Here is a 233,905-nt window from a genome sequence, read left to right as displayed (position 1 = left end):
ATCATGTCAAGCTAAAACCTTACCACTCCAGGATGCTGTTGGGTAACGACTGGGTTCCTCATGTTGCCACTTCTGGGGAATCGGTGGACAAGCGGAATACTCCCCTGGGCATGGTTCTTCAGGGCCAGATATTGGCCCCGTGGACCTGTGGGACACTCCACCAACCTTCATGAGTGAGCAGCCCACCAACTCACATACTGAAGTACAGCAGGGCGACGATAACACACAACCTTTCACAGCTGTGAGACTGGCTCATGTTGCCCTGCTGATCAGCACTCTGTCCTCCCTGCTCTGATTTTTTTCGACCTCTCTTCTCTCTCCTGGTCCCTAATCAGCCTCAAGCCATTCACCTGTTGACTCCCCTATATATGCCTCATTCACCTGTGTCTCTCTGCCAGATGGTCTCCCTGCTTTTTCCAAGCAACTCGTGTATCCCTGACCTAAGTACTCGGTCAGGTAAATGATTGCTCCAATTTATCTGCTGTGTTTGTGTTTGGAGATTTAATGTTTTACTATTCTGAGCCTTTTGTATCTTTGCTTGGTTTTGTGACACTTGGTTGCAGTCCTGCCCCTGCAGCAGTCTTCCAAGGACTCCTGTTTACTCCCCATTCACTTAGTGACTTTGTACTTCGGATACAGACTGAGAACACTGTGGAGAGTATGTTTTAGAAGAGGAGTTTGCACAAGTTAGAAGATTAAGAGTTTGAGTTTCCTTCTTCCCTTGATCTTTTGGTTGATACTTTCTGTTTGTTCTTTGGCTTTTAGTTGTTCCTTTGTTGGCTTTGCTGTGTTTTTGTGTCCCTGGGTTTTTCCCGGGCCGCCTTTAGTTGTCCTGCACCCCTTTGGTCTCCACTGCAGCCCTGCCGCTTCTCACCCTGGCGAGTAAGAGATCTAAGTGTTCCTCAAATTATTCCCATGCTGTAGACTATTATTCACCTCTGTCTCCTCCCTCAGATCGCCCTACCGCGTTCCTGTCCTGTATCGCCAATTTATTCTAACTATTACATTTCCTCCATCAATAAAAATGTTATTGCCTTCCACTCCTCTGTGTTCTGCTCCTTTTTGGGTCCTACTAATGCCTAAACCTGATCCAGTCAGAGCCCTTCTGTGGCTCCTGCCCTTCAGCAGCGACCAAAAAGGGAGTAAATCTCAAACAGGTTCGATGACTATGTTCATCACTGAACACAGACTTCAGAGAAGAAGGAAAACAAAATGGGACTGTTGTTCTAAGTTTGGACTGTTTCATGTTGTGGCCTCATGTAAATGTTCGTTATTTCTAAAAAGAGGTTAGTCTGGACACTCGGGTAATTAATGTTTGGCCAGCATGAATGTTAGTAACACTAATGTCTGACAAACATCTCTCTATCTCTATCTGTCCTCCTGGCACCAATCGTGGCACCTCTCACTGTGGCTTTTGTATCACACTGGTTCCTAACCTTTGTTCACACATAGATGAGTTCTTGAGCGGTAGATGCAGGTGGTTGCCTTGTCAGATCAACCCAACACACCATATTCTTATTCAAACAACAACCACAAAAGGGTGTGCACAGTGTAGGCACGTTTGATGTAACATGTATTCAGCTTCTCACCACAAACAACTGTGGCTCTTTTTCACCGCCTAATCACTTCCTGCTTGTGCAAACATGAGCAGCGTTGAGGTGAAAAAGGGAGCTGGGGCAAGAAAGTGTGATAATCAGAATAACAAACAGAAAGTGCCATGTTCTCATGTCTATGCTGGCTCCACACATATCAGAGCTGGTAAAGATGTAACAAATTATAATTAAGTGGAAGATGTTAAAGTTTATCTTGTGGGTGAATTGATGCAATAAAAAGGGCCAGTGTGGGACAGTCTGCTGTTAACTGCAAACACTTCAAGACAAAACAGATATGAGACAAATTTTGAAATTGCCATTATAACTAGGTAAAATGATCGCACTGGATTTTCCATGACAGGAATCCAGATGTTGTAAAGGGCCAGATTGATGGCACAGATTGATCCACAGATCTATTGGTCGGTATGCAAACTGGTGACTGACCATTAGTGGGGTGGTGTTTTTTTTTTTTTTAGGTGAAGCAAAATGATGTGCTCAAAAGATTTCATTAATACAGTAGATAGTAGAGCAATTGGTCTTTAATCATTAGGGCAGGAAAGTCTTTGTTTTTGGAACAGGTAGGATTGACAGAGTCCTTGAAGGATTTAGGTTTTATGGATCAACTCAGAGCTGTTGAAAATGTAGGTAAAAATTGGATCTGGAGCTGCTCATAGTTTGAGAACAGCTGGGTTGACCCCATCCGGTGCAGCCACTTTCCTCTTTTTAGTTTTCTTCAATAAACTTAGGGTCATTAGAGGCTGTTGCACATGTTGTTTTAGCTTTTTCAATTGCTGATCTTAGTTCATATTTGGCCTGCTATATTGTTCCATGTTGGGGGCGGCAGTGGCTCAGTTGGCCACATGCTGAAGTGTCTCTGGACAAGACACTGAACCCCAAACATCCCATCCCCAAACTCAGCTGCACAGTGCTGGTCCCACGACGGGTAGAAATTGGGAAGGGTTGTGTGAGGAAGGGCATCCGGCGTAAAATCTGTGCCAAATCAAGATGCAGACAAATGATTCGCTGTGGTGAATCCTGAACGTACATGATAAACTGAAAGGACAAAAATATATAAATCTTGTTTGCATTGATAAAAGCAGTTCTTTTTCATGCGGAGAAGTTGAATGGCGAGTTACTGCAGTGTGTTTTCACGGTTTTGGTGATGATGCAAATTTCCACACAAAAGTTGACGTATGACGTCATGGTGTCATTCAGCTTGTCCAGTTGCACTGAATGTTTCCTGATCCGTGTGTTGGAAGCTGCCCTTCAGAGCGTCAATGGCTGCACTCGTTGCTTGGTTTTTTACTTTACGCTGGTCGATTTAAGTTTTGTCTGTATTTCAGGATGAGGAGCAGCACGGCCCGACCCAACCAGTGGGGCTCTCTGGAAACACTAAGCATCTTGGATCGTGATGTAACAGTGGTCTAGAGTGTCTCTGCTTGGGCAGGTAACTTGCTGGATGTAGTTGGGAAGTCAACATGTGGTTACAATCACCAAGAACAATGACGGTGCTGTCAGGATGTTTTTCACAAAGAACACACGTTACTAGTTTAGAGATTGTTACATTAGAATTACATTTACATTTACATTTAGTCATTTAGCAGACGCTTTTATCCAAAGCGACTTACAAGTGAGGTACAAGGCAGCAAAAATTACTGCACTTATATATCACTTTTCTACCTGTTGGCTCTCAAAGCGCTTTACACTGCTTCTTATTCACCCATTCACACTCACAATCACACACACACACTCATACACCGATGGGGGAGCTGCTGTGCAGCTGGCCAACAAGTTGGGGTTCAGTGTCTTACTTAAGGACACTTTGACGAGGGATTGAACATCATCTGCATAGCAGTGGAAGTAGATACCAAATTCCCTGGAAATACAGTCAAGTCTGATCTGCTGGCACAGTGTAAGGTGAAGCCGGAGGTCCGTGGTTTGACCCCAGGTCCCTCCTGGTTATTTGTCCTTGGGCGAAGCACTGAACCTTAAGTTGCATGTGTGTGTGTGTGTGTGTGTGTGTGTGTGTGTGTGTGTGTGGGTGGGTGAATGAGAAGCAACATCGTAATGCGATTTGGATGAAAAGCACTTTATGGCTGCTTTATGAATTTTTGTGCAAAACCAAACTTAAATGTTTCAAATTGCATGACATTGCACTAGTGTTAACGAGTCAATTAAAATTCAAACAACTACCATAAGAAACAGCAGGTTCTCAGCCAAGAGAAGAGCAAAGACATGAGGCCAACAGTCAAACTCCATCCTGCAGCAGCAAACAGGAAGATTGTGGTTTCTTGTTCGTACATTCAGAGTTTAGCAGCAGCTCTCAGCAGATACACACTGCGCTACAAAGATGAGGAACCTTATTCCAAAATTTGCTCTCAAACAATTCAGCACTTATGTTGCTGTCATTGTGATTTTTGTTAACAACAATGTGCTTGACAAGAACTTGGAGTGTGCTTGTACCAAGGAAGGACAGGTTCTACACTGCAGTTTATACATGGCTCTGCCAGCACTCATTTTGTTTGTTTTACAGCTCTGGATAGACAAGACTGCACAGAAAATCTGGAGATATCTGTGCACTTGTCGATGCACCTGTCGTAGTTGCTGCTGCAAGTGTGAATGCTGCACAGGCTTTTTCAGATTTGTCCTTGTTTTAGTGTATCACACTTTGAAGGCAGTTTTCATTGGTCTGCTGTGGGTTGTTTCTTTGCTCATCGATGGAGACTGGTATGTTTGCTGCAATAATCAGTCTGAACATACACAGTTAGCCTGCAAAGACAAACACGGCATAAGGTTTGACGAACAAGAAGTTCTGGCTGCACTGAAAAACACATCCAGGGTGAGTGTTTCTCTCTTTTTATACAAATACTGCTCTGTGTTGTTTCACTGTGGTTTTGTTCCATCACATCAGCCTATGTGTTAAACTTGGACATGTGCTGTACAAACTGAGAAGAGCAGTTTCATGTTATTGTTTTTCATAAGATCATTAATTCAAAATCACATTTTCTTGAGATTTCAAAAAAGATCTTGAAAAACAAACAATGATTGGCTCACTGTTTATATAATTAGTATTTACAATACAGTTATGACGTTGGGGTGACTGTGGCTCAGGAGGTGCAGCGGTTGTTGGTTCTGCCTTGGCCGGTTGGGGTGAGTGGAAAGAGAGAAAACAACAGAGCAACAAAAGCAACAACAAAACATTTTGAATTTGAAAATCAGATCTTCTTACCCTAAGTCCACTTGACACTTGAGCTAATGACACTTGGATTTTGGGCAGTTCTGTCTCTGGAAAGAACTACTGTTGAGCCTCTGAGTCCTGGTCACCTCCCTGACCACGGTTTACTCCTGAATGCAGTAAAATGTTGTAAAAGCTAAGTGGTCTGAAGACTTTATGAATCAATGTCTTTAATTATGGTTAAAAAATCTAAAATTTGGATAATAATGCTGTATAATAGAATTATCAGACTAGATGAAAGGGGCATTTAAATTGAAATGTTTATTCTAGTAAAATGACATTATCCATGTTCCTCAGGAACTACACTGAGCCCATATGTCCAAATCCCAGAACACTACTGTTGCATCCACTGCTGTGCACATTTAAGATAATTGAATATGTGTAATGTTTGTGCTGCTTGTTTTTCAGGTTTATGGCTTCAGTCTACTGTTGAGTATCATTTGTGCGGCTGCTCTCATGTCACTGTGGGGAAGGAAATGCTGTAAAGACACACAGTGCAACAGAAGAGCTGTTTTTGACAAGCTGATTTTAAAGGAGGAGAAAAACGTACTCAAGGAGATTTTAGGAAAAGCAGCAAAAGAGAAACTGACTCAGGAAGTCAACAGAAGAATCCGAGGTCAACAGTGGGAATCATGTTTTGATGCTGCAGCATATCTGATCGAAAATCCAGCTCCACCAATAATCTCTGAAACAGAAGAAAACGAGGTAAATAATCAGCATTTCTGTGTCAGTTGCTTCTCATGGTGCTGCACAGCCCTCGTTCTGCCTCGTTCTTCAAAGTTCACCTGAAACTCATGAATCGTCTGTGGCCCTGGGCTACACTGACTCTGAACCTATAAATGTTCCTGTTTTTAGAAAATGACGGTGCGATATGATGGATAAAAACAGACATGTTGGTTCATGTTGGCAGGAACAAATTCAGGTCGTCTCGATGACGACACACTGGGATCAAGTTTTATCAAACTGCCCCAAACTGCAAAAACACTTCAGCTCTTGAGTCTACAATTACAATTAGTGACTCCGGTAATAGTCACCGTCTTCCAAATGCGTCAGTGGCTGCTGGTAGTGTTTCCCAACGCCACTTTGTGTGTTTTTTCATTTTATCATCAAAACAATTTTATTAAATTTGTGTTTTTCTTTAGTAAATGTTAATGTATCCTGTTTTCAACAGTAGTCACCAGACAACAGAGTCACAGCAACAACATAAAAAGTTTTGTGTTTTTTTTTTTTTTTGTGCTTTATCAGTTATGGGACCATCAGGGAGGGAAAAAAAGAGGGAAAGTCTGTCATTTTGATAGATTCCAGTTCGATTTGACTAATGAGCAGCTGACGTCTCAGTGTCAGATGAACTTTGAAGTGTATTTTCCTACAGAACGATGACTGTGAAGGAAAAGTTTTAACAGCCAGGTCAAGTTTCCATGTAGAACAGCTTTATCAATCCGGAACTAATCCTGAAGTGTTTCATGGAGTCTCATGACAAATAAATGATTATTTGTTCTTTGCTTTCTGAAAATAAAATGAAAATCTTTGCAGGAGCGCAGAAGTCTTTTGAGGGTGCAGGAAACGAGGCCAGAGGTAAATCCTCAAAAAAACCCTGATTCATTTCTGTGAACTTTCCTTGAATGTCTGCAGTTGGGGATCTGCTGACCAACAACATCATCAGGAGTTGTTGTCTCACTTTGAGCTGTAACCTGTCACACAGACTCATTTTAAGGCCGTTATGTGATAAGACTGACGTCTTTTTTTGTTCACTCTAAGCTGCAGACTTTTCCCAGTTTTTTCCTTCCACAAAAACACAGAAATGAATCAGATCAAATGATCCCAACACACTCACAGAGCAGCGCCTCTTTATTTGACTGTCATTCTGGGGAAATCAGATTCCATCCATCATCTTAACTGTTTATCCTGATCAGGAATCTGAGGATCCTGAAGCTGGTCCCAGCACACATGTGAGATCCGAGGTTCGTCCTGAACAGGTCTGATATCAGTTTCACTGAATATAATTAAGATTCATTGCATTATTGCTCAGCATTGAGCTAAACACGAAGCTAATAAGTTAAGTTCATACATTTCCTGAATACTGTTTGTTGTGAGATGTTCTTGTTGTTCTTTAACAGGAGAGGGAGGCTGCGGGTGAGGAGAATGTGGAGTTATCAACCAAAGTGTAACGACAGGAAGCCTTTGTTTGAGTGGAACTGTTGTTTGACCAGAATTAACCAAAGTGTTCATTAAGCTTGTAGAAAGCCGAGTTTGTTTGCTGTGTAATGGCAGGTGACAGAGCTTCTGTTTCCTGTGTTCTCTGTGTGAAACATGAACTTTCATCTGCTAAGTGCTTTTCCATCCAGGATCTTGCTGTTGCATTTTAGCAATGTTAGAGTTTAAACTGATGTGTGTTCTTTGGTGCTAATTCATGCAGAGAAAAATCTAATAAACGTTTGTGGAATATGTAACTGTCTGTAATACATCCCATAGGACTCAACTGCTACATAACCCTTCACATTTTACTTTATAGAGCTTTGGTACTGTATATATCCACATGTCAAAGTCATATCCCTGTTTAAAACATGGCAGTAAATGAGGTCATTTCCGTAGTTTAAACAGGCCGTGGTTTTGTCAGCTCCCTCTAAAAGTTCTGATGTTGTCATGGTAATTCTGGCGCTGGATGTGCTGCAGACCACGTTTGTTCAGTCGGAGTGAAACCACGACATTCAGGAAACTTTCTGCATCACAGTCAACTTCCAGGCTCCTTTTTATTAGGTTTTATTGTTTTACTCATCAGATCTTACAATTTGTGACGCCACAATCCTCAATGTTGCTCTTGATTCGTCACCTTCCAGATCTGCAGATGTACGTGAAAGTGAGTTATTTCTCTTAAAGCAACGCACAATGTCAGCGTTTCACTGCTGTATCCTGACACAGAGCTGAACACACTAAAGAGTAACACATGATTGTAACTAAGAAGTGATCTAGAAATCTGCCCAGAATATGAATATGAATTTTAAAAAAGTCAAACTGATATTTTAGCAACTTGCCACTGCAGTATGTCACTAAGTTTAAACAAGGTTTGACTTCAACCTGTCTTTGTTTATTGCTTTGTGTGTCCAACCTATGTGTGGGAAGACGCATCACCATAAATCATAGCTACACGCGTTTAAATACGATTTCACTAAAATATGACAATTTACGTAAACGACATATTGACATAATGTAAATCGAGGTCTTTATGTAAATTCACCCCTGCGTTACTTGGACTGTTGATGGGGTCCAGCCGGTAGGAAGGAAGATGACTGAGTTCAGTGAGTCCACTGATGATGTACACGTTCAGAGTATTTGAAGCAGAGACCAAACACCAAGCTGACTGTTCATTTTTTTTACTGAAATGGTTAATATCCTTATCGACACACTGTCCTACTGTATATATTCAAGCTCCGGGTGTCTTTGTCCAGCCTTAAATGGACACACTGCAAATATACATTTACAATTGTTCATTTAAGATAAAAAATCCACTTAGATTTACCTCCACAGTTTAAGATTGTGACTGTGTTTACAGACATTTAAATCACCAGGTTACTCAGAGAAATCACTTTGCCCGAGAAAGTCGACTGTGACCTGGTTCTATACAGTAAGTGCAGGTAAAAGCACTGGATAATCAGAATTCATCAGCTCTCATCATAATAATAACCAACATGTCATCTGCCACTGGAGGTCACTGCTGCATCAACTTTCACCTGTAGACATCAGAATGTAAGAGGCAGAGACAAGTTCAGTCTCATATTCAAACAAAGAGAAAAGTCTTTTTCAAAACTGCAGCAGTTTCAATTTGATGTGTCTTCTAAAATAAGATTGTTGTGGCAGTGACACAGTCTCATTGGACACCTCTTTGTCCAGACACAGTCTTTACTCACCTTCTACTGTTGACTCCTAATCAGTTGGTAAATTGGTCACTGATTTTGCAAATGTGTATTTGTTTGTATTTGTGGAAGAGTTTTATCTTCAGCTGTTTTTTGAATATTGTTAGTGAGGCTGCAGAACTACAGAGTTTCGGCAGCTCGTTCCACCATCGTGAGACCACTGAGTGGAAGAGTTTTGCTTGTGATGTTTGGCTGTGAAGTGAAGGGACCAGCAGGAGCTCAGCGTTGCTGCATTTCGGATGAGATGTGACCAGGACATTTTTAAAATGTTGGGTAGTAAATTCTGAAAGGTGGAGTCAAGCTGCTGCCTGAGAGACAGAGGACATTGGGTCAGTGAAGCTCAGTCCATTCAGCAGTGCTGTGCTGAATGGTGATGAACAGGTGATGTTGTTCACCTGGGCTGTGAATCCTTTCACACACACGACATCTGATCAGCTCAGCTTTGATCACTTCTCTCCTTTATTTTTATGGATTCGCTGAGAGGTAAATATGGCACTTTGTGCCCATGTTTGACTGAACGTTACAGCCCCACTGTTCAGACTGATGGAAATGGGAGGAGCTGCCTCAGCTGTGTTTGGAGGAGGGACAAGAAAAGTTCCTGCTTTGTCCCTGAAAGCAGCAGTAAACCATCAAATCCTCGACATGAAAACCCTTCACGCTCTGATCTGCTTCTTCCTCTGTGAGTATTTCTCTAATTACTCTGTTATTTATTTAATGGATGTTCTTTAGAGCAGGTCACTGAGACACAGCAGAAGTTTATTAGAAGTTGTTCTGTTGTTAAATTGTTAAAGTTTTAAAGTATTTTACAAACTGACAGTGGAGACAACAAAAACTGTCAATGTGCACATAGGGTGAGTAGAGTTTTATGACAGATTATTATTCTTAATTATTGATATATACTTGTGCTTAGAAACAGGTTCTGTTGAGTTCTAACATCATTTGGATGCTTTCTGTTGGTTTCATGGCTGCACACAGTGATTTATTATGAATATCAGTGAATCTACCAAACAGTTTGTGAATTATATTTGGTAAATCAGAAGTTAGAAACATGAACAGGCTGAGTTTCCCGTGACAAAGGGTTCATTTCTGCCATTCGAGAGGCTGGAAGCAACATTTCTTAAAAAATAGATACGAATTCTCAGATGATCGTAGTTGCTGCTGATAGTTTCTTTATCAGTTACTTGGATTAAAAAAAAGCAGCTTTGTTGCTGCTGGTTGTGAATTGACTGGGACAGATGTTCATGTCTGTCGTCCCTGATTCCTTCATGTTCAAACTTCCACACTCATGATGACATAAACCACTGACGCCCTGCTTCCTAAATGATTCTGATCACACTAACAATGGGAGGATTTAAAATTGATAATTCAGCTGGAAATACAGTGATCAGGCATCAGTTCATATAGCAACTATTGTTTTTCCATCTTCTCAACAGCTCTGCAGGATGGAACCACTGCTGGTGTCAATGCACAAGTCTACACAAGAACTAAAGGAGAAAACATAGTAAGTAAATGTTCCTCCTCTTCAACAGGAAGCTCGAAAATCTTCTGTAAAGAAACATGTGACAGAGGAAACGTTCTCATTGAAACAACTGAGAACCAAGCTGAGAGAGGCAGATACAGCCTCAGATATGAGGACAGATCAGGAGGAAGTCTGTTGGTCAGCATCAAGCAGCTGCAAATGTCAGACTCAGGACTGTACCGCTGTGGTCTGGGCTCCTCTTCATCACCAGCTTCACTCATGGAGTTTGAAATCATTGTTATAGATGGTGAGTTTCTATCAAACGTCATCACAATGCTTCAGTTTCTGCTCTCTGGAGGAGAAGATGTCTACACACTGATCTTCTAGTTCTTCTAAAATGTATTGTAACAGGTCTGTTGGAAAGTCTGGATTAGAGGAGCAGGAGCAGACACGAGAAAACAAGTTACAACAAACCTCAAGTACCAAATGTAAAACCAATATTGTACTTACTGCAAGTACAGTACTTCATTAATGTACTCGGTTACTTTGGCTTTAAATTATTTCCTGTACTTTTTTCTGTTGACATCAGTGTGAAGTGGTGGAAAGAAACTATTTACATACTTTACCTTTGAACTTTTTTGCTACTTCCTTCTTTACTTCACAGCATTTCTGATAACTCAATTGGTAACTATGGTAACTTTCCAGGATCAGATCAATCAAACTAAATCAGACTTTTTTGTGAAGTTCAGCAGCTATGTGAAAATCATATAATAACAAAAACAGTGTATGTGGTCGTTAATACCAGCTCCATCATTAACAGCTGCAACATTAACGTGATGAAAACATTTGTTCATTAACGTCTATAATAAGATGAACTGAAACACAGTACTTTTGTTAATTAGCTACCACAGGATTTGCAGGACTTTTACTTGCATCACAGTATTTCTCAACAGCAGTGATGATACTTTTTACTCCATCACTGGTTTTCAGTCTGGTTTTAACAGTTGACAGTGTGTTTTTCCATTTGTTCACTTGCACAGAACAATTCAATTTCAATTTCAATTCAACTTTATTGATATGGCACCAATTCACAACAAAATCATCTCAACATACTTTACATAATAAAGTCCAGACTATAGACATATGTAGAGAAAACCCAACATATCTCCATGATTCCATATGCAAAGAGAAATGAAAAGGTGCAATGTCATCGTCCAAACTTTTTTTATGAAGCCTGTCACTGTGATATGAAGCTGATTCATCTGTTTAGGTCTTTGGTAATGAAATGACCAAATCTCTCTGATTAGCTGCTGTGTTAAACTGTATTCAACAGTCCCTGACTGGTTAAACTGGGCAGCTCCCAGTCTCACTGTGGATCATCTGTTCCTGTTCTCCACAGCGCTGCTGAACCAACACAATGGTGCCTCTGCAGTGAATGTCTCTGCAACATCTGGAGAAGATCTGACTGTGGTGTGTGTCTTAGCTTCAGCTGGACAGGGTTTTGTCTTCTGTAAGAACAAATGCAAAGACGAAGACATTCTGGCTAGAACCAGCAGCGTCAGAGACACCAGAGGCAGATTCAGCATCAGATATTTAGAACAAAGACTGTATGTGAGCATCGGGCAGCTGAAGGAGTCAGACTCAGGGCTGTACACATGTGGTCTGGACACAGACTTTTCCTCAGCCAGTCAAAGGCAATTTCGCCTTGTTGTCACAGATGGTGAGTTAATACTGAAGGTCAGAAAAAGCACTTCACCCTTACGTTTCCTCTTACGACTTTTGTGACATTCTACATGGGAATTATTTCACAACGGGGTTCCTGTCCATCATCATGTGACTGTTTCTCTGTGGTTTTGTTGCTTTCAGCTACACCCACTTCCAAACCTGCCCGGACTCTTCAGCCCCTTGCGACAACAGTTCCAGAAAACCCAAAACCCCCAACACCCCCACAGAGCGAGACGCCACCCGGAGGTAAATCCACACAGAATATCACACGTAGCTCATTAGAATTATGATAATTATAACGTGTACTGCACGAACTTCTGCCCTGTGTCCTTCCCCATCATATGAGTTGGGCTCAAAAAAATTATTTAAATATTAAATATTTTTTAGAGCTTCTATGATCAATCAGTCAATGTTTATTTATATAGTGCTTTAAAAACAAGCAGGAGTTGAGCAAAGTGCTATACAACAAATAAACAGAATATCTAAGCAACTAATACAAAAAAGAAAGATAACAACAATGATAAAATGATAAAAACAATCTGATTCAAATAATAACTGATGGTAAACAAAACAGAGCTTTGGGGCGGATAAGTCACGATGTCTTTGCTGTGTTTTTGCATCTCCCACCTGGAGAGCGAGCAGGGTTAAAGCTGCTCCCACTGTGACATCACACGGTGACATCACAGACAAATTAGAAGCTGAGACTCTGGGTATCGAGAGCACAAATAGACATGGGGGGTCATTATCACCAGGGATGTAAGATACTCTTTGTCTTGGGGAAACCAGTGGCACAACCTGTGCATCCTCACACATGCACTACACGAATCAAACAGGAACCTCCCCCACAGGTATTCTGCTCTGTGTGGGTCTAACTCTGGCCGTCGTGGTCGTCCTTTCATCACTGGCTGTGCTGATCGTCTGCATTAAGAGGAAAACCAAACCCAGAGGTGAGGCCACAGGAAACACACACTGTCGCATTAAAACCAGCTGGTTCCAGTCCTGACAAAAGTCCTTTATCTGTTCCACAGGTTTGACCAGCAGACGAGACGACACACGCGTGGAGGTGATTGTTTCTGTGTCTTTCTTTGTTTCCCACGCTGTCAACCTCTAACATTCAAGCAGCACATTCTCACCTCGTGTCACGTTCACTGCAGCTTAAAACCTTTTTTTCAGAAATCAGAGACACGAAAACCAGTGTATTTCCGTCTCTCGTGTCCATAACCTCTGTACAATACTTCTTTGATTTTCAGGTTCCTGTCTATGAGAACCCACTTCCAGTCTTCACATGTGATGAACCCATATACCAGAGCCTTGATCCAGCCACCAGGGATCAGAACCAAATCTACTCCACACTCACGGCGAAACAGCAGCACAAATGAAACTTTACGATTTCACTGCTGGATTTTATTGTTGATCCTTAGGTTTCACTGTGTACACGGGGCTGAAAGGTCTAGAAAACATTTTACTACTAATCATGCTGGTGGTTTAATTTAGCAGGATCCAAGTATCCTGGTCCGTTTGTGTGTAATGGGCCAGAGGAGCATCATACAGGTGTCGATAAGTATGTGTTAATCTTCCTACAGTTTTCTCAGACTGGTTTATTGAATCCTGCTATTTCTTTTTTTTATTTTTTTATTTAACACTGTGATGCTGCAGTGGTGGACGAGTGACTTTACTGGAGTTTTTCCATTTTATTTTATTTTAAATCCAATCAGAGGAATAAGTTTCTTTATTACTCCACTTACTCCAGTTACTTAATGTGCAAAAACAGTAACTTACTGTGTATTGTGTCATTGAACCACCTGTCAGCACCAGTTTGTCTGCTGTGTTTTCTCTGTAATTTGATTTTTATTGATACTAACTAATGAACAGAATGAATGTTGATCATTTTTCACAGTACCTAGTCAGAAATCAGGTTTGTGAAGTGGTTCTCTTGAATATGTACATGAATTAAACTTATTTAGACTTGAACATATCAGATGTTTTCAGAAACAAAGGTCGATGCACTTGGTACTTTAACCAGAGTAGAGATTATAAAGGCTACTTCTTGCAGTAGCATACGTTTTTACTACTTGAGCTATGACCTGAGTATTGAGTTTGTGTAGTTCTGTGTGCAGTACGAAATCTAATCATATCAGAACACAGGAAGTTCAATCTCTAATGGGGAATAAAGATTTATGATTTCTGATTAATAACAAGTTTTGTTTTTTTTTTCTCCACAAAAACGTACATAAGTCAAACCTGGTGTCAGTGTCCACCTCTCTATGCTGTTCTTCTACTTTGTGTCAAACCTTCTGAGTGTAGTCAATAGGAGTGGACCCAGAGAGAGAGACGGAACCATTGGAGAGTTATAATGCACAGGTAGAAACGGGAAGGGGAGGCGAGGAGCGACGTCCGGGGAGGGAGAGTCTGGTCGGAGGCGCCTCCTCGGAGACCCGATGCAGGAGGGAGCGATGCAGCGGTGAGTCGCTGGAGGAGGACAGTGAAATGTCATTTGGACTGTATTAATATGCACTGTCCCCAACAAATAAACTAATCAGTAAATGGACACATCTCCAAAGGTGGCAGAGCTGAGGTCCTGTGGGACTGACATATACAGACGGACAAAACTGATAATGGCCAACCAACCCAACATGGTAGTGGTGAACAAACAGAAGAAGAAGATGATAGTGATAGAAGTAGCAACATCAGGGAGAAGACCCCCACAGCACATGGTTATGGTCACAGAAAGACTGTGGTCAAGGTTAAGAGAGAACAAATGACCAGTCTCTTCAAACACAACATGTTACTATTTATTTTTAAATTAAATCACTGTCTTTAACTTTGATCAAAGAGCTTTTAAAGACATCAACATCACAAAATCCAACTCAGCTCTGTGCTTTATATGTCCACCAGCCCCCACAGCCGGCTCCTCGCAAATCAGTTTCTGTTAGCACACGTAGCGATCGTTCATTCAAAAATATGTGGCATGGGAACATAATTATCCACTGATGAAGCACAAATGTGAATGTAAATGCATGAGGCCTCATCATTTTAGTGCTTTTTGTCTTTACAGCTTCTATTTTTACCATCACACGCGATTCTTCTTGAGTTAGGAGAAAAACAACTTTGTGGCTGAAAAGTCACACAGTTCCTAAGCAATAAGAAGAAGCAAGGAGAAAATGAAAGAAAGATGAGATACAGCTCCTCTACTTTGAGTATTTGAAGAAAAAAGGTTGGAGGCATCTGTGTGGTTTGTGACTGAAGAAACCAGAGTCCGGACTGTTTGGGTTTGGCAGTTAAAGGTTACAAAATGGAACATGCTTCCTCTTTTCTTTACTTACAGTGACCATGTGGTCACTGGGCAGAAAGACGTCATTTTCACTTAATTTCTGTTGTAAAATCAACCAGAAACAACGAAAGCAAAGGGACATGTTGGAGCCAACCTGAACCATCCTAAAGGCAAAAACTCTGAATCCACCTTCAGTCAGTTTTAATGAGGGTGTGAGACACAGAAGGTGAAGAAGAGGAAGGAGAGCTGTTGGTATTTGGAGGAGGAACCTTAGGATTTAGAGAAGTGACAAGTTGCGGGTTCAGCAGACGGAAGAGAGGCAGCGTTAAACCATCAGAGCCTCAACATGAAGCTCGTCCACACGTTGATCTGCTGCTTCTTCCTCTGTGAGTTCGTTCACTCTGTGTTTCTGTCTCTTCATATTTTTGTCTTTATTCACAGAAGTTCAGTTGTTGAGTTGCACCTGTAGATTTTCACGAGTGGTTTATGTTGTTAAAGATAATCAGAGCCAGGCTGGAGTCACAAAAGAAAAACCTAAAGAGAACAAAAGTCTTCATTTATCCATATGCAGGCTTGTAAATGAGTCCAAATCAATTTGACACCAAGCAAAAACACCAAGCTTGTCCCATGATGGTGGAACAAGCTTCCAAATTCTCAGCAGCCTCACTCCCAATGATCGAGAAACAGAAACAGAAACAGAACTCTTCCTATGCGCTTAAATCTTAAAGAAAAAAAATAAAATAATAATAATAATAATTCTTGGACTAACAACAGAAACCCGTCTTCTCATAGAACTTTGCTTTGATGTTTTCTCTGTGACTTTTTTCCTGCCGACATTTGACTTAATGTAAATGTTCTCATGATAACTTGTTTTATTCTCCCCTCAGTCCAAATTCAATACAGCCTCGATTTTCTGCATGTGAGTGTTGGCTCCTGACATTTGAGAAGCTGTTTGACATGTTTCTCTGTCTATAAGGATCCACTGATTATTATTATTATTATTATTATTATATAGCTGCCATTAACAGTCTGTCAGCATTTTGAATCCACCACAGTAACTTTCTGGACCATTATGCTACTTTTTAATTGCAGCATTTTAATCTTTCAAAGTGACCTGAACGTTCTGATCCAAAGTATTTTCATATTTCATATTCTCCTCTTGATGAAAAATGATCTCATACTTAAAGTGTGAGATAATTTTTGTGTCTTGGTGAGTTATAGAAAAAGAGGGTAGAAAGAAAAAAGAGCCAAACCCATATCAGCAGTACTGAACATGCCCTGTAACAACAGGGAAATTGGATTGTTTCAAACTTTCAGTTTATTCTGGAAACTGAACATCTTCATCACATGTTGTGGCTGAACTGTGCAGCTTTAGTGTGAAACTGTAACACATACAAATAGTAACTGTCGATGAATCTTTTCAACAGCTCTGCAGGATGGAAACATCAGTATCATCAATGCACAAATCACCACTTATAAAAGAACAGAAGGAGGAGACATCACAGTTAAATGCTTCTCTTCTTCATCAGGAAAGTGGAAGATCTTCTGTAAAGAACCATGTGAACAAGAAAATATTCTTATTACAACAACAAGTAACAGAAACCAGACAGGAAGATACAGCATCAGATACGAGGAAGAAGGTTTCCTAACTTTTTCTACTTTTTTTGTCAGCATCAAAGATCTGAGCACATCTGACTCAGGACAGTACAGATGTGGTCTGAGTGAAACTTTGTCTTCAGCTTCAATAATGAAGTTTAGACTCATTGTTGCAGACGGTGAGTTTCTACCAAAAGAACATGAACATGTGTTTATTTGTCTCACGAGGTTTGAAGGAAAAGAATTTCAAAGAAAGTGAAGTTTATGCTGTAAAACATCAAAACATACACACTGTGTGATACACACAAGTTTTTAAATAATGTCCAACACACACACACACACACACACACACACACACACACACACACACACACACACACACACACACACACATACACACACTCACACCCCTCACTCAATATTTTAAACATTATGGAAATTAGTCAAAATACAAGTTCAGCTTTTTACAAATAAAATACTTCTGTAATAAAAATAAATTACAATTCTTAATCCAAAAATATAAACAAACTCAAGAATCCAGTTAAATATTTATCTACTGTGATCAAACTACATAATGTGAAGTGCAGACAGTAACTGACTGTTTGTCCTCTGAACAGCTCTGCTGGATGGAGACAATGATCCTAAAGGAAATATCGTGTATACAAGACCTGGAAGAAACCTCACAGTTGCATGTCCCTGTACTTTTTCTGGAAGCAGGAAGTTGTTCTGTAAGGACGACTGTGGAAAAGAAGAAAATATTCTTGTAGAAACTTATGGTGATTCAGCTACAAGTGGCAGATATGAGATTGAATATACAGGAGGATTGTTTCAAAGAGAATTTCTGTATGTGAGCATCACACAGCTGGATGAGTCGGACTCTGGATCGTACAGATGTTGTCTGGACAGGACTTTGGTTCCTGATTCATACTGGGACTTTAGGATCAATGTCACAGATGGTGAGTTTTTACTGAAGCTAACAAACATGTTTGTTTGACACTGTCCTGTGAAATACAAGTATGTTGTTTGTAATATTCCTGAAAAACAATAGTTACATCTTATTGCATACTGACATCTACCAGCAATAATAAATGTGACACCAAGATTTCATACTTTTCATATTTTCTTAGGAGGCAGAGTTTTAAAACACTGGACTTTCTAACAATTGAAATGCTTTTTAATTTTTTTATTAACCCTAACATCTTTATGTAACTCAACCTATCACTGACGGTTCTCTGTCAGACCCTGAACCAAAAACTGGTGGCATTTTGTCTCCACGTTAAGGAAAAGAAGCCGCTGTTTCCTTCATAAACGGTGCAATTCCAACAAACACCTGCCTCTGTACATGGTGGCGCTATTCCTGCTGGTTTACTGGTCTGTGTGAGAGGGAAGGTGTCTCTGGGTGTTACATTTGAAGGACTTGTTGGTTCCTTAACTTATAGAGATACATTTTACTGTTCGCTGAGTTTGTCTAATCCATTATTTTTTACAGTGAACACTGAGCTGAACAGCAAACTACAGTTTATTTGAACATCAAAGATCAAAAACATCAGTTACTTTATTAATTACTTACTCTGCCGACCTGTCAGATGGGAAAATAATTATTTCACATCTTCTTTGTCCCTGTATGTAATGATTTCTTTGTGTTTAACCAGACTTGATACCCAAACCTTTTTCATCCTCAGTCCCATCGGAAGCAGCAACACAGAGCTTCAGCTCCACAAGTAGCTTCACAACTTACCAGCCTCCCTCTATCACAGGGTGGTCTTCAGGTACATTCAGAAACATCGGATAGATGGATGTTTCTATCCATGATGGTGATAGTGATGATGATGATGATGATGATAGTACATTCAGTACCTCAGACACTGTATGAGGAGAAATTCACAGGTTTGATGTACTAGACAAATGTGGATGTGATTGACTGGAGACCTTGGACATCTGTATCAGATCATGTAGTGGTTCTCTGGTTCCTGTGGTCACCTCTGATTGATGCACTTCACCAGTTCTCTGCCTGATGTCTACGGCTTTAGTTTAGGGTGTAACTGTACATTCATCCTCTGACTTCCCTGCATTAAAATATTTCTCCGCTTCTTGCTGAAAAACTCCCCCAGACGACATCACCTGGAGGAGTTTTTCAGCATTAGGAGTTTAAATGATATCGTTTAGTGGAGTTTTGGAAAAGCAGGTTGACCATGATAACAGGTGATGTCATCTGGAGGAGTTTTTCAGATGGAAGTAAATGTATTTTAATATAATGAAGTTAAACGGAAGGTTAATGTCCTTCATTTATATGTTCTATCCAAGCTAGTACCAAAAGAAACACGTTTAGAATCAGAGAACATGTCCTGTAAAGTGGCTTTGTTGCATATTCACCTTAGATTTTAAGGGACATTTAAGGGAACAAGAACATAACAGCAAAAGTTTCCCATTAAGCCTCATTTTTAAGCTTAGAATCCATGAACTTTAGTGCTGTGACTGAGCTGGTCGACTTCTGAATGACATAAAAAGAAAAATGAGGCAGTAGCTGAAATTAGATTAACATGTCATCGAGTGTATTTTTAGTGAAAACACCTCGAATAATCACAAAGCTGCAGGAAATAAACAGATTCTTCTTCAGAATTTCAGAGACAAAGAACTTGTTCTCGTACCACAGACTTTCTGCTTGTTGGGGTTCTGACTCTGGTCGTCCTGGTCGTGGTCCCGTCACTGGTTGTGCTGATAATCTGCATTAAGAGGAAATCCAGACGCAGCAGTGAGGAAACAGGTAAAACCTTCCATAAACAGGTTTCTCGTCCTCATTTGGTTTTTGGAGAACACACTGGTCTTCAGTAACACCTTCACAGCTACCTGTCCTACCAGTGCTCAGCTCTGCCTCTTCTGATCATGAAATGTTACACATGATGATGAGGAATCTTCACTGTAATTAGCCTTATCCCTTATTTCCCTTTACTGTAAATCTCTAGTAGTTTTTATTTGACTATATTTATACGAATCTGCAAATGACAATTCCCAAATTTTGCCTCCTAATGATTCCACAGCCTGAATATTTCACATCTCTGACTGACAAAACGTGATTTTTATGTTTTAATTCTATCAAACGTGTTTCAATTCTTTCATTACTTCCAAGGAAGATCAGGTTTTGCATCTGTGGGACTTTGGTTAGTGTTTTATAAATGACCCAACAAGAGACATCATCAAATCATTCACACTTCAATTATCTAAAACAAAGATAATAATAACTTAGTATTTTGTCTCCTGCTCAGATCTGAGGACCAGAGGAAACTTGAGTAATGGAACGAACACGGAGGTGAGTTTTGCTTATGTGTCTCTTAGAATCCAGCTGTGGGACAAACTAAGATGGAAACAGCAAAAAAGAAATCAAATATTCAGATTTGTTTAATAAAAAAAGCTCAAATTCAACTCAAAGGAGGTGAAGCCAAGTAAAAAAAGTCTGTGACCAAGTGGCTCAGTTTCCAGCACTAAAGACGTGGATTTAGCAGAGACAAGTGTGAGCATCACCTTCATTATATTTTAGATTCAAAAAGTGAACATACGTCAAACTTCTTCTGAAAAAATAACCCGTTTTTTTTTTCACCATCTGTAATATTTTCACACAAATAGAAATTTTGTGTTCGTTCTCCAGAACAAACCTGGAAACTTTATTTACAGACATGTAAATGTGTTTTAGTTTGTTTATTCTGCTTTTTTCAGTTTCCTGTCTACGAGAACACAACTCCAGTCCCCACTAACGAAGAATCCACCTACCAGACCCTCGATCCAGCCTCCAGGGATCACAACCAAATCTACTCCACACTCGCATAGAAACCACAGCGAAGGAAACTTTAAGATTTTACAGAATTTCTGTTAATACCAGTTGTTCAAGTTGACCTGAAACTTAAGAAAAAAGCCCAGGTGACAGAAGAAAAGTACTTTGTTGGTTTTTTAAGTCTTGATTTGTTCAGACAACATGAAAAACCTTCACAGAACACAGTACTACACAAACAGCATAGTAGTCAAGAATTCAGAAGAGAATGTGGTGAAGAGCTTCAGCGCCCCCTGCTGTCCTCTCTCTCAAATGAAAGAGGATCTGTGTTGTTGTTGTTGTTATTATTATTATTATTATTATTATTATTATTATTATTATTATTATTATTATTGTTGTTGTTGTTGTTGTTGTTGTTGTTGTTGTCATTATTATTATTGTTGTTGTTATTTTAACAAAAGAGCTAAACTGAAATTTTTTGTTTCTACTTCACAATAAACGACATGATCGTGTCTGTGACGCTGTGAGAAGCTGAGACGGTGATGATGGTCAGACACTGTGAAGCAGATTTCCTCTCAATTCTTCTTGTTGGGTCTGAATGTGAAAATGCTTCATCATGTTCCTACAATCTTCTGCTTTTCTGATGCTTGTTGCACTGATCGCTGCAGTGGTTTCCACCAACAACTGTGCTCACATCTAAAACAGCCTCTACATGATGTTTTGATGATGATAAGCTGTTTGTCTTCTGCTCAGCATCATCTGTAAATGATTAATAGCTGTTGACCAGGAAATCTGATTGTTGTTCTGGGAGAAAGTGTCCTCAAATAAACAACAACAAATATATAACTAAACTCAGAATTCAAAGATCAGCTCGGTTTTATTTGATGGTGTAACACTACATTTTTTTACTGCTGTGCATCACCTCAGCATTTCAGACCATGATTTAAACTATTTGTAGTATTATTGTTCGTTCAACATCACAAAGTGTGGAGAGCAGCAGTAATCAGCATTAACAGTTCATCTGTGTATGTTGGGAAATGAGTACAAAGTACTGATAGTAATTAAAAAATCTTTTATACCTTTTTGCACAACCTCATTGTATATTTTAACTATAATGTGTGTTTGTCACTGCATTTAACAAATACTACATTACTGCAAGTACATAACAACAGCTGCTTGTCATCATACTGAAGTTACAGTAACTCAGTGACTGTAAAAGCTTCAAAGTCTGACTTTGACCTGACAAATGGAATTCAAACTGTGTGAAAACACTCGGAAAGAACCGACCTTTGAAGGGTTATTCACACACCTGAATTGATTCTTCTTCTAGTTACGTTTTACTCTACATTTAATTTTTCATTCTTGCAAATAACTTTTTTATTATTGATAATACAACAGTTCCAATGCAAAATCTGATTGTACGATGTCGTTTCATGAGCAGCACTGGGACGTTTGACACACAAATAACACAAACAAATACGCAAACAATAATCCGTTTTTCGCTTATTACTGACAACTAATAAATATTGTTTGTAGAACTGAAGATTTCACAAACACATAAGATAATAAAAAATCAAATAACAAAACCCAACAAAATCAGATTGCTGCATTTCTTTATTGTTGGGCATCAACTGAGGCATCATCTTTAGCCTTACTGCTAAGTGAAGGCAGCAGGTTCGATGATGGTCACTTTGTGGCTTATTTTGGGATGATTCTGCTTCCAAGTGTCAGGTTTCTATATTCACTGGACTGGACAGTTAAAATGACCTCAGGCCTTTTCTGCTCAGAGATGTGCTGCTGTAAAAAAAAAAGCAAAAGCAGCCGCACAAACACTCGGGCAGCTGTTTTTACACTTGGTGAGGAAGCTTTTTATCCCACTGAAGCCACATGCGTTGGGAAGAAACATAAAGAAATAATAAAGCTGACAGAACCAGAGAAATGTGATTAGTTGGTCCTTACAATTTCTGAAAAGTTCAAGGTAACAGCATTGGATATAACATATTATTAAATATGTGAAATCACAGAATGTTTAGCATCGCGGCTTAAAAACAACGACTCAAGTATCAGATAGTTGTGATAAGTTTTCAGTTTTACTGCTTTTCGTCTTTGACTTCAGAAATAAATCCTGCAGAGAAACTGCACAGAATCAGCTCAGGAAAAGGAAAAACAGGAAGGAGAAGAACAAGACTTTGCTTTCAGGAAGAAAACAACGTTGTGGATCAAAATGTTTCATAGTGTCTCAGACATCCACCTAAAGGAAGCTGAGGACTGTTTGTCACACAAAGGTTACACAACTGAACATGTGGACGTTTTCTCCATCACACATCACCTTCCTCTTTTCTCTTCCTAGAAATAGAGGAAACAATGCAAACATTATTTTTGAATAATCACGTAAGTTTAAATACTTTGTGAACTTTCTACCAAAGTACACTCTCAGTTTTGTAGATTCAGTGATATTTCTGTCAGGATTTCAATAAATATTAACTGATGTTTTACAAAAAACTACAAAGAACTTATGTTTTTTTTTTATATATTTATTACAAGTGTCATGTGTCATGTTTGACTCATTATTTGAAACCAAACTAATAACTGCAGGTCACGTCGTCTCTTCCCTGATCTGCCATGTGGTCACTGGGCAGAAAGACGTCATTTTCACTTAATTTCACTTAGAAAAACAACCAGAAACAACGAAAGCCAACGGACATGTTGGAGCCAACCTGAATTATCCTAAAGGCAAAAACTCTGAATCCACCTTCAGTGAGTTTTAATGAGGGTGTGAGACACAGAGGGTGAAGCAGAGGAAGGAGAGCTGTTAGTGTTTGGAGGAGGAACCTCAGCATTTAGAGAAATGACAAGTTACAGGTTCAGCAGACGGAAGAGAGGCAGCGTTAAACCATCAGAGCCTCAACATGAAGGTCGTCCACACGTTGATCTGCTGCTTCTTCCTCTGTGAGTTCGTTCACTCTGTGTTTCTGTTTCTTCATCTCTTCATCATTCACACATACGTTTGGGTTTGTAGATTTTGTTTAACTCGAATTAAATAATCCTTTAAACATAGTTTGTGACTTCCTCAGAGGAAACCACATCACTGTGGCAACTATGACACAAACTCACTTTATTATTTTCCCTTATCATCAACTTCCTTTACTGAAAGTCAAACACAGTTTTTGTTGTGTAGCAGGACTTTGCAAAGTCATTGTGTTTGATTTTTAGCCAACAAACATGTCTAATTATTATTATAGTTATAATGACCATCATCATTATCTCTACCAATGATTTGCAAAGTGTTTTGTCAATCAGAAGTTGAACATTGTGCTCAGTGGTCTCCACATCTTAAAGGAGCTACTGTCTTTATCACTTTAACACTTTATCAATGTGTGTTTTTTGGAAAGTACGATCCTTATTGCTAAATAGTACATAATTACTTTCATGACAAGTAAACAAATAAATGAGTTATCACCAACCTAAACTGGTCACAACTACAAGGTCCTTAAGTTGAGTTTTCCTGCTGTAGTTTCTCCGTATTTACCTGCTTTTAACGTGTTGGAATTACTTAGTTCGTATGATACGTTTTTAATGTAATTACCAGGAAAGTACTCAGTAAGTTGTTGGATCCTGACATTTCACAACCAGCAAGTTTCCTTTTTCTATTTATTTTGTCCATTTCTATAACAAGTCATTCATTATCAGAAGAGCACTAACATATTGTCCAAGAAATTATTAGTGGCAGCATTTTGAAACCAACACAGTGATGTGAAAGTGACTTTCTGGATCCTAAATCTTTGTGTGAGGTGTAGTTTTACTAAATCCTTACTAATGTCATTTGATTGTTTCAAACTTTCAGTTTATTCTGGAAACTGAACAGACAGAGTCTCTGATCTTCATCACATGTTGTGGTTGAACTGTGCAGCTTTAGTGTGAAACTGTAACACATACAAATAGTAACTGTCAATGAATCTTTTCAACAGCTCTGCAGGATGGAAACATCAGTATCATCAATGCAGAAATCTTTACAAAACCCAAAGGAGGAGACATCACAGTTAAATGCTTCTCTTCTTCATCAGGAAAGTGGAAGATCTTCTGTAAAGAACCATGTGAACAAGAAAATATTCTTATTAAAACAACAAGTAACAGCAACCAGAGAGGAAGATACAGCATCAGATATGAGGAAGAAGGTTTTCTAACTTCTTCTACTTTCTCTGTCAGCATCAAAGATCTGAGCACATCTGACTCAGGACAGTACAGATGTGGTCTGGGTCCAACTTTGTCTTCAGCTTCAATAATGACGTTTAGACTCATTGTTGCAGACGGTGAGTTTCTACCAAAAGAACATGAATATGTGTTTATATGTCTCATGAGGTTTGAAGGAAAAGAATTTCAAAGAAAGTGAAGTTTATGCTGTAAAACATCAGAATCTGTGATACACTCAGTTTTTTAAAATATTGTGCAACACACACACACACACACACACACACACACACACACTGACTTGCCATTGACTTACATTCAATTCTGGATTCTTCTCCTCTGGACTGTCCACAAGATTCACAAGATTATTTTTTGTGATTTTGTTTTTGCACTTTGTCCTTTTGACATCTGTTTTGGCCTTTGAAGAGACGTGTTTTAATATTAATTTTACTACAATTATTACATGTGACATCACTCAATATTTAAAACATTATGGAAATTAGTCAAAATACAAGTTCAGCTTTTTACAAATAAAATTCATATGTAATAAAAACAAATTACACTTCTTAATCCAAAAAAGTTCAACAAGTTAGATCCGACCAAACAATCTGATTGATAGTGTTGATAACAGCACTGGGACGTTTAACTCCATGCATCCCTCTGCTTTAAAGCTGTTTTTCTTTATATTTTATCCCTGTATAAGTCTCATAAATGCTCATTTATTTCTAACCAGTATAATACAGTAAGTTTACATGCTGTCACTTAGCAGACAGATCGAAATCGAATCCAAAAAGTGAGGAACAAGCAGCAAAAGTCAAGTCAAGCAGAAAACACTAAAGCAAAGTGCTACAAGAAGGAATGTTTCTGTTTCATGAGACACAAGTGTAAGAAAAGACAGATCGATTTTTTTGTTTAAGGTCATAGGACGTTTATGAAGAGTTAGAATATTGGCCATGAGGCAGCTGAGCGTGCAGAGTTTGGGAGCTTGTTCCACCATCATGGGACCAATAAGCTGAAAGAATTTAGTTTGGGATCTTTTGCTGAGTTGTGATGGGACCATGAGCTGCCGTTTGTGGGCAAAGCACAGTAGGCAGGAAGGATCGTAGCCCTGGATGAGGGAGTTCAGGTGGGAAGGTGCTGTTGAGTCGACCACTCTGTAGGTGAGAGTCAGAGTTTTGGACCTGATGAGGACAGTGCAGAGACATGTGTCCTTGGCTGATTAAAAATGAGACGTTCTGCTGCATTTTGGATCATCTGGAGGCTTTGATCCAGGATGACATCACTCGATATTTGTAACATTAGTCAAATTAATCAAAAAACAAGTTTAACTGTTCACTGAAATGATCATGTGTTACAAAACAAATGACATTTAATAATCCAAAATGTCAATATGAACTAAATGAGAATCCAGCTAAAATGTGTAGACAACATCACAGACTGGTTGAACTGGGCAGCTCCCAGTGTGACTGTGGATTAAATCTTTACCTAATGTTACAGACAGTAACTGACTGTTTGTCCTCTGAACAGCTCTGCTGTATGAAGACGATGATCCCAAAGGAAATATCGTGTATACAAGACCTGGAAGAAACCTCACAGTTGCATGTTCCTTTACTTTTTCTGGAAGCAGGAAGTTGTTCTGTAAGAACGACTGTGAAAAAGAAGAAAATATTCTTGTAGAAACTGATGGTGATTCAGCTACAAGAGGCAGATATGAGATTGAATATACAGGAGGATTGTTTCAAAGAGAATTTCTGTATGTGAGCATCACACAGCTGGATGAATCGGACTCTGGATGGTACAGATGTGGTCTGGACAGAACTTTGGCTCCAGATTCATACTGGGACTTTAGGATCAGTGTCACAGATGGTGAGTTTTTACTGAAGCTAATGACAATGTTAAGTTTAAGAACCATCCAATGTCTCTGACTCTGACTGACTTTTTGTTGTTTCACAGCTCCGTCCACTTCCAGACCAACACCAATATCAGTCCCGTCATCCTCCACAACAACCACTGCACCTTCATCAGCTTCCACTGAAACAAAAGACCCGCAGCCATCTGAGAACCACACTAACAGTACATGCACTTTCAAGTTTACTACTGAACCTCCGACGTGATGACAGATGTTTAAATTGAGATTTTTCATATGAGCAACGGTGTAAAACAGAGTAAAACAGTTTTCTTGTCTTTAAACCACCACAGTGATCCTGTATGTGAGCCTGACTCTGGGCTTCATGTTCGTCCTGTTGTTACTGGCTGTGCTGATATTCTGCAGGAACAGGTCTAAACCTGGTGAGACAACAGGACATCACACAGGAAATTGCACATTATAGCTGTGTGTACAGAGAATTCACTTTTGAAATAGATCCACTAATGTTTGCGTGATGCTCAGGGTGACCATGGTAACACTTTGTTAACTAGCAGGCTTTTAATCTATTTATTCAATTAAAAAACTAATTTAAACCTGTATCACACCTGACTGAAAACTTCCCTCAGTCTTTTGCTTTTTTAAGCATTTTCTGCAACGAACTGAAAAAACAAAAGGAAAAATAGTGAAACAGCGATGAGAGATTATCAGGGTTCATTCAGTGGCAGGTGACGACAAGACGATCTGGTTATGAGTAATATCTTGTTTTAGTGCAACTAAAGACCAAATTATCCAAAGTCAAAGAACTGCAACACCTGATCCCTCTGGTCCACCACCACCACCTCCGGGATGTTTTGGGCCATTCTGAGCCAACATTCAGTGAATTTGTTAGTTCTGTCTGAAAACAAAGAAAACTGATGTGTATATGCAGAGGAATCCCAGAGATTATGACTGGATCATGTTACTAAAGAAAACCTAAAACCTGATGATTCTAAAAAAAAAGCACATTTTCAGCTCCAGCCGCTGATCTACAGTAACTTCTTGTCCCTTTCACCTTGTGCATTCGTCTGTTTATATTTTTCAGGAGCTCCTGTGGAAACAGAGTACGTTTCTGCCACAGAGGTGAGTTTCAAGTCATCTGAGATCTGACTTTGCGAAACCAGCTGATGTTACAAACCAGACCTCTTCTTCTTTTCCTGCAGAGCAACCGAGTGTATGAGGAAATCAAGGAGAACAAACCCAGCAGATCTCCTCCTGTGGAAATCTCCACAGTTTACACTCGTGTCAAATATACCAACTCAAAGAGAGTCAGAACCAGCGACGACAGTTCTCAGCACAAAGTAAGAAAGTCTGCATCGTGTTCAACACAGGCTATTTTTACACCTTTCACAATCCTTTTCTTAAGCCACCCAACAAACCTAAAACCATATTTTATTATTTGCCTTGGACAGTGTGTGTAGTGGACTTCAGCCTGTAAAATTTGTATCTATAGGAAACAGACTTTGCAAAGGGAAGTGGGAGATTTGAATTTTTATGCCTGAGCTGAAACAAACAGAACTAGAATGGCAGCATTCTTTGTGTATGATTCTACAAACCACATGCACGTGTGTGTCCAGGCTCATATTCTAATCAGTTCATCCATGAGTTCAAGTGCATGTTTGTATCAGATGTAATAAAAGTTCTCTCCAGGCCTTTCTGAGATGTAGTGTTGATGAGAATGGGATAGACACGAGTTGACATTGACTTCGGCCTTTAATGTTTGACCACCAAAATCTTATCAGTTCATCCTTGGAGCCTACTGAATATTTGTGACAAATTTGAAGAACTTCACTAACGTTCCTGTGATATTGAATTTCTACAATTGGGACAGATGTGAGGTCACAGTGACCCTGACCCCAATCCACCAAATTTACATTTACATAATTAGTAAATGTTAATTGCTCTACACTTATATAGCACTTTTCTACCTTATCAGTACCTAAAGCACTTTACACTCTTTCACCCTTTCACACTCAAAATCTCTCAAACACACACTGATGAGGGAGCTGCTTTGCTCGAACCGACAACCTTGGGATTTTCACTGGGTAAGCTAGGACAAGCACCAAACTAGGACAGGAGATATACTCAGCAAGTAAGTGCTGGTGGAAATGTGTTTGTTGGTTTCACAGGTAGCTGAGTTTCTGCTGATTTAGTCTGTTTTTAATAGAGTTAAGAACTGTAGGTAGAAAGTTTTGCTCTTCTGGTGAAGTGGATGTTTTGTCTGTTACTGGTGGTAGTTTCATCTTAGTAATCACCGAGCGTTCACACCTTTGACCTAACAAAGACACACAAATTAATTTGGTTTCCACGAGGGGGCAGTATTTTAAGGTTTTGCAGGTTTTTGACCTTTACAAGGTCAGAAGCAGCACTGATCTCTCTGGGTTTCCTTCTTCTAGGCGGCTGATGACTCAGGTAAACTCTGCTACTCTGAGCTGAATTTCTCCAAGAGGACCACTGGGGGCGCTGTTGGCACAGCCAGTGGTCCTAGAGACGATGTCATCTACTCTGTTCCCCGGGTCAAAGCGAGATCTGAGGCCGAAGATGATCCACCTCTGTACTCGACTGTGACTTCACATCAGAAATAACTTCCACATTGGGTCTCTATGACCAAACAAGCTGATGTGAAGAAACCTCAAACATATTTAGAAACAATTCTGTTTTCTGCTTTTGCTAAACTTAAGTTAAGTTTTTTAAAGATATTCTTATCAAAATATCTTAAGTTATTTTGATAAAGATTCAATATAATTTATGTTTATATTGAGTCATTACATGTCATCTTCAATTTAAAGGATAAATTTAAATGTTGTTGTACACAATCCTCATACAGACACTAAAGCAAACATCAAATATTTTCTATCCACATTTATGATCTGTAACCTGGATTAATTTGTTTGTCTGTGCTCTACACTTACACAAACCAAAATTTTAATTTAAGAATCAGACAAACTATGTGAAAAATGTTTATGCACTTTTCACACAGTCCATCCATTAAGTATTTGGATGGTTATGCAATTGTTTCTTCAATTCTTTATTGACAATATACTATGAACAATATGACAACGCAAATCAGATAACCATAAAATATAATGTGTGCTTTGCAACCAAAAACATATTCCACTTTTAGGTTTCATTTGGAAAACATCAATTTAGTATCATAGGAATATTCAAGAGAAACAAAGAACGTAATAAAATACAATAAATACAACATGTAAATTAACAATGTTGTAGAAGCAGTAAGACTACGTTTCAGTATCTTGTCAAAAAAGTCAAATATTTCATGACATTTTTTTTATTGTAAAAATTTAAAACATTTGTCTGTTGTAACTTATGATTACTATTATAAAATACAGAAGGATAATATCTTATCTGACCGGTACAGAGATTGACTTACGTCATCACGCACATGACCAACAAACGTGACATGCAGTCAGCCAATCACAACACCTAGATTTTCCCGCGAAATGTGAATCCCGCCAACGGGAAATGTATTTCTAGTACTGCTGATATTTACTGTGGTGGCGGAGAAGACGCCTTTTTTTTTTTTTTTTTTTTTTTTTTTTTTTTTTTTTTTAAATATATATATAAATAAACCGTACGGTCGACCGCGTTATTCATTCCGCGTGTCGTGCAGAATGTGGTCGTCAATTCTGAATTGGAACTTGGAGGTGTAAGGACCTGGTCTATGGATTGTGTTTGCCTTCATTGCCGGCTTTGGGTGTCTCCGAACCTGAGTGGTTGCTGAGTCGCTGACATGTCCCCGGTACTGTGAGTATGTGTAAATACTCATGTACATGTAAACACTGTTTCTTTTCCTGGTTGATTTTGTTGTGAGCGGATCCGAGAGAAAACCCGGACCGGAAAATTTGACTTACTGGTAAAATCTGGAATGAACTGAAGTCAGTATGTTTGTGGGAAAAACTGTACTGGATTTCTGCCATAAAGCTGCCAACGGTACATGGACAAACCGGGTCTGAACCTAAATCCATCCATCTATTATCTGTCACCGCTTATCCTATGTGGGTCGCGGGGGGTCTGGAGGCTGGAGGTTATCCCCGCTGTCATCGAGCAAGAGGCGGGGTCGCCAGTCCATCCCAGGGCCACAGAGAGACACAGACAGACAGACAGACATCCATTCACACCTGGGAATTGACCTAATGTGTTTGGAATGTAGGAGGAAACCAGACAAGCACGAGGAAAAGTAGAAACTCCACGCAGGTGCTGCCCCAACCGAAAAAAATTGTTGCTGTCATACTGCATCAGGTGCTTTGTTTTTTGTTATCGAAATAAGTTTATTTTACTATTTTTACGGGTTGATCACTTGCAAAATTGACATTTTAATTTTTTGTCAAACATGACTTTGACTGGCTCCTTCTTTCTGTGCTCAATCCCGTTACAACATTATTTGTTCTTCAAACTCAAACTGTCAGGTACTACATCAAATAACATCTCAGCTTTGATTTCAAGCAGATTTAAAATACATATTAACTTGGATGATCCTCTTTATCTATGCATTTATTTAGTCAAAATTAGATTAATTAGGTCCCAATACATTTTTTGTATTAAGTTACCTGAATAGACTTTTTGTTTTGTCAAAGAAACAAGTCCCATTATGAGGCCTGTGCTGCTCTCTGCTGGAGTCTAACTCTAACTGAAATTCAAAAAGTAGCTTCACTCTGGTTTGTTCAAATTATTTTGGCTTTAAGTCATAATGAAAAACTATTTACCCGGTTTAGTAAAAATATAAGGTTTTTAAATTTCTGTTTCATTTGGTTTTGACGTGTAAAAATGTAAGTGCATAATTAAATTTGAATGAAATGACATGAAAACCTGGAAGTCTTTGCTTTTTATATTTCATTGTAGTTCTCGCAGTTGTTGACACAAATCTCAAATCTTAGAAATTCAAGTTTGACCAGAATCACTTTGCGCAGAATAAGTCTGTTGTTCTCCGTGTACCAACAGTAAAAGCGCTTTTATCCAAAACACGTCACAATGTTGCTTCTCGTTGAATAATTCACTCACACCTGGTGCTCACCTTACCCACCAGGAGCAACTTGGGGTTCAGTATCTCACCCAAGGAAATTTTGACACGTAGCCGGGACTGGGAATCGAACCACTGACCCTGTGGTCCATTGACAACTGCCTTGTTAAATAAGCTACAGCTGCACATCTGATGTCACCACCATGAGGCTCATCAGTCTCATCTCTGATGGAGACGAGTTGGCCTTCTGGTGTCATGGTGCAGCATGAACAACCTGGAGCTCAACACTCTCGAGACAGTCAGGAAGGAGCCAGGCCCCCTCCTCCCTCTCATCCTCTGCAGGGCATAATCCACTCAACTGAGAAGGTTATTGGCTGCAGCCTCCCGTCTCTCCAGAGCTGTACGTCTCCAGGATCCGGAGATTGCAGCCGACCCCATTCATCCCCTGTTTCAGCGCCTGCGCCACTTCCAACTGCACACTCAGTTTTTCTGTATATAGCTTTTTCAAATTTCTCATATTCTTGGATGTTATTGTATTTTATTCTTTTCTATTATATACATATTTCATATTTGTTGTGTGTCATACATTTTGAATTTTAACTTTTATATTTTAGATTCTGTGTTTGCACCTGCCACCAAGACAAAGTCCTGGTACTGTAAAGTTTTCTTAACTGACTTGCAATAAACCGTCTTCTAAATCTAGTCTGAAAAAAAGTTTTTGTTCTGGTTAAATGCATAAAATCTGCCATCATAATAAATCTAACACAGCAAAACTAAATGCTTCATGGAGCTCATCACTCAGCAAACTTTGTCCCACGATCTTCGTTGTACAAGCACCTACATGTCCCCAGAACTAAGTTACGGACTATAGGAGCTTGAGCTTTCTGCTCACCTGACTGCTTCCTTCCTGAACATTTGAAGACCCCACAGACTGTAGCTGCTTTTAAAAAGGACCTGAAGACCTTCCTCTTCAAAAAAAGCTTTTTAATAACTGCTACATGCTTGTTTTACTGTTGATTTACTTTATATGTTTTATGCTTTTTCCTTTTTTTTTTATCCTTTTTCTTGTAGCACTTTGAGATTAGTTTTTAATGAAAAGTCCATTATAAATTAAATCTTTTATTATTAAATACAACAAAAGGGCGTCTGAAGATTGTTAGTAATCCAGGTCAGGTGCTTGTGGACTGCTGAGTCTCGTCCTGAGGAGCTGGTTCTCCTGTGTTGAGCCATGTATTTGTAAAATGCTGAAATTTAGTTTGTCCAATGTACAAGTGTGTAAACTTGTTGCTGTGTTGGACTGTGTGTACTACATTGGGCTGTTTGTCTGGGTCTCTTGTCCTTAAAAGTGAGGTGGGACAGTTCTACAGCAGTGGTTAAAAATTAAATATGAACATTAAGAAATAATGTTTTGCTAATATGATGCTCTCTTGCCAACAACCTTCTGGAAAGAAACGGGTCAGTGCACATCACATCCCTCACAACTAAAGAATCGAAAGTAAAACTCACATTGACTGTGATATAAAGGTGTGAAGTTGCTGACGAGAAATATGCTTCCACAGGTCTTTTTGTTCTGTAGTTGGTATCTGACCAGAGTTTTTACATAACATACCAACCATTTCCTGTGTTTGCAAGTACATTTCACACCAGCAATAGTCTTAAGGTTAAGGTACTTGCTTAAATAGGCATCTTTTAGCCTGAAGTCAGGCTGGAATATTTAGATTTGCCGAGCAAATGTCTCTGTGATCGAGCCAAACGATTCTAAAAGTTCAATCGTCGCAATATTAAGTTGAATATCTGACAAGTTGCTCAGGAAAGTCTAGATGTGTTGGACCAATCACAGACATTAGGTTATGACACAGAGTCAGTAGGAATTTTATTGAGTTACAGTGTTTTACAAAGTACATCACTTGTCCCTCAAAATGCTGAGGACGTCACAGGCTGAAACATGTTGCAGGATAATAACTTTACTGCCCAGTTTCATGCTGATGATCATAGTGGGGATCAGAGTGTTTTTCTTGGTGTTGGTAGATGGGAGTTTAGTATCTTAATGAAAATCCTTCCTTTAGTACAAAGCTTATAGCAGAACACTGCGTTTACAGTATCATATGCAGAGCTGCAGTGTATTACAGGTAGCTCAGGTAGGCTCCCACATGCATGTAAGAAAAGTAAAATAAAGGATCGAGGTACGAGAGCCAACAGGGGCATTAGTCCATGTTCAGATCAGAATGTGATTTTGTAAAGTGCAGCATTGCTGCTGTTACACTACAAGAAAACACAAACTTTGTTGAGAACAATGAACCATCAAGTAATAATTAGCCATAGCTCCAAAATGCAGACTATGAACCATGATTATTAAAAATATCCTCCACTTGTCCTGATCCGTTATGTTACAGGCTTTGCTGAGAATTCTGAGCACAGTTAAAATTGAAAGGATTAAATATTTTTTAGACCTTTTTATATTTTTCTGTTTGCTAGTATTGCAGAATAATGGTTAATGTTTTTTTACATACAGCATTTGTACTTACTTTTACTGACCAAACGTACAGGCATCGAAAAGAAACTCTGGCTTATTCTGGGGGATAGACCCGGGTCTCTATAAACTATAGAATACAACTGTAGTGATTTATTAAAATACTAACGAGCCTTTACAACAAAACAAACTCTGGTTCCCATGTGCTTCAACAGAAACTGTGGCCATGAGATGCTCAGGTTTCATCAGCAGCACTGTGTCTGAACGGTGGGAAAGGTGCTGTGTATGTGTGGGCAGGGAGGCATTTTTAAGATGCTTATATGTTAGAACGTTGGTTTCCTCCTCTTTGAGAAGACACTTGTTTGGGTTGTGTGACAGTTTGAGACCAAACCCTGAAGCAGTTCTTTCACAGTAAAAGCATAAGACTCAGGGAAACCTGACCTTGGTAGACACATGACACAGGTGAGGGGTTATCACCTTTTTAGATCATGAGACACAAAAAGCTCCATATAATGACTTTATGCTAAAATCAGGATGTATTACAACATTTAGCTTAAAAATGAAAATGTGAGCTGATTAAGGCAAATCACAAAATCTTCTTTTGATTTTGTTTCTACTTTTAATAATATGTCATAAAACTTTTGTGGAAGCACCTGCAATTCCCAAGGTCAACTTTACTTAAGTCTCCTTAACTCAAGTGCTTCTCTGGTAAGAATTTAATGGTTATGACTTTCATCCCTTTGTGTGTCTTTTATTGGAGAAAACCTCTCTGTTATATATTAACTGTCTTTTAGACTCTTCAATTTCACCTCTGGTTAATGTCACTCAGACAAGCTCGCATTTACCTGCTATTTTATCTGGTAGTTTCCCTTCCTGAATTTCAAAATCACTTCTAAAATTCTATTTTTGTTGTCCACCAACCAGTGGATAGAGGGAGGAAACACTTATTCGGTCTTGGGTTCTCGGCATCTCTACCCTTTGTGCCCCCTCTTGGGGTTTATAATCGTGACCTTTTCTTCTATCTGAGGTTGTACATTTTCAAAGGTTCTTAGCTGACCACAAAGATTTCAAACTATGACAGAGCACATAGTTATTATTAATCAAGAGGTTGCTGCAATATTTTCTCATGTGATATATGATATTTATAAGTTAATTTCTCCATCAATTTGCTGTGTAATGTAACTAAACTCAATGATCCACAAAGAACAATGAAGAGAGAAGATGTGGATCATTTTCATGAGAAAACTTGACCAACAAAATTATTGCTTAATAGGAAAGTTTTATCGGATGGTTAATAATAAATGATAATTGGTGAATAATAAGCACAACACATTTTACAGAGTAATTAATTTTTTCTTATTCAGCCATCTTTGGTCTTTGGAACCACTTTCTGTCCTGTTTGGTAAAATATATCAGAGTCAACACTACTTTAATAATCAAGGTAAATCATAAATAATTTCATATATAATACAAATCATTGTTTATACACACATAGACTGAAGGTGGTGAGAGTTTGAACAAGCAGAAGAAGAACCGAGAAAAAGGAAGAGAAATTTACAGCAGCAGCAGAACAGTCGTTTTCATCAGCACAAGAACAAAACTCTGTCTTGTGGATGTAGCACGGTTCTGGCTTTTGTGTAGTGTAGCTCTGTCAGACACTGCTTGTCTGGTCCACTGAGACATAAGTCCTGCTTCTGAAGTTGGATTATTTGAAATTGACCAAAGTAATTGGCGACTGTTTAAATAGAACATTTGTAAGAGTCAAACAAATAAAAACTCTGCACAACGTGATGAACTATTTCCCTAATATTTTGTTGAACAACCTTTAGAGACACAACATTACATATTGAAATCAAACATTTTAAACAGTCGTTGTTAATCAGTTAAACACGAAATCATATCAAATTACGGGCTTCTTCATTAGCTCAGTGTCCCCCGTGCTGCCCTGAGCTGCCAAATACTCCAATGAACATGGAAACTTTCATAAAACATGACAAGTTTGTTGTATTGTGATGTTCACGTTTGTCATAAATCACTTTCTCATTCAGTCACTGAGCAGTAAACTGACTTCAGACAAAATTTTGTTCATGTGTTAATTGTATAAAATGCAGAACATTAAAACTATTCAGGAAATTAAATTTTAGGTTCTGATTTTACACTCAGACACTAAAATAAAATGACTTCACTTTCTCGAATGCAGGAGCAGATGAATCTTAGTTTAGTTAAAATGTCTCTACTGTCCATGTCCTTACTGAGACACATTTGGGTTGGACAGCTGTAATGAGGGTGTGAAGCCTTGTTCCATCACATGAGCCTGAGGTGCTGCTCTCGCTGTCCGTTGGCATGATTCTTCCTCTTTCTTTGTTCTTTTTTTTTGATGACCACAAAAGCAGCTTTGGGATGAACTTGGACTCACGCTTGAGGATGTGAATATGAAACTGATGCCTGATGATGGTTTTAAAATCGGGCAGTTAATTGGTCTGTTTCTGTAAACTGTGTGAAGTGTTGAGAGAGACACACAATGTTTTTGTCTTTTAAAGCCACAATGTCCAACTTAAGTTCATCCTAACGTGACACATCGAATCTGTCCTCTGTGCTTCGCTTGTTACACGGCACCACGCTCTGCACAGCTGATCAGGAAGTGCTAGTTATCAAATTCCAATAAGTGAGAAGCTGATAAACATACATCAATCAGAAATTGGTGCTCGTCTCTTCTGGGACTGAAACGATGCTGCTTTTCAGAAAGGGACCGTTAAGCAATGAAGCCTAAGTAACAGAAAATCAACGAATCAGTGTGGACTGAATATTAAAACAGAGGACACATTAAAACCAACACATTCAACAACATGCAATACCATGTGAATATTTGAAGAACTGAGTGAAATAAAAAACATATTTAAAAGCTTCACATTGTTTAGTAAAGACAAATTCAGCCGAATCATTTAGTCATGAGCTTGTGTGACATTCTTCATATTTCTCAAAAAGGTCAGAGGTCAAACATAGTGTTCAGATACACACTGTGTGTATGAGGCACATCTAAAGAGGTTTATTGACTGAGCTGATTTAAAGGACAATTCTACAAATAGTACTGTAAAGTAGAATAAATAGGCCTCTAATAAGTAGAAAACATTTACAATGTGATCTGTTTACACCAAATTAAAAATCAACGATCAAATTAGTTACAAAGTTACAAATTTAAATAAGTGCATGTTTTACTTGAATTGTTTTATCTTTTCACAGTAATGATATTCTAATCTTTAATATTTCTGTGTTCCGTAAGTTTTTCGGCACTTAGCTACTTTAGACTTACTTTCATCTAGAAACAGCGTTTAAGCTTCAAAATATTCATAAGTTTTAAAATATTCAGCTTCTTTCAACACTTGTTTTCTCACTCAGATGAATGGAGACACTCCTCAGCTTTGTCCTATGTCCATTTTAACTAGAGAGAGCATTCAAACTTTCAGCAAATCACAGACTTTCAGCTTCTGTATTAGTCTTGTTTTCCACTCTTTAATATCTTTTACGGTTTTTGGTTTGAGGTACTTTTTGCTGAATTTTCGACTTCTCCATTAGTGTTATGCAGAATTTGGGCCCAGCTGGTGACAGACTCAGCTGAATCCGGTCATGTGATCAGCATCAGAGTTGAGTGCAAACACTTTACCTGACTGATTTTCTCCCACATGACACACACTAGACACACACACACACACACACTAGACACACACACACACACACACACACACACACACACACACACACACACACACACACACACACACACACACACACACACACACACACACACACACACACACACACACACACAGGAAGCACACACACACAGGAAGCACACTAAAATAAAAGTCTTTTTGATACTTTTTCAAGTTATAATACATCTAAGTTATAATACATCTAAGTTATAATACATCATAAATAAATAAATACCTTATAATATTTGAGAAAAAACACTAAAGTCAACAAATCTGGTACTTGCAGTTTTAAATGTGGTTAATTTAGCACACACTGCTTTACACAGCACAACAAAAAGAAACAGGAACAAAAAACATGATGTACACGGTTTTAGTGGGTATTTCTTCAGACTCTCAGCAGTTTCTCAGCAGATGCCAACTGTACATCAACGATGGAGGCTTTACTGACAAGTGCAGCTTCTGGAAAACTCCGTATTTACATTGCCATCATTGTGATTTTCACCTCTTCTATTTTGCTTTGCAGTCGCTTTGAATGCAGTTGCAAACCAGAAGACAATGACTGTGATTTTTACATGATTCTGCCATTTTTCATCATTTTCATCTTAACACTCTGGACAGACAGTTCATTTCAGAGAATCTTCAGATACACATGTACTTGGTCACATGACAAATGCCAGGACAAGCCTCAGAACTGCAGTTTCTTTGGTTCGTTCTTCCATCACATTATCAAGGCACTTTGCATTGGTTTGCTGTGGGTTGCATATCTATTCATTGAGGGAGGCTGGTATGTTTGCTGTAGGAATGATCACTCTGAACAACAGGTGCAGTTAGCCTGCAAAGACAGGATGAGGATTAGTGGAGAGGAAATAATAATGATGACTGAACTGAAGAACAAGTCCAGGGTGAGTTTTCATTCTTAATAAGCCTGGCTTTAACCCTGTAGGACAGGACAGATGATTTTTTCTATGTTTGTTTACAGGTTCTTGGCTCTTTTTTACTCTTTGGTAGAGTTTCCATGTTGTTCATTGTGTCATTTCTCACATGGAGGAATTTTTTTTTTATCTGACGAATTGATTTTGGAAGATTTTAATGTAAAGACAGAGATTCTGAGAAAATGAACAAATGCTTTTCCTGCCCTGTGATTAACTATGAGATTGGAATCTGAAAGTGCTACATTTTAAGTTACTGAGAGGCGTCTACATGTACATTCACATTTATTCAATTTGCAGTCAGGAAGAAAGCATCAAAGCAAAGTGCTGTGAGAAGAAGTGTTTTTTTCATGAGATGCAAGTGCAAAAAGAGAAGAAAGGGAGTTTTTTGTTTTGAATAGATTTAAGTTCATAGGAATATGTGGAATAGTTGTGTTTTCAGTAGTTTTTTGAATATTGGGAGTGAGTTTGCTGAGCGTGCAGAGTTTGGTAGCTTGTTCCACCATCGTGGAATCATTGTGCTGAAGAGTTTTGCTTGGTGTCTTCTGTGCGGTGCTGGGACCACCAGACATTGTTTGTTGGCAGACCACATTGGACGGGAAGGATTGTAGACTTGAATGAGTGAGTTGAGGTAAACAGGAGCTGTTGAGTTAACCACCCTGTGAGCAAGAGACAGAGCTTTGAACCTGATGCGAGCAGCTACAGGAGGTGTACAGACCTGAAGGGTGGGGTGACATGGGTCATTTTGGCTGATTAAAGAAAGATCTGCAGGGGTTTGATTGTACATAACCCCATCAACAATGCTTTCCAGCAATCAAGATGAAAGATATGAAGAGAGCGAGTATAGGGTCTGATCTTTCTGATGCTGTACAGGGCAAATCTGCATGTCCTAAAGCAGCAGAATCAACATATGATTTTATTGTTATTGAGTTTTTAATCAGTTTTGGTGGAGATTAGATTAGACCGGCATCTCCTTTCTGGTTTTGTTTCTAAACTGCTACTTAAAAACAGGGACATCTCATTGGACCGGGAGAGAAAAATATAAAGTGCCAAGCAAAAAGAGCAGTGAAAGGAAAAACTGTGAAATTGTTAGTCAGTGTGTCATGTCCTGTGTTAAATGGTGGAAAGTTGATTCTGTCCGTGGAAGTCAGTTCATTGTCGATTTCTGGACAACTTAGTGGGGACAATTACTGCAGACTCAATGTTGATGCAGATGTTGTGTTGTGTTGAAGGTCTGGCTGGAAGGACTAGAACTTCAGTATTGGAGAGGCTGAGGTGAAGATGTCGTTCTCTCATTCAAGTGGCAGAAATGTGTGATGAGACAGTGGAGTCACCTGAGCCGATCCAGAGATGCCAAAGTCAGAGTGTGCAGACAGGAGGACCTGTTGGCAACTGTGTCAAAGGCTGCAGATAGATCAAGTTGGAATAAGACAGAAGATCGACCTGCAAGAGATTAACACTCAGGAATGCAGTTTCTGTGGAGGGACCACATCCAGGAGTTTGTTCTGGTAGAAGAGAGAAGGGTCTGTAATTCTCCAAAAAGGGGGGGTCAACAGTAGGCATCTTAATTGGTGGGATCAGTCTGACTACAACTGCTTGAAGGAGAGTGGAAGGGATTGGATCCAGAGAGCAGGTGGTCAGATGGCTGGAGAGGAGCAGGGCGGGTACGTCGTCCTGAGTCAGTCAGTCAGTCAATGAAGTCAGTGAAAATAATGAGAGTGATGCAGAGTTGGAAGAATCACCTGAAGGAGAGAACAGGTAGCTGATGGCTGCATCCTTATTAGTCATCATCAGTGACAGAGGTGGATGGAGGAGGTGGAGGTGGGTGGAGGAATGATTTTAAAGTGAGCAACACCTTTCTGGTGTCCGTGTTGCTGAGCTGGTCTTGGTAGTATTCAGTTTTTGCCCTGGTAATGATATCTTGCCCTGGTGACACTGTGTCTGTTTCAAGGGAGGAGAGGTCCTGCAGACCTGTGTGCAAGAAGCAGTGTTGCAGAGACCAGTGAAGACAACTGCTCCGGATGGATGTGAAGGTCTAGGGATGAAGACTGTGAGCCGAATGAAGGAGCGATGTGATGAATGTAAAGAAGGGACCAAGATGTTGTCCATGGTTCACTTCTGGGTGAAAATGAGGTCCAGGTTGTTGGGAGTTGGGGTGAAGGTCTGCAGGTGGGAAATGGGTCGTCTTCTAGGAGAGATTGGACAAAGAGATTCTTACCTGTCAGATTTGTCAATGTGAATGTACCTGTGAACAGTGTAGCTGCAGCACATTATCATATGTTACAGTGTGTGTTTCACCTTTCACTGTCACTGTGACCTGTTTTCTGCTTGATCATGATGACATTACTGTGAGAACACAGAAATGTTGTGATGACATAAAGGTCTTTGTTGATTCTTTTTCAGAGACTTGGCTTCTACATACTCCTGGGAATCATCTGTGTAGCATCTCTGATGTCACTGTTTGAGTGGAGGAAATGCTGTAACATTAGCAGTGGCCGAAAATTTCTCTATGACAAACTGGTTTTGGAAGAGGAAGAAAAAGTCCTGAAAGAGATGCTGAGGACAGACGTCAAGGACAAGTTGATTCGAGCTTTTGATGAGAAAAGTAGAGGTGAAAATAAATGGAAAGCTTTTTTTGAGGTTTCTGATGAACTGATAAATGAATCAGAACAAACACCCTGACCAACATCAGGAGCATCACTTGGACAACAAGGAGTGAGACCAGCAGCAGAGCAGGTAAAGAATTAATACCAGACAGCTCCATGTTAATTATCTTTGAGAGATTAAGAAAGTTTTTCAGAATAGTAGAAAGCACAGTAACACAGTAACAACTAAATACAGAAAAGTCATCCTGATATGTTTTTTTTTTTTTTTAGGTGGTTGGTTTTTATTTTCTGTGTTTAGTTATGTTTTGATGTTCTGTCTATTTGAACCTTCTGTCAGTATTTGGTTGTGTTTTCAAACTTAACCAGGTAAATGCAGCAGCCCCTCAGGTGCCTTTTCTTTTCAAACCCTTTGGCTCCAAACACTGGAGTCTTTGTTCTGGTGTCTCTAATGACACTAACACCATTTAGAATTTTTTCATTCAATTAAATATTAAAATACTTATTCAGTAAAAGTAAAAAAAATCATGTTGTCAATTAGTGATTTTTAAAACATTAATAAAGTAAAATGTATTTAAGTTAATTCTTGTTTTGTTTAGTTTCTTAACTAAAGAGGACAAAGCCAGTTGAGTCTCTTAAAAATGATACAAATTAAAATTAAAATATGTGTAAATAAAATAACAATGAAATCTTTGTTATTGTGAAAGGAAGCGAGTTTTGGTTTATTAAAGAATTTAATGGGGTTTAACATAGTTTATGCTGATCCCTTTGGGAAATTCAGGAAAGATGAAACTGCAGCTGCCGTTTAAGTTAGTGTTCATTAGTTTATATTAGAGTTAATTCTAAAATGTTTTTGTAACAAATTTTATTCCTTTTTCTTTGTTTTCAGTCTCTTCTTGGGATAAAGTGAATCCATGTGTGATATGATAATGAAACCTCTGCTTAAACACCACCACCACCTGATTTATTCCAAACACTGGTCCTCAGCTTCATGTCACACTTTGAGCCTCTGTACATTAGTGTCTAAAGGTTCGACATTTTCTACATTTGTGTATATTGACAGGGTCTTTTAGAGAAACGCTGACATCTATGGGAGAAACGCTGAACCATCTACCACCAACAATCAAAGAATTTTACTGATGTATCTCAGGCTTTAATCAGGGATTGAAGAATGAAGCCTATTGTCTTACTGATGTGTTCACATTTTCATTTTGTATGTTTTCACTTTCCTCCGTTTGAAACATTTTTATTTTCTTTATGTTCTTTATTAAGGTTTGTCACTCTGAGAGAGGAGTAATGAGCTCAAATCATCATTTCATCTGTTGTTTGTCTCTCTGAACAAAGTTGTTTCTTCCTAACAGAACCATCCTTTGCTGGAGAAGCCAGAGACATTAATCAACCAGTAAAAACATTTTTACAACATACAAAGCCTGTTTCCAGCAGAGTCGGGACACTGGGTCACCTGTGTGATCATCATTAGAAACATATGTTAGACCTTTGATAAAATGTTAAAAATGAGAAATGTTAGTTTCTTTTTTAAAGTTTTGTTCATTTTGAGTTTGATGTCAGCAACAGATTTAAAAAAGTTCAAACAGGGACATGATTCTAACTGTGTTTGGTAACAGAGGAGCAAAACTTTCCCCCCATTCTTTCCTGATTAATGAGTTCAGCTGATCAACACTTCTCCTGCTTCGTCTTCATTATCTCTTCATAATGCTCCAGATGTTTTCAGTAGGGGACAGGTGGGGACTGCAGACAGGTCAGCTGATCACCTGGACTGAGCCAAGCTGTTGTAAAACCTGCACAATGTGGTGTGAAGTTTCTGCTGCTCGATCTGAGGATCAGTTCCCAGCTCAAACTAGTTGAGGACAGAAGCTCAAAGTTGGACAAATCCTGGTCAAAAATAACTCCAAGGTTCCTTGCAGTAGTACTGGAGGCCAGACTTATGCCATCTAGAGTAACAACATGGTTGGGCATCATGTCTCTGAGATTTTTGGGCCCAAATAATGTCTGAGTTTAGAAGTAAAAAATTGTGGGACATCCAGGCCTTTATGTCTTGTAGGCTTGAAGCTTTATTAACTGATTATTTTCATATGGTTCCATAGATAAATATATCTGGGTATCATCAGCATAACAATGGAAATTTATGGAGTGTTTTCGAATTATGTTGCCTAAAGGAGACATATATAAAGTAAAAAGTATTGGTCCTAACACAGAGCCTTGTGGAACTCCATAGCTAACCTTTGTGTGCATGGAGGATTCATCATTAACATGAACAAATTGAAATCTATCAGATAAGATTTAAACCAACCTAGTGCAGTTCCTTTAATCCCAATTTCATGTTCCAGTCTCTGTAATAAAATGTTATGATCAATGTATCAAATGCAGCACTAAGATCTCACAGAACAAGTATAGAGATGAGTCCATTATCTGAGGCCATGAGAAGATCGTTGGTGACTTTTACCAGTGCTGTTTCTGTACTACGGTTTCTGTACAGAAACCGGGGCTTGTTCTTGTTTTCCTGATTTAACTAAAAATCACATTGATTACAACATAAGTGCTGAATTGTTTGATGGCAAGTTTTGAGCAAATGTTCTTCTTTGTAGCAAAGTGAATTTCTGCTGAGAGCTGGTGAATTTCTGAAACTCTGAATGTACCAACAGGAAACCACAATCTTCCTCATTTTCAAAAAGTAAAGTAAAGAAGCTTCAACATCCAGGATGTATTTTAGGGTTTTACTATCTTGCAAGAGAGAAGAACATCGACAGAGTTTCAGTTCTCCATCCAACAGTTCTAAACTTCATACATCACTCTTCTGTTGCTGGGCAGAACATTCTCCACCCTCAGTCTACTGCTTCCAGCCCTTTTCTCCTTTTATGGAAACCTTTTCCTTTTTCAGCACTTTGATAAGCAGCTGTGAGCATGGAGTGACTCTGGGTCACTACAGTGTGGGATGGTCTGCTGTTAGACAATAACTGACCTTGGAGCAGTTCTGCAAACACTTCGAGACAAAACACATATATGAGACAAAGTTTGAACAACTAGCAATCTTTTAAATATTCTTCAAAAGTACACAGAGTACAAGTTGCTATTATAACTGGGTAAAATGCTAAGAGTAAAATGCAATTATTTAATCTTACTAGATTTTCCATCAGTTTCCTCTCATAGTTTTTATTTCTTTCTGTGATATTTTGCTGTTCTTTAATTGCATCTCTCTAAAACTGGCCAAGAACTGGTTAACACAAATGCAATGTCATGCATATTTCAAAAACAAAATTAAAATAAATAAACCAGACATTATCTATAGAAGCTGGAATTATTGCATCACAGTCTAAATGAGCAGAAAAGAATGTAACCAGCTTGTTTCCTGTTTCATGTGTTTGACTGAAATTCCAGATGTCCAGTCTAGATGTTTTCTAGCAGTTTTCTGTCCAACAAAAAAACTACAGTAAAATGATTTAAAATATCACCAGTGAACTAACTAGTGAACTGAAACTGACTCAGTGTGAGGAGAATTGATGCCCACAGCACAGCAGCTCAACAAATCTGATCTGTGTCAACTCCACCAAAGCATAAAAACTCACAAAAAACATCCATTAAGTCTGATATTAAAGGTTTTCATTTATCTATGATATACTGATGATCTAGTATGATAAATGTTACTTTAATGACAATGTCGGCGAAGTAAGAATCAGGAACTATGATTTAATTTTTTTCTAGTATAGCTGTATGTGATGTGCTTTGTAAAGCATCATAAATAGGGTTAATGTTTGGAACCAGTCATACTTCAGTACTCATGCTCATGTCTACTCTTGTTAAAAGAACAAAGAGAGCAGACCAGAGCTGAGTACATACATAAAACTCCACAGGCCACCTGCAAAGGAAGCAGAAAAAGTGATGCAAATAAGACTAATACACTGGAGTCATCAAAGCAAAAAGTCACTACTGTGTTTTGGATGAATGAAAGCTAAAAACATAGTGTTTCATTACTACAGTTCACACTTTAATATTTACTGATTGTCCTGATGCAGCTACACTGTTGAATGGCTTTGCTCCTCATAACATCCTCTCTAAGGTCATAAAAAGGATCAGAGTCACTAGTCACAGTTTATGTGGCTCTAAAACATTTCATAGAAGAAAACTGATGAAACATTTGCTTTAAATTAAAGATCCTGATGGTTTTATATTTAGTATTTTCCAACCAACAATTCTCAACATTTTGTGACTTACAGCAAATGTTTCGGTCAGTTCTGCTACAGTCCTGCACTTAATCTAATGAATAAAGGTGAAATGAAAACTGTTTAAACAAAAACAGTTTGTTTTTTAGCCCAGTGTCATTTTGTGTTTAAGAAGCTTTGTTCATTCTTTTTCCAAACAATTATCACATATTAAAAAAAAGTTTTCTTTTAAATATTACTGAATTCGTTCATACATGAATGTTTCTACTGTAGAAATAAAGTTTCAAAAAATGGGTGGGATCTGAAAAATAAGGAACATGTTTTTCATGAGTATATGATCGTAAGCTTCAGGCTGCAGCTCTCCACTGTTGTCAGTTGCATAGCAAAGATGAAAGACCTCCTGACTAATTTCCCTTTTGATCAACTTGGCGTCTGGGCCACAATCATTGTGATTTTTACTTACAATGTTTTGCTTGAGAGAGATATGGCCTGTACATGCAAAAATTATCTTCGTGACTGCATTTTTTACATGGTTCTGCCAACTGTGACAGTATTTTTCTTGATGCTCTGGATGGACAAGAAGTGTCACAGAGTCTGGAAACGTCTATGCTGCATTTTATGCTACAGTTTATGTAGATCAACTCGAGCTGAACAAAACAATACATTAAATGAAGATGACTCCAACAGAAACGCTATTGAGCAGGAAAATGCACCAAATCAACCACAGAATCCAGGCAACAACCAGAAATGTGAAAAAGTTGTGCGTCGCAGACTTCTCTGTGTTTTAGCCTCTCGTCTCATCAAGGCACTTCTCATCAGCCTTCTGTGGGTTGTTACCGTGTTCCTCGATGGAGACTGGTGGGTTTGCTGTAAGAATAATCATGTATCCTGCAACGGCACAAACACCACAGCAACTGAAGAAAAGGAAATGATTGCTGAACTGAAAAACACTTCAAAGGTGAGTTTTTATTTTACTGTTGTCCTTTATCTTGTTTGTCATCATCACATTAGTACAGTAATAATGTGATAATATAACTGTGTTTGTTGCTCTGTTTTCAGACTAATGGCTTCATTATACTTCTGGTTATTGTTTTCCTGGCTGCTCTAATGTCATGTTGTCCATGGAGAAAATGCTGTTATGGCAAAAAATGTCTGTATGACAAATTGATTTTGGAAGAAGAGAAAATTGTACTGAAAGAGATTCTGAGGACGGCAGCAAAAGAGAAGCTGAATGATGCCTTCATTGTCAAAATAGGTGATAAAAACTGGGAAGACTGTTATAAAGTTGCCGATGAGTTGATGAAATCTGACAAACCTGCACTTTCTGAAAAACAAAAACAACAATTTGACAAGTTGAGGGCAGCAGCAACAGGAGAATCAACAGCAGGAGAATCAGCAACTGGAGCAACAGTGGGAGCAACCAGCAGGAGCAACAGTGACGTCAGTAGTTGCATTTACATAAACAGACATGAATGTTTTAATCTGAAAATCTAACTGAAGTTTTTACTTTCTAACTTAATTTGTTGAGTAGAAGAAGAAAACAGATGGACCCACATCTTGTCTTTCTGCTGCTCTTTTTAATGTAGCAGCATCGTCACACGTGCAATTTGCTCTTTTAAACAGGACGAGAGTAAAGAGCATCTCTACAGCACTTTAACTCATCCATAAGACTGTGAATATGAACGTTGGATTTAAATTTAAAAACTTTTCCAGGGTTTTTTTTTTAATTTGATTTGATTTATTGAGGAAAGTCGGAGTCACTGAACAGAACAGGCAGAAATGCACAAATATTCACTTCTAAGAGATTCTGAGCAAGGCTCAGCCTTTTCAACCAATCAGAGAATTTAACGCTTTTTGCTTGGTTAGTTTGTTTTGCAGCTTCTGATTATTTTAATTTGATAATTACTAATAACTGAAGGGCTGTGTGGAGCAGGAAAACTTCCATCCAAAATGTGGGTTTTAAGTTTGATCTTAAAAACGTCCAGACTTCCTGTTGTTCTGAGACCCTCAGACTGGTCCTACAGCTCAGAGCATAAACACTAAAAGCTGCCTCAACAAACTGTTTTGTCCTGCACTTTGGAAAAACTAAAAGACTTGAGCCAGAGAATCTGGGAGCACAGACGGGTTCATCCACATGAAGCATGTCAGAGTTAAAGCAAGTGGTTTTAAAAACAAGGAAAATCATTTTAAATCAGGACTCGGGCAGCACCGTTTTGACCCAACTGTAGTTTATGATGTATGTGTGTCGACCAGAGAGAAAGAGGAAAGAGGGACTTGTAGAATGTCAAGTAATGTTAGCATAACAAAAGAGGATAGTTTGCACTTGTAGTTAATTCTTCCTTTCTTCAAACCACTTAAACAGTCCTGAGCATTTAGTGCAACATGTTTTAACAATGTCTCCACAGATTAATTTAGGAAATAATTGAAGTTATCCTTTATATGTCAGCAGCCTCAGATGCCACCTGCCACAACCAGTAGCAGTAACACTTCTTATGGAGACATTCCGATGGTGAGTCACCGATTTCATATTGTGGCAAAGCTTTTGTCTAAACTGTGTTTTGTCACTTTGCAGCTTATTTTCTAAATTCTAGACAAAACCTGTAAACATCATATTTCACATACAAATATACATTTTTGTTGCATTGTTAAACTACAGAGTCCAAGTCAGACCACAGTGTTTCTTTAGATGGAACCAGATGAGATGCTCTGCTCTGCTTGTTAAAAAATGTGGTAATCACACAGATTATATCCATGAAACTGTGAAATTCATGAAAAAAGGTGAATGTGTGAAAACAGGGAAATCGTGTTAATAGTTTGGGGAAACGTGGCTTTTAGTCGACGGCTCATGGTTTGGGATGTTTAACAGGCCCAGTAATCGTATGTAAGAGATCAAAAAAACTGTAACACAATTTCAGATTATTTGTGTAGTTCTGACTACATGGAGCCTCTGTGCATTAATAGTGTATCAATGTCTTTTTTTTTTACAGAGTCTCCTCAGGAGCAATGATAATCCATAGATACAGTGATGAGGAGGCTCCTACATGCTGTAATACCTACAATCAAACTGTTTTCAGATTTTTTTAATAATCTTTATCAGGAATGGAAAACAATGTATTATCAATACAAATGATTTTATTTTATTTCCTTGTTTAAGTAACATTTTTCCTTTGTTGTGCATCAGTAGTTAGTGGTATGGTAAATATTCCATTTGAATATTTTCTATATTTTTCCATTATGATCCATTATGATTTGTCAATTATTTGAAACAAACAGTATGTGATTGTAAATCATAAAGAATTTATCATATTTTAATAAAGATCTGAACTGGACATTATGGAGCCTTCACTCATGTTAAGTTCCCTGTGCTGTTTGCATTAATCCCCCCACATCACAGATGCTTTTGACTCCTCAGACCACAGGACAGTTTCCACTTCACCTCAGCTCAGTTTAAATGAGCTCAGGTTTAGAGATGGAGACAGTCTTTCTGGATCATGTTAATTTCTGGGTGTCTCTTAGTGTAGTAGAGTTGTAATTACTGGACACAGAGACAAACTGTGTCCACTGACACTGGTTTCCAGAGGTTTTTCTGAGCCCATGCAGTTATTTCACTACAGTTTCATGTCTGTTTTTAATGCAGTGGCCCCTGAGGGTCCAAAGATCACAGCCCTGCTACTGTCTTTCTGCCTTGTTCCTGCTACAGAGAATTCTCCTGATTCTCCATCCATTCATCATCTTAACCCTTTATGCTTATTCAGGGATCTCCCATGTTTGTACTCAGTGTTTTATTTTTTATGTATTTGTTTGTTTTAACTTATTTAGTATGAACAGAGTAAAAACCTTGAAGGCAAACTTGTAATTTGCAGATTGGACTAAAAAAATATAATTAGGACATTTTAGTGATGCCCAGACTTTTTGTGTGATTTATTTTTTGTGGATTATAGTCATAAAATTACCTAAAATCAGTAGCATTATTTGGTGTTTAAGTCACAGAAACATAGATTTTTTTTTTAAATAAAAAAGGACAAAAATCCAACATGGCCCCAAAGATGACCAGTAAAAAAGGAAACAAAATGTCCACAGATTCAAATTTGCATTAGGAGACTAAACATAACCACAACTGATGTAGGTGCTTCATTTTTTGTATTTTTCTGTTTGGGGTGTTGATGAAGGATGGAGCCTTTTTCTGTTCATAGCTGGGACGGGGGATCAAACCACTGACCCTGTGGTCTGTGGACGACTGCCTTACCAACTGAGCTACAGCCACCCGTACACATGTTAATGAAACAGTGTATGTTATATATGTGTAGGAGGCTGTTTTATGTTCTAGAAAAACATCCTTATAAAAAACACTACATTACGAAACAAGTTTAGTAATAATAACTAAAATTGTTTGCTCGTCTTTTTTACTTTTACTTATATCTTTAAATAAATGATCCACATCAAATATTCAACCACTGCAGAACAAATTAGTTTGGTTTCAAAGAGGGGGTGGTATTTTAAGGTTTTGCAGGTTTTTAACCTTCACAACTTCAAAGTGCTGTAAACACAAAACCATTTCCCACAACACATTTCTGTGTCATGTGGCTCTTAATTAAAGCTCTGACGAGGAGCTGATTCTGATTCTGTATCATTTTAAATTAAATGTGGCTGTAGAAGATCAGCACTGATCTCTGGGTTTCCTTCCTGTAGGCGGCTGATGACTCAGGTAAACTCTGCTACTCTGAGGTGAGGTCTTTAAAGGTTTTTCACAAGTCTTACCATGTCATCTTCAATTTAAAGGATAATTTAGGTCACGTCATCACGCACATGATGACATGCAGTCAGCCAATCACAACACCTAGATTTTCCCGCGAAATGTGAATCCCGCCAACGGGAAATGTATTTCTATTACTGCTGATATTTACTGTGGTGGCGGAGAAGACTGGTCTATGGATTGTGTTTGCCTTCATTGCCGGCTTTGGGTTTCGGACCTGAGTGGCTGCTGACTCGCTGATATGTGAGTACATCTAAATACTCATGTACATGTAAACGCTGTTTCTTTTCCTGGTTGATTTTGTTGTGGGTGGATCCGAGAGAAAACCCGGACCGGAATTATTGAGTTAGTGGTAAAATCTGGAATGAACTGAAGTCTTTATGTTTGTGGGAAAAACTGTACTGGATTTCTGCCATAAAGCTGCCGCTGGTACATGGACAAACCGGGTCTGAACCTAAATCCATCCATCTATTATCTGTCACCGCTTATCCTATGTGGGTCGCGGGGGGGCTGGAGGCTGGAGGTTATCCCCGCTGTCATCGAGCGAGAGGCGGGGTCGCCAGTCCATCCCAGGGCCACAGAGATACACAGACAGACAGACAGACATCCATCCATTCACACCTGGGAATTGACCTAATGTGTTTGGACTGTGGGAGGAAACCAGACAAGCACGAGGAAAAGTAGAAACTCCACGCAGGTGCTGCCCCAACCGAAAAAATGAACAGTCATCTCCTGTGTCAAGCCATGTATTTGTAAAATGCTGAAATTTAGTTTGTCCATTGTACAAGTGTGTAAACTTGTTGCTGTGTTGGACTGTGTGTACTACATTGGGCTGTTTGTCTGGGTCTCTTGTCCTTAAAAGTGAGGTGGGACAACAACCCCATGGTGACCATGAGCTCTCACTTTTGTTAGTGTTGGGCTCTACACTCAACAATAATGATGCTACATTTAAATATTTTTTTGTATTAAAAAAGTTAATGTTAATGGATGAAATGGATGGTTGAGTTAATGGATGAAAGCTCGGATTTCTCTTATTTCTTATTTCCCTTTTTTATTATGTAATTTCTATTTAAGAGAAATGAATTCGCAGCCTGTTGCTGCACCTCACTGTTTATTAAAATAAAAAGTTGAAAACTGCACATCCAGAACAACTGCATGTTAAACTCAAACTAAAGAATCGAAAGTAATACTCACATTGACTGTGATATAAAGGTGTGAAGTTGCTGACGAGAAATATGCTCCCACAGGTCTTTTTGTTCTGTAGTTGGTATCTGACCAGAGTTTTTACATAACATACCAACCATTTCCTGTGTTTGCAAGTACATTTCACACCAGCAATAGTCTTAAGGTTAAGGTACTTGCTTAAATAGGCATCTTTTAGCCTGAAGTCAGGCTGGAATATTTAGATTTGCCGAGCAAATGTCTCTGTGATCGAGCCAAACGATTCTAAAAGTTCAATCGTCACATTGTTAGGTTGAATATCTGACAAGTTGCTCAGGAAAGTCTAGATGTGTTGGACCAATCACAGACATTAGGTTATGACACAGAGTCAGTAGGAATTTTATTGAGTTACAGTGTTTTACAAAGTACATCACTTGTTCCTCAAAATGCTGAGGACGTCACAGGCTGAAACATGTTGCAGGATAATAACTTTACTGCCCAGTTTCATGCTGATGATCATAGTGGGGATCAGAGTGTTTTTCTTGGTGTTGGTAGATGGGAGTTTAGTATCTTAATGAAAATCCTTCCTTTAGTACAAAGCTTATAGCAGAACAGTGCGTTTACAGTATCATATGCAGAGCTGCAGTGTATTACAGGTAGCTCAGGTAGGCTCCCACATGCATGTAAGAAAAGTAAAAAACAGAAACTACACAGTCAACAAGTAGCAACTCAGGTGGAAAATCTAAATTTAGTGGACAGATGGTGAATATGTTGGCTAGTGGCATTTTCACATAATCAGTTCATCAGTTGGATGCAGTGGAATATTCAGAGGTTTGGTTGTCTGCAGGTTGTGTCATGTTGACTGGACTTCTTTTGCCATGAGTCCCATCACCTACTGCATGTGGTTGTCCTAAGTAGGCCTTAAACAAGATGGCGTCCAGATCCAGCAGAAGAACGATAGACAGAGCAGGGACTTGGAGGGAAAAGGAAAAACCTGGTGATTCCTTACATGGAGAAGCTGAAAAGGATTTTTGGAAAAAAGCACCTACCTGTTCACTTCAAACCTGCTTGTCCACCCAAAAGACCAAAAGTCTCAGGCACAACCTGTCTCCCATGTTCCATGCTGCCCTTTCATCCATCCTGAGGAACATTAAGAAGTACATCCACCAAGAGTCAACCTCCAGATACTGTAGGTTGTAGTAACATGTGAGTTACTTCTGTGTAACTGGGACATTATTGGACAGATAACAGTGGGAAATGGGACAAACAAGGAGAAGACAATAAAAACCTGATTATGTATATCGTACATGATTCTTAGTATGGTTATATATTCATCACCCCACCAAGAATTTACCGATTATTGAATCAAGCTACAACACAAATATATATGAGAAATGACCAGCAATATAACTGTAGTGATTTATTAAAATACTAACGAGCCTTTACAACAAAACAAACTCTGGTTCCCATGTGCTTCAACAGAAACTGTGGCCATGAGATGCTCACATTTCATCAGCAGCACTGTGTCTGAACGGTGGGAAAGGTGCTGTGTATGTGTGGGCAGGGAGGCATTTTTAAGATGCTTATATGTTAGAACGTTGGTTTCCTCCTCTTTGAGAAGACACTTGTTTGGGTTGTGTGACAGTTTGAGACCAAACCCTGAAGCAGTAAAAGCATAAGACTCAGGGAAACCTGACCTTGGTAGACACATGACACAGGTGAGGGGTTATCACCTTTTTAGATCATGAGACACATTAAGCTCCATATAATGACTTTATGGTAAAATCAGGATGTATTACAACATTTAGCTTAAAAATGAAAATGTGAGCTGATTAATTAAGGCAAATCACAAAATCTTCTTTTGATTTTCATTTCTACTCTTTCAATAATATGCCATAAAACTTTTTGGATCATCTCTGTCTTTTCTTTTTTATAAATTTCAGCCAAGCTTTCTGATTCTGCCTGCTGATGAGAGGTTTCCACACAAGCACAGGGAGAACATGTAAACTCCACAAAGAAAGGCCTTGGACTTTGTTTTGGGAAAATGGGTCATTCATCCACAAGTTGGAAAAGTTGAAGCCATTATGTCAGTAGAACAGCCTGCAAAGTTTGTCCAAGTCCTTCATTGATCTGTGAAGCTGGTACTGTGGGTTCATTGTAGTGTCCTGAGTAGTAGGTTGAAAACGTCTTACTGTCTAGTTTTAATGATGTGAAGCTGATAAGCAGCCAGCTAAGTTACACATAAAGAGAGAAACGCCCAATAGAATGTGTTTGTAGGATTCAAACAGAGTAACGACACCAAAAGAGGCTATAAACGGTGTTAGTGGGTGAAGCCTGGAGGAGCAGTAACGAGTAGTAAGAAGTAGCAGCAGCATGTTCGTTTGTTAACTGTAAGTTTTGTCAGAATGATGGTAACTTCATTGATCCACAGGGGCCTGGGTATCACCTGCTGCCAGTTGAGACCCTATAGGTCTAGTGCTGATAACACAAGCACACTGTTGTTAACAATAATCAACATAAGTGCTGAATTGTTTGAGGCCAAGATTTGAACCAATGTTCTTCTTTGTAGCAGTGAGTGTCTGCTGAGAGCTGGTTTCTGAAACCTTTAGGGTGCAAACAGGAAAACCACAAAGCTACAGGATGATGACATGGTTTTTGTGTGAGTATATGATCATAAGCTTCAGGCTGCAGCTCTCCACTGTTGTCAGTTGCACAGCAAAGATGAAAAACCTCCTGACTAATTTCCCTTTTGATCAACTTGGCGTCTGGGCCACAATCATTGTGATTTTTACTTACAATGTTTTACTTGAGAGAGATATGGCCTGTACGTGCAAACCAAAAGAACAACAACATGAATGCAATCTTTACATTGTTCTGCCAACTCTCACAGTATTTTTCTTGATGCTCTTGATGGACAAGAAGTTTCAGAGAGTCTGGAAATGTTTTTGCTACAGTCCATGGGGATCAACTCAAGCTGAACAGAACAAAACATCAAATGAAGATGACTCCAACAAAAATGCTATTGAGCAGGAAAATGCACAAAATCAACCAGAGAATCCAGGCAACAACCAGGAACATGGAAACTGCAGAGGTGTGTGTTGCAGACTTCTCTGTGTTTTAGTCTCTCGCTTCTTCAAGGCACTTTTCATCAGTGGTCTGTGGGTTGTTACCGTGTTCATCGATGGAGACTGGTGGGTTTGCTGTAAGAATGATCAGTCTGAACAACAGGCACAGTTATCCTGCAAAGACACAAACAACATAACAACTAAGGAAAAGGAAATGATTGCTAAACTGAAAAACACTTCAAAGGTGAGTTTTTATTTTACTGTTGTCCTTCATCCTGTTTGTCATCATCACATTAGTACAGTAATAATGTGATAATATAACTGTGTTTGTTGCTCTGTTTTCAGACTAATGGCTTCATTATACTTCTGGTTATTGTTTTCCTGGCTGCTCTAATGTCATGTTGTCCATGGAGAAAATGCTGTTATAGCAAAAAATGTCTGTATGACAAATTGATTTTGGAAGAAGAGAAAATTGTACTGACAGAGATTCTGAGGACGGCAGCAAAAGAGAAGCTGAATGATGCCTTCATTGTCAAAATAGGTGATAAAAACTGGGAAGACTGTTATAAAGTTGCCGATGAGTTGATGAAATCTGACAAACCTGCACTTTCTGAAAAACAAAAACAAGAATTTGACAAGTTGAGGGCAGCAGCAACAGGAGAATCAACAGCAGGAGAATCAACAGCAGGAGAATCAGCAACTGGAGCAACAGTGGGAGCAACCAGCAGGAGCAACAGAAGTGATGTCAGTAGTTGCATTTACATAAACACTGGGCGACTTAAACTTACAGAATGTCAGATAATGTTAACATAACAGAAGAGGATAGTTTGCACTTAGTGTGCAACATGTTTTAACAATGTCTCCACAGATTAATTTAGAAAATTATAGACGTTATTCTTTATACGTAGCAGCAGGATGATCAGCAGCCTCAGACGTCATCTGACAGAACCAGTCGCAGTCAAACTTCTGCTGGAGAAAGTTTGGAGCTGGTGAGTCACCGATTTCATATTGTGGCAAAGCTTTTGTCTAAACTGTGTTTTGTCACTTTGCAGCTTATTTTCTAAATTCTAGACAAAACCTGTAAACGTCATATTTCACATACAAATATACATTTTTGTTGCATTGTTAAACTACAGAGTCCAAGTCAGACCACAGTGTTTCTTTAGATGGAACCAGATGAGATGCTCTGCTCTGCTTGTTAAACTCCAACTTCTCTTCTTCTGTTTCTGCTTGTGTTAAATACAGAAACCGATAGGATCTCAAGGGCCTGAAGACCCAGGTGTAAGTGTAAGGAAATAATCAAAGTAGTTACCTCGGACCTTTAGTAAAGTCATGTTTCATTTTTTGATGTCATCGTGACAGATTATAATTCTGAATTTCTCTAAAACTGACCACTTGGAGATTTCCAAAGGTTTTTCTCACAGTGTGAAATGTCATTGCAGAAATTAGGAGACAGACCAGAGACGCAGGTAAATACATTCATCTACTACCTGCTTTTAACATATATTAGAAACTCACCATTTTTCTTTAAGTGCAGAAACAGGTTTGTTCCCAGCGAATGTTTAGTTTAATATGGATACAGGCTCTGGAGGCCCATGAATAAGAGCATCTGAAGTCTGTTCAGATTTTATGTTTGAGCTCAGTTAAATACACAAAAAAAGCACAGACACAGAAGGACAGGAAAATAAAATACGGTGTCCTCAAGTGTCCATGTTTGGTGGACTCGCACAGCTAGATTCACAGGTTTTTACTGAGGAAGCTGAACCCAAGGGTGGATGCTCCAGCCCACAGGGCTGCAGCTGAAACCTCCCACAACAGAGCAAATATCCACCTCAGCAGAAAAGCAGAATGGCAGAAGGTACAACCTGCAGTGGAGGCCATTCACAGAACCGGTAACAGACATGCAGCTGAAGTCAACGAGCATCAGCAGCATTTATTTGCTTTGGTCTCGTTGCATTTGCAAGTCACCTTATCAGCCTCAGTGTCTAGAGATCAAAAATGTGGTAATCACACAGATTATATCCATGAAACTGTGAAATCCATGAAAAAAAGGTGAATGTGTGAAAACAGGGAAATCGTGTTAATAGTTTGGGGAAACGTGGCTTTTAGTCGACGGCTCATGGTTTGGGATGTTTAACAGGCCCAGTAATCGTATGTAAGAGATCAAAAAAACTGTAACACAATTTCAGATTATTTGTGTAGTTCTGACTACATGGAGCCTCTGTGCATTAATAGTGTATCAATGTCTTTATTGAGAGTTTTTAATTCTTTTTTTTTTTACAGAGTCTCCTCTCGAGCAATGATAATCCATAGATACAGTGATGATGAGGCTCCTACATGCTGTAACACCTACAATCAAACTGTTGTCAGATTTTTTTTAATCATCTTTATCAGGAATGGAAAACAATGTTTTATCAATAGAAATGGTTTGATTTTATTCCCTTGTTTAAGTAACATTTTTCCTTTTTTGTGCATCAGTAGTTAGTGGTATGGTAAATATTCCATTTGAATATTTTCTATATTTTTCCATTACGATCTATTATGATTTGTCAATTATTTGAAATTTATTTGATTTTATCATATTTTAATAAAGATCTGAACTGGACATTATGGAGCCTTCACTGATCTTAAGTTCCCCTTGCTGTTTGCATGAACATGACGGAGACAGTCTTTCTGGATCATGTTAATTTCTGGGTGTCTCTTAGTGTAGTAGAGTTGTAATTACTGGACACAGAGACAAACTGTGTCCACTGACACTGGTTTCCAGAGGTTTTTCTGAGCCCATGCAGTTATTTCACTACAGTTTCATGTCTGTTTTTAATGCAGTGGCCCCTGAGGGTCCAAAGATCACAGCCCTGCTACTGTCTTTCTGCCTTGTTCCTGATTCTCCATCCATTCATCATCTTATGATGAAATTTATTTGATTTATAATGCTATAATTAGCATTAACATTTAGTGATGCCCTTTTGTGTGATTTCTTTTTTGTGGATTATAGTTGTAAAATTACCTGATATCAGTAGCATTATTTGGTGTTTGAAAGTCACAGAAATATAGATTTTTTTTTTTAATTTAAAATCAAAAAGGACAAAAATCCAACATGGCCCCAAAGATGACCAATAAAAAAGGACACAAAATGTCCACAAAATCAAATTTGCATTAAGAGAATAAAAATACATACAACTGATGTAGATGCTTCATTTTTTGTCTTTTGTGTCTCTTTCTGGGGTTTAGATGAAGGAAGGACGGAGCCTTTTTCTGTTCATGCATCTTATAATAAAGGATAAAATACATTATGTAGAAACATTTTTTTTGTCCTTTCGGTTTATCCTGTGAGTTCAGTGTTGCCACAGTGGATCATTGTCCGCATCTTGATTTGGCAGTTTTTATGCTGGAATTTCCTCCCAATTTTTTACTGGGCTTGTGGTTCAGTGTCTTGCCCAGAGACACTTTGACATATAACTGGGACCAGGGATCGAACAGCTGACCCTGTGGTCCGTGGATGACTGCCTTAACCTGCTGCCCCCATAAGTTAATTAATCAGTGTATGTTACATATATGTAACAGGTTGTTTTATGTTGTTATTAAAAAACACTACATTAGGAAACAAGTTTAAAGATTAAAATAATAAAAATAGTTTGCTCGTCTTTTTTACTTTTACTTATAACTTTATGACCCACATCAAATATTCAACCACTGCAGAACTGAACGATGTGTCATTTAAAATAAACACCTTTTGTGTGTGTTTAGTTAACGCGAGATTTTACAAAGTGGTTGTCGGCCAATCAGAACCGTCTCCATCAAACGCTCGGCCAATGAGGCGCCAGTTTATTGTTGTGTCGGTTTCTGCCGCAGTTCGCGGGCTGACTGACAGACATGGACGTGGAGATGATGGAGGCTGAGCACAAACCCACAGAAAGCGGACAGAAGACGGAAACGGAGGCCGGTGAACCTTCGTCTAAAAGCTCCGGCGGCGCCTACGAGCTGCCTTGGGTGGAGAAATACCGGCCGCTCAAGCTGAACGAGATCGTGGGGAACGAGGAGACGGTGAGTCGTTTGGAGGTTTTCGCCAGGGAGGGAAACGTCCCCAACATCATCATAGCAGGTCAGTGTGTTACAGACATTTACCCGCTGTGGGTTAACGTGACTTCATCTCCACCTGAGTTTAAACCGGTTTCTCAAATCAGAACTGCAGAATTTTCTTTACCACATTCAAAGTTTGTTGCAGTAGGACTCGAACCTGAGCCACATGAAGACGGTTTAAAATCTGCACATGACTGATGAAAACTTCTTTTGCTTCTGTTCTCTCCAATTCAAGGTTTGATCAGTTCATACACAGCAGCAAACATATGACGACTGCTTGTCAAGTGATGAAGCTTGTTGCTTGTTGCTCAGCATTTTTAAATAACTGTTCATTCGTTAGTTCTACTGTAACTATACCCAGTTATGTGCATGTTTTCAGGCAACTTCTGAAGAGGCTGATTGGTAATAACAGACCATAAATTTTTAATTGATAATGTAAAAAGTAGCTGTTTTTTTCTGCCCCACTGAACATTGTGAATCCCTGCTTCACTGTGGTAAATTGGTGAAACATCTTTATTGAGCAGTGTTTCCCATTGTGAAAGTGTAATGGAGTTTACTGCTGCACTAATGATTTTTTGAAGTCATAAACAATAAAACAAAATATTAATATCTGTCTGTCGTGATCTAGGTCCTCCAGGCACAGGAAAGACCACGAGCATCTTATGTTTGGCCCGAGCTCTGCTGGGAGCCTCCATGAAAGACGCCGTGCTGGAGCTCAATGCTTCAAATGACAGGTGAGACTCGATGTGCTAAACGCATCAGAACTGTTAAAGAACACAGGAATAATGGTGGTTTGCGCTGCCACCTCACGAATACAACGTCCCCGAGTCAAATCCACATGCCAGCTGTTGTCGTGTTGTGTGGAGTTTGCACGTTCTCCCTGTGCTGCAGTGAACTGAGAATAACAGTCATGTTGTGTCTGCAGAGGAATCGACGTTGTGAGGAACAAGATCAAGATGTTTGCTCAGCAAAAAGTCACACTGCCTAAAGGACGACACAAGATCATAATCCTGGACGAAGCTGACAGGTGAGACGACAGAAGGTGGAGACAGTTTATATGACACTGAATAAATACAGTTGTAGTACAAGTTAATATGTTGTTATCAGCACCACAGGTATTGAGTTAGGTCTCTGCTTCACCTGCCAGCAGTTAGTTACAGCTAAAATCATGTACTGCTGGTTATTAAAGCACTAAAATGTTGTTGTCACATCAGAATCTAGTTGTTGCTGACTGAGTTTTGAGTTTTTATTTTTTGCACCAGCCTGAAATTTATTTCCACAATCGCTGTGAGAGACCAGGACACACACACTGTAGTTACTGTGTGTAGCTCTAGTTACCTGGTTCCATAAATCTTTTTCAACTGTTATAGTCTCATTTTTTTTCCTCGTACAAAAAGGGTCTGAATTGAAAAACCACTTTGTGTCAAATGCAGACACATCTCTGTCTGTACTGATCCATCATCCAGCTGCTTCCCTCTACTTTAATACAACATAGGAACTGTGTGTTCTTCACAGGATCATTAGCTGGGGAGACTGGATTTCTGATTTACTTAAGGAAATTGTTGTTTCTTGCTCTGAATAATTATTAATATATAAGTGACTGGGTTGTTATCACATTTTTGTGTACTTTAAATACTTATTTTTTTACTGAACCCTATTAATTTCTTCTGGCTATTGCAAAGAGGTTTCATTTAGGTCAGGCCAGAATTTGATTCCGATTTGTGTGGGTTAACAACGACCGGCACTGGGCTACTGTTTGCTGAAGAAGGAGAGGAGGAAGGTGCAGAGAGAGAAGAGGAGTTTGTGAGGAATGTTCTAGAGGTGAAAAGAGTATCTGACAGGTTGATGAGGCTGAGGCTGGAAATTGAAGGAGTGATGTTCAATGTTGTTAATGGTTATGAACCACAGGTAGGATGTGAGTTAGAAGAGAAGGAGAAATTCTGGAGTGAGTGAGATGAAGTGATGCAGAGCATCTCCAGAGGTGAGAGAGTTGTCATTGGTGCAGATTTCAATGGGCATGTAGGTGAAGGGAACAGAGGTGATGAGACTGTTATGGGCAGATTTGGTCTTCAGGACAGGAACACAGAAGGACAGATTGTGGTAGACTTTGCAAAGAGGATGGAAATGGCTGGAGTGAACACTTTCTTTCAGAAGAGGCAGGAACATAGGGTGACGTACAAGAGCGGAGGGAGAAGCACTCAGGTAGACTACATCTTGTGTAGACGTTGTAATCTGAAAGAGATCAGTGACTGTAAAGCATTGGTAGGGGAGAGTGTAGCCAGACAACACAGGATGGTGGTGTGTAAAATGATGCTGGTGGTGAGGAAGATGAAGAGGACGAAGGCAGAGCAGAGGACGAAGTGGTGGAAGCTGAAAAAGGAAGAATGTTGTGTGGTCTGCAGGTGCTTCCAGATGACTGGCCCACTACAGCTAATGTGATCAGGGAGACAGGTAGGAGGGTACTCGGTGTGTCATCTGGAAAGAGGACAGCGGACAAGGAGACTTGGTGGTGGTACGAGGAAGTTCAGCAGTGTACACAGAGAAAGAGGTTAGCTAAGAAGAATGAAGCTTAGCCGCAGCAAGACAGAAACAAAATCCACTGGTTATGTTTGCAGCTCGACACTGTTTTCTGTCCCCTGCTGCTTTTGTTTGTATCTTGTCCAAAAACAGTGGCCACTGTACGTCCCAGAATTCACCTCTGTCGAATCTTTAGACTTAAACCCCCACAATCTTTCAAATACTGGTTTATAATCTGTAGATTTTCTGCTGAGACAGGATAAACAAGCACCTTGTGATTCACAGAAGATACTATACATCTGTTTTTACAGACTGAAGGACTGATTTCTCCTTTTTAAAATATCTAAGCACATTTAACTGAGGCCTGTCGTGTTCTTCCTGCAGTATGACAGACGGAGCTCAGCAGGCTTTGAGGAGGATCATGGAAATCTACTCAAAGACGACGCGCTTCGCTCTCGCCTGTAACGCCTCAGATAAGATCATCGAGCCCATCCAGTCTCGCTGTGCAGTGCTGCGCTACTCTAAACTGACGGACGGACAAATCCTGGCCCGGCTGCAGGAGGTGGTGGAGCAGGAGCATCTGTCAGTGTCTGACGATGGGCTGGAGGCCATCATCTTCACTGCCCAGGGAGACATGAGACAGGTGAGGGGAAGACCTAACCAGGGTTTTCACAGCTCCTTCAGAAGTTTAAAAATGGATTAAATGATCACAGAGATGTTTAACTTCTCAGAAGAGAGAAAATGCATTGTCTTGTGGTTTTCCTCATATTTAGTGAGGAGCACTATGCTGACAGGTGAGAAGCAGCTGGTCTGTAAAAGATCTTATTGTTTGGTTGTAATTATTTGCAGATGCTGGATGAGTTTTAGTCCCTGCTTTAGGTTAATGGACGTGATGAAGAATTCCACACTAACTTGTGACAAAAAACATTTAATATCCTATTTTTATGATTCTATGGTGCTGCTTCAATTAGGCCCAGTGAAATAAGTCATTTTCTATAGTATAGTAATTCATAAAATACACACATTTAGTATGAGCCATTGTGTGTAACATGGGGATGATGGTGTCGGTCATCTGCTTTATATTGGTTGGTTTTGACATGTGAGCTAAGACTAGTTTACCTCAAGTTAACAATTAGCCGATCAAGATCCAAGTCTTCATTAATAATGGGGTTAGTAGCTTTTAAACAATTGTCATAAATGGCTAATAAAATTAACCAAATTTAAAGAATATAAACAGTTTGAGCAGTAACAGTCATGTCTTAAGTGTTGGAACCTTAGTAGCTGCTTAATATTAATATAGTGAAGTAAAGCAGCAGCTTTGTTATAGGTGAGATGGTGCAAAGAAGCAGTAAGTAACAAATGCTGTATGTGGACAGTAACGTGAAAAACCTGGTGTTTGTTTCCAGGCTTTGAACAACATGCAGTCCACCAACTCCGGCTTTGGTTACATCAACGGTGAAAATGTGTTCAAAGTGTGCGACGAGCCCCACCCTCTGCTGGTGAAAAGCATGCTGGGACACTGTGTGGCCGGGAACATTGACGAGGCCTACAAGGTGGTGGAGCAGCTGTGGGCACGGGGCTACTCTCCAGAGGACGTCATCGGAAACATCTTCAGGGTCTGCAAGACTTATCAGATGGCCGAGTACCTCAAACTGGAGTTCATCAAGGTGAAGCAGAACCTTTAATGATTTTATCCAACGTAGTGCAGCACAACATAATTTGCTTGATCCTCTTAAATCAGTAAACAAAATTTACCCGATTGTCACTGTTCAAGCTGCTTTTTTTGGTTCCACAGAATAGTGAATATTTAGCTGTTCTGACTATTAATACACAGCAGCTGTGGATTTAACTGTCTATTAGCTGTTTCCCCCCATGAAGCAATAAGTGGAAACTGTTCCTCTCCGACGATCAGTGGCTGCTAGAACTGTTTTCATTTTGCGTGTCCATCTTCTCCAGGAGATCGGTTACACTCACATGCGGGTGGCTGAAGGCGTGAACTCCCTGCTGCAGATGGCCGGTCTGCTCGGTCGACTCTGCAGCAAGACGGTGCCCCCTGCAGCCAGCTGAGCCCACCAGGAGCCCCCAGCCCCAACAAAGCTGCCGCTGCCCCCTCACACACTGAACAATGCTGTACGTTAGAGCCAATGTGTCTTCAGCTCTTCACCCCGGAGGACATTGTGATCCTCAGTGTATTATCAGGGACAAGCTGTGTCCCTGTGTGGAAGCAAAAAGTGTAACACTTGAAACTTTATCTGTAATTAAATCACACTTTCATTCATTTGTTCTACATTTAGTCTCTGACTACTTCAGTTTTAATTCATAATTTCATCTTGAATATAATAAAATGCTATTTACCTGTGTAAGTACTTTGACATAGTGACACTGCTACATTTACTACAGCAAACCATCATCAAGTCTGCAGTGGAAAAAGCCTAACTCAAGTGGTTTTGGATAACAAGCTTTATTTCCTTACAAACCTTGTTTACATTGCAACACATCAATCAATGCTTCAGTACAAATCTCCAAATAAATAACTGCAATAAATACTAAGAACAGATGGCAGAATTATAGTGAATACAGAAGAAAAGTATTTGCTTCAGATATTAGACTGAACGGCAGTTTGAGGATGGACCCTGACGTTTCCACTACAGGCTGCCTGTGAGTTGGACGTGTTCAGAAAACCATTCTGTGCTTCTGACCATCTAATAAAAGCCTGTGAAGTCTGCAAACAACCCGGATTCATTTCCTGCTCTAGAAGCTGTTCTGTGATCCCCAGCAGGGAGCAGCATCACAACGGAACATTTCACTGTGTGGAACCACAGAAACCTTCAGTGTTACTGAAGTCACACATCAGCTCACCAGTCTGTTTATGCATGTTATGATTTGGATCTTTGGATAAAAGTAAATGACCCCATTTATCACATCAATATTTAATAATCTATTGGATAATCTGAAATCTCAAAAAACCCAAAACAGGCTGTTCCTGTGAGGAGGGGGGTTTACAGCTGAACAACGTCTGAGTTACTCACTAGACCGATAACCACAGTTTGCATGCCAACACTCCACAATGAGCATGCTGTCGACAGCCTGATGAACAGAGAGAAGGAGCTTCAGTAAAAGCTCGACTGAAGGAAACCACGTAGTTGTGAAGGCTGATCTCAGGATCCACATCGGGTCAGAGGATAAAGAAAACCAATGACTCACCCTCCAGAGCCTCAAACACCAGAGATAAGGGTTTGTCTGTCTACAGAAATACTACTGGTGTCCTACTGGTAGAAGTTCTATCACAATGGTTTAACCATTTAAAAAAAAAAAAAACTGGTAAAAAGATTCATCATTTCAGAAACAATTTGCACGTCAACCAACAGCAGCACCATGAACAACAATCAAAACAAAAGAAGAAAAAAGGACCAAACTGAAGAAATGTGAACGTCTCTACAGCACAACTGTAAATAAATATGAACTGGCCAAACTCCATGTACAGTTACATCTACAGCATTACCACGGCAACTGCATCACTCCAGGGGGGAGGGAGTGGAAGACTGAACCAACGTCGGCGGATGAGATAGCACTGGATAACAGAGCCAACATGGCTGCCGCTGGCACAGAAAGGTTTCTAAACTCCCTAAACGCTAATTGAAGGATTCCTGACAGCAGTCGTCTCTATGTGATAATGTGGGGAAGAACTAAAACAGCTGAACTGTTTGGCTGCAACCTGGAAAGAGTTGAGTTCAGATGAAAGAAGGAAGAATAAAAGAGGAGTAAAGACAGAGACACCAGAGCAGGAACAGTCCTACGTAGTCATCTCGATGGTTTGTGGCGCCGTAAGTTCAGGGCTGGGGCAGTCGGCGCCCTCTGGCAGAGCAGTGGTGGGACCGCGGCTCCGGACACCTTCTGCGGAGCCGACGCTGGACGCCGAGTGGGTCCTGGAGCGAACCAGCCGGGTCATGCCAGCTGTGGGCACTGTGCGTGTGTGAGGGGCACAGACAAACAACAAAACATGGTTCAGGGGTGTGAGAGCAGCTTGTTCTCAGACATCACTGTCCAACCAGCACAATGCGGATTTGAATCATTCACACTGCAACTGAGTAGATGGATTCAAATCTGATGACGTGAGTCTGAGGCTTCGTTCACACTGAAGATAAAAGATTTAGATTTTCTCTGATTAGATTCAACGTCTGAAAAACATCAAGCTCAACCTGCTGTTAGGCTGCTCACAGCACAAACAAAGCTGAATGTCATCGCTGCTCAGGGGACGAGTTCCTGGAACTAATATTCAGCACTTCTCATTCCAACCTCCTTAGTGACTTATGGGGATTGAAAGAGGAAGATAATTGGTGAAGCCACAGGGGCATTAATAACAGTTCGCTCGCACTGAAGAGAAGTGGGCTTTACTGGACTTTAGTGGACAGGTAACATGCTGATTCAGAACATTTGTAAACAGTTTCTTTTTGAAGGTTCGCATTTTCATTAGTGAGTGAACAAGAAATATGAATCTCCAAATATTCAGGTCATCAGGTAATAATGTCCTGTTATTGGCCAAAATACCTGTTGCTACTGTCCTTTGTCATATGACAGTAAAGAGAACATGTCTGGGTTCTGGATTGTGGATTGGACTCAACAAGGCCCCACGAGAGGTCACTATGGTCTCACCATGTTCAACTTTTAAAATTAGAAAAGTTTAGCAGATTAATTTATATCCAACAAATAATCAGCTGCAGCCCTGAGCTTTTCTTACTACACTGCTGTCTGTCCAACTGCATTCAGTATAAATTTGTCTGTTATTGTTGCAGTTTCTGCAGTGTGAACGGAGCTGAAGTGTGTTGACATGCAGCAGCTGCTGGTCACTGTCACTGCAGAAGGGAAAAATAAATCAGTGTGATCAGCTGATCAACACCATGCACACACACACACACACACACACAGACACAACAGCAAAGAAACTGGTGGAAATGGGAGGAGGTGAGGAAGAAGTGGGGGTTTAAGATTCTGCTTTGAATCCTGATACCTGATTGAGTGCTCAGGTGGTTTGATACAACATGAGGGACTGAAGGAGACAAAGACAAAGAACAGAGCAGAGAGGAACGAGGACAGGTTGAAGAATAGTCCAGTCCAACACACACACGGAAGCAGCTTCAGAAAAAAATTCAACCCTCTTCACTTTCATGGGTTTGTAATGAATAATTTAAATTAAGCGAAGGGGTTTGAATACACTGAATCGCACTGTGTGTGTGAAGATGATCCAGCAGCTTCATAAACTGCTGCTGTACTTACAGATAGAGACAGGGCTGCAGAGACACACACACACACAAATCTAAGACACATTTGTGCAAACACAACTCTCTAGTTTCAACATCTTTTTTCTGCATTTCATTCTACATCAACATGATCAATATGCTCTTTCTTTCCAAATCATTTCATCCTTAAAATAGTAAAAAACAAACAGGAAATCTAGTTTGAAATCTAGTTTGACTACACACAGGCTAAAGGTGACAAGGTGACTAAAGTGCATCCTCTGAAAACTAAAGGCTTGTTGCCATTGAAGAGTGAGGACAAATAACAGAATCATGTTAACATGACACAGAAACAACCACCAACACGTTATAGACACATGTAAACTCAAATTAGACTGAATCATCTTTTACAAAAAATATATTTTTTTGTCTAAAAGCTTCAGCTGTGTGCGATCTTGCAGTTTCAGTGACGTAGAGAATCATTAAATGTACTCACTGTAGCCCATCCCCTGGACAAAATACTTAAAGGCCTCTGCTAGTTTTCCAGGCTGAGGAAAGAAAAAAAATCTGTTAAGCAAATAACGTTTGAAGTCATATTCATGTATATTAACAGGTTTGCATCTATGCTATTGGTTGACTATTGGTAGACTGGGGTCTGGCAGTCATTGCACAGCACCACTGCCGTCCACCTCAGCTCAGCACCTTCACGTAGTCTGTGTGATTCAGAACATCCGTTGGGCACATTATTAGAAACGATGGAAGATGCAATACTGCAAATGCCCCAGTTGGGCAGTTTCATAGCAGTAGTTTGGAATTATTTAAAGAAATAAGGCACCTAACAATGTGATGGTACTAGAATGATGAGTGTGGACTTTATGCCTCTGTCACTTACAGTGGATAAGAATTTGCAGAGGTTTGGAGCAATAGGAGCCATGACAGTGACCTGTGACTCTAAAGTGCACGTGGGCACGTCGACCTACCATTAAAATCCAATGTGACACAGCAAGTGACTCAGACTCACCTGCACAACCTGGGGAAGACCTCCACAGTCTGCCATCTAGAGGAGACAAAGAACAACACGTGTGAGAACACAGGTCTCATGGAAAGAACATTAACAACCACAACATAGCACCACTGATTTCCCACAGGGTTTTTTTTCCTCCATCTTCAGCTTGGTGTGTGAAATGCTGCTGAACACTGCGTGATAGGTCCCAGCATCAGCTTTATAGCTTTAGGGTAGACAGTCTGTGCCTTCTTCATGGCAAATATACATGGAATACATTCCACACTAACATGATCAGCAGATGTGTCACCATGGTCATAAAAGTATACACATAGTAACTGTATTCTTGGTATTGGTACAAAGGGGCTGAAAAGGAGAAGACCACTGGCTATTTGAGTGGATGTTTACTTTCCATCAGCTTGAAGCAGTCTGGTCATTATCTCCAACCTCTGGCATCAACAGGGCATTTGTGCACAGAGACGTGCTGCTCACTGCATAGTTTCTCTTTTGTAGACCATTGTCTCAAAACCCTAGACAGGTTTTGAAGACCAGTCCATCTGGTCTATGGACACTTTATTAGGTACACTTAGACAGACAGCTTGTTAAGTGTAACTAATAAAGTGTCCATAAAAATTCAGCCTAAGAGCCAGACAAGTGAGACGAGAAAGGCAGATATTCCAGAGAGGGAAAACACAGACGGTCACCTTGAGCAGAGTAGTCTTTGTGGGGTTCAGTCTGGAGTTACACTCCACCTGTAAAGCAGCACACACAGCATCACTTCAGAGGACATTACACTGACTTACATCATTTCCTGTGGTCTCACTTTAAACCAAGAATTTCCTCTTTAGATTCAGTGATTGATGCTTTGTGTGCTTAATGGAAGGTGACCCCCCCATAAACATGCACACTTAAAATAATGTGATGTTTAATATTGGCTGTTGTCATGGAAACACTGCAAGACACTCACCACCACATCAACAGCAGGCGATGTGTCTCCAACCACCAGCAGAGCAGGACACCTGTGAACACACACACACACACACGAGTAACAAACATAATGTGTGAGTAAATTAGATGTTTAAAAAAAATAAATACATAAATAAATTTAAAAAAATTGCTACCCGAGTGTGAGGACTGTGTTTTCATTCAGACCAGGGACAGGACGCTCCATCTGCAATTCAGTACGACTAACACACACACACAGAGGTTTATAACATCTGGCAGCTACTGTAAGAAAGTTCTCTAAACCTTGAAGAATGTCAGTGTAGAAAATGATAAGAGACACTATTGTGGATTTTCACTAAAACCCTGGAGCTGAAATAAAACTACGGCTAAAATGGTAACAAGTATATGGAACAGATACAGACGGTTAACTTGCTTTGTGTTTGGCACCGTTTTATTCATTTAATGTGGAAACAGCCATAATGCACCTATCTGGGCTGCAGCCTCCCACCTGTCGTAGCTGTTGTAGAACATAGCCAGGTTCTCCTGGGGAATGTCCTGAGAGATGTGGAGTCTGTACGTCTGAATGATCTCCTTGTTCTCCGTTAACTCATCCTACAAACACAGGTTTAATAGTTGAGCAGAGCTTCATCACTAGTCACAACAGATCCCCATACAATACTGAAGTGTGTTCGTCCTCACCGTGCTGAAGTGGTGTCCCATGATGATGTCAACCAGGTTACTCGTCCAGCCGCTCACCTGCAGGAAAGAACAACACTGCGTTTTAATAAAATATTTGTTATTTTAATTATATATTATTAGAATTTTGCTTCAGTGTGTAGTCCATGTACTGACATGTCCATTATGCTTAGCTGCGTGTAAAGTGTGTGTGTGCGTGCGTGCGCGTGTGTGAGAGACCTTAGAGGCAGCCCAGTCCATCCAGCCTTTGGCACAAGGATCAATGTTGATCAGAACTAAACCCTCCACCAAACTGGGCTCTTTCAGCTGCAACACAACAGGAAACATCATCATCATCATCATGGCAGCTGCTGTAAAGTCCCTGTGAGCCTTTGAATGACAAAGCATTTCTAAGCTGCTCAAGGATTCTAACTAGCAACTCTCCACACACTCACTGAGCTCAGCAAATTTCTTGATAGTTTATCATTTTTGCTCAACCAGTTCAGTGAAGTACTCACAGCAAGTTTGGTGAGGATGTAGGCTCCAGCACCAACCCCAATACCAATCACACTCTTTACCCTGATACAAACAGAAATACACACACAAGCAAAGTCATGATGTGTTTTAACAGAACCATATTATAAAACAGCAGTTCAGAGCACTTTGCAAAAGTATTCTAGTACATACATGTCTTTATTATATAAATATAAAGTTAATAAGACATGCACAACATATTATCTATGTATCTATGTCTTTCTATATAAGCATATCATATATGCAATCAATGTTCAGAACACGTTCTGCTGTGGCAACACCTGAAGGGACAAGCCGAAAGCCGTTACTGTGGCTGTCTACCGACAATAGTGAAGGGGGTTCACGCCCCGGTCTTCTTGACCACATGTCAAAGTGTCCCTGGGCAAGACACTGAACCCCTAACAGCCCACCCCCATCTCCAGCTGTGCAGTACCAGACCCAAGCCCAGCAGAAAGTGGAGAGGGTCACATCAGGAAGGGCATCCGCTCTAAAAACTGTGCCAAATCAACGTGCAGATGAATGATCCCCTGTGGGGACTCTGAACTCACAGGTTAAGCCAAAAGGGCAAATTTCTATCTTTCTTCCTTTCTTTCAGCGGCTACGATGAGCAGCCACATGGATTAATGAAACAACCAAGATCCATGAATACATCAGGAAGATGAGCCAAATTGATGAAGTGCTTAGTGAATACCTCAGGCAGCAGAAACCAGGGGAGCAAGAAACGCAGGAATCCTCATGGAAGCACAAAGTACACAGGATGTACCAGCATCAAAAAGAAGAAGTGGCTGATATCGAAACATCCTCCCAGTAGCTGGAAGAAAGCTGGAGTGAAATACAGAACAGTGGCACTGATCCTAGAAGCCCAAGAGCAGGCTCTAAGTACAAGATCAACAGAGGACGGGGGTCTACCATACCAGGCAGGACTCCAGGTGCAGGCTGTGCAGAGATGCCCCGCAGACAATCCAGCACATAACAGCAGGGTTCAAGATGCTAGCAGGCAGAGCATACATGGAACACCATGACCAAGTGGCTGGCACAGTGTATCAAAGCATCTGTGCCAAGCTCGGGCTGCAAGTCCAGAAGTCAAAATGGGACACACCTCCAAAGGTGTTGGAGAATGACAGAGCCAAAACTGGGAGAGGGGCTCCAGCAGATTCCTGGAACAACATCTGACATCTCTGTCCAATAGTGTGCAGTCCTGACAACAGCTGAGATACTGCACAGGACCCTCAAGCTCCCAATCCTCTAGTAGACGACCCAAACTTGCAGGAAGGAACATGACCACCCCAAAAAGACGGGGCGAGTGGGATCTAACCATGAGTCAGTGTTCAGTGAGGAAGAAAAGCTGATGTAAACGTGACCGTGGCAATGATGTTTTAACTGTCTGAAGTCCCTACTACAATACCCATCATGCACCTGAACAGAAGACTTACTGAAGCTGTGTCAGGACGGGTGGCAGCATCTCAGCCAGCTCGTCCATGGTGGGGTACTGGTACCTGCACAGACACAAACCCTGTTACAGTAAGACAGAGTTCACACTTCCATCTGCACCTTAGTATCAGTAGAGCTCTGGATTGAACAAAAACAAAAAAATCCTGGGGGAAAATGTGTGTGTGTTTGTGTGTGTGTCTTTCACCCGGTTGGGAATATGGGAGCGTTCTCCTGTTGTCCTGGAGCATCAACATGGAGAACTGAGAAATGCTGCGTCACTTCCTGCATGTCTTCATAGTTAAATAAGCTGTTAAAACAAGACTTATCTACACACACACACACACAGATAATTTGTGTGTTAGAACAGTTTCTTGCATGTTTTCTTTCTGTACCACTGTGTGTTATATGTACTGTATGTAGACTGTGCGTATTTACTCACGGTTGAGTCCAATGTCATGGTAGGTGAGGATTGTGGGTCGGTTACCCTTAGCAACTCCCCTCATGGTAACGTGCAGCACACCGTGGGCCGTCTCCACATCGTGCTCCTGAACAAGGAAACAGATAAACATCCTGTCAGCACCAGAGTCCCACTGCCATGAGCCTTGAGGGTAATGAAGCCATCAAAATGATTTCATGCAGTAAAGCCAGCGACACCCAGCCAGAGGAAGATACACAGGGAGCATGTGTCAGTGGAAGTGTCACCAGTCCTGACCTCTAATATTAATAAAGACAGTAAAACATCCTCCTGATTTCACCAAGACCATTAGCAAATCATGATTAGTTTTTCTGGGAAATATCTGAAAACCTCAAACATTGGCCCAGGCAGCAGCTGCTCGCTGAAAAACGGACACATTAATTGAGTAAAAAATCAAGCTAAGAGAATGTTGTCATTTCCAACTAACAATCTTATGATTGTGAAAGGCAAGAAAACCACCTCCACTGTGCACATGAAGGCACCACGTCATATAGGTCAGCATCATATCTGTGTGCTGCTTTTTACCCTAAACTCTGATTATGTTTCCAATCAAATGAAGCAGAAAATGGTTTTGCAGAAAACAGGCAACAGAAATTGTAAATCTATGTACATTCCCTCCCACTGCTATGACTATTAGGGGTTATTCATAAATGGCTGTATATTAGCATAAAAAGCAAACTGCAGAACATAATGATATGAGGTGACTGAGAAACCTCTGGTCAAAGATCAAACTATAGAAAACCATGTAGAAAATATTATGGAAACATTTAGGGTAAATAGTGAGCATACTGTACAAATACGCTGTACTGTGTAAAGGCCTGTATGTGTTGGAATACTTGGCCAATAAAGCTGATTCTGACGATACTTACAATATCTCAAAGCAGCAGCAAGTGGCGTCACATCAGTTGCTGTAGTGGATGTACACGCTACCTGTGCCATGTTGTGTGCACTAAAACAGATGCCAAGCTGCAGCACAGACGCTCTGCACTCACAGCAAATGAGACCGTTTGAACTGACACAATGTCTTCATATGTTTGAGGTACTGTGATCCAATTAATGAGCTGATCATGGAAACACTTGATTGATCCTATTATTGGATTTTTAAGCTGCACCACCCGCCTGCTTCCTCACGTGCACTAACAGCTGTATACCTGTACATTTCTGTACTGGTTTGTCCTTCATTGTAAGACCAACTATTTGTGACAAAGCAGACTTGGTGTCATGGGGCTAAAAACTGAAGTACTCTCCCAGAACTATCAGTCTAAAAGCATTTTCATCCCTGTACCAACGTAAGTTTTACTGGTTGCCTGCAAAAGAACAAAAGGCCAAGGCTGAAAACTAGAAGCTCTGGCAGATGTACACGTTCAATTTCAGGGTCGCAGTTTTTAAAAAAGTGCCCAGTTTTCTCCATTAATGTCTGTTGTATGTGAAATATATTTAATGTTGTACAAAAACACACATTTTAATCTGACTTAAGTGAGATGCATATACTTATAAGTGTGATTGTTCTCACTCTATTCTACAACAGAAACAGAATCCACACAGGTGAGTAGGGTAAAACAGTTCAGGCCTCCCAGCTAACAGCCTGTATGCAGCTAAACAAGGCTACGGAGATAACAAGCTCTAACGCTGGCTCCTGTAAGCTAGCAGCTGCTAAACCTGCTAACTCACCACCCCAGTTCCTAAAGAACGGAAGATCTGGTGCAAATCCAGAGAGTCACACATTCTGACACAGGGAATGAAGAACACAGAGTTTTACTGTGGAGAACAGCCAGGAATCATAAACAGAAGGAGAGAAAGGGAAGAAAAAACTAAAAGGTCAGCAGAACGAAGGAAGAGAGAGGGAGGGAGGTTTGATTGGATCAAGGGGAATCATCTGTGTTCTTACTGGCTGAGAGCAGCAAGGACTTAAGGTCTAAACATCCACCTGTTGTCCCTTTTTTGATCCTTCCAATGTTTATCAGGCCTTTTCTGTAAGTGGCCTCCTCCTCTGATCTGCTCTCGTCCTTTAGTCTTTGCTTTTCTTGTTCTACCACGTTTGCCCCCACAGGGAAATAAATTTTTTAAATCCAGCGACAAACACATAGCTAATTATATCTAAGTCACGTGAGACATGCCCAGTGATTTTTAATTAAAACTTCTCTCTCAATGTTCAGGCAGCTTGAATTCAAAATACAGTAACAATTCATAATTAACTGTCCTGAAATTACTATCCATTGTTAGAACTGACAGATGGTAATCTGACACCTACAGTGTTCAGAGGGAGTTGATTTTTTATTCCATGATATTACAATGTGGCGTCTGACACTAACAAACATATTGTGCACAGTTGTGTTTCATACACAGAATATTAACGAGGTTTTTCCCCCTTTTAAAAATAAAGGACAAGGCAGTAAAAACGCAGCTCCTGGTTGAAGAGTTCTTTTGCCTCAGTGACCTCAGTGACAGTGTTGGATGACACAGTTTTATAATGACTGAGGGGAAGTTCTGGTGACAACTGAGGCAGAGCTGAGGCTCTGTGTGGATTTAACATAACTCATTGATGCAAACTGACCCGCTGCTGCCACAGTAATCAGTTCAGCTGATCAATATCTGTCTGCTTTTTCCTTGTCTGTCCATGGTGTGTTTAGTCTGACTGACCAATAACAAATCTGACAAATAATTAGGAGCCTCTGATATTTTTCTCTGAAGGTAAAATTTTGTGAAATTGCCTCCACAGTCAGCAGCAACCTTCCGTTTACTTTCACCCTCATGTTTTTGTCTTTTAAGGTTTTAAATAATACAACAACTGTGTAGAAACCTGATAAAATCAAAGTCTATTATATTTTAAATGAGAGCTTACAACAGGAAGTGTCAAGGTGAACCTACCTGACAGTCAAAGTCCTGGAGATTTCTCCCATTCTGAAGAGACAAAGAGAAACGTGACATTATCTCCCAAGACTTAAACTATCAAGGACAAAAAGCAGGTTTAGGTCAAGAAATCTTTGACTACTTCTTTATTTACATGTGGTTAAATATGTAGAATTGCACGTTGAAGTGTAACATAGACTGAGGGATGCACAAAAAGGCCCAATAATGAAACAATGACCTTTAACAAAATTTCAGCAAGTTTATGAAGCACAAATTTTCCATGTTTACAGTAATTCAGACAAACTTTATCTGCAGGAATAACTACATTCAAAGTAAACTCTGCTCATTATGCTGCAGGACAGCTACATGTCAGTTTGGTTTTTTGACTGAACAGCTTCCTCACCTGTCCTGTCAGTAGTGGTTTGATCTCAGTCAGCTGGACGTCGTGAAGCTCCTCCATCCTAAGACCACGTTACTGCCAGTCAACGTTGTGAGACACCTTTTCATTAAAAAAGGAGACAGCAGCGTTAGACTGTGTCTGCCATTTATTTAACAGCTTTTCTAATGTAACATCAGTTTCTGTTGCTTCATCTGAGATTTTGTTTCTGCCAACTAAATCATTGAGTTTCACTGATTTCTTTTCATTGTGCTGAACGATTTGACAACCAATCAATTAAACATTTTTAAATGTCCAGCATCTTACGCACAGCGTGTATTGATATAGTAACCAGTACTAGTCGACCCATGGGTCAAACTGCACAAAATGTCATCCCTACGACCTTCTATACTGTAGCATTTGGCTCCATTTCCTGAGAGTCTGTCCGTCTCTCTGACTTTCAAAATGTATTCAGATCCACTGTTCACACATGCTGTTGTGTTGTAGGTTTCATTGTAAATGGGGTCAGAAAACTCACTGAAGTGATTGTATGTCATCTGTTACCCGCTGAGTGAATGTAATGGAAACAGCCAGTGATCTCTCATTGGCAGTAGGCCACCTAGTTTTGTGTGTGTGTGTGTGTGTGTGTGTGTGTGTGTTTCTGTGTGTGCGTTTAGACAGGTTGGGTAACAGTGTTTCAGCCGAGTGCTTTGGATGGATGTCGAGCTTCCTGCAGCTCTCCCAGATATCTGGCTTTGTCCCAAACAGATAGCAGATAGCTGACTGTGAAGCTACAGCAACTAGTAAGGATCAGAGCACACAGTGCACCAGCCTTCAGGTTTACTGTGTCTCAAAATATATTTTTGTGCATGCAGAAGCAAACGAAGAAGCTAAACGCAGCAGAAATCCATTTTCTTCAAGTTTATCTTGAAATGAAATCTGCCTGGGATGCTGAGGATTAAAGAAAACACTTGAACACATCAGAAACCTGCATACTGTTATAATTTCTCCACGTTCCAGATAAACACATAGATGGATAAATCCAGTATAGGTTTAACTTTACAGGGGGAGGTAGGAAATAAATAATTTACGGAATTTACTGCCCTTCACTCGCTCAGGCTGACTCCTGCTGCGGGTCCGATGGTGAAACTCCACAACAGAGACTGAGCTCTACCCTGCAGCCCAATACACCGTCACAGCGATAACGTGTCCTGACAGCCTGACATCACGTACACAAACATTTATGCTCCCACAATACAAGATTTAGGACCTCAGTTAATCAAACTGAGAACACTTTTAAACAGAGACACGAATAATCCGGATTTTAAATGGAATAGATGCACAAACAAAAACACACTCAATAACAACTATGATTGCAGATGATCTGAAATCTGGATGAATCTATTATCATATGTACTGAGAGGTAAATTCCCCTCTGTGAGACTTTTATGTTTATCTGTGAAAGAAAATCAACTTCTGCCTCATCCATAACATTACATCAGCATTTATTAGCTTATTTGAAATTTGAATTAAGATGTTACATCTACGAAAATGTACTAATAATTAGAGGTGGATCAACAATAAAGTGTTTATTCAAGCACTATATTTAAATGCAAATGTAAAATTCCTGAATGTGTCTATTTCATTTTAGTTTTATTTCATAGGGAACATTTTTTTTTTACTTTTTCCTTGTTACATTTATCTGCAGCTTTTACTGCACAGCTGTGAAAAACTGTAATAAATAAACATTTTTCTATGCCAAATGTTACAGTTATGAATTGGTTCTCTCGTTGAATCTGCATATGAATTAAACTTGACACCTGAACGATTTAGATTTCTGCACAAACCTAATTTATGAGAAACATGGAATAAATGTGGGGGGGGGGGCGAGTAGCTTCATGTCATCAACAAAATGAAGTATAATGGTGATTAAAACCTTTGTTCAGTGGTGTTTGGATCAGTAACTCAGATTGATGCCCAGAGGAATTGAGGTACATTTACAATTTGACTGAAGGATCGGAAGTATTTGCACAGTAGTATAAGGTCTGTGTGCAGCTAGTAGCTCCAGCTGTCAATAAAACAAAGATCATATTACACCACCTGAGCAGGTGCACACACATACTTTCCGCCGCCGGCAACAGGTCGTTTAACTGCAACCGCTCGTGATAATAAATGTTTCACACTGAACGGAGTGAACGATGCTCTGCTGTCCGCCCACACACGCGCGCGCGCGCGCACACACACACACACTCACAGAAGACGTAGGACTCTGCAGCTGATCCGGTGTTAGACGGCGGTTAATTAACGAGCCTAAGGCCAAAACAGACGGTCTACGATTAATAGAACCTAGTTAGTTATTCACACATACACACAACTCTTTGTACAACCATCCTTGTGAGGACACTCGGTAAACGCATTGTAACCTCTTTTCGCCTTAACCACCAACCACCACAACTAAACCACGACCCCTAACCTGAACCTGCTGCACGGTCTGATCTCTAACTGGTCCACGCAGGAACCCAGACAGGTGCACACACCTGTAAACAAATCCACCGTCGCCATAGAACATAGGCTAACGCTAACCAACATCAGCGTTCACCGATCCCCGCATCCGAGCGGGCTAACTAGCTCACGAGTTACCGTTAACACATAAACGCAATCACCTTCCAGCTAACGAGCTCTTAACTAGGTTAGTAGCCGTCACAGCAGCTTCTGAACCGAAGTAAAAATATAGGACACTCACCGTAAGCTGTTAGCTACAGGAGCTATGTGAACGATCAGTGTAACAGAGCGACTCGTTAGTGGGGTCAGTCAACACTTAACTACTGGTACTAGACGGAGCGGGTCGCGAGCCTCCTCTCCCTGAACTCAGCAGCACGCGGATAACGAGGGGCGGGGCTACGTCCACTAAAACATAGGACGCTCCTTTAGCGGTCACGTGACCAAACAGTGAAAAGACAACAGGTGTCGGATCTGACGGTGCACAGACACATTAGGTGACGTGCGCGTCACGGGCGCGTAAAGACAAAGTGGGTCCCCGGGCACAGACCGAAGGGGACCCCCAAAGATCCTGGACGAGGCCCCAGACTGAGCCTCACTGCTGTAGCCATGTTGTGTCACTTTGGTTATTAAAACCATCAATGTGCACAATTACATGAAATTGTCGGCAAACAAGTTACATTTTCTCAATTTTTTTTTTAACTTGCTACATTTCTGTTCAACCTACTTAACCCTAAATTTGTTATGGCTTTATTTGTCTTTATTTACACACAGATCCTTTCTCTTTAATGTTCTCAGGAATTTAAAGCAATTTGTGTGACACAAACATTTGTGTTGACAATAAAAGTGTTATCGTATTCTACTCTAAACAAACAAGTCCAATGGCTACTTATTATTGCAAATAGAGGCTTTATTTAAGAAACCTTCCAGAAAGGGACCTGGTAGCTCAGAGGTAGAGCATTGGGTTGGGATGCAGAAGGCCGCAGGTTTGAACCCCTCCCCACCAGGTGTGACCCCCAACCACCAAGGGCCACCTTGGTGCTGGTCTTGAGCACGGTTAAAATGGGAGGGTTGTAGCAGCTTTTGAGATAAAAAAAAAAAACACCCCATGCCAAAAGCAGTTGATTTAAAAAAACTTCCAGATTAAAAACTGAAATTAATTTAAAGCTACAACTAAATTAAACATGGCTTTAACTCTTATTAATACTATATAGAAACGGTATGAAGAATTTATTTTCTGCCAGTAGCTGGTCAAAGCTTTATTGGTTGCTTATAAACATGAACTGTAAACATAAAAACTGACTAAAATCTTGCAACCAAGGATTAAGGATCATCTAAAACTGGGGTTAACAATTAATCTAACAGCACTGCACCTGTATCAAGTTAGATTCCCAATCAGTGAGAGAAGCACCAGAAGCTGTGAGGAACGGCAAACAGGAACATTTATTTCATTCAGAGAGTAATAAGGGCATCAGATCCCAAAGAAATAAGAATAAAGTCAGAATTGTGTGTTTTCGAGACGTGGAATGGCAGAAAAGATTGTTTTACCTGCTTACACAGTGCTTGTACAGAGAATTTCTACAGAAAATTTACATCTCAGACAAACAAAAAACATTCATCCTTGTTGCTTCCCACCAGATTTTCAGAATAAATGTCTAAATATAATGAGCAAAAAAGTCATATTTTGAGGCCAAAGCAACACTTTAAGAAAACGTGTATCTTGTAAATTGTAGAAATTACAACTCTTCACTCAAATATTTAAGTTTTCTTTCAATTCTTCCAATACTCCACTGTTGCTATCAAAATAAATCTGCAGCTTTATACAGTCTCTTGTACAAGAGTAGAAAATATTCAATTAGACATATTTACATCTTTGTTTGTTTAATGGTTAGCAAACTTGTACTGCTCAATACAAAATACTAACACTTGTGAACACAAGCATTTCCACATCTGTGGAACTAGTTTTATATGCGCTACAGAGGTGACTGTGTCCATGGTTCAAATGTGTTGAGACAGAACTGAACGTAACAGAACTCACAGATACGACTATGTATTTATAGTCAGTTCTATATGCTGACGACGGCTGCAAGATGTTGCTGAGTGAGATTATTTTGTCCCCAGATGTCAAGAATCAACTTTTTTGCTCTTGAAAATGTTTTTGAGAAGCTTAACTGACATATCTCTGTCAGAAACACAGTGAGGAGACAAATTTAAAGCTTTGATATGAATCTAGAAAAGTGGAACTTGAAACCAACAATCACAACAGATGAACAGAGAAAACTGTTCAGAACCAATCATGGCTGAGACTGATGTCCATAAAGTCTCCTGTGAGGCTGCTCGTTCAATGAAGTTGAAACCCAACATTCATCTTAAAGAAAAACAGAATTCTGAATTATTCCAAAAGAGACAACCTTAAGGCCTGTTCCCAATGCAGGAACCTTGTGAGCCAGAACTGAACTTTACACCCTTGGCTCAGGTTCTGCTTGGGAGACAAGTTCTTGGAGCTACATTTCAGCCAGCCCACCCATAACAGCCAATTCACTGCAGTGCTCTGCCCTGCCACCCCCCAACCCCGGTCACCTACTGCCACAAGTATAATCAAATTCTGTGGGAAACTCTGAACTTGTAGGGGCAGATGTTTGTGGGGCTGTCACCAGAGACTCCAGAGTCCTCTCAGGGAGAAGCATAACAAAAGCTGTGTGAAAACACACACACACACACACACACACACAGGTGTGTAAACAGCAACTAAACACAGCAGAGGGAAAAACACAACTGTCCACCTTCACCCTACAAGACCAGGTCATAGGATGCTGTGTTTGAAACCCACCTTGGAAGTGGTCAGAGAACAGAAAGAGCAGGGAGCTGTTGTAGCTTATGTGTTACACTCTTCAGTTTCAACTTTAACTTTCTCTGCATGAGAATAAACTGCTGTACAGGAATAATCGTTAGAAGGTTAGAAGAGTCCATGACATCAAAACGCAGATTAAAACAGTGAGTCCCTGCATTCAAAATTTCAGTCAAATAAAACTACAGATGTATTATCACAAAAATACAGTTTCCTAGTAGAGTGTTGAAAGTAAAAGTAATAACGTCTGTGAGTACATACAGTACATTGCCTTATCGCAACGTTAACGCATCATATAATGTCGCTGAGCTGTTGCTGGTTTTAATAGCTTTATAAAAAATAGTTTTCCAACATAAGACTAAAGACTAAAAATGATTCATGGAGGACAGAAAAAGAAGATGTTCTTTGTCTTTTGTGAAATTTCTAGCTCTACTGGCCTCAAACATACCGAACTGCTAATAACCTGTCACGAGGGAAACTGTGAAATTATGTTTCCGTCTCACATTTGAAAAGCTTGTAACATGCTCGTTCATTTTTAATGTAGAGTATGCACAGCTGTCAGTAAAGGGTACAATATTTCCCTTTGAAATGTACTACAAAATAGCAATAGACAAGAAAAGTACCACAAAATTGTACTTGGAATTAAATTTGGTACTTTTCACTACTGCAAATACATCTTTTAAAATCAGTGGTGCTAAATTATCAGCACATTAGCGACCAAACTAACACTCGATGCTAGTTAGTGAAACAGTTCGATCTGTTGTTCTCCTTGTTACTCTGTATTTAATGAAAAGCTAATGTGAAAGAAAACAGGGGTCATAGGGTGCAAATGGAGCAGAGAAAGCAGGAAGTGCTGCCCACGAACTAAATATTACATGAAAATGTCACAAATTTTACTATTGTTCTAAAACTGAGATTGTTTTTACTTAAAACGTTATTAGTATAGTTAATTTTAGTACAATTACAAAATCTCTGTTTTAAGAAATATCAATTAGAATAATCTTTCAAATAAATCCTCGTGTTCTACTCAAATCCTTTAAAGTAGCTGCTTGGAAGCAGTTACATTTTAAAGTTTCTCAGCTTGAAAAGCAGTTAGAAAATGTGCAAAGTTCAGTTTAAATTCATCTGTAACTTCTGTCTAATATTAAGACAAAACTCAAAAATTATCGTGCTCCTGAAAATATGAATGACAGCATCAAAAACCAAATTTATCAATGATCCAACCTGTCATCACCGCAGTGGGAGAAATGTTCATGTACATTTGTGAAGTTTACTAACAAAAATGACCTGTTCAGTCACTTTCTAACAAAATGTCACACTCCCCGTTTTGTGCCGTGCATCTTCTCTCCAACAGGGGATGCAGTGCTGCAACTGATTGGAAACGAAGCAACGTTTTCTCTCCAGACTCAGCTGCACTCTGCGATTCAGCCAGTCTGTGTGGTCGTACGCTAGCCAAGCCAGGCACGCGGTCTGTCTGCTTGCTCTTACTGGCTAGCAGTGAGTTGCAGGGGAAAAGGTCAGGGATCAGCGATTAGGGAGCAAAAAGTGTCAGCGGCAGACAGGCAGGCGTCTGACGATGCACAGGTCACACAGCAGCCGTCTGATTCGCTGCTTGAGCTGCGGGAGCCGGGACAAAGGGTCAGGAGGCTCGAGCTCGCCCGAGTGGTCCAGCCAGGACTCCAGTACTGAGGGAGGGAGACGGGAGTTAGCTTCTGTTAAATCATTTATACACGCTAATACTTCATCATCATACAGCACTTTTACCAAAAAATGGGTAAAAGTGTAAAAATGGGAACATTTGAACTGTGTAAACAAACATTTTTTGTTAAAATAATCATATTCAAAGAGTGTTCAAACTAATAAGTCCAGCTACAGCATACTGGGCTCTAAAATGTTAGGATGAAAACATCACCTACGCAAACTTATTCATCTATGCGGTTTTTGACTATTTCCACTACAAAATATTAGTTGGTGTATAAAAACATGGAAATACCAACATGCAAACAAGTCACCAAGGTTCCAGCTGACTAGCCCGCCAAGGTGATGTTCACAGTTCACTTTTTAATCTTTAACTTCAACTGTTTTGTTTTGACATTACTGAGGTTTCTTGCTCATCGACATCGTGTTTGATTCTGCAGAGGCCGTTTTCACTGCAATTAGCAGCACTGTACTTAAACTTGTTTTTGTCTCCCTCACTCACTCCCTCTACAGGTGGAGGAGGGCAGATAGAGCATTTCGAGCCTGCAGGTAAGGCAACATAAAAAAACATGTTTTCTGTTATACTGCATTATCTATTGAGATTAAAATTAATCGTTCAGCCCTATTTTCTGACTACTTCATCTGCTGCCACCAACCATAACTCAACGTATTTGTGTCAGATAATGTTAATTTGTAAAAATACATTAGGTGGAAATGTCATCAGTGCATCTTAGTGAAATCTCCTTTTTTTAAAAGTGTTATTAATTACTACACCAGAAAATAAAGTATCGTACTTTAACAGGCAAAAATGGCAACTTTGTCCACTTGTAATTAAATCTACAAACTGTTGAACAAGTGAAGTGGATGAATTGTTTCCGAGTGTGTGTGTGTTACCGTCCAGTTCCCGCTCTATCACGTCCATCCTGGCACTGATCTGGTGGTGAAGAGATTCAACGTGTTCCAGCAGGTTCAGCTGACAGTCGGCAACAGATGCTGGACGAGTCTCAGATGTGTTTGTCTGAGTTTGTGTGCTTTCCTCGCCGTCTGTCAGCTCTTCTGATTTAATGCTGGTGCGTCTCTGCGTGTCTGCATGTGTCACTGAGTCTCTACCATCATCTGTCGAGGTGTCTGTCATTTGGTCGTTGACGTCCTCAGACTTTATTGCCTACACAAACACACAATCAGGTTTCCTGTTTCAGTGGAGACCAGAGCCCTTAAGCCTCTTTATCACATGCACTGGAATTATGTAACAACATAAGTGTCCAAGTGAGATACTATCTGGACTTGATCTTTTGAACCATGTAGTACAATGCCCGTATTATAAGCCTGAGCTTTTGCATGTAGTACGCTGCTCCATCTCGAGTTGTCCTGATTTAAATCAAGTGAATGGGTGTGTTGATGAAGTTTCTTTCACTTGACTGCATCAGCTATTTAGTGATAAAACCTTTTGTTTTTCAAAACAAAACAAGTGAATCAGGTGGTCTGCTACTATTTGATAGTGTAGACCAACCAGCAGGGCCATAATGCTCAACCTGAGTTTTTCCTTCTCTATTTTGAAGAAATACAAAAAATGTATTTAAATGTGTACTTAAAGTTAGTAGAAGCTTCAGGACAATGAGTTAATCAAATCATGTGGAATCAAGTCTTTTTAGTGTGAAATTCTTCCCTGCTGAGTTTCCCTGTTGAGCAGCAGTGAGGGGAAATAACAAAAAGACTAAATTAGCCTCAACGTAGCAACTTTGGAAGACATCCACAAAATGTGACTAACTGAAGGATTGAAGTCTTAGATAAAGATTTACATTTAAGGGTGAGGACTTTGGAGTTTGGCCCCACTTATATTAGAAGCATCTTTTAGACAGTGAACCTGGATTTTGATGGAAATACACTGGGAGAGCAGGATGAAGGGGATAAACTAACTACAAAAAGGTTGTGGTTTAATGTGTTAACAGTCTCTTCTGTGAGGAGCTTTGCTTTGTGCTCATACTCCCAAAGCACAAGGAGGTAAAAATAGACAAACATTTCCCAGAATAAGCGCAGAGCCTCAAACCGGTTTTCAGTGGTCTCATAGCAACAGCGGGAGCCTGCACGGTGTTGTGAACATGAGGTGCTGCTTCTACCTCAGTCAGCTGAGCTTTGTTGTTTTTTGTAATAAAGCACAGATTACTTCCCACATCAACCCCATCACTTCGGGCTTTGGTCACCTGGGGTTGACACAAACTGCCAAGTTAACGGTTCACTCCATCCTCTGGACAGGTAGAACTGAACACTGTTCAGTAAACACTGGCCCTACGAAGGCAACCAACTCAGAATTCCCAGGAGACAGTTACGTGTCCTTGTGTGGAAACAAACAGGGATGACAAACAGCAGTTTGTGCTGTTTATATGTATATATATGTATTCAATTTGGTGAGATCCTGTGTTCTGTAGAGAATCTAGTCGAAAACCTATGTAGCTGCAAAAAGTTTCTTCTTACTTCTCTTTGCGCTTCACTCTGTGTCTATAGGACACATTTTGTCTCGACAGTTTCTTCCCCATCACTGTGGAATCCCACAAAGTTCTCTTTTTGTAAATACTAATGATGAAGTCAAATTGTCTGTAAAAACAAAACACTCCACAGAAAAACACAGAACCATTGTATTTCTGCCAAAAGTGAAAATATCTTTTCACACAGCTGAAACTAATAATTTAGCTTCTCCTACATCAACACTACTACTGAACTCAGCAAACAGTGTGGTCACTTTTTTAACCATGTTACCACGCTATTTCTATTTTCTCAGATCTTTCTCTTATGTAGTGTGGTTTTATAGCAGTGTTTCCTCTAAAACATTTTTCAGACACGGTGGCCAGAGGATTATTTGTTCACACAAACATTTGTGGTTATTTTGGTTGGTAAATTCCATGTAAAGCTCAAGTAATGCAAGGTGAGTATTAATAAGATGTATTTATTGTATAATAATAATTTACTTTTGCTTATGTGTGGACTTTTTAGGGTTTTGTTTTTAGAAAGGTAGGGTCTCTTCTTCTGAGGTTATCGGTCAGTAAAGGTTACCTGGATGTCAGTGATAATCTCCATATTTCACTAGACTTAGTGGGGACCAGCACTGAGGACCGTAAGTTGATGTTGAAGTTATGATAAGATAAGATACAATAAACTTCATTGTCTGTCCCAACTTTGTGTTGTACTGAAGGTCTGGCTGAGAAGACTAGAACTTTTGTCTTTGAGAGGTTAGGCTGAAAATATCTCTCTCTCATCAAAGCAGAGGCGTTACAGGCAAAATTACAAGATAAGATCGTGTGGTCCTCTGGTGGAAAGGACAGGAATAGGTGTGTGTCATCAGCACAGCACTGATAGTGAATTACAGAACCCAGGGATCTAGCATAGATGGAAAAATGTAGCCTTTGCAGCCCCCAGATGTTCTATTCAATCAGGACTGCTGTTTCTGCAGCGACTGGGTCTATCCCTTCAAATGTGGAGAAACCTACTGCTGTTTCAAAATGTGGTGTACGGATTAAACATGATCTGCAAAGTTGTTACCGTCTGCTCAGAGCTCTGTTCCTGCTTCACCACAGCACTCTGCCCTCTCTCCTCTTTTTCCCATGATGCTCCGGGCTTCTGGTAGCAGTGCTCGCTGCTGACGTAGCACACAGTGGGATCTCCTCTAGGGTTGCATGTCAATCTCGTCCCCTCCTCTCGTTTCCATGGCAACCTCCACAGCTGAAGGTCAGGATGGGATGGAGAGCTGTGAGCAGAGACAGAAAAGTGTTAAATACAGGTCTCTAAATATATGGACTCAAACAGAAAATGTCACAAGTCGCTAACATGCCTGTACTTACTGTAAGAGGCTGATTTTGAGCTGCAGGCCACTGAGAACCTGAGTGAGGGCATACGTGTGCGCCAGCAGATAGTTTGTGCGTGAGATCTTGGAAGCGTTGACTTCAGAGTAGTTCTCCTTCACACATGACAGGCCAAACAAATGACCAGATGTCAGCAAGTCAGGCTCTGCCAGGAAACGCTGGGCTCGCCTCCAACCTAAGCAGGAGTGTGAAGTTAAATGAGGAGAAATACACACACATAGAAAACTGCCAGTCCTGGAACAAGGTTTCGTGTAAATAACTAGACTAAAGGAACAACGGCACCATTTAAGATCCCACCTGCAGTGTGTCTGCAGTAGTAACAGATGTAGTTGTGTGGGACATTGTCCTCATATAAACCCATACAGGTGCCATGCTGCCAACACAGACATGACTCACACTAAAGAGAAACACAAAAAAGGGTTAAACTGACATTTATTACTGTAGTCTGATAAAAAAGGAGTATGGACATGAGAAGTTATTAAACACTGAAGCTAAACTCAGTGTGCACTTAGGAACGTGAGTACATTTGTCAAACAGAATGCAGTAAGAAACTCAACTGAAAAGTAGCAGCTATAAAAACATGTGTGTTACCTGGATCATGAAATCGTTCTCTTCGTCCACCTCGCACACACACCTCACCACCTCACACTCCTCCAACTCCATGGTAAGAGGCCAAGAGGATGTGTCCTCTCCACTCTCTGCAGTTAGTGTCGACCAATCACTGCCATCGTCAGCTGAGAGGTAATGAACAGCTGATTTTACACTCAGTGCATTTAGATTTAGCCAGGTATTCTGGTAAAGGTTTTACAGGCATATCCATCTTTGTAACATAGAAAAAGGACTTGAAGTGCTGGGATTATTCAGCTTTTTGTAGTTTGTAAAGGTGCACGAGTTCCCACCTTGTGAGTGTGTGCTGTGGGGTCCAGTGGATAACTTCAGGGTAATTGGAGGCCTGTCTGAGTTCTCGTCATCACTGCTGCCAAGTCCTGATAAGCAGAGAGATGCAGAACTTATTCACACGTAAGGTAAAAACACTGTGAACAGGTGTATACAGGTGTTCTGAAAACAACAGGTCGGTCAAGAGCTATTGTGTTAATAAAGGTGAAAAAATATTTTTATACATTTAAACATAAATGTGAAGTTTTTAAGGTTTGTAATGAAGCAGTTTCCAGAGCTAGATTTTAAAGTATTATAAGTAACGACTTTACTAGTTCTGCATCTAAATCCGTGTTGATGAATCTGAGCTATCTATCGGGACTGTGAACTGACTCTCACCCAACTGACTTTTCTTCTTCTTCTTCCTTTTCTTCTTCTTTAGTTTAACTCTCAGGAAATTCTTCTTCTCCTTTCTTTCCTGTCTTCCTGTTTTCTCTCTCCCTCCATCCTTCTTCACATCTGCTCACAGACAGACAGGTTGGATGGGTCAGAGAAAGACAGTGATGTTGCTATATGAACTGTAAAAGTTCAGCTAATAGTAAATAGAACACTGAGATAATTTAGTTTAATTTTAATCTTATTCTCAACCTGTAGCAAATATGTAATAATAATATGTAATAATGTTATGTTCTAAAACTAAAAAAAACTAAAAAAATTAAAAAAAAAATACTTCAACAAAACGTATATTTAATGAAATAGCACTCATAAACATAGTCTTTCATAACTGGCAGGGTTGGCAGGACTATTCTGTTGTATATGGCATCTGTTAGAAGAGGAACATCCCAGAGGGCTTTAATTGAGGCCCCAGTGACACATACAGGAGAATTTATTTGCATGCAATAAATACATCCTATTGATATTCACTGTTTTACTTGACCCTTACATGGAATTTACCAACCATAGGTGCTGCATGAGAAATAAATACCCAAATTATTTTTGTGTGTGCGCGCACCGTGCCTGAAAAAGTTTCTAGGGGAAACAATGGACAATGTTTGGTAAATGGTCTGTTTATAATATTTATAATTATAGCTGCAGTTTAACTGTTTAAATGTTCTTTGATTATCTAAATCTTCCTGACAGTGTTTAAACTGTACCATAAAATGAGGATGATGGTTAAAAATACAGTAACTCTGCCCTCTGTTGTCTTTTGTTAGAACAACCCACACGTAATTATCTCCAAGAAGTGAAACAATATGATCATATCAGACCTTAGCCTTCCTTTCAATACCCTAGAAAACTAGTTTCTATTCCAGGTTTTTTTTAAACAACATTCCTGAACATGAACAACGTCAAAGAGGAAAACTGAGTAAACAGAACCAGGTGACCATGACACCACTTTTCTAAAAATCACCACCTCCTCAGCACAGCAGCTAACAATAATAATAATAAGGCAGCTTGCTTGCAATTCAGGTGACTGGATGTTTGTGCATGTGCAGTCATCCTACCTGTTCCCATTATGCTGCTCTCCACGTCATCACTGAGACTGGTGCTGTTCTGGTTCTCATTCTTCCTATTGGACAAGTCGCCCCCCTCAGAAGATGAATGCTTCCTCCTACAAGAGCAGTCAGTGTTAAACACAACTTTCATGTGTAACTTTATGTACAGCTTTTGAACTGTCAACCAACCTCGGTGCTTCCTGCTCGCTGCCTCGCTCTTCCAGCTGCTGGTCTGAGTGGTAATACTTGATGTGGTAGTGCAGCAGACTCGCCTTTCTGAACGACTTGGTGCAGCCCACAGCAAGACATTTGAAAGGGTTGTGATCCAACTCGATGGAAAGTATAGGAGGAGGCTGGTTCTTTATCACCCGGTACACTGAGAGAAGGAGAAAGCTTGTCAGGAAATAGAATCATACTGGGGGAATGCTCATTGCAGAACTGCTGTTTAAACTGCACCTGATGAAGTTCAAGCCTGAACCCATCACCCTTAATGATCCAAAATGCAGATTCGGGTCTTCTTTTAAGAAGTTTTTAGCTTTTCCCAAATTAGTCTAAGTAAGTAGAAGTGACAAAGCCTTTGCTGTCAAAGCTCCAAGACTCTGGAGCACTTTGACAGAGTAAATACTGCATAAAAGTACTACAAGTTATTATTGCAAAACACTGAAGATTGCAGAGCTCAAACATTAAATGGATATTAATGTCAGCATAACTGTAGATCACTTACTGTACCCTGAATATCATTATCTCAAGATTTACTCATCCAAATAAATGTATGAATTTTTAAAGTATCTCAATAATCCCGTGATGGATGTCTGCATACGCATGGAGGACACTGCAAACAGGCACTGGTAATACAGGCTACTTTTAATGAGGAAAGAAATTTTATACTCTGTTTGATAAACTGACACTGAGCTGCAGACAGCTCTGCAACAGAAATAAACATGGACCCAGACGAGATCTGCATTACAGTTCCCACATCAAGTCCAGCTACAGATCATTACTGTGGTGTTTGAATGTGTCTGTATTGTTTAGGAGCATGAAGATTGGAACAGTTTTAAACAAGAGTGTAGTTTGTGTAAAGTGTGAGTGAACTTACGTGGTTCTCTGCTGAATTTGTGCGTGGTGGGCAGGTGGGCCTGACGTTCCAGCAAAACATCTGTACAACAAAGGCTGAGGTTAAACAACAGCAAGAGCAATGTGTAAAAAAATGAACATCAGGAAGAACGGTAGTTTTAAAACTGTGGTTCTGGCATTTTTATTCCGGGAAACATTTGCATTCTGTTTGAATCTCTCTCTCCACCACTTTGTAGAAGACAGGTAAGGGTGGCAGAGTCACCTAACCCCTCATGGCATCACCCTAGAACTGCCAATGCCCAGGCTATTAATTTGTGGTTTATTTGAAGGAAACACATGCAAACACATCTGCTCACATCTAATCAACTCTCTTCAGCTCCACTTCCAGGGGAAGTGGTCACGCACCATTATTAAAATGATTTACCTCTGTCGATGTGTGCAGGGTTCAGAGGAGCTCGTAGAGTGGAGTCAGCTGTGACTGGCTGATTCTGATCTCCACTACTTCTACCTGCAAGAGAAATGTTAGCAACATAAAGACGAGATGGAGGAAAAGGTGCAAAGAGGAAGAATTTCTGTTCCTGTGAACTGTCACATACTGTAAAATGACATCTGCATGTGATGATGTCTTAAGAACTTGAAACTAATTTTTTATAATAATAAAAACACTGTCTAAATATTACTACGACAAGAAACATCTGCACAACGTACATTTTTCGCTCTGAATTCTGTCTCTGATCCGTCAAAATATACTGCTATGGGAGTATGTGCACCATTTCTAATTGAAGCAGTATGTCTTTAAATGTCGTTGTGTTTTACTAGTGCTGGGGGGAACTGGAGTGCTCGTAGGACACTCACACATGCATTGAGACCACATGCAGATTCACCAAAGCAAGGTTCTGGTGAATCCTGGGTGGGTGCTGCTGACCCAGCATACAACACATTTGACCAGTAGTCAGCTGTACCAACCCACTGCCCTCTGTACTCACACACATGCTGTGGTGCCTGGAGTGGTGTCCACAAATGCACATTGTCATTTGTCACAACAGCTTTTATAAATGCTGCCTGGCCAAACCAAACTTGATTAAAACTGGGATATAATATGAAAACGCAGGTAAAAGTGGGCAAATAATGACATTTGGCTCCTCACTCTGCTCACCTGAAGAATCTTTTCTTGTTTCTATACATTATGATAATTCAGAACACAAGTGAAATAACTTGGGTCTTTTATGGGTTCTGTTATTAGTGTGTTTCAGTGTGAACGTTCAGGTATCAAATCCAATCAGCTGAAGCTGATTTCTGATTTCTACCAAAAGACTGTGTCTGTCCGGACATAATTTGTTATGATCGAGCAAGGATTGATCAATGACGGAATCTTTTTATCTGTCTGAACAACGAACAAAAATCCCCTTCAAGAGCATTTATCTCACCAGATTTCATGAAACGCTTCTGAAGGATTTATTAAAATTAGTGACAGTTCAATACAGACCTATTAAACTGGTGAACAGAGAACAGGTGCTGGAGGTCAGACATCATGTAACTTACAGTCGATGGTCTTCTTCTTTGCTGGTGGAGGAGAGGCTGAATGTTCTGTCTTCTTCTTCCTCTCCCCCTCACTCTCCACTGTTCCTTCCTCCTCCTCAATTGTTGCTGTCTCCTCTCCCTTCCCTTTGTTCTTCTCCTCTTCCTCTTCCACTACACAGTCCTCCTCCTCGCTCTCTCCTTCCTCCCATCCCTCGCTCCCCACTGCGGTTTTCTCAGATCTCGACTTCTGCTTCCAGACAGAAATGTCAATAGCACACAAAATCCAACTAACTGTGATAAGTGAAGCCAACCAGGTTAAGAGCAATGAGAGTGGACTATTTCTTACTTTCTGGAAAGGTTTGACCTTGGTGGGCTTCACGGTCCGAACCACTCCATCGTAGAAACGCACTGTGTAAGAATCTGACGCCCATGCAAGCAGCACACACATACTTCAGTTAAACAATTATGACATGACTACAACTAACCAATCATCAGTTAATTTGTCTCATTTGTCTGGCTCTCTAAAAATAAAAAAATATATAGTTTAAGTTATATTTGCACAAACATAGCGAAATGATGAATCAACTGGCTGTTTCACCAAGAGTGTGCAGTAACATAACTTCAGTTGTAAATAAACTGAGCCTCACCATCTTTGTTGACCCTCAGGATTTTGGCTGGGTAGAAACGACAGTCTGTCCAACAGGCCAGAACCTTTGTGCCCGAAACAAACATCTGACACAAAGGAAACACAAAAAAAATAACAAAAGTCAAACAAGGAAAAAACTGCAGCATGCAGATTCCTACACACCAGAGGTCATATTAACTGAATACTTTCTATCAATGATGAATTTTATTTTAATAATGACAGAAAAACCTAAAGACTGTCTTTAGGAAAATGAGCACGCCCTAACGCAACTTTAAGTAATTTTAACCCCTGTGGAATTTGTGTGCATATTAATTACCATTGTCTAGTTTCTCCTTCAATCTCACCCACACGACCTGTTACTTAGCTGGTATTAGCCATTATTGATTTGCTTTATAAGATGGCAAGTTCTGAAACATAACATGCAGCCAGACACAGGTACTTTTCAGTACATGTAGGCATCATCACTTATCTCAAAACTGCACTCAGTGCATTTGCCGCCTGGATGGTGACAGTGCATTGAGAAGCAAAAGTTTAATATGGCTTGAACGCATCTTTGATGTCTATGGGTCTACTGATAAAAGAGGGCTATAGGTGCATCACTGGTGCAGAAGAAGCACATTGTGCGAGGCTTCTTGCCAGGGAAGGGAACGTTTACAGAATAGGAAACCCCAGCCGGGCCACCCTTTGCCAAGTTCAACATAGTGTGTAGACCGTGTCATAGTGCAGTGCTTTTTAATCAAAATAAAACAGGTCTTATTAGTATTTAAAATTGTAAATGATAATGATGGGCAATAATAGAATATTACACAACCTCTGCTACACATTGTCTTTTTACCAAAAGACACATCTAAAAAGTTCCAGTCTCATTATTTTGATATACCTTTTCAAGTCATTACTCTTTGATGGTTTAAATCAGTCTGAATTTTAGCAGAACGTATGAAACAACATGTGGTACCGGTTGTGAGTGTGGGGGGTTCAGGCCATGCCTCCTCAGGCTGACTCGCTGTAGTGGGCGAAGGCACGGCGAGTTCCAATGAAACCATTCATTATGTCGACGGCTCCACTGACGGTAGTGGATCAGAATTCGCTCTTTATCGTAGTCAATTTTTTCAATTGTAGCCTGGTACCTGATGGGACGTAATAGACTTTATTACAAATTAACTCATAAACATTTGTCTTAACTTTGTGTATGTCCAAAATTTAATTTACGGATTATTTTGTTTTTATCTGTGGTTCTGACCAGTTCTTTTGGCGGTCTCGGGCCTCCAGCTGTGCTCCAACTTCAAAAGTGATTCCTGACCTGTCCGGAGGAGTCTTCATCTGCAGAAGTACAAAAAAAAATAATTACATTAACAAATCTGTGATTATCTTCTTTGGGTTGTATGAGAGAACTGAGAGGATAATTTTACAAGCTGATAAGAACTTTTACATGCATGTGCACAACTGTGACAGCAAAATAAAACACGCCGTTTACTTTTCACTTGGAATCAACAACTGTTTTACAGACCATATAAGAATATCAAGAATATTTACACACAGAAAGACTCCGAATCCAATTCTCAAGAGTTCACAATATACTTACTTTCACAAAGTGCATAAATTATGATAAACACGCTACATTAATCAAGACAAATATAAAGTTGATTGTAAAAGTTTGTATCCCCTTAAATGGCAAAAAGAGTAAAACTATTTTTTAAATGTTTAAATTTTCCTGCATCATCAAAAGAGAAGGAGAAAATCATGCAGGAAGTCATACTTCTAGACATAGAGCACATAGATAAACTGATTGTGGCGATCGATCTAATAATGCAGCTCTGGACAGCAGCTATTTCAGACAAACCTTACATGTCTCGAATCTGTTTTTGTTTGTTTGCAGCACCTTTCAGGAAGGGGAAACAGGTTATGACCAGGGTGTGATGGGTCTGCAAATTTACTGACAATTTTCCATAGATATGAACTATAAGGTTTTATATGCTTTGAAATATATTCACTTTATATAAGTCAAAAAAAAAAATCACACTAATTACAAAACTGTGTAAATAAATATTAAACAGCGGGATAAAAGGTAGAAAAACATGTATTTTAATTCATTAACGTTCAATTAGGTCAATAACTAAAACTCAGAAGTTACGTCTACTGTCCACGACGTGATTACATCACAGAGGTCGGGACGTCTTAATTGTCACATATAACGGATGCAGGCGACTAGCATTTAGTTTATTCGCGAATTCCCGAAAACTCAGTCTGAGTTAAGAGGGATTAAACGCTAATTAATCGATTGACCCTTTAAAGTAAAACTCCAACACAGTGTAATCAATGAACGAAACTCTCCTAAAACATTTTGACGTTTTCGAGCTGTAGCGTCCTCCATGAACGAACCTGATTGGCCGACCACCCCGTGGACGCCTATATTGACTTTTCATTGGGCGTCTCAAGAGCAGTCCCGCCCCTCGGGAGCTGCTCAGAAATTTGACAGGGCTAACATGCTAATGCTAATAGTTAGGTTCAAAGAGGAGCAAGCTGTAACGTAGAACGGAACGCAAACAGTTCTTCAAAATTACATTTTTGTAACAAACCTCTGCACTAAAAATGAGATGAGCAAATGTTTGTAATTGTTCACTAAGTTCGTCCAGTTAAACGAAGTTGTGTCGTCTCTCCATTGACTATCAATAGACAAGCTAACGCTGCTAACTATTAGCCTCGGCTGAGGTCTGAAAAGTCGCTGTGACAGCTGCAAGCAGATACAACTTTCACCTCGACCGGTGAACTTCCACGTGAGCGGAAACCTTTAAAAACCAACTCCGCAGCTCAACTGTAATAATGAGGTTTAAAAGTGCAAATGAAAAACATAAAATCTTGTTTACCTCTGTCGCCACCGCGGCCGCGTCTGCGACGCGCTCGTCATTCTGTGATGGCTGCAACGCGCATGCGCGGACACACGCTGATTATGTTTAATACGGTATAAACGTTTTATTACACGGAGACATATAATTACAAAGATTAAATTAAATATAATCGCTGCTGAAATTCGAGAAGTGGGCTCGTTCGACATGCGAAGTATTACATGAAAAGATACTTAAGTGCCAAAATAGAAATACGCACGAAGAAAGGCTAATTTCACATCAGTGAAGATGGTAGAATTAATCTGTTGTCACTTTGACGTTACAGCTGGTAACGATGGATATTTTTTTTAAGTATTCACTTTATTAATTTTACAAGATAGCTTGGATTCCTACTATTATATTGATTTTATAAAAATAGCGAAAAACAATTAGTAACTACTGCTGTCAAATATTTGTACTCACGTAAAAGTACGGTATGTGGTAGCAGAAAACTGAAGCGCAAGTAGAAATGCCTCAAATTGTACTTCTTCAGGATATAAGTGGTTTTTACTGTTTGGTAAAATCTGTAACTCCTGTGGACACTCGTGGTTACAGAAAGCTCGTCAGGAGAGGTTCGTTTAGTGTGTTCTTTATGTAACTGAATACATTATGCTTAAATGACAGCTGAAATAAATGCTGCGCGTGCCAGTCTCTCCTAGACACCAACACTATCTGAATACTAACTGAATTCATTGGTCTCTGGGGAAACTGGCGGATCACTTCATCGCGATCCAAACTCAAGGGTTTTGTGTCAAACCGTTTGTAGCTGAAGACGAGAGATAATGATAAACGGGCGCAACCGCCGCAAAAAGCTCCGATTTAGCAGAGGATGGTTTCGATCCATCGACCTCTGGGTTATGGGCCCAGCACGCTTCCGCTGCGCCACTCTGCTGCAGACGCTTTTTAAGAGACGATCGGAAAATATTAACGTGAACAGTCCGAAGCCGCTAGAACACAAGAGACTGTGTCAGTGTTCTCCGCTGCTCTGAACTGATGTCGGTGTATCTGAGGACGCCTGGTCCTGAGCGCTGGCCCCGGTTCTAATAATATAAAATACGTCTATTTGAACCTTGCGATTTAATATGTCAGAAAACAGTTTAGAACGAGTTTCTCATGCTCTTTAATATGAATAATGTACTAATATTTTATGGACCAGCTATAACGCATCAATGAGAGCAACTTTTCTCATGAATTGTTCGTTTGAAAGTCATTGTTCCACAGTAAAACCAGACCAAAAAAAAAGACTGGAGAAAACAGGAGACTAGGCCGAGAAAAGGCTGCAGTGACACCTAGAAGCAGTGATGCTAATTACACGGTGTAACTCTCAGTGACTGAAGAAAAAATGTCCTGACAGTGGTGATTATTGAAAGCAGAGGTTTATTCCTAAGAAATGAATTATGTTGGTTTAATTTCAGGCACATTCATTAAGACAAACAGATTCATACAGCAAAGTCATGTGTCATCTCCCACTAGGTAAAAGTATTCAGGTCAAAAAGGTTTGCAGATACAATGCAACTTAATTTGTCTATGAATGTACGGGTCACAACTGGTGGTAATTTTTTTAAAAACAACACACAGACATAAGTGTGTGTGTGTGTGTGTGTGTGTCTGAGTCTGGGCTTCAGCTCTCGATCCTCCTTCTCTTCATGTTTCTCTTCAATTTTATGTTGCTCTTCACTGTCTCACTCCTTTAAGCGTCTGAAGTTTTTACATTGGACACAGAAGAGACATTAAGAACTTGACTTTAAATTGAAGATGAATCTTAACCTTAACTGTCCTATTGCCTGTAGGGAGGTTTTTTTTTTTAATGGTTCAGGTAGTGCCTCTGGTTTAAAGAAAATCTAATCGGTAAAACATCTAAAAAAGCATTTAAGACTGAGGTGCACATCACTGGTCCAGGAAAAGTCACTTAAGAGGCCTTCAGTGCCTATTGGTGGGGGTGAGAAGGAGATGAGGGGCGAACAGGGACTAACACAACAGAATCAGGTTATTTCTTATCACTCTTTTACGGAACCACTGAAATAAACTGCCAGAAACAAGCCTAGAGCAAGCAGTTATAAATATCTCCACCTCGAGCTGCGGGAACAGTAGTAAAAAGTGGAGGAAGAATTGTAATATCGAAATACATTGATACAAGTGAAAGTCCTGCATTGGACAAACAAACCAATGTGAGTTGGGAAACAGCTGAATCCTTTTGTGTGAGCCAAGCAGGGTTTCCTCTGTTTTTGTTGATGTTGTGTATCGTGAGGTTCAGTAGACAGCAAACCTTAATGTTAAACACTTTGGAGGGTCGTGTCCATGGCAACAGAAACATGTCAAGACGCCAACGTTGCCTTCATGCACCTTCAGAAAATGAACCTTTAGCCCAAACCGTTGGTTCACTGGGTGCATGTCTTTGTCTGACAGCCCTGTTTTTCAGATTAGGATATTACGTCAACGCCCTTAAAATAGAAGAGTTTCAAAAGACGTGTGCATCGTTTTTATTACAAAATGTTTAAAAAGGAGTTGCCGAGCACCACTCAGGGTGACATATTCGTTTCATCAGGGATAAATCTTCTTTCAAATATCTTCACAAATGAAATAAAAATAATGTTAGCTGACATCTGCTCTCATCACAATCATGAATATGTTATTTTGGAGGATGTTGCCAAAAGAACCGATTCTCTCTTTTCTGCCAACAGGCAAAATAATGAACAACTCATATCTGTATTAGCATATTAGCATGTTTCCTCTCACTTTGTTCAGCCTCATTTTATTATAATATAAAACAAATGCTTCTTACTGTTCTTCCTACAGTAAATACAAATATTACAATTACTTGAATGAGTTAAAATAATCATGAAAATTATAGAGAATAAGAAACTGAAAACACTACACTACTAAAATAACTAAAAAGGAAGAAAATAATCTGGCATCATCAAAGCTCGTGTTTCAGTCCTCTGTGTTCTTCTCCTTGTGGAAGACGTTTCCATCTGACTGCTTCACCCAGCTCAGTCTGATGTCTCCATTCAGTCCGCTGTCCTTCAATTTCTTTTGGAGCTGTGACACAAAAACATTTACTTTGCTAAATATCAGACAATTTAAAGATCTAGTTCAAAAACCTCATCTAGAACAATCTGCCTAACACTTTATATTCATCTCCCCAGTTATAACTCAGGAGGAACAAAGGGTTCAGAGCTGGACTGATCTGAGATGTAAAATAAAAATAAATAAATAATAAGACTTCAGACTTATTCTAGATGAAGGTATTGCTAAAAGAAATATTGTATATGTACTCATATTACTTCACAAGCTGGAAAGTCAACAAAAACTATAGTATTAAAAAAAACTCGACCTGCTTCAAGATCTCCTCCATCACAACAGGATCATTCAGATCCAGAGACGAGCTTTGTTTCTCTAACGTCCATTTCACCACTTGCTTGGATAAAACAGGAACGGCTTTAAAAAACAAACAGGTTTTATCAGAACATTTGGATAATAATCACATTCATGTAGAATTTGCATTTTAAATGAAAAGAAAATGAAGATCTCAGACAGTGAATTCAATTCAATTTCTAATTTAATTTAAATATCTCAACAAATATTGTAAGAATTGCCATGAAATGATTAGTATACTTTCCCTCAGCATGAATCGTAATAACCCTGATTAAATTTTTATTTAGTACCAGCAGGTCAAAATGTTTAAATTGTCTATAACATCATAACCCAACTACTGCAGCACCTATGCCTGCCCACATGTTTCAGCTGTACTTCAGAGCAATTTAGCGAATGTCAAATGGAACATTGTTTCTACTGTACCTGCAAACACAGTCATTTCTAATGAATGAGTGACTAAAACACAACTTACCAGTGTAGCAAATAAATGCTCTCCTGTAATCACAGTTCCAATCCGCCCATTGTCCAGAAGCATTGAAGTTTGCTGCCACACAAGTTTCCTTCTTCTGAGTGTTATTTGGTTCTTTCGTTTTCTTTCTCCAGTACCTAAATAAGGAGGAACTTCCATCAAACCACTTCCAGGAGTCTCTGAAAAGGCCGATCCAGACTACTTGTCCTGAAGGTACCAGACCTGCTATAATCTGGTTCTCATTCTGATTCCTCACACTGGCCAGGTCTGTGTACTGTGTTTTGCAGTAGTTCTGGGCCTGGGTCCATGTCATGGCAGTTGTGACAAGGACAAATGTCACATTTGACCCTGTAAATAGACAAACAATGTTACGCTGGTTAGTATCATAACATGCAGATTGTCCTTTACTGACATCAACATATATTAAAATTTTTTTTATTATATGCAGGACATATTATTTTAAAAGCATTGAGTGTAAATAGCACAGACACAACATATGAAATGTTAAAAATGAAAAAATGTTATGGCTTGTGTACAAAAACTAAGATTAATTAACACAGGTCAGCGTCATGATTGGGTATAAAAAGATCATCCTAGAGAAGCAGAAAGATCATCACTATAAATAAAATCCTCACCTCCGACATTGGAACAGACTGAAGGCAAGAGGTCGTCACACATCTTATCGTTCCAGAATCCATCATCATACATCTGTGTGCACAGCTCATTACTGTTCAGATTGTTTGGTTCTCCAGGCGACCAGTTCCGGAAGTCAGCTTCTTTTTTTATGTAGAAGCTTTTGTTTGTGAGCGACCAACTCCAGCTGTTGGTGTCATCATACAGCCCGATCCAGGCTCGCTGAAAACAAGGCTCATCTTTAGTCCCATCATTGAGGTAAGATATTTGATATTACTGAACCTTTAAAGCGGCTTACGTCAAAGTTTTCACTTTCTCTCTACCTGCACTTATCACTCTGCTGAGACTCGAACACACACACAAAAAGAAAAGGCAGAAAGCAGCATTTTCTGTCAACATACAGTTAAAATCCTTAAACCAGGCTTCCAGATTAAGTCAGGGGTGGAGGAGAAACCGGGTTAGTCTGCTGCTGCATGTGTACGTGGGTTTGAATAATTCAGCCCTGCTCTGTGGAGGCTGTAGCTGATGTCACTGACTGTCGTTTGTGTTTCACAGATCTCACCCTGCATCTGGAAAAACAGTCAAAATGAAGAGACAGGGAGCAGCAGAGCTTAGTCAAGGTATGAGAAACAGTTCTGGCCAGAGAGGCTGAGAGCAGGTGGGGAAGTGGGAGGGGACCAGGCCAAGCTGAAGTGCAGGGAAAACAGAACAAAGACATGTATGTAGTATGTTGCTCCGTCCACCAGGTCACACAGTGTTTGCTCAGTGCCTCTGATTTTTACCTCTTAGATGGATTTAAACACACTGGCCTTGCTGTTCTGATACTTTTGGAGGAGACTGTCCATTCAGTTAAAGCACAAATACCATAAAACTGTGCTGCCGACACCAACCAGTTACACGGTTGTCAAACACGTCTTTTAAATGTTGTAATAGTGAGACAGAAGTGGACTCACGTAGCTGTAATCTGTATAGTTCATTTGGCTTAAATTGGCCATGGCAGTCAGCCTGTTCATGTCCTCCATGGTCTCTATAGTGGCCAGGTCTGTGTATTTGTCTCTGCAGTAACTCCGAGCTTCAGGCAGGTTCTTCTGCTCATAAATGAAGTGGTACTGACGCTCAGCGTGTGATGAGACAGGAAACAGCCCTGTAGAGACAGACAGGCGAGTGGATTAGATCTGAGATCAAAATGACTTAATACAGTTTAACTTTGTAAAGTTACACGTGTGTTCAGGTTTGTCATTGTTTCAATATGGTGCTAAATAATATTTGGTATCATTTTACTAAGTACTCACTGTACTGACTTATTATAAACCAGGTTTTTAAGTGGAATATTTCCAACTCATCTTACTTTTAAATTGGCTCTAAATTATACAATATAAAGAAGGAAGTATATTATGATACTGCACCACATTAGTTTTAAGACTTTTTGTCAGTGCATAAAATGATTAAAAACATTACTGCTGGTTTTCTTTAGATCCAACTCTCTACAACACTGATCTTTGTCCTTTTTAGATTGAATTCAAAACTAGAGATTTTTGTGGGATTTTTATCTGAACGTGATTTGTTAAATGTATGTGAACAGCAGCCACAGCATGCACACGCACATGGTGTCCATGTCTCGGCCGAGCAGTGACAGGTTCACTACTTGTTCAGCCTGAGAGCAGCTACAGCAAATGGTCAGTAACATTAAAAAAGTTACACTGTAAAGCTTCAGGGGTGGTGAGCGCTGCCCCCTCACAGCTATAGAAGCCCCCTGATTCAAATCACCTGCCGGCTGCAGACTTTCTGTGTGGAGTGTGTATGTTGTCCATTCCTCTGGACATTCCCCCGACTCTCTGTCCATTAATGTGAATGCGAGTTTGAATGGTTGTCAGTGTATGTCTCCCTGTGTTGTCCCCGAGACAGACAATGGATGGATGGACGGATAAATCACTGGACGAAGGATTCAGATGAGTGACAACTTTAATCCTGGAGCTTTCTTTATTCTTCTTTGCTAAAAACAATAACCAGCTGACAGCAGCATTAATGTTTCATCTACACTGCTTCTAGTTAAATTCCTCTGTCTTTCATATAGTTTATTTTTAATTTGTTGATGAAATATGTAAAGCAACAGTATCATAGCTTTGACACAACTGACACAATTAACAATACGTCATGTTTTCTCACACCTGGAGGTAACAACTTGGCACTTTATGTCACTGCCTTATTACTTAATTCCAACCTATTTCTGACCTATTTGTGCCGCTGCTGTGCCGTTTTGGAGCATTTTGTGCCCGACTTTATTGGTGCTGGAGCTGCACTAGATGAACTGGAATCACTTTCCCTCAGTGGAAATGGAGCTTTTTCAACATTTTTCCAATAAGAAAAAAAAACATAAGAAATAAGGAGCAAAGAAACAATCAAAATAGGAAATAAAAGTCCCTGCAAAAAACCTTTTGGAGTTATGAAATGTATTTTATTTATTCATTTTAGCTTTAAGTATATTTGAGGGCATGTACTTAGTATTGAACTTGAGTTAAGAACTGAAAGTGGCACTTTGACTTGTAGTGGAGCTTTATGTGGGCGAGAACTTGTATTTCTGAGTTTGTGTAATTTTACCACTTCTGCCAAATTGTATTAGTTTGAACTAAATCTAGCTTAAAATAAGGGACACGCACGGTGTTCACGTACGTCCCTGACAGCTCAACGCACAGCAACTTCAGAAAACACAGCAATGAGACAAAGTGCAAACATCTTCAGCTTGACAAGACAAGATGCAGCAAGAAAACACAAGTGCGATTAAAAAGAAAATTGATAGTGTCGTAACTTACGGACAGATTCTTCTCTAAAGCCGCATATTGAGTCATTTTAATATGAAGAAATTATATAATGTATCTTATAATAATCTTGTGATGTAAAAACATGAGAAATAAGTGATTTTAGAAAATGCGTTCAACTCTTACCTAAAGCAGTGATGATGGTCAGAAGAACCTTTTCCATTGTTGTCAGTTTCTCTTTTAGTCTGTGACTGATGTAGAAATGACTTAACTTGTGTGCTTTTGTCAACTTCATGCAAAGTGTTTATGAAAGCGATAATTTACATATCTGATGTATCCTGATATGAATCTCTTTGTCTGAAGCAGCTATCAGATCAGGAATAGTTCTCTGTGTTGTTGCCTTGTGAGGTCACTGCCATAAAACGTAAAGAAACTGCTGGAATCATTTGATTCTTACAGCCCAGTTACAACTTTACAAAGCTTATATACAGCATCCTGTCCACCCTTTTAGATTTTTTAACAAAAATGTATTTTGAATTGCCTCAAATGTAAACTGAAATACAGTACATGAGTATTGGATAGATGGACAATGGTCAGGATTAAGAGGATAAGTTTGAAAACCGCAAACAAACAAATCTTCTGTGTGTTGACTCATTGTTCACCCTAACTCCTCCCTGTATGAAGCTGTTGCTCTACAACAATGTCACCAGACCTAATCTGTTGTTCCCCCCCATTATTTTATTTGCATTTGCATGTTAGCATTGTCATCGTGCATGTTCAAATTAGTCTTTAGCTCACAGCATCTGGAGGCGTCACAGGTTGCGTAATTTAGTTTCAAGAACCCAAGTAACGAGACGGCAAGAAGAGCTTCGAAATAAAACCATATTTATTATATCCTTTCAGCTGTGTGTGTGGGTGTGTGTGTGGGGGGGGGGACCTACCAGAACCGCATCTATAACACACAGGTAAAAAAACAAATTAACAAAGACTAAGAAACAGAAGTCTAATGAGAAGCTGACAGACGAGGATAAATAATTATCAAACTAAGTGTAAGGTAGAGCGAAATTCATGGTGCAAGATATAAACTAGCAGGTGAGAATAAACTAAGGCAAACAACGTAACAAAAGACAAAACTAAACCACAGACCAAGACCAAAACCAAAACCAAAACCAAAACCAAAAAAACAGGGATCAGGCAGAGCAGCGGGTCCAAACAGGGAGCAAAGAAACGAAGACAAACTGCCAAAGGACTGAGGGGAGAGACAGGTTTAAAAGGTCAGAGGAGCAGGTGAAACTAATCAGGACAAACGAGGTAAGTAAAGAAACCAAACAGACTATTAACAGGAAGTGGCTCAAAATAAAAGCCAAAGGCAGGAAATAAAGCTGGGACAAACGGGGACAAACTAGTCATGGGACCAGGACCGTGACAGGAAGATTAGTGCAGGCTCTCTTACACTATTAGAGTCATATGGCATTTGGATAAGCAAAATACAAATATAATTATTTGAATAACAAAATAATCATGGAAATTCTAAAAGGTCGAGGTAAAGGACAAAGGAGAAGAAACTCTTAATGCCGTTTGGCTCCTCTGTTCTATTCCTCTGTCTTGAAATAAAAATGTTAGCTGCATCCGCTCTTGCATCATAATCACTTTCCTCATCACTGTCATTAAAATCACAAACATGTTATTTTGAAAGATCCACAACTTCTATCTGTATTAACAAATTCGCATGCTTGAATTAGCCTCCCAGCTCACAGCATCCTGTGCCTTTGTACAGCCTCATTATTTTATCACCAGCTTCTTTACTAATAAGGTGGAAGCCATCAGCTCCCAGCTCTCTCCTCCAGATGGAGACATCCTGCTAACATCTAACAGCACATCGCTCGGCTATTTTCCACACATCCGCCCTCCTCTCTAACCATCCTACCACCTGTTCTCTCCCATCCCAGATTACTCTGTTGTTTAACAAGCCTACTCTCAACCCCTCACTCGTTGAGAATTAGAGAAAAATTATAGAGAATAAGAAACTGCAAACAGGCTACTCTTTTAAAAATGAAGGAAAATAAACTGGCATCATCAAAGCTCGTGTTTCAGTCCTCTGTGTTCTGCTCCGCGTTGAAGACTTTTCCATCTGACTGCTTCACCCAGCTCAGTCTGATGTCTCCATTCAGTCCTTTGTCCTTCAACCTTAGTTGGAGCTGTGACACAAAAACATTTATTTTGTGAAACTCTTGTTCAAAAACCCCATCATCTGGAACAGTCTGCCCAACACTGTCGCTCATCAGGAATTCTTTTACTTATGGCTATTTATACAGTTCATGTCTAAGTTTTGCTGCATAGCAACATTAGGGCTTCAAACACCCCAGATAGAAAGAGCAGTGGTTGGGGAGAGTTTGGGAGAATGAACATTAAAGGAAATATAGTGTATGTGCACCTGCTTTAAGGAGTCGTCCATCACAGCAGGATCATTCAGATTCAGAGACGAGCTTTGTTTCTCCAACGTCACTTTCACCACTCGCTTGAATAAAACAACTTTGAAAAACAAACAGGTTTTATCAGAACAGTTGGATAATAATCACATTCATGTAGAATTAGAATTTTAAATGAAAAGAAAATAAAGATCTCAGACAGTGAATCTCGATGATGTAGATTTAAGTATCTCAACAAATACTGTAAAAAGTGCTATGAAATATGATTCTGATAGTCCTGTTCACCTCAGCATGAACTGTAATAACCACAACCAGACAACTGCAGTACTAATTCATTCCCATGAATCTCAGCTGAACTTTGTCTTTTGTGCAATTTAGCAAATGTTAACATGCTGAACACTATATCCACTAAACATCAGCATGTTCACACAGCATGGATGTGCACTGTAGTTTGTTTCTACTGTACCTGCAAACACAGTCACTTACATTTCTAATGAATGAGTCACTAAAACACAACTTACCACTGTAGCAAATAAATGCTTTCCTGTAATCACATTTCCAGTCCTCCCATTGTCCAGACGCAGCAAAGTTTGCTGCCACACAAGTTTCCTTCTTCTGAGTGTTATTTGGTTCTTTCGTGGTTGTTCTCCAGTACATAAATGAGGAGGAACTTCCATCAAACCACTTCCAGGAGTCTCTGAAAAGGCCGATCCAGACTCTTTGTCCTGAAGGTACCAGACCTAATATATTCTGGTTCTCATTCTGATTCCTCACACTGGCCAGGTCTGTGTAGTGTGTTCTGCAGTAGGTCTGGGCCTGGGTCCATGTCATGGAAGTTGTGACGAGGACAAATTTCACATTTGACCCTGAAAACAGACAAACAATGTTACGCTGTTTAGTATCATAACATGCAGATTCTACAAACCCTATTCCAGAAAGGATTGGGACTAATAAATTATTTGAAATGCAATGATTTGGAGTTTGAAACCTATTTTTAAATGTAAACAGCACAAAGAACATCTAAAATGTAAAAAAATTAAAAATGTAATGGTTGGGAACAAAGGACTGAAAATGTGTGTATTGTTTTATTTAAAAAAATATCAAATGGAAAATCTCAAAACAATTGATATTAATTGCCAACAGGTCAATATGATGATTGGGTATAAATAGAGCTGAGACTTTCAGAAGTCAGGATGTGGCAAAGTTCATCAGTTCCCAAAAATGTGTGTCAATGTAATATTGTGAAGAATTTGTGAATTTCGTTTACAGTTCATAATATTAAGGAAACATTCAGAGCATCTGGAGACATCTGTATACAAAATGCATATTGGTTAAGTATTTGTTTTCCTGGGATACAAAGGTGCATAAAACATAAAAATGGTCTTATTTATTTGATGTGATTGGCATGTTGAATTTGTTTAAATATGAAGTGAATTTTAATTTCAATTAATATCATTAAAATAATAAAATACACATACAAATAATAACTGCATCAAATTAACTCTATATTGCTTCACCAACATATAAAAGGTGTTTTTACTGATACTTATTGAGGAAAACCAAGAGAAAAATGCTTTATCACTACCATGATAAAATACTCACCGCTGACATTGGAGCAGACTGAAAAAAGAGAATCTTCACAGTTTTGATCGAACCATAATCCATTATATATCTGTGTGCACTGTTCTTTACTGTTTAAATTGTTTGGTTCTCCACTCGACCAGATCCTGTTTTCAGCTTCTCCAGGTTTATAGAAACGTGGATCTGCCAGCGACCACCTCCAGCTGTTCACGTCATCGTACAGCCCTATCCAGGCTTCCTGAAAACACAACTCAATTAACTTGTAATAACCAAAAAAAAAATGGTTTTTCATTTTAGACACCAAAGTATAATGATATAATATTTCAAATTTCTTTAGGTTATTAGTAGTGAAAAGGAACTTATGACAAGTGTTGTTGTTATGTACAGTTTGGATGTACTTTATGTTCTTAGTGTGCTGGTAGGCAGCTTTATACAGGTGCTGGTGGAGGTGATGGAGTATGTGTGTGTGTATGGGGGGGGGGAGGGGGGGGGGGGGACAGAACAAAGACTGTATGTATGTAAATGTATGTAGTATGTTGCTCCGTCCACCAGGTCACACAGTGTTTGCTCAGTGCCTCTGATTTTTACCTCTTAGATGGATTTAAACACACTGGCCTTGCTGTTCTGATACTTTTGGAGGAGACTGTCCATTCAGTTAAAGCACAAATACCATAAAACTGTGCTGCGGACACCAACCAGTTACACGGTTGTCAACATGTCTTTTAAAAGTTGTAATAGTGAGACAGAAGTGGACTCACATGACTGTCTTTTGTATAGATCATTTGGCTTAAATCGGCCATGGCAGTCAGCCTGTTCATGTCCTCCATGGTCTCTATAGTGGCCAGGTCTGTGTATTTGTCTCTGCAGTAACTCCGAGCTTCAGGCAGGTTCTTCTGCTCATAAATGAAGTGGTACTGACGCTCAGCGTGTGATGAGACAGGAAACAGCCCTGTAGGGACAGACAGGCGAGTGGATTAGATCTGAGATCAAAATGAAGCGACATGAAAACAATTTGAGTTTAAAATTACGCGTGTGCGTATTCAGCTGTGTCATTGTTTCAGTATGGATGTACATAAAAGTTACTTGCAGGTGCAAAGTATTCTCTCGTATTCAATCAGGTAAAGTTTCTCCAGGTCAGTAAAAACGTATTTCACTCAGTCCACCCCTCCTCTCTTAATTTATTAAAAATGTCCATGTTACTTTTACTATAGTACAATTCAATGAGAAAATACTACACTGTTTGCCATGAAGTTGGAACAGTTTTGTTTTCAGCCACATTCCTCTTTTTTTGCCTTTTCACTGTGATAGGTTTGGAAGAGTCTGATCAATTAATTATGAGAAAATATACACTATTTATTAAGAATAAATCCCACCGTGACAATATTTTCATAAGAAGAGTTAAAAAATATTTTATTCCGACCACGTGCTACTGTGTGATTATAAGAAGGGGCGAGTAACTGAGTACTTACTGGACTGGACATAGGTTTCAAGCTACACACTTTACTCAAGTATTTCCATTTGATTTTACTATTATATTTAGGGCAAATATTCAGTGGGAGGAATTGTACTTTACTCTCCACTACATTTTTTAACAGCTTTAGTTGATAGTGACTCATAAACTAACATATGTTGATGTATTGTTGTGGGTGAAGCAGCTGTCATTACATAAAGTGATTAAAAGCAGCTCCACAGTCTATGGGTTTACATTGGTTTTTAGTTGTTCTTCCATGCGCATGCACTCTTTTAGCGCCACATCCTCCCCTGTCCACGTTCCCTCCATTACCTCTGGCTGACCTGCTTCCCATCAGCTCATCAAGGACTCCACGTAAACCTTTAGCCACAGCTCACTTACTGCCAGACCCTTGTTAATGCCTGTGTCTAGCAAGTTTTCCAGTTCTGCCAGGTTCCAAGAGCTCTTGTTTGTATGGACTTTAACATTTCTATTTGTAAGTTGGGTGCTTTAGACGGAGGATTCGTTTGGTGGATTTGTGTACACACACATTGTTCTATTGTAAACGTGATGTAACAATATAGACCCAGGAAGTATGGAGCAAGGAGTGTAAGCCACCATGGCCCCACCAAGAGCATTTTGGTCCCCCAGCAGTCTAAGCCTATAGCAGCATAACTGTAACTAACTATAAGCTTTATTAAAAAGGAAGGTTTTAAGCCTAGACTTAAAAGTAGAGAGGGTGTCTGCTTCCTGAATCTGAACTGGGAGCTGGTTCCACAATAGAGGAGCTTGATAGCTAAAGGCTCTACCTCCCATTCTACCTTTGGAAATTCTGGGAACCACAAGTAGGCCTGCATTCTGAGAGCGAAGTGGTCTACTGGGATGATATGGTGCTATGAGGTCTTCTATATATGATGGAGCCTGAACATTCAGAGCTTTATGTGTAAGAAGGTTGGTTAATGGGAAGCCAATGGAGAGAAGCTAGTGAAGGTGAAATATGATCTCTCTTGCTAGTTCCAGTCAGCACTCTTGCTGCAGCATTTTGGATTAATTGCAGGCTCTTTAGGGAGTTACTGGGGCATCCTGAAAGTAGGGAATTACAGTAGTCCAACCTAGAGGTAACAAATGCATGGACCAGTTTTTCGGCATCACTGTGAGACAGGATGCTCCTAATTTTGGCAATGTTCCGTAGGTGGAAGAAGGCTGTTCTAGAGATTTGTTTTATATGTGAGTTAAAGGACAAATCCTGGTCAAAAATAACTCCAAGGTTCCTTGCAGTAGTACTGGAGGCCAGACTTATGCCATCTAGAGTAACAATATGGTTGGACATCATGTCTCTGAGTAATTTGGGCCCAAATACTATGATTGAGATGGTTTGGACATGTTCAGAGGAGAAACTGGAATATACTGGTAGAAGGATACTGAGGTTGGAGCTGCCAGGCAGGAGGTCTAGAGGAAGACCAAAGAGGAGATTTATGGATGTAGTGAGAGAGGACATGAAGTTAGTTGGTGTGAGAGAAGAGGATGCAGAGGACGGGGTAAGATGGAGGCACATGATTTGTTGTGGCGACCCCTGAAAGGGAACAGCCCAAAGGAAAAGACTATGACTTCAGTTTTGTCTGAGTTTAAAAGTAAAAAATTGTGGGACATCCAGGCCTTTAGGTCTTGTAGGCTTGAAGCTTTATTAACTGATTATTTTCATCTGGTTCCATATATAATATAGCTGGGTATCATCAGCATAACAGTGGAAATTTATGGAGTGTTTTCTAATTATGTTGCCTAAAGGAAACATATATAAAGTAAAAAGTATTGGTCCTAACACAGAGCCTTGTGGAACTCCATAGCTAACCTTTGTGTGCATGGAGGATTCATCATTAACATGAACAAATTCAAATCTATCAGATAAGATTAAAACCAACCTAGTTCAGTTCCTGTAATTCCAATTTCATGTTCCAGTCTCTGTAATAAAATGTTATGATCAATGGTATCAAATGCAGCACTAAGATCTAAAAGAACAAGTATAGAGATGAGTCCATTACCTGAGGCCATGAGAAGATCGTTGGTGACTTTTACCAGTGCTGTTTCTGTACTATGATGAACTCTAAATCCTGACTGAAAGTCAATTATTCCTATAAAGTTGATCACATAATTGTTTTGCGACTACTTTTTTAATTATTTTAGAAATAAAGGGGAGATTAGATATTGGTCTGTAATTGGCTAAAACACCTGGGTCAAGACAGGGTTTTTTAAGTAATGGTTTAATTACAGCTACCTTATAGGCCTGTGGTACATAGCCTGTTTCTAAAGATAGATTGATGATATCTAATATGAACGTATCTATTAAGGGTAAAGCTTCCTTGAGCAGCTTAGTTGGAATAGGGTCTAGCAGACAGGTTGTTGGTTTAGATGAGGTAATAATTGAAGTTAGCTCAGAGAGATCTATGGGTAAAAAGCAGTCTAACAGGGAGTAGGGCCTTATCCATGATTCTAGCACTGCTGTACATGAAGATCTATCTGTAATTTTTGGGGGGAGGATCTGGTGAATACTTTCTCTAATAGCTACAATTTTATTCATAAAGAAGGTCATGAAGTCATTGCTGCTCAAAGTTAAGGGAATAGTAGGCTCAACAGAACTATGGCTCTTAGTCAGCCTGGCTACAGTGCTGAACAGAAACCGGGGGTCGTTCTTGTTTTCTTCTATTAATGATGAATAATATGCTGTTCTGGCATCACAGAGCTTTTTGTACATTGTTAAACTGTTTTTCCAGGCTAAATGAGATTCTTCTAAATTTCTGGATCATCACTTCCTTTCTATCTTTCGTGTTTCCTGTTTTAAGTTGCGTGTTTGTGAACTATACCATGGAGATCGCCTCTGCTGGTTTACTGCCTTCTTTTTTAGAGGGGCAACACTATCGAGTATTGTACGTAGTGAGGCTGCAGAATTGTCAACAAGATAATCTACTTGTGCAGGAGTAACATTAAGGAGACTACTTTCCATTGTATTAACATATGGTGAAGGAAATGATGAAAGAATAATTTCTTAAAATTTGTTGACAGCTTTTTCACATAAGCATCTGCTATAGTGGAATTTTTCCCTAACTGCTATATAGTCTGTTATTGTAAATTCAAATGTTATTAAAAAATGGTCAGAAAGAAGAGAGTTGTGCGGAAATATTGTTAAATTATCAGTTTAAGGGCGGCTGTAGCTCAGTTGGTAAAGCCAGTCGTCCACGGACCACAGGGTCAGTGGTGCCGGCTATATGTCAAAGAGTCTCTGGGCAAGACACTGAACCCCTAAAAGCCCATTCCCATCCCCGGGTGCGCAGTGCCGGTCCAAGCCCACTCAACCACCCTGCTCCCCTAAACTAAATCTAACATCCAACAAGGAACACGTACAGTGGCCCTGAGAGCTTAACACACGACTTTAGAAAAAACATCTAGAAGACAAAATGTAATCATCTTAATTTGCCAACACAACATGCAGCAGATTTACGAAACACGGTAAAAACTAATTATTCAGTTTCAGTGTCGCCCTAAATTACAGATTTTCTTCTTCCGAAGCAGCAAATTGAGTCATTTTATTATGACGAGGTAAAATAGTAACTTTTATCAAAATGGAAAAACGTGAGAAATAACTAATAATAACAAAAACATTTCGAAAACACGTTGATCTCTCACCCAATGCAGCAATGATGATATCCAGAAGAATTTTGTCCATTTCCACTGTAAGTTGAAAGTTTCTCTTTTAGCCTGTGACTGATGTAGAAATGACTTTACTTAAACACTAACCTGATTCACTGGAACTGTGCTTATGGTATCTTCATGCAAAGTAGTTATGGAAACAATTATTTACATATCTGTTGTTTGCCATATAATAGAATCTCTGGTCTGAAGCAGCTATCAGATCAGGAATTGTTCTGTATTTGTTGTTGGCTTGTGAGGTCACAGCCATACAATGTAAAGAAACTATGTAATGAATTATAATCATTATTCATTTTATAATCAAGTCCAATTTTCAATTATATATTTGCCTCCAGCAGCTTTACAATGTGTACAACATACAGGTACATGTGGTAAGGTGTCAGACTTCAGTGACACATCCTTCAGTGCACTGTGAACCCCTGCACAAACAGGAAGCAACACAGCGTCCACACATGTTGGAAAAAGGACAGAAACCTACAGTACAGAAGGACGTGGGAGGGAGAGAAAGAAAAAGACATAAGTCCACTGTCCCATCTTCTTCTACACACACTCATCAGTTGTGGGGTTTGTATAGTTTGTTTAAAGAAAGTCAAGAGTCTACGACCTTTGAATGACCTCAAACTAAATCTAACACAGTACATGTGTGTTGGATACTTGGACACATTATAACAATATATACATTAAAAGTGAGAAGAAGCTTGACAAGCAAACAAACAGCAATCACCTGTGTACATATTAGGACATGTTTGTTGACTCATTCGTCCACGCTAACCCGTCTCTGCATGAAGCTAACGCTCTGTAAAAATGTCATCGGATTTCACCTGTTTTTTCTGTCATCATTACTTTTCTCATTGCTCTTATTAAAACACAACTTTTGTTATTTTTAGGAACTTGGTAAAAGGATTGATTGTTTTTACCAGAATCTGCTGACAGGCTAAGTAGTAAACAGTGTATATGCATTAGCACGTTAGCATTGTCATCGTGTATGTTCAAAGTACTATTTAGCTCAGGATAGTACAGGCTCAGTTATGCTATTACAAAGACAAATACAATTATTTGAATATCGAAATAATCATGGAAATTATATAAAGTTCAAACATCAGGGCTACTCTTTGAAAGGACAAAGGAAAAGAAACTGATGGCCTGGACTCATTTAAAGCTCTTCTTTTTCTCCTTCTGTCTCCTTCTCTTCATGGAAGACTTTTCCATCTGACTGCTTCACCCAGCTCAGTCTGACATCTCCATTCACTCCTTTGTCCTTCAACGTCTGTCGGAGCTGTGACACAAAAACATTTACAGTTGCACCCAAAAAGATGCTCTACCAGGCAGCCTTTTGTGATTCTGTTCTGTGGAGCGAAATAAATAAATAATCTGTGGGAAGAATGAATCGTTGCTGAAAAGAACTCCCTGCCTACAGTGACGCATGGTGGTGGCTCTGTGATTGGTCACAGAACAAGTCCTGAAAGGTTCTAGAGTAACCAACACAGTCAACTGCTTTGAAATCAGTATCTGGTGGGATTTGAAGTAGTGCAGTATGCAAACCCACAAATATTAGTGAATTGGAGCCATTACCCATGAAGAATGGGCTGAGATTCCTCAGGAACCCTGTCAGAAGTTGAATACTTTTGAAACTGCAGTAGTCATTAAACGTTGCATTTTGTGTTGGCTATGGAGGAACCACTTATATCATTTGTTGTGTTAAGATATTTAAACTGTTGTAGTTTAATTTGTTCATTGCAAACAGCTGGAATCTTGTAAATGTTGCTAAAATGGGGCTTAAATAAGTTTGCAATAAAGTGCAACTGTATTTTCCTGTATGTCAGACAAAACATTCATTAAATGATCCGGGAGACTCTATCTAACAGTTACAATTCTTCTCCCAGCGTCAGCTCTAACCAATCAGGCCTGTTTGGTAGAGTGGCCAGACAGAAACCGCTCATCAGTAAAAGGCACATGACAGCCGACCTGAAGGACTCTCAGACCATGAGAAACTATATTCTGTGGTCTGATGAAACAAAGGTTGAACTCTTGCCATGTGTCATGTCTGGAGGAAAGCAGATTATGTTCATTTTTTGTTTTTTTTTTAAATTTGCTGAGATTTCGAAGACACTTCTCTTGCGTTGTCATTTGTAGAATTTTGAGGAAAATAAGGAATTTAATCAATTTTGGAACAAGACGGTAACATCACAAAATGTGGAAAAAGTGAATACGTTCTGGATGCAGTGTACACATAAGTGCATTTTCACTGACCAACCTTCAGAAACACCAGCTGGTTGAATTGTAATAACACTTTTAGCAAGTGGCTGTAAATACATGTGTAACAATACATAGCAACATCAGGGCTTTAAACCAACCAGAAAGGGAGCAGTGGTCTCAGAGACGGAAAAAGACTTTCCTGCAAAGCATTAAAGGAATTATACAGTATGTGTGCTCATGTTGCTTCCCACGCTGAAACCTATTGTAGTAAAAAAACATACGTGATTTACCTGCTTCAAGGTCTCGTCCATCACAGCAGGATCATTCAGATTCAGAGACGAGCTTTGTTTCTCCAACGTCACTTTCACCACTCGCTTGAATAAAACAACTTTGAAAAACAAACAGGTTTTATCAGAACAGTTGGATAATAATCACATTCATGTAGAATTAGAATTTTAAATGAAAAGAAAATAAAGATCTCAGACAGTGAATCTCGATGATGTAGATTTAAGTATCTCAACAAATACTGTAAAAAGTGCTATGAAGTATGATTCTGATAGTCATGTTCACCTCAGCATGAACTGTAATAACCACAACCAGACAACTGCAGTACTAATTCATTCCCATGAGTCTCAGCTGAACTTTGTCTTTTGTGCAATTTAGCAAATGTTAACATGCTGAACACTATATCCACTAAACATCAGCATGTTCACACAGCATGGATGTGCACTGTAGTTTGTTTCTACTGTACCTGCAAACACAGTCACTTACATTTCTAATGAATGAGTCACTAAAACACAACTTACCACTGTAGCAAATAAATGCTTTCCTGTAATCACAGTTCCAGTCCTCCCATTGTCCAGACGCAGCAAAGTTTGCTGCCACACAAGTTTCCTTCTTCTGATTGTTATTTGGTTCTTTTGTTTTTGTTCTCCAGTACATAAATGAGGAGGAACTTCCATCAAACCACTTCCAGGAGTCTCTGAAAAGGCCGATCCAGACTTTTTCTCCTAAAGGTACCAGACCTAATATATTCTGGTTCTCATTCTGATTCCTCACACTGGCCAGGTCTGTGTAGTGTGTTCTGCAGTAGGTTTGGGCCTTGGTCCATATCATGGAAATGTTGACGAGGACAAATGTCACATTTGACCCTAAAACTCCCCCATAGAAATGGATGTTTTAATATGCCATGCAGATTGTCCTCCTTTGACCTCCACATCTCTGACAGTATGTGTCATTCTTATTCCACCGAACTACCAAATTTGTAAGTACCTCATCATCCTATTAAATGTTAGTGAAAATACACCTTAATATTTAGTTATAGTCACTCTACAAGAATAAAATGTTCTAAAAATCTACACATTTAGTTTTTTCCATGTATTGTATGGACTTTCTCAGATGTATAAAAGTTGTTAAACTTCAAAATCCTTGAGATGATAAATGTCAGCACATCATCATCACAGAACTGTGCATATACTAGGCAACACATTAAACCAAGTTCTTGAAGCACCAGCTTCCTTGACTGACACAACCTTTATGTTGTTTCCATATTTTGTTATCAGGTTACTGGTGCTCTATGGAGCACTTTGAATAGCACTGATAAAAGTTGACGCTGACCCAAACAAGGAAAGCAGAGAGACAAAGAGAAGCACAAAGATCATTACTATAAATAAAATCCTCACCTCTGACTTTGGAACAGACTGAAAACAAGGGTTCGTCACACTTCTTATCGTTCCAGAATCCATTATCATACATCTGTGTGCAGTGTTCTTTACTGTTCGCATTGTTTGGTTCTCCAGTTGACCAGTTTCTGAAGTCAGTTTCTCCATTTTTATAGAGGCTTGTGTCTGTGAGCGACCACCTCCAGCTGTTTATGTCATCATACAGCCCGATCCAGGCTTCCTGAAAACAAGGTTTATACTTCACTCAAGGCTAGTCCTGCATTTACAACCCTACTTCAGTAAAAGTACATAAATATGATCCAGTTAAGTGGTGAAACTACCAGTAACAGCAGTGAGTGTGCAGAAAATTGGTTCTGTGACATGATGTATATTTATGATGGAAGTTTAAGAAAAACCTAAATATATTTCAGTGAAATCTAGTAAAGAAATAACAGACGTATCTCTCTAAATAGCTCATAATATAGCTGCCACCCATTAGTTCATAATAGTCAAACACGTCTTTTAAATGTTGTTATTGTGAGACAGAAGTGGACTCACGTAGCTGTAATCTGTATAGATCATTTGGCTTAAATCGGCCATGGCAGTCAGCCTGTTCACGTCCTCCATGGTTTCTATACTGGCCAGGTCTGTGTATTTGTCTCTGCAGTAACTCAGAGCTTCAGTCAGGTTCTTCCGCTCATAAATGAAGTGGTACTGACGCTCAGGGTGTGATGAGACAGCACACAGCCCTGTAGAGACAGACAGTGACAAATTATTTAAAACAAAATTATTATTTTGTATTGTGTTACTTATAAATGAATCTGAAATTATTGTATAACTAAAGGAACAATGTTCTCCCCATGCTGTTCAGTTTAGTACTGTTTAAATTTCAACATTCAGACTCATAAAACACACCTGGGTACCTGTCAGTCACATGTTCCAATACTTTTGGTCACTTTAAAAGTGGATTCATGTGATACCAAAGGTGCTCTTGATCTTAGACCCAAATGTCTTATGTATATGGCAAAAATATATAATGGACCTTGCTCCTCCAATATTTTTGTGCATTAAATAATAACCCATAACTGCTTTTTCAGTTTCACTGATAAAGAGCAACACAGTGAAAAATGTACTAGGGTAAACCAGAATAAATCCCCAAAACACTGTTGTGACAATACCCTAAAAAAGGAAGCCAGTTGTTTATTTCTGTGAGAATCTTTATCATCACAATGATTGATTCAGATGCACCAGCTCAGTCATGTCCTTTACATCAAGCAAAAACATGTTGAGGTCCTCATTAGGAAGGTTCTTCATCACACATTGGACCGAATGGACCTTTTTTTCTGAGGAAACTGATTCATTTCAGTTTACCAGCTGTGAAAAGAATAGTAAAATATGAGAAATTAAACACTTGCCTGATGCAGCTGTGATGATGGTCAAAATTGTTTCCATTGTTGTTGCCTACTCCTCTCCTTCAGTCTGTGAGGATAAATATGCAGCTACTTATATACTAACATGAATGTTCATGTTAAACATTAACTTCAGTAACTGCGCATTCATAAGACATCACCATAGAAAAAGGATTTGCATATTTCATACCTATCTCATGGCTCATAGATGATTTTAGTTTGTCACAGTAGGTCACAGCCACTAAGTGTTAAACTCTGAAGAACAGTTATCATTCATTTAATATCTGTCATGCATAAAAAGTTCACAGGTAATTTTTTCTTGAGTTGCAATTATTCATGTATATTATTTTGACTTACATTTTAAAGTAATTGTAGTTTAGGTGACATGTTACAACCCTAATTATAAAGTCGTAACGGTTTGAACAGTCACTTTATAAAATATTTTGTTTCTTCCTTCCTTTATCAATAAAGCACGAGAAAAAAAGGCTCGTCAGCGAACAGGTTGACGCATGCGCATTTCCGTACCCCGCTTCCTGACAGCTGAACGCCGCCACCACAAACTGACCGGAGCTGCTGTGTTTGCGTCCGGTGCTTTGAGTTTTCGTGTCCACCTGTCTGTCCCCGTGTCTCTCCATGCGCGGCCCCGTGTGTGTGGCGCTGCTTGTCTGGCTGCTGAACGACGCAGCTACTCGCGAGTTCAGCGAGGAGCAGATGGCTGCGATCAGGTAAACAGGAAACTACAAATTACCAGAGGTAGTAGATCTACACAGTAGACTCAGTACTCAGGTACAAGTACTTAAGACGTACGTGCATGCAGTAAAATGCACTTTAAGTCTAAAGGTAGCAGTTCTGCAGAGAGAGTGATGTCTTTGGTTACTGAGAAACGCAGAGCATTGGAACATTGTAGAACTTGAGCTGTTAAATGTGCAAATCTAGTCCGGATTTGTTTCACATAAATAAGGTTTGTGCAGAAATCTTAAAATCTGTTCAAATCTTGTGAGGTTTAATGTGCAGATCCAAGGAGAAAACCACTGGAAGGTGGTTCCACTGATTTCTAAAGAGTTAAAGCAAAAAAGAAAATAAAAACAACTAAATTTGTGTTACAGTGCGTCCAGAAAGTATTCACAGCACTTCATTTTCCATATTTTTATGTTAGTCTTATTCCTAAATGGATCAAATTCATTTTCCTCAAAAATAACCCATAATGACAACATAAAAGAAAGTTGTTTGAAATCTTTGCAAATTTATTAAAATAAAAATCACATGTACTCACATGTAGTATTCACCTTCTTTGCTTAATACTTTGTTGAAGCACCTTTAGCAACAATTACAGCCCTGAGTCTTTTTGAGTATGATGCTACAAGCTTGACACCTATTTCTGGGCAGTTTCTCTCGTTCTTCTCAAGCTCCATCAGGTTGGATGGGGAGCGTCAGTGCACAGCCATTTTCACATGTCTCCAGAGATGTTCAATCAGGTTCCAATCTGGGCTCTGGCTCGGCCTCTCACATACATTCACAGAGTTGTTGCTGTAGCTACTCCTTTGTTATCTTGGCTGTGTGGTCAGGGTCATTGTCCTGTTTAAAGATGAACCGTCTGGTCACTCTACCATACAGGCCCGAATGGTGGAGTGCTGCAGAGATGGTTGTTCTTCTGGAAGGTTCTCATCCTGACGTACCATCAGGTTCTAGGTCACCTCCTTGACTAAGGCCCGTCTCTCTCATTCGCTCACGTTGGCTGGCTGGCCCGCTCTAGCAAGAGTCCTGGTGGTTTCCAGACTTCTTCTACTTACAGATGATGGAGGCCGCTGTGCTCATTAGGACTTTCAATGCTGCAGAAATTTGTTCTGTTCCCTTCCCCAGATCTGTGCCTCAATACAATCCTGTCTCTGAGGTCTACAGACAATACTTGGACTTCATGTCTTGGTTTGTGCAGTGACAGTTAACTGTGGGACCTTATGTAGACAGGTGTGTGCTTTTCCAAATCATTTCCAATCAACTCCAATCAAGTTGTAGAAACATCTCGGGGATGATCAGTGGAAACAGGATCAACCAGAGCTCAATTTTTAGTGTCATGGTAAATGCACTGAATTTCATTTAGAAAAAAAAAGTTTTGCAAAGATTTCAAACAAACTTCTTTCACATTGTCATTATTGGGGGATTGTTTGTAGAATTGAGGAAAATGATGAATTTGATTCATTTTGAAATAAAGCTGTAACACAACAAAATGTGGCAAAAGTTAAGCACTTGTAATACTTTCTGGATGCACTGTATATCATCTGTTCACCCTTAAATTAGTAACAATAAAGAAGTTTATATGCTCTAGAGATAAAAATGTTTAAAAGGATAAAATATTTAATTGTCCTTTGTTTTGTACACTGCAAAATTTTAATGTAAAAATAAATGTAGTGATGAATAAAAACTTCTACAAAAACAACACCTGTGAAGAGACAGCAAGCAACACTATTTTATTTAGAACCTCTGAATTTAGAATTTCTGACAGTACTCGGCAGACGTACTCACGTTTTCGAGTTCAACTGTCAGTTATCATCTCTACTTAACTTGAACTGAAAGTAGAAACCGTGTTCACTGTGTTTCAGGCAGCGCATAAAGTCCATGTTCTATCACGCCTACAACAGTTATCTCGACAACGCCTTCCCCTATGACGAGCTCCGCCCACTCACCTGTGATGGACAGGACACGTGGGGCAGGTAACATGAAATCATCATGTCTTGGATTTTTTTTTTTTTTTTTTATTTAAAGCCATTTGTACGGCAAAACAGAGGCATTTCAAAAATAAGGTTCGGTAGGTATCTTTCAGATTCTGTTATGTGAATGTGTACTAGTACTCAAAAAGTTATCTAAAAATACACCATTGTAAAATAAAACTTAACCTGTTACTTTCCCAAAATGCCAACTGTACATTGTACAGATTAGAAAATTACTCAATTGTCATCAAATTCTTTCAGCAGAATATGAGTATGTTAACAGTATTTTTATTATCTGGGATATTTTATTCCCTATGTAGTTTTACTTCGGTATCTGTGTGATGTCCATATGTCCCCATTTCTCTTTTCTCCACAGTTTCTCGCTCACTCTGATTGATGCTCTGGACACTCTACTGGTGAGAGTTTTTAAAGTTGTTTGGTCAGAAACAAAAAGCTTGAATAAAATTGTCGATGTCAGTTAAAATTTGTAAAATAAAAAACTTTTGCGTAGGTTTTGGGAAACCGTACAGAGTTTCAGCGTGTGGCGTCTCTCCTCCAAGACACTGTGGATTTCGACATTGACGTCAACGCTTCTGTGTTTGAAACCAACATTCGAGGTACAGATGGCGGCAAAGTGACTGATACTGACCGGATCTTTGTGCTCATTAGTCACCCTGTCTTATTTGTGTAGTGGTGGGAGGTCTGCTGTCGGCCCACCTTTTGGCAGGGAGGGCGGGGATGGAGCTGGAGCCGGGCTGGCCCTGTTCAGGACCGCTGCTGAGGATGGCTGAGGATGCCGCCAGGAAGCTGCTACCTGGTACAAACGTACACACACGCAAAAGCTGCAGTGTGCACAGCGAATCCAGATTTAAATCCAGATTCAGTTTGAGTTTAAAGTGATCACACTGCCCCCACTGACCACTGCTAGCTTGATTCCTATTGCAGGTTTACACTCCAGTTTGTTTGGTTTGCACTACAAACCAAAGTAAATGCACATTTTCCTAAATTTGAATTAGAACATGTTGCTGTGCTCAAAGGGTCACTGAGACTTGATTTCTGCCAGTTTGACCATTTGTTTGCTTCAGTGGAAGTTGGTTTCACCATAGTGAAGTGGGGGCAGACGAGTTTGCACCTTTATCCCTCTTTATTTTGAGCAGACGGAGAGTTTTTCGTGAGTTATCCTTTCATAACGCGCTTGCATGTGCAAAAACAAAAGAACACAATTTGGAGGCAACAGTATAGTTTTGACAGTATTGAATGGATCCTACAAAGTGCAGAGGTTTAGATTTGTAATACTATGTATTTGAACATATATTTATTATATATATGTACAAATATATATTTTAAATATATATATCTATATCTATATAGATATATATAGATATAGAAATCAGCAGGATAACAACACCAGCGCCTTAAATGTGTTTGCTGTAACGCGTTGTGTGAATGTGGTCAGCGTTCCAGACTCCCACTGGGATGCCGTATGGCACCGTGAACCTGCTGCATGGTGTCAGTCCCACTGAAACGCCCGTGACCTGTACGGCTGGCGTGGGAACCTTCATCCTGGAGTTCGCCACATTGAGTCGCCTAACAGGAGATCCAACCTTCGAGGATGTGGCCCGCCGAGCTCTTAGGGCCCTGTGGAAGACCAGATCAGACATTGGACTGGTAAGTAGTTTGTTTCTCGTTCGTTAAACACCATCTGAACATCTTGTGACATGTAGTTAAATCTCTCTACCTTCACTTTTTAACCCGTCTCTCTGTCCAGGTGGGGAACCACATTGACATCCTGTCCAGGAAGTGGGTGGCTCAGGATGCCGGCATCGGAGCAGGGGTCGACTCCTACTTTGAGTATCTTGTGAAAGGAGCAATAATGCTGATGGATGAGGAGCTGCTCAACATGTTCCAAGGTAAATCTCATACCTACAGCCTGATTTATATGGGTCAACAACAAGAACGAGCCCACAATATATCATTAATTATTGTGGAACGTACAATAAATTCATGTAATACCACATGATTTCCATTACAAAACTGTAATAATGATGTGAATGATGATGTTCTTGAAGCCTTTTAAAAAACAGTTTTACTTGGAAAGTGTGTGTCTGACAACAGACAGGTGGTGTCCTGACCTGAACACAAATACCTTGGCATCAAAAAGGACCCATAATTTAATTTAAAAAAATGGTCATAATCATTAACTTTAAGTTTGTGCATAGATGCAGCTAAGATGCTGAAGAAACACTTGTTTGGAAACTGGACAATAAAGTTCAGTATTATCACTGTAGGATAAAAGAGAAATAGAGAAACCTTTTCCTGAAATGTAAATGTCTTGGGAATATCGCTTACATATTATATAAAGATTGAAAAATCTTCTGAATATGACATTTAGCATTAACCAACAATAATATTCATATTTAATACATGGGCTATACAATCTGAAATTTCAGTTTTGTCCCTGCTGTTTCTCAGAGTATGATCGAGCCATTCAGAACTACACTCGCTTCGACGACTGGTACCTGTGGGTCCAGATGCATAAAGGAACTGTCTCCATGCCGGTTTTCCAGTCTCTGGAGGCCTTCTGGCCCGGCCTGCAAGTACATATGGATTGTGAACACGCAGAGTTTCCTGAAAAATGCACAAACGCAAGACACTTGTGTTGAAGCGGTAGGTATTAAATATCAACTTTTTTGGTGTTTCAGTCTCTGCTGGGGAACTTGGACAGTGCAGTCAGAACCTTCCAGAACTATTACTCTGTATGGAGACAGTTCGGAGGTCTCCCTGAGTTTTACAGCATCCCTCAGGGTTACACTGTGGACAAGAGGGAAGGATACCCACTGAGACCAGGTCAGTTTACTGCCTGTTAGTTTTCAGCAGCTAAATGAAGGCTCATCCACAAGAGACCGTTTGAACTGGAGTTTAAACACAAACCAAACAGAGATGTGCAAAGGAATGTGACAAGACTTTTATTTTGGTAGTGAAGAGGAAGAGGAACCCAGCCAACTGATGTTTAAACTACCTTGATAGCTATGTGAGGAACCGCCCACTGTGTTTATTTGTTCCAGAGTTAATAGAAAGCGCCATGTACCTGTTCAGGGCCACAGGTGACCACACCTACCTCCAGCTGGGCCTCGACGCTCTGGAGTCCATAGAGAGGATCGCCAGGACACCCTGTGGATATGCTAGTGTAAGACCTGTCCCTCACAGTCTTACCCTCTGTGTTAGGTTTCACATGTAAAGGCTCGTTTAGAAAAAGCCACACAGGTCACCAACCTTTTCAAACTGAGAGCTACCAGTTTAATACGCACTTTTGAAATAACAAGTTTGCTCAATTCACCGTTAATTAATAGTTATTATTAATAATTAATTAACTTAATGATATTCATCTATGTGTAGACACGGATCACGTTATTGATTTCTCAGAATAACTCTCAAATGTGATTTAAAAAAGAATAGCAACAAAAAAAATTAGATGCAGCTCATTGGTAAGTGGCACTACGGTGAGCTATTTTTAGAACAGGCCCGCGGGCGACTCATGTGGTCACCATGTTGGTGACCCCTGCTCTAATGTATCTCACTTTCAGAGCCCTGCACATGCACACTGATGTTTAGTTTGCCGTTTGGTTGGACCTCTGCTCAGGATGAAGGTGGGCCGAGCGGATAAGAGCCTCTATCACAGTGACGCTTTGACCAGTTATAGCAGGAAAAGCACAGGTTGAAATGGCAGGATTAAAAACTGCTGCATCCAGGTAACCCAGCTAGTTCCAGGGCCCTGAATCCTGTCCCACAAATATGAGTCGATCATCCATCTCTGCTTGGGTTTAACCCAGGTTTTCTGGCACAATGGGGCCAGTTCTGAAGCAGGTTTACTTCAGAGGATCAGAGCTAAACAGCAATAAATGAGTAAAGTGACAAATCCAACAGGACCTAAGGATATTGTTAGAGGATCAGTGTGTGGGCCCTAACTTCTTATAGTCACTCACTTTTCTGATTTCTTCTGGGCGGTTTGTTGATGTCTGACGCGTGTCATAGCAGGAAAAAGAACAAGTGGAAATATTTGCTATTTATTGATGGCGTTACCAGTTCTCGGGCTCAGGTAGGAGAATAAAACAGCAATGATCCACCTGTGAATAATCACATACTCTCTGTTCTTCCTCCTGCAGGTGAAAGACCTGCGCGATCACCAGCTGGACAACAGGATGGAGTCCTTCTTTCTAGCTGAAACTGTCAAGTACCTTTACCTGCTCTTTGACCCCACCCACTTCCTGCACGGTGGGGGGTCAGAGGCTGGATCTTGGGAGGAGGGCGGTGAGGGAGGACAGTGTGTTTTAGGAGCGGGGGGGTTCATCTTCAACACGGAGGCTCACCCTCTGGACCCGGCAGCACTGTACTGCTGTAGCCGTCACGCTGAGGACCGACAGGAGCTGAGGGACATCCTGCTCAGTCTCTCACAGCCCACAGAGAAGTCGGGCCACCAATCAATACCACCCACCAGACAGACAGAAGACCCTCCCCCCAGTCAATCAGAGAGCATCGCTCTGAAACCAGGAGAGAAGAAGACCCTCCCCCCGCTGTCCTGCCCCGTTCAGCCGTTCAGTGCTCGACTCTCCGTCATGGGACAAGTTTTCACAGACAACACCTGATCCCCGCTGTCGTGATCACGTGTCACGTGAGTTTTATTCAGGGACTGACTTTAGTTTTTTGTTTTCGAGCCCTGGAATGACAGTGACGGACAGGTGCTTACGAAGGGCACAGAAGGTCACAATTGATTCTTAGTTTTTTAATACCTAAAAAGTATGGAATGCGTTTTCACCTTCATCTGATATTTCATACTTTTAATAAACATTTTTGCAAACTGGACTCTGCCTTTGTTACCTGCCGGTAATTTTATTTGTGCATATGAACGACATCCTGTGGGCGACAGAACTGTGGCCTTTGCCATTGGCACCAAGGTGAGGAGGGGACTTTTGTGAACCCTCTGGTCTCCCATATTTTTCAGGTTTTAAGAAACTTTTCCAAACCTGCCCAAGACCCCAAATCAATCCCAACCAGATTTACCACCTTGACAAAGATGTTTAGGTGTTTTGCTGTGACTGTGACTATTCTGGGATGTTCGACCTTGACTTGGCTCTGTCAATGCTTTAATTTAAAGTGACGATGAAATATATTTGTATTTATTAAAATTGATGCAGTGGTGGTGTGATTTCATATTTGTTGTATTCTTATGTGTCTGTTGCCCAAATGTACAGTGACATCCAAGAGTCTGAGGACATACTTTTACATGTAAACCTGGAAATGAGCAGAGAGTTCTAGGATTTACAAGACACTTCAGGTCAGAAATCTAAGTGAAGCTAATTAGTGGAAAAGATTATTTCCAGGTTTACGGGAAACTCTGACATATCTTCAGTGTGGTCTCACATGGATCTGGCTGCTTATAATGAGTTTTTACCAGCAGGTGTCGTTAGTGATCACACTGAGTAATGGCTGTGGTATTTTGACCACCCAGACACTATGTTATACTGTATGTAGTTATAACTGGAGCTGCAGAGGGAGAAGTTTTATTCACTCCAAGCTCCAATGAACTGAGTTTTCAGAGGTTCGACATAAAAGATGTGTGACAAATACACTGTAGATTCCACTGGGGCTCAGTGTCTCAAGGACCCTTTGACAGGAGCTGGGGATCTAACCGCTGACCTTGTAATACGATAACCACTTCTACTAGTGAATTCACAGCAGCCTCAATATTATCAGTTATTCTGAACTAATAGTTTTAAGAGGTAATTACTTAATTATTTCTGATCTGTCCTTTTTAATTGTGACTCAAAACATAAAGTTTAGGACTTGACTTGTTACTGTTTGTAATCAAGACTTGAGGCTTTGTCCAACCTCTGCTAGTCACTGTCATGAGTCTGTGTGAGGACAGGACACATCAAAGCTTATGTTCATGTTTGACTCTAAAAGCTGAAGAGCAAATTGAAGGTATCGTCCTCTGGTTTCTCTTGATGTACATCCATGTCAGAGTGTGCTCACAACCACTGCTTTAAATTACAGACCCGTTTTCAGCCACACGTCTTCAGTGAGTCGGGGTCATTCGAAATGAACTGATTTCGAAAACTTGAGAGATGGAAAAATGATGTGTCACTGAGGAGCACGACTCTAAACAGCTGGTATCAGTTTCAGATACTGCAGTGAAGTGGTATTTTCACTGCTCTAGTTTTATTTCTGCCACTATCGTTAAGAAGCGTGTCTGTTGTCCATATCTGCACCGAACTCCCCAGATGAGCAGTGCTCTCCGGGCTGAGCCAGCGCACGGTGAGGTCACGGTTGGATGTGGTCACAGGTGCAGCAGAGAGGCCAGTGGAACGTTGATTTACGGCCCGGCCTTCATTTGCCCTCTAAAGAAACCTGTGTCGTCCATTTTCTTCCCCGTGCAGGATGAATTTGAACTTTTAACTTTGCACTAACAACACAGATGTGGTTTGGCTGAATTCTCTGAGGTCTCATGTTGCTCTGGTCTCAGCTCTGGCTCTGGTTCTGTTTGTTGTTCAGCAGAAATCCCCTCGTCTGTCAGTCAGGGTGGGGCTGTTCCTCACCTCCTCTCCTCTCACTTACAACACCCTCAACTTTTTTCCCATCTTGCCCCCTCTCTACATCTGCCCCCTCCCTCCCCTCTGTTTGGGTGGGGTTCATTTTTTTCATTTGACCCTTTTCGTTGCTCTTCCATCCAAGTTTTCTCTTGTGTCCTTTAACATGTATGTTCTCTCTGTTTCCCCCCATTCCTGTTTTATTTCACAACCTCTTTTGGACTCACGTCTTCATTTTCTTCTTTCTCTGTCCTTTTTTTTGCCCACTTTCATCCCAAACCTCTCACTCGTCTCTCCTCAGTTCTGTCTCTGTACTTTCAGTTGTTGTATTCATGCTTTTCCCTTTGACCCCCACCCTTCTCCTTTTTCACCTCTCTCCTCTTCTTCCTCACAGTCTCCCATTCTTCTCTTCTTTACTTCTACACGTTTCCCACATTTTACCCCTTTCTCCCTCCCTTCACCTCAAAACTCCATCATCCCTCTGTTTTTTACCCCCACCCCACCCGTCTCTCAGGGTGTGTCTGTGGATGAATCATTATGACTAACTGCTCTGACTTCATTCGAAACAAGTCTACAACAGACACATTCACAATCCTCTCTCCACTCACCTATCATCATCTCTTCAACATGTTTCCATCATTTTAACCCAGGTTTTTATTTATCTGTTATTGTGGATATTGTTTTCATTTTTGTGCAGCCTGCCCCTAAAACCCCTCAGTAATTGAACCATATGCAGTCTGCAGAACTGCCAGTTCTCCACTTGGAAACAAAGCAGATGTGATGCTGCTGATAACATAAATGTACAAGTGCAGCATGTTCCAAACGTTTGGAGGTAAACAGAAAATTAAAATCAGGCTCCATACATGTTACAGTGAGTAGACATAATTCAGCCTGGGTCTTGGTCTCTGTGTGGAATCTGATGACACTATACAATAATAATGGTATTTACTGTGGTGAGGGTGGATTCTGTTCTATCTCTCCATCAGTACGTCGGTACAGATGAAGGTGGAGCCACATGTTTCATAACTTCAGGTACAAGGAATCGATTTACCTTTGAAGAAAACCACGTTGTTTCACTAACTTGAATCAAAGTGCTTTTGCCACCTAAACCACACACAGTTACTCTGGGCACCTATCATATCAACCACCTCTGTGCAATTCTGTGTTCATTAGTAAGTCAAGAGCCTCAGTCATTCAGAAAATATAATCCATCCATTGGTTTCCTGCAGTTATGCATACGAGACGCAAACTGACATCACAGACTATTTTTTAAGCTTCAGTTGTACTTTCACACACTGTTATACACAGCAAACATTTTACAATGTTTACACCTACAACTCCAGCTTAGTCCTGTGTGGATTAGATGAATCTGTTTTTGAAGTGTTATTCAAACAAAGCCTCCCGTCCCGTGTGCTGATCTGCTCTCCGCACCAACCACGGTGAGAGAAGCGAGGTGATGCAATCTGCCTCAGCTGCTCTGTTTCCTGTAGGAGGGGAGTCAGTCAGGGGGGATTTACTGCAGCTCAGCACTGACACTGGGTTTAACTCTGTCACTGACATTTGCATCTCCTCCTGGAATGACAGGGTCCGAAAAACCCTTTAGATGAGTTGAATCTAAATAATTTAAACTGGTCCTGACACCTACTGTGCACCTTTCCACCAAACAGCTGCATGTGTTCAAGCAATGGATGTTTCCCTGGATGACAGGGCTCAGAGTGTGAAGCGAGTGATAGTATTTGTTATCAGACAAAACCTCACCAGACAGAGCAAAAAGAGATATGATGCTCAGAAATGTAAACAAAATGGCCCCAACAGATGAAAAATGACAGACATTATGAACCCGGAGAGATAAAACCACCACCACTCAAAAAATAAATGCAACATGATAAATAAAATGACCAATAGGAGAATAAATAAAGAGGCAAAAACTAGACACGACTACTAATAAGAGATGCTAAATTAGCACAAAGGGACAGTTTGACACAAAATGTAGCTGCTTTGTGGCCACGTCCTGACTGCAGCTGTGTACCAGACACAGACGTGAGATTTATGTCTGTTACATCATTTCACTCAGAGAAAAAGCACATTTACCAAAATGCTGAGCTGTTTTGTTAAAATGTCAAAAGTGCACACGTTGAATTATCAGCGTTAACCTGAGCTTTGGGGCCAGTTTTTCCTTTAACAGGTGCTTCCACTCTCTTAGTAAAGAAACATTTGTATGAATTTAGTTCTGTAGGTCCAAACTAGGAATTTATATCAGGTTTCTCATCACAACATGAGCTGAGCATGAGCTCACATTGTATAAACACGAATTATAAGAAAAAGTGAAGCCTTTTATCCATCTCCACCTCTCAGCCAGGTGTCATCGGAAAAGGCTCCCGACATCTTTACAGTCAGATCCCCCAGTTTTCCCAGACAGGAGGAGCCGATGTTGTTTTCTGTCTGTGTCTCTTCTCATTAACTCGTTGTCTCTGCTCTGAGCAGATTTACAGGAAAAGGAAAAACTTCAGGCCGTATTCAGTCTGAGGAGCTACAGGTTGTCACATTTCCAGTGACTGTGTTTATTAGTGGTGAGTCGCCACAGTGGGAACAGCTACAGCCCCCTGCTGACTGCACCCACATCAACAGTCTGTGCTGGCTTCTGATCTCTGACGCTGTTCTGGTAAAGTTACAGATGCTAACGCAGTCAGCGTGCTGATACACAGCAGATGAACCCAGCCTCTCTGATTACTGGGCGAGGTGCAGCAGTCAGACTGGGGAGAGTCGGTTGTCAAAGTGTGACATCATCTGTAAGGAGCAGGCGACTTCCTGTAATCATGACATCATCAGCGAGCACATGCAGTGCAGACTGATGCTAATGATGGTCTCTCACACACTATGGCAAAGAACATTCCACCCTAATCATCCCGACTAAACCTGACTCCAATCTACACCTGATGCGTCAGGTGTGAGCACCTGACAAACTTTTCTCACAACGATGCTGTTGTACTACAATGTGACCACAGAAAGAAATGTACACACACAGAGACACACACACACACACACACACGCATCATGCAAACTGAATGCAATGTTGTGTGAGCACTGAGCTCAGCCCGTGTGATTCTGTTGTCATCACCGGCTGCTAATGGCTAACAGATGACAGTGTGTGTGTGTGTGTGTGTGTGTGTGTGTGCACCTGTATAGCTATATTTGTAAGAACTGTAGTCCTCACTCTCTGATGCACCTTAAAGTTTTGTTTGAGGCTTCAGGTTCGGTGTAGCTCTGGGTTCTGTCACTCACAAAGATAGAAATACACAGCCAGGGTCATTAGAGAACAGCTGGAAATGGGAGGAATGGAGGATTTCACATCAGCCCAGTTTCACTTCAGTCCTATTTTGTGACTGAGGGGGAATTCCAGACAAATCTCTCTCTCCTCCCTTTGCTTTTTCATTTCTCTACCTTTTCTCATCCTCTCCCCATTAATTCTGTAAGGGTCTCTACAGACATCTCTTAAATGCAGAGGTTACCACTTGTTCTTTACTCAAACTAAATTGATGGCAAACGTGTATTGATTTGTCTTCTGTGCCTGTATATGTTGGGCATAGGTGGCTGTCTTCTGCAAACTATATACCTCTGGGGATAATAACTTTAAGTACATTCTGTAAAATAAAAAAGTAGCAGGGATGCAGTAACAAAGTGATTTCTCCGAGCTCCTGATAAAGAAAGTATTTGAAACTATTACCCTTCATGCTGTTGTCCAGTCCAGATTTGTTCCACATGTGCCGCGTAAATGAGGTTTCTGCAGAAATCTGAAATCTTCAGGTCTTTAGGTTTATGTTTAGCTTCAAAGAACCACTTCAAAAACCTGATTTCTGACTAGTTGTGAAAATCATTCATTTCTTCCAGTCACTAATCGACTCTTTAGTTAGTGACAATGAAAAAGCTAATGTTGGAGGGAGGACGCCACAGAAATGAAACTTCATGAAATGAAAAAGTATTAATTTCACATTTGTGCTGTAATCTGCTAAAACTAAGGACCAGACCAGTTTCGCTACAGAGACTTGGTGCGTAACAAAACCAGCAGCTGGTGAACGTGGAGCTAATAATACACCAGTGTTTATTAGTTCATTAGATTTTATAGTGAGTAAAGCTGTCAGATGAAAGTAGCATATAGACAAACAGAAATATAGTCCCTCAGTAAATGTCCACCGTGGTCTGAATGCAATGTATGGGACGTTGCACTCAGACTTTCAGACCAAGTGAGTTTTATTAAGGATAATAGTATCTGCCCTTAAAGGCTTTAATATTTGCACCTTCTATTCAGGCTGCGTTGCAGAAAACTTGAACATTTACGACCTTCTTAAAGAAATATGATGGAAATTTGAGCTCTGACTAGGAAACTGGAGCCAAGGTGTTTTTTTGCCCTGACTTCACAGAGAAACAGATGCTCTGATGTCACTGACTTGGCAGCGTGTCCAGAAACTGGAAACCATTAACTTATGAACATTCCTAACTGTAAATATAAAGTATATGCTGTAAAGGCCTCTGCAGGTTTCATCACGTGTCTTAGTTCGTCAAGTGCCAGAAATTACACTTTGCTGAAATGGCTGCACCGTTCAGCACTTTTCATGGGGCTTGTACAAAGCAGGTTCAGGCAGGTCATTGTTGTGCTGCATGTGCTGTCAGAGCATCACCTAAAAACTGTTTGACTTGAACCGAACCGAACCAAGAAGAGACAAAGTTGGTGGTTTCAGACCGAACACATGAACACACCAAATCCTTTCGGTTTATCCCGTGATTTCAGGCCACAGCGGATCATTGTCCCCGTGTTGATTTGGCACAGTTTTTACACCGGATGCCCATCCTGACGCAACCCTCCCCACTTTCTACCGGCACCACGTGGCTGGGGATGGGGATGGGCTGTCGGGGGTTCAGTGTCTTGCCCAGAGACACTTGAACACGTGGTCGGGAAGAGCTTGAGGAGAAGAGCCAACTTTCCCTTCAAAGTTCTCGGGATTATATTTACAGCCCTACGAGTTTAGGCTCCAGCCTAAGCTACAGAGCTCCTACAGCTGCAGATCACCTGTAGAAACCTCCAGTCCTCTGATGGTTGTTCCATGCTCCAGCCTAAAACTCCACCTCTGACGCTGTAACTACTCAACTCAGGAATTATTGTGAACTATTGTGAAGCACTTTTCATGTCTGATTTGTAACTATGCTACACCACTTAAAAAATGCTGTTTCCTCAACTCACTGACCAGAGTAAACTTGCACCTTCACACGTTAACATGTAGATCAATTCTGCAACCTCCAAAATTGGCTTTGCATTAATTCAGATCTTCTAACACTGAAAACTCAATAGGCATAAATTCCCTTTTGTTTTTTGTTTCCCTGAAGTGATTTACTTCATGTGACTGTATAACCATGTTAAATGGTTTCAAAACAAATGTCCTCGGTAACTTTGACCCAGAGTAGCCTGTGATAAACAGTATAGTATGTTTCACGTGATTTTTTAAATGTGATGTAAATTAGGTTTTTTAGAACTCGAATTCAAGATGTATAAGCTCAGATCAATGAGGCAAACAGGCCATAAATAACAAAAACAAGTTCACAACTTGGAACAAATATAAACATTTGTAATAAGAAGTAGTGATTATAATATATTGCTACAGTTTTTGGTCTTTGAGTCTTATTGAAACGGTAATTTTTGCGCAGAAACACAACATTGTTTAACATGAAATGAACACAACACAGGGGTTAAGCTAATAAGGAAATAATGTGGTAATTATGATAAAGGTATTTTCTGTTATGTTGTTGTCAAAAATGAAGATTACACACGATGCAATGCCACATGTGACCAGTGGGACGCTATTCTCACAAACCGCAACTTTACGTGTCTGCTTATGCTTTATGGTGACGTTGGCATTTAACCTCTTTCTGTCTGTCTACGTAAAGTTCACAGTCAATGTTGTCAGGTGGGCGAATAAGCCCTCGCCTGCCCCCTACTAGCTGAGGTTTTCAGATCCGCCGGACAATCACAAATCATGCAGGGACGTGTGTGCTGCTGCTGATGAAGTGAAGGTTTAAGGAAGGTTGTGCACCTTCACAGCTTTGCCTTTACTTAGGCCAGTTGCAGATCATTTTAAAGCACTTTGATGGATGAATGGAAGGCAAATGGCAAACTCACACTCAACCGTGAGGTGAAGATATATGTTCCGTGTCTCCCTGCAGATGGACAACATGAGGCTGATGTTACCGTGCAAACTGTGACCCAACAGGATGTAGTTTCACACACACACACACACACACACACACACACACAGACTGGGGAATGTGCTTTACAGTAAAATGTGAGCCTGTGAATACAGCTGGGTGTGAGTTAGTTTGTCAGGTTCTTGGGTGGAGGAATAAAAATAAAGCTTTAAAGAACATGAAGTAAAAATCTCCTATTTCAGCGCATCACTGTGGACATGGGTTAATTCCTAATCACACAAAATGAATTGATTGATCATATTTTAGATGAAGAATCTGTAAGTGCATAGCATGTTATGTCCTGTCTTTTTTGTCTGTCTCTTCGCTGATGTCTATTGATAAAATGACGCTGCTTTGACCTTCACGTCCTTAAATTAGAGTTTACTGCAGCTGTCATCAGGAGACAGGAGTCTTACGCGTCTCCTTTGTGTCTTCAGAGGGAGGGAACAAGCCGACCATGAATGCAATTAAGGAATTTGAATGTGCTCATCCACGCTGACACGTGCACGCTCACAAATACAGTCACCAGTGGGAACAATGGGTTCGATTTAAACAGATCACAAAGCTCAGTCTGTCAGTGGAAAGTACCTGACAAACATCCTCTACCTTCAACACTGTCATCTGTAGTGTTACAGCCTCCTTCAGACACAGTGTGTCACAGAGTCACACGTCTTTAACATCTTTACCCCGGTTTACTGTCCCCAGGGCCCATTTCTGCTTGTTAGCTTGTTTCTTACCGATGTGACAGCTGTGGCTTCTCCCGCTCCATGACGTGTCTCTGTCTCTTCAATGGTCCCACCAATGAGCAAACCAGTAAACTGAGTCAACGTGAGATCAACTCCCAAGAATGTGATCTGTCAACTCCACCGAAACATTAAAGCAGCGTTTCGAAACGTTTCAAAAGAACATCCATGAAGTGTGCGGAGTATTTCGTTTATCCAGAGGGAGAAAACGCAGCTGGTAAAACTTGACAGTGAAGTAGGTTATTTCACTATGAGTATTCCTTCCATTAAGTTAGCTTCAATTAACATTAGCAGTTAGCATTTGCTAACATTAACCTACTAGTATCTATGATAAATTCACAAAAGCTAACTTTAGGTTTCTGTGCCCTTTTAACTGATATCATTACGCCCATTAACCTGTGTGGACTTTCCATCTTCCGCTTTTAAATGAATGGGTTTATTTCTCAACTGTTGGCAGCTGAGAACAATGGCACAATCTAAAAACTGGAAGTTCAGTTCAAAAACAGCCATACTTGTCCAAAAGATCCAAAACTTTTTGAAAAATGGCTGCAGGCAAGAAGAATACATCATCTCATTTTGTCGCCGCTTTTTTTGGAATAACTATGTAGATCCACAGACGGAGGCAAATGAAAGTGCAGCCAACATTTGGCTGTGGAGGAAACGGCCTGTGGAAGCTGCCACTTCTCAACGGGACCAAGATTAAGTTGTATGTAATGAAGATGAACATAAATGATGTAAAACCTGAGCTGTGAATGGATGGAATTTTAACCCGTTTTCATTTTCAGTTTGTTTTGTTGGCTTGAATTTTGCACATTTCAACTTTAACACGACTTGAACATTTAAAGCTAATCAACTTAGCCTGAAAGTTAAAGCTAGCAAGCTAACATGAAATAACGTTTAACATCTTTGTGTGAGATGATCTGTGTAGAGGAGAGAGAGATATAATCCATAAAAGTGGTGGTAATTCATACGCTGAGTCATTAAATTGGGCATAATTACATTTACCAAGCACGTCACATGTTAAAACACAGCTAAATGTCCGTCTTTACGCCGTTTGCGCTGTAACTATACGAATGCAGTCAGTTTACACATGGTGTAAATAGTGGAAATAGCGTTTTTTGTGAAAAAGATCTATGGACATTTAAAACCCAAGAGACAGGAAAAGGCCAGAGTGACGTCATTTGTCCTCGGGAGAATGACAATGTCTGAAATGTTGTTTTTGACTTGGCTGAATTAGGAAGATATGAAATATACATCCAGCTAGCTATTAAATGTTAACATGGCCACTTGTACTTTTAAAAATTTAAATGTAGTTTTGACTAGTTATATCTAAGTTATAATAAATATAATATAAATACACTTTCTACTAGTACAAATGTGAATGTGGAAATGTTTCAGTACCATTCTTAGTAGTGAAGATACCAGTTTGATTAGAAGAAATGCTATTATGGATATAAATGTCATGACCTGGCACATGATCATGTAAGTAAAAAAAAAGTTAAACATATTACTTATTGTTATGGGTAAAATCAGCACATTTAAATATTCAATTTAAAAAAAAAATATTTCTCATTTTTTTCAAATGTCTTCTTTCTCTCCCTCTGTCCTCCATCCCTGTGTCTGTCTCTATCAATGAAAACTTTGTGGACATGTAGGAACATCTGGTTTGGACTCACTCAGACTCACTGAGTCACTGGCCATCTGATACTGATACACTCTCTCACACACACTGCTGTGTTGTGGTACAAAGACCAACCATAGTCCCTGCAAATATTTGTAATGTTCGTGGTTCTTGCAATTTAAACTGGCAGAGTGAGAAGAATCTGCAGCTTTTCTCAGCTTTACACAGCTTTATAGTGACTTTCAGCTCATTGCTCTTTACAGCTTTTATATCTATGGACACGTGTTTCGTTCTGAGAAAAAGCCCAAAGAAAAGCTGGTGAACACAGTGAACATTTACTGTAGCAGCTAAAGAGCAAAATGTTTCCCTCAGGAGGTGGTGGAGACCAAACACAGAGCTCCATGACGGTGCATCTTCACGCTGAAGAACCCAGTTCCTTTGCTTTTGTTGCTTCTGTCCAACCAACTCTACCATAAAGGTCTGACTGATGCTGCAGAGATGTTCGTCCTTGTGCAGGGTCTGAAGCTCTGTAGTGTGGTCATGAGGGTCATGGTCACTTGGCACAGGTCCTTCCTGTCTGGTGGCTCAGTCTTACTGGACAACTACCTCTAGGAAGAGACCTTGGGGTCCAAACTTTCACATTTATTAAGGTCACTTTTACAGGTTTACAAATGATTTCATACATTTTGTTGTGAACCGTGACTCAACACTAACTATTATTGTGGAGGTCTGTAATGAGCTCCTTGGACTTCATGACCTGGTTTTTGTCCTGTGTCCTGTTGCCTCAAGTGGACTCCACAAAAGGGGTCTGAATACTTTTGTGATTGAGAAGTGTCAGTTTAGATTCTTAAAAAAAAGTCTTCACTTTGTCGTTTCACGTTTCATGATGCAAAGTGTGCAGAAACATTTCCAGTGTTGAGTGGAACTTTTTTTTCATCAGACTTTGTCTTAAGAGCCCTGTCACTGAAGAGAGCTTGAAAAGACAGAAGACAGAGAGTGATGAAGATGAGGTGGTGAGATGTGGAGAATATGGAGAGTAGTTGGGGGGTTGGGGGGTTGGGGGGTTGGGCGTACCAGTCGGTGCGGTGTGTGAAATGTGGAGTGTGCAGTGTGTGTGGAGGGGAGGATCCTCTGTCTCTTAAAGCTGGGTCAGAAACAGAGATCGACAGAGCTGAGAGAGAGGCATTTAGGGAGGAACACACACACACACACACACACACACTTTACTGACTCTTAGACACACACACACACACACACATGACAAGACGAGACAAGAATCCTATTGTGCACACAAACGGTTGTTGATGACAAACACACACACACACACACACACACACACACTTGCTCTTCACTGGACTCTGGACTGATCACAAGAGGACACACTCACCTGAGGACTCTGCTTCCCATCATGGACCAGTGCAGCCACTCAGAGTTCCAGGGGGTCTCCCCTCAGCACGGGGTCTCCTCCCGATGGACTACCCAGGATCGAGCCTCAGGGAACTCAAGGTTGAGGAGAGGGTCTGGACGCCTCTGTCTCTGCCTAGAAAGGGGAGCTCCTTTCTGGGTTTGGCTCCTGCTGGGGTCCTTGGTGGTCCCTGGAGCCTGGAGCTTTCTCAGTGAGGAGCAAGAGGAGCTGCTGGTGGAGCTTCACAACCATTACAGAGGACAGGTTTCACCCAGCGCTGCAGCCATGATGCCTCTGGTAAGACACCTGCAGCCTGACATCATGTTTCATATGCTGCAACATTAAACCCTCTGCACTTGTGCAGACTTGAGTTGAGTAACAAGTTACATATTAGTATATGACCAATATGACGAACATTATCCGTGTGAACATCACAGACAACTAAACTACCGATCACATTACATTAATCCTGTTACCCACAGTCTTATTTGTTAAAGTTAGTAATTTGGACCTAGTGCAGCAGAACTCAGCAGGGAGAGTTCAGCAGTAGCAGGAAGTAACCAGGTACTTTTATTCAAGTATTGTACTTAAGTACTTTTACTACAGCAGTGTTAAGAGGCAATATGTCGGCGAACATTCTCAGTCAGCCATGTTTGGTTATTCAAAGATCTAATCGTGTCAACTGGACGTCTTTCTTTTCGGCAGGAAAGTTAAGATGCACATGGTGTTTTTTTTTAAACCCTTAAATATCTGAAAGATGAAGATGCAAAAAACTGAATGTAATCAACTTATAACTGCTGATGTACTATTGTAGATGAAGCCGCTGTCAGTATATAATACGGTTAAAATCAGCTTCAGCTTTACCTGCAGGACATTGGACGTGTTTGTGCTGAAGCATCCTGTGTAATGAGTAATGTACTGACTGACACATTAAAGTTTCCAGTCCAGGATTTGAACATTTGAGATTTGTTCATTTGTTAATGTCATGTGTTTGTGTGAGGAACAGTTACAATCTCAGCACTGTCTTCACTACATGTCTAAGACCCAATAGTAACTTTTCAAGAACAAGGATAAAAGATAGTGAAAGAAAAATGTCCAGATAAATGTTTGAAGTTGAAGTATGAGAGGTTCAAATATACTTGCACTATGGTGAAATCCTAAAACGTTGGATGACCTATGACCTATGACAACAGTGATGATTTACAGAACCTGGCAGGAACAGAACAGATGAAATACTTGTATTGCAAAAGTGTAAGATGCATTATTAATTCAGTCATTAGGGAGTTTCTCAGGGGAACAGGACAAAACAAACCAAAACCAGAACAGAACAGAACTTTGCAGTTGTAAAAGCGAGTGAACGCCCATTGCAGCGACCACACCCACGGAGGCTGCAGCAGTAGGAACAAGGAGTTCAAACACTGCAGCAAAGCAGCGTAAAACTAAAGCCTGAAGAACTATAACAAATAACTGAGATAACTCAAAGCTGTTTGAGGACTTTGCTGTATTTCATTCAGAAAAACATGGCTCCCATCAAACCATCAAACTTCTGGTCCTATTAAATTACAGCAGACCCACTCGGAACGACTGACCATTACCCAACACAATAAAACACTATAAAGGACAATGAGATAAATGTCCCCTATCCAATGAGATAGGGGACATCTATACATAGCTCTCGGTGCTCATGCCAAACTATTTAAAGAGTCTGACACACCTGATCCTCTACTGCCACCACCCCTGCACAGGCCCAGTCTGATTCTTTTTCACTCATTTTTTGACCCAGATCTGATTTTTTTAATCCCACATCTAGTCCACTTTGATATTTGCTTCTCAAAACAAACTGGAGGGAACATTATGCAGTTTGTTGGTGAGACACGAGGCTCATATTTCACTTGAACCTTTGCACATGTGGCAGTTCAGCACCTCACCAGCACCGGACACATGTTACTGACTATAGAAGCAAAAATATGGACCATAGATGCTGATTAAAAGAAATCTGATTGAAGAATTCAGGCCTGAACGTAGTTCTCGTGTCGACCACAGCCAGCTAAAGAAAACCCGAAAAAAAATCTCATGAAATGTTTTCACAGGACATGGAACAAAGCAAATGTCCCAAATGTGAAAGACAGCACTGTGGGATCATAGCACTTAGAGGTTAAAATAAAAAATGTCCATCACATCAGTCCAATGAAGGCTTTGTGCTACTCCACTGTATAATCCACTCATCTGGAGACTGGTAATCTTTAGTATCAGGACCTTTTAATTATTAGATAGAATTAGATAGATAGAAACTAGCTCAGACCTTAGAAACAACATCAACAACATCCGAGCGTCTCTACAGACCAACTAGCTGGGATCTAGAACTAAACTAAAGACAAACTGTACAAGACAAACGGATCCAGGATCCAAAATAACCCCGAAAACCACCAGTCATAACAGGAAGTTTCTATGTGAACGTCCAGATACAGACCAGTATTTGCAGCTTCCAGCTTAATTACCAGAAAGTCACAGTAAAGCTGCTGACAGTGAGGAATCTGCAGACTTCAACTTGTTATCATTCTTGGAAAGAGACGCTACTGTTGAGTTTTACTAATCTAATTTTGTCGCAGCAGGAGCCTGAGCATCATTGTGCAGGAATAAGCTCATATTTCCCAACCTCAGCAAGTCACAGGGAAACTATCTGGACGGATCAAAGAGGACAAATGTCTTTTTTGGGGGGTTTCTAGGTGACCACAACACACCATCTTTTCCTTTGACTCATTCCTACGTTTACTATCCTGGTGCTAAACTTCCCTGAACAAACCAAATGTGGATTCATCCGCCACTGAAAATAGTCCCTAACAAGCTCACCTGGACAACCTTGTTTCCTAAAACAGACATTCTTTACACAACTCAACTGGAGTTACCATGGCGGCAAAGAGGAAGGAGACAGTTCAAAGTTGACAATAAAAAGGAAAGGACTGATTAAAGGAGAAGGGCCTTCTAAAAGTTACATACTTGCAGAGATCCACAGCTCAGGTGGGAGAATCTGTCCACTGAACAACTATTCTGGCCTTTATGGAAGATGTGGCAAGAACAAAGCCATTGTTGAAACAAAGCCATAAGAAGACCCCAGAAAGTTTTTGGCCTAAATGAAAATTGCTATGTGTGACTGAAACCTAACACTGCACATCACCCTGAACACATCATCCCCACCGTGAACCATGGTGGTGGCAGCATCATGTTGTGAGGATGCTTTTCTCCAGCATCCCACCCCAACAGGTGTGGCCCCGTCCAGCCCCCAAGGGGGACCCTGGTGCCGGTCTCAAGCCCGGCATTCAGCATTAAAACACATGCCAAATCAACATGTGGTGACCCCCTGAGGGCACGAGGCAATAGCTGTTGATCTATTAGTAAAACATTTCAAAAACCATTTATCATTTTCCAATTATGTGTGACTTTGTGTTTATCAAATAAAATCCCATTACGTACGTTTATGTTTGTGTTTGAAAAACATGAAAAAGAGATACTGTAAATGTGGAAAAAGTAAGTCTGATCTGTTGTGTCCCTCCGTGTCCTCGTCTGTCTGTCCTTGTTCTTTTGGTTCCTCCCAGAACACAAACTCACACGTTTACTGCATCTGTCTCGTTCTAATTGTGGATGAAACCACTTAGTCCACTGCTGCCTTTGTCTCGATACATATGTCCTGAATATACAATAAAAGAGTTTGTCATGTCCCTGATGTGGACTCATTTCAGTGATACTGCTTCTAACTTTTGGACAATTTGCAGCTCTCAGCTGTGGATTTCCATGTGAACTGAGGGTCAGATTAAATCTCAGAGTTGGTTTTGGGTTTCGAAGCTCCAGGCAGGTTGGAGCCGGGTGTTTTAGTTTGTTCGCTGGAACAGAGGGAAGCTGGAGGTTTAACTCTTGATGATGACAGATACATCCAGGAATTTCTCAGGACTAATATTCACAGCTGTATTTTACTGCACTTGTCTACTTTAGGAATTATCAATATAAGAGTTTTATCAAGCTTGTAGTTTTTCAATCAAACAGAAACACAATCTGTTTCCATGCATGTGTTTTATCCCTGAAAAGCTTCCACTTCGGTGTCAAACACAATAGCTGCCAGCTTTCAATACTGTGGAGAGACAGTTTGAGCCGAGGACTGGGACAGAACGATAAGACGAGATTCCTCCAAACGTGGAGGAAATAAAGACATTAAAGTGTCTGCGGATGGTTCGACCCTGATTGGATGTTTTTGATCCTCTAGACACACAGTGGCAAACATGTGAACATTGCTGCTCACATACTAGCAGCTTGTCTACACAGTTAAAAAGTAGAATTCAGCGTGAACTGAGCTCCTGATGGGTAATAAAGTGTTTCATTTGCAGGAATGAGGCGATTTTAACATGGAGACTGACTTAGAGGTGATGGACTGCAGAGGTTCATTTCAGCTCGTCCAGCTTCAGAGCTCAACTCAAAACCTGCATGTTTAGAGAGAGGGATGAAAGTTAGGTAGCGAATGAATGAGACCACAGAGAAATGTGTGTGTGGAGCTGATAAGGAAGCCCACCGGGATTTTTCCATGTTCATGTTTTTCTTTCTGCTTTTCAGCTGAACTGGAGAGAAAAAAGTAAAGAAAGAGAGAAGGAAAGAGGGGTTGGCTGCAAAATGTAACTACAGGCTGATACGGTGGAACAGTTTCAGTATAACCACACACAGACCAGTATAAGCAGCTCAGGTAGTAACTAGTAAACTGATGTGTAGACAAGAGAAAGTAGTTTGACCAGATAAAACTGGTAAATAGACCAGTTCAGATATGGAAACCAGTCTGACCATTTCTACTAAAACTAAGAAAAAGTTTAAGAAAACGGATTAAACGCAAACTAAATGTTGCAACATGACAGATTCAGACTCGCTGTCTGCAGTTGTGGGAGGACGTGATGTTCACGTGTTCTGACCTCAAATTTCTAATGTTTTGTTTGGGTTCAGTGTTGCTTCACTGTGTTTACTGCTCTTTGTTCTCCGTTGTCTCCGATCATGTGGTTTTTTGTTGACTTGTCAGTGAGAGCTGCTGACTGTTGGACACAGCCAGTCTCCAGTTATGAGACACAGTTAAGCTTTACACTTCTCAAGCCCATAATGCATCTGTTGCTGTGAAGAGATGGACGACATTTCTGGGTTTATAGCTTCGACATCGTGCTGCCGACAGCAGAAACGAGCTCTTCTGACTTTTAACTTAAAATGTGGATTTAAATGAACAAGCTTCACAGAGTTCAATCAACTCTTTAAGTTAAGAAAATTAAATTAATTGAATTATTTGTACTGGACACATTTAGCAAATGCACAGTCATAGTTCATTTCTGTCCAAACAGGAAACGGAAAATGTTTGTGGTTGAGCAACACTGAAACCAAATCCAATAGACTGAGGTCCACGTTTCATTACTCGCCCTTTGAGTGGAATCAGGAGTCTCCCACCAGTTTATTCAGACGTAGGGTTTAAACGTTGTTACCTGATTGTTTCCTTTACTTTTTCATTAACGTCTTCACTGCACTCGTCAGGACGTTGTGCATCATGTTTTACCATGAAATGGAAAATAACAGTGTTTTGCTAACCCCTATAATATGTTGCTATGGTTACTGGAGCTGAGTTGTGCAGCTTTGAGGTGCTCACATTAGGAATCGGGAGTGACAGGCTCCACTAGGGCTGCGGGAGATTAGACGTTTCTTCATGCTGTGGATGTAAAATCCAAGTTACTGTGAATGTTTTACCACCACACAACCTGTTATTGTGTAATGGAGTCAAGCCGCATAATGGAGGCTGTGACGCTCTGAGCCTCCTCAAACCCTGTGCATCTCAGACTGCTTCCTCCCTCCTGTGCTGCAAATTATACCATCAGCTGGGAGAGAGAAGCTTCTAGCACAACCCGAGGCTGCAGTTACACTTTAAACAAGTACAAATCTTACTGCTGTGGACCTTAAATCAAACGGTGGGATCACAGCCTCGCAGCCTCACACACAACCAGGAAATCCGACCTGCAGAGAAAGAATGTAAATCCCCTCTGCAGGAGGTACTAATACTCCAGTTCTGTGTTTTACTCCAGTCGACTGCTTGTTCTATGAACATTCAGAATCTGTGCTGCACTCGGATTCACATTATTGCTGCTTAGAGCCAATAAACAAAGCCAGAGGAAAGATTTTCCTAAGCAGCCAGAGTGAAATTTTCAGTTCTGACCGTCAGTTGCGCCTACGAAATCTCCAGAAAGACATTCAATTATACTAAATAATTTCAAACTAATTAGCAGCAAAACAATATTTCCACATGCTGAGGAACATAAACACACATCCTCCAGTTTTTCCTGCAGCTACAAACCTCTTCACATCTGGGAGTGGATGGAATATTCTAATGATGAAGAGACTAAAACCATTTGTTCAGGCCAACAGCAAAATACAATACAAACATGACTCATAAGTCATGAGCACATTGCTGATGGTATTTAGGAGGGTGTGACCGAGAAGCAGCCCGACTGCAGCACTGTCCGGTCAGGTTCAGACCAATTTGCACAGTTTGTGCACGTGTTTGAACACTATAGGATCGAAGGAAAAGACAGCAGGTCGTGAATGTGTCGTGTACATCAGCAGGCTGCACCCAGCTCTGGTCTGCAGAGCATCTGTGCTGCTCCATTAATGATCTGAAGTAACATCAGAGTTACTACTTTAACTACAAGACATTTATTCATATTATTCTGCTCTTGACTTCACAAGATTTTTGTGTTGTAATTGTGGTGATGCTGCTTTCGGCAGATGGTTCTGACATGTATGTTCTCAGCAAAGACACCAAAAACTCTTTACACTACTTTGTTTGAATGAACTCGTTCCAACACAGTGTTGTGTCTAAACACTGCCTGATGTGTGTTTGCTATTCACTGAAATAACAGGCAACAAGTGACGTCTACTGCAGCCTGTAATGAATGATGCAGTTTTTCTTGTTTTGTCCAGGCTCTGAAAAAGCCAGTATTCGTGTCTTCTTCTTAGTTTAGGTCTAAAACTTGAAGCGTGATTGTTAAATTGTTTTACGATGAGCAAAATCAGCTGTTTGCAGACCTGATGACCCCGATGGTCGACAGGACGTGGACACGATGCCAAAGTCTTAACACAGAGCAGATGTTTTGGAGCCTGGAGAGGGACAGGAATGCGAAGGAGACCCCTGACTATTGTTTGTGTTGCGTGTCATCACTGGACAAATAAGGACACACCGGGATATTAAACTCAACTTACTTTAGTGTCCGTGACTCAAACCATGAGCTGTGGTGAGATGAGCACATCTGTCTGTTTTTTTACATCAGACATGAGCAATTGCTGCTTTTACCAAATAGTGGTTCTTGCTGCAGCAACATGTTGCCATTGTGTTGCCCCCGACGACGCCTAAACACTTAAGTTACTGATGCTCAGCAGCGCATCACAGCTGTGTGTCTCAGGGTCTACGCTCCTCTCAGACTCGTGGGGGATCAGTGAGAGATGAGCAGAGGTGGAAAGTAACTAAGTATTTCTTTTTTTCTTTTTTTTTAATACATTTGCAAAGATTTCAAACAAACTTCTTTCACATTTTCATTATGAGCTATTGTTTGAACTTTAAGGAAAATAATGAACTTAATTCATTGTGGAATAAGGCTGTAACATAACGTGGAAAAGGTTACGTGCTGGGAAAACTTTCTGGATGCACTGTGTCTGATAGTTTGTCTGGGTGCAACGGCTACAAAATTCAGTCGTGAGAAAACTACTAAAACCAGCTTAAAAGTACAAAATCATCGAACAATGATTTATTTCGGCTTCTGATTTGCTCAGTTCTCTCTTCTCTTGTGCTGAAGGTTTTCCCTCTGGCCGTGATGTGCACGTATTAATGCATCCCTAATTTGAATCTATTGAAATGAGCCACAAAGTATTTTTACACAGTGATATTGCTGTTTTTACTCAAACTAGCATGAGACCTGAAATCAATCCACTTTGTTTTGTGGAGCTCTACTCTACCTTGGTTAGAAGACTTAGCCTCACTTCAAACCTTTAGAAGAGAACATCTCTTCGTTGCTGACGGTGCTTTCAAGGCATCAACAGCTTCTCACTACATCATGAGAACTTGATTTGTATTATTAAAACCTTTTCAACATACTGTCGCTTTAAGGCGAGGATCTGTGCAGCGGACTCACGGTCTAACTTTCACCACATGTTTCTGAAAATGAACTTAAAGCCCGAGGCACCATAGGAAGGAAATGTGTGCTTCAGACAGGCAGCTTGGAGCAGGGTCGGAGGTCAGGACCAATAAGGAGACACAATGCGTGGCAGTGTTTCCTCTGAGTTTTGTCTGTATGTGACGAAAAAAGGACAAAACCTACAAAGTTTGCTTCGTGGAACATCACTGTCCCTCAGACACGGAAGCACGATTGTAGGTCGATGCCAGAGTTGATAAATCTGCACGTCTTTTTTACTCTCTTTTGCACAGTTGCTTGATACTGTGTTAAATGTCACATTATTTCCAAGAAGCAGCAGCTCAAATATCCAAACATCAGAAAAAAGTAACAGAAAAAAACTATAAATATCAGAATCAGCTGAAGTTGGCGCCAAATATCTGTGACTGATTTAATATTGTAGAGACATAAAACCAGTTATCTAATAATCCCAAACAAGCCTGCAGTGTTTACACAGCTCTTTCCCTGCAACTGCTTCAGGCAATAAAGCAACTTGTGGAACAACAAGAGTTTCACAACCACAGTAATTAAAGGCTGTTTTAATGAACTGGCACAAACTGATTTACTGTCACACAGAAAAGGTTAAAAGTTTGACTTCAGCCACTTTTCTGTGTAACACATGTAAAGTTTCAGCAGGTTCCACGTATGACAGCAACACAGAAAATGTTGTTCTTCGCTTTTCGTTTCCAGTCAAAGCAAAAACATAAAAATGATTACAGATAAATATCATTTAATAAATGGCCCAACATGAATTGCAAAACTCAGCACACAATCATTACTTTCTCATAAAGTTTTATTGTGGTCACTGGCTTATCTGACCACAACCCAAACATGTTTGGTTGCAAGGAAAGTGACAAAAAAACAGAACAAGACAAATATTTTTACTGTTTACCTAAAAATCAGCAGGCATAACTGCTTGGCCCATCCTCCTCCAGAGCATTCTGGAAGAGACCAGCACGGTGGTGAAGTGGTTAGTTCTGCTTCACAGCTAGAATGTTGTGACCGTGGCCTTTTAGTGTAGACTTTGCATGTTCTCTGTCCACTTCTGCATCACTCTGGAAACATTTGTCCCTCATCAACAATTTCCATCTGGGAAAAGTCATTGTTTGCTGCTGCTGCTCATATTTTGTTTCTTCACATCTTTGCTTTTTTAAAGAAAATTAGTTCTCCCTCCTTTTTTCTTGTGACAAATTCTGCGTATGATACATTTCTCCAAATGCTCTGGTGATGGACAGGCTGACAGATGAGGTTAGACAAGAATCTCCCTGGACTATGATGTTTGCAGATGACATTGTGATTTGTAGTGAGAGCAGAGAGCAGGTGGAGGAAAATCTAGAAAGGTGGAGGTCTGCTCTGGAAAACAGAGGAATGAAGCTTAGCTGCAGCAAGACAGAATACATGTGTGTGAATGAGAGGGACCCAGGTGGAACGGTGAGGTTACAGGGAGCAGAGGTGAAGAAGGTGCAGGACTTTAAGTACTTAGAGTCAACGGTTCAGAGCAACGGTGAGTGTGGAAAAGAGGTGAAGAGGCGAGTGCAGGCAGGTTGGAACGGGTGGAGAAAAGTGTCAGGTGTGTTGTGTGATAAAAGAGCATCAGCGAGAATGAAAGGAAAGATGTTCAAGACGGTGGTGTGAGAGAAGAGGATGCAGAGGACAGAGTTAGATGGAGGCACATGATTCGCTGTGGAGAAAGGTAACAGCCCAAAGGAAAAGAAGGAGAAGAAGAAGAAGAGTGATTGTGAGTGTGAATGGTTGTCTGTCTGTGTATGTCTCTGTATGTTGGACCTGAGACAGACTGCAGACCTGTCCAGGGTGGACCCCACTCATGTTTACATTTATGTTTAAATTTGTAAACTGTCCCTTTACAAATAACAATACATTATGTCTGAGTTCAGTGTCACCACATGTTGATTTGGCACAATTTGTTTTACGCCAGATGCCCTTTCTGACACAACCGTCCCTACTGGGGATGGGTGGTCTGGGGTTCAGTGTCCTGCCCTGGGACACTGTAGTCCTGGAGATCACGGTGCGAACCTCCAACCCTATGGTCGTGGGTGGCCACTTTACCCACTGAGCCACTGCCACCACTAAAAATAACAGCAACAAGTTTCTGTATTGAAACGTCAGGTTTCGCCCGTGTTTGTGCACAGTTGTGTATTTTGTTCAGTGTGTGAAAATGTTTCCACAGAGTGAGTTGATTTGTGGCAGCAAACATGAAGCCATTTTAGATTGATGGTTTTCATTCCTTCATCAGCTGGACCCACGGGAAGAAATGAAAGCCGGAAAACGCTGCATCCAATTAGAACCTTAAACTCAGGATTTTGTACTGAAAAACAGCAAAACAACATCAAGCTTTGTAGTTGGGGAATCCCACTCAGAGACTGGCTGCACTTTAACTTTAAAAACTGAACTTACAGCTCTGTGGATGGTCGGTTTAATTTCACCCTGACGAAGGTGAGAAAAACTCTTAAAGTAAATAAGGCAGAGTCCACTGGGGAGAAGTTGCTTGGATTGTGAGTCTAGATGCTGAGCAGTTTATGAAATACACAAGGAGGAAAGTCTTAGTCTGAGTCCAGTCGAATAGACGATCAGTCCAAGAAACAGATAAGAGGCCAAGTCTAAAACCAGTGAAACATCCAGACCGGGTTAAAGCAGCTGGACCACTGTGGCAAGTGGCTGATTGTTTAAATACACCAGGAAACAGGTGAGAGAAAGCAGGTGTAAGTAAGTAAGTAAGTAGGAGACAACAGGGACATCTGTTGGGAGTAGGGGACACGACAGGGGCAGAGAAACAGACCATCGTAGCTTCCGAGTCCTCACAGGACGAGATCTGATGAGTTTTCAACCATTTGTCGCAAGAGGATTAAACAGTCGTGCTGGTTTCCCAATTATCACAGCTGATTACCTGGATCAGGTGTGTTCAGTCAATCAGAAGCTGAGTGGGGGGGCTGCAGCCCTCAAGGAGCATGGGTCATCCAACTATGGTCTAGTGCCACCATGATGCTAATAATTGTGTCTTTGCTGAACCTAGACTAAGAACAACTTAGCAGCTCTTTTAGGTTCAGTTTTACATTTTAACTGAGCTGTTTCTTTGTGATTTATTAGAGGTGTACACAGACATTTATCTGTTCCAATGTAATTCTCTTGTAGACTCTTGTTTAGGTTTGGGTTAAGGTTTCCTGTTTGCAACCAGCGATCAGTTGTTAGATGCTCCAGAAGATTTTTAATGCTCTTCCATTGGTTGTCTGCAGAAATGGGACCCAGGCCTGAAGCTGATTGCAGAGGGCTACGCTGCTAAATGCATCTGGAACCACAACCCAGACCTGGAGGACACTGGAGAGAATCTGTACGTCGGCACAGGGTCTCTGGACCTTGCCGTGGCTCTGGAGAAATGGTTTCTGGGTGAGTCAGAGTGCAGGGTCCATTTGTGAAAGCAAATTCTAAAGCAGCCTCCATCTTAACAGGCTGTATTTTTTATCTTCCTCATCACTGAACAGGAAAACAGTTACAGTTAGTGACTAACTGGAAGTAAAGTTGGTGGAGACTAAAAACTGAGTAAAATAGAAGGAATATTGGGTCTAGATTCATCGGGTGAACACAGTCACTGCAGGAAATGCACTTTATAAATGTAACAACAATCCATTGATACACTTCAGTTTCAGAATCCTGCATTTGCTGCTGCTCATCGTTGCGGTTTATGAGGACATTTTATTTAAACAGCTGCATTGTAGATGTAATGTTTATTTGAAAGTTTTTTTCTGTATTGTTTGTTCTTTCAATATCTCAGTGTAAAAAGTATTTGTGTTTACGTCTTTTCTGACGGTAAGTGACCCGAAAAGTTTAAGAAAAACAAATCAAGTCATGCAGCTTTAAGTGAGCTTTGCCTGTGCTGAATCCCAACAGACTGAATCATCATAATTACAAATCCTCTGCTAATGTAAAAACCTGGATAGTGTTATAAAGCTAAATCCAATCACATGGAAGCAGAAACGGTGAAAAATACTTTTAGTGCTTTATCTTAACAGGGATATAATGTAAAATGTGGATTTTACTTACTGAAATCTCATCATTCAGTGCTTTATGTGCTCGTAGATGTAAAAAAAGAGCCGGACTAGGAGCAGTTTACAGTTTTTACCCATTTGAGAACTGGAATCTCCAAACTCCTGTAAAGTTGCCCAATTTGGATTTGAATTAGTCCAAAACTCTTAGCCCAACTCAAAATACTTCAATGGAAATGTGAAAAACTTTCAGACAGTTGGACTTGAAATGAATTCTTTGGCCTTTGAAGGCTGATTGTATTTGAGCAGCTGAAGGCAAAACGTCCAAGAACCAGCAGGAAGTGAAGGCCACTGCAGCAAAGGCCTGACGGAGCATCTGGTGATGTCTGCGAGATCCAGACATTACGGGAAAGTATTAATCCAAATGTCTCAGGAGCCTTCAAACTGAGGGTCTATCACTGAGAACATCTGTATTTTCTGTAAGGTTCAAGACGATTTCCACATTTGCTGCCGTTCAACCGGAGAAAATTTTTTGTTAGAATGTAACTACAGTACTTGTATACAGTGGTGTTTTCACAACAGAGTACAAATATTCATCCAGTACTTGGAGCCAATCTGATGTAATGTGACTGATGTCTGCAGAACATCTGGACTATGACTTCCAGAACAACAGCTGTGATGAAGATAAGATGTGTGGACACTACACACAGGTCAGATACAAATCCACACTGGATGTTACACACATCAGTACCTCTGGACTGGATGTGTACTGTGTGTGTGTGTGTTACAGATGGTGTGGGCAGACACACATAAAGTCGGCTGTGCCTTCCACCTGTGCAGCAGCATGGAGGGACTGGACTGGGAGCGAGTGTCCTTCCTCGTCTGCAACTACTACCCAGCGTTAGTATTACTACTAATACAGAACTAATACTATGGAGCTACAACTACTACTCTGATTACTTCTACCACAACTACTATTGATGTTTTCTGTAAATGTTAAAAGTTACAACCCCATTATTGATATTCTTGGTAATATTATATCTAATAACTACTATTCACAACACCTACAACTAACTGCTCCTGTTTAGTGCTGCTAATACTTCCTCCATTTAAAATATTACTACCCCTTCACTGTACTATGTTCCTACTACTTCATCTTCTCTCCATCCACCAAGTACCATCCAACTACCAGTGTTCTGCTGGAACAACAGCTCCTTCTGTGGATACAATACCTCAGTGTCTGTGCAGTGTGCTGGTTTAACGTGTGTGTGTGTGTGTGTGTGTGCAGGGGGAACTACGAAGGTGAGAGGCCGTACGTAGAAGGCGACTGGTGCTTCCGATGCCCCGAAAACCTCCAGAAATGTGAAAACAACCTCTGTGGTACGACAGCCTCTCCTCCCTCCTCTGCCCCGATTATTTCACAGTTCTGTCTTTTCTGGGAAAACGTTCGGCTCCGTTGTTTTCTACCAGCAAACCCACGTGAAAAACAAAGGAGCTTCACACTGACAGAGACTCACAGCTCAGAGACACAATCCATGCAGAACGTGTGATATTAAAAAATTACACAGGGGAAACATGAGCGTTACTGAAACAATGTCCTCCCCAACATATAAATGTCGCCCCCCAGTGTCAAGAGCTAGAACTAACATTTACTCAGGCTTTAGTGCTGCCACTGCACAACTGAGCCGAATTTACAGGAAGAAAATATTAAATGCTGAACGTTAAATTCATCAGGAATTAGTTTACTATACATCAACGTACATAAAAACCTTTTTTTATTGACTTACAATGTCAAACTGTAAGAGACACAGTGTCTCTATGCACAGCAGCAGCCTGTGTCACCCCTCAACAATGGACCCTCAGAAAACAGAGGCTCTGCCATCATTGTTAGTCTGTTTGTGTGTCTCTCTGGGATCATTTGCATCTTTGTGGCTTTGTGCTCATATTTCTTTCTTTTGCTCTGTTTATAGCTGTCACATGTCACATGTCATATTGGTCAGTTTTTGTCTCAACATGTTTCCACAAATGTATCATGAGCAGTTAATGGTTCTTTACCTGAACATTTGCTGCTATTGTTTCTGACAGTGTCAAGGTGACAAGTGTCAGTTCATGTGAGATGAACCAACGTTATTTAAATCGGGTTTGTGCTGTTTTGTGGTTTTCTAGTTGCCGACACTGTGGAGGAGGATGAAGAGGACAGGACAGGTCTTCCTCATCTGGAAACATATCCAGTCTCTGTTCAGCCTGAAGAGGAGGGGCAGGAACCACATACTTCTAGAACAACTACTGTCCAACCTCTTACAACAGCTACTCCCACTACTGCCAGTACTCTCAGTACTATCACAAACACCACTTCTAACCCCACTGTAAATGTCTTTGAGGATAACATGCCATCAGCCACACCCACTGTGGGCACTCGTTCTTCAAAAGTCCCCTTAACAACTAAAGTTCCCCTAATCACACAAGGTGAAGAGCCGATGCCTGAAGAAAAGGTGGAGGAGGAGAAGATAACAGCAACGATAGATAAGACTGAGGGAGAAAATATATTAGACACAAACACAGAAGAGGAGAAGAATTCTGCTTCAGTATCGTCACCTTCCCTCCTCTCAGCCGCTCTGACTGCCATCCTGCTCCTGAGGCCCTGAGGAGAAGACAAGCACTTCAACTCAGTGGTCCTGCATCGACTGCACTTGTTAGTCCACTTTATGGTAACACACAGTTCTTCACGCCCCCCCCTCCCCTCCCCTCCCCCTTCCTGCAGAGAAAAACTGCTCAGTTAATAATTCACACTCATCAGAAACAAACAGCTGCAGTTTTCACAACATCTGGGTCAAATAACCGGCACATAACCTGCTTCAACCTGCTGTCTGTCACTGACATGTTGTTTTCTTCTTGAGGGAACATGTGCTGCTGCATTTGTGGATGCAAATGTGGGTTAATGAGGTGAAGCTGTTTTGCTGTTTTGTTCTAATCATAATAGACACAGGAATCTTCACATTGATTGCAACTGTTATTTCAACCTCAAACAAGCTAATTTCCCCAAGTGTCAGGCTGCAACAGCAACATTTAGGGCGTTGAATGTTGCTGTTACAGCTCAAAGAAAGTGGACTTTATGTCATGTCCTAGTACGAGCTTAAAGAAAAGATCAAATAAAATGGAGGAGTTGTGAGATGATGCACAAAGCTTCTCTGAGTTAAAGAAACCTGGTTTGGTGCAGACACACTCAGCTGAGACACCAGAGACACAGTCGTGCTTCCATGTTCACCAACGAGCAAAATGGATTCAAGTGCTGCAGCGAGGCCAGTGCATGTTCGTATCTGCAGGGTGAAGGTGAAACCGCTGCATTTCTATCAGGCAGAAACTAAGAAAAACCAGTGCAGAGTTTAAGCAGAAGCAAACGAGTCGGAGACGCCTTGCTGTGGTTTTAGCTTCGTTACTGCTTCTTCTTCACACGTATGTATCTACTGTACAACATTTACTCTCTCAGACTGGAACCACAACTGGACAGTCTTTAATGATTTACACTGTCTCAGTCAGCAGGACATAACTTTAGCAAAGAGTGTTGTAAATGTCTGTATATAGGATTAATAAGGAAACAAACCTTGGACCTTTCTGTGACTCATGTGACGGCTCAGCTCTTTCCACCAGTAAACACAGCGTCGGTTTCTGAAAGCAACAAGCTTGTATGAGTCATTTCAAGACAATTAACTCCGAAAAATAAAGAATATCACAACAGTGTTTCTCAGAGTCACCGGTTAATTATGTCGGGAAAACAACACACGAGGGTTTTTAATTTTTAACTACGGTGTGGTGGCTACAAACACACAGTAGTTTACAAGTTATTAATCTGTTTATCCAACAGAAGAGACGAATCACAGCAGAGACCATCTGTTATCAACATATACTGAAAGAATCTAGTTGTATTATTCCACAAATTCCCCGTTTCCCTCAATCAATCAACGCTTCACTCTGCAAATATGTCATATTTTTATGTATCACCTGTAGAATAGAATAATACTTTATTGATATTTTACACGTAATTACTTTGTTACACTAGAAACAAAAACAGAAAAGATTAAGAAATAGATCAAATTGGCAACAAAATACCAACAAGAATAACAAACTAGCTAATCTGAGAGGAGCTAATTCACAGTTGCACAATTCCCGACTCGTGGACACCAGATGACTTGGTGAATAATTAATGCAACAAAGTTTGGTACGTGTTCCTACAAACCGACACAAATGTCCCTGCCAATGTTTTAGCAAAGACATTTGCATAATGTTCAGTGTAAAGTGGACGCGATGTGTTGTTTTGTGTGTCCTGCAGCATCAGTCATCTGTCGTCTGTTTCCACATGCAGAAACGTGGAAATAGGAAGAAACTCAGATGAAATATAGATGAATGAACGTCTTTGGATGGTGGGTAACACTGACGGGAAGTTGTTATCTGGTATCTCCAATGGACACTGGGACATTAAGGGAGAACTGAGACTGGATTATGGGAACTGGTTTCATCCCTTCCAGCTGATTTTGGAAGTTTAGGTCTGTGTGGAGGCTGAAAGTCTCAGGAAACGTGACAGAAATGTAGCTGGAAGTAGGTTGGACAGTGTCTGTGGGCCAAACTACCAACCAACACGTTTGCTTGTTAAGTTTTGCTTCGCTGAAACTGTAAAGCTCTGTTGCATCTCCACCGATGTTGGGACCAAACTGACTGTCGCATTAATTCTGCAGATATTACAGTTTAAATTCTGGGCCTTGACAAACCCTCCGTCCATCCCGACTGTCACTATATTTTATCTTAAAGTTTATCTTATAGTTAAATCTGCCTTTTATAAAATAACTTTATTAATGCTGCAGCTTTGTGTTATTGGAATGTGTCTCATTGTCATGAATACATGCAGTAAGTTGAAGATGGACGGAAGATAAAAAACGCTCAGATAAAAAGTGGACAAGAAATGGAAGCAGACAGAGCCGAAAAGAGAGGGAATAGTTGAAATATTCATTGCTAACTGATCTTAACACTCTCAGCTATTTCTGGTACAACACTGCATACTGAGTGTGTGTGTGTGTGTGTGTGTGTGTGTAGCTCTTCCCTTCTTCTATTAAAATGATTTTGTTTGATGACTAGTTTAGTTTAATTTATCTTTTCTTTTTGGACCCTAAAGACTCTGTCACCTAAATCAGCCCACAGCCACAGTTAATCTTATTACTATCGTTTATATCTAGTTCACCTATTTACTGTCGTTTCACTTATTAAAACGTTTCACAGCATCTAAATGTGCCTCATCAGGACACAAGCCAAAGATGGGGGTTGGGGGAGATTCAGGTTGTTGTAATCTCCACCCTGCACCACTAGATGTTACTAAATCAGAATCAGCAATACTTTACTACATTCAACTGCATCTTAAAGTAAAAAAATTGTGGATAATAGCAGTGATCTTTGGCTGGAAGTTCCCGTTAGAGAAGCTGCTAACAGCTGAAAGAACGTGACGACGGGTTTTGTTTTGTAACTCGTCACATGTCAGAATGGTGGAAACACAGTCATTCAAGCACATAAAAGTGTTTCAAAGCTGAATAGAGACGTCAAAGTCTGGGTGTTTGACTCTTCATTAAATGACCCTGATACCAAAGTATCAGTTATATTTTAGAAGGAAAATGTCTTGAATAAACTAGATGTGAGCACCTTTGGATAAAAGATCACACTCAAATAGTGACATTACATTAAAAAGAATATAAAAATGTACGTTTCTATTCCGAGCCAAGAACTCAGAGTAGTTATGTGTTTACCATTTGTATTAAGTGGAAATGAGTTATGATGATTTATTTTAAATGTCTATGTGTTTGTTCGCCTGAAGAACTGTAAACTCCTGAGCAGCACAGGAGCCACACAAGGTCCAGCCTTGTCCCCTTTTCCCTTCACAACTGGACACTTTCTTTTTTAAGAAATGCTCTCAGGATTCAGCCGTTGTCGGTTGTATCAGAGGAGGATGGGAGGAGGAGTATAAGGGCACGATAGTGCACTCACTACCAGCTTAACATCTCCAAAACTAAGGAAATGGTGGAGGTTGACTCAGGCTACAAGTACCTGTGAGTGCAGCTGGATGAGAAGCTGGACTGGTCCTGCCACCTGGGCGCCGTGTACAGGAGGGGTCAAAGTACACTGTACTTTCTGAGAAGGCTCCAATCCTCCATCTGCAGACCTCTGCTGAGCACCCTTCATCAGACTGTGGTGGCCAGGGCGCCGTTCTTTGGTGTGGCGTGCTGGGGGGGCGGGGCCTTGCTCTATGGATAGAAACAGACTGAACAAACTGATAAAGAGAGCGAGCTCCACCATCGGGGCTGAGGTGGACTACGTTCGGCTGGTAGCTGAGCTGAGGATGCTCAGGAAACTGAACTGTATACTGAGCAATGACTCTCACCAGGTGCCCGACCTGGAGGTGTTTGTCAGAGCACTTTCAGCCACAGAGCAGGAAGTCCACCCTGATGTAGCGTTCAGAGTTAATCAACACTAAAAACCGAAAATTTGTATTTTTGATGCCATCTTGTTGTTATTTTGATCTAATTTTTTAATCTTTTCTGTTTGTTTCTAGTGGGTCACTGTAACAAAGGAGCAATAAAACATTATAAAACAAGTACGTTGTATCCTGTTGAAAGCTGACGACACTGATTAAAGGCTTTGAAAGTGCAGCATGGTTTAATATATCAAAGGTCAAAGGTAACAGGACATGCATGTGTTTGTAACTGAAGGTCATTTAAGGTTTAGACCAAATGGACCATTTTGTTCTCTATGGTGACCCAGTCTGGGTCCTCCAGCCACAGTTTGAGCCTCCCACTGTAGTGCATACACAGTGAACCCATTGCACAGGCCTCTGGTGACCACACCACCAACCACCTTCCCCCAGGCTGTGGAAGACAAACTGAGAGGGGAGGGGGGGTCAAACAGAAAGAGTAGAACAGCAAGACTGAAGAAGAGGGAGGAGAGAGGAGGAAGAGAGAGGAGGAAGAGAGAGGAGGAAGAGAGAGGAGGAGGAGAGAGGAGGAGGAGAGAGGAAGGGGAGAGAGGAAGGGGAGAGAGGAGGAGGAGAGAGGAAGGGGAGAGAGGAGGAGGAGAGAGGAAGGGGAGAGAGGAAGGGGAGAGAGGAGGAGGAGAGAGGAAGGGGAGCACAGATATGAGTTGATGAAGGTTAGAAGAAGAGTGAGGAAAGTTGCAGAAAACAGCAGAGACAGACAGGAGACAGAGACTATGAACTGTGACGTGTGTCCTGGCTGCTGCCTTTAATTCTTTCTGTCATCACATTTTGATTTACTTTCCATTCGTCCTCCCTCGACTCCTGTTTCCTTTACTGTTCCACCTGCATCCACCTTTTCCCTCCATCGCTGCACAGTCTTCACTTCAGGATCCTTCGTGACTCCTGGGAGCAAACAGCCAGTTTTCTATTGGAGCATTTGTTCTGATTTCCTGTGAAGACCACAGCTTTAATGTTTCCAGTGAAACGAGCTCCTCCTTGATTTCCTGCCACGTACTGCAGCTGTACATTAGCTCAAGAGGAGACTGCGACAAATCTACTTCATGTGAAGTGGTCTTTGGTTTTGGCCGGATTAAGATGACTGGGACTGTAACTGAAGGCCGTCAGCGTGGGGCAGGGTCTCCTTAAAATGAACAGCACCTTTTGTTGGCTCAGGTGAGATTTGGAGGTGCTGGCTCAGCTGGAACGGATTCTGAAAACTACTTCAAGTAAAATAAAAGGCATCACTTCATCCACTGCTGACACTTGACTGTTTAAGCCTTATTTCTATGCTTTCACATTTAATCACGAGCTTCAATATCTGATTATTTGTTGTGTTGTTGCCACTTTTGTGCCTCAGGAACCGAAGGTCGTTTGATGCTCGACAGTTTTATATAGTTGCAGTTTCTTCCTGGCATTAATACACTTTTTTGGGGTTTTGTGTGACGCCTGCATGGATTAGGTGCTTTGAATAAATACAGTTTGTTAGCAGTGATTAACACAGAACAAAGAGAAGAGCTGCAGTGTAGAGCCAGTCTTTGGTTTAACGCCGTGGATCTTTGTGTGTGTGTGTGTGTGTGTGTGTGTGTGTGTGTGTGTGTGTGTGTTCAGGTCTCCCTCTCTCCTCGCTGGAGCTTCATTAATCTGCATTAATTTGACTTATATAACTCCCTCTCTCTCTTCCCATCTTCCTCTCACTCTTCTGTAATCAACCTCATTGTTTCCTCAGGAGGAGCTCATCATCATCATCATCACCTCAGTTCTTCTTCCTGACAAATTAATGGAACGAGTTTCTGCCTCAGAGTTCTTGTTTCCCTGAGTTTGTAAGTACAGTGATAATGTCCTCGGGACTATAAACCGGATAAGTGGTGGATAATGGGCAGATAATGTTGGACTGGAGAAAAACTGATAAAAAATATTTATTTTTAACACGTGAAACGATTTGTGTCATTGAGGGAGAAAATCCATCATTTAGAAATTAAACAACTGTTCTGCAACAAATGAAGTCAGGATTGATGCAACTGCTCCAAGGATCCTTCACACTGAATTTATCTGGAAGAAGACACAGTTTAGACCTCGTAGAGACAGTGAGATTCTTCTCCTGTTCTTCAAGTCGGTCACTGGTTTGCTGGAAATCACCCTGGAATTGAGATGTGAGCCGTTTCCTGTGTGAGGGAGCTCAGGTAGGTGAGAGTCAGACCTTTGAAGCTGAAGAAGCCAGTGCTCAGATCTGAACAGTGGCATGAGTCCTGCCACATTCTGGATTCTCTGGAGGGTTGGATGGTGGTGCTGGGAGCTTTGGAGTAATTGGGACAAGATGAGTTGGGTTGCATATGCAGAAAAGAAGGATCTGATCTTTCTGATGTTGTAGAAGACAAATCTGCTGCTGGGACATGGAGGAGATGTGGTCAGTAAAGCTCAGTTGGTCGTCAAAGATGAGCTCCAGACTTATGGGGACGATGAGTGAAGATGATGCTGATGCTGTGATTAAAGGCTTCAGTTAGTTAGTTACGTTGGTTTAACCCGGGCTGATTTAGAAGTTAGTTAAAATCCAAGTAGTGAACTTGGACTGAACTTTGATGGGCACCAGTTCCAAAATAATTTAATAATCTCCATTTAGTGTAACCATGATATCAGAGGCGACAGAAGATATTACAAGCGACAGCTGATGGTATTGTAAAGATGATAGCTCAGGAAGACCTGAAGGTTCTTCATCCACTCAACGATGGACCATCACAGCTACTTCTCCAAACTCCAGGAGGGAATTTCATCTGACACCAACTTCTTCTTGGACTCTCATTGTATTTAAACCCATGTATGTGCTCCATGAATAAATATGTTTATTCAAGTGACGTTACTGAAGTATGAGTACATGTACACACAGTACACAGTGTCCTGAATATGGCTCGTCTCACGTTAGCGTAAAAGCCATGATTCACTAAATGATTATGTCAAACTGAACATGCAGACAGAATAATATCAGCATCAGTTGAAGCTCGGGGACAGAAGTGAAGAGTGAAGTGTGAAGAAAAAAGAGAGACTGAGGGTAGAAGAAGAGGAGATGATAACACAGAGGAGAGAGAGAGAAGAAAACATTGAATGGAGGCTCAACAAATAAAAACACTGCTCTCAGCCAATCGGAGTGTCCGTCTCCCCTCCTCCTTGCATCCGAGCTCCGTGATTGGCTGTTCAGGGCAGAAATGCAGAGAAAGAAAGGGAGAGAGAGTGGAAGGAGAATAAGAAGAACTGTCAGATGAGGACAGCTCTGCTCGTCATACCTCCATCTCTCTCTCTTTCATGGTTTCAGTGGCCTCTGTGCCTCGCTCGCCCCTCTCTGTGCTCCGGCTGCTGTTCGTTCGCCCGTGTTGCTTTCTGTTCTGTGGAGAGAGAGAGAGAGGTTTAATGCGATGGACCTGCTGCCCACCGACTGCTGCTGCTGCTGTTTGAACCGCGGCATCATGGGAGCTGTGGTTCCCTCAGCAGTGGAGGAGGATGCTGATTAGCCGGGGATTGTGGGTCCGAGTTTGGAGATGTGAGCTGGGGGGCAGACGAGGATCAGCAAACTCTCTCTCTCTCTCTCCTCGCTCCTTTTCTCTCGTTCCTCCCATCTGCAGTGTCGTTCATCCAACCTCTCAATCGCTCTTTATCTCCACCTCCTCATCTTTCTCTCCTTCTAACTGCTACCTGTCAGAGGAGGAGGAGGCACAATGGGCTGTCGTCTCACTCGGACCAAGGTGAGTGAGCGGCAGGTGTGTTTTAAGGAGTCAGAGGAGGCGTGTGTGTGTCTGTGTGTGTGTGGGAGAGATGGGGGAAGAGAGGGACGATGACATGATGTGATGTTTGTTGAGATGACCTGCTTATGCATCACATCTCACACACACACACACATTTTCCCACTCGTATTTGAATGTGTGAGGAACTGAGTGGATGTGCAAAATGTCCTCGAGGAAGAAAACTCAAAGTTGTCCTCACAACGAGCCGTACAAGTATCCACATACACACAAAGCCCTGACACACATAGTACCAGTGAACCCAGACAAAGCTCAGGGAGACGCTGTGAAGACTCAGACCTAAAGGCTTTGATATCTGTGTGTGTGTGTGTGTGTGTGTGTGTGGTCCTCTTGCCTCTAAGGGGCTTTGGGAGGGTTCAGGTCAGAATCTACACAGAATTTCGGCAGTGGGGCAAAGTGCATATTCTCATGTACTGCAGTACTGTATTTTGAGCTACTTCACTCAAGTATTTCCATTTTTTCTTCATACTTTACATTAATCCACTGCAATTCACAGGGAAATGTTGTACTTTCTCGCCACTAGTGTGAAATCTGGTAATTAGGGACATTTTTTGGTAATTACCCAACAAAAGCACCTAAATATCTCAAGACTTCCTTCAGTCTAACTTTGGTTAGAAATCATGTTGCCCGGGAAAATACTTTATGAACTTTCAAACACATCAAAAACCCCTTTATGCCTTCGATGACATGTTCAGGTGAAATGGGGCATCAAACAATTCACCCTCATGTTGGGGTGTTTTCAAACTGGTTCAATCATTTTCCTATTTCAGTCATGACCTGAGTTCATTGTGTGTACGTGTACTGTATGTATTGTCGATGTATGCTGAGTTGTCAAACTGGGAATAAACATACATTTTTGCTGCTATATCTTCATAATGGACTCGTTAGTACGTTACGTTGCTTTGTGAACCTTCGCTCTGTCCGTCTTCACTATCTAAAACAAAATGATGGTTTCATTTAAATCACCTCTGTAGCAACACTTTGTTAACATGTGGTGTTTAAAAGCAGAAGATGCAAAACCGAAATTACTAAGTTCACCGTACACGTATGTGACTTTTGGTAACTTTGTAGATTCAGATGGTTTAAACTAATTTAATCATCTAATAAATGCAGATGTGTTATTATGGATGAAGCAGCAGTGGTTCACATTTACCTGCTGCAATGTTTACACATTAAATACCAAAATAAATAAATTGATTATACAATAATGGTCCATTATTACAATGGTCCTAAGAGCTCAAAGCACTGAAATCTGAGAAAACATATGCAAATATTCAAAAACACCAGTATGACATCACAGATCAAAAAACACACTGCAAAAAGTCACAAACACAATGGAAATGACTCCAGGAGCAACTAATAACCCAAATCTAAATGTCCATCACGGTTCCTGAGGAAACAAAAAAGTAACATTTCAGTTTGGATTATTATTTGCTCCTGGAGCCATTTCCGTTGTGTTTGTGTATCATTGTGATTTTGTTGGTGTTTTCTCAGATTTCAGTGCTTTGAGCTCTCAGGGCCACCGTACATTATTCATCATACATTCTTTGACTTCTGGGTCCTTAAAGTATGTTTCTTATAATATTTACTAGAAATCAGCTCCAACTATGATCTTATTGTGGAGATGTGCTGTCGAAGCAGAGGTTTTTGAGCGATGCTCGTCCTTTAACCAATCACAGTTCCACAAGTTTCTGCTTGATTAGTAAGTTTTGCTGAATTCTTATTCACTGTAATTAGATAATGACTTAAACCTGAATGGCTGTGCAGAGTGTGTAGTTTAAGTTGCATATCGTAGCTTTAAGCACAAACCCAATTCCAAAAAAAGTTGTGAAGATGTGAAAACAGAATATAATGATTTTCAAATCTCATCAACACATAATTTAAATTACAATTACACATAAACAACACATCAGGTGTTGAAACTGGTGTAGCATCCACTCTTCTTTTAACAACTGTCTGTAAACGTCTGGAAAGTGAGGAGAGAACCCTGCACAGGTACATTCAGGTAGTCAGAGTTAATAAATTATATTAACTATTATATTAAATAAGAAGCCAATTAACTTACTGATCTAAACTAAATATGCAGAATTTAAAATGTGTAACTAAACTTAGTTAAGTCTATGCACCAAATATATCAGACTTAGGTTAGAGTTGTCTTAAAAATCATTCTTCCTTAGCGCCACATCACTGCAGTCAGTGTTGTGTGATCCATCCATCACCCAAACCTTCCTGCATCATTTACATATGAATTCCACACAGTGTCCAAAAAATCAGGTCCAAACATTGTCTGGAGTTGTGTTTCACACCTGTAACACAGAGCAGCAGATCGTCTGAGTCAGAAGCATCTCACGGGAGAAACTGCTTGTTTTCAGTGAGGCCTCAGTTTCTGCAGGAGGCACAACATGATAGAAAAGTTAGTTAACAGCACAGTCACTAAGCGGAAAGATAAAGATAAATGACAAACTGTCTCGTGTTTGACAGAAGGACATTGCAGCAGGGTTAGTTAAATGGAGCATTTCTGAAATATTTCAAATCTCGACAGATGATATAGTTTAAACATATTGTGATGTTATTTATAGGCCACATGGCCCAGATGTAACTACAGCAAGTAAAGTACATGTGAAACTACTCTTAACATAGTTGTGAACCATTAAGTGTCTCTGAAAACCCTCTAACATAGTAAACCCTGGAACTAGGTCCACTGCTTCTACTCCAACGTCTTCCATGAAAAAAGCCTGTTCCACACAAACTCACATCCGACATTTTATTGACCTTGTTCAAGTTGGAGTTAAAAGAATCTTAAAGTGCCTGTTTATTTGAACTTTTCCTTCAGCTGCGGCTTCAAGCTGAATCCAATTCTCTAGTCATCCATCACATCGTGCAGACTGACCTCAACTTTTTCCGTCAGACAGAAGTTGCAGACAGTACCTGGTACCGTTCTGGTATCAGCCGCCTAGTGTTGAGGTGAAAGCAGACCAATGATTGGTCAGAGAGACGAGTCACTGACGAGTCGTCTTTAAAGAAATAGTTTCCAAACTCTCCTGATTGATTTGTTCAGCAGTCTTTTGTCTTGCTGCCTTCAGCGTCTTGTGAAAAAAAGTGCTGTGACAAACAGTCACATACTGAGATTCAAGAACAGCATTCTGTCAATATTACCTATTGTTCCTCTGTCCGCATTGACGTCAGTGCGGCTTCACGCGGTGTCAGAGCGAAGACCAGACGTTTTGTGTATTTGCAGTTGAAAACGAAACATATGTGACATAGGCCAAAAAAACCTGAGTGCAGAGCGGAAACAGATATTGATTTAGTTGTTTATTTTTTTTAACCCTGCCGAGCATCATTTCTGCTGGTGACTAATCAGCGAAGAGCTACTCAGCGTACACTTGTTTTGGTGCTGCATTATTCCATTTGAATGGAGTCTGAACATTATGAAGAGTGCTCCAGCTCCAGCTTCACCGCAGAATCCCACTTTGTGTACTGCATGTCTGTCCTGCTTATAGAGGACTGAGGACACATGTGAGTGTCTGTCCTACATGAGTGTGTGAGGTTTCTTCCTTGTTGCTTAGCTGGGTTTCCATTTAGCACCACATCAACTGGCTGAATGCTAAAGTTGGACGCTTTCGTTTTCGTCACGCAGAGCTGAACAGTCTGTGAGGACGACGGCGGGACGAATGTTTCCAGGGCTTGTTTGTCTCTGAAGACTGGGACACATGATTTTCTAGCTATGTTAGAGGAGGTTTTACTCTCGTCAACACACAGAAACAAATTCCTTATTAGACGACTTTTTGTAGCGCACACACACACACACACACACACACACACACACAGTAGAACCAGAGAGAGGAGGGAGATTGAAACTTGATGCGATGGCTGCTGAGGTGACCTGATCTGTGAGACGGCTGAGGACACGTGTCACATGAACACACGGGACATGAAATGCAGAACGTTCATACGTGTCAGCATGTATTTAACACATCACACTGCACAGAGAAGTTGGGAAAGTTGCTGTAACTTTATCAATCACTAACAATCTGCTGGACCTCAGTGGACTCATCTCTTCCCTTAAACAAATCAATAAATAAAAGTCTAAGTTGGATAAGTTTAAAGATCAGCTGCCACAGCTGCTTTCGTAATCACAAACAAATCTACATTTGCTTGAGCATGAAACTAAATTACAACTGCCAGGCATCACCGGGCAAAACCTTGTCCTTTTTCCTCCTTGTTGCCTAGTTTTTTGAGGCCCAGTTCAACCTGCCCTGCGTTACGATGAACTGATGAACAAATCAATGTCCAACATCTGAACCAAACGGCTGTAGCGGCTTTAACTTCAGAAATGGTTGTTCTACTAACATCAGTACCACAGAGCCAGACAGTTCAGGAAATATACTTTGTTTTTGCTTTATGCTGAGGAGCAGAAAAGGATTTTTGTCAAACTCTCTGCAAACGTCTGCCTCCCTGCACAAACACATTGGGTCTCATTCAATAATGAATCATAAAGCCACAGTCAACACACTGAATGCTGCAGCACCACTGACGCTGCCAGAGCTTTATGAGGTTTTCAGTCTTTAAATGCCAAAACTCAAATGACAGAATCTCAGTGAGGGTGAGATAAAATCTCCCCTGTGATTAATAATTCTCTTCTTTCCTGCTCCTGAGTATCATCGACCTGGTGAAAGCAGTTTAGCCTCCGAGTGGATCAGAAGAGCCACATGTAAATGTTTAAACTGTCTGTGCTGACGGGAAAGGAGATGATGATGAAGTGTAAAGCAGCCGACTGAGACGTTGAGTCATTTGATTGCACATGAACTGTTAGTGTAAGAACTTTGGTTTTCTTAATTACTGCTATTTGCATCGAGTGTTCGATTACTTTGGACATTTGCTTCATTTCTTTTAAGCTCTTGTATTGTTCCAAAGCCGCATTAGTGGCCAGAAAATTAGAGATCGAGAAACCATCTACTTTAAGTATGACAAGTTACGAGTGCACGGTTTGCACGTGACCGACGGTTCTCATTTAGAAATGATTTGACTCCCATGAACGTTTACGAGCCTTCGTAAAATCTGAAGAACAGTTAGTTTGCTAGTGAGCGTTTTTTTAAAGCTGAAATTAATGAAGCTGCTTTTGTCTGTTTGCATGTGTTCTTCTGTTTTCTGCAGTGCTGTGAGCTCTGTGGGCCATTTTTAAGCCGCCAGTTAATATTTCCACTGTCTGCACAAAAGAAATCCTGAATCGAAGCAGCAGAAATGTGAAAAATCTACATATTTTTTAAATGTCACGATAAAGTTTTTATGCTTAGCTGAGGAGGAAACGTGTGATAAAACGCATGTTTTAAAGTTCAGTGAAGGGAAGTGAAATAGTGGCAGAGCAAAACAGATGGAATGATGGGATGTAATGTTCCTCAAGTCTTACATTTTAAAGTGCCTAATAGTGCCCAATAACCCTTCTTTGCTCTGATGGATATGAATTTGATTGCATGATGTAATTAAAGAAGTTTTTTTAAAGTGCAGTGCGAGAAATTCTCACAATCTGATGTGTCATCTCTGGATCTGCCTGCTGCATTTGACACTTTCATTTAATTGTGCACGCTGAGAGTTTGGGCTCCAAAGGGGGGTCACATTGGGCAGTTTTTCACTTTGAGACTCCGTAAAGCTTTCTGAAACACAGAGAAAGAGAGAGAGACAGATGAAGGGGGGGGGGTCAGTCTGGATTACTGTCAAAGTGCAGTGGAGCGCAGCACACTTCTCCAGGCTACAGCACATCACTCTCATTCCCTGAATTCTGCACATGCGTGTGCGTCTCTCTGCTGGTGTGAGCTTGTGTGGAGCAGGTTTCCACATGTATGAACTTACACTTATGCACATGTGCACATCCATGTCCGTGCACGCGTGCCAGGATTTCTTTGTTCATGCCTGTGTGTGCACCCCCCAGCCCTCAGGCCTCGCACTGAGAGTGTAAAGACCCCAGTGTTGGTCCAGAGGTTACACACAGAGCGGCTGAATCCTGACCTACATTGTGCTGCTGTTAGGAACGAGTCTCATTAACTTCCCTGCATCTTCACTTTCACATGTGATGTTATCGCACAAACCAGCAGCATTATCCTTGTGCCATCGCTTGGACTCGGCAGCCATGATGGCAGAATGTCCTTTAGGCCGTGAGCTGTCCTTTTATGTTCTGATTTGACAGAATGGTGACACAGGCCCAGCGTTTTCCTTGGGCTCTCTGATATAATGTGAGACATCATTTTTAGTGTAATAGCCCACAAAGAATATCAGGTAAAACAACAGATTCTGTCTGGTTTGTCATGGATTACTTCAAACTTGCAAATGCAACAATTTTCTGTGGTTAAACAAAGGAAATCATTTCTCTTTTAGTTGAGTTGATTAAAGACTCCCTGTGCAGTTTTCTGACCTTAATTAGTGCTGAGAAAATAATTAGTGCTGATGTTACCATCTGAGGTTAACTATCAATACAGAGACACTGAAAAGCTTCTAGAAAAGCCACTGTTCTAACCAAACAAACCAAAAGTTTCCCCAAAGCAGCCGTCTGTCGTGTCGTGAACACTGTTTCTGTTCTATGTGGCCTGCAAATGTGACTTTCTGGTTCGATTCAGTCTCAGTCACTAGTCTCTGGTCCGGGAGTTCAGTCTGTCCTGGGTCCCGATGTTTCTCAGAAAGGTTTGAATTCTTTCCCAGGAAGAGAAGCATCTCTGCGTTTTAGCTGTAAGCTGCGTTTCATGCACTGATCCGATCTGTCCTTCTGCAGCACGGTGGTCTGTGAAGGGGGAATGAACCTGGTGTGTCCCAAGCTGTTACTGCAGACCTACACACCAAAGAATCAGAAATGATAGAGACGTCATTTCACCTCGGTCATGAAAAGTTACAGAGAAATATTTTTATCAACTGATCGACTGAATTCATGTTTACTGCTCCGGCTTCGTTTTATAAAAATCATCTTTACAACTGGGAGAAAATGAGAAAATCCTTTTTCCTGTCGTGTCACACTAATAAAGCCGCGCTGCATCCTGGCTGTGAAAAATGTCTCACTGAAGAACTGAGGTCAAAACTAACAACACTACATCGTCACCAGCTCCTTCACCAGCTGCTGCTCCCTGATCCTCCTAAAACTGGTCTTTATGTACCTGTGTCTCTACTCCAGCTTCTCCTGCAGTAACATTAACAGGCTGCTGAGCAGCAGTCGGACTGACGTAGTTACAGGGAGACGGGGCAGAGAACTGTCCTGCTCCTCTCTGAAGCAATAAAAGTGAGAGGGTCCAGGGCTCAGCTCTCTGCCACTGTGAGCTGAATGAATTTAATCATGGGGGGTGGGCCACAACGCCCCTCACTCACTGAACCATAGACATATATACCTAGATGCTGCTTTGCCCTCTGGAATGTCATTGATGACAACATGCTTTTTGGATAAAAGTCCCCGTCGCATTTACGTTAGTCAACAGACTTCAGTGAATCAATTTCATATCAAAGTGTACAAACAAATGTTTGTCTGCAGAATCTCAGTAGTGAGGCTAAAAGACACTCAGGTGTGTAGTAACACAGGACTGAAGTGAATTATTTACGTGGTGAAAAATAATCAATTGTCATAAGGAATCACAAACATGTTTTAGCTGAAGGACACAAAGTAGCTTCATCACCTGGTGTTGTTGACCTGTAGTCTCCTGTGCAAAGAAACACTATTCCATGTAAGTCAATATAAAACAACAAGTTTAGCAGAATAAGAAGAAATAATAACTGGAATCAGCTGGAATAGAAACCTCTTCTCACCTGGTTTCAAACTACAAAAGCTCATTTTTAAAAGTATTTTATTTTTTACATAAAGACGGTGTGAGTCATATGCCACGTTATGCAACACAATTGTAGTGAAGCAAACCAAAAAGTTAAATCAAAAGACCTGACTGGCCTTGTGTTGGAGGCCAAACTCCCACTTTGGAACTGTGTGTTTATGCCGCCTCTATCTGTTTTTGTAGCTCAGTGGGAGCAGGATGAAACTGTACGTCATATCAGATTTACAAAAAAAGCTTAGAGAACTTTTTTAGCTCAGCTATTGTTCCTTGTGTTGAGTGTGTTCAATACAAGCTCTGATGTGTGGATTTTCCCTCTCACCAGGCCAAAACCCACGAACCTTCTCATCACCATCACCGGGAGGAGCTGCACTTTGTTGATGAATATGGGCAGCAAATCACTGTGCAGGTGGACGGCAGAAGGGGACATGGTCACAGGCGGCGGCGGTCCCACTGTGCGATTGACTGCAGTGTCCCATCAGAACAACACTGGGAGGCCCTCAGAGCCATGGGACTGATGGAGGGAGAGGAAGGCCAAGGAGATGGATACAGCACAGGGTGGGTACTGCTGCCAGGGTGATGATGGAGTTAAGCTGTTGGATCCGGGTGTGTTTGTGTAACTGGGCTTGTGCAGCATAAAAACACCAACAGTTCGACCACAACTGGGACAATCGGTCTTCCATTGCTGTGGCAAATGTTAATGGTGTTCATTCACTCACGTCGTCCTGTTGTCCTGGATTAAGACAGGAAACTGAGGACATGGCAGCAAACCTTTGTGTTTTAACTAATATCTTGTTTTATTTTTTTAGTTCCAGTATTTTATCTGAGGGTTCTGTAGTTTCGAGCACATACAGTACATAGAAGCAAACATTCATAAATGCAAACACACCAGGACCTTGGATCAGCACCATCCTACAACACCAGTCCAGGGCACCTGAAACCATTTGGGGACACGAAGCTGCGACAAAGTGCCACTGTAGAAGTGTTTTCATCACTGCTCCTACTGTCCAGAGTATGTGTCCCCACATCAGCATCCCCAGCTGTGCAAGCGAATGGAAGTGTGGGTCTTTTCAGGGGGACAATGGCAACGTGTGGCATGATTTGGGGAATTGGATGAGCTTGAGCCAAGGGTGAAGCTTCAGGGGTAGAAGTTAGGGAACCATTAGGGACCAGGAAGTCAAATATTCAACATTTCAATCTAAGAAGTGATTTCAACTGATTCAACTGCAAATGTCACTGACTAATTATTTCAGAATGAGCTGTTATTCCATTCTAGCCATATAGAAATGCTGAAGGTCTGATCTAACGTACAATTGCTGATAATGATAATGATACATAGCATATTTCTCATCAGCCCTGTCTGTTGATGATTGAAAGAGACAGGACAAACCAGAAGTTCTGGGGAAGGTCAGCATGATATTGCATTGAGTCAGCACATTCATAAATATTCACAAGTGAGAAGTTGTTCTGCTGAGACAACTTTCTGTGCAAAACATGATTATGTACAGTATGTAGATCAAAACTATTGAATATTCACTGATGAATTTACTAAGGATCAAGAAATATGAGCCTCCATGGTTTGAAGCCTGGTATTCTGGTAAGTTCTCTTTGGCATCATTTTCTAATAAATCCCGACCTGAATGCTTCCTCTACACAGGCCTTACTATGGTCACATGACTGTTTCACCTGATCTATACTCCACTAATGGTCGCATGTTGATGTCACCTGATGTCTACACACCCAATGGCTACCTGCCTAGATCATTGAATGACCAGCACACAGGTAACCACTACCTGCCCAGCGTCTCCTACAGCTTAGATCACCTGGACCGACTGGACTACCAGGTGATTTATCATGTTGTAGTAACCTATCGTCTGTCTGTATGTTACAAAAGTGATAAACTCACTTCTGTTGTGATTTTGGTTCTTTCCAAGTGTCCGGAAATGGTGCCCTACCAGCCAAACTCAGAAAGCTGTCTGATCGGCTGCTACAACACCGAAGAGATGGAGCCGGACAATTTCCCCAGGCAGGTAGGTAACGAGTCACTTGCCTCACAAACACTGTATTTCTGTTCGCTGTGCACTTTGGCTTTTAGAAACATGTTGGTCATCAAAGTTTTGGAGCATGTATAAGGAAGAAGATCAGCATGAATCTTGCTTTATGCTGTGTCTCTAACTATATTGTTCTTATGCAGTAATTTTATCCTGGTAAATTTACCACGTACTCTAATTATCTTTTCCCCCTTCAGTCCGACTACCGTCCTCCGTGGCGGCTGGAGCGTCCTCTTGGCTACCTTCCCCTCAGTGAGCTCGACAGTGGACTGGGATGTGGCCCTGACAGCCCACATCACAGGGTGGCACTTTCTGAAGCTGAGACAGATGCCATGTCATCGCTGCCAGGACACACAGCGTCCTCCCAAGGCTCCTCCACTTCCTCAGAGTCCCTGATCTCCTCTGAACCCAGCGACTCGGGTTTCCACAGCGTCAGCACTGGAGAGCACAGACGGCTGCATAAGATTCACGGAAGTCACGCCCACCGGCAAACTCACCATCTACGCTCGGGCCACTCCCCTCGGGAGCAGAGAGGACGCTGGGACTTGGAGTCCATCCCAGAGACAACTCCTATGACTCACCCTGGAGCAACGCAGGCCTCCCGCTGCACCGTGGGTAACAGCACCACCACAACAGTTCACTTCCACAGAGCGGAGAGGAGTCCCACCTTACCTCGCCACTGCTCTCCATCCTCCCCCTCTACTGGTTAGTAAAGCTTCATATTTCATTTAAACAGTCCAACGTCTGCACATTCCAAAGATAAGAAAATCTGAGCCTAACAATTGTTTGTCCAAGCTGTCCTTAAAATTGAACTGGACATCTTTAATATTACTATTAGTGTATAAAGAATATATCGTTTCACTTTTCACCTTAACTTCATGTTACCTACTTGGTTTATTTCCTTCCCTCTGTACTGCTGTGCTCTCTTCTTTGTTTCCTTCTGTACTTCCTAACTTATCTGCTCCTTTACTTACTTGTTGACCTCTTTACTTCTCCTTAAGCCCTTTGGCATCTCCTTCCTTCTGTACCTTCTTCTTTGGACCCTTCTAACTTCCTTAATGCTTTATTTACCTCCTTTATTGTTTTGAACGCCTCCTGATTTTTCTTTACTTCCTAACCCTCTTACTTCTTTAATACTGATATTCTAACTTACTACCCTTCCTTGCATATTGCTCTAATTCATTCTTGAATAACCCTTTGACTAAATACGAATGTGGTATTGTTTTAGAATTGGGATGACTTAGGCCAGAGGTGTTAAGCACAAAGCCTTTGTAATCATCTTTTACACCATTAAAAAAAACAGGTTTCTTGCTAAGTTTGGTCCAACGTGCAGCTGTTTAAGGACGCTGACTTTTCCCTTGTGAGGAACTTTTTGTTATATAGGCTACAGTCCTATTTGTGTATCTGCAGATGTCGTGTACCACTCTGGATTTCACTGTGTCTTTGCAGGTTGTCGCACTGAGCCCTGCAGGCGGAGGGCACTATGGTTGGAGCAGCAGCAGGAAGCAGGTGGGATGACAGATGTTCCAGGACGGAGTCAAACAATAACAGATTTGAGTCAAGGACAGCGGCGCCGCAGGGCCAGTCACCCCAACGTGACCGATCCGAACAACGTGAAAAATAAACTCCAAAACAACCAGCCAGGAGCAACCAGCAACACGATGGTTCCAGGGAGCAGGGCCAGTTATCCCAGTAATGGTCAACCCACCACTCATCTCAGCATAGACAGAACTAGTCTGGCCAATCATCAGAACACGCTGAGAAACAGTCAGGGCTCAAACTGGAGCAGAGAGGAGGACTCTCTCCCTAAGAGTCCTGGATCTGGCTCCAGTGGCCTGTCAGACTGGCGTGGCTTTCAGACTCTGGGGAACCGCAGCGGAAACTCTAAGGGTTCTTCGTCTCCTTTCTACAGCACCCTGGGAGCCCCGCAACGTAGCCCTCACTCTCCCCCCTCTCCCCGCTCCAGACTCTCCAACCCTAAGTCAGTCCGGAACCAGCTGCTCAGAGCCCGAGCTTACCAATTAGCCAGGGAACGCAGCGAGGTCACAACAGATGAGGAGGTGAGAGGAGGTGGGCAGAGACAAGGTGAGGAGGACGGAGAAGACGGCAGATGGGCGGGGCGATACTGGAGCCGGACGGAAAGGAGACGTCACCTGGCACTGCTGCGGCAACATAAGGAGAGGAGAGGAGGAGGGGAGGAGCACGCTGGTGGAGTCCAGGGGTCTCTGTCATCTCAGACGGTGCTGGAGCTGAGCCACATGAAGCAGAACCGGCTGAGGAACAGCAAGCTGCTGGACGACTGGACAACGGTGGAGGAGCTGCTGACTCATGGGACACGAGTGGAGAGTGACAGTCAGCTCTGCCCCAGTCCGCTTCTATCCGTTACTACTGTCTGATGGGAAAGTGTCTGACACAGAGTCATCATGTCACTTACTGCCCATTATGAAACCTCCAGTTTATCACTCAGGCCCAGATTCATTCAAGGTTTGTGTGGTGACATCAGCACTTAAAAGATCAGATAGGAAAGACGACTTAGTAACTGTGCATAGTGAAAATTATTTTAAACAAGCAAGCAAACTATGTACAGTTCAAGTCAGGCCTGCATCCAATGCAACTCTCAGTGGATGTTGCACTAAATCAGGTGTCATTCAAAGAGAAGCGTATTCATTGTTTAAAAGAAACCGGCAACAGGATAATTTGGATCTGACTTATTTCACATCATCTGCTGCTAGTTAGCTTACAAGCTACAACAATCATGTTTAAGCACCATTATAGGCAGCTGAAGGGGGAAAATATCTGCCTCCCAGTGCGACTCCAAGCCAGATATTTCTGGTGGCGATATCTCAACATATCTACAAAATGTTGCGAGATAACCGCAAATAAATTCAGGCAGGTACATGCATCAAAATAAAATCCAATAATATACTAATAAATTCATTTTGCTCATATCTAGTTATGGTATCTGTTTTTAATTAGTAGCAAACTGCTACTGAAATGTTACAAAAGTCACTAACGTAGGTTGTTTCTTTGGTCCGTCTGGATCAGCCTCTACTCACTGTGTAGTGTGTTTGCCATTTTGTAGTAGTGTGTAAGTTTACCCACTACATGTAGTACATGGCCTGTACTTTGCTGGTAACAATCCTGCAATGCAACGCCCCCGTTTTAGAGATGAGAAAATTACTGTCAATGAGTTTAGCTATGAAACTATAATATTAACACTGCACAATCATTTATGTCTCGCTGGGTTGATCCTCGGCGATTTAAGCTGCTGATGAAATTTCCATGAGAAACACACGCACATACTGAGAAGTAAAAATTGAGATTTAAAGGGACTTTATCTTCAAATCTCCCACGGAAATCTTAGTGAATCTGGATCTCAGTCCTGTGACAGGAATTTCTGACTATTCTATCCAAACGGGTCGAGAGTTATAGTAAGAATTCAGACCATCAAGTCTGAAATCAACAGAAATCAAAAGAATGGCAATTGTGCCAGTGCTGGAAAAACTGATACAGTCTGAACGGGGTTAAAACCAACACTGCTTTCTGATCCACTGCATGCTATCGAAATATCGAAAGTCCTGCAGCTTTGTCCAAGGACGCATGGGACCTGCATGGGTTCTTAATCTCCAAGTTTGCAGCCACTCACTGGATGAACTGTTCGGAGTCGTCACACACCAGGCCGACTGTGAGCAGCATTAAATATCACACCGTCGGGTGTGTTGCCTTGTGGAAAAGTGTCTCCATCTGCTTTTCTGCTTAACTGCCTTTGTTTGTGTGTTTGTGCCATAAAATGTCAAGGCCGCCTGTTTGAAATGACTCTGCTACCTGTTTGCTTTTGGGAGGATTTCTGCACTTTCATGGTTTCAAACAGCCTCGAAATCCTCTAACTTGCCGTTTCACCGCACTGTTCGTATTTTAGTCGCCATTACTCACCAGCTCTCACCAGGTGTTTTACCTCTTTAATGTTCTCGGCCTCGCTCAGATGAACGGTGGCCCGTTTTGCAGTATTCCCCAAACTGGGAATCACAATATGGGGATTTTAAAGTAAGTTTCAAACTTTCAGAAATACCTTATTTACTACCATGAGAATTAAATGGGAAAATGTCCATTACTCTCCAATCTGGATATGAATAAATATGAAGTGAGTCATCTTAGCTTCGTATGAACACTGGAAGCACAGGAAACCATTTAGCTACAAATAGACCAGCAACACAACCTCTGTTAAAACCAAAACTCGTCATTTTACACATTACACAAAGGAATAACTACAAGTCTCTATTCCAGCATATTTTAAAAATGTCTGTACATACAGGCCTGACCCACCTTTACTGCTATAATGTTCGGGGTGGTAATGGTTCTGGTTTTCAGCAAAAACCAAGCGCTTCATTACAATCAAGTTACAAATATAATAATGGTCACGCTGATTATGAGGGTCTTGGTTTCCAAGTTATTTACGTGTTAACATTATCAAACATACGAAATCTTGGGGGAAAAAAAAAGACATGGAAAAGCTAAAAATCTATTTGGGACCATTGTTGGCCTGGTGGTAGTGGATCCGTCTGAAAACCAACTGGTCATGTTAATCCTGTCAGGGTGTAGTTACTCTGAACATTTGCTTCCAGTCACAGAAAACCTACATTTTGGCCGTTTCCAGTGTTTATGTTAAGCTAAGCTAACTAGCTGCTAGCAACAGATTTAGGATCTTTTCTGTGTCTAACGCAAGCAAATCAAATATTTTAATCATTGTCAAACTAGTTCTCTAAGATGCTCTGAAGAGTTTTCTAGCATTTGTGAGAATATCAGTGCATATCAGCAACAAATTCAACCAAATTATGCTACTTAATAAAAAACAAAAGAGGCTTGTATTGAACCTGTCAGACTCTCAGTGATGAAATTCAGGTTTTTCTTAAATCCAGTGCATCATCTGATTCTGAGACTGGAGAAACACTGGATCTGACTAATGTCTCCGTTATGTCACGTTAATGTTAAGGGCGTAATAATGTAAATACGCCTTCAAAACAAATGTGTGGTCACATTAATGTGCGGATTGTTAATCAGGGTTTGTTGTTATGTGTCCTGTTCAATGCAATTTTGTTAAATCGAAGTAAATGTGGAGTTATTTTCATATTCTGTCAGGGTTTGGGGCACATAAAATCCTGAAGATGGTTCATTTTAGTCAAGGATTTCTTTTTCTAAACCGCAAGTGTGTGTGTGCGTGTGTGTGTGTGTGTGTGTGTGTGCCAAATTTAAAAAAAGCAAAAAAATTGCATATAATGTTAGAAAAAGGGAATATAATGTTTGATAAGATGTTGTTAGTAGTGTTTAGCCAAAGATATTGTGCAACTTTAGTTCGTAGACAATCTAAACTCAACTATCACTAAATGACGTAAAAGTATATTTTCTAATCATATTAATTTTTTATATATTTTATCATTTATTTTGCCTTGCATAGATTACTTAGCCGATGCTTTTCACGGACATGTTGCTATGCTAGTGTATGTACTTCAGTGTGTTAGCGTACAGTTAACTGTTAGCTTTATTGTTGCAGCTTAAACCTAGCATGCTAACTCATGATTAGCAAAGAGCATTTCAAGGTTTGTCCAAAAAACTGTGACAGCTACAGTCTCTGTTCCACAAGATACACTTTTCTACTACGTTGCACTAAGTGGGACAATTTGGTAACTGAAATTCAATGAGCGGTTGTTGGATTAAGCAGCCAGGCTGCTTGCTAGCGTAGCTGCCGTAGCAAGTTTTAGCCGTGCGTTCATTTTCAGAACGTCTGCGGCCAAATGACCGTGGTTCCCGACAATTTTCTTAGGATCTTGCCTATTTCTTAGCTTGTTTCCTCAACGGCTGGCTCCAGGACTGTTCTGTGTTTGTCTTGTCAACAAAACCCCACGCACAGGTGATCCACAGGTGAGAAAAAGATGTCAGGGCGTAGCAGGGTTGTCTGGATCATCCTAATTTATTAATGTTAGTACAGGATTTCAAATCTGTGACCCAGGTTTATTAATTGATCAAAAACACAGGAAAACACCCACAGGACAAAATACTTCTGAAATTGTTATTTGTTCGGGTGCAGATGGACTTTGTGTAAACTGAGACAGCAACGTTACGTTTTCAAAACTGTGGAAAAGGAAAAGTTTCCCATATTTGTTGCCACTGCTTTTGGATTTAACAGCAGCTGTGTTTGCAAAAACATTCTTGTAGATTCATTCTGTGATTGTCCAGATCAAGTCGACCCAAATGCAGACGATAACTATAACTCCTTGCAACACTAGACTTATCCTCCCAACTAATACAGTGGATCCTAAAAATATTACTATGAATTAATGTTGTTTTGTTTGGTTTGATCCTGCAGCTCAGCAGATTATCTGATACTAAAATGATGTAAGAAATTAGCTTTGACTTTCAAATTTCAAGAGAAATGTTACCGGTCAAAACAAAAAGCTGTGTCTGTGTGAGGCCATTTTCTTAACACTAGTGAAATGAAGACAGTGTTTGAGGTCGTGAGTCGGGTCTTGAATGTCTGCTGTCCTTCAGGTCTGCGTACAATAATCACAGGTCCAACCGCTGACCTGCAGTCTGTTGTTGGTCTGCTCAGAGGCACCGTAACGTGTTGTGCTCAGGTTTGTGTCTGCGTGATGTCGGAGGCAGCAAGTGTGCGTGTGTGTGTGTGTGTGTGTGTGTGTGGAGCTCACCATGAGACGTGACAGCTTGTTTATTTCCATGCACACTGGCATCTCACAAATGTATCTGAAGATGTGATCATTTTGTCCTCGAAGCTTTTTGGCCCTGAACAACACAGGACTCATGGAAAACTGGCAGTGAACTGTACAAATTGAAACGTGCTTGTTATGAGTTTCGGTGTCGAACCGATGTTCGGAGACTCGCAGGAGAAAGAATGAATTCGGGCAAAGCAGCATCAGACACTCAATAAAAGTAACTTTTGAAAACAAGAACCACGACTCGGTGTTTTCAGTTTTTCATCAACAAATAAAAACGGACTAATGTAAAAAGACGTGTGACTCATCATTTCCTTTTAGCACGAATTAAAGCGGATATGAACATTTAAATACTGAGCTGCTAAACAGAAGTTTGAGTGATGAAGTCTATGTTCATCCAGCCTGAATATCTGTACAGTCAGTGGAGACGCTCTGCTGCACTGAGCCCACAGATTCAGTGTGAGGGGACAGCTGGGTCTGAAAATCTTCCCTAATGCAGCTTCAGGAACTTGAGCCGTGGTGAGAAAACACACACACAAGCTGCTTCTCACTTCTGGCTGTGGATATATTTAGCACTAGGATGTAAAGAACAAAGGGCAACTTTACTGCACTAACTTTAGTAAATGTACTTAGCTACTTTCCACCTCTGCTGTTTGGGCTGATAACACGGAGACTATGAGTGTGCACATTTTGTGGACAGTGACTGACAGGACTCAGAGTTGGGACGCAACACCTTGCAGTCTTGCTCTGTGACTGTTGCTATAGCAACTGGTGTTTCTCTATCAGCTCTTGGCCTTGTCACCATGGTGATGTTTTGTGGAGGACGATGGGACTTATTTTCAGCCGACTCGTCAGCTGTGCAGAGAAACGCGGCGGCGGCAGCAGTGACATGGAGACCGACTGAGTGCAGATCTGTCTCCTGCGTCTTCAACACTGTCCTAAACTGAAGTGTTTTCATGAGAGCATGTAGATGTCCATGAATCCAAGCAGTGGGTTGACAACATGCTTTATCTGAGAAGCTCATTTCACGCTGTAATAAAACCCTGAACTCCTCGGAGTGTTTGGGTGTTGTTCTACATCTGACTTGTGGAAGAGGAAAACTGCGTCATCACTCCGACATGAGCAAAGGATGAGTGACCTCTGCTGGTGGCCCCGTGACATTACTGCTGCAGAAAACCAAATGCAGAAGGAAAAAGTAAAGCTGCAGCTGAGTGACACCGACATCCTGCTGCTTTTGTAGCAGTGAGTTTTAAAATAGTGTTCACAGCACTTTACTGAAGTAGTTTACTTTAGAAACACTTACTTACTTATTCTGTTAATGACCCTCCATGACAACTCAGAGGCAAATCTTGTACTTTTTACTCCATGATACGTGCATCTGTCTTCAGTTACTTTACAGATGCAGAACTGAATCTCATGAACCAACAAATGCTTAACGTGGTAAAAATCAGCTGCAGCAAAAGTGATATTTGGTTAAGATGTAACGTTAGTATCTACTTATTTTTAAAGTTTTTTCAGTAACTTAGTATTTAATGCACATTTTCCTTCTGTGTGTCCCCAGAGAAAGTTGCCAATTTTTCTTAGGTAACAGGCCATTCGCTGTCTGAGAAAAATTAATTCCCATTATCGAGGCCTTGGACCGGGTTCAGCTCAGCACAAGTTGGCTTCTGCAGCAGGACAATGACTGTAAACACTGACGTATACGTTTTCTACAGTGGGATGAAACAAAGAAAATCCACCTTGCACCAGCCCAGACCTGAACTCAATACAGAGAAGCTGAGGAATGAGCTCAGCGAGACATTGTCCTGAGAATGTCTGAGCTAAAATGGCTCTGTGAAGAAGGGTTTTGCAGGTCCAGATCCAAAACTATCAAAGCTGGTTTGAGCCAACTGCTGCCAGGTTCAGCAGGTTCAAGCAGTTACTAAATCCAAGGGTTTGCTTTTCACCGGCACTCTGAACGTTCATTGTGTTCGATAAAGACATGACAAATTATAAGTGTGTGTTTTTAGCTAAAACACATTGAGACAATTCAAACCAAACACAAACACACAAAGACAACAACAATAAATCCAAACCATGGCTAAATGATCCAGTATATTGTTTTATGGATGTCATTAAAACCTTTGGAACAGGCACTTGTACTGTTTAAACTCTGCCAGAATACAGTGTTAGAGCTTCTGTATGATCGCAGCCAAGATGCGGACACACAAACCAAAAACTCATTTTACAGTTTGTAACCAGTTTATTTCCTAAAATATATTTAATACATTTGCTACAGTTTATTATACATTTAAAAATATAAATCCACACATGACAGGTTGCATTTCCACTAGGTGGATAATAAAAGCAATTTAAAGTTTGAATGAGGAGAAAGCCAGTTTCTCTTGAGAGCAGCTCTGAGCAGCTTCAACTGCTGTATTCAATTCATTTCCACTGCAGGAACTTTTCCCAGGGACCAGGAACCTGCCTGAGTTTACTCTGAATCCAGGACTACATTTAGCCCTGGGGACTGTAATGTACTCTTCAAAAAGTACTTTTGGTATGTCCTCCCATGGTAGCGTTGCTAATTGGACAAATACGATACAAATTTCTTGGGGCTTTGGTCCTGCAGTGGAAATGCAAGTCAGAGAAGACTCCTGGGCTTTAGTTCCTGGGAAATAAAAGCAGCAGGACACCTCCGGTGGAAATGGGCTTTGACTTTTCAGTAAAACTGCAGCAAAACACAGAAACTTCACAGACAGAAACACAAAAGCAAAACCAAAACTAAATAACTTCAAAAAGTAAAAGATATCTTTCATCTGAACAGGTGAAGGTTTGAACCTCGTGTTTGCAGAACTAATTCTGACCCAGTTTGAAATAAACAAGTATGTCAAATGGATTTCAAACTTCAAACTGTTAAATAAAAAATTAAAAAAAGTTGAAATCTCTGAAAGGATCATGTAAACATTTAGACCCCGTAAAAACGCCTCAAACTCAGAATCTCTAAATGTTTCACAAACTTGCAGCACTGTGATAAAATTGCACTTAAAAACAGAACGACAGCCACAATCGGATCATAAGAGTGTAGCTGCAGAATGATGAAATCGAACTAATCAATGTTGCATTGACACCTTCACCATGTGGAAACTAAAGCCTCCACATTTTCTACATGGTATAAACTATAAGTCATAAATGATGAAGCAGAACCCAACAGAACCTGCTGGCGTAGACTGGTCCCCTCTGGGTTCGTAAAACATGGGCCTGTATCATAAAGCAAGTTCAACTTAATCCAGCTCCCTTAAGGCCTTAAAACTGTTTTGGTTAACAGAGAATTTTCCTAAAAAAAAAAGATTATAACCACGAGAGAGAATTTATTAAACAATAGTCACATTGGACTGGAAGTCTTGCATTAAACTCTTATGATTTCAGTCTGACTTCAAACATTTCTACAGTAGCCTTCATCCTCTTCTCAACCAAGCCTGTCTCTGAAAAGCGAGTTTTATTTTACTGTCACAGCCAAATACACGACGTCATACCAACAAATAAAACACGATATGTTAAATGTCACACATTTGATAGTTCTGGCAGAACTATCATCGCATCTTCATATTTAGTTTCCCCTAAAGACACAGACTCTACAACTCACACACAGACAAAAGGAACTGAAAGTATTGCATGTTGACTATAAACTGAATATAGAAAAGAGCTGCTGTGAAAAAGGCATCACAGTATAGTGGAGCGTAACATGTCTGTTACTATATCATACTGGAATTGTTCTATTAGTTGTATGTACTCATGCTGTGTCTCCACAATTAAGACTGGAAGCAAGTGAAGTTACCGTCCACACCCATTAATGTGACATGATTCGAACACAGGAATATTGCATACATCTGTAAATGTGCATATTTTATAAGGTTTGTCAAGTAGTTAAGGTGCTGATAACTTTCCCTTATTAATCTCAGTTTTTTGGACCAACTTCATATCTGATCCTTTCCGCCACATCACAACTCTCCAATCATCTGTCCCACATTTCTCCTGCTGATGTAAACCGACATCTATTTTTGTCTCTCATCCAGTCATGCACTCTAGGTCATCAGAACCAATAAAGCCACTGGTGTCCATAGTAACCACATCCACGTAAAAGCAGCAGATTTCTACCTTGAAAGCATAAATGAAACGAGTGCGTGTGCTGACGTAACGAGTTAACGCTTCATCAGGTCAGCTGACGTGTGTGGGGGGAGACGAACTTCATCAGTATCCCTGTGTTTCCTGTTCTTCACACATGATCTAATGAGCCTCTCTGATGGCTGAATATTAGCTACTGGCCACAGGCAAAGCTTTCAGTTAAATTAGAGATTTCACATGAAAACTTTAGGATTTAAGAAGTGCAAGTCAATGAAATCACGGAGTATGACATCTGGTAAATATTCAGCAACGTTTAGAAACTTCACAGCAAAGAGTGATGATCCTCAAGGTGGACAGGCGTTTAGCAGCAGATGATGAATAGAGCAGAGATTGTCTTCAATGTTTACTGCTGTCAAATCTACAGATACAAGTCTTTATGCTCATTAACGGCTTCCTGTGCAGTTGTTGAAGCGTGGCAGCACCACAGAGCCGTCATTTATCTCACTCATGCAGACAAGGATGCAAATGCACGAAGGTGAAGCGGAACCATTTTCCTGCCAATGATTTCCCAGCATTCCAGGGATGTACAGGTGCTGGTATCGCACAAAGAAAGTCACCAGCAAAGGCAGAGAGGACGAATCCTGCTGTGCGATCGCAGCATGCAGGAGGTCTGCAGTGGAGATGGGTTTCTAAATGTTACCTGAGCCGACATTCACGTTACAGGTGAGGTGGCCTGAGTCCCAGATGTCAGATAATTGATTTGATTGACTGATTTCTGGATCTCCAGTACCACTTATGAAACAGCCAAAGTCATTAGGAGATAAATGTGAACACGCCTCCAAAGATCAAACAGAAATATCATGTGTGATTTGTGCTTTCAATCACGGGTTTTCTCATAATGCCTCACACGCATCCATTTCTAAAACGTTTCCCTGAAACCATTAAACTGTTTAAGTGCACTTGCAAGTCTTATTCACTAGGAAAATCATTTGAGGAAGAAAATAACAGCTTCCCTTTAAAAACCTTCATACGGTATTAGATAAAATCCCTGTGACATGCTCACAGCTCCAAGATTATTTGCAATAAAAACAAGAAATCTCCTGATATGGAAAAAAAAAATCACATGGATCATTGAAGTGGTTTAAAAAGAATTATGAATGAATACATGTTGGCAGAGAAATATGTCTACTGTTAGGGAAAAACAATAAGTGCTAATATTCAAGGATAATGAAAAGAAAAGAAAGCAGAAAATGTGACTATAGATTTTGACTATGATAAATATCAACACAAAATATTTTGACTTTATTCTCAAAATGTATTAGATTAGTTATGACTTTTCTTCCGAAATGCTGACTTCATCTAATAACATTATGAGTATGTTGGCTCAAACGATCTCATTGCAGCATAGTTATTTAGCGATTGTGTATTTTCATGTCTTTCTATAGATGTGTGGACAACTTTCTTTAAATGCTACGGTCTGGTCCTAAGACCTTAAAGAGCTGTTTGAGGGTCAAGTCTTGGTTTCAGGGTTCATGTTAATGCAGAAACACATGAAGACAACCTGAAATCTACAGACACTGGACAAGTCCCACTTAAAGACTGTTTCCACTGACCTGAACAGACATTTAGATCGTTTTCAAACCTGTGGGTCATTTGATCTGATCCCAATCAGTGGACCACTTTGTAAACTCGATCAGTTTTTTTTCCCCATAGAGAGAAAAGCCTCACCCTGGGGGGAGGGAAATATAAATTGTGTCAGACTAAAAAAGATAATGGGAAAACCCCCTTAATGTTTCACCATCAGGATGGATCCACAAATCAAATGACTGGACCTTCTAGCAGTAAACCAACCTGAAACTTAGATCACCCTAATACTCATTTGTTCTACCAAACCAAAGACGGGCAGTTAGTGACAGATTGCAGTTTATGAAATGCTAATTTAGATACGTGGCCAACATAGACTGTAATGTAACTTTGTAAAACAAAGCTAACGTCAGGTAACGACACTTATTCACTGGTACGATGCCGTATGACCGACTGATGTGCAATAATTTGTCAAACATATAAAATCTTTGCAAAAATGTCTTGATGGCAATAACGGGCCTCAAAAGTGAGGACTGCAGAGTAACACACTACACACTCAGTCCTTCTAATTACCAATTGTCAGAACACACTGACCCAGACCAATTAAACCAGCCATCACACCCTGATCACATTCATAATCAGTTTAACTGTCTTAAAGGTTAGGATCTTATAGGCTTGATGGCTGGGGTTTGCATAAGGGGCTACAGGAAGTCAAGATTGTCCTCGCCACTGTGTGTGTGTGTGTGTGTGTGTCTGTGTGTGTGTGTGTGTGTCTAGCCATCTCCCTTGTTCTCCTCCAGGTTGTGTTTGACCAAAAACTCTTTGATGGACGGCTGATTGTCCAGCCGTGCCCACTGTTCCTCCAGCGGTTGCAGAAGCTCCTCCCACTGCCGCTTGTCTTTTCCTGTCTGCCATGACAGTCGAACGACGATCCGTAACAATGGCAACAACAGGGGGTGTGGCCTGTCAATATACGAACGGGATACTCCACTTTGTGGGCGGGACTCTTCTTTGAGGGGGTTGGGTCTATGAGTCATTGGGGGTTGTATATCTCTGAGTGGGAGGAGCTTCTCATCTGAGTCAGTCTGAGTCTCAGCGGGAACCAGGACACGGATGGCAAGATCACAGTGATCCCGGGCCTCCTCCAGCTGGTCCACTTCCTGGAAGCAGCACGACAACCCAACCAGAGTGAAGAACCAATGAGAGGTGGACGGGGATGGGGCCTGAGCCTGGTTATCATAGTAACAAGCCCAGCCCAGTTTCTGTTGCAGTCTCTTGGCGTTGAGAAGTGGACCCAAGGCTTCCTGGTAACGTCCCACCCTCAACAAAACAAAACAAACTTAGCTTTGAAAACCTCAAACTACCTGCATGGATAGAAACACTTTTTTAATACACCACCACAGAACAGTTCCCTGTGATAACGCAAGCAGCACTTGGTTTTTAGGAACCGAGACCCAACACCTGACTCGAGTCAAGTCCAAATTCTGGTCAATCTGATCCGCTTTGGTTGAGTCTCCCCAACCCCCTTCACTCATACTTGTGGGAAAACATGTCAGCTCAATTGTCTCTAATAAAATGAGGCTACTGAAACCACAGAATTCAGCAGGGATGGAACCCGAGCAGTGTTACATTGTGAGTCTGTGATGACAGGACATGTGGAGATAAATTTAGCATATGTGAAACAACGGAAGGCCACCTGAAAGTATAGATTTACATTCCATTACCATGAGCTACTGTCAGCTCCAACGTGAACACTCCATGCTGTGTACAGTACATGTCATAATTATTTAAACTGATCCACATGAAAGTTTTGTAATTGAATGACTGAAACACCTGCAGTTACACTCTTTAATGTTTGACTTCTTTGGAATCTCTTAGGTGGGGATGGGATCTGTAGATCTGTCTATAGTTCCTGAGCATCAATATTTTACATATAGTTACTGTATTACTTCTGTAATAACTTTGTTCTTTAAAAAGGCCACAAGCTTCAATACACTGTATGTTAAGTGTTTGCACCGTTTCTGCACTTTAAACGTTGAATATTTGGCACCATTTGTATTATTTCATGATCATGGTCATGGCTTGGTTAAGGTGGTTTGGACCACAACACTGGATTCTAGTTTTAGTACCATATCTCGACTACATGTCTCCATGTGTTTAATACCTGACGAGCAGCTGAAGCTAAACTGTTTTTCATTTTGTTTCAAGGCTTTTCTACCAACCTGCCAAGAAGCCTGACAAGTATAAACAACTTATTTTTCGTGGACAAAAACCAAAAAGCCAACATTTAGGGTTTGAATCACTGGGTTTCCTTTTAATTCAACTAAAAGCCAGCACTACTCGGTCGTTTAGTATCTGCTCTATATGCACTTGCATGTCAACAGAAAAATGTCTTCTCATAGCACTTTGCTTTAATGTTTTCTCAGTTTAGATTTTTGCTTGTTTTGTGGCTCACTTGTAAGTCGCTTTGGATAAAAGAGTCTGTCAACTGTCTAAATGTAGGTGTAGATTTAAATATTTAAATGTTTCAAATAAACGGTTTCAGTTCTAGCGTTTTAGGAGGTGACCAGAGTTTCTGCCCAAACCAGGGCTGTCAGAGCATTATGGAAAGTCTCTGTTCCACCCATATGGTTTCACTTTAGAAAATGAAACTACAGCCGGATAAGAGAGCGACTAAAAGCCTGAGAGTCTCAAAGATTCTGACAAATGTTAAGATGTGCAGCCAACAACAGTTGCAGCCTTTCTTAAGCAAACCTCATATAAACCTAAATGTTTCTAATGTATAATGTAACTGCACACATTCGTGAACGAGTCACAGATTATATAAATACTGAATCTGAAAGACACACAATGAATGTCAGATTTCTTTTCTCATATAATGGCATTAGATTTATTTTATTACCTGATGAACACCTGTCCACTCTGCAGGTCGGTCAGGTAGAAGAACTGTCGGACACACAGCGTCCCCCGCAGCGTGGACAGTGAACACATATGAGACAGGTACTGTTCAAACGCCCGACTCCGCTTGGCGATGGTCTCTGCTGTGAAGTTTCTATGCAGCTTCTTTCCTGCAGAGATAACAGCAGGTAGTGGTTGTGTTTAGCATAGATTTGACTTCATTTGACTTTTTCACTATTCCTACAATTTCCTACAACTTTCCTGACATTGGAGTAAGGTTATAATAGTTTATAATATAATTAGTTTTTGTTGTGATATTTTTGGTTTCAATTTGATTTTATGCTTGGGTGCAGTTAGATTTACCCTCTTTGCATCAGTTTCAGCCAAAAAGTTCCAAACCAGTACTTCCTTACTTCCCCTTATTTGTTGTTTCAGTATTATGTTCCTCTGCACGGCCTCATGTTACAACAAATGACAGAACTTCTACTTACGTGGAAAACAGACACGCTCCATCTGGTCTCCGTGGTTACGACGTAGTGTGGAGTGAAGGCGCTGGAAGTCGGAGTATCGACGGGTGATGATAGCCGGAGTCTTGTCACTGCCGCTGGACTGGATCACATGGATAGTGTACAACTGAGGAGAAACAATGAACAACAGCTATAAGAAACAAGCCAAATCTCCTTAGTATGATTTTATTTAAAAACACAGAATGAGGGTTTAACAGCACATTTATCAAATCTGTCTTTGGTTCAAAGGTTCAATTTGCATGAAGTTGTGCATTCGTGGTAAATTATAGAAATAGGCCCTTAATTAGATCTGATGTGATGCTGTTCTTATATTAAAATTGTCAGGTGTTAGACAGTTTGACTGTATGAGGAGTTTCCTCTTTTATCCACAGCAACTTGCAAGTGAGGTGCAAAGCCAGAAGAAAACATTTCAGTTCTATAAGATGACGTGCGTCCATTTCACCATTTAACAGGACACCGCTGCAAAATAGGACAGATAGGAAAAGTGCATAGAAGTTGAACGGTGAACAACAACTTTTTGGTTATAATAGTGAGGCTGCTGAGTCTGCACACTTTGGTAGCTCGCTCAGCCCTTTCTGGACCACTGAGCTGAAGAGGTTTGCTGGAAACCCTTTTCTCTGTGATGTAGGGACCACAAGACAGCGTTTGTTGGCAAACAAGGTAGGGAACGGTTTCATGATATTAAAGTGAAGAGGTTTTTTCCTCATCCTAGCAGAGATGTCAAGGACACAGGCAGAAATGTGTGATGATACAATGGAGTCATCCAGTAGAAAGGACAGTAAGAGCTGTTTGTCATCTGCATGGCAATAATAAGAAAAGACACCCGAGTGGATTTTAGAGCCCAGGGATGTGGCATAGATTGAGAAAAGAACAAGAAGAACAAGAACTGAATCTTGCATTAGCTAAGATCAGGCTGTACTAGAGCTGCCCAAGTGCAGACAAAAGGATCTGGTGTCAGATCACAGTGTCAAAGGCTGCACTTAGATCAAGTAGGATTAAGACAGAATTACGAGCCACAGGTTTTGCAACTGCAGGGATTTCACAACCATCAGCGGCACCATGAATTAAAATTGAGCAACAATTGAGACATAATGATCAACAGTTTTCATAGATCTTGATACTTTAATGCACAGAACCTCTACTTAAAATCCTAGAGTTTGCTCTCTGACGTTTTGTTTGTGGTTCTGTTTGAACTCACCACATATTTTGAGGAGCCTTCATGCACCACACTGGCGTCAGTCACCTCAAACGACAAGTTCTCTGTCAGTCGTCTCCCAGCAGGGAGAGGACTTCCTCCTCCGCGTCCACGTAGGTTCCTTAAGCTGTCCTGAAGCTGCCGGGCCAACATCGAGGACGGGGGCGGTCCAACAGGAGACATCCCCACAGGACTGGTGTCTACACAAAACAGGTGACAGAAGTAGTTAGAAACTAATTATCACTCAACACAAATCTAATGTGGACTCGTGGATGAACTGATTAGATTTTGGTCATCAAAAGGTCAAGGTCACTGTGACCTCACCTCTGTCCCATTTTCATCAGCGTGATTTCCCATATATCAAGGCCTGAAGGGAATTTGATTACATCTAGCACAAACATACACCTACATTTTCATGTATTTGAAAATATAAAACTAATAAAGCACATTTCATAAGCTGATGATTAATGACAAGTTTGTGAAGTTAAGGTGGGCAAAAGTGTGCCAAAGAGCCCACAGTCAAAATTACCAATATGCTCTTTTCTTAAAAGGAGCAGAGTGGACCCTCACCAGTGCCGCTGAGCCCCTCCTCCATTGACTCTCCCAAAAAGTCAGAGTCACTGTCCAGCCCTGACCCATCGCCTTCAGGTCCATCCTCCTCTCCTGCTCCTCCGCTGTCGAAGCACAGTGTCCCCCCGAGACGCTCCGTCACACACTCATCCTCATCCTCCAGCTCTGCCTCCCAGCGGTCCTTGTTAAACTCCTCCTCTTCAGGTCCACCTCCTGCTTCCTGCTCGGGTCCAACCCCGTGACCATCCTTAAAGATCGAGCGCTTCAGCCGGTCCAGTAGCCGGGATGCCATGGTGCCACCTGGTTACCACGGGAGGGGAACCGGGCTGTGGAAACAACAGGAAGAAATCAACAGCTGCAAAAGTCTGTCCTCTCTAGTTACTGTCGTGGTGGCGTGTCGACTAAAACCTCAGCCCTGGTGGTTCCAGACCTTTTCCATTTCACAATTATTAAGATCACTGTGCTCCTGGGAACACTCAGAACTTTACAAATGTTTTTATGTTCTTGTTTTTTAATATTTCTAACCAGTGTGTGATATATAAATAAAATGAATTATTATTAGTATTATTACACACACACACACACACACACAGTTTCCCACAGTGAAACTGTATTTATGAACACATAGCTAAGGACCACCTGCAATGCCCTCACAGACCACCAGAGGACCACAGACCACTGGTTGTAAACCCTTACTGTAGCAGCCTTTCATTAATGAAAGATTTCCATTTAATACATTTGCAGACGTTTTAGAAAACATGTTTTCACTTTGTGATTATGGGTTTTAGTCCAGATCTTTTCCATTTCCAGTGAAATTTCTAATCAAGTAAAGTGTGCAAACAGTCACGGGATCTGAATACCTTCTGAACCATATGGCGTTAAAAAAGAAGTGCCACGAATAAAATTAATATTACCAACATCGTATTAACATAGCACTTTAAAAATAAAATTAATAATATTATATGTTCAGTATTAATAAATATTGCACAATGGAACAGCATGCAGTGCTGCAGCACAATCGGCTGCTATATTAAGTTTACCACATTAAAACTACAGGCTAAACTCTCGACAGATCAGTAAAGATCAACTCATTCACTTCCAGAATCCAGGTCATGAGAAACTACCTGGTCACATTTGTGCTCTACAAACACACTGATCTACATCAGAAACAAACCAGAGATGGCAGCAGGCTGAGCTGGCTCCAGTAACAGAGCTGCCTGCCTCCCTGAATGGAAATCATGTCACACATTAATAATGCAGCGGCTTGCTAAGTCAGCCTGCAGCCAGGAAAAACAAAGCAGGCAGAGGAGTTTGTCCTGCAGACACAGTTTAGGAAGACAATCCCCTGGAAGTCATCAGTGGACTTTACCTTTTCTGCAACCCAGAGACACAAAAATCTAAGCAAAACAACTAGTGGGACAAGAAAAATCTATTTCAAGACACTGTTACATGTAACATGTTACTAAAATATCCTGAAAACCAATAAGAATTCTGCACTCATCATCAACACGTGTTAGTCTTATGATGGGAACTCAGCATTTAAATATCACATTTAATTTAAAAGCTCTGTCTCCATTTGTCCTTGTCCCTTCCAGTGTCTCAACGAGCTGATGTTTTATGTGTGTGCGCATGCAAACATCTATTGTTTTAAATCATTTCTACGTCCAAAACACTGGGCCCTGGCCGACAGAAGAGGACTGGGGTCAGCACGAGGACTCTGCATTTGAATCGCAAGTTTAAACTTGGATTTCTGGTTTAAAATTTTGAGCTCTTTTTTTTTTAAAGAGGATTCCTGAGAAGAAAAATTCAAGGTCACATATCTTTTTTCAATGGGAAAAGTTAAGAGGAGGGGATTTACGAGGTGTCCCTGAAAGCAGCAGACTTCATTTGGATATTAGCAGGTTAACACCCAAACTTTAATTTTAATATTTACTTCAGCCACAGATACATTTACAAAGAACAAGTTGTGGACTTTTAACCACTAGTGTTAGCGCAGTACAACAGCAGTGTAAAGCTACCAAACAAGCTGAAAACTGCTGCTTTTATCATTTTGTAGTTTCTAACTTGCTGTTATTAGCTAAACGTTGCCGAAAATGTGTAGTTAGCTCAGTAATTAGCTCAGTAACCGTGCCGCCAGCTGAGGCTCCCGGCTCCCGGGAACCGACCCCAACACGGTGAAAGTAAAATACAAATGCTCCATCTTGCCGAGTAAAGCTGCCTCTGCCCGGGTCCCGCTTACTGAATGAAAGGCTGGGTAGTTAGCGCCTACAACCGTTAGCTCAGATCACAGCAAGCTGTTAGCAAACAAGCTAACAAGTTTGTTGATACTGGCCGATTGATGGATTTCTCTCGGAAGTCTGGAGAACTCACCCTGGGCTTGACGCGGACTCTGCCCGCTCCTTTTAATCCATCTCCGCCGGTAAGGAGAAAGTTGGAAGCCCCGGGTCCGGACCTCGCAGGGTTGGACTGTTCTCTTGGAGTTTGTAGGGTGCACACACAGCTGAGCGACGGTATCCTGATTCCTGAAACTATCCCCCGCTGCAGCCTGCAGGAGGACGCTCTCGTGTCGGAGGCTCCGGCCATAAAAGGCGAGACACCGCTCCGCGCGATGCGGTAGAGGGCGGCAAGTGTTTAACCACAGCCACAGGCCGACACGCTGCAGGGCTTCTGCCCAAAACCAGGTCGCTCAAGCGGTGCATTTACCTACAGTTAAATATTAACATATTTACACCCCCCAGCTTATAAATGTGACAACTTTAGTAACTTTGCAGGTTAAAACTGAATCTGAAAAAAAATTATTTAAACTGAAACTGATGAACTAATAAATGCTGATGATGATCCTCTTTATTTAATACAATCCAATAAAGCAGCTCTGCCATGAATTCTACTTTCACAAGGTTATAGTTTCTCAGTTTTTTGGTTGAAACTGTCTGTTGATGGTTCTTTTCATATTTGTCATAGTTTTAAAACGTTTGGCAAAAAAAGAAAAAGTTCAGAACTACTGTATGTTGATATTACGGAATATTCTGTCGTTGTTTTATTTTCTTCTTAAATTTAAAAAGAATTTAAAGAAAGAAAAAAAAAACACCTTCAATGTTCCCTAAGCAGACTTCTAGATAACAAATATGAATGAAAACATGATAATATACGTGTGGTAGCATTTCTATACTGAATCTAGCATAACTTTTTGCAGTGCTATGGGAAGAAGTGCTTATAGTGTATGATTATGAAATCTTGTGATTTCTGCAGGACATGTTCTAACATTTGTAACATAAATGTTGGACAACCAGGTTCCATTCTGTATTTCCACCTCTACACATAAATCAATAGAAACCTGTGTTTTCTCACCTTAAATAAAGTCAGTTATCCCATCTTTCCCGCAGGTTCTTAAATGCAGCTGGTTTAAGGGGTGGAGCAACCCCACCTGACACCACCTGACTGACTGGAGGCATGTATGGTTATGGAGGTGGGGGTTGTTCACACTAGGAGGTAAGAGACTACACCCTCCAGCAGCAGCTGCAGCAAACACTCAGGGGAGTTTCAGCAGCAGAGACACACGGTCAACTCACCTGAATAGGTAGGAACACCAGCCACACTGGTTCTCTGTACTGCTGCTCAGTGTGTGTGTGTGTGTGTGTGTGTGTGTGTGTGTGTGTGTGTGTGTGTGTGTGTGTGTGTGTGTGTGTGTGTGTCTGTGTTGTTTTTTTTAAAGGTTTAACAATTTGAAGAAGTGGATTTGAAGCGTGAAGGGGAACTGTGTTAGTAGCAATGTGTGACCCGCATTAAGGTGTGTACTCTGGGTTGTGTTCTGGGTTATATTCATTTGTATGTTTGTGTGTTGCATAATATTTTTACTGCGTGAGTGTCAACAGTTTTATTTTGTATTTGTGAAGCCTTAATTTAAAATTCTTTAGCAGTAAGTCGACATTTCCCCAAAAAACCCGGTCCAACATTAACTTCTTGGTTGTTTGGGGAAATTTCTAATGTCACTACCACATACAGAATGAGAGTTTGTTGGGTTTACTTGACTTAAACTGTGTCAGCAGAGTTCAGGAGACATTGTTTAAACTCATCTCAGTTTTGGGTGAGACTCCGTTTCTGCGTTGAAGCTGGTGGAAACATTTAAAACTCTCTGTCGGCTATTAGCAAAATGCAGCTCTATTAATTTACAGCAAATACACTGTTCAACCTGTACAATTTAAAGCAGAACAACCCAGTGGCTCTGCCATGAATTCTAGTCGTACAGTGCATTAGAATGTTTTGATCACTTCATTTGTTTTAAATATAGTGGTCAGAACATTAGAACCAACTCCTCCTCTGACCTCAATAATAAACAGTAGAATTATCACCTTTTTGACAGTTTCAACTCAAAAACTAAGAAATTATAAGCTTGTAAAAGTAGAATTCATGGTAGAGACACTGTGGGACTGCATTAAATCATTGGTCATAATGTTATGTCTGATTGGTGTATGTGTGACTTTGTTGTAAAGATTGGAAAATACCTGAAGATATTTTGATATTTTGGAATTTCAGAGTGTGACCTTTAGAACTTAGTTTTGTGATTTGAAGTCAACTGACAATTCCAGTTTCCACTGATGCTCTTTGTTGTTCCTACGAGGATCATTGTCGTCCCTCTCAGGATCAAGTTATAGACCAAACAGATGTAATATGTCCCTTTTTGTGGAGATGAAGCTACATGTGGAAAGAAGATCAAAATGACTAATTGATGCTTTCATGGGGACACAGTGTCTTTTGTATCACTCTGCCCATCACATAAGATCCACACAGTGACAATTTCAATGCTTATGAATCATTTTCATATTGTGTCACTGCTAACAGTTGAAAATGTGCACATCCCAGCAAAAGCACTGTTAGTCATCAAGATGTAACGCTTATGACCCTAACCTCTCAAACCATCTGTCTTCTCTGTCCAAAAGGTGTACATGGTCATCCTCAAACGAGTGTCCTTTGTCCTTTAGGTGTAGGTACACTGCTGATTCTAGTCCTGAGGTGTAGCTCCTCTTGTGTAGAGGCTGTTTGGTTTCTCCAACGTAGAGCTCTGAACACTCTTTACTGCACTTACCTACATACACTACGTTGCTCTTCTTGTGTTTAGATGTTTATTCTTCTGGGTGGACGAGTCTGTGTCTTAATGTGCTGGTGGGTTTGAAGTGGACATGTATGTGGTGATTTCTTAAGATCCTTTTGAGCTTCTCTGACACTCCACCAATGTAAGGAATCCCCAAGTTTTCCTTTGACTCTGAGTCTCTGTCCATCGTCCTTGTGTTGGATCTATAGGACATCTTGTTTAAGGCCCACTTAGGATAACTGCAGGCCTTGAGAGCCGTCCTCAGATGTCTATCCTCCTTTGTTTTGGGTCAGAGGAGGTGGGATGTTTTCTGCCCTGTGGTGCAGGGTCCTGATGACTCCTAGTTTGTGTTGCAGTGGGTGGTGGGAGTCAAACAGTAGTTACTGGTCCGTGTGTGGTTTCCTGTAGATTTCTATTTCATAAGTACCAACGTTCTCTCCGCAGTCCAGGAAGGCCAGACTGCTGTCATTGGTGTCTTCCCCTGGTGAACTTGATGTTGATGTCAATCGCATTTATGTGGTCTGTGAAAGCACGTGTACCTCCTGGATCTTGATCTTTACCCAGGTGTCATCTAGATATCTGAACCAGGGGGTTGGTGCTTTCCTCTCCACTCTGTATAGGTTGGCAACAATACGTGAGACTGGAGAACCCATGGTCCAGCCATGTTTCTCTCTAGAAGCCACCTTCTCCTCTGTAGGAGAAGTAGGTAGTGTTCAGACAGGTCTGATCTGGGTTGAGGTGGCTCCTGCTGTGCAGGGTGTGGTCCTCTTTGTCTTTTCCTACCTATTGTCTGGACATCGGTGGTGGAGATGCTGATGAAGAGGACAGTGACATCAAAGGATACCATGGTTTCATCAACATTTACCAAGAAGGCCGCACCTAACGCCCCCAACTTAGGGGGTTAGGGTCGTAATCGTTACATCTTCATCACTCCACCCTGTTCCCACCTCCCACCTTAATGAGTCTATTCAGGCCAGGGTGGAACAAAGGCTTCTTTGGAGGATACAACTGAGTTTTCTAGGCACTTTATTCCGACTGAAGAAGCTGATTGAATAAGTAGAGCAATGTTTCTAACCAAGGAAACGAAGTGCAGTTGACATGATTCAATCTTCGGGGGAAAAAAACTGGATGCCTGAGAATCTTCTCTGACACTTAGTACAGTATATGTCACGTACAACCATTGACTTTAACAACCAGAGTTCTGTAAATAGAAAATGTTTGGACCACAGATGAACACGTGTCTTTATTTTCTTGTACTATACAGCTTTTCAGTAATCGCATGAAACCATATGTTCAATTGTAAAAACCAAATGAGGTTAATTGGCAACAGGTCAGTTTCATGATTTGTTATAAAATAAGTTGATTGGAGAGAAGCTGGGTGTAGTTTAGTTTCCTTTTTCTATTCCAACAAAATGCTGTTGTTGTTGTGTGAATTTCACCGCTTTCTGTTTTTGTAGAGAATTTTTCCATCAAGAAGGGAAACTTTAAACATTAGTGTTCTGACTGACGTGACAAAGCTTCTGAGAACTGAAACTCTGCCCAACCTTCTTTTGACCTTTTCCCTTGAAAAAGATGATTTTTAACCTAAAGACTTCCTGGTTAAACAAAGACCAAATCAATAAAAAGCACTGTTCTGTGAATCTCCTGGGCTGCAGTAACACACCTGGCTCGTCCACACTTCTCTGGATGTATAAGGGTTTAAAAATGTCATAAAATCCCAATATATTCAGTTTACAGTGCTTTAAAAAAGAACCAGAAGGCTGCAGCAGCAGGTCACGCTCATCAGGATTAGAACATGCTTTCAGACTTCCTGTAGTCGGGAGTGTGATTCCTAGAAGTTCATTGTGTTGCAGTGACAGGTTGGTAGGCAGTTGCAGTGTGTTCCCACCACATTGCTTTGAAATTGTGTGCAGTTGAACATAAAAGCACCACGAGAAGAGTCAGATCAGCTCTTCTCCGAACGTGCGTTAGGTTGACTTATGTGTATCATGTCCAGCTCTCTCCAATGTGCCCAGCGCTGGCTGTCAAATCCAAATCGAGTTACAGTAAAATAAGCTGTGGATGAAGCGCTGTGTAGACATCACTGTTGTGTTTGAACAGAAGTCACTTTACCGGTCCGTCCACCTGCAGGCCTGGGAGGGGCTGAGAACGCCTGACACTAACACAACTGACTGACTGCTGGACCCAGTGATTGTCTGACTGAGTGTGTGGAGACAAATCTGCCCACGTGTTCCAGTGGACAGTGCTACTGTGGGATGTTCCCCTGCTCATCACGCTGCATGTACAGTATTTGTTGTGTACTGGTGGATAAAAGTGCACACACACACACACACACACACACACACACACACACACACACACACACACACACACACACACACACACACACAGATCATGTGTAACCCTTCTATGACCTGAGACATACTTCAGTTTCAATCCTTTTTCACAGTGAGTGTGATCTACGTGTTGTTGTTCCCATCTGCTCTGCACAGACTCTAACTTTACTGAACGTTTGGAGGATGTGGTGCATTTGACTATTGACCTTTTTCAGGGGTCGATGCATAAATGCGTTTTATCTGGTATGAAGCACGGTGCTGGCACAGATCTCAGGATTTTGTTAACTGCTGTAATTCTTGATGATTCCTGGAGAATAACAATGCAGAGTAAAGCCCGTCTTTGAATTCATCCTGGGAACCAAAAGATTTCTTCATTTAACAAGTACTGAAGGAAACTGCTGTTTGCCTTCAATAGAAATAAACCAAATGAAAAGTGACTAAAATATGAAGCAGCTGTATTTTTTTACACCTACAGTACACGTTGAATAAGAATAACACTACTTACGAGGGCATCATCACTATGCATATTTTAAAAATGCTTTTCCGCACAGATTCACATCTTGTAGCCAGAGATAATATCTCTTTATTCACACGGTGTCTAGATTTGCTACAAGATGGTGACCAAACAGAAATTCCAGCCTCGATTTACATTTTAATTTGTCTTTAGTGGACAGTCCAAGCTTCATATCTTTGTATTCATATGAATCATAAATCATAAATTCAGTCAGAACGTCTATTTAAGAAGCGGGTCACATTGGGCATGTCCTCTCTGTGTTCCTCAGGTCTCCGTCTCACTGTCTCTGTCTCTCGCTTGCAGCGTTTCGGGTCTGAACACGTTGACGTTCCTCCATCAGACCAGTTAAACCGCTCCTTATGTCACACGTCACCCGCTTCTTCTCCCTGCTTTTCCGTTGCTTCTTCGCTGAAATTCAGCAGATGAAGCTGTTGAAGTTCCGTAGAGTGAGGGTTGGTTAATTTGTAAAATCACTAACCAGCCTGAACCTGAGACGTGCTTCCTTCCCTGTGGGCGTTGTTAAACATTCCTCTTCTTTGTTGCCGTCAGTCCTTTTGCTCCTGTGGAGGTTGTTGCTCTTGTTAAAACTTTTTTGTTTTTGATGCCAACTACTGTCCCTGCATCTGATTCCAGAGCTTTAGTCAGGTTTCCACCTACTCCCCTCATCCTGTAAAGGTTTTTAGCACATGCCAACAAGTGGCCTCATTTTGTTTTGTGGAAATTCACCATAAACTGACTCGAAGTATTTTGTGTAAGTGATGTGCATCCTGACATAATCCTGAAGCCCTGCTCACACATTATAGTATCTGGGACTTGGCCTTTGTCGTGACATTGTATGAAAATTCCGGCTCCTCCGGTCACATGTCGAAGTGTACTTGAGCACGACATTGAACCCCAACTTAGTTGCTCCCGGTGAGCGTTGGCCAGCTGCACAGCAGCTCCCCCATCAGTGTGTGAGTGTGGGTGAATGAGAAGCAGTGTAAAGCACTTTGAATAGGAATAGGTGGAAAAGTGCTTTATAAGTGCAGAGCATTTAGCATTTCTTTTGGTTCTAGTTTGAGTAGGACATGTAAATGAATGCCGTTAATCTTCTCTCTGACCTCCCTATATAAAAATATCTCTCTATTACTAGCTGACAAATGCCTCCAGGTGACATCATGCAGAGGAACCAATATGTCGTCTTGTTGCTCACACTAAGGAATTTGCCATCATGATCAATCTGCTTCTCCAGACCTCCTCCAGATGTTATCATCTGAACTCTGGGTGATGTCATCTGGAGGAGTTTTTCAGCTAGAAGCAGAGAAAGATTTTAATATATTATATAAGCATTATGTATATTTTCACCCTAAACCAAAGCCATAGAGAGCAAGTTGAAATTTGGTGAAGTTGCCCTTTAACTTTATGGACGTCATCAGCATTGAGAAGTTAAATAATGTTTTGAAATGTATTTACAAAGCAGCTTTTTTACAGTAGCCACTCATCTGAAGAACCTGCAACCCCCCACAAAAACACAGGGATACTGGGTAAAAGTTAAATAAATGTGAAACCAAATTTGACTGTAAATGGAACAAATGTTGAAACTGAGGACATGAATTCCCACATTGCTCATTTGGTGCCAGCAACATTTCTGGAAAAGTAGATCAATGCTAAATAAAACCTCTCCTATAGGGACATGTCACAATAAAGACCTTTTAAAGGCAATGGATTAGTTTTGTGACTGGGTATAAAAGGAGCATCTCAGAGCACCTGAGCCTTTAAGAAGGCTGTGACAAGGTCCATCACTGTGGTACAAATCTATGTGCTCGCTCTGACAGATGAATGCAAACTACAGTATTTGTTTCCATATAAGACTCTGACTTAGCTCAGCTTTTGTTAAATGTTATGTTTCAATTCTATGTTTTTAGCCAATAGCCTGTGTGACGGGTACATTGTATTATGTCTTTGGGTTAATTTTGTTTTCTTCACCTCTGAATTTAATGGCACCAGTTTCTTGTAACAGGCTCGGCACCTATAGGTGTATGATATGAAAGTTTTGAGGTGAAGCCATGAGCAGCTGAATTCATATTTCAAGCTAGAATGTGATTTCAGGATCAGTTCTCCTCAGTTCCTGAACTGTTAGTAAAATAAGAAGTAATGCGAAACTGTGGTGAACCTGCCCCTGTCCCACGTTTTTTTTAAAAACAATCACACTTTTAAATATTACTAAAATGAAATATTACTGTACATTTTACACAGCATCCTGACCTTTTTGTAAGTGGGGTTTGCAGCTTCTTCAACATGTTTAAAGTACAACTTGTCTATACTGTAAAGTAAATGTCAAAGTCACAGTGGCAGCAACACATGCTCGTATTAAACCGAAATATGAGCCACGTGTTAATGTGTCAGACATTTTATATTTTAGAGCCACGATCAGCTTTGAGAGCATCTGAGCACATATCTTGAACATTTGTGTTGATCTCTACTGCATAACACAAGAATTATCTTCATCAGGAGCCAAACAGCCTGGAGCTAAATGTTTGTGTCTCAACAACACTTTGCTTGGTTTTGCTGCTTTTAGGACATTTATGACAATACCAAACATTTTAGGTAACAGCAGCAGCTTTCTTCACCTCTGACCTGTTGTCATTTAAAATGTTGACTCAGTCCATCAGACCTCCCTCATTGTCCGTTACCTGTGGCAGCAGGTGGGCGTGATTTTCATCCTAGCTGTATTAAATACTCACCTGTTTGGATTTTAAAGCTCAAACCTTCAGCAACAAACACTGAACTTTGCCTGTTTTGGAAATGATACGTTTTATGTCTTTTGTTTTCTCCAGAGTTCAGCCATGAGGTGGTGCTCTCCTCATCTTCCTGTCTTCCTCCCCCTCCTCTTCTTCTCTTTTCTCACCCTCTTCGTTGGGAGAGCAACAGTGTCAGGATTCAGCATCTGTGCCTACAATGTGCCGAACTTCAGCCCCAAGAAGGCAACAAACCTCAGAATGATACACACTCTGACACGGGTAGGACACACACACACACACACACACACACACACACACACACACACACACACACACTTGTTATATCATAATAAATGTCATATTTGAGAATGCAATACTTTGTTTTGCACATTATTCTGAAGTGAACTTCAGCTGTAAAATGTAAAACCTTTTTCTCTGGTTTTCTTTGAAACTAAATGAAAACAATGGCTGCTTGGAAGGAAGTGAGTTAGACCTCACGGTAAAATGTTAAGTTCTAAAAACAGCGTCCAATGCTTTCTGTCCATCGGTCTCTGTGTGCAGGTCGTGTCTCGATATGACATCTGTGTCCTGCAGAACGTGCAGGATCCCAGTGGTAAAGCCATCAAAACGCTGCTGTCTTATCTCAACAGGTAAAATGAAAATGACTATAGTGTTTTTGTAAGTGGTACAAATAACAGCTGAGAAGCAGGTACAAGTACGACATAATGGAAATGTTTCAGTTTTTAATGTTAACAAAACTTTGTTCACTAAACGGAAGATTCTATAATTGTCCTTGAACAGTAATGTTAACACTGTTGTAGTCACATCATGTACTGTAATGTGTATTAATACTGTATGGTGATCATCATGTGTCTGCTGTCTGCCTCCAACAGGGGAATGGACAGGTACAGTGGATTTCATTGGCATGGGGAACACTCCCTAATCATAATTACTGATAACCAATCACCTTAATTGGCCCTCTTTACTAATCCTAATCCTGCAACACACACAGGTGACACTTTTTTTTGGAGTAGTCAGTTATTGCACCATGTCACCTGACTGTCAACCAGCATCAGTGTATCAGTGATGTATTTGACAGACAGAGAGAAACTGACTTTAAAGCTACAGTATCCAACATTAAAAATGTATATTTTAGTTGAATTATGCTCCATAGTTTAGGTTTATGTAGAAAAAGCTGCTGTCAAAGCCTCTGATGACACAGATGATTGAACAGCACTGACAGCAGTGCAAAGATATTCGATTTGGTTGCAAATGGAGGTCAGTGTATGCTCTGTTCAAACTAAACCCAAACTTGGAGCGGTTCTTGTTGAGTCAACTAACACTTACTAAAATAAAGCCTGATACCTCATTACAGCAGAGGGTTAAATTGGATTTGTGGCTTCTAATTTTAACCACATCAGCCTTTTACCCTGTGCCCATTTTCTCATCATCCCTAGAAAAGTAGTAGACCATGCACTGAACCCTGTGGGACACCAAGTTTAGGCCAGCTATGGACTGTTGTGACTTTTGGCCTGAGCAGTACATGTGCAGTTCAAGAAGTAGGGACACTGCTTTAAAAACAGAGATGTCCACATTCTGTCCTGAGAAGATAGATGGTTTGAAAGAGGAGGAAATAAGACAATCTACTTCAAAGTGAGACGAGTATCACTGTTAGATTGGCATTAGAAATGGTCCAGTTTAACCATATACATTTCTGGAGTGAGGGTTTGCTGTGGTCTTTCTGGTGATGGAGCATCAGATTCTACTCATGCTTGGTTTCTTGGTAAAAGATTCATATACAATCTGTGGTGGTTGGTGTCCGGTTTCCTCAGAAATTGTGGGGCCTGTTAAGTGTTAGTGATGTGTTTGTGCTAATGGAAACATTGTTGTTTCTCGGACAGTTCCGTGGGAATTCATCACTAATGCACAGTCATTATCTACACTGCGTTATGTTTGTGTTTTACGTTGTCGAGGTACAAAAGTTGCACATTTAAAGGAAGCACAGGCAATAAGAGAACAAGTATTGGGAATGAGCTTCAATTTACACAGAAGCATAAATGCTTAAATCTCACATTAATTTGCTGTAAGTAACAGAAAAGGTTTGGCTTCCTGAAGCATCATCCAGTCATGAGAGATCATTGCAGTAGGAAGAGGCAATTTAAAGCAACAGAGCTAAGACAGAAGGAGGCAGTTCTCCACTGCTGACCTTCTGTAAAGATGGGTAACAGTGTTTGTGATGTGCAGACACAGTGTTGAATCACTGCTGCAACATTTGATGCTTTGGGGATAAAAGATGTGCAGGAACTGGGAGGGGACTGCGTTGAGTAATGGTCTTGTTAAACACATGCTTCCCTATGAACAATGTGATTTGTGGCTGGAATGAGCGTCGCCTCAGTTTACTTTTAGTAATCAGCTCTTTGTCTTCGTGCTGTGTTGAGGTATGACGAGAGCTTCTACCAGTCTGTGTCCAGTAAGCCTCTGGGAAACTCTTCAGGCGACATGCAGCAGTATGTTTACCTCTACAGGTAAGACTGAGCAGAGAGGAGGCACTTTATCATCCATCCTGGGATTTATTCTGTTACATGAACAAATCTCACTGATGATCAGAAGTAGACACAATGGATGTGACACAGCCGCTTTATTTCCACTGCACTTGTCACTATTGCTCATACAAACAGCTGTGTCCCAGGTATTAGTCAGGTGCAGCCAGCAGAGAAAACACCTTAGATTAAGATGAAATAAAATGAATATAAAGAAAGTAAGACAGAAATAAACTATAAAGATCAGAAACCGTGCAGCTAAAGTTCCCTGACAGTCCAGCAGCTTCTTTCTTTATACACATCTGATAATTTGATTAAAGCAGAAGCCTATAGCTGATTCATCAAAGCTACAAATGAATACAAACTCTTATTCCCTTGCTGCTGTGAACCGTCTCGTCCTCTCCACGCAGGATAAACTCTGTGGCCGTGACCGGCCAGCACCAGTACGAGAGCGAGCGCTTCTTTGTAAGAGACCCGTTTGTCGTTAAGTTCCAGAGCAACAGAACCAGTCAGTGGACACATTTTTCTTCTCAGCTAAACCAGATGACGCCAACAGGTCCTGGCCTGACTTTTACCTAATTTGTCTCCGTCTTTTTCCTCTATGTCCTGCAGAAATTAGGGATTTTATTTTGGTTCCCCTGCACAGCGATCCTGGTCAGGCCATCGAGGAGATCGACAAACTCTATAATGTCTTTGAAGAAGTCCGCCAGAAATGGAACAACACGGTGAGGAACCAGGATTTGACATGAAGGGAGGGTGGCAGCATAAAGATGCTTTCAGTCTTAATGTGAAGCAAAGTCAGTCATCTCAGTTTATCTGTGTGGATTCCGCTCCCTTAACACTGGTGTCACAGCAGATTGTGTGATCTGCAGCATAGCAGTGCATCACATTACACCTCAGACATGTATTAACTTTAATATGTCATATGTCTGGGAGTACAGTCAGTGATTCAACATGTTTGCTCCTCCTCCACTCAGACTCAAGTCAGAGCGCTAAGAAAAGTCGGTTAAAAAGGGGTAGTTGGTTGGTTAGGAGCTCACTAACCACGTGCAAAACATGAATATGATAGAAAAACCAAAAGAAACTCAGCCTCACAGACGACACCAACTAAGTCTCATAGCTGCTGTTTTATGATGTGAATGTGGTGTGTTTGCTGCATTTTGTTTGTGTGTGTCTGTAGAACGTGATGTTGCTGGGAGATTTCCACGCCGCCTGTGGCTACGTGAATCGAAACGACAGGAAGAACATCAGACTATACAGCGATCAAGGGTTCTCCTGGCTGATCAGAGACCGAGTGGACACCACCGTCAACAGCAAGATCAGCTGTGCCTATGACAGGTGTGCGCTACAGTGAGGGGAGAAAGAATGTTTTATATATTTATGTCCAACAGGTGTCGTCTTTTACCAGCATTCTTTCTTCTGTGTGTGTCTGTCTCAGGATCGTCGTATATGGGCAGCCATTCCTGAAGGCAATCAAGCCGTTCTCTGCAGGAGCCTTCAACTTTGGCAAGGAGTTCAAACTCACCAGGGCCATGGTACGACTGTCTGCTTAACTGAGTGCTTCATTTGACTGTTTCGAAGAAGAGGTCCAGCGTTAACACTTCCATCTCAAATGTTGCAGGTTTTTATCTGTGTCTCTGTTGCTTCTGTCTGCCAGGTGCTGGAGGTGAGTGACCACTTGCCAGTGGAGGTGACACTGAAGAGCTCTGTGCCACTGCTTCAGGCTACGCCCCTGCTCATCCTTCTCAGCCTCTCTGCCATCGTCCAGTTCTTCCTGTCTGCTCTGTGATCACCTGGTGGTGTTTGGTTTTTTGTCGGGGTTTTTTAATTCAGAGTCTGTTCAATGAGAGGACGCAGGCTTCTTTAACAGACTTTTCCAGTTGTCAGTTCACCTGGGTCACTGTGTCCGAATCTGACTGAGTGAGGCTCCACGCTCAGTAAAAGCAGAGATTAATGGAGCATTTCTTTTTCTTTTTTAGAATAAACCTTTTATTCCTCCAACTTAACAAAATGTTTTCTGCAACTCCCCACCTAATTATAACATTATCTTATTGAAATTTATGCTTTAAACCATTCTCTGATGAAGTTCAAAGTTAGAAATAAAATAAAAATGTGTAGAGGTCCCACATCATCAGATAAACAGCTAGTTTGAAAAATATAAACAAAAACAATTGTGACATATAATATTAGTCTGCAACATAATATAACATGTGAATATTTTAACTGTATTGAGGAAATGGAGACACAGACATGTGAGATAATTAAAAGCATCTTTCAAACCTCAAACAGCTAAAATGTAAAAAAAAAAAAACTGAGTTTATACAAATTGGGGGGAAAAATCCTCTTTAAAACATCAAGTCACTGTGAGAGACTAAAAAAGAACTGAGGCATCAGCCTGAGGCAAAGACTGGCTGGACTCAGGATCTAACGAAGTTTAACAACTTTTTTAACCATGCATCGCATCAAAGTAAGGAGGACCTCCTCAAATTTAGTCTTATGATTTAGCCCATGAGCAAAATAGAAACTTTGAAAAATAATTGTATAATGCAGTTGCTTTTAAGAAGTGTTTGAAAAACTCACATCAACTAATTTACTATATTATAATTTGTTAAGTCGCTGCAGCGGCCACATGACTTAGTTAGGTAACATTTATAAATGGGAACTAACTGTTACTGCAGTAATTTATTACAACTTGGGTGACGTTTTATCAGGTTACCAGTTCTCCCTCAGACTCAGCTTTGAAAGAACCTGAATTATTAACAGTAATGACAGCAACACATTTACAATAGAAACTCAGTTTGTGGCTTAGTCAGAAACAACTGGCAGCAATTCAGCCTCAGGACCATCTGTCAGGAGAAGGTTAATACCCAAATGTGCCAAAGAGCGACACGACTGCAGTGCTGGTGCCAACAAACAGAAAAACTGTTTCAGAGTTTTTACACCAAATGAATGAATATACTGCTTATTTCTAATGAAGCATTATTTAACTGTTGAGCTTATTTCAACAGGTGAATTTGTATTTTTAGGTTTAAAATCTGTTAATTTTCTGTTCAAAAAATCTGTTCAAACTGATGTACATATTTCAACATGTTTAAGACTTTTCATTATTTGTTTTTAGTGCTTTTTAACATTATATACTACAATAAAGTTTGAAATGTTTAAATGAAAATGCACCTTTTCCTTTCTCTGCAAACATTGTAGAGATTTTTAATGGAGATTTATTGTGATATTTATCAATTCACTTCAACTTTATTTAAATAGCACCAATTCACAACAAAGTCATCTCAAGGCACTTTACAGAATATAGTCTAGACTATACAAGTATGTAGAGGAAACCCAACAAATCCCCCTTGAGCAAACCCTAGGCAACAGTGGAGGGGGAAAAACTCCCTTTTACGGAAGAAACCTCCAGCAGAACCAGGCTCAGGGTGGACGACCATCTGCCTTGACTGGTTTGGGTGAGTGGAAAGTGGAGAGAGAAAAGAACAGAGCAACAACAAAACATTATACAGGCTGTTAGGACGAGTAGCTGCACACTGGAAACACACAGCTCCAAAGCCAAGGACACCTGCAGTGACAGAGAGGGGGACAGAGGGGGAGAAGCACAACTACGGGAGAGAGACGACACAAAATTCTAAATAGGTTTGTTCTAAATATTCTAAATATGTGGGGGAGTCCCCTATAGCATCTTAAGTAGGAGCTAGTTCAGGTTGACTGAGCAGTTTTAAATATAAGCTTTATCAGTTGGATTGGAAGCTGGTTCCAAAGAAGAGGAGCTTGACGGCTAAAGGCTCTGCGTCCTATTCTACTTTTGCAAACTCTGGGAACCACAAGTAGGCCAGTATTCTGGAATCAAAATGATCTAATCGGGTGATCCAGAACTATAAGATCTTTTAAATATGATGGAGCCTGACCGTTCATAGCTTTGTATGTAAGGAGGAGGGTTTTGAATTCTATTCTAGATTTAATGGGAAGCCAATGGAGAGAAGCTAGTGAAGGTGAAATATGATCTCTCTTGCTAGTTCCAGTCAGCACTCTTGCTGCAGCATTTTGGATTAACTGAAGGCTTTTTAAAGAAGTTATTAGGACACCGCAAAGGTAGGGAATTACATTAGTCCAACCTAGAAGTAACAAATGCATGGACTAGTTTTTCGGCATCACTTTGAGACAGGATGCTTCAAATTTTAGCAATGTCCCATAGGTGGAAGAAGGCTGTTCTAGAGATTTGTCTTATATGTGAGGTAAAGGACAAATCCTGATCAAAAATAACTCCAAGGTTCCTCACTGCAGCACTGCAGGCCAAAGTTATACCATCTAAAGTACCTATTTTGTTAGACAGCATATTTCCCATCTTTTTAGGTCCAAAGAGAATGATTTCAGTTTTGTCTGGATTTAGTAGTAGGACATCCAGGCCTTTATGTCTTTTAGGCATGCAAGTTTGACTAATTGGTTAGTATCTTCTGGTTTCACAGATAAATAGAGCTGGGTATCATCTGCATAGCAGTGGAAGTTTATGGAATGTTTCCTAATAATTTTGCCTAAAGGTGACTATACAGATTGAAAAGTATTGGTCCTATGTGTGTTATTGTGGTGAGATATCATGGGCTCTGGAGGCCACTGGTGAGCACGTGTAGAAAATGACCCAAAATGTTTGAAGCTGTGATAACTACAGCGTTTCTTTAGAAAAACACAAAAGCTCTGGGTTTGTCTCAGCTCGCTGCGGTTTTCTGGCTGCAGGTGCTGCTGCAGCTCAGTGTGTCCCAACACGTTGATCCACCAACAAAGAAGAAGCTCTGCCTCCTCATAGCACAGATCGCGTATTGTATGAAGATGACTCACACTTCAGCTAAATAAACACATTGTTTCAGCGCTTTTGTTCCGCATTGGGACGGATCCATTTTCCCTAATACTTTACGGTAAGTATGCTTTTGTGGCGCTTTCTGGGGGGTAATTTTGTTGTATTTCACTTCTTCGGCTACGAATAATAAATGATTAGGCGTTGTGGTAAAGCAGCTTTAAGAAAAATACCTTTATAAATGATAAAAAAAACAATCCTTTACAGGCTTCTCGAAATTATGAATTTCACAGACCACAGAGCGGCATGCAAAGTAACTCAAAATATAATTATTAGACTGAATTTATCTGACAGCTTTACCTTGCAGAGGCCGGTTGTTCAAACTAAATCTAAAGAACTAATTAATGCTGGTTTTGGTTGTTCAGCTTTCGCTTTTCATTGCTACTGAGTCAAGCGTCAGTTGACGAATAGAATAAATAATGTTTTGCAGAAACTAGTCAGAAATCAGATTTTGAAGTGGTTTTCTCATTGAATCTGAATATTTTAGATTTCTGCAGAAACCTAGTTGACGAAGCACAAGTGGATCAAATCTGGACTTCTAGCACCTACACTTAGCAGTGACGGAAAGCACGGCGGAGTGGGACCTCCTGGCCGCATCCTGCTCTCTGTTCGGTGCTTTAGGAAACGTGGCCTTACTGAGACTCCAGCTGCGCCGCTGTAGATGAATGAGAAACACGCACCTTCAGCCTCCGCTTCTGTACGATTGTCAGCCTCCGCTACAGCTCCAACACTGCCCGCGGTCCCCTGAAGCCCCACTTTGAAGAACTATGTCTGAGGCGGAACAAGTCCCGGCCTCGGCCCCGGAGGCCGCTGTCGCCGCGGCTCTGGACGCCCTGAATGCTACGGACTCCAACGGGACCGAGGCGCTCAACGCTACGGCTAAATTCGTGGCCACCCCGGAGGGCACGGCGCTGGCATACGGCAGCCTGGTGTTTATGGCGCTCCTGCCCATCTTCTTCGGCGCCATTCGGTCCGTCAGCTGCTCCAAATCGAAGGTAACTTCCAGCGGCTGATGCCTCTGAACGGACACGTCAGCCCGGCTGCTGTTAGCCTCCACCGGCCAGCTAGCTTAGCTGCACGTTGCTTTTGAACTGGGTTAAACGACCGTAAAATAATAGCTCTAACGCGAAACGCTTAAAATAAGCGAAACTAATCGAACCACAATTTAGCGTTAAAATATTTAGTCAAAATGGAGGTTTTCCGTTAAGAACGAAGGCGGACGCGACGTCCCAGCTGTCCGCAGGTCCCCGGTTATTTTCGGCTCTTTCAGCTCGTTATTCTGAGTCTCTGCTGTTTGTGAGAGTGGGAGCTTTTAAAAAAAAAAAAACTCAAACGGACACATTTCTTCTTTCAGTACTTTTTGGTGGTTTGTCCGGTGATGGTCACTTTTACTGGGAGGCAAAGTGTAAGTTAAGTGTAAGGCAAAGTGTTAAGCACCTGTCAAACTTTTTCCCCGGAGCCTGAACTCTGGTTTGCTAAACTCTCATCCATCAGTTCACCGTGGTAACGGCGAGGAGGATAAAGCCGCCATTTTAATTCAGCAGCTGAAAAGTATTAATAACTAATTAACTTTAATCCGAGGGGGACAAAATAACAACATAATCATTCATATACAGACCTGTGAAAACCTAAAGGTGATGGTTCAGCTGTAAATGTACCAAAGATAAAGGTGTGTTTAACATTTTATACAGAATATTTGGAAATGTATTTTTCAGTGTGTAGGCCCAGTAAAGTTAGTTCAGATGATGTGCAACATACATTTTTTCAAAATACATTTAGTCCAGTTCTTTAAAATCCCCATGTATTTGCACCTGCTTCTTATAATTTTCTATAATAATCTCCAATATGACATATTATACATGCTGATTGATTGTAAAAGCAGCAACAGTAAAATCCGTTCTTGGTTGACAAACTGAAAAGGTAGTGCCCCCGATATAAACATCTGGAAATGAATGCACTCAGATCTCCACTTCGATATGAACTGTATCAGTGAGGAAATGAAACGTGACTTCAGACCCCACAGGAGGGAGGAGACGGAGACGGACGCTGGGTTTGATAAAGAAAATCTGCCAGCAAGCAAGTTAGTTTCACAGTGGAAGTTGTAGCTCAACACCATCAGGTGTGTGGGTCTTTGCAGGTCTGGGTGATAGGGAGACGTATACAGGACTTTATTTGCATCCTCTTTGTGGGTTTTTGCAGACATGTGCAATTTTGCTTTGTAAGCTTTTAGGTAACAGTTAAAAAAAAGTCCCCATCCTCTCTGCTGCAGCGTCTCAGGTGACGATGGTTTGTGAATAAAAGCAACTCAGTGCCGCGATGGAAAAAAAGGCTAAATAATAGAAGAGGAAAAAATGAGGTCAAATTGATTTGACCTTAACATACTAAACTCCACAACAAGCACAAGGATCAAATCTATAATTCAGTTTAAAAGCCCACCTCTATTTTTCACTCACATGGTAATAAACTGCATGTCTTATGACTATTCTCCCCCCAAAGTCAAATCAGAATAAAGACAAACTTTTCTCACTGAAAAATTCAGGCTCTTTGAAAACTTAAACATTGTTTCTAAGTTGAGATTTACCGATGACTCCTGCTGCACCATTAATGCCTGTCCCAACATCTGTGGGTTTGAAGTTATAATCCTCCATTTTGCACGTCGTCAAGCTGCTTATCAGATGGAGACCAGCAAGTCTTGGTGTTTTTAAGGTGGGTTCAAAAGAACCTTGTGTAGAGAGTGAAAGTCTGCCCACAATGTTTGTGAAACAGACAACGACACGGTGAAGGAAACCGCAAAGCCAAACACATTTAAGGTGGAGGGACCTGAATTAGATGTAGGGCTGCAGCAGAAATCAGAACAAGCATGTTACAATCCAGCAACTGTCACTGTTATTATCATTGTTGTGTTTACTGTTTCTCAGTAATATTTATTGTCATTAATGGCAGCAGTTATAATAATGATAACAATGACAGTAATGATACTATTGATAATTAATGAACTTGAACTATATTTAAATTTATATTCTAAAACAATTCTTCGCCTCATCCCATTCTATTTATACTTTGCTGACCCCCCCCTCACTTCTTTTCACCTCTTTTCTTCTCCACTCCCCACACCTTTCCATCTCTACCTTACACCTCGCAGACCTACAGATTCGAATCCAAATCACCAACCATTGCACCGAATTTATGCCCTGTTTTACGCTTGTTCTTTGTATAGGTTATTTTCTTCCTCCCTGTTATTTTTATTTTTTTGGTTTTAATTTAAAAAAACAAAATGCAGAGTCCAGTCTGTTTTCCAATCCACTACTTGCTGTTGGCAGCATTTTGTCCTGCACGTGAACATTTGGAATAAACTGGTTAAAAAACACAGCAGAGAAATCTACCTGGGCTTATCAGGTTTCTTGACGAGCTGGTTTGTGTAAACATGACATTCAGAAATAAATGGAACAGACACCCACCAACACAGGTGTCAGGTCTCAGGTGTTGCTGAGCTGTGACGTGCTTGATTTGAATCCCACTCCTGACCTTCGTTGCGCGTTTTTTGTTTTTCTCCTCCATTTTTCCTGCCTCTCTCCTCCATCAGTCATCTTAGAATTATATAAAATACCAAAAAAATCCAAGTCTTTAGCCTGAATGATTTTGTTTCTTGGGTTGATTGATTTATGGGCCCTGCTTCCAGTCGTCCTCTTTGTTGCCGATCTGATCCTTCTCTCTCCCTGTCTGTCTGTGCACATCTGTCTGTCCACCCATTCTGTCCGTCTGTCTGTCTGTAGGAGCTCGGTGAAAATGATTACGATTCTGGGTTCAGAGTGAGTATGAGATCCGCTGAGAGCACCGAATACACACATACAGTTCTGTATACTGTTGCTTTTCAGCATTAACACTGGGACTTGGGGCTGGTGTCAGGTATCGGAGTCCATGATTCATAACGTCCAGCGTAATTTATAGTAAGGACAAGGCAGAATGTTTTTAGGCCTACATGTGCGTAACAGTTGCGCATGAATATTGAAAAAATATTTTGAAGGATGAATGTGATACCACACAGTACAGTGTGAACAGAACACCCACTTAAATGTTAGTGTTTGAGCTCAGGCAGAACCGAACCCAAAAGTCTGCTCGTTTCATATGACTGACCTCTGCACTCGGCTGTCGGCTTAGAGTTGGACCTAATAAAAAAAGATGGCAATGTCCCACATGTCTGCAAGGTGTCAAGGACAACACAACAAAGATTTGGTAAAACACACATCCAAATATAAATCAAACAGTTCCAAACAGTGCTGATCACTATTTCTGATGTGCAATAATAACTTGTTCCACTTGAACCCTATAAACGAAAGGAAGAACCATCCGTGTTAGTGATGAAGCTGTGTAACACCAGCTCTCGTCTGAGAGTTTTCCACAACCTGCAAAAGTGGCAGGTTGGGTTGTTAAGAGTAACAACTCAACCTGCTTCAATTGCTGTTTGCTAGTGTTTCTTTGGGGGTTGAAGACTTAGCACAACTGGTTCTAAAAACATCTGTACACAAAAAGATGGTTTGAGTTAAAAACTAAAGTAGGCGAAAGCTGCTGCATCAGCAGAATAAAGACCCCGGCTGAGAAAACATGCTCACTGGTCTGAGCTCAGTTGGGGATTGAGGAAAGCTCCTGTCCGGCTGTGAGATGTTTCCATTCCAGGCAGCAGAAACTGCTCAGCAGTTGTCTACAGATCAGGCTTATTGAATCACATCAAAGGTAAAAGTGGAACAGTGCCAAGGGAGCAGCTGCTAGTTAGTGTCTCGCTCAAGGACACACCTGAAGCATGGGCTGGGATTTCAGATGGGAGACATCTTCATCAAGCCAGCAGGCCTCCTCGTGGTCTTTACGTATGACAAATTACACAATCAGTTTAAAAAAGAAAAATGAAAGTAGTAGAATATTACTGATGTCAACACAGATAAATTAGTGACTGACCTTCAGTTTCTGTCTGAGCTTAAACTGACTATTTATTAAAGTGGATGTTTGCTGCTGACAGCATTTTTTAAAAATTATTTTTACTGTTTTGCCCATGTTTTTGTTATTTAGCCTTTGCATTAAATCCATTTTTTTTTTAATATCCATGAAATTTCTATTATGTGAACAAAGCTTTATGCTCCAGAAACCAACAGTTGTTAGGTGTTGAACGGGGTGGGGGTGGGGGAGGGGGGCACTGTGGGGCACTTTGTGCACATTGGCGTTTATCATGTGTAAATAGTTCAACATGAATTGAATCTAATTGAACTGTTTCTGGACTTTGTGAAATGAAAGAGATCAAAGTTATCGTTTTGCATCTTTGCTGATCTCTTCTTCACTTAGTGGTGGAGTTTGGTGGTGCAAGCTAATAATATACACTTGAGTTTTTCTGTGCTGGGTGGGTTTTATACTAACAACATAATTAGTTTTACTGATTTGCACTGTTTTTGGTGATGGTGTATTAAGAAACTAAGTGTTAACGTGCACTTGAGTAACCAGAGTAAACGCTGACGTATACATGCAACAGGTTCCTAATGGGCAAAAGTGCACATGTGCAGGACAGAAGTGTGCAGACAAGGAACAAGTAGAGCGACTGGATGAAAGGAAAACCAGACTAAAACTAACACAAAGTGGCTTGTAGAGATCTGATAAGTCAGTTTCCACCATGTCATTCTGCTCCAACACAGACACAGTGACGATAAATGGTGTTTGCTGACTTCATTCTTTTTTCTTTTTCTTTTCTTTTTTTAAACTAAGTAATTAAAACCTGTTTCATGCTGTCAAATACACCTGTAGTGGAGTAGAAGTCGGATCAGTGACCTGCTGCATGTGTATGTGGATTCACACTAACCAGGCTTCTACAGAACATGTACATAAACACTCTGAGATCTGTGCTGTCTGAACATGTCTGACTCCAGCAGAGTGTGTGTCTGCTGTGTGAGGCTCCTTCTCTGCCTGTAACACGTCTTTCTGACCTGTGTGTGTCTCTGATAACGTTAACTATCACTAACGAAGCCATGGCCTATACATTTCCTTCCTGCTGAGCTTTTCCCACCGTGATCAGTCAACACATCCTCTGTTCTCATGTAGTGTGAGGACGACTTAGACGTCTGGTAACTTGGCTTTGTTCTGATGCCACGTTTCCCGTTATGTCAGTGTTATGCTGGAATCTTGAGGCACGGCCACTTTTCTAACAGGTGAACAATGGCTGCACGTGGAATTACTGGAACAAGCCTCTGAGTCCATTTGATCGACTCCTTTCTAAATGTTTTCCAAGTCTGCAGATGGGATCTCAGACCCCACCTGACCCCCTTGTTACCTGTATGTACAGTGGTTCTGCATGAGGTGTTTGTAGTAAAAGTTCTGCACGGTTAGTTTTAGGTTATTCAGTCTTAAAAATGTAACACATCTTTTCTTTTAAAGCTGTGCAACAAGGACGCTCGTCGTCTTTCTCATCCTATTGTCCTCGTCTCCTCCTTCCTTTTTTCCTCCTTCTATTATTCCTTCTCTTTCCTTGTCCTCTCCTTCTCCACTTTGTCTTCTCTCCTCTGTCCCAGTTTCTCTCTCCAGGGAGTAGATGAAGGAAAATATAGCTAGAGATGAGTCTCAGGCTTCTCTCTCAGGGATCTGTGTAATCTGATGTTCACACACTGGTGAATGTATAATTCAGACTGGACTTTCTAAATGGTATCAATTGTCCCATCACTTCCTGAAGGAGCATGTCCTCACAAGTGCAACCACTTTTGTATTTAGCAGAAAAGATTAAATAGGCCTGTTGCTCTTGCAGTAGGCTTTTTGAACCTAAATACGAGTTACAATGATTTAAAATACTAGTTAATAATTAGTTGGGCCTCATTTATATAATTTAGCCATTTCTCCGTAGTACTGACACAAACATTGATGGAAGGACGTCATACATGTGATTTTATTTACATTTGTTTTTAATACATTTGCAAAGATTTCAAACAAACTTCTTTCACGTTGTCATTATGGGATATTTTTTGTAGAATCATGAGAAAAATAATGAATTTGATGGATTTTTAAATAAAACAAACTTCACAAAATGTGTAAAAGGTTAATACTGTGAAAACTTTCTGGATGCACTGTAATTACTGCTGTTAAAAGTGATAAACTCAAATGTCGCTAAGTACGTCAACAAACCATCAAAGCGACATTAAAGTTTTTTTGACTGTGTGCTGTTAGTTAAACAAGCCCGAGTATAGTTAATATCGTGTTATTGTGTTTTTAAGTCATCACTGAACAGCTCTACTACGGGACGTCTTACCTATTCATCCTCTTTGCCTTCATCCCTCTGTGTCTGCTCCCAGAATGCAGCAGACATGCCAGAAACAATCACCAGTCGAGATGCAGCGAGGTTTCCCATCATCGCCAGCTGTACTCTGTTTGGCCTCTACCTGTTCTTCAAGGTAATGTCTCAGCTCTTCTGCACTGACCTCATTTCACAGGCACAGCCTTTGGACCAGTGCATCCACTGTTGGCGAACACTCACTTTCACCTTTTTTGATGCAGGTGTTTTCTCAAGAGTACATCAATCTGCTGCTGTCAGTCTACTTCTTTGCGCTGGGTGTCCTGGCTCTGTCACACACCATGAGGTAAAGGGACACAGGTGCATGTGTTGTGAAATATGATTCAAATACAGTCAGTCAATCAATCTGGTTCTTACTTTCTTCATGGTTTTTGTTTCTCAGTCCTCTGATGTCAAGAGTCTTTCCAGCTTCTTTCCCAAACAAACAGTACCAGCTGCTCTTCACTCAGGGCTCTGGAGAGTCCAAAGAAGGTGAGTCCGGCTGCACAGCATGCTGCTAAAGACACTACGAGGTGTTAAAGGTTTCATTGCAAAAGTGTGAACTGCTTTTGTATTTTCAAAACTGCTGCAGAGTGTTGGAATATCAATACGTTGTGAAGAAATGCTAGTTGTGTAGTTGTAACATTTTTCACCAGTACAGAACATGACCTATATCCTGTTTACATCCTTCTCTGATCAAGATCCTTTTAACCATTTAGCTTGTGTGACTTGTGACACATTTTGCTTTGCTTCATGAAAGGAAACAGACCCAACTGTTCTACTGATTTGAATTAGAACAAAACTATTATGGCTTTGAAAACAACCTAAATTTCATTAATATCTGTTGAATCAAAGTGGAGACATATCTCTGAGACAAAAACACATGGTTGAACAGTATTTAATTTATTTGTTTAGATTTACATCTGAACTAGAAATTACAGATGCACATCTGTCTTTTTGCAGATATAGTCAACTATGAGTTTGACACCAAGAACCTGGTGTGTCTGTTCATCAGCAGCATAGTGGGAGTGTGGTATCTGCTCAAAAAGGTGAGGAATCAATGCCGTAGTTTTCTGTATTTCAAACATAATGAGTGTGAAATCAGAGAGTTGTCTTTGTATGACCATACACAAAGTCAAAGACTGTGCCAAAATTAGGCATCTTCAAAAAAAGAAGCCTTCACAGCCACTAACCTGTCAGTGTTTTGTGACATCACAGCACTGGATAGCCAATAACCTGTTTGGCCTGGCCTTTGCACTCAACGGTGTGGAGCTGCTCCACCTGAACAACGTCAGTACTGGCTGCATCCTGCTGGGGGGGCTCTTTGTCTATGACGTCTTCTGGGTAGGTTCACACAGCACACACTCTAATGTAGCATCTGCAGACAAGTGGTGTTAAGCTAAACTCTAAATGAGAAAATGACTAAGAGCCAACATTCTACTGATTAGTCACACAGGAGTCATCAAAAATAACAAATGTGGGGCTCTCAGATAAAACTAATTTATGATCAGACTGTTGTAAGACGTAAACATACATATAGTAATCTCCTCCATTCAGCCAGCCACAGAGGCCAGATTCACAGGAGTCGGACAGGACTAGATGTTTTAAACCAGGTCTTAAAGGATTTACCATATTCTCATTCTCTCTTTCCAGGTGTTTGGTACCAACGTGATGGTAACAGTTGCCAAGTCCTTTGAAGCACCGATCAAACGTAAGATTATAATCCTATCCTGTAATGTTTCTGCATTCTAGGTACGGAACATCAGCACGAGTCACATTTTACAGAAATGTAGTCATTTTTAGACTCCTGTGTTGATCAGCTCAGACAAGCTGTACATGTACAACAGATCAGCCCCAAGATTTGCACCTGTGGTCTTAATAATGTCATGGAGGAGAAGGAGGAGGGCTGGCCCCAGTCTGTGGCCCCATAAACAGCAAAATTGCATTTAATGTATCCACTTTATATGGGTGGTTAACCCATAATGACAAATCAGCATCTATTATTTTATCTTTTTTATGTTACATCCAACAGTGGGTATTAATGTTGTGGCTGACAGGTGCATATCTGATATATCAGCTGATGATGGTATAACTTTTTTTCCTCTCTCCTGCAGTGGTCTTCCCCCAAGACTTATTGGAAAAGGGTCTTGAAGCCAGTAACTTTGCCATGCTGGGGCTGGGTGACATAGTCATCCCAGGTATCTTCATCGCCCTGCTGCTACGCTTCGATGTCAGGTAAAACCGTGTCCTTTAGCTCTGTGGCTGGTGCTGGAGAGTGATACCTCACAGGGACCATCTCTGGCTACAGACACCAGTGTTTCATTTAGTGTTTCCAAGAATTGCAGGGAACCTGTTGCTGCTCCTGCTAACATGCAGCGTCTTTCTTGTTGATTCCACTGCACTTGTTGCCACTTTTGGTATCAACGAAGTGTGTGTGATTGTAACATCCCCACTTTTTTTAAAATTGGTCTTCATGTGATTCAGATTTCACTTTGGCTCTTGATGAGATTGACTTTTCACTTTGTCGGGATAAAACCGATTTGATAAAACCGTCTTTCTGTCTGCAGCCTAAACAAGAACAGCAGGACATATTTCTACTCCAGTTTCCTGGCCTACATCTTTGGGCTGGGCCTCACCATCTTTGTCATGCACACCTTCAAGCATGCACAGGTAGGGTCATCAGTGCAGATCTTTTACATTTCTTTTGACACAATAATGGCTGTTTACACTGTTGCATTTGTAGGTTGAGTGAGTGACAGAGCAGACCCCCCCCTCACAACCGCGGCTTGATCAAATTTAGTTGAAGTTGCTTTTCATTGCTTAAATTAACTTGAAGAGTCTCAGCTAAAACAAAACACGGTGTGAGAAAAGGAATGAAATCACAAATCACATACATTTTAAAATATTCAAAATCAGTCAAGCTTGTCTTTATCCTTGTGGTCTTCCAATTCAAAGTCCCGTTCACAGGAGTGTGGAGACAGAAACAAGCCGTTTAAAGCTTTCTTAAACTGTGCAGGTGGTAACTGCAAAATACGAGAGAGCAGTGGATTCCATTTGATCAAACCTCTGTACATTAATCCAAACTGCAGTTGCGATTTTCAACATGAGGGGGAATCTCAAGCTTGCAAGTGGAATAATTATCATACTGATGTCTGAAGGAGAGTAGTTCAGGAATATGAAAGGTCACAATAACATATTAATAAAATGTAATGACCTCAGAAGAGGATAACTGTCTGTCTCTGTCTGCAGCCTGCTCTCCTGTACCTGGTCCCTGCCTGCGTCGGCTTCCCCGTTATCGTAGCACTGTTCAAAGGAGAGCTCACAGAGATGTTCAGGTGAGTAACCATGGTTACAACACATCTTTGTGGTCAAGTGATAATTTAGAGTTAAGACTTCAAACTTTAAGATGTGTCTTAAATCATCCCTTAATTTGTTTTTGTTTTTTGGGGGGGACAAAAGTAGCATCTTCATAGCATCAGTTTTTTTCTTTTAACTAAAGAGAAATTGAGACTAAAGTGTTGTAGTGAAATGATAAACTGAGTGTGATGATCTCAGTCCTCCCCTCTGGACTGAGGAGGCCTCATGCTCTACAGGTGCTACTGTGGCCTGAGCAGCACTGCTGCCACGTATCTGCTCTTTGCTCATGTGAAAACTGGACTCGACACGACTGACAATAATTGCTACTACTGCTCGTCATAGAAGTTGGGTGAAAATGGAAACATTCATTGTTCTTGGGTTTTAGCACTAAAAGCAGAACTAATGTCTAAATGCAAATATTATGTAATAGTAATTATTAGTGTAGGTTCATATGACTGTTTGAACTCCTAAAGCTTGTTGGTTTGGTTTCATTGGTGGTTTGAAACTGGAATCTTCTTGGTCACATGAGTGTGTCCTAAATGAGTCTGTAGACAGATATAGTGCAACCGAAAGACAAGAAAAACCTTTTGAAATATTAGTTTTATAAAGTACAAAAACCGGCTAAAAGTTTATCTTTTAACAAGTCAAACTTTAGACACAATGCACGAAAACACAGATTGACATTTAAAGTACATCATTACTTCCGTTTCCTGAAACGTCTACATTTCACTGCACATCCTGTATCTGTGTTATAAATACACAAGATTTTGGGACTAAGGTTGTGGAGCTGGCTCTGCCTCCCAAGCAGAGAGGGAAAGGAGATTGAATGGAAATGGTCAAAATGAGATAAATGTCCACCGACCACAAACGGCTTAGTATCTTCTCTCTTCATCCTCCATCACTCCAACAGCTGATTGACAGCTAGTCATTACCTCCTCCGGCTCTCGTCATCCTTCACCACTCATCCATCTGACCTCCCTCTGTTCTGCTTCCTCTGATCTTTTTTCCTCATCCGCTGACTCATCTCCGACTCCCCTTCATCCTCCATCCCGCTCATTTCTAAAGTGTTTTAGCAGTAGAGTTCTGTAAAAACGTTTAACTTTAGAGTTTAACGTTCTCTTTCCCTGCTTTCCTTCTTCTCTTTCACTCCTCCCTGTGTTCTTAAAATCACTTTTCCCCACCCATCCTGTCTATTTCTTTCCCTCTTTGACCAATCTATTTCCCCCCTCCCTCCCCCCCCTCCCCCGTGGTTAGCTATGAGTCATCAGAGGAAGTTCTCCCTGGCTCCCCCAGGCTCACTTCCTTCCCAACCATCAGCGGTTCTCCTGCCAGCCTGGCTAGCTCCATGGATGCTGTCTCTATGGTGACAGGCTCCTCTCCCCGCCACCGAAGGTTACAGCCCACTTCCATGTAGAGGCCCTGACCCCTCTTTTTATTCCCCCTTCCTGTCTCACCTGGGCAGGTAAACAGCCCCTTGACTAAACTAGTATCCTCATCCATCCATCCCTGTGTCCGTTCATCTGTCGCTATGTAAATCGCCAGATAATAACTACAACCTTCACTCCATCAGGTTGAGCTCTTTTTTTTTGAGCTGTAGTGCACTATTCAAAGAGGTGTTATTTACTTTAGCCTCATTGATACAAATGTGATTTCAATGCTGTGAAGATCAACAGCAGCTTCACGAATGATCATAAAGCTGAATTAACTTCTCTCCTAAACAGTTTGGAAAAAAATGATCACATTATCACCTTCATGGAGGAGGAGTCACTGCAGAAGCCCTGGATTAGTTTGAGGTTTATGTGCCAGTCGAACAGTGTACATTGTAGTGAACTTCTCAAATATTTTACTTGGTGTGTGGATGTACCAGCCCAACTGGACCCACCAGAAAATTGGCAAAGTTGATCTTTAAACTAAAAGGTGCTCAGTTGTGCTTTACTTTGCACACAGATGACGTGAGGGCAGTGCAGCACTGAATCCACAATCAAAATCTGCCACTAATGGAGATTTTAGGTGCAATTTAGCAAACACCTGCTCAATCAGACCAGAACCAGAAACCAAACCAGAAATGAAGAAAAAAAGAGATTCACTTGTTGCAGTCCTCATAAGTGAGAACTTGTTGGTTATGACAGTACATGAGATGAGATGATACTTTTAATTAAGTGATCACCCTGATCCTCCAAATACCTGGAACTTGATTTTGTAACCCGTCCTGAAGGGAGCTGCAGCTCAAAGCAGGTGGAGGACAGTGGAAACAAATCCAGAGCACAAGACTCACAATTCCAATTATGTTCAGCAGTAAATACGTGGAGGTGATGTCTGCTTGTGTTTCGTTGGAGAATGTGAGTGCAAATGGAAACACCGTCATGACTGAACGCTTCTTTAGCTTGTGACGGTTTAATTTAACAGCCTGTGTGGCAGCTACAGCTGCTTCACATGTGGCTCACTTTTGCACTTTTACTGATCAGTGAGGTCGATCACACTAGACGCTCCTCCTTTCTGTTTCCAGGTACGAGGAGGCTTCACCTGAGGAGGCGGGGGCTAAAGACGATTCATCAGAGTCCGAGAAGAAGGACCAATAGCAGCCATGTCTGCGCCTCCCTGCTCCCACCGCCCCTTAAATGCTTTTCACCCAGCCTGCTGCCACCACATTTCACTGACGCCACCCCCCTCCTCCCCCGCCGCTCCTGCATCTCCAGCTTCCTGCTAGTCACTGGAAGGGGGGTAAAGGGGCTCATGTTGCCAACGTGTTTGTCTTTGAAAACCATGGAAACAACTCCTGGTCTCCGTGGTGATGACTGCTGTCGCGCTACCAATGGTGGTTTTTGTAGTTAAAGGTTTGGTTACACCAGTTAAGACTCGGTGCTCAACACGATTCCTCTGTCTGTTCTCAGCTGCTCTCACACACAGGAACACAGAATCTCTGCTGATCCACTTTTTACAGGATTTCTATAAAAATTATTCTGTAAATTGACCAACACAATGGTTTTATTGTAAGTACATGGATTTAAACTTGTCTAGCAATATACGTGTAGAAGCAGCCGCAGCCGGCATCATAGGATCTGATCCTCTTGTGTGTTTGCAGCTCATCGGCTCAGATAAACCAGGAAACTGTTACTTTTGATGGAACGTTTGTTTTAGTCTGAAAACCGCATCAAATTTGAAACAGAATTCTTGCTAAAATAAGTTCACCTGTCATTTTCTCTTAACTTCCTTTGTCTCTAAAGCCCTGAAACAAAGGACAACAAGTCTCAAAACTTCTCAAACTGATTCACCACTCTTACTGACTTACTGGGAAAGTGTGTGGTCTTTTGTCTCTGGGTCTTTCTTTTTTTTTTTCCTGGTGTATTTGCAGCTGCTTACTCTGCCTTCTGCTCTATTGAATCAGCATTTTATTTTGATTCAGTTTTGTTTTACGTGGTTTTATTTTTATGTGTTTGTGTTAAAGGTCAGAATTTTAAGATGAAAAAAATCTAGTTAATTTGTGAAGCCTGTGCAGTATCCAGGTCCTTAACAAGAAATAAATCTCACATATGATCAGGCCTGTGGTGCTAATGTGGCTCAAAACTAAATCCTGCAAATGGCTGGTGCTGCAGCTGTGTGTCAGTGTTGTCCTCTGTGGAGACTGACAGGAAAGGACTGAGTAGAGCAGGTCATTACTGCCCCTGTAGCCAAGTAAGTACTGCTTCTCTTCCCGTTAACAAACCTCATGTGCAAACTTCAACACTGAACTAGTTTCTCTCAGCACTTTCTGATTTTGGTATTGTGGCCGTGGCTCTTTCTGAAAAAGGTCGTCTTTAAAAACATCTTGATTATACAGGTTTTAAAAAGCCAGTTGCTCACTGTAGATTTGATCAAACATAAGCACATTTATTTGAACTGCCACATTGAGCACGCTGGCTGGGGAGGCATCTTTTTTTCTTTAAAGATTGAAATGGTTTAGTGTGTTTCAGCCCATTTGACATAAATGATAAACACACCAATGTTGTGTTTGGCTGTTTCACAGGTTATTGTTAATGCTGCTCTTGTAGCCACAGGTTGCTCGTCATTTTTTTCAAGTCAAACTACGTGACTCATTGAAAACAAATTTGTAAACTTCAGCTGAAACATATTAAAAGAAACAGTGGCTGATTTGTTCAGCTCATATGTTGGGTTCTGTCACACCTGAAGTGCTGTACAGGTGGGAGTGTTGCAGTTTGCTCTCATCATGGTTACATGCAAGTTAACATGATAACAAATACGGTTAAAAACCAAAGGGACCAAAAGATTTGCCCGAGCTCAGCTCTCGTGTTTGGTTCTAGTTCTTCAGAGTGAGAAACATTAAACCAGACCGAGCAAGTGAATGTTCACCTGCTTGGTTTAATAAAGGTTTGATTAAAAACTGTGTATTGTGGGATTTTAGTCTTAAGGTTCTGGTCTGTGAGAGGATTAAAGGGAAGAGGAAGCAAAGACTAGTTCTCCTAGTCCTAATTCTCAGACCATAATGGTCCTTTTCCAGTAATCTGTTAGAATGAGCCGAGGAGACGGGAGGTGAGGGGATTCTCTCAAAAGCATCCTCAGGCTCTCAGTTCTGCTCTGATGTTTTCATGATCAACTTTGGTAAATAACAAAGATCTGACAACACTTCTTCTCACTGAGCTCTTTCAAGCACAAAAAAACACATGGTTTTAGTGTCTGAGATTTCCAGCTATTTTTATTCTCCTTTTTTTTTCTTTAATGGAGTGTTTGTCAAAACAAGACATTATCTATTAGAACTTTTTAGGTTTTAAAAAGTCTCTACATAACTTACAAGGACTTCACCCCAGCAAAATAGAGTAAAAATCACTCGTCCATGAGAGTTTAATGTTGTGAGCAGCTGTTGCTTCCTGTCAACTTACTGTAAATGTATCAGAACGGCAAAACCTTTACTGAACAACACTGGAGCTACTCAGTGAATTTACTGTACGTCACCATAGTGCAGTGATTCCATTCACTTGTAGATATTTTACTTCTACAATGTACAACAGTTTGCTAAAGTTGGAATTGACTACAAAAATGTCAGAAGAATAGCTAACAAGTTTCAAATGAGATATTAAAAGGGGAACTTTAGCAATTAAGTGTTGTCTTTGTAAAGTTGAGTAACTCGAGACGCACAGGTCTTTCTAAGAAGCTAAGAAATGCTGGTTCTTCAGTCCCACGTTCAGGTTAAGTTGCATAAAGTGCTTCAACTTAAATTTGCTAGAATGCCTTTCTATGGCTTTTTTTTTTCTTTTTTCTTTTTTTTTTCCTTTGGAGGAGGTTGAGTGGTGATAATTTTATATAAAACTTTGGATTTTAAAGTAAAAGCAGAAATTTGGATGGAAAACGGCCTAATTTGTTCAAACTATATAGAGAAGGTTCACACCACTCTCAAGAATGAATCTCAGTATGTTTACTGCTCTTTATTAAGTGGGAAGATACTTTCTCTATTGGATGCCTATCTGGTTTTGTTGAGCCTCAAATTCATATTCATGTCATTGATGTTGAAGCTTTAAGTGATGCACAGTTTTGTATATTGATGTAAAATATCATCCTCATATTCAGCTCAGCAACATTCAGTAGACCCTCATTTTAAATATTAGGTACCTGAAATGTTTTTTCTTTCTCTTACTTTCTCGTTGTAATTGTGCAGGAGGTCGTTTTACGGCCCAAACTATTTTATTTGCAATAAACGTTTTGGTGTATTGATCACCAGCTCGAGAGGCGTAACTCTGAGTCAGTCTGCTTATTTGTGTTTTAAGCCATAACACCTGGGGGATAATTCTTATTAGTTTTTGAAATGATACACGGCGGCATCACGCAGCCAAGAATTTCTAGGTTATAAGAGGTGGAGTCATTCACACAATTTTGCTGCCCGCAGTTAAAGATGCAAACATAATCCAAACATTACAGCACAGACAGTGTATTGTTTCAGTGCTGCTGCCATGTTGAAACATTTCATTCTGGGGAGCAAAAAAAAACAACTAAATCACTCTTATTTAGCTGATATACAAATGTCCAGACTTCGGAGACTTTAATAAATCATTGGAATATTAAGAAACCTTTTTAAAAGACAATTGGTAAATTTAATTTTATCAGTGTGATCTATATTACAAAATGTAGTTTTGGCAATGAACTGTCTAAATTAAAAATATCTTGCACATTTGGTGTCGTGAACACGGTCTACACATAATATATAATAATTACAAACAAGCTGTGTGTTTTTTAATTTTGAATTTTCATCATTTATTTTTCACTTAAAGTTTATTTAGTTGTTGGAGGTAAAATTGTCTGAGTTCCATAATTAACCTATCGACATTATTTATTATTATATATATATATATATATTATAACATTATATATTATAGAATACAATACAGTTGCCAGATTTTTCTTTGCTGTTTTAAGATTAAACAATATTTGTTGATTTTAAACTGAAGCGCACAATTGGGCTGTTATCGTGGAAACTACAATCCGGAAGCAGAGTCGTAGTTCCGGTTTCCGGTGCAGTCAGCTCCATCCGCTTCTTGTTCTAGTCTGCGTTAGCATTTGAGGGTAAAATGGGGGAGGCAGATGTGACGCTGAGCCAGAACGACGAGAAGCCTCCAGACTCGGCGTTGGTTTCCGGAGAGGACTCGGTGGTTTGGAGCCACGAGGTGGAGGTTTGTCTGTTTCACGCCATGATCGGGCACAAACCCGTCGGTAAGAGACAAAGCTAACGCCAGCACGTTAGCGGCACAGTTTAACCGCGATTCCCTCCGAAGGCTCGATGAGAAGTAACGTTCCTCCTAAATACGCGTAGAAGGTCCGGTGTGTTTGCGGGGCTGAATCAAAAGCGCATTGAAGATACGGTTACGTTTCACTAAACGTCGTTACTGAAACGTACGCGAAGGCCGGTCGCCTGGTTACTTCCACTGCGTCTCGAAGGGAATTGTGCACAAAGGTGTTTTTAACCTTTTGAGAGTTGAACAGAATAATAATCTGCACTGGACGTTTGCTGTTATGTAACACTTTTTAGAAAATGACCCCTGTGGTACCGCTTGAGTTCTACAGTTGGAAGTGGAATCTTTAAATGGACCTGGGTCCTAAGAAATATAGGTTACAGTACATGTTCTCCCAAGTTGTGCATGTTAATAATTCCAGTTTGGATTGATGGGTGTGGAGGTTTAACATATTGATCTTGGTCAAAAATGGGGCAAAAGAATCTGACTTTGTCTCCAGGAGTGAACCGGCATTTCCACATGATCTGCATCAGAGACAAGTTCAGCCAGAACATCGGCCGACAGGTTTCCTCCTCCGTCATCTGGGATCATCTGGGAACCATGTACGACATGCAGGCTCTGGTGAGGACACACACACACACACACACACACACACACACATGCTTGTTTTCATGCCTGACTTAATTTGCTGCTCAGAACTGATTGAGAGGTGTGTTTTGTGTGTGTGTGAGATGCAGCACGAGTCAGAGATTTTGCCTTTTCCGAACTCGGAGAAGAGCTTCTCTCTACCTGACGACATCATTCAGGAGGTTAAAGAAGGTGAGAACACGACCAGCTGAAATTGTGAGTCTGTCAGCGGTTAGTTCAACACATCAGTGTGTGTCAGTATGGCTACAACCTAATTTTGGGTTTGACAGAACCACTAGAAGTCATTGAGATGGTTAACTGTTAAGTCGTCCTCACATGGCCTTTAAATGTACATGAAAGTGTGTGTGTGTGTGTGTGTGTTTGTAGGGAAGCTGGGCTCAGAGGAGGAAACCAAAGAGGAGTTCAGGATGGAGAGAGAACCTCCAGCTACACATGAAGAAGGTACCAGCCTTTGTCATTTGCAGTCAGATGGAGCTGTGCAGCACAGAATTCTTATTGTACCACAGACCTGCAAAAAAACCCTCCTGCTTTATGTTTTCTCACTGTCCGCTGGCAAAGTAAAAAGCCCTTGTGACATTTTCTGCTGAGTAAACACAGTTTTCTATCAAGTGACTCTTGATGTGACAAGACTGTTTGAATAAAGTCTAAATCTATATTTATGGTCAAGCGTTGAAACCGTGAAGAGGCCACTCAACAGGTTACACAAAGTGGCCTGCGGCATTGTGATCGTTTGTACCTGTGCGTCGATGTGTCTGCGTCATGTGGCAAATGCACCATCAAGCCGTTGGTTGGCGGTGGGGTTTCTGTGCCACCATGTTGAGTTTCTTTGACTGTTTGAGTTTTTTTGGTTGGCTACAAACGATAGTGGCTGAAACTGAGGGGATAATGTTGAAGTGGAGCTAACAGATGTTGCACAGTGGTGAATGAGGAGATGAACGACCACTGAACCTACTGAGGCAGAAGAATCGTCTTGTGATCATGATGATGCGTGGTTACATTTATGACCAGGTGCTTCTGTGTAGGTCTAATGCTACGCAGAACCTACACAAGACCTACAGTGTAGACGCACAAACATAAATCAAACTTAACAATGAATGAGAGATTGTTTGTGAGGAAAGATGCTCAACTCTATATCGCTTTTGTGCAACTGCAAGTGGGCGGAGTCTTTTACAGTTTACAGTCGTTTATTAGTCATTCAAGTTGATAAACTTCATAGTTTTGAACCAGGACCTTCTAGTTTTTGGATCAAACTTCAGATGTCATGTTGTTCTGTCAATTCTTACTTACCTGTGGCAGGTAAATGTAAGAATTGGTCAGAAGACGGCACCAACAGTTTCTCCGTATCAGGTCTTTTGTCATAAGATTCTCTGGTGATGAGACTTGTTTTCTCTCGTCAGGTAGCAACTCGTCCGTGAAGATGTCGGAGCGAACGAGCAGCAACCGGGACAAGGAGAGAGAACGAGACAAGGAGAAGGGAGGGAGTGAAGGAGGAGCTGCACCAGGAGGAGGTGGAGGAGGAAAGGAGGCGGAGAAGAGGAAGAGGAGTCGAGCGGCAGAGAAGCTGCTGTCTTCCTCCAACCCTGCGAGTCCGGGAGGACTGAAGAGGAGACGCACCTGAGAGACGGAGCGAGTGTGGAGGGGGGAGAGACAAATGGAGATTGTTGGACTGTGCTGGATGAAGGACAGTAAATAGATGAGTGAAGAAGAAGCTTTAAGCCTGCGAGCTTTGTGCCACCAATCACTACAGAGACCTTCAACTTCTCTGTTCTTCATTTATAACAGCTCACTCTTCGGCTTCTCTGATTGGCCCGCTTCACACTTGTCAGTCAACACCTTCATCATCACGTGATCACAGTGGGATGAAGTCAAGTCAATTAACGTATAAGCACATTAAAAAACAACAAATGTTGCCCGGATTGCTGTACAGCAATAATTTATGGTGAAAAAGTTCAAGCCAAAACAGACTCATACAACATAAAGTAGGCAACAACAAAATTTACTCAACCGGGTCTAAAGCCCAGGTAGAAAAAAAATGGGTCCTAAGCTTTGACTTGAAGGTCGCCAGTGTTGGCGCAGCCCTAGAGAGGAGGGGTAAAGCGTAGATGTGACATGCGCAGCGTTGGGACACAACAGAAGCCTGAGTGCTGATATCTGAGCACAACATGAGCAGAACGTGTAGTGTTTCCATTTTTATATCTGTTTTTATGATTTTTTTTCCTTAGAGTACAGGAAGTAGTGTTCAGAGGAGTTGGCGACGTCCAGTTTCCTCCACCCAGTTCGACTCATTCGGTGTGGTTATAAGCTCCTCCACTGATTTAGCTTTGCTGTCCTGTAGCGGATCAAATGAGAGCAGCGAGACAGAGTTTGGGTTTTTTAGAACCGTCTTCCTCATTGAAAGCTGCTGTCTGCGTTACCCACAGGGCAGCAATAGCTGTGTCGGGGATTTCAGTGCTACTAGCGGCTTAACCCCTAAATATCTGCTTACTTGATTTAAAAAGTCAGAAGACAGTCAAAGGTTTGTAGACATAAAGATGGAAGTGAAGCTGCCAGCTGCTACCTTGCTTCTTCCTCTGTGCTGTGAGCCTGCGTTGTTGTTCACAAACTATTACTAACATCAGTTAGACACACTGCGGCACACAGGAGTCCACTTTGGACTCCTGTCCTTTGACAGCGTTACAGTGTCTGTTTTTCTAAGAGATTGTCAGATGTGATGGGTTTGTAGCTGAGCCACATGTCACCGGTTGGATTCCACGATGTGTTTCTGAAGGACAGGGCAGCTCTACAGCACAGGTTCAGAGACGTCACAGCGAGTAGACCTGGTTCATTGTTGCTTTTGCTGCAGTGTCTGTATGGGATGTTTTAAAATGAGCTTGTCCTTTTTGAAAGACTCCAGTCCTGCTAGCAGAGGCCAGTGAGCCCGGATGCTTCTCCCGTGCAGCAAGACCTAGAAACACAAAGCAAGGTGAAAGATCAGCAGAGCTCGTGCAGAGCAGCAGTGGGAGAATTTAGATTGGGTTTTGCCTTTTGGGCCTTTTAGGGGCTCGTTGTGCAAAAGAAGGACGCTGCAGACAAAGATGGTGGACTGGCAGAAGCAGTAGATGAAGAATAAGAACGCAGACAGCTTCCGTGCATGTGACAAAATCATTCAAGTTTAAGTCCGGTTCTTTTTAGGAAAGGTCCAAGCTCAGTGTGATGTACTGTAAAAGTGAACAAAGTCAGAGCAGGAAGTCGGGTTTGGTGGAGACGGACCATTAAGACTTGGTTCACGTCAAAGTCTTAACATTTGACTGTTAAATACGATGCAATAAATCCCTGTCTGTCTTTCAAAGTGGACGTTACAACCTTTAGTTTCCCTGTTTTCTTCATTTCTTTTCTGAGGCGGATGGTGACGTCTTCAAAACCCTGAAAAATCCAACGTCCTTTTGATTTGTGCTGAATGACATGTTAAATGATGCTGATGGAGGAGTGTGCTCAGCTGTTTGGCATTAAAGATGAACTCAGACCAGTGACATCTCTTCTTATTCATCATCAAAGAGCTGCAGGTCAGGTGACGGTCGATGCTTTCATCTCCATGTGGACAGTAACTGAAGTAATGAACCTTTAAACAACTACAGTGCTAAAATGCTTAAAGCAGTATCAGTACTTTTATGATTAGTTTTGATTCAAGTTCATTCAGTGCAGGACATTGTCTCATGAACATATTTCTAACCTTATGGTATTAATACTTTTATCTTTATGCTTCTGTGCTTTTACTAAAGGATATAAAAACTGCTTACACCACTAAGAGCAGAGAGAACACAGGAAGGGAATCTAAGTCCCCTTCACTGATTTGAACTTGTTTGGTTTTGTTTTAATTTTAAATGCCATTGAATTTCCCTATATCAAAATCTGTACTTTTAGCTGAACAATGCCTCCAGATGACATCATTTGGAGGAACCTTCAATTCAGATTACGTCATCTTGTTTGTAATGATGGTCAACCTGCTTCTTCAGAGCTCCCCCTAGGTGGCAATCATCTGAACTCCCAGTGATGAAAAACTCCTCCAGGTGATGTCATCTGGAGGAGTTTTTCAGCCAGAAGCCGAGAAATATTTGTATGTTGGGAGGTTAAAAGCATTAATGTACATTTACACCCTAAACTACGTTTGAAAATGGTGAAGTCGTCCTTTAATGGCACAAAAATGTTTAAGTCAGAGGCGACACAAACAAATCTACACAGGGAAGAAACAAGAACATGATGCAAAGAAATGAAACAAAGTCCATTTATTCTGCAGGTTCAGTCCAGTGAGTAACACTGAACAAGTTTTCAGATTTTTATTCTCAGGTGATGATCTGCGTCTGTATAGGATTATAATCTGATCTTTAAGTCTGATCATATTGTTACAGTCTGTAGCTACACAGCAACATGTACACTGTGTACAGAGGTGGTACAAGTACACGCAGTCAAATAGGAGGGAGGGGGTCAACGTAACCACTTAGGAAAATACGTGGCTTTGCGTAACGTGCGTCTACGTGATCCAGGTAGGGCTTCAATTTAACTATTAAAACTGGGACACTAGAGAAAATGAGTTCACGGGGATCGTTGAACTACAGCACAAAGAGTTAAATCTTTACGTTGTGACATCACTGGATTTAAATTCTCCAACAAACCACTGAGATTAGTGAATAAGAACAGAAACTGGTGGAGCAGCTTCTTCTCTGTGAGTCTGAGTGAGGACGGAGCTCAGGTCCGTGTCTGCAGCAGAGACGGAGCAGATGGTTCAGGTAAAGTCACAGTTGCTTCTTTAGGTACCGATGGAAGAAGGCTCCGTAAATAACGATCCATAAGAGCAAATGATCAAAAAGATGAAGAGAAGCGATCAGTTCATCTGTGAACACGTTACTTTACATCCACCTGAAGCTGGATGTAAGAAAAGCGGTTCAACCTAATGAGTCACAGGTTCTAGTGGACAGCGACGGTCCCAAACCAGACCTGAGGACAGGGATCAGTGCTAGGGACTGAATTCATGTTCATTCCTCTTAAACTTCCCCCAGTTTCCATGTGATTAAGGAGACATCACTGAGTCTATGTGGGGACTTTGCTGTTAGACATGATGAATAAATTCTCACTCAGTTCTTAGTGTATTTGTCTGGTCCAACAGTCCTGCAGTGAATCCTCCTTCATGAAGGTGATAAAGTTCACTTTGTGTTCAAACTGTTTTTTCTGCTGTTTGACTGTAGATTTAGTTACGTCCAGTCCTCACTGATAAACTTAATGTGGTGCAGAAAATAATACAAAAAACATTTTCATCACGTGCAGTTTCCAGCCAAATAATCAACCCTGATATCAGATTCTGCTCTAGCTGCTATAACCATTTGTTCTGCTCTTCATTCGTCACCTTCCAGCTGATGAGCGAGAGGAAAAAACCATGAGAGGATTTGAAGCAGAGACCAAACAACATGACGCAAATTGACTTATTTTGCTGTTGAATTGCCAAATTCAAATTGCACCACATTCCTTTTACTTGAATGGAGCCAGTCTGTAAAACACAGATCAGCTCTTCAGACTGGACTAGTTTGGGGGAATAAAGTCTGCTGTGGGTTTGTGGCAGAGGCTCCACTTTAATGCTACAGCAAGTAGGAAGTAAGATGATAGTTTTATTCAAACTAACATTATGCTACTTATGACCCATATGTTGGTTTCTATTCAGAATACATGAATTTTCCCCCACAGGCATCAGAGAGACCAGGTGTAAGACTGGAGACAGAACATGCAGGTTCGTCTGTGAAGCGTTTCTTTGCTGTCACCATCTTCTCCAGTCAGTGGAACGTTGTTACCAAAAACCCCTGTTCTGCGAGTAATGTTTGTCAGAAAATGTGGAGCAGGTTTTTCTGTAAGTCACTGATACAAGTGTTTCTGAATACACTGAAAAACTGATTAGTAGCCATAGTAATAATCTACGACAGTTTGGAATAAATTAATCGGATGCTGTTTTCTCTCAATTTGACAACACAGTGTAACGATTCTTTAAAGTCTGAAAACCTCCGTTTCCCTTCACAGTGACGTCAGAGGACAATGTGGACGTTCAGTTTTATGGCCGTGTGGTACAGTGATGGGAGCTGGTGGACAAACCCAGATTTTACCAGCAGGTATGTCTGTAAATGCTGTGTCCACAAATGTAGACTGACTGACTGAACTGTTAGTGTTACAGTATCTGTACTGATCAGAAATATCTTCAGTGCAAATATGTAGTTAGACATTATATTAATAAGCTGTTTTTTTATAAACGTCAGAAAACAGATGGTAAAGGACCAAACGCACACACATTCAAATAAACCGGCAAAAAACCTTGACAGCATTTTACAAAAGTGACTTTATGAGTTTGCATGTTCTCCCTGTGTCTGTGGTGTCTCCAGGTGCTTGGAGATGAAAAGATCTGGTGGTTGCACATTGATTGATTGATATTGATCATTTTACCTTTCTAAAATGTGAAATGACAAAATGTGCCAGACGGCTGATAAGAACAGCTGACTGACTAATATCCTGCAGTGCAGATTTGTCATATTTGTTTAAAGAGAAGATATTTGAGTAAATATTGAAATGTACATGATTAGTTTACATTTTTAGTTTCGGTAAATTAATTGTTATATTAATTGAAAAATAAAAAAAGCTAAAAGGGAAAATGATCGCTAAATTATTAATTGACAAAAGAATAATCGTTAGGTGCAGCACTACACTTAAAACAAAAGAAAACATGTATTGGCTGTAAAATATTCACTAAAGTACCACTTCAAATCATTTGCTCAAGTAAAAGTACTGAGCATATTGTCTTCATTTTACTTAAAGTACAAAAGTAAAAGTACTTCACCAAGAAAAGAACGTCAATATCAAAAAACACTAATTATGGCAAAACATGTACAGTAGTTACTAAAAACTAAGGCTCAGTGGTAAAAAAACATATTGGTATGTTAAAACTTTCTGAGGAAGCTGCAGAGAGTCTGTGCAGCCACAGGGAGGCGCTGTCTGCCTGCACCGAGAAAATCTGGTTGGAATTCTTCAGATTTTCTCATCCCAGTTGTTCATAATATCCTGTTAATGATCCCAGGAGTCCTGTAGATTGTCATAATTGTTTTGAAGTGTCTGTTCTTTCTCTGAATGCTCCTCTCCGTATAACACATGGTGCATTTACAGGGACCGTTTGTTCCACCTGCTCCTTCATGTTCTGTTAGAATTCCTGTGGAAGAAATGGGAATGAACCTGTCAATCAACACTTCTTTCAGATTAACATCCAATAATCAGTGTTTCCGAGTTTTCTGCTCATCAGATGCCGAAACTCTCCGCTCACACCACAAGTACGAAGCTCATTAGTTTCCACGCTGATTTCTTTTGACATCCATCTTTTTCCTCCGTGCTGTCGGCGCAGCTGCTGCTTTTCATCCACAGATCAAAACTGATAGGATGCAGTGGCAGGATATCAGCAAATTCAAGTGACTATTCCAAAAACCGACTTTTTATTTCTAAATTAGTCACATTTTCCCATTTGCTTGCACGTCCTTGTGCAATCTGTCGATCTAACAAAACACAGCCACATTTTTATAACGAGCCAATGAAATTCACGATCAAACCCTGCAGCTACGTGATCAAGAAGAAGCCAGAAAGAATGTATTGTAGAGAAACTATATTCTGTCAGAGTGGCAGCGTGAGTCAGTCACACAACCAAACACCAGCATTTACAGACGAATGTAAAGTAGGAACGTTACCAACGTGGCACATCTGAAGTGCTCTGTGTGTGTCGGACAAATAAAGGTCAGAGAAAGGTCACAGCTTCAGTCAGCAAACATAGAAAGGTCTGAAAACGGCAGGAGTCGAGCTTTTATCTCTTGTATTTGTCCTGTCCTCCCTTTTATTCTGCTTTCATTTTATTGGCGGGTTATTAAATATGGAATTAAGGGCGTTTTATTGTTTCTAGGTTAGTTACAGATCCACAGGAGGTCAGTCAGCTTGGTCCACTGTGGGTCCATCACAACAACACGGTTCACTGAATGTGGAGACGATCTCTTCATTTTCTTAGCTTCCACATTTACAAGCAGTTCGCATCTAAGATGATCTATCAATAAACCAAATATCCTCTGAAAGAATCATTTAGACCATTAAATGTCACGGTATTTCAAGTATTTAATGACTTTGTTGTCGTTGAATGTTGCAGGACTGTCAAGAGAAATGCAGTATATATTATAGTGTGTGTGTCGTATTATGTGTATATTGTATTATATATTGTTATAGTGTAGTTTAATGTTGTACACATAGAACTGTATACATAATTTAAATACAGAGCATATGTACATCGTACACACTATTATATTTGATTCTGTTTATTTTACTGTACTTTATCAGAGCTAGTTTTCTTTATTTTCCACCTTAGCTCCACTTTTTGTTTTTTAATTCTGCTTGGAATCTACACGGGCAGTTGGATAGAAAATGCACAAAGCAACAATCAAAGTCACTGCACAAACACTCGGCGCAGTTAGTAAAACATCATTTCATGTTGTGACCGCTGCTGCAGAGACCAGGAGTGTTCACAGCTCCAGATTTGGGTAAAGGCTGGTGAAGCAGGTGATGAGGAAGTGAGGAGGAACAGTATGGATCCTGGTTTTCTGCTGAGGAAAGAACAGAGGATGAGAGTCACTCAGGTCTGAGAGCGGAAACAGAACCGACGAGTGTGAGAACGAAGGCCAGAACTGCTGCTGCATGAATATTAATGAGGGGTGAGAGTTCCCAGCTCTGCGTGTGTGTGTGTGTGTGTGTGTGTGTGTGTGTGTTCGATCATGTTTATTCATAAATCAGCTCATGTTTATTCATCCTGGATTATGTAAACAAGTAGGCATCACACACACATACACACACACAACGACACCACTTCATGGTCAAATGTTTAGTTAAAAAAAAACCTGTGTGTGAGTGGAAGGGGGCCCAAAACCGGACCTGGACCTGGACTCTGTGGGGACCTTTTACACTGTAAGACCTGAAGTCAGAATGTGGCCGTGTTCTCTCACACATTTGCTCAGTGTTAAACACTGTGGGGTGTTTGGTTTCATGTATCGGTACAGAGAGTTAAACCAGTGAAACCCCTGCGTTACTAGTAAAAGTAAGTAGTAGTAGTAGTAGTAGTAGTAGTAGTAGTAGTAGTAGTAGATGACCCTGTGTCACTAACTGTGATCTGAGACCAGAATCTCCACAGAGGTTTAATGAAACCATTGCTTTGCTTTTGATGAACATTGTGTTTAGCACAGCTGCCTCTTAGCTAGAAGGTCCCTGGTTCGATTCCCAGCCAGCTGCAGTGTGGTTTTCCTCCCACAGTGCAAAGACCTGCATGTCAGGTTAAGCAGCCTGACTGGTTGTCTGTCTGTTTGGTCTCTGTGTTGGTCTCTTGGCCCTGAGACAGACTGCAGACCTGTCCAGACTGAACCCCCCTCTCACCCTATGACAGCTACGAGAGGCTCCGGCCCCTGTGACCCTGAACAGGATAAGAGGTTACAGATAACGATGGAGACATAAACACGATGACATTTGAAGTTTGGTTGGCTGTTTGCTGCTTGTGAGCTGGTCGCCCAGACGATGCAAACTAACACATTACACATAAAATACACATTAGTTTGTTGTAGTTCTTTCCTTAAACTGCTGGTGTGTCTTCTTTTGGCTGCGTCCCTGCTCTGTCCTCTGCACACTAATAATGGCAGTTTTTGTTCACTAGTCTGTCTGAACGCAGCCTCGTGATCATTTTTAATTATATATTTACTCCCTGCAGAATAAAAGATGTCAGCTGCTCCGATGAAACATTTTCAAATTTTGCAATTAACTTTATACTTAATTTGTCTAAATTTGTCTGATGAAATCAACAGATTAAGATTAAACAAAGGCCTTTGAGCAAACGCGTGTCGGGGTAAGTGGGCAAACTGCAGATTGGTCTTAAATACGACTGTAACGTACCAAATTGTCCACGATTTACCGGAATAATTCTTGCTCGTGATGAGAAATTTGACTCTTCATGATGCTCACTGGGAATTTGCTTGAAGCTTTGCACCTGAATATGCACGTTGGCAGAAGTTGTTCATTTACAAATCAAATGCGAATCAAATATGAGCCAAACCGCTGGGATTTGCAGCTCGTGTCAGAAACGTGAACCAACGAAGGGACAGAGCCACACGGGAAATAGTTCCACCACCGAAGGAGGCAGATGTTAGAGGAGACTGAAGTCTGCTGCAGCAGTTCATGTGGGAAATGTTAGAACTTGTTTTGCAGCGTCTCTGATGGACATGCACAGGATGGTTTGTCCCACAGCGTCCTCCATCCACTCTTTCCATTTCGCCGTTTAGCCGTTCACCCTCTGCTTTACCCTTTGTCTCTTTCCTCCCCACGTCGTCCTCTCCTGCAGAACACTCATGCTGTTTGTCTTTGAAGTGGACGTGCAGACAGATGAGGTGGAGACAGAGACAGGTGGAGACCGAATTGAAAGAGGAGACAGACAGACAGACTTTTTTGGGATTTTCTATTTTTTAATAAAGTGCATCGGTGCATTAATGTTTGACCTGTCGGCTGCAGGGCTTCAACGACAATTTGTCCAAACTTGTTGTGTATGATAATAATGGAAAGTGTTGTTGGTGCTGATTCCGCCTCCACTAAGTGTCTTCCAGCTGCTTTCACCTGTGTCCGATCGAGGCGGTGGGTCGGGTTTTACCGCGAGACTCTTAAAAGCACAAATCCATATTCCACCATGTTGACAGAGGAGCTTTTCCTCAGGGGCGAATTACAAACTCTGTATTGGGGCGTTTAAAAAATACACTGTAACAAAAACATTTCTTCTTCTGTCATTTTACCAAGTTTAACCGTATGTTGCAATGCATCATGGGTAAAAGAAAAATCCACTTACAGTTACTAACAGCATTTTCCCACAATAACACTGTAGCTGATGCACATTACTGCGGGTTTTGGTGGCTGAATTTGAACGAGGAGCATGTGATGAGCGCTCAGTTTGTGCTAATGTCAGCTGCAGTTAAACCACGACCTTGTATTACAGTGGCAGAGCTTTTGCAAGTAGTTCTGCAGAAACACAGGCCCAACTGAGCTATTAGCTAACATTAATATATGGATGGGCTTGTTCTTCAGGATATTAATTTAGTTAAATCCCCCACATCAACAACAACATTTAAACCTAGGCAACAATAATTTTAGTTAGAAGAACTAAATGGGAGTAATAAAGGGGGTTTCTCCTCTCCACTGTTACCTACAGCTTGCTATGGGGGGAATCGTTGGGTTCTCTCTATACATCTGCATAGTCTTGATTTTATTCTGTAAAGTGCCTTGAGATGACTTTGTTGTGAATTGGCGCAATATAAATAAAGTTGAATTGAATTAAGTGGTATGTTGGTGCACTTGTGCGATGCGTTGGTTGTCCTTCCAAGCTGGGCTGGTTGAGAAATATCAACCAGAGTCCAGGTTGATCAAACTACGTTACCATTGCTTTGTAACAGGAAATTCAAATGATCCATAAACTGTTTGCAGAGCTTCGTCCTGCTTCAGCCCACTTTTCATTGTGGGAGGGGAAACGATTAGTTTGTCTTGTATAACCATATGGATTTAGCTCTCGTGTAGAATAGCTGTGATCGGTTTCGTCATTAAATGTCTTTTTTTGTGATTTTCCGATATTTCACTGGAACCAATGCAACCAGTGTGTCAGCATAGGAAGTGGGAAAGCGCATGGACAAGTGGACTTTAATGGCTTTGATGATTAATCATATACTGTACAAAAGATGAGGTAAAAAGCAAAAATCACCTGTAAAAACATTTTACAACTTCTTATTTTGGGAACTATTATTATTTATCTTTTTGCACAGTTCTATTCAGCGTTCGAACCCTAAAACGTTCCTCATTTTCCTTTCAGCAGTGGTTTCCACCGGTGCCCAACCAGTCTCCCTTCTCTCACCACGAGGACACCACTGCCTGCTGTCCAACAGTGAGCTGATATGAGTCCAGATCAGGCTCAGCATGAGGATCAGATCTTAACAGGCTGCTGTGTGTGAGCTCTTTGTTGGTTTGTGTGTGCGAGGACAAAAGGTGTGAAGACGGGAAGCGGAGAACCTCCCACGCCACACATGTGGTGCACGAGCTTTCTCTTCTCACCTCCTTCAATCCTCGAGCCTCCATCCTGTCTTATCCTCCCTTCACATCATTATTTTCAGGACACGGGCTTGATGGAAAGTGTTTTTACCCACTGATTCTCTTTACCTGCATTATGTTCATTATCGGAAGTTCTAAGTTTCCGTTCAGGCCGGACGGAGATTTTTTCCAACCTCGTTCGTTTAGGGCACATGAACAATAGATGGAAGCTCAAAGATGCTGAAGAGCTGCTGGTGGTGAGACTTCTCACTCCGAGCGACACCTTTAAAAGACACGCGGGTTTTCTTGGTACCACACAAACAATTAGTGCAGCTTTAGATATTTTCCCCGACAGACTCCTGACCACACTAACACTTTGTGAGAGCGAGTTGGAGCCGAGCTGCACAGAGCTCTGTGGATCCACTGTGTTTCTGCGAGGACTCGAGCGGCTTTTCACTTTGCAGAATGCAGAATGACATCAGAGTTGGCCTCTGGGTGTAAGCTGACATGAGGAGTGATGTCATGAATGCTTCCTGTCGCAGGCATGATGGGATTTCTTCTTCAGGTGTTGTTCCCCTCGAGCTGTGAAGCCTGAGAGCAGAGACAGATTTAGACATTTCTCTGTCAAAATGTGCACACGCACACACACACACACACACACACACACAGGCTCTCACACAAAGTGCTCATTAGCCATGTATGGTGTGTGTCTGCCAGAAGTCATTTGTTTGTCTTTAAGCAGCTAAACTCCCCTTTATCCTGCTGATAATAGAAAGAT

The 233,905-nt window shown here is 40.8% G+C and overlaps 17 protein-coding genes and 2 long non-coding RNA genes across 36 annotated transcripts; 14 read left to right on the top strand and 5 right to left on the bottom strand.

Annotated features, from left to right (window-relative positions):
- The first annotated feature begins 3,883 nt into the window (after positions 1 to 3,883).
- LOC137139824 (calcium homeostasis modulator protein 6-like) lies at positions 3,884 to 8,904 on the top strand. 2 transcript variants are annotated; one of them, XM_067527599.1, is made up of 5 exons: positions 3,884 to 4,431; positions 5,236 to 5,532; positions 6,361 to 6,402; positions 6,741 to 6,803; positions 6,954 to 8,904. In XM_067527599.1, exons 1-5 carry the CDS (start codon positions 3,943 to 3,945, stop codon positions 6,993 to 6,995), a joined length of 933 nt encoding a protein of 310 aa, XP_067383700.1. In that variant the 5' UTR covers positions 3,884 to 3,942; the 3' UTR covers positions 6,996 to 8,904. The 2 variants fall into 2 exon arrangements, with proteins under 2 accessions (XP_067383700.1, XP_067383698.1); XM_067527597.1 differs by having other exon boundaries at positions 3,885 to 4,431; positions 6,945 to 8,904.
- Positions 8,905 to 9,075: 171 nt separating this feature from the next.
- Positions 9,076 to 14,898, top strand: LOC137139822 (polymeric immunoglobulin receptor-like). Its single transcript, XM_067527594.1, has 7 exons — positions 9,076 to 9,417; positions 10,172 to 10,504; positions 11,597 to 11,917; positions 12,064 to 12,168; positions 12,771 to 12,869; positions 12,951 to 12,985; positions 13,173 to 14,898. The coding sequence occupies exons 1-7, from the start codon at positions 9,282 to 9,284 to the stop codon at positions 13,299 to 13,301; spliced, it is 1,158 nt and encodes a 385-aa protein (XP_067383695.1). The 5' UTR covers positions 9,076 to 9,281; the 3' UTR covers positions 13,302 to 14,898.
- Positions 14,899 to 15,318: 420 nt separating this feature from the next.
- Positions 15,319 to 21,991, top strand: LOC137139823 (polymeric immunoglobulin receptor-like). Of its 2 annotated transcripts, XM_067527595.1 has the most exons (7): positions 15,319 to 15,579; positions 16,621 to 16,968; positions 17,407 to 17,745; positions 18,472 to 18,558; positions 19,443 to 19,553; positions 20,053 to 20,096; positions 20,501 to 21,991. In XM_067527595.1, the coding sequence occupies exons 1-7, from the start codon at positions 15,540 to 15,542 to the stop codon at positions 20,609 to 20,611; spliced, it is 1,080 nt and encodes a 359-aa protein (XP_067383696.1). In that variant the 5' UTR covers positions 15,319 to 15,539; the 3' UTR covers positions 20,612 to 21,991. The 2 variants fall into 2 exon arrangements, with proteins under 2 accessions (XP_067383696.1, XP_067383697.1); XM_067527596.1 differs by lacking the exon at positions 18,472 to 18,558.
- Positions 21,992 to 23,236: 1,245 nt separating this feature from the next.
- On the top strand, positions 23,237 to 30,198 carry LOC137139820 (uncharacterized). Its single transcript, XM_067527593.1, has 8 exons — positions 23,237 to 23,501; positions 24,521 to 24,862; positions 26,268 to 26,606; positions 26,694 to 26,813; positions 26,940 to 27,029; positions 27,689 to 27,726; positions 27,807 to 27,944; positions 29,040 to 30,198. The coding sequence occupies exons 1-8, from the start codon at positions 23,462 to 23,464 to the stop codon at positions 29,226 to 29,228; spliced, it is 1,296 nt and encodes a 431-aa protein (XP_067383694.1). The 5' UTR covers positions 23,237 to 23,461; the 3' UTR covers positions 29,229 to 30,198.
- An 8,027-nt stretch (positions 30,199 to 38,225) lies between these two features.
- Positions 38,226 to 45,364, top strand: LOC137139140 (uncharacterized). The gene is made up of 3 exons (XR_010916279.1): positions 38,226 to 38,703; positions 41,134 to 41,466; positions 42,223 to 45,364. It is a non-coding gene; the product is annotated as an uncharacterized lncRNA (long non-coding RNA).
- A 487-nt stretch (positions 45,365 to 45,851) lies between these two features.
- Positions 45,852 to 48,827, top strand: LOC137139139 (uncharacterized). Of its 2 annotated transcripts, none has more exons than XR_010916278.1 (4): positions 45,852 to 46,469; positions 46,571 to 46,951; positions 47,958 to 48,020; positions 48,499 to 48,827. It is a non-coding gene; the product is annotated as an uncharacterized lncRNA (long non-coding RNA). The 2 variants fall into 2 exon arrangements; XR_010916277.1 differs by having other exon boundaries at positions 45,854 to 46,469; positions 47,961 to 48,020.
- Positions 48,828 to 54,113: 5,286 nt separating this feature from the next.
- On the top strand, positions 54,114 to 57,100 carry LOC137139136 (uncharacterized). 4 transcript variants are annotated; one of them, XR_010916276.1, is made up of 6 exons: positions 54,114 to 54,734; positions 54,836 to 55,234; positions 55,402 to 55,479; positions 55,736 to 55,771; positions 55,933 to 55,959; positions 56,774 to 57,100. XR_010916276.1 is itself a non-coding variant. In XM_067525943.1 (6 exons), exons 1-6 carry the CDS (start codon positions 54,147 to 54,149, stop codon positions 56,801 to 56,803), a joined length of 1,161 nt encoding a protein of 386 aa, XP_067382044.1. In that variant the 5' UTR covers positions 54,114 to 54,146; the 3' UTR covers positions 56,804 to 57,100. The 4 variants fall into 4 exon arrangements, 2 of the variants coding, with proteins under 2 accessions (XP_067382044.1, XP_067382043.1); XR_010916275.1 differs by having other exon boundaries at positions 55,736 to 55,777; XM_067525943.1 differs by having other exon boundaries at positions 55,399 to 55,479.
- Positions 57,101 to 58,325: 1,225 nt separating this feature from the next.
- Positions 58,326 to 63,365, top strand: rfc2 (replication factor C (activator 1) 2). Its single transcript, XM_067525946.1, has 6 exons — positions 58,326 to 58,592; positions 59,199 to 59,304; positions 59,496 to 59,597; positions 61,472 to 61,730; positions 62,494 to 62,754; positions 63,044 to 63,365. Exons 1-6 carry the CDS (start codon positions 58,364 to 58,366, stop codon positions 63,152 to 63,154), a joined length of 1,068 nt encoding a protein of 355 aa, XP_067382047.1. The 5' UTR covers positions 58,326 to 58,363; the 3' UTR covers positions 63,155 to 63,365.
- A 164-nt stretch (positions 63,366 to 63,529) lies between these two features.
- On the bottom strand, positions 63,530 to 77,548 carry LOC137139137 (protein NDRG3-like). 2 transcript variants are annotated; one of them, XM_067525944.1, is made up of 17 exons: positions 77,354 to 77,548; positions 74,638 to 74,733; positions 74,253 to 74,285; positions 71,349 to 71,454; positions 71,115 to 71,235; positions 70,912 to 70,974; positions 69,463 to 69,523; positions 69,185 to 69,271; positions 68,969 to 69,025; positions 68,778 to 68,881; positions 68,446 to 68,511; positions 68,292 to 68,343; positions 68,029 to 68,076; positions 67,343 to 67,378; positions 66,818 to 66,869; positions 66,096 to 66,134; positions 63,530 to 65,050 (listed from the first exon to the last, which is right to left on the bottom strand). In XM_067525944.1, the coding sequence occupies exons 2-17, from the start codon at positions 74,692 to 74,694 to the stop codon at positions 64,881 to 64,883; spliced, it is 1,152 nt and encodes a 383-aa protein (XP_067382045.1). In that variant the 5' UTR covers positions 74,695 to 74,733; positions 77,354 to 77,548; the 3' UTR covers positions 63,530 to 64,880. The 2 variants fall into 2 exon arrangements, with proteins under 2 accessions (XP_067382045.1, XP_067382046.1); XM_067525945.1 differs by lacking the exon at positions 66,096 to 66,134 and having other exon boundaries at positions 77,354 to 77,539.
- Positions 77,549 to 78,533: 985 nt separating this feature from the next.
- On the bottom strand, positions 78,534 to 94,133 carry LOC137139135 (PHD finger protein 20-like). 4 transcript variants are annotated; one of them, XM_067525937.1, is made up of 18 exons: positions 93,987 to 94,133; positions 92,363 to 92,442; positions 92,078 to 92,249; positions 91,124 to 91,208; positions 90,823 to 90,896; positions 90,498 to 90,726; positions 89,380 to 89,463; positions 88,978 to 89,037; positions 88,071 to 88,257; positions 87,891 to 87,997; positions 86,785 to 86,904; positions 86,409 to 86,495; positions 86,101 to 86,243; positions 85,807 to 85,906; positions 85,489 to 85,684; positions 85,190 to 85,394; positions 82,550 to 82,820; positions 78,534 to 81,642 (listed from the first exon to the last, which is right to left on the bottom strand). In XM_067525937.1, the coding sequence occupies exons 2-18, from the start codon at positions 92,440 to 92,442 to the stop codon at positions 81,506 to 81,508; spliced, it is 2,337 nt and encodes a 778-aa protein (XP_067382038.1). In that variant the 5' UTR covers positions 93,987 to 94,133; the 3' UTR covers positions 78,534 to 81,505. The 4 variants fall into 4 exon arrangements, with proteins under 4 accessions (XP_067382038.1, XP_067382040.1, XP_067382039.1 ...); XM_067525939.1 differs by having other exon boundaries at positions 86,794 to 86,904; XM_067525938.1 differs by having other exon boundaries at positions 90,498 to 90,723; positions 93,987 to 94,132.
- Positions 94,134 to 95,373: 1,240 nt separating this feature from the next.
- Positions 95,374 to 101,975, bottom strand: LOC137139938 (macrophage mannose receptor 1-like). The gene is made up of 6 exons (XM_067527863.1): positions 101,424 to 101,975; positions 99,435 to 99,625; positions 98,484 to 98,703; positions 97,852 to 98,196; positions 97,339 to 97,442; positions 95,374 to 97,043 (listed from the first exon to the last, which is right to left on the bottom strand). Exons 1-6 carry the CDS (start codon positions 101,530 to 101,532, stop codon positions 96,936 to 96,938), a joined length of 1,077 nt encoding a protein of 358 aa, XP_067383964.1. The 5' UTR covers positions 101,533 to 101,975; the 3' UTR covers positions 95,374 to 96,935.
- Positions 101,976 to 102,105: 130 nt separating this feature from the next.
- Positions 102,106 to 115,005, bottom strand: LOC137139937 (macrophage mannose receptor 1-like). 3 transcript variants are annotated; one of them, XM_067527860.1, is made up of 11 exons: positions 114,815 to 115,005; positions 114,278 to 114,497; positions 113,402 to 113,746; positions 112,886 to 112,983; positions 111,124 to 111,675; positions 108,617 to 110,873; positions 106,006 to 106,196; positions 105,269 to 105,485; positions 104,188 to 104,532; positions 103,672 to 103,769; positions 102,106 to 103,435 (listed from the first exon to the last, which is right to left on the bottom strand). In XM_067527860.1, exons 6-11 carry the CDS (start codon positions 108,744 to 108,746, stop codon positions 103,328 to 103,330), a joined length of 1,089 nt encoding a protein of 362 aa, XP_067383961.1. In that variant the 5' UTR covers positions 108,747 to 110,873; positions 111,124 to 111,675; positions 112,886 to 112,983; positions 113,402 to 113,746; positions 114,278 to 114,497; positions 114,815 to 115,005; the 3' UTR covers positions 102,106 to 103,327. The 3 variants fall into 3 exon arrangements, with proteins under 3 accessions (XP_067383961.1, XP_067383963.1, XP_067383962.1); XM_067527862.1 differs by having other exon boundaries at positions 110,376 to 111,675; XM_067527861.1 differs by lacking the exon at positions 113,402 to 113,746 and having other exon boundaries at positions 108,617 to 111,675.
- A 1,167-nt stretch (positions 115,006 to 116,172) lies between these two features.
- On the top strand, positions 116,173 to 123,578 carry edem2 (ER degradation enhancer, mannosidase alpha-like 2). Its single transcript, XM_067527859.1, has 11 exons — positions 116,173 to 116,390; positions 118,263 to 118,373; positions 118,747 to 118,786; positions 118,882 to 118,987; positions 119,062 to 119,187; positions 119,827 to 120,038; positions 120,139 to 120,280; positions 120,843 to 120,967; positions 121,073 to 121,217; positions 121,436 to 121,557; positions 122,534 to 123,578. Exons 1-11 carry the CDS (start codon positions 116,299 to 116,301, stop codon positions 123,011 to 123,013), a joined length of 1,701 nt encoding a protein of 566 aa, XP_067383960.1. The 5' UTR covers positions 116,173 to 116,298; the 3' UTR covers positions 123,014 to 123,578.
- An 11,125-nt stretch (positions 123,579 to 134,703) lies between these two features.
- Positions 134,704 to 153,817, top strand: LOC137139831 (peptidase inhibitor 16-like). The gene is made up of 6 exons (XM_067527613.1): positions 134,704 to 135,254; positions 146,437 to 146,587; positions 147,826 to 147,893; positions 147,974 to 148,083; positions 148,472 to 148,563; positions 149,350 to 153,817. Exons 1-6 carry the CDS (start codon positions 134,961 to 134,963, stop codon positions 149,826 to 149,828), a joined length of 1,194 nt encoding a protein of 397 aa, XP_067383714.1. The 5' UTR covers positions 134,704 to 134,960; the 3' UTR covers positions 149,829 to 153,817.
- Positions 153,818 to 155,268: 1,451 nt separating this feature from the next.
- On the top strand, positions 155,269 to 174,285 carry LOC137140318 (uncharacterized). Its single transcript, XM_067528609.1, has 6 exons — positions 155,269 to 157,422; positions 165,598 to 165,830; positions 166,930 to 167,116; positions 167,207 to 167,302; positions 167,521 to 168,028; positions 168,773 to 174,285. Exons 1-6 carry the CDS (start codon positions 157,396 to 157,398, stop codon positions 169,717 to 169,719), a joined length of 1,998 nt encoding a protein of 665 aa, XP_067384710.1. The 5' UTR covers positions 155,269 to 157,395; the 3' UTR covers positions 169,720 to 174,285.
- Positions 174,286 to 176,253: 1,968 nt separating this feature from the next.
- snx21 (sorting nexin family member 21) lies at positions 176,254 to 187,596 on the bottom strand. The gene is made up of 6 exons (XM_067528611.1): positions 187,297 to 187,596; positions 184,927 to 185,252; positions 184,360 to 184,556; positions 183,126 to 183,267; positions 182,639 to 182,804; positions 176,254 to 181,056 (listed from the first exon to the last, which is right to left on the bottom strand). Exons 2-6 carry the CDS (start codon positions 185,216 to 185,218, stop codon positions 180,510 to 180,512), a joined length of 1,344 nt encoding a protein of 447 aa, XP_067384712.1. The 5' UTR covers positions 185,219 to 185,252; positions 187,297 to 187,596; the 3' UTR covers positions 176,254 to 180,509.
- A 752-nt stretch (positions 187,597 to 188,348) lies between these two features.
- On the top strand, positions 188,349 to 201,064 carry LOC137140321 (deoxyribonuclease-1-like). Of its 4 annotated transcripts, XM_067528615.1 has the most exons (11): positions 188,398 to 188,503; positions 192,116 to 192,296; positions 195,682 to 195,864; positions 196,147 to 196,235; positions 196,479 to 196,490; positions 198,024 to 198,110; positions 198,536 to 198,633; positions 198,738 to 198,850; positions 199,306 to 199,463; positions 199,564 to 199,660; positions 199,783 to 201,064. In XM_067528615.1, the coding sequence occupies exons 3-11, from the start codon at positions 195,691 to 195,693 to the stop codon at positions 199,912 to 199,914; spliced, it is 960 nt and encodes a 319-aa protein (XP_067384716.1). In that variant the 5' UTR covers positions 188,398 to 188,503; positions 192,116 to 192,296; positions 195,682 to 195,690; the 3' UTR covers positions 199,915 to 201,064. The 4 variants fall into 4 exon arrangements, with proteins under 4 accessions (XP_067384715.1, XP_067384718.1, XP_067384716.1 ...); XM_067528614.1 differs by lacking the exon at positions 192,116 to 192,296 and having other exon boundaries at positions 188,349 to 188,503; XM_067528616.1 differs by lacking the exons at positions 188,398 to 188,503; positions 192,116 to 192,296 and adding an exon at positions 188,577 to 188,713.
- A 1,851-nt stretch (positions 201,065 to 202,915) lies between these two features.
- hm13 (histocompatibility (minor) 13) lies at positions 202,916 to 219,355 on the top strand. 2 transcript variants are annotated; one of them, XM_067528612.1, is made up of 13 exons: positions 202,916 to 203,041; positions 203,468 to 203,975; positions 206,754 to 206,789; positions 210,297 to 210,395; positions 210,499 to 210,581; positions 210,678 to 210,766; positions 211,238 to 211,323; positions 211,493 to 211,618; positions 211,928 to 211,985; positions 212,389 to 212,509; positions 212,842 to 212,944; positions 213,524 to 213,609; positions 216,138 to 219,355. In XM_067528612.1, exons 2-13 carry the CDS (start codon positions 203,748 to 203,750, stop codon positions 216,208 to 216,210), a joined length of 1,188 nt encoding a protein of 395 aa, XP_067384713.1. In that variant the 5' UTR covers positions 202,916 to 203,041; positions 203,468 to 203,747; the 3' UTR covers positions 216,211 to 219,355. The 2 variants fall into 2 exon arrangements, with proteins under 2 accessions (XP_067384713.1, XP_067384714.1); XM_067528613.1 differs by lacking the exon at positions 206,754 to 206,789 and having other exon boundaries at positions 202,919 to 203,041.
- A 755-nt stretch (positions 219,356 to 220,110) lies between these two features.
- Positions 220,111 to 224,502, top strand: mrgbp (MRG/MORF4L binding protein). 2 transcript variants are annotated; one of them, XM_067527842.1, is made up of 5 exons: positions 220,111 to 220,327; positions 220,847 to 220,968; positions 221,079 to 221,166; positions 221,362 to 221,436; positions 222,393 to 224,502. In XM_067527842.1, exons 1-5 carry the CDS (start codon positions 220,186 to 220,188, stop codon positions 222,611 to 222,613), a joined length of 648 nt encoding a protein of 215 aa, XP_067383943.1. In that variant the 5' UTR covers positions 220,111 to 220,185; the 3' UTR covers positions 222,614 to 224,502. The 2 variants fall into 2 exon arrangements, with proteins under 2 accessions (XP_067383943.1, XP_067383944.1); XM_067527843.1 differs by having other exon boundaries at positions 220,112 to 220,327; positions 221,085 to 221,166.
- Positions 224,503 to 233,905: the final 9,403 nt, after the last annotated feature.

The sequence above is a fragment of the Channa argus genome, chromosome 13 (genome assembly GCF_033026475.1).
Source record: "Channa argus isolate prfri chromosome 13, Channa argus male v1.0, whole genome shotgun sequence".
NCBI lineage: Eukaryota > Metazoa > Chordata > Actinopteri > Anabantiformes > Channidae > Channa > Channa argus.
Note: the sequence above shows the minus strand (reverse complement) of the source record. Positions and strands in the feature narration are given on the sequence as shown.

Bases quoted from the DNA above. Each gene is read 5' to 3' on its own strand.
- LOC137139137 (XM_067525944.1), bottom strand. From the start codon at position 74,694: ATGGAGGAGCTTCACGACGTCCAGCTGACTGAGATCAAACCACTACTG. The intron at 74,286-74,637 runs GTGAGGAAGCTG...TTGTCTCTTCAG, and splicing joins AACCACTACTGACAGGACAG to AATGGGAGAAATCTCCAGGA. The intron at 68,344-68,445 runs GTAGCAATTTTT...GTGTGTTCACAG, and splicing joins AACACAGTCCTCACACTCGG to GTGTCCTGCTCTGCTGGTGG.
- LOC137140321 (XM_067528614.1), top strand. From the start codon at position 195,691: ATGAGGTGGTGCTCTCCTCATCTTCCTGTCTTCCTCCCCCTCCTCTTC. The intron at 195,865-196,146 runs GTAGGACACACA...CTCTGTGTGCAG, and splicing joins TGATACACACTCTGACACGG to GTCGTGTCTCGATATGACAT. The intron at 199,661-199,782 runs GTACGACTGTCT...TCTGTCTGCCAG, and splicing joins TCAAACTCACCAGGGCCATG to GTGCTGGAGGTGAGTGACCA.
- LOC137139823 (XM_067527595.1), top strand. From the start codon at position 15,540: ATGAAGCTCGTCCACACGTTGATCTGCTGCTTCTTCCTCT. The intron at 15,580-16,620 runs GTGAGTTCGTTC...TCTTTTCAACAG, and splicing joins GATCTGCTGCTTCTTCCTCT to CTCTGCAGGATGGAAACATC. The intron at 16,969-17,406 runs GTGAGTTTCTAC...TCCTCTGAACAG, and splicing joins TAGACTCATTGTTGCAGACG to CTCTGCTGGATGGAGACAAT.
- LOC137139822 (XM_067527594.1), top strand. From the start codon at position 9,282: ATGGAAATGGGAGGAGCTGCCTCAGCTGTGTTTGGAGGAGGGACAAGA. The intron at 12,870-12,950 runs GTGAGGCCACAG...TCTGTTCCACAG, and splicing joins GAGGAAAACCAAACCCAGAG to GTTTGACCAGCAGACGAGAC. The intron at 12,986-13,172 runs GTGATTGTTTCT...TTTGATTTTCAG, and splicing joins GAGACGACACACGCGTGGAG to GTTCCTGTCTATGAGAACCC.
- snx21 (XM_067528611.1), bottom strand. From the start codon at position 185,218: ATGGCATCCCGGCTACTGGACCGGCTGAAGCGCTCGATCTTTAAGGAT. The intron at 184,557-184,926 runs GTGAGGGTCCAC...TGTTTTGTGTAG, and splicing joins GGAGGGGCTCAGCGGCACTG to ACACCAGTCCTGTGGGGATG. The intron at 182,805-183,125 runs GTAAGTAGAAGT...TTATCTCTGCAG, and splicing joins GGAGCGTGTCTGTTTTCCAC to GAAAGAAGCTGCATAGAAAC.
- LOC137139831 (XM_067527613.1), top strand. From the start codon at position 134,961: ATGGACCAGTGCAGCCACTCAGAGTTCCAGGGGGTCTCCCCTCAGCAC. The intron at 147,894-147,973 runs GTCAGATACAAA...TGTGTGTTACAG, and splicing joins TGTGTGGACACTACACACAG to ATGGTGTGGGCAGACACACA. The intron at 148,564-149,349 runs GTACGACAGCCT...GTGGTTTTCTAG, and splicing joins ATGTGAAAACAACCTCTGTG to TTGCCGACACTGTGGAGGAG.
- LOC137139937 (XM_067527860.1), bottom strand. From the start codon at position 108,746: ATGGCCTCAGGTAATGGACTCATCTCTATACTTGTTCTTTTAGATCTT. The intron at 105,486-106,005 runs GTGAGTCCACTT...TTGTGTTTTCAG, and splicing joins TCTATACAAAAGACAGTCAT to GAAGCCTGGATAGGGCTGTA. The intron at 104,533-105,268 runs GTGAGTATTTTA...GTCTGTTTTCAG, and splicing joins AGTCTGCTCCAATGTCAGCG to GGTCAAATGTGAAATTTGTC.
- LOC137139824 (XM_067527597.1), top strand. From the start codon at position 3,943: ATGAGGAACCTTATTCCAAAATTTGCTCTCAAACAATTCAGCACTTAT. The intron at 4,432-5,235 runs GTGAGTGTTTCT...CTTGTTTTTCAG, and splicing joins CACTGAAAAACACATCCAGG to GTTTATGGCTTCAGTCTACT. The intron at 5,533-6,360 runs GTAAATAATCAG...AAATCTTTGCAG, and splicing joins CTGAAACAGAAGAAAACGAG to GAGCGCAGAAGTCTTTTGAG.
- rfc2 (XM_067525946.1), top strand. From the start codon at position 58,364: ATGGACGTGGAGATGATGGAGGCTGAGCACAAACCCACAGAAAGCGGA. The intron at 58,593-59,198 runs GTCAGTGTGTTA...GTCGTGATCTAG, and splicing joins CCCCAACATCATCATAGCAG to GTCCTCCAGGCACAGGAAAG. The intron at 61,731-62,493 runs GTGAGGGGAAGA...GTTTGTTTCCAG, and splicing joins CCCAGGGAGACATGAGACAG to GCTTTGAACAACATGCAGTC.
- mrgbp (XM_067527842.1), top strand. From the start codon at position 220,186: ATGGGGGAGGCAGATGTGACGCTGAGCCAGAACGACGAGAAGCCTCCA. The intron at 220,328-220,846 runs GTAAGAGACAAA...CTTTGTCTCCAG, and splicing joins GATCGGGCACAAACCCGTCG to GAGTGAACCGGCATTTCCAC. The intron at 221,437-222,392 runs GTACCAGCCTTT...TTCTCTCGTCAG, and splicing joins TCCAGCTACACATGAAGAAG to GTAGCAACTCGTCCGTGAAG.
- LOC137139136 (XM_067525942.1), top strand. From the start codon at position 54,147: ATGAAAAACCTCCTGACTAATTTCCCTTTTGATCAACTTGGCGTCTGG. The intron at 55,480-55,735 runs GTGAGTCACCGA...TGTTAAATACAG, and splicing joins CTGGAGAAAGTTTGGAGCTG to AAACCGATAGGATCTCAAGG. The intron at 55,778-55,932 runs GTAAGGAAATAA...ATGTCATTGCAG, and splicing joins CTGAAGACCCAGGTGTAAGT to AAATTAGGAGACAGACCAGA.
- edem2 (XM_067527859.1), top strand. From the start codon at position 116,299: ATGCGCGGCCCCGTGTGTGTGGCGCTGCTTGTCTGGCTGCTGAACGAC. The intron at 118,988-119,061 runs GTACAGATGGCG...TTATTTGTGTAG, and splicing joins GTTTGAAACCAACATTCGAG to TGGTGGGAGGTCTGCTGTCG. The intron at 121,558-122,533 runs GTAAGACCTGTC...TTCCTCCTGCAG, and splicing joins CACCCTGTGGATATGCTAGT to GTGAAAGACCTGCGCGATCA.
- LOC137139135 (XM_067525937.1), bottom strand. From the start codon at position 92,442: ATGAAGACTCCTCCGGACAGGTCAGGAATCACTTTTGAAGTTGGAGCA. The intron at 89,464-90,497 runs GTAAGTTACATG...TTTCTCTTGCAG, and splicing joins AAAGAAGAAGACCATCGACT to GTAGAAGTAGTGGAGATCAG. The intron at 86,905-87,890 runs GTAGGATGACTG...GTCTGTGAGCAG, and splicing joins GAGCAGCATAATGGGAACAG to ATGTGAAGAAGGATGGAGGG.
- LOC137139938 (XM_067527863.1), bottom strand. From the start codon at position 101,532: ATGAAGTTGACAAAAGCACACAAGTTAAGTCATTTCTACATCAGTCAC. The intron at 98,197-98,483 runs GTGAGGATTTTA...GTCTATTTACAG, and splicing joins AGTCTGTTCCAATGTCGGAG to GGTCAAATGTGACATTTGTC. The intron at 97,044-97,338 runs GTCGAGTTTTTT...TTTGTGTCACAG, and splicing joins TGGAGGAGATCTTGAAGCAG to CTCCAAAAGAAATTGAAGGA.
- LOC137139820 (XM_067527593.1), top strand. From the start codon at position 23,462: ATGAAGGTCGTCCACACGTTGATCTGCTGCTTCTTCCTCT. The intron at 24,863-26,267 runs GTGAGTTTCTAC...TCCTCTGAACAG, and splicing joins TAGACTCATTGTTGCAGACG to CTCTGCTGTATGAAGACGAT. The intron at 27,727-27,806 runs GTGAGTTTCAAG...CTTTTCCTGCAG, and splicing joins AGTACGTTTCTGCCACAGAG to AGCAACCGAGTGTATGAGGA.
- LOC137140318 (XM_067528609.1), top strand. From the start codon at position 157,396: ATGGGCTGTCGTCTCACTCGGACCAAG. The intron at 167,117-167,206 runs GTGATTTATCAT...GTTCTTTCCAAG, and splicing joins TGGACCGACTGGACTACCAG to TGTCCGGAAATGGTGCCCTA. The intron at 167,303-167,520 runs GTAGGTAACGAG...TTCCCCCTTCAG, and splicing joins CGGACAATTTCCCCAGGCAG to TCCGACTACCGTCCTCCGTG.
- hm13 (XM_067528612.1), top strand. From the start codon at position 203,748: ATGTCTGAGGCGGAACAAGTCCCGGCCTCGGCCCCGGAGGCCGCTGTC. The intron at 210,396-210,498 runs GTAATGTCTCAG...TTTTTGATGCAG, and splicing joins GCCTCTACCTGTTCTTCAAG to GTGTTTTCTCAAGAGTACAT. The intron at 210,582-210,677 runs GTAAAGGGACAC...TTTGTTTCTCAG, and splicing joins GCTCTGTCACACACCATGAG to TCCTCTGATGTCAAGAGTCT.